The sequence below is a fragment of the Genypterus blacodes genome, unplaced genomic scaffold, assembly GCF_046128005.1.
Source record: "Genypterus blacodes isolate CSIRO-AG114 ecotype Tasmania unplaced genomic scaffold, CSIRO-AGI_Gbla_v1 ptg000044l_1, whole genome shotgun sequence".
NCBI lineage: Eukaryota > Metazoa > Chordata > Actinopteri > Ophidiiformes > Ophidiidae > Genypterus > Genypterus blacodes.
This window is the reverse complement of record NW_027466857.1, coordinates 3582501-3813255: the sequence shown is the minus strand read 5'-3', so window position 1 is coordinate 3813255 and position 230755 is coordinate 3582501. Positions and strand designations below refer to the sequence as shown.

Below are 230755 nucleotides of genomic sequence, written 5' to 3'. Positions count from 1 at the left end.
AGTATTCCCTGTTTCCCTAAATGTATTTTGTATTTGCCTTTTGAGGTTTGATGAAATATATATGATATAGGATTTGTTGTACATTCAATTGCACTGTAGGGCATTGTTAATGTTATATCATCATTAATTATTCATTTTGGATTTGTTTTTAATTTGCATTTTACTTAGCCTAGTTAAGATGCAAATTCTAGTATGTGTTTACTTGAGACGTGAGAGAACGGCGGGTCATACTCAACACTGTTCAAAACTTGTGTGAGGCAGAAATAAGGATAAAAGGTGGATTTTGCCCTTTAACACAACCAGGAAATGTATCTGAGCATGTTGTTCTTTAGTTCAGGCACGTTCAGGTTGAATAATGTGTTTGTTGGGTGCTGGCTCCAGAGTCTTCTTAAAAAAAGCTCATAATTCTTTGGTTACGTGGCTACAATCAAGTTTGTTGCTATGTGAACCTAATGCTAGCAAGCAGGGTAACTACATGGGACCACACTTTCACTTTCCTATCGTTGTCCCACTGGCATCTTCGTGTTTAATGTGTGTTGGTCTCAGTCGATCATGCTTTTCAATAAATAAGAATAATTGGCATAAAGCGAGACGCTGTTCTCTTCAATAAGAAAGTCATCACGGGGCATACTGCAGCTTCGTCCCCCTTTGTGTTGAGCTGCTCCCTTCAGACTGCATGAAAAGACTGAACATTTATATTCTCTGTCCCTTACTTCCCTATTATTCAGTCTGCTTCTGTTTCTCATACACATCTTTCTTTAAGTCGTATGTCTAAATTTGATTTCAAAGGTAATTACAGTTATATATTATACTGCCAGCCGTGCTGCGAGATAAATTTGCCCAAAGAGATGTTGGATGTCTTGACCTTGTAGTTGTACCTTGTAGAATAATAATTGGCTGACTTACTAACTGATTTAGCTTCTCAGTGTAGCAGTAGCGGTAACAAGCTGTCCTGCGTGAGGAGAGGCACAGAAAATGCAACAGTTTTCATGGTACAGGTTTTATTGTTGGGTAAAATGACAAGCGTGTTTTCTCTATATAAATAACAATCACATGAATGAACATACGAGACATGGCTACATGTAGGTGAAAGCAGTGCGGGTGATCACAAAGTGCGTACGAGATGCTGATTGTGACAGTGGAGTCATTTTGATTTCTTAAAAACGGATTATTCACTTGGAAAATCAACAGAAATGTTCATAATCCTGTACATTGGATGGCGACTAATGGACTCACAGTCAGCTGCTATGTACAGAACACGATACAGAAAAAGGTCATCAGCAATCGAGCTGGGATTTAAGGGTTGTCAATAAAAGTAAAGGAATAAGTCTTAACAGGAAAGACAGAAAGACTTTATATAATCTGTACACATCAAAAGTCCATACTCGTTTTGTTGCAATACATTTGCCCATTGTGGTTCAGAGTCATAGAGTGCTAATGTGAAAATGCATAGAATGTGTCCAGCAAGGAAAGAGTTCCACGCGCTCTCCAGCTACTGTGTATGATCTTACAGGTACATTCTTACACTAGATATCTACTGCGGCAGCAAAAACTCTTTTTCTCATCAAAGCTTGTTCGTCAAATATTCTCTCTATACTTAACCGCAGCTAGTATGCTACCTCGCAATTACCTGACATTAAAACACTCTGTTTATAGCAGACAGTGTGTGTTTTGTGAGGTTCTTTCTATTGGATTCTAAAATTGTATTCTTTTTTTGGTCCAGGGATATTAAAATGATGATGGGAATTATGAGTACTCTATTGACTCACTAAGGAACATTTGAAATAACTGAACTTCACAAAAAGCTGGTACAATTTATAACTAGTGTTGCCACAGACTTTTTATTCTTCTATTTAATCACATTCAAAACTTGCAGCATTAGTTATGATTTTTGGAACAAAGGTCAAAACTGCAAATGAAGGAGTTGGGCGCTTTGTCTCCACTTCATACGGGATGCGATCACAGCAGGGGCGGCTCCTTCTAATTAGATTGAGTCTCAGGGTTGGACGGACAAACTGATGAGAGCTGCAGATTTGTGGGCTCAACATGAATGGAGGGTCAAAGGAAGGGGTGTAATCTGCACTCACACCGGGAGTCATTATGCTAATTCCTCTGATGAAAGGGTTTTTTTTATTGAAGGCACGGGGAAAAAAGTTAGCAATGGGTAAACTTAAATAACCAGAGTTAATCAAGACTAATGAAGTTTATACTCATTTTGCCAATCCGCTTAAATATTGTGTTTAGAGATTATCTACAGCATTCCCACACACTGGACACAATAAATCGTGATTAATAATGCTAAATTGCACGCATTTACGGGTTTCATATCAACTGCAGAACATTAAATGTCGTAGAAGTTATATTTCCTTATGTTGACTTAGACCACCAAGTGCAAAACCTGACTTTGACTTGGCATTAAGACAATAACAATCATTTCCTCACATATGATTCGTGTTTTTGCCTTTTGATGATGGTCCCTCGTCTGCTGAATTTGAAAACGGTCAATCTGGTGTCTGAATCTGTGGTATTCACTATTACACTCCCACAAAATTAAAAATATCTGCAACAAAATTCAGTGCAACAGTACCTTTGAGCAACAAACATCATTGGGTCTTGATGTATGACCCTAAGATTCTCCAACCCATGCCACCACGTTGCCTTTGAGCACATCGGTGATCTCACAGTTGAGCTTGTTAAGTCGTCCATCCAGGATGAAGAGGGATTCTCTGGATGGGGTCATGAGATACTGTCCGAACACTCCGCTGCCAGCCATCACCCTGTTCTTACTGCTCCACGGCCACTCAAATGACCTGGTGGCCTCTTTCAAACTCTTGATCATCTTCACTTTGCCGGTGCTCAGCTCCACATACAAAACATCAGTTTGGCGGCCAGAGCTACCAAACACATTGTACTGATGGACTTCGGTGAAGGAGCGCTGGAAGGCCAGATCTGAAATGTGAAGGTTGGTGTGGATGTCAAAGGGCTCCCCGATCTCTCCCCACACAGAGATGGTCTGGATCCTCATTAAACCATCACCATCATCAACAGTAACCAAGTAGTGGCCGTCTGGAGACACGTAGGGAGTGCCCTTGACATCTCGGTTTTGGCCAATCACAGAATCTGTCACACTGTCTAAGATGAGCTGGGGCTGGGTGGCACCAGTGGAGTCAGGCTGGCAGTTAATAAAGTAGTAGCCCCCAAGGTGGGTGTAGGCTACAGACTTAGGAATGCAGTTATAGTCCCGTAAGGTGATATTTTTCACATATGATGTTGTCTCCAGGTCGATCTTATGGAGAACAGGCTCATTTCGATGAAGGACAATGCCAAACCTGCAAGAAGTTAAAAACAGTAAAGAATGAAACTTAGTACAAATGAATTAATGAATTCCTTCATGCAGATATGTACTGGAGACATATTATTATTCTTGTTGCAGTTGTATCATTAATATATGTTTCATTTACATTTCAGACATAAATGTTTTGACGTAAGCTACTATAATACGCATTGCTAAAGTAAGTAACTAAAAAAGCTGCGTCAAAGCTGTGTTTACATGCACACAAATTTATTCTATTGATATTAGTCTGGCCAAGACCATTCGGTTAAGATGTGATCATGTAAACACACGCTTAGGTCTGACAAAGGCCTTCATCAGTCTAAGATTAGTCCAGCTACAAGAGGTGGAAGAAGCCGATATTGGCCAGATTATTTGGGGAGCAAATCAAGTCAAGTCCATTTGTACAGCCCAATATCACATACAATGTACACATGCAAAAATCCCTCTCAATCAGATCTTCTGCATTATTCTGGTATCATACTAATAAAAGTTAGTACATGTAAAATGAGGAGAGCGTTTTTAAGATTCTGCCCTGTTTCTAGGTCACAAATCAAATGTAAACTTTGCTAAATTTGGATCAGTTGTATTCAAAGTTCGTTCAGAAAGACCAAACTTGAAGCCACCATCAGAAGACCAATCAGCTTTGTTCACCGAGAGAAAGAAAAACTAGAAGGACCAGTAGCAGCCTCAAACCATTTCTCAGGAACAGAAACAAGGCTAAGTCATGGGAGCATTTCACAGCGAATCACTGGAAAAAAGTCAAAGTTTGAGTTTATGCAGGGTGAAGAACAGGAAAGAAATTGATACCACAGTGTATCAAAACAACATTGAAACAAGGTGGTGGGAATATTCAAGTCTGGGGGCGTTTTTGCCTACTCTGTCAGGCAAAAGATAAGTCCGACTCCATTCTTCAGAGACACGCTATACCCTCTGATTTGGATCTTTGTAGAGAAGGATTCATACTGCAGCAGGATGATGACCTAAAACAGACCTCAAAGCTTTGCCAGAACTACTTGTGCTGACCGTCATGGACTTTCTTCAATTTCCATCCAGATTGTATTAAATTAGAAAATAATGCAAAATGGAATTTTCACGTATGAACACAGACATAGATACATTTAAAAAGAACAATGCAGTTCGGAAGAGATTAGTCGGCAAGAGTGCACAATGCTTTCCTGCGAAATATCTCTGATGCATTGTGACTGTTTTGCTCAAATAAGTGTAGGAAATCAGCCAATTAAGTGTGATGACTCCTTCCATTTCTGACAGAGAGATCTTACAGATAATAACATCCTAAACTAAAACAGGCCACGCCATAAGAAGTGCATTTCTACAGGGTAATCTGTAGGGTTTGCTGGCAGAGATTTTAGAAACAATGACCAAAAACAACATTTACTTAGACAGACTGAATTCGAAAGGAAAGTGTCCACTTAATTCTTTTAAGAGCGACCATATCCTTATCCCTGACTATCTTCATTTTGGCAGTGCAGCATCATCTATTGATCTCTTCTCCTCTAATAAAATTATCACAGTCTTGTATGTGACCAGAGATCTGTGAAAATGGTACTCATTAGAAAAGCCAAAGCATCTGATAATGGCACATTACTTTGAAGCGGCTGAGGTGGGGAATAGGGGAATAAGCAAGGAGCTGACAAGTCTCAATTAAATCTGAATAGCAGCTGATCGATGCTGACAGGCACTTCAATCTTGCTATCATCCATCTTCTTTTATGCTTTTCCAACACTGAGCTGTCTTTTGGTGTGAACCCAAAATAGCTGTTTGAGAGCCACATTGCACATTATCATCTCTGTGAAGGGAATCATTGATCCACAGATTGTTCTGTCGACTGGAGTCCACTGGAAAGGGGCAGGGCCGAGGTCGTTAAAGAAGAGGCATACAGAGAGGGGAGGTGGGTCGGGTCGTTCCATAATGCCTCCATTTATTTGGTTTTTCTGAGACTATTTTTCTGTTTTCAATGTGCGAAAAGAATGGATACAAACAAGCTATTTTAAAATGGCATTAGCTGCATATTTAAGAAATTGTCTAAATTCTGCTGTTACACTGCTTTGTAATACATTGCAAATTTAAAATACAGTTAACTGTTACGCAAATAGTTAAAGGCTGCTGCTGGGTGGCTGCATTCTACTGTATGTCTGTATGGATTTGGTGACACTTGAATTCATCAGTCTGAATTTGTTATTGATTTTCCCAATTATGTGTATGAACTGAAATATAGGAAAGTTGTTTTTAGGGGAAAAACATTTCCAAAACATATTGGGAAATCCAAACAAATGAAAAAGTTGTAACTTGTTGTCACCAGCTGGGAGGCAGAACTGATGATACACAGACCAATCCTGCCTCTATGCTCCGTTACATATTGCTGGATTTCTTTGTCATGTATTGTATTCAATACTGTGGCTGTTGTGACAGCTCTATGAGTTGTACACACAAACTGTGATTTATTGTTCACATGATGGGGAGCTAAAGGTCAAAGGTGCTTCCATTCCTCACTGAAAATACAAACGTATTATACTATATATACCCAGCAAAAGAAAGAATTTGTGGTGTATGATCAAATTCTAAGCAGACATTGTTTGAGTGTCGGTTCAATGTGAACACAGCTGGGTTGCTTCATTAGTGAGCCCAGATTGCTCCAAGCCAAACAGACAGCTGCTGTTTGTTGTTTGTACCAATGATTACAACATCAAGGGTTCTCCATGTTTTGTAAAGCAGGATTATGTACAACTCAAGCCATTTTGCATTTGAGCATCTCATGTTTATGTCAATATTTTGTGTTTAGAAGGGATGAGGTCTGAACATTTAACCTCAAAGGAATGTTTGCTTTGCAGCACAGCCGTGGATCCTGCGGACAAATCTCAAGAACAATCAACATCAACATTTCACTCTGCTTGCTCAGCCAAAAGGATGTCAAGTGCAAGGATCAGGAATTTGTTAAAGGGCTGCGAGATACCATTGGAAAAAGAAAGAAATAAGCATGCTGTTTTGCTGATATCGAGTTGTCTGACTGTAAGTCGATGCCTTTAATGAACGATGGCCCCCAGAAGTTCCTGTTCACGTTCAAGTATCTGCTGTGGGAATCCTATCATTAAACTTTCCCTGGAAATTGCCAAATATATGTTGATGCTCATGATGCTTCACTGCAAAATCAAATAATCAATGCTTGGTTCCTGCCAACAGACAAATGGATGTGAAGATACAACAAGAAAATATTGGAGCAGCAAGGAAGCACTTACAAATACTCAATATCTGCACAGAGAGCAATAATTGCTGAAATATAAACAAAATGCGAACAGACACACATTCTTAGTAGGGATATATGTTCAGGTTTTACCCTTTTTCTCTGCAGTTAATCGGAAAAAAACCTGACATGAAAAGTTTGTGTGTATAAATCAGATGAGGTTTTAAATTATATGCCATAAATTCATGTTTTGGTGTGAAAAAGGCATTAAGTCCTGAGACACTTTCACTGATTTACACTCTAGGTCTTGGTGCCCAAATCTTGTTTTTGCCATAATGAACTTTTTTTGACAAATAGGTCTGCAAAGATATGTTATGGCACAGTGGAAGTAAAGCTCTGTTGTAGCTTGAGTGTGTGTAGGTCAATGATTGCCTTTGTTTCACAGGGATGTCTGAAGGAAGCGGACAACTCAATATTAGTGGGATCCTGTGGTTGGAAGCATTGAAAATGATCAGCAGGGTAGATTGTTCCAATTATGGGTCATTGACTTCTTTGTTAGTGGTTTTCAATACTGGTCCTCCAGTACCACAGCACTATCTATTTTCTCTCTCCCTCTTCGCACCCCACACAGGATTTAACCATTCGGGACCACTGGCCTTTATCACTGTCAACATACATGGGTGTGTGTGGGTCAATGATTGTAGAGGGACGTTGCATTTAATTGCCCAAAAGAAACTAGAGAACATCTGATTGTGTATTTGTTTTTGATGTTGAATTTTAGTTTAGTGGCTCTTGTGGGGACCGTTACCTTTTGGTGCCTTGAGCATTTTATCACCCCCTTAAACCTGTAATTGAAATCAGCAGTTAAGAGGTTTCTTATTCAAAAAAGCCATCAAGAAACTTGTGATGCAACAATGTCAGTGTTTCCTAAAATGTGGGCAGCAGACCGCTTTTGGGCCATGAAGGTACTTCAGGTGGACCCCGAGAGGTCATTTACAATAAATAAATGAAAAGTTTGTAATTTTCCATTTTCATTCAATTAAGTTTGAAATTACCATAAAATATTGATGAATAAATATCTACATTTAAAAGAGGATTTAAATGACGTGTTCTTTTTCACTTATCTGGCCTATTATTGATGCATTAAGTAGCTTATACCTCATCATTGGCGTGGAATCGTAACTTACGGAGTACCTCATCACTGACGAGGAAAGAGTTAAAATGGAGGAGGCAAAAGGAAAACTGTTAGTGGAGAATCAACATAAACAAGCAAATCATCAGCGTGGGCCGCAGAAAAGGTTCAGATTTCAAATGAGGCCGTGGCGTTCTTTAGTTTATGTATTGCTGCTCTAAGACTTAAGGATGATAAACTTTAACTTTGCAGTCAAACACACCATTCATCTTCCATTATCAGCTGTAATTATGTTGTTACATTAATAGTCTCTGTGAGGATTTCTGACCACATTTTACAACAATCTGACAAGTAATTAATTTTTTGCCATTCACAGGGACCTATTTACATTTATTCACATTACATTAGCTAGTGGATAATGTAGCTGTCATCGCTTAGAGGAACTAATTTAAACAGTTAGAAGTGTTTACTTATGGAGACATTTAAGTGTGTAAAGCTGAAACTGAGACTCTTTTTTTAGGGTTTCTCCCTCATCTGTCATCTATTTTATGAAACAATGTTTTAAGCTGCATTTGTCTTATGAAAGATGGTAAATGAGTAGTTTATTACTATTATTCTATGACTAAATTTATTCATCCATTCTTAAACTCAAAAGTTTAATTTAAGTCTAACAATAACAGCTCTAATTACCAGTCTCCATTTTGACCTCATTATTTCCTGCCTGCCTGTAATTAGGCATTTTGTATGACTTGCAAAATGAATAACACTAGATTTCAGCTAAATGATGTTTTATATATATTAGGCACGGAGCCAGCATTCATGACGCTTTGCAATGAGTTAAATAAGTTAGTGACAAAATCCTCAAAACTGAAGAGCTCGCTCATAATGAGCACATTTTACAAACGCATTCCGAATGTGTGGTTGCGATCTTGCCTTCGGGTCTCTGTGGATACAATTACAGCTATGGTAGCGACCCGTTATACACACCCACCCACACACACACACACACACACACACAAATGACTGCTCACTTTCTACCTCTCTCCAGGACACTGTTAACATCCTGAACTACTCCAGGCCTCCCACTTGCACTTGGCCTCTCTGTGACATTACTGAAGTGTTTTGGTGTCACCTCTCTCTGACCACGTTCAACTCAACAGTTTTACCTGCTCATGATTTATCACAACCACAAGAGTGAATCAATACACACCATGTTCAGGATGTTTATGCTTAAGTGAGAAGGAGACAGATTAGCAGCAGTCTGTGGAGTATTTGTGATGCAGAGAAGTAGCATCGTTATGGTGAAGAGGATTTACCCATTTTCTTTGTAATTTTTCATTGACATTGTCAAAACAGAGAAAATCGGAAGGAGAAAGTGTAAACATTGCAGATAAGTCAAGTGCAAATTTAAAGGGGACATATCTAGATTTCAATGTTCTGTATTGGTATATTTGGAAATATCTGCAATGCTTTAATGTGCAAAAACCTGTCAATCTCTTTATATCTAACTTTGCTTTAGCACTGCTGTGCAGCCTGAGGGAAAATATGTCACTGGAGGCTCAGTAGGTGTGTCTTATCACGTGTAGGTAAGACAATTCAAATGTGTTATAATATATAAAATAATGTAGAAATAACAAAAGGAACAATATGCCCCTTTAAATAATAATAATAATAATAATAATAACAGTACATGATACTGTGACCCTGCCTACCCTTGTTTGAGAGACTAAAGCTGTCAGCTGATCACTAATGGGGCAGATGGGGCAATGTGGCGGCAGCATGGAGATGCAGCTTGGCAGGAACTGTGGATCTGCATTTCTTTTTACATCAAGAGGGCCATCCATCTTGTGATAAATCATACTTGTCAGAAGCCACATCAAATTTTATCTGTTCTGCAAAACACTACAATATAAGGAGATCTGGGCTGAGATTTACGGCGTGTTTTTCACACTCTTACTGCTACTCACTGTTGCAATACCTAAGCGTGTCTACCTGTCCAGAGCAACTAAAGCTGATCACCTGTGCCATGGAAATCAGATGAATCACCACACCGCTCGGCTGGGACAAAACTAGCCATATGTTGGTAATTGTCTACCAAATACTTGTGACGGGATCCGGTATGTAAACATCCCACTAGACAGTGGAGAATCATTGCTCTATCTCGAAAGATCCATGGTATCCGGCTCCTGATGCTATTGCCATCTGGGGACGTGCAGCTAAATCTGGCATCGGTTACTCCTAGAGTATTGCGAGACTCCTTGAGCTCCATCTGAGTAAGTCCTAGGTGGCGTCTCATGTACGGGTGAATGACTGCGGATTATCTGCACCTGGCTTCCCCCTTAACAGAGTGAGCTTAATTAATATAGGGAACAATGATCTAATAAATAATACACCACTGCTGCTTTGTGGGACTCTAAATAGACCCACTGTCACATTCAAATTCTGAAGTGACGGAACCATGCAGTGAGAAAACAGAGGCACATTTCACACTGTCAATCACGCAAATCAGAAGTATTGATTCAATGAGTGAACAGTTGATTCATTCATTAATAAATTCAAATCTGAACTTTCTATGTATATCTGAAACTAGCTGACAACAGTTAGCGCCCACTATTTATGATGCCTGGATAGCAATGTGTTAGATGTGACAGAAGCTTGGAAAGAGGAGGAGAGGTGCTGATTTGTGAAAAATGTCATTAAAAGTGAATGTGCTATGATCAAAGGGAAACACTCTAGAATACTTTGTGTTAAAAATAATCCTGTCCCAGCAAAAGCCATTTATTATCATAGGTGTTTAGATTGAATATTAACCTGAAAAAATAACCAAAAGTTACAATTTCAATAGTGGTTTATCCAATCTTAATTTACCTCTGTTTGCAAGGAAACAAAGTTATTCAAGAGATAAGCCATAACATGGTTTGTCTTCATGTAATGAACCAGTCAAAAAGTAATTCATAACTTCAGGATGCAGGGAAATGTTTTAGGAGAAGTTTCCTGCTTGATTCTCTTCATTCTCTTGGTTAAAATAGTAATTTAAAAGGGTCCCTATTAATGCTACAGGTCAGGGTTTGGATCTGCTTACAATCAATAAGATGCAAGTGAATAAAAATGTCAGCTCCTTCAGAGGCTCTAACGGAGAGATGCATTTCCACTTCATATCATACTTATCATAAAACACAAAGACACTTGAACTCCCCCCATTGCTCATTTAATTAATCAGTCAGTCAGTGAAATTAAATATTCCTGCTGACTGCAATCATGCCATCGTTGCACCTATTTTTAAGTCTGGAGACTGTCATGAGTCAGAAACTATAGACCCGTATGCACTTTCAAAGAATCCCAAGAAAGTTGTACAACTGAAAACTTATCTCAATAAAAGCAATTTTGGTTTACACCCAAATATTTCTTTGAGTACCAAAGCTCAAAATCTCCAAAAGAGGTTTATGTCCTATAATAAAAACAAATACAAAAAAAAGAGAATAGGTTTAACATAGCCATGATGCGGACAAGATGTGTGTGTATGATATATTATTGTATATGATTTGTATTATGTACTCTGTTTAAAATAAAGCAATGCACACCACACACACAGGAACACACACATCTAAATTGTAGTAGTGAGTTCTAAGGGAGACATAGACGGTTTGTCAAGACGTTTCTTCTTGGATGGTACTCGACATACCTCACATGGCTTATGATGAGGCTGGTGGGAGGAATGAAGAAGTCATCCACCCTGTCGAAGCGCCTGCCGACTGGCTGGGTGTGAACAGTGTGGTGGGACGCTCTTCCACTGGCCTGATTGATCACCTAGTTTCACATCGAAGGAGGAGGAGGAGGAAAGCATTTAACACAAACCTCCTCAATATACACAGTGCTGTCGTCTTATTCTGAGTCTCATAGTCTGATTGTACATCTGGCAACATATGTGATAATACTGCATGTAATAGCATCAGCACAGAGTCATGACCGGATAGAGATACTTGTGCCATTATTTTTAGCATTCATATTTTCTATTATTTGGTTTATTTTGATATTCATTCCAAAATGAAAACCTTTGGGTCCTGTCAAATTACTCACTGAGAAAGCTTCACAGAGGGAGGTGGTGTGTGCTGTTGTTGGTGTCTAATAACATTTGCACATGAATGGAGGCCTAAAAGTGTGTAGGCAGGATTTGGTGTGAATGCAACACAATAGATTCTGCCACAGTGGATAACCCTCGTTATGAATTTTGATAAATGATGTGTGATGACAAGCAGTATTTGGAAATGTCACTATTAACAAATACATACTCACAAAACTGTATAGCAATCTATCAATAAATAAAATAACTGTTAAAATATAATATTCAACTTGTAAAATATCAAGTAAGCAAGTTTCATTTTTCTTTCAACAAGATTTTAATTGGCATATTTGATGTCAGGTTTATGGTATAAAGTGAAATATAGTAATTTAAATGTGTTTTTTAAATAACAATCAAGCGTAAACTCCATGTCTTAAGAACAGAAGCCAAGAGAGTTCATGCAATATCATATTTCAAAAATCATTATCCCGAGATAACAGGATAATTAGTTTTCTTGAGAAAATTACTTGATAAGATTAATTGGATTTATATCTACAGTATTATCGGACATATTTGACTAAATAAATGTGAAAAAAAATCATTACACAAAACGTTTCTGCAGGTACGCAACAGCTGTGAATCTGATATGTCACTTTCCAGTGTATTTACTTGTTAAATACGTGATAAGTTAACTTTGTCCGCATAATGAAGAGGAATCATCAGGAATTTGTATTAATTAATGCAAAAAGACATATGTCCTATCACCTAAACTACTTAATATGGAGGCATAAGAAAGAAATGATCAAATACAATTTTACTTCAACCAAATTCATTCCGCATTTCTGTGATCTTTTCACTATAAAGTCTTAGAAAATATAAAGCTCATTACATATCTGCAAATAAATGTGTATCATATTGATGTATTTGTAACAAGGAACTATCAGATGGAATCTCATTACAATGGGACAAAGACAGTTACCTGAAGAGTTGGGAAGTTCTTCTCCACGTCTCCCCAGCTGAGCACCCACACTTGGTTGTGAGACTTGTCGTAGTGGAGTTTCACAGGATAAGGGTCGGTGCTGACCGTCTGCAGGGACACATATCACCACACCCAGCCTTTAAACATGGCCTACACACTGAATAACAATTCAAGACAACTCTTCTTTTGAAGTGATTCCCCTTTGAAGTGCAATGGCAACGCATTGGAAAAAGAAACTTTCCTGCACAGACTAATGCATTGCGCTTGACAGGAGCATGTCCTCCTTAAACAAAACAGATTGGAGTTTTTGTGTTAAAGTTGTTCTGGCGTCGTGATGCGTTGCACAATTGATTCACCAACACTGAAGTAATTGCTTTGAGTCTTTATCTGTTCCTTGACACATGCAGCAATATTCCAAAGCAGTACAATAGATGAGACACATGTGATAGATAAGAGCTCCTTTTGCATTATGTCCACCTGAGTGCAGACTGACAGCACCATCAAAGGGAAAAGAGACACCACAAGGAGCTTTAACATCACCTCTTTTTCAGAGGATGATTGCAATCCCGCATTCACTGAATCCCCTTAGACCAAAGCTTACTGTCTGTGATATTATATCTGTTTTTTGCTATTAAGTCCTAATAGTATTGTTTACAAAGGCAAAATATGTACCGCATCACCAAGACAGCACATAGCTCCTGAGAGAGTTATTGCAAGCAAGAAGAGAATATTTGTTGAATCCCAAATAATCCAAAAGCTTGTAGTCACTGGAGAAAACAGGTGTTCATGTTGTTCTTACTGACACGAATAGCTAATCTTTTCCGGCTAAGGAAGATTACCAAGATCCTCAGCCAATATGTTCGATGCTGACTTTGGATGAACTGACAGGAAACATTACAGCCATTCCAACGATTTATCTGTGTACACAATGTGCTTGATTGGTTAGAGTGTGCAAAATAAAAATCAGCTCATTAGAAAGTTTGCTTTGCATTTCAGAGGTTGCACGTTTAAAAATGCAGTTTGCTCATTATTCCTTTACACTCAATAAATCATTTGAATAATTCAATGAGACAATGTAAAGCAGTCAAACCAAAATCAGAAGTCGTCTCCTTCTATTCCAGCTGGCAGGTTCAGGTGGTTAATTAGCAACTGCTAATATAATGCAATGAAACTAAATCTCGAGGCGACTGAATAATGAGTTTGTGACAGTCTCTTGGACAACAACCTGTTTACCAACAGGTCCCTGAGAGCCCCGAGTGTGAGCTGTAAACAGCCATCGTGGCGTCAGAAGCATCTAGAGGGATCTGAGCAACCCTGGATGAACCTGACACATCTGAAATGAAGTGACACAGGATTTAGCTGAACCGTGTTCACTGGTGAATGTGTTAAATGTCGAACTGTATGAACTCTGCAGGTTTTCCAGACCTGCTGTGTAAAATGAAATTCCCCATGGAAAAGAAACGGTCCTCTGTGCTGAGGTGTCTGAGCTTTTTAAAGACGCCTCTGACACCACATGTGATGAAAACTCAAGAGGTTGCCCAGTTGCTATGTTACAATATCTATGATGGGTTACCAGATTACAGTAAGTATGAAGAGGCGGGTCTATGGGTTAGCTGGATTCCATGTAAAGGGGTCAAGCTTGTACGGAAATGCTTCATTTCAGGTTGTCAGTGTAATTGGAAACCAGCATGAGTAATGCACTGCTAGGGCAAGAGAGAAATGGAAGATGTTGAAGATGATTTATTCTAGCATTGAAAAGCCTAAAACACCATTTCAGATTAGATATATTTACCAAATATTTGCCTCCAACAGAGTACTATAGTGTAGAGTTACCATTGTCTATCCATTTATCCATCCAATGGGTACAGCCTGAAATAATTGTCAGTCAGCCTCAGGGGAAGGACAAATTCATTCACAACCATGGTTATTTTAGAGTTTCCAAATCATCTAACCTGCATGTATATCCACTCATGATCGACCTTTGCAGACATGGAGAGAACCCATCAGCACAGGAGCCAAACTATGTTTTTGATTGTATCTGTGCTATGCAATAGCAGGTGGGTGTGTTGCAATCACTGGTGTTTGTTTGTCTCACTGTCACAGCTATAACTAAAACATTTTTTATTAGATTTGGGTCAAACTTAGCAAGTTGCTTCGGGTCAGGCTATTGACTGGCTTTGTTCTCAAATTTGGTCAATTTGAAGTTCATTGGGCAAGATCACATTTTTTGCCCAATACTCAATCAAGAGGCACGCACTGAAGGTGCAAGGTGCATTTTGCATGTATTTGAGTTCATTTGTTCTTTTTTATTTGCTGTAAATCTGCCAAACCACCTACACCATATTGCTCAGCAAGTTCGCGAGCTGTCAAACATGTCTTGTCTGGTGTATGGAATACAGCACGTAAACCTTCTAGGCTTGGCCTCCAGCCCATAATGGCAGCAAAACTTTGCCAATACCATAAACTTACAGTTCTCTCCCCCTCTTGTGTATTATTGCTGCAATTATTCCTGCAAATGATATCCATTCAGCTGGATCAGTGACAGAAAATACTCACATCCAGTTATGATAAATTGACATCATTCATGTGGAAGAATTTCTATCAAAGTGCAGGCATTATGTTTTTTTGACACTTTGACAAGTACATCTCAGGAGAATATATAAAATAAACATATGCAACCTCTGGCCTTGTTGGCAGAGCTGGAATGAAACTTCTTTTTACAGACAACCTTCAGTTTTATGCCACGGTAAGCTAAAATTAAATACGTATTTATTTATAGAAATAAAGTCCTGCTCTGTGTAAAATTGTCAACTTCTTCTTGTTATAGGTTGTTGCACTGTTACTGGCAGAATGGAGGTGAGCTTGGTTTTTCCAATTTAGTCAGAAAATTACCTGGACAGCCTTCTGAGACTGGATGTCGACTATGAGCACTCGGTCCAAGGTTGGCTGTGTCACATAAATAAACTTGTCCTTAACGTTGACTGCCGATGACCAAACACACCTCTGGACGGACTCTCCTGCTGAGGTGGGACACACCTCTTCCTGGAACACACAGCACACACATACACTGTAAACTAAAATACAATTACACAATTATCCAGTCATGATTCTATGCTGTTTACTACATGCAAGCTTGTCACATATGCTAGAGAAATCAACTTTACTAGGTAGTGCAAAATCTGCTTTATCATGCTGATTTGTTCACACTTATTTCACAGAGCAAAGCCTGCAGACTCTGTGGCTGTTCAGTCCTGGCAGCTCTCACCTTCCTGGGCAATGAAAACCTTAACTGGCCTTCTGTCCCTGGAGCTTTCCTTCCACGGCTCTCCAAGCACCCAGCACAATCCAGTCATCTGTGCCAGACTCTGCAGGACGATTTAGGGAGGTGCTGACCAGCAAGGATGAATGAAAGGCTATGCCACGGTGGAATAAACTCTTTCTCCCGTATTTACAATCACTGAGAAAGTCCACTGACAGGTGCCTTCCCATAGGCCAACTCCTTTCACTTAAAGGGGCATTAGGAGATGTATGACCTTTATTGAGCTCAATCAGAGAGGAGTAGGAGTCGTAACATCACTGACACTATTTATTTAGTGACTGATACATCTCCTCAGTCATTCTGTCCCCTAAATTTCCTCTGTGCAGATAGGTAGGCTAGGCTTAGATCAGCTGACGAACAATAAGAATCAAACAAATAGGTAATTTCAAGATATGGCTTGATTGGGGTTGTTTGGTAATTGCACAGTTTTTGATCGAAAACATATGGCAGGCAAAGTCAGTTTGAAAAGCAAGAAATATTTGCACCTGCTGGAGTAACTGTTGAATCATTGCTACTGAACCCTATCAAACCCCTGCAGATAAAACGTGGTCATTTTCTGCAGTAGGGCTGTAAATGACACACTTATTGCACCTTTCAGAGGTGAGAAATCAAACTTGTGATGCCCATCTGAAGGTGTGAACGGAGGAGGCAGTAATCCGCCCTGTGTTTATGTGTGCTGCATAAGTCAGCATGTTTGTATATGTGTGGGTGCATAGCATGAGTGTGATTTATATAGTAACTGACAGCTTCTAAGGAGTGTTTTTCTTTTTTATTATGGAAAAGCCTACAATTCCTGACATTTCTAGGGTGCACAAGATATTCTCCATGGATTCACTAAAAATCCCTACCGCACAATAAGATAAAGGAGTGGAATCGAGATGTCTGTGTTCACAATCTGTTTTCAATGGAAACTATGTATGTGCACTATAAATACCTATATTATAAATACTACAGAGGAATATATTTGAAAGAAACCCAAAACCTTCTGTCTGATAACTGATATTCTGCAGTTAAAGTGATTTGTAGCACTCATATACACGTATTTGTGAAACAACATCGACAGTCTTTGGGGAGGAAAAAATGATGAAAACAACGAAGCAGCTACATCCAAAGTTGTCAAAAAGATAAAGTGTAGAGTATCCAGGAGGGGAATGTCAATGCTCCCACAGTGCATATGCAAGGTATCCGTTCAAAACACAATACTTGTTATGGGATGTTCATTTTCAAACATATACAGAGATACAGCATTTTATTGCACATTTACATTTACTACCATCACATTTTGAGCTACTCTGTCACCATAAAACAAAGCACTAAGCTTATACAGCACATTGTTATAATAGTTGACCAATTTAAAATTCATCTAACAGCACAGCAGTGTGTTTAAAATGCGAGACAATACGGAGAGTCCATTTTACATGGATGAAATATTTCTTTTGAATAGTCTCTGCAGGCAGAAAACCTATCTATCGTGTAAAATGCCCCCTGCTCTGTAAGCTACTTCCTGGACTGGCTTTACTTAAATTGGGCATCACAGTGTTTTCCTGATACTGTGTGTATCACAGTAAAACACTCTATATTGTAGTTAAGGATAATGGATTGGTTGGGCGATTACCATAAACACATCAATCAATGCTCCACCGCAGTGGGGGAAAGCATGTATGCCATGCTGGGAGCAGCCTCAGCTCTGAGCCAATGTGTTCACACAGCAATCCCACAAGACAGCGCCCGAGCCTGCATCACACCGCACACAATGATTGATATCCTAATACAAACACTCCTCTCGGAGGAATGCTCGGTTGATTGTTGTGCATTCATTGCATTGCTTTATGTATACCAGCTATCCAATCAGCATGGGCGCCGGGATGAAAGGAACCCATTTGAGAACACATGTAAATCTAACAGGTATCTATCAGCGGCCAGCTTTGATTATTTTTCTGCTTGAAAGCTTTACGGTGAAATTGTGATTTAGAGGGGAGGAAGGCTGTAAAGAGCCCAGTGAGACCTGTCCCCCCCCCTCCCGGCATGATATGGTCTGTCAGAGAATTAAATGACAGACAACTGCTAGTGTGTAATGCAGTTCACGTGTCCACTAAGTATGTTTCTGGTAGCTATTAAACACTAAGCACGTGATAGGTTTGGCATGACTCTGGCTGTTCCTCTGTGACTACCAATCATGTGTTTGACGCTGAAATACTGTAAATATTCAGCACTCAAACATGGGCCTGCAGGCATATTATCATCATTACCCACATGATGATTCTCTACAAACTTCTTTTCCCTGATGATATTCTGTCTACCAAAAGTTCAGTTGAGACTCTTAGATTGCTGCAGGAGCCCAGCTAGACTGACAGTAATAAAGTCTTAACAAGATATATTAAAAAAAACAGTCAGGATAGCCAGAGGGGTCAGTCTTGAGTCTATATAATAATTACTGAAGGATGCTCTGTGCCATAATAAAGTCCAAGTGCCACTTCACAGTCTGAGCTTCAACCTCTTGTGACCTACACCTGAATCCTTTAAAGGAAACGGCACGATTTTACACAGTAAATTCAGTGGCGTTTGGTCATGGGGAGGGCTATTCAGCACGTCAGAACCTCTGTGTGGGGGATTTCGTGGCTGTGGAGAGCGCTGTGAACCCTCAGGTAAATGGACTCTTCTGACACCTTGGTGATGACTAGAAAGCTGAAATATTTCCTGACTTCCTCCTCCATTATGTAGTTGTTTCTATGGTCTCAATAGTGATTTCCATAACTGAAAAATGGACCGGAGCGCTCACCTGTAGAGCCAGCAGCTTCTCACTGGGCTTAATGTGTCGTTGGATCTCACACGCCACCGGCTGAATCACTTTAATGCCATCGTCATAGAACACATAGAACATGTTGCCAATTCCGAGACCTGTTGGGGGCAAAATAGATGAAACTGTTTAGACTGCAACAGAAATGAACCTACACTTATAATATCATTTAATTGAATCACTCTCATCATACTTCAATAATGCTATGACAACAAGTCAATCAACGCAATTCAATGTGCAGTGTAGAACAGTAGAAACAATTCAGACCTACCTCCTTCCCGCCACAAAATGTTTGCTACTTTGAGAGAGAGAAAGGAGAGAACGGTTGAAAATAAATGCGAGAATCAATAGAAAGCCTTTGAGCATTAACACCAAAACATCAAATCCTATAGAAGCAAAGAGGAAAGAAAACCCCATGAAAGTTTTATGGAAACTGCCTCTCTGACATCTGCACCTGGTAGAACCAGCGATCAATAGAGCTCTCTGCTTGGATGTAATTTGATACTGCACACCAGCGAATGGATTGCAGCTGACATGTCTGCCTGAAATTTCGCCCGAGGTGAAATTTTGATTTAAGTAAAGTTTTTTAAGTTAAAGATGTTTGGCTGGTGTAACAAAAGTAAGCTAATCACAAAATCTGAGACATCAGTTATCCATCAGTCCAACAGTGTGAGTTTAACGGATTAGCAGCAGCGAGGCGTCTTCGACACCCATGAGTAGTTCACAGTTTCAGGCACAGATGACTATCGTAAGTCATTACAAGGGATTAATGTGCTCTTTCTTTAGTACAAAAAAACTGTTTGCACCTAATGAAATGGAGGCTATTTCCCATTACAGTCAGGCAATTAATAAAGCAGAATGTGGAGTAAAACCCGCAAAACATCCCGAGTGACCCAACATACAGAGTAACTGTAAAAAATTTAAAAAAAATTATCCACTATCCATTATCTAAAATGATATGACTGAAGGAAAGATGTGATGAGTGAGAAAATATGGAGCCATTATACATACTGGGAGTTATTTCAGTTATAACAGAACAGATTCCTCTACTCTATCATCCTTTATTCACCAACCCCCATTATGGCCCTGCACCATCTTCCTCCTCTTTTTTAACTATGACCTTCTCTCACATTGTTCAGCTGTCTCCAGTCTTCCGGCGCTTCTATTCCATCTTCCATTTTAAAAGCATTTTTCAGTGTGCAAACCAATCCCCACCCCAATTCACATCTGATTCTAATCTCGTCTCTATTGCCATGCTCATTCCCTCAGCTCTGGGGGACCGATGCAGAGAAAGAAATGGGAGACAAAGACTGCACGACAGCGCTCTGACGATAGTTGGGCTTAATCTTTACAGAGTTCTTTGTCGAGAGTTTCTTGTTCTAGCTTGCATACCTTTAGCTTATTAGAAGGTACACAAAGGAGCGGTGAAAATAGAGGAATGGGAGAATGAAAGCAAGGACAAAGCACAACAGAAAAGAAAAACAATACAATTTATTTGAGATGTAGCAAAAAGGGAAAACGTAGAGAATGGAAAGCAGGATTCGAGATGGGATCTTTTCCAATAGCCCACAGTATTGATGCTATTCATCACCTGGCAGAAGCACTGTGGCTGTTCTGCACATACAAGGGGCTCATACATCAACTTCGTCATCCATATAACAAAACAAGCTGGCTGCCACTTTAGGCGGTGAGTTCACTCGCTCTGGCCGTAATAACTGTGTTTCCAGTGGGCTCCGAACATCGGGAATGCCGCGTTCACCAGCCAGTTTTGACTCTGCAGTTCTTTCCCTTCAGCAAGGTTACATGAATTCAATTTGTTTTTAAAAGGACATTGCTGCTACTGGGCCAAACAGCCCGTGGTATCAAACGAAGATACGGACTGCATACTGTCCTTTTACCTCATCCATAGATTAGCAATGGATTTGCTTGGCAACACAGGTAAGCACATGTGTTAAGTAAATGTTGAATTAGAACAACAAAATATTTTATTATTTGAGAAACTGCCCATGCTGTGTGGGAAACTGCCCATGCTGTGTGAAGCTGAATGCCCCTACTGTAGCACTGGATATAATGAGGAAGCAGAACAGTAATTCTGTCTTTTGCCTGCCTTTATTTCCCATCTTCGGTCTTGTCTGCATACACAAAGAACAGCTGTGCTATCAATGCAACAAAGCACATATATTACCTATCTGTCTCTGTAGAGTCTGTCACGGAGATTTAAGATGTCCCCTCCAACACCCTTTTACATTAAAGCTTGAATTAAGATTGATGAGGACCCCCTGCTTCGGTGCTAAGCGATACCCTGTAAACCTTAACATCAACATCAGTATTTCAACATAAAAAGGCATCACCAACATTAACTCCAACTGTGCTTCCTCTAATGTTGCCTGTAATTACATTCGCCTTCAAAGACTATGCTGCGGTCAACAAAAAAAGTGGCAATATGCAGAGCATGTGGGGCCAAAATCACAGATGGAGAAGCAATGACTTCCAACTTCCTTGGCCATTTGAAGCTGCACAGACAGTAGGTTCAGAGTAAATGTTAGCTGGCCAGTCAGCAACAAAGGTCTTGCCAGTGCCTGCATTTTCAGCCATGTTGGCATCACACTGCAGCCCCATCGTGTTCACATGACTGACAGACTTTTGGCAATTTGGTCTTTTGTAAATGCAATGCAACATAGGGCTCTGGGAGAATAGACACTGGACAAACACTCTAATGGGGGAAATGAACTGTTATTGGATTTCTTGCACACACACACAAGCGTGCGCACACACACGCGCAAACATGCGCAAACACGCACACACATACACGCAGGTTTCCTAAGTTCATCAGAATCACAGTTGTTTCCCAGATGTTAATGTTTGTATTGTTTTAACATGTCTATTGATACATGATTGTCCAGTCTTTTATAGTGTATAGAAAATGAGGAAGAAGAAGTCAGTGTGGTTGTGAAGGGAAATGTTTCATTGACATCATTTACAAAGATGGTATGCTGCATATTTGTTTACACTACTTTTTTTTGTTGTTTCACATTGTTTTGACAAGGGCTGAATCTAATGAGAATTTCAATCGTCAATTCATCTGTCAACTGTTCCTCAATTAAGGGTTCAGCCTGTAAAGTATCAAAAACTAATGAAAATGTCAGTCACAATTTCCCAGAGAGCAATGTCTTGTTTTGTCTGACCAGACATTCAATTTGCAAAGATATTAAACAGAGATAAATATCATTTGCTTGATAAATTAATCAAAGAAATATCAATTACCAAAAAAGTGTATTTATTTCTTGTCAATTGACTAAGTGAGAGGCATAATAAAGCACACCTGATTCTTTGAGTGGAATTATTTTAAGCTTTTTTAGCAAAGTAATAAATACATTTTTTGTAAACATTCATTGTTTGCATAAATTTGCTGTTATTGAAAACTTAAACCTAAACTTAAAACCTGGGTTGGGAAAGGTGCTTGATAACTTGTTTTGGAATTTCAGACTTGAGACTTGGGTGCCAAGACACAAACCTTTTACTTGCAACAATGATTTCGTCCCACCTCTGTTTATAACCAAAACAATTTTCTTATCCTTTGCAATTTCCTGTGTATGATTGGAAAAAGTTATCAAACCCAAATTTGAATGCAGTTGTTAAAAAACATAGTCATTTTATAATTACTCAAAATGTCACCAAGTGATGGCAGCTTGACCTTTTGTTAAAGTAATTCCTGGGCAAAAAAACTGTGTTAGTGTCGGTACTTCAGTACTCAGCTTCTTTGTTCTGAACAGCTCACCTGGTGTTTCAGTCCCACTTATGCAAGAAGAATTTGTCTTGCAAGCCTTTAAATTTCACACATTCTTCAGCCAGCAAATTTCCATTTCGAACACATTTTGCGCTTACTTTGGCCGCTCTGTGAGTCCTTGAAAAGTTATGGTTATGTGAAATAGACTAAACCAGTGGTTCCAAAACTTTTTCTTTAGTGCCCCCCTTATAAAGATCAGAAGTTTTCCGCACCCCCCCATACGTCTCCCCCCAAATAAATCCATTTAATTTGATATTATTACATGTTATATCATATTTAATCAATAATTTTGTAAGGTCTTAGTATAAGCCATTAACTAGTTGTCCACTAGTTTCGCTTTGATATTCATGTCTTCCTGGCTCTTCTTTTATATGTTTTATATCTATTATGTTGTAATAATATGAATTTCTCTCTTCATGATTGATATTATTATTGCATTGGCGCAACTCAGAGACTTCATGATGTCACCTTAAAATGGCTTGTATTACATTTTGGATTGATAATATTTATTTCAAAGCCTTTAGCATGAAACTAAGTTGACAGACAGCAGGCTGTCGACTGTGGATGGTGTCACTGTGCGGTTAGATCTTCTGGTTGCTGACAGCGTGTCCAATGCTGCGTGAAAGCCCCCTGTGATGGTGGGGACACCTGATGGAAACATTGACGTTATTTTGGCAGAAGCTCATCCTCTCTGTTCAGAGGATATGGGGCACACAGTGTGTCAGACGACATAGAATAAAGCAGCTTAGAAAAGACTTTGCAGTAGAGTGGCGGTTCTCCTCCATGTGCCGTTGAGGCTTAGGAGGTTGGAGGGCATTTTTCCAAACAATCACTTCAGCGTCGGTTTTGGGTGATTAGATCTTCCTCCCTGACTGTATCTGTGAAATCTGCCATTTTGGTGTTTGATGGGAGCAAAAAGGCCCCAACAAACTCCTCTGACAAATGCCCGAGAAACACTGAAACGTACTTAGTATGTGAAGTAGAAAGAGGACAGCAGTGAGTGACATACAGTATAGTTTAAAGAATATACGGGGAAGTGAAGTTCCTGTTGTTTCAAGAAATGTTTTAAAAATAATCTAACTGTGTTGAGACAAACTTCAACAATGAGCTATTCTTTTTCCTTTTCTTTTCTTGTCTTTTTTCTTTCCTTTTCTCTTTAATTTAATAGTATATAGTGGTTCACATCAAGAGAAATGCATCCAAGACAAACCCATAGGACCTGAACTCTGTTGAAAGCCTTGTTTTTAATTAATATCTTATCTTAATCCAACCAGAACAGAGCAAGCTCGAGGTTAGGGCTTTAAAGCCACACTAAGAAGTACAACTTCCAGGGCAGAAAGAAGTTTTGCAAGACTCAACACAAGATGATTCTTTGTGAAAGTCCCCCAAGGAGAACTTCTTGTGATAGCTAACAATGGTCAAAATATCATACTGATGGTTGAACACTTCCTGTATTCAGCACTCATCTCTTCCTGCTACATCTTTTGCAGTATACCGGGGCATTTACAGAACACAAAAGCTAAACAGCACTGTTTCCTCTCAGTGTGAACAATGGTGCTGCACGAGGAGAGATGATCAGTACATTTCTGGCACAGTTAAGCATAGGAAAGGTTTAAAAAAGACCCTTAATTGTAAATTAAAACATTGATATTTGTATCTATACACAATATACAGGGTATTTTTGAAGTATATTGCATAGAATTTACGCCTTTCCAGCCAACAGGTGTTTAATTTCTCCCATGTGGGTAAAGGTTATACATTGTTTAATGCCCCTTTTAAATCATGAAGCACAGCATGGGGTGTAATACAGAGAAAGCAGGTTGATGGTGTAGATGGCAAAATCACAAAACAGACACCAGTGAAGGATATGGAGCATGAAGTACAGCATTATATAGAGACACAACACAGTTGAGAAAGACTAAAGTAACAAATCATCCTTCTCAGCCTCACAGATCCTCTGACACTGCAGAAATAATTGGCACACAGTGACGGGCAGATATTTATGCCAGTTTAGCAGCAGACTGTCAGAGATGGATGGAGCTCTGCCTGCTGGTGACAGACTCTGTTAAAGAGATCTCAGAATAGTGTCTGCTCAGGTTTTCCAATACAGCGAAGCGCCTGGGTAAATTTCAGAGAAAAACAATTGTGCCGGTGAAGAGGAGGTCCTGACCTTCAAGCTCCTCACTCAAAAATCCATCTCAGGGAGATCATTCATGGCTCACCCAATGAGTCGTGTTATTCAGTTCATCCCCTGTTTAATCACATACTCAGTCCTCTTGTTAGCTAGGGTTTCAAGAGGAAGGTCATAAACATAGTTATTCCTGACCCATACAAACAACAACAAAGGCTTTCCTATCCAGGATGAAACCATTACTCCGACAAAAGCTTTCAGCAGCTGCATCTGCAGGGCCAGTAACATTGATGGACCCCTCCCACCGCTCCCACAGGCTCTTCACCCCCCGGCAGAAGCTCCCAGGTGAAAATAGCTTTTTGTCCGACAGATTATGAGAATTCTCCATACCCTGCTTCCCCCTAAAACACTCCGGACACTGTCAGAGAGACTCCCTGCCTCACACATAATGCCTCCATGCCGCTACATCCCCTCCCTCTGCTGTACAGATGACCCACACTCACACTACCTTGTGTCTACTTCATGAAGATGGGGAATATTTGCATTGAACATTAGTTTTCCCTGTGCAGCACTGAATATGCAAATACAAATGCATTGGTTAATTGCACATCTATGGTACATTATGGAACTTTTAAATCTTTAAATACTGCACAACTATAACAGTAAACACAAGACCATTTTATATGCCTACATTAATATTTTGTTATGTGCTCTAGTTTTCTTATCTTTTTAAATATCTTTTTTAAATTGTTTTTGTCTTGCCACCGTAGCCCCGAGTAATACAATTTTATGGGCACCATGTAGAGTACGAGTGAAGCTTGCTGAGATGAAGAATAAAGCTCCTTGAATCCTGTAAAGTAATACAACAGTGTCTTTTTTACTTTTCTTCTAAGTCTCAAGGGTAAAAGAACAATACAACACACCCACAAGTGTTTTTACTTTTGCGATCAAAGTAAGTTGCTCTTGATTGAGAGCCACCTTGATATTGCTTCTTAGAAGTAAATGCCACCCTCATTGCTGAGCCCAAAGAATTCTGTCGATAGTGGAAGGCGGAAAAGCAGCAGGACTTAGCCTTGGGTGTGTAGGAAGACAAAACAATGACACACAAAAACATGTATTTGTTGTTTGTTTGTTTGTTGAGATCTTAGTTTGAGCTGAAACCTAGTTCCTGACATTGTTTTCATATTTCATTGTTTTGATAAATAAGATCTAGCTGTAAATATGTGTTTGATTTTAGTGTGCTGCACAACTGCACTACACTGCAATCTCGCCCAGGGACAATAGATGGAAACTACAAGGCACTCAGGATCCGATGTGTGTACAATAGCGCACATACATGTACATACGCTATTGAGACTGCAGCTGCCATTTCTGGTTAGATGAATTTTATGATCTGTCATTAGGATGTCAAGCCAAATGCTGTTCTGTGGACAGACAATGAGTGGGGCAAGGACCTCACAGGGACTTCTGGCCAGAGGGGGGGAGATCTGGATCGAAAATGGGACCACATGGTGCAATTATGTCTTTATATTCAACACATGGGTTTAAATGAGGATGTCTCAATGACGATTTTGAACATATGTTTCACAAAAGAATTGGGAGAATCCTGGATATAACAATTTATGTCTGATTTAACAGGATAGGCAGACAGTAGCAAAAGATCAATTATATTTGGCTGCTAATGTCCTGTTGTTAATGTTTGTCACTTAAGTAGCAATTTAGTTTTAGTGTGTAGGCCGTATATATTTATATTGTGACGGGTGCATCTGCAGCCAGGTCCATGTTGATGTCATAGCATGCTACCTAGCTGGATATGTAAATGAACAGAACTATCCCTGACTTCTGCCATCATGAAACTGAGAATCACTCTCGCTGCCGCTGCCATCTCACAGTTATTGTCAGTAGAAGGAGTCCACACGGGCCAGTTTACAGTCGATCAAGGTGCACGGCTCTTACGCAAAAGCCTGTGCTTGGTTTTAGGTGCTTGTGGGGCCAGTTGAGTGTTGATGGAATGAGCAGTCAAGGTCAGAGAGGGGCCATGAGCACCGAGACTCAACAGAGAAGTGAGACAGAAGATGGAAAAAGAACCTTTAGTATGAGGGAGAAAGGTGATATTAGAAGTGCAGCCTGCTCTGCTGACTCTCCCCTGGGCTCTACCAATGCAGCAGACTATCAATTTAACTCTCTTGTAGTGTATTTGTCTTTTTTGGTTGGTTTGGATTTAATCTGCTTTAATCATACTACAAATCCATCAGGTTTTTCAATACTAAATGATGACTTGTGCTGTTAATGAAAAAGCAGAGTGCTGATCCTGTCTCGGCTCCATTACTTAGTGTATGCGCAACACAGCCAGAGGTTAATGGATGTCCTGGACTGGAGTCAGTCAGTCCTCATTCTGTTGTTTCAGACAGTTCTTTCATCAGGTTAGTAGAAAAATCTCCATGAAGAATCTTCATCCAAACTCTTTCTTTAAAATCATCTCTTTATATGTGTGACATAAATTTGCATTCATTAATGCCTGTGGAAAATGTATAAATCTAATTAATTCTAAAGTAAATCCCTACATTACTTATGGGAACACTAATTGGATATACAGTTTAGCTGCATTCAGACATTAAGGAATATTGACAATCTCTGTTGTGAGTGGCTTTAATTGTAGTTGTGCTAATATTTTCGTGTTTATTCTCTTCGACCTATTCAATCAGGGGGCAGTCCGGCTATATTTTCCTCCAATAACTGCAGTAATGGAGTGTTCTGAATCTCATCTAAGCATGGAGCGGCAGCGTGTGAGGTGGTGGTGATGATCTTTAACTTTCATTTAGCTCAGATAAGAAGAGCATCCCCGTATGGCATTTACCTGTAGTGTCTGTCTTTGGGGTGTTTTCGTTATGGTTGGCTAACCAATCAAACACAAGGGTTATACATCCAACCTTACACATCCAACCTTGTCAAAAAAAAGTAATGACTCTAGTATTTTGTGAGTATCATTCTCACATGAGCAGTTTCACAGCCATAAACAAGGCTGCTCACAAATAACAATTTAAACCCTAAGACAACACGATAATTGAACGATTTCATGGATTGTGTTGAAGATAGATGGATTTAATATTGCATGATTTTTTTTTAGCAACAAAGCATATCTATCAGTCTATGTCATCTATGGGCTCTGTGATATGTGGCTTTTCGGTGCAATATGAAAAAACAAACTGACCTGCAGAGACCAAATAATTTGCTGGTGGATCGGTTCACAAAACAAACAAACAATAATATTTGATAAGTCAAGGGAGCCGTGTGGAAAATTACTACAACAAATGCTGCATACAAATAGCAGCATTCAGCATGTTTTATAGAATGAAATTCTTTTAGACACCATGACTTGTTGCAAATGCTGTTTCACTCATCTGAAGAGAGTTCTTAATGGCAAACCATTGCTATGATAGCTAGACAGCTGCGTCAGACAATTCAGTTTGAAAACCATTGGAAACAACTCAGAAAAGGCAAAAAAACAGCATTTCAAGACTTAAGATTAGATAGAATAGATTTTGGGGAGCACATGAGAGGTTCTGTGGTTAAAGGCTGCAAGCAGTTCGAGCTGTTTCCATAACTACTCCCTGAATAAAGGTGACATTTCCATAGACAAGAGGGGGTCAAATATAGCGTCAGATGTTCGGGGCAGATGATTATATCTCAAGAAGTACATGTTTGACTGTCTGCAGGCATCCCTCTAAACCGTTGTCCTGTGGGGTTGCAGTATCCAGCCCCGAGCACAGTTTTAACCTGCTGTGGAGCCTCACAAGCTTCAAAGCCGGCAAGCGGGTTCTGACCTCACTGAGCATGATCCGCTGATGCGTGACAGGACGGGTGCAGGATGTGTCATACTGAGGGGGTGACATCTACACCCACTGGCTTGGGTAGAAGGTGGGGCACAGTGCGCGCAAAGGAGTGTGATTTGACTGAAAAGCTGCTGTGTAAGCCGTTTGGGCACTGTAATTACCCACAGAACGTACAATACACTAACAGCCAGCCTGAGCCCCAAAGACAGATTCTGGCATTTGTGAAAAGGCCACAGTTAATTACTGTGTCAGCCTATTCATGGAGGAAGAAGAAGAAGAGATTGTTTGCATCTGAAATGACTTTTGAATTTGAATAAGATGGTTATTCCTGTCACAATTCTGATGTTGCACCATTGCATACTAAGCATTAATTTGAAATACCACAATAATTAATGAAACTTCTTCTCAACGATCACTGACATGAAGCAAGATATTGCTAAGAAATAAATGGAGGATGCCAGACTGAAAAAAGACTGAAAAGACATCATATATGACACATACAAAAGGGTTGATTAGTGCATGTGAGGACAGTATTGGTCATTACAGAAGAGGACAGAGAACTTGGAGAGATCCTTACTTCCCTGGCTGAGACTCTCTTATTGCATTGCAGAAAATAAACTATTAAGAAGCCTCAATAAATTGCATGGCTCCATTATCCCTTGAGTAAAAACATAAATGAAGCCAACTTACAAGTTTTGCGCGCAGAGTCTTCCACAAATAGCGAAGAGATGTCTTCGTCCATGCCAGCCTTGTTTTTGGCGATGCAGGTGTATGCGCCAGTGTCCTCAAAGTGCACGTTGCTAATGTGTACCTCGCTTCCATTAGCTTTGAGGAGCAACAAAAGGAAGAGAAAAAAAAGGTATTTTCTTTCAGACAGAGATAAAAGGCAAAGACAGTGCTACAAAATCACATTTTCACAGTTCTCTAACATGTCAGGGAGGAAAACTTCAACCTCTTTGCCTCAGAGCGTATACACACAAACTTTTTGTCTATTAATTACTATTAAAACATTGATGAGAAAAAAAAAGAAATAGCACTAATAGTCAAGAATGCCACACTAGTCTAGGGAACCTTTGCAACTATTATATGACTTCCTTTATCTTGAGATCATGAGTTTATCAATCCATTTTCATGGAATAACAAAGTAATATTCTTATTAACAATGCTTTGAGGACACAAAAGACACAAACACAGTTGGTCCATCAGTGAAGTAACTTTCTCTGTTGTGCTTTCAGATGTAATTCGTCACTTTTTATCTATGACGGTGCATCATTCGTTAGAACTGAATATAGAGATATAGCATCCTTAATACGCAGCACTCGAGTTTAATGATATTAAACTTATTTTGCCGTTACATTGTTACATTGGCCAAAAGTTCAGAAATCTCAGCAAAAGCAAATTGGAGTCTTCCAGAGCTATGTGGTATCCAACAGAAGAAGGATTACTGCCCGGAGGCAGAAGATAAACTAAGTAAATCTGTCCAACAACAACATTTGGCAACTACAACCAGACCTACAGGAAATTTCTCTTTTAACCGAAATGCAGCACTGATTGATCTTGTGCTCGCTTGGCAAGGCGTCTCTGAGACTCAGCGAAACAGCCCTTGCACACTACAGTGGGTGAGGATGTGAAAGAAATAAAGGAGAGACAAACTAAAGCCCATCAGGCATACTAGATACCACCAGACCCCTGCTGGGCAGTCACACACACACCAGTGAGTAATAAAGTGCACCATAAAGTGGACTGTGTTATACTGTATTAGGAAAAAAACTTTGAATGTGTCTCCAGTATTCTACTGCAGTCATACCTTTACTCCACAATATAGAACTCCAGAATCAGGCCAGCCAACTATCACATGACATACACGTATGTACATGATAGTAAATATTTACCTAGTTTTATAACCTATGTTTTGAAAGAAAAAGTTTGTATGTTTAATGTTGATCTGATTCTTTTATAGTGGAGACTTCCCCTGAAGTTTGTAATGAGTGGACACCTTAATGATAAGCTACAGGTACATAAGTGAAAGAGGTCCAACACAGCAGGTGGTACTTGCCCTGCCATTATCCATCACACTTTTAAATGCAGATTTTGCTGTGATAAAGGCAGCATCCACACTGGGTTTACGTCCGGCATGGTACCAATAACGCTCTTCACTGCAGTTTTTTAGGGTATCATTAGAAACGGTCGGTTGATGAAGTACCTGTAGCCATCACAATCTATCTGCTCCTCCTGCACACCATCGCGAGGGATACAGAGACTTCGAGACTTTAATCAATGACTTTAACCTTCCAACAAAGCACCAGGATACAACAAACAGATACATCACCTTCTGTCCCTTTTACAAAAGCTTGGAACAATACTTTATAACTAAACAATTTAGCTTATAGAAGAATATGGAGCGTGCTGTATTGCCAGCAGTTATATGATCGGCAATTCATCAGGGTATCAACAGAAATGTCTTTTTGTTCGGACAAGACAATGACACAATTAACTTGTTATCAAATATAACTTATTAAAGCAATTACAGCTGTTTTTGTCTTCTGTCAGTGGTTATAGCTGTATATACACTGAACAGAGGACATGGTGGCTGTGATTGCTCTCTACCTTGCAGTGTGAGCTGCTTCGACAGCTTGGTCGTGATGTCCATGCCGTTTTTCAGCCAGGCCAGCTGCGGGTTTGGGATGCCCTCTGCGTGGCAGCGCAGGCTGGCCGTGACACCCGGCTCCCTGGCTTGGCTCTCCGGGTATACACGGATGACTGGAGGAACTGGATTATAATAAGGAGCAGAGAGAGAAAGAGACAAATAGAAAAATGAATAAAAATGCACACTATTTCTTAAATTCATGACCCCTGAGAATGGAGGAAACATAATTGTATGAGTTTTTTTTTACAGAAGATGCCAAGTCCTAACTTATGGCTTGGCATTAGCATCCACTATCAATAACATCAACAATATTTCCAGCACTGCAGAATGTCTTTAGATAAAGTTAGTGTGCTCTGAGAGGCCAAACAAATCAAATCGATAAATAAGGCAGGGACCTCTGTTCGGACATTATTGATCTAACTTGGTAGACATTGATTTTATGTAACCTTTGTCAGAGAGAAGACGAGGGGATAGAAGCAGAGAAAACGAAATGCATGAAGAAAGAGGAAAAAGATAAATATCACTCTGTTCCAAAGAATTCCAAATGCTGATTTAACACATTCTTAAACGATGAGCTACTGTAATACTGGAGTTTTTACTTCTTAACTCCACCCTGAAGCAAAAACAGAAAGCAAAGTCTCTCAAAAACATCTACGTATTTCCAAAAAACATAAATCAACATAAATCAATAAAACACACACAAATAGAATAATAATATGCATTTATGCATTGACTTAGAATGTGCCACGGCTTTTGCTCAGCACCTGGGGGCTAACTTGTTAGAGTCTGGCTCCACAAAACATGGGAAATATCAAAAGAATGAATTTAAATAATCCTTTAAAGAAAGATGCCTCTACAGAAGGAGGATTAAAAAGATAAAACCTTTCCAAAGCTCCTCTCTCTGAGGATTCCATGCCACAAAATTGGCAACTGCAACTTGAACAATGACAACGAAGTGTAGGTTTACGAAGGGATCGTATAAAAGCAGTATCGGTTTCATTCTACAGCAGTGTGTCACAATAAATGTAACAACATAGTAGCTGTTTTTTTTCCAGTCGGGGCATTAAACCTCTCTATCTTTTCCTGTTGTTTTGAACAATCCCTCACAGTCACCTTGGCCCAAATTCCACTTTGTGAAACTGACTTCAGAGACAGCAGAGGTGCCAAGATGGAGAGGTTGAGTGACTCCTGGCAGAGACAAGAGAAGGCAGACACGCTGGAATAACTGTTTCCTGTGGGCGACTGGGTTTTAGGGAAGCCTGGACTCAGCCAGGTGAGCAGAGGCCTGACTGACTGCCATAGCCATCTGTTAAACAGGGCACTCCCGGGCTTTGGCGCCATGGCACCCTGGCTGCCAACACGGAATCCACTGAGGGTCACCGAGGGCTCTTATGGCACCCGGGTTACTTCCCCAATCACGGTCACGGAGACACTCCAGATCCGCTGATGCTCCTTAGCAGTAACAAGATTTATTCAATGGAGCCTGGGGGGACGATTACAACATTTTTTTTTTCTAGAGAGCTGACCGGAGATTGTAATCCACGCTAAATGTCCCCTCACACATATTTGTTGTGACATGTTGCTACTGTAAATCACGTTGTGCTTTGTTTGGTGCTTCAACTCAGTTGGAGGCAAATGTATACAATGCTGCCTAATTATGCAGCAATAACTTGGATCCCATATGCTAGATATTATACACAATGTGGAATAAAGCTATGATAAATCTATGTTTCATCATGTGTAATAATGAGTTGAGGACAATTAACTGCAAATCCATGTCAAATTACTAGTAGCAAATCCAAATAGAACAGTGTAGATTAGAGATACATGGGCTACTCTGATTGGTTAACAGATTTATCAGTGCTGTGATCTTATCTAGTTTCTAAGAAAAGGAGGTGTGTGTATACTTGTGCGTGTGTGTGTGTGTGTGTGTGTGTGTGTGTGTGTGTGTGTGTGTGGAGGGGTCAGCGACAGGGCCATGGCATGTACGTAGCTTAGTTGCTGGTCCACTGGCACAACAACAAATTAATCAACAGGCGTTTAGTGCAAGCAATGGATCGACCAGGTACCCTTGAGCACCGCATTAACATACAGCTCAAGCAGTCTTGGAAAATAACATTTATTAATTAATGTTTGGGAAATGAAAACTTCCACCAGACGCTCCCACAGAAGACTTTATCGTCTGTATTCAGGTCTGATAGTCACACACTCAAGCTTTGCTTGAGCTAAAACTACAGAGTGCACACATACTCTCCAGACCAATTGGAAATATAGATATTGAGATGTTTCCTTGGCTTCCAAGAACGATGTAGAGAACAATATCAAATATGGCTCTCTCGCAGCTTTTTCAGTAAATAGCTTCAGTGATTTAGGAAGATGGAGCCGGTTGCTTCTCTGTGATCCAGTCAGAGCGGAAAAACAGCACCGCAGGGGCCAGACGGGTTACAGTAAAGTGTAGGTGAAGTGTGAACGTGCACCTGTAATTGAAAGTTAGTCTTTTCAGTGCTGAAAACATTTACACAAGATGTTGGCTCTGTAAAAGCAGAGTTTGCAGTTTGAGCCATACACTGTTTTCATTCACCTCAGCATCTGTGATGGGCTCCACGCCTGCCAAATCACCCAAGCTAGCAAGGTGTCTCTGCAGATATCCACAGTAATTGTAAAGGGCATAATTATGCGCTATTAGTAACTATGCAACATCTGATTTTGTGTATTGGAAAACATGAAAACATTGCTCAACATGAAATTATACATTTGCATGAAAATCACTGATAAATGGCAACACCTCTGTGATTGCGTTGCCAAGTGCTGAGATTTATGCCCTCCATAAGTCACCTATTCACATTTTCAACTGCTCATGGATCATTTCTTGCTGCATTCTCCAGCCAAAAGCAAATGAAAAAGGTAACGTTATAACAGCATTTTGTGTTGATCTATTGCCTCTCATATGTTTTTCTGGCAGGTCTCCGTGCTGTCTTGCTTGTCTCGACTTTTTGTCTTTAAGTTACAGGCCACCGTTACTCATGGGGACCAGAGGGCTGTGCAGCCGTGCTTGAGACTTGTGGAGGGGGAGATAAGTTCTATCAATGTTCCTGCAATTCCCGTTGGATGCCATTAAAGGTCGATAAAGGTCATTGCTTTGTATGAAGCCTGTTACTTGAGGAAAAAGGCACATGTCAATGTTCAACCGAATTCCCTGTGTGATTATGTCACTCCTATGTGAAAGTCCATCCTGAGACGATTTCTGTTACGGCCCTGCCTCATCAATAACAAAGGCCAGTAGAGGTCATATATCATCTCATCCCCCCCAAAGATACTGTACAACAAGCTTACAAAAGACCAAGTCTTGAGTAGAGAGATGGAAGGACGTGGAATTATTTTTCAAACTATTTATCAGGGGAAATAGGATAAATTATGTTTATCTCAATAACCTGTTGAGAGCACAACTTGTCACTAACAACATTGGCTGTGTCCTTGTGTCCATATCCGTATATTTTAAAATAATCGTGCTGGAAGCATCTCCTAACCCGTTGGGCATTTTCCTTATTGCTATTTTTGTCTGCGGAAATCAATAAGTAGCAAAACATAAACATTCTTTGCCCTATTAAAATGCATGTCTTCTCCCGCGATCAATGATTAAATCTTCATACTACACACGATTATTACACATATGTTGTAAAACATAAAGAAATTCAATCGTTTCCACCATGACGACCTGCGTTCCCCTCAAAACAAGAAAGTGTCTCTTCTGCTTTCTGCGAATATCTTACTCACCAATGTGCTTTTGTGAACTCAATTCCTGTGAAAATACGTATATCCTTTTGCCTGAACAGACTTGAAAATGATAGGAATTTGTCGCTCGGTGGGATTTTTCTACTCAAAAACAAGATTCCGAGACAAGATAGGATAGAAGCAGTATTCTGATATATTTCTGAAAGTGTCAGGAGAGTCACTGCCAGGAGAATGCGACACAGCAGGGCTGACAGCTCCATCATAAAGCTCCCCAGCCGGTCGTCAATCACTCAGCAAGGCTCCCATCGGCCACGGAGCTCCAGAAGATGAGCATGCATACAAACACACAACACACACGCACACACATACGCACACAAACACGCACACACGGATCATGGCAGGAGACCATTTCGACATCCCACTGCTGGGCGATTTTCAGCTGAGCCTGGCAGACGTGTTACAACTCTTCAATGTGTAAGAACCGTCCCAGGCCCAGTGATGGATACAAGTGTCATGGCCAAGGTGGAGTGATCCCATCCAGTGTTTATCATTTACAGTTAGACAACCTAATTGATCTGACTTCATAAATGAAAGGGTTAAATGCTGATCATTAAGATTCAATCATCTGAGCCTGTCTTAGATAATTAATTTGTTAAATTGTTTGAAAGAGAATTCTCTCTTCAGGTACTAGGAATCATTCATTAAGCATCGAAGACACACTGTTGTTTTAGACTAAGTTTGAGTTTCGTTCAGGGCCTGAGGGGCAAACATGTCCTGTCAGCTCAGAGGTCTCTACCATCCCTGTGTGTCTGACTCAAATACATCCATTAAGTTTCCCTGATGCTTGCCCCAGTCGGTATAACTATGCTGATGATTAGCCTTGACTCAAATCAGAGATTGTCGTGCATTTGGCTCCGTACAACTCAATCTGAATGAGATCACGGAAACAACAAGTCCCTTGAAACTACTAGAGTAACTGCTGAGAGAATAATCAGTGATAGATCAATGTTCGCAATGGCCAATTTATTTTCTTGGTAACTTAAGCAGCCAATTACAATATAATCACGTACAGCAATGTGGAGATTACACAAAGTGTAGCTGTGATCATCTCATGACCTGCAAGTATTATGGATGTGCTCATCACATGATGGGTCACTCCATCCTGATATCATCTTGATTCTGTGCTGATGGTATCTGAGATAATTTTGCCAGTCGCTCTGAAATCACTTATATCTCACATAGGAACAATCAGAAAAGAGTCTAAAATCTCGAAGAATCTATTGAGCCCTCAAGAATCAGATAATTCCCTGCACATATCCGGTCACCAGGAGGGGTAATTTAACAGCCCCAGCAATGGTGAAGGAATTGCATCAGTGGTAGTAAGCATGGACCCTTCATTCAGAACTTATGACTGCTGCTAAAAGACATCACAATGAAACCCATTGGATTGTGGGAATTGACCATTGCTCTCCCGCCTCTGACATATATTCATAAACATGAACCTGTGCCTTCTCTATCACATTCACACACAAAAAGAGACACGCAACAAATATCTACACACTTGTCGATGATGAAAGCTTTCCCTCTCGGTGGTGATTCCACTCTCACCAGGAGCTCCGTCCAGAGTCATTCCAGTTTAGAGAGCAGTTGTTGAGTTTTTGCATGGCCTGATTACAAAGAATTACTTTAGCGATGAAAAGTCCCACTGATTTTCAAGGTTAAAACAGATGTATATAAAGCCTCAAAACTGCTGGTGCTGTAATGAAAAAGATCTGGGACAGCAGAACTTAAAAAGCTTAGTGGGACTCTGGGGAACACAGCTTTGAGTTGTTTGTTTGTACTTGTTTATATGAAAATGAAGACAATTTAGGGTAGAGATTACCACCAGCCGAAGGAAAAGAGTCAAGTAACAGATATCAATACTATTCATTACTATTTCTATGTATAACTATGGAAACGACACCGCTGTAATGACACGTAAAGTAAATATTCTTGCACCACCACTAATTTTAAGTTGAGTTATGAGTCCTGAAATGCTGAGATACGAGTGTTAACTGCCAACATAATTTTCCAATTTGTTTAGTAGCATTTGTAACATGGACGAATGTATTAAACAAAACACAATGTATCTAGAAAAAAGGATCTTGGTCAAACTGGAATCTAAATAAGATTTGAATGTCATTAAAGAATAAAGATAGTAATAAGCCCTTTCAGGACGTGATGGTTATGTGTCACAGCGATCACTATGGCATATTATATTCTGCTGCGACAATTACTGTAAATGTATACCACTTAAGTACGTAACTGTCATTTATGTAGTAGTGTGTAGTTCATTATCTTAAATAACAGGAAATCTACATATAATGAAAAACCTGATATATCTTCAGTAGCACTTTGAAGTAGGGCTGCACCCAACGATTATTTTTTAAACGATTTATCTACAGATTATTTTGTTTCGATTAGTCGATTAATCTATAGATGAAATTTATTACGCAATATAGCAATTATTTCCCAAAAAATAAATATCAAACTTATCTCATTAATATTTCAATATTTTCTTCAATCATCTTCTCTTGATACCAAACAAATAACTAACCCTTTTTACGTCGTCGGGTAGTCGGTTTATGTCAACGCGTCACCCCACCCCTACTTTGAAGGAGACATTAATGCTTCCTCTCATTGAACCAGGAGTTTGTTCCCAGTGAGAGAAACCCAAAAGGTCCTGACCTGCTCTGACAGCTTTGGTACTTTACTTTACTGTAACATGCTGACATCATCATAAAACATCAGAATTTACCTGCCTTCACACCTGGTTAGATACAAAGCTAATGAGTGTTTGACACAGCTTCTGTTTGCTTTTTAGCAGCCTTAAACAGACAGCAAGTTTTACTCAGCGTGCATGGTGCTGCTGCATCAAGAGAGACTAGAAGTTAACACAGTGGTTGCAAATTGATATCCTTGCAGAGGTTTCAAAATAGACCTACATACTGAAGACAAAAGTGAATAAAACGAATATATATGATCTCTTTAATGATATTTGTTTCTTGCAGTGTTGAGCACTTTTCAAACTCTCTCATAACCAGGAATTAGATGACAGTGACAAAGAGTCCTGCGTGTAAACTGCAGATACTGCATTTGTAATATTTCAAAATAAGTTTTGTAAGATGAATGTTGGCTGGGGATGATGCAGCTGTAATTTACAAATAAAAATGTTTTAGAACAGTTCTTCAACATCTTAGCCACAGAACTGCTTGGAATATTTGCGAATTCAAGCCGGCTTTCATTAATTTAGCCCAAACAACCATTTCTTTTCTGCTAAAGTGGCTCAGAGAGTGGACCAACTTTGCAGCCACGGTACAAATTAGATGCAACTTTATTGATTCCTGTGGGTAAAACGAGGTCACTGCAGCAGATAAAAACAGAGCAAAAAAAGCCCAGGACAGATAAGAAATAATCACAACAAAAAGAACATCTTGAAGATAATAGTCTACACTGAAGATAACATAACAGCATCTTCATCAGGCTGGGGCAGACAATACAAAGGCAAAATCTATTCATTGAAACGGACAATAGTAGAAATGCATGTGTGAAGCCAAGTCAAAGGTCCTCTTCAGGTTGACACAAGTATATGTACATAAACAATCAAAGCACTAAGATTAAGCAACTTGATTTTTCAACAATGATTTTTGCACTGCACATTGCCTACAGTCAAGAGACCGAACAACTCTCTTCCTTTCACAGTTTCTCTTCCTTTCACACAGTTTCTAGTCTAAATGTCAGAAGCAATTGTTCTCTGAGCAAAACTGCAAACACTGTACATCGTGGTCATCCTTATTTGACCGCACAGCCTTAAGACAGCATACTATCTACTATCTACTACTACTACTACTACTACTACTACTATCTGCCATAATTTCCTACAATCAATCTGTCTTTCTGTGTCAGCTCTGCTTTAACTGAATTTTTGAAAAATGTCTGCGGCTGTGGTGGGAGATAGCAGCTCCTGGGAGACCTCGCGCCGGCTAAACGCATGGAATTTATAGTTTGCAGTAAAAGGTCACTGGGAAGTTTCAGCAATAATTATGTCCAAAAGTCACCCGTCTCATTAGATTTACTGCTTCCATAAACAGGGTATTTGGTATAATAAGACCAGCAGGTTTGTCAAAGCACAATAAGTACAGCATTTATAATTCATTAGAGCAATAATTAAGGGGGAATGATAATGAAGTGCCTGGAAGTGTCTAGGGAGAGAAGGTATTAAGATTGTTTGCCAGTGATGAGATTGCCACACAAGCTATCTGTTTGTTTTTTTCTTGTTTAGCTCATTATGGCCCATATTGACCTTTTTAACCTCAGGGAATAAACAGGCTAATTCACACCGACTTGATCTAATTCCAGCCTCCCTACTCTTGTCCTTCACCACACTAAAGGGAATTAGCAGGGAGTGAAAGTGGGCTATAAAACACTCTAACAGGGAGCCGGCGTCGATGCTGACTTAGAATTATTCACTACCCATAAACAGAAGCCTACTTGCAAGGCTCTGAGTGCCACAAGAGCCTTTCACCTTCATTGTACTTGGGTGGTGACCGAAGCCTCAGCAGATCTCAAAATCCTGCTAAGTAAACTTTGTCGGAAAAGTTTGGATTAGTTTGAGTATTATTCTCCCTCTGTCCCCTGCGACTGGCAAACTTATCAATTCAATTCATCAATCCACACCTCGACACGCTTGTGCATAATTTCACACAGCTGTGCGCAGTGCGTCCTGTTTGTTGCGTTATTTAATATTTAGTATCTGCTGTGGCACCAGCTGATAGATGCTGTGGAACTGGTCCAGCATTTAGCTCACAATCATTAATCCTTACATAAAGCTCCTGCCACAAAAACATAGATGTTTTCTTTCAAGTGTTAAGTTATGTTGAGTAAATAGGGAAGGGATAATGTAGCTGGTCAGCAGGTTATAACATTTGAGTTTCCTCATTTCATATTCGTTTATTGGCTTTGGCTCAACTTATCTGTTTCTGTTCCTTTGTAACATACCTCAGGCCATTAAGTTTGTATCTGATTTATTGAAATTTATAAACAAAGAGCACCATTACCGCTATAAACTGCTTCATTCTACACTAATGTGGCATTGCTGTCTTATTCCCTGGATTCATGGCAATCTGCATGCCTAGATACACAACAGAAAAACATTTTTTTGTGATTTTAATGAACAAGGATTTTAAGGATTTCTCTTGAATCGGACAGAGAACAATGATGATAACTTTACAAGCACAACCCAAATATGAAAATATTCACAACAAGAGCTAATCTATCTGTTGCCACATTACCACTCAAGTCTGCTGATGGATTTCAAAACACAGCAGTCATTTCCAAAATTCTCCTCACCAAAAGATAACTGAGGAGAGATTTGAAGTTGATGCCTTAGCAATTGCAAAAGTGGCCTGGCGCCGTATCTCAGCTAAACCTCGCTGTGACATTATCGCAGCACAAAATGCAGTGTATGAACTTGCAGAGCTCTTACCGTTCACTTGGAGGGTGTGTGTCTGTGACAGTTTCTCATAGCCATCAGCATGACAAGTGTAGTTGCCCATGTGGGTCGTGGTCACCTTGGTAATGTACAAGGAGCCATCATCCCCAAAGTCCTGGAGAGAGAGAGAGAGAGAGAGAGAGAGAGAGAGAGAGAGAGAGAGAGAGAGAGAGAGAGAGAGAGAGAGAGAGAGAGAGAGAGAGAGATTTGTAAATGCCTTAAAGAAGCACTGTGGGCAATCTGGTTGCAGCAGTGATGGTGTGAAGGCGTTTGATGCTGGAAATGAGATACCTAAATGGAAACACAACTAGTCTGTGGTGTGCAGATGAGAAAATAAGTGTTTCATAGCCAGAATAGGAAATGAAAAACAAAACAATTGCCCGAAAAAGCCACACTTTTGATGTCAGAAACACATTATTGCTGCAATCACATTCAGGAAATATATTTTTTCTGGTACATGTCACATTTCAAATCCGAACAAATTAATGTGATGTGAAGCAGACTATAGCTACTTTTGATTAGTGACAGTGTAAGCAGTTTTCTAAATAAAAACAGAAACTCAGTTATGGTAATGGATACATATTCAATCGAAACAAATTCAGCTTATTATTCCATAGGATATTGAATATTTGTCTCCGAAAGGGCCAAAGTTAGACGTGTTCTCTTTAGTTTAACATGCATTTCACATAAATCCACAAAACACCTTTCACAGTCGTTCTCCAATGGCCTGATTGCAGCAAACCAAATCTGCAATTAAACTAAAATAATTTATGTTGTGATTTTGGTAGGAGTTAACTGAAATGTAATTAACTCATGCTTTGTTGTGATTATTAGGCCAGGAACACAAAATGATGCTGGACAAGTAAAGAAAGTAACAAGAACCACACACTTTTCAGCCGTAACACAGACAGAAGCCCCCAAAGCTAATTAGCTCACTGATGCTGTGCCGTGTAATGAATCCATCTGCTACACAGCAAATGTACCATCTTGTTAAGATTACACTGCAAAAAAATGCTCTATGGTCTGTTCTTTCTTCAACAGTTTCAACCAAAATCAAGAACAAGATTTTATCATATTATAACCTATTATTATTATCTTTATTATTATTGTCTTTTGATATTGCCTGCTGTTAAATGTCATGTTAAGCTTAAGCTTCGGGGATAATTTTTTCCTGTTTTTTCTAAAAGAATTTGGCAGCTAGCAGAACCAAATCTCAATAAATTGGGAAAGAAGGAAATTCAAAATAAATGTATCACTGTAGATCTAGAATAACATATTAGATTAAAGCCACATTTTCAAAAGAAAATCAAAAAGAATTCCACTGACTCAAGGTAAGAACTGATTCTACCAAGTAAAATTCATCACTTCCATTTGTCTTTCTTTGTCATTTGATCAAGTCCTTCATACCTGTTATATACAAACCAGCCTTTGAACACAGATTTCAGATTTTCAAAACCCATTTGTCATCCTGCCTCGTACATTTCTTTTGCAGAACATTTCAAACAAACTTCTTCTACATACGTCTGTTCTTCAGGGACATCAGACAAGCGTGTCTGCTCCCAAATTCTACTGCATGGCAGCATTAGAAATGAACATTTCCTACACTAAGTACCCAGTAACCTCACAATATATATATATATATATATATATATATATATATATATATATGTATATATTTCTCCACTGTATATACTGTATATAAATATGCACAGGATAGGTTAATAATAGCAATATATGATATAAAATATATGATAAATTTATAGCTTGATATTAATGTTCTCCTTTGAGTCTGTAGACACAAAGGAGAACAATCATGAGTCAGCAATCATGTATACAGACCTACAGTGTGTATGGTAGTTGGTCCCCATGTGCTCTGATCTAACCTACAAGCAGGGTAACAGGCTAAGTGAAGCATCAGAGCTTCACAATATGAGGGGAAATCGATGATGCATTTTGGCCCCTTGGGTTGAGAGCATATTGTGTCACCATTTTAAATGAAAAATGAATGGAGGGAGAAATGAAACTCAGAGGGGTGGAACGAGCCATAGCGGAGGCTGTCGACATGATTCCTCCAACTCTTCTCCCCACCTCACCCTCAACTCAGCTATCAGCAGCACCCAGCACCCCGCTCTCTACAGACACAGCAGGCTGTGGTATGACTACTCAGAGGAAAAGACAAGGGCAGCTAGAGGTGGATTTACAAATAGGCCATACCCCTCCAGAAACTATAATTAATAAAGCTGTCAAGGCTAGGTCACCTTTGAAAGGACACTAAAGTGCCACCTCATTGGGTGGGGTACCTCTGTAGTGACAGGTTTTTAGAAAATGGGCCTTGAAAACATTTCCACCGTGGTGTTATGAAACTTTGTGAGAGGAACACACTTCTTAAAATGGCAAAAATAAATATGACATCAAATAAGAGAAATGGTTCCCTTAAGGGAACTGATGCGGGGGAAACAACAATGAGCAGTAAGGTGCTACTCGCACAGCACTGGTATCACCTGGGGATGCCACGTGAATTTCCCACAGCATCTGTGTTTTATGTGGGCACATTTGCCTGAGATACACACTTCAGTTTACCACATGGGCTAGTGGCCCCAAGCTGGTGGGTTTGCTGCAATATTGAAAAACTTTCTTTTCCAAGTGCTTCCAAAGTTATGTATTGAGAGGCGAAATGCACCAGAAAAGATAAGCATTATAGTATTATTAGATGACCTATACAAATTACAGATATGTAAGGGATTCACCTCCGCATTTATTACAAAATGGTAATATGAGTCATGTGTGAGAAGACATGGCGGTCAGACACCAATACACAGCTTTAAACCCTCTCAATACCTGGTCCAGTCCCCAACTTGTGCAAACAAGTTGGGATTCTATTGGTGAACAACATATGCATAAACTCAACCTAACCTAAAACCAAATAATTGAATGTACATGAGTTTAACTAGCAATCAACGCTTTGATCTATTCGTGCAGGTGTTCATTTAGCACCGTGCATCTGTTGTACCTTTGAGAAAGTCACTAGCTTTGTGGGCTTTTTGTGAATGGTTGATGAAATTTAAAGCAATGTTGGTCAGCTCAGATGAAACAAAACCTACCTCTGATGGGATCTGCAGGGAGATAAACAGGCAAAACATACAGAGTTTAGTTCAGATCACTTGTGGTATAAGGAAGGATAAATAACTGTTAAAGGAGAGTAGAGAAAGCACTAAAGTTGCATACAGTTAACTGTGATGATAAGATATCATAGTGTAGATGTTGTGTAGATAAGCACAGCACTGATCAGGGGGTAAACCAGATGTAGGTCTGAGCTGGCAGACCATGTGATCATTTCAACAAAAAGACATCTTGATAACAGCTGCCTTGTATAATGCAACAGAGAGCTGCAACTCAATGAGCCGTTCTTTGCCATGATGATTCACATTCAGCCTTCAGAAACAGAACATTCATATCACTTCAGGTAATATGTATTGATCAAAACTCAATGAAAATAACACACATTTGTATGAAGTTCCAGTCTGCTTTGTGACATACTTTCCACAATCTAAAAAAAGTACATATTTTACCAAACATTCATATCTGAAGTAGGTTTGAAGACTCCTGTACTGATGTGACTGCAAAGAGGCAAACAGCTATCTCCATTACACTGTGGGATTTACAGACCTGCAAATTTAAAAGATGAAAGTCTTTCCCATTTCACAAACTACGTCCACATCACATACAGGCAAACCATAAACACACACACACACACACACACACACACACACACACACAGCACATCTCTGTTTGGGTCTGGTGCACCGGAAGGATTGAATCCTCGACACGGACAGATGGTGATGCAATAGTCAGCAACTGTCAATTCCGTGGAATTATAGTAAGCTGCTTTGTCAAAATTTAGAGGCTCTGTTGAACTCTAGGATGCGAGTGCATCGCGGGATTAATGTACAATTCAGTGAAGCTCAATGTTGACAAAATTCTCAAAAATAATCATGTTCTAAACTGGGAGGGCCTTCAAGATTAGGCTGCACAAAGCTCCCATGTGTACTCGCAGGAATACGAGTCTAATTAAGGCTGGCAGCGGACGCTCACAATTATTAACAGCCAGCAATTACACAGAAATTGTCTGCAAGGCAATTAAGAAGGGGTGTGTTTGGACACCAGGTGCACACAAAATCTATTCTGCTCTGTGGAAGGAAGAGTGCCGACTGCCTGGAAGAACAGGAGCCAAAAATAAACCTGGATTAAGCCACTGCCCCTCATCATCCACTGGTAGTTTCTCTTGGTCCTGCTTTGCACACAGTTCTCTTATGAGCCACAAGAGACTATTAGCTTGTTGTCTTACCGGTGGTGCATCAGTGTTTGCTTGGCTGCTCTGAAGGTAATCTGTGCACTTGCCAAAGCTGCAAACCCGGGATTATATTTATCAAAGGGTTTTTACACGCCTGCAACAACTGAATTGTATTTCAAGGTAGAGATTTGAGTATTTGACCATTGACATACTATTAGCCCATTGATTCAAGCTTTCATCTTCTATCTCTACTGAGGGAGAGTGGTTGTTGTGTAGATTGATTAGATCAGTCTCAAAGTAAAAGTGTAACATCTAATGTGTCACATCAGCATAGATTAGATTTATTAATCACAGCTGTACTCAACTCAAGCGGCACCACAGAGGTACAGAAAGTATAATATTATTGCAATTTCCTCACATACATATGTAATACTATGGGGATTAAGGTTGACACCAAAGAGCTCAGGATTGATTGAAAAGCAAACTTGAAATTGCATTTATCTTCCTGCATGTTGCATCTATAATGCATGTGACTCGAGCCAAGAGTTGCAGACTGAAATCAACTGACGCCAATATAATTGATGTACACACAAAGCCAACATCTGATTGATCCCGGACATCCTGTTCTCTTCTCTGCTCCATTAAATAAAGAAAACACAACAACAAAAGATATTCCTAAATGAAACACCAATCCCATTTTGTTTTTTTAAATGAATCATTTTTATAAGGCTGTTTTTAGAGGCAAACAGGCATGACTAAAGCGGTTTTGTAGAAGAAGCTGTCATTTCTGAGCACTGATTTGAATTGAATATCCAGCTGTGGCAGATCTCGTATCAAGTCAACAGGGCAAGTGTTGATTATTTGAGAGGCCTAAACACAGACCACCCCCTGGTAAAAACACAACGCTCCACCTTGAGTCGTCAGGCAATATCAAGAGATGAAACACGCATCACCTCCATTAAACCAGATAAAGGAATAGGGGTTAAAAAAGTTACTTGGGAGAAAAATATCAAAAAGTGAAAAAAAGCCACACTACAATACTTTAGTCCTCTTTCTCTCTCCAGAAAAAGAACTTCTAAAAGTAATCTCAATTTCTTTCTGGTTGTCTATTTGAGTACTTGCATTCTTCCCATTAAGCCATAAATTGTTTAAAGCAGTCATAATATATGACACAAAATAACTATAAAGGGGAAGTGGAAAATCTGTTACATTAATGTGTACAGCCTCCAAATCTCCCCGTGGCCCAGCAATGCTCTTTATGGGAATCACACATCACCAACACCCAGAACCAATGTGCTAGTTTAGAGCCAGTTGATGGTGCCAAGGATGACTGGCGACAGCTGGGTGCCTCTTACTCATTTTAAGGGTCATCAACATTTAATGTTACATTAGTGGCTTCGCTGTGTCTCCCTTTATCTACTGCGACAGTGTTGACTTAATTATGCACAGCAGTATCACACTTATCTTGGCCAGGCCTGACACACAGAGCAGTATGGGAACAGCTAAGAGAGGCCTGCCTTTTCCAAAGCTCTCCACATAAGCATCCTTCCTCCTTTTGATGTGGATGAAAGTGACACAGAGGAGCGTCTGGGGTCGAGCCAGACGGTCACACACATGCACACATCACACATGCAGATTAACACTTTGCGCACACATACACACACACGCAGCCTTTCATCACCAAGCGAAAAGTAGGTTCCTTCCTCCAGGGCTCAACCCCTTTGGTATCACTCTTTATCTTCCTGCTTTGTCTGAGAACCCTGTCCCCTCCCAGCAGTCCCTAGCCAGAATAGTGGACCAGACACAGAGAACATAAAATGACATCCTACATTATTGTCAAACCTGCAATACAGAGCTGGGGACAACCACCAAATAGAAAGCTCTGACAGCCTGGGACAAAGCCAAAAAGTCGTGTACAACGAATAATTTGGACGAAATCAAACTCCATCTATCATTCTGCATGCAGTAGCTGTCTCTGATATACTTACATTTATGTCCTCCAAGTTTAAAGAGTTCAGAAGCTGATGGTTGCGTTTCCACAATATCGGAGGCCTTCGATCCCCAGCGATAGCGCAAGTCAACACAGCACTCTGGCCCACAGTTACCGTGGTGACCTTCACTTTCTGGTCATCAGGAAGGATCAGCAGGTACACATCTGTTGAAGATAGAAGCAAGAATGGATGAATTATTTTCAGCTTTAAGAGGAGGGCAAAGTTTAAGTTTTTGGAGAGTTGAAGTCCCAGTTGTTGGTAAAACTTTTAAATTAACAGAGTTAACTTGGATAAAGCGAGAAAAGAGTGTTCAAGGTCCAGAAATGTGATGGAATCCTCCTGCTGCTCAATTGCTGCAAGATTTAGTAAAAAAAAAAACCTGCTGGGCTTGAGATCGATGTGAAACTACGTGCTCACCCAAATATCTCCCCTAATGAAGCCTGGACAAGAAACAAATACAAAACTCTTTCAATTAACTGTTGTTTTTCCAGTACATTCTTTAATTCAAAGAGGCACCCAGTCAGCATTATTGCAATCTATAAAATGACTGGAAGAACTTAAGCTCAATGTACTGCAAATACTTTACATAATTGGAAATTCTACCTTCTCTTTTAGTCTCTCTGAGGACGTGTCCACTGTTGTGTATCTTTTGTTTTCTTTCTTTTTGGGAATAGCAGCATAAAACAGAATTTTCTTGGAAGCAGCATAACTCCAGCTGGTCTGCTGACTGCTCGAAACTCATCTGAGGAGTGTAGCTTTTTACTCAAAAGTTGGAACATTTTTAATAAGCTCTGTGTTCTGAGACTCTAGACTCTCAACGCTGGTGCAAATGCCCAAGAGTGAACCCCTTCCGCGGAAAGTTATGGAACGGAGAGGCTGGTGCTGCCAAGAGAGAGTGCCTATGGAAACACTGCCTAAGACCTTGACCAGCATCCGTGCTTTGCTAAATTGAGGATTCTGTGAAAGAAAAATACACATGTGCTGTAAAATGCACAGCAGAAAAGAAAAAGACATAATAGAGCTGAAATGTAACATCTACCTCACAGATTATTATATTTGATAATGCGGACAAAGATGAGTAGAAAAGGTAGGAGGTCAACACAGGCTTGACTGATGAACACCTCTGTTGTGCTGACGAGTACAATGTCCACATCCGCTTTTTGGTGGTGTTATGACCCCAGTGAGGAAATGCTTTTTAATCTTCCTCTTGGGTAATGAGCACCAGAGCAAAGGGAAACAGGGACTCAATTTGTTCTGCTTCTAAGGGCATGAAATGCAAAACCTAATGAAAGAGCAGGTCCAGCACAATGTTCAATCGCCACAGCCCAGAGAATAAGGACGAGAGCACCTTCAATTACAGCATGCCTCTAATGACTCAAGTACCGATGACTTCTGAATGCTTTTTTTCCTTACTTTCCACTCATTTGGGTAATCAGGCTAAGGCTTTACGAATACTTCCTCTCAGTGCAAAGATATCTAATCTCTCATTTAGCCCTGGGAAACCCTGTTTAAACCCAGGAAAGGCACTGGCAGGATTACATCAAAATTAGAGGATTAAAATGATCTATTTCTTCTCTCTGGGGTACAATCCTTAACACAATGCTTATGTGATAGTGAGTCTGTTCAAGTGTCAAATGTCAGAGGCTGTAGTAAGTGTTGCTGTTGCAGTGTATTGCGCTATGGTGTCAGGTGACTGATAGTTTGTCCAGTGACGGGGTCTAAAAAAAAATGCATTACCAAAATAAAACGGGGACAAAAATACCACAAACTTTCCCTGAAAAATGACCACAGATTCCAATCAGTCTTGACACAAACATAATGTTTTACGCTTCACAAAGGCTTCCTTATCGGTACGCTGATGCCTTGAACATTAAATAATATTTGACATGTTGTTGTGTCCACTGCTGGTTTCAAATATCCTTTTTTAATTTGGTGTGCTTTACATTTACTTTCAATTCTATTGTCAAGATTTTTGTTGTTTTGAAAAATTAGCTGTATACTTTTTAACTTGTACCACTTTGAGAACACATTGGAATGGAAACTGCACTGGATAGTGTTGAATATATTTGAAAATGATTAGTATTCATATCCCGCTGGCAGGAAAGCAGGTCACACCAAACATACAGTCTATTAGTGGGTAAACATCGGCTTCAGTCAATTTCTCCTATTGGCTGACAACAAATCATTTTGCACAGACAGAAATTCCTCTTCTTGGGATCATAACATGTAATTTGTATTGATCTTGGTGGAAAGGAAAATAAAACAGCTTTAGTTTTGTGAATGAAAAGTAACATTTTGCACAAACTCTGACTAAAGCAATTTAAAAGAATTGTGTTTGTATGTAACAAATAAGATAACATAATAATAAGATAGCTAAAACAGCGAACATGGACTGACAAAGAAAGGAAACAACTGACTTGAATTCTAATGGGAACTTTCTTGTTCTACAGGGTCTCATTAAAGCTTAATTTTAACTAATGAGTGTATAGCGAAGCTACTGTAATACATACTAATTATGTTCAAGCAAAACTGAACTCACCAGCTATCTGTTATACTGACATGATTGTTTCAGAGCTTACAGATCTTTTGGTTCAACACATGATCATACCACCAATTGACTCATTTAGGATTCCGGTGTCAGATATGGACAATTGTTGGACAACAGAAAGGGTTAAACTGAAAAAACAAGAGGAAACCTGGACTTCACTCTGTCTAGGTTACTGATATCTTGTGGAATTTCTGAATACTAAAATTCAACATGTTGCATGTTAAATGCAAAGTTGCCCAAGAAAGATTTGATTAGCAGGTTTACATTAGTTGCTTGGGTTCAAGAGTAACAAGAAAATATCATTCTAGGCCAAGTCTGACTTTGCAAATATAATGTGAATGTAAAACAAATCCATAAAAAAGAAATCTGAGGATAACTGCAATGAAAGGTAAATAACAGAAAATAAGGAATTAAGGAATGCAGGCTTTTATCAGACGCACAGAGATAATCCATGATCCTCCTCCTGACACTGATAACATTACACCCAGCAGATCAACTCTCTTGGTGGTGGGTGGATATGCTGACAAAAATCTCTTTCAATAATGTCCTTCCTAACCATTCAATTACAGCTCCCTTGTATCGTAATGCTTTTGGTATACGCTGCAAGCAGCAAACTCGATTTGCCGTTGATCCCTTGGGGGATAGAAATGTGTGAAGTCATCGGGTAAGTGTAAAGAAGAGAGTGGGCAGGCGGGGAGGCTCCATCACGGATTTAGCTATTGGATGGAGGGAGGCAGGGAGGGAGGAAACGAAGGAGGGCCGGCTTCTGACCTGAATGAGAAACTCCTGAGAGATGGGAGGCCGGGCACTGCATGTCCACGCAGACTCAACACTTTGAGTTCAGCGCCTCCTCTGTGAGAGATTTATCAGAGGAGGAAGTGGCCTTGGCTCCTCTTTTTTCCTGTGATTTGAGGCCTGTGGGGCTCAGCCTCCTGGGAAGGATCAACCTTCACTGTCCGGCCTGTAATTAGTGATTAACTGTGAAGTCCAGACTTTTGATTTACTCTGCTCTGCTCCCAGAATGGGATGTTGGTCAGTGCCACTGTAAGAGGTAAATCACCTATTGCACTGGAAGCAACAAGCTTGTCAGGGAAAATAGCTTGGCCCTCCAGGACGTTGAAACGGGCTGGGCTGTATGAAGACAAATTGCACCAAGGTTGCTTAGCCAACCCGCTTACTCCATCCTCTATCATGCTCCGTTGTTCTCAAACACGTGCTGGGTCTCATTGTCTGTGTGCACCAGGGCTCTCATTTCTCCCGCTCTCTCTCTCTCTCTTAGTGATGTTCAATATTACCAAGGCTGAACAGTTGTGTTCCTCCAATTACAATGGGGTCGACATTTTGAAGTGGAGATAAAAGCACTTTCCCTGCTGATGAGTATACATAGCCGACACACACAGAGACTCAAATGAGACCCCGCCGCAAAAACAACCACAAGTCCATTTGAACATTCTCTGATCCCAGGATGTTTCAATTCAGTCCTAAAGTGAGGAGAATGAAGTCTGTGTTAGAGCTGTGACTCTGTGGACTGAGGCAGAAAATAAATGGAATTCAGAATTGTGTGCATTCCCTTCCCCCCCCCTATGGAGACAGTTCTTTTTACTTTTAAAGTTGAATTCTGTCCCCTAGCAGCACCGCTATACAATACGCTTCCCAGTTAGCCCAGACAAGTAACAACAACACACTAATGAGGTGATTTATAAGAATGATGCTGTGTTCATAGAGAGAGTGTGGAAACGGTCACAGACAGAAAGCCTGGTAGGTGAACATGCCTTCATTAACATATTTTAATGCAATGTAAATGGAGGTATGCCTCTAATGATTGTAAACAGACAACTATTATCAGGTTCTTTATCATTCACCTTTCACATTTCTGACCTCACTATTCACTAAACTCATTACCTGCACTGCCACAAGCTGCTATCGTCACCCGAAATGCATCCAGCTGGGTTACAGTGATATAAAGAGGTATTTCTATCTAACCTCATCTTCGTGTGATTGGAAGGACAATGTTTATGAATTACATGCTCCGGAATGCCCAAAAGAAGCTTGGGAATGGGAATTGTGGATTTATTTCCTATGAGAGGGATTCACAAAGCATGCAGTTAAAAATAATACCCAATCCATGTATATTCTGCAGATCAGTCAAATTATTCTCTTTCTCTCTCACACGCTCTCTCTCTCTCTCTTTGAAGTAAATTCTGAGCTTTTACACTTAAATGAGATTTACTTGAGACTGCTGTCGAGTGTCCTGAACTAAAAACCTTCCCAAAGCCCAAGTGCCAGTCTCTCTCTCTCTCTCGCTTAGTTTGCATGGAGCGAGTGTGTCCAGCATTACACAAATCACAAGTAGCACAGTTCTGAAAAGACATCTAAAATGCAGGAAATATGCAAAGGGGCAAGAGGGTAATAATTCCCTTTTTCCTCTCTCCTCCCCAAAAACCTTCAAAGCATCAAGACGGCAGTAAAAGATTATCAAATGGCCTTAGTGAGTGTATTACCTCTGGCTGATCTGCCTCAAGTCTGTTTTGAGAGCAGCTGTTGGGAGAACTCCTCAGGGACGGCTTGGCATTAGTATGCAACACAGCCTAGGAGGGGCTCTAATTGGACTAATTTTATCACAGCTACCTTGTGGAAAACAACTAATGAAAAATTCCCCTATCTCACAGCAACAAGTAAATCATACAGCACTTAAGCTATAGTATTGGAGGCTGTGATTTAATGGGTGCATATTTCACCTGCATGACCCAACTCCTGGCTATAAACGTAACATGCTGCTCTGATTTACTTTTTACTACTGATGATAGCAAGTTTCAGTTCACTATTCCTTATGTGATTTTTACATTTGTGAGTTGAAATGCAACCTGTTTGGGTGCTTGGGTGCTTGGGTGTGGCAGTATATAGTTTATACATTGGGACTGTAAATCTTTGGCTCCAAGGGGATTTGATTTATTGGACTTAGGGTTTATGGAACAAATTCCAAACATCAGAATTGTGTTATTACCATTATGATTCGATTCAATTTTCCTATTTTTTAATTCAACCACAAAATGTGACTTTGTAACTCGACTTCACAAATAGGACAATGGAAATTAAAATAGGTTTAGGGGAGTACAAAGCATATAGGATCTCAATGTGTGCTGGAATGTCCTTAAAAATTGATGATGCTACATTGGTGCATCCTTACATTCCTAATATACATGTGTGTTTATGTAGTTGTTACAGGCTGAGAGAATGTAGAGAGATTGGCACATGCATCAACTTTTCCTTTCACCCTGTGTCAACATGACATGACATTTAAATAATGGTGTGCCTTGTGACTGCAAATTGTGCATACTAACACGTTAGACTGGTTGACAAGAGTTGTTAAGCGTTGAGCTCGGTGAATGCGGCAAGCTGTTTTTTTCCTGTGAAATGCAAAGCAAATCTGACAGCGAGGAAAGCACTTTGAAACCTCAGAGGGAACGAAAATACATAAGGAGAGCTTTCCCTTTAACCCGGATTTATTCTCCCCTCCTATGTTGTTGCATCCTGCCGAGTGTTTTATTATTTATATTTGTTTAAATCAGCTGAGATCAATTTCTTTTTAAATTACTTTTTGTTTTCTTTCTATCTTTGTTTTGCTGTGGCTTCGCTCCACTGTTTGCACTGCACAAGATCACTGGTTAATTGGGTGTTTTGACATTTGTCCGTGAAGTTTTACCCCCTCTTTTTCTCCTTTAATTCTTCAATTCTTCATCTGAGATGTTTGCACAGAGTAAACTATTCACGCCAACCATTCTGTTTATTTCAAACAAACTGTGTGACTGCCTGCTATACTGTGCCTGCAAAACACCTACCATATGCTAGGATAGGTTCTGGGAATAATAAACTAGCAGATGCAGGAAAGAGAGAGAGAGAGAGAGAGAGAGAGAGAGAGAGAGAGAGAGAGAGAGAGAGAGAGAGAGAGAGAGAGAGAGAGAGAGAGAGAGAGAGAGAAAAAATGATTTGTATTAGAATATTGCAGAAAATGTACTGCATTTCGATTTTCTCTCACCCTTTGATCCCGCCCGCGAGACACTGTTTCGATGACGTCACATAAATAATTGTCCTGTGATTATAATCCCCCCGTCAGACCGACAGATTGCAGCACGAGTTTCAAAGTGCACCGCCCCCACGTCGAGAGAAGTTTTTGTGTTCAATCAGGGGGCAAATTTCGACGCGCAACTCCCCCCCCCCAAAAAAAAATTGTTGTGTGTTTCATAATCTAGTATGGCCCCCGAGAGCTGATGGCAAAATGTAAATTGCCCGCGATAGGAGAAAGGTACCCCACCCCTGCTCTACATGTACCACCACTTCATAATACTTTCAAATGCACCACATAAACAATTGCCTCAATGGACAATGGATAGCCATGGCCTTTAAGCAAACATTATTTCTACTAATGCATTGTTGATCCCCTGCTTAGACAAGCTGGAAGGGGTTATTTAGCGTGTGAGACTACTTTTACTGTAATTATGCAAAAGGCCATAATGTCTAATTCTAAACCTTGGGTATACTTTGACAGACATTAATGCTTTCCATTAGTCAGACTAACCCTGACCTCAACATTCAGATTTTCTGCTAAGCTTTTTGCACCAAATTGTGAAATACACATGAATGAAAAGCTTGGAGTTGTTGAACTAGGGAGCCAACATATCTGGTAGCTTTATGAAATAATAATCTGTCAACGGGAAAATAATATTAAAGATAAAATAAACAAAGAAAAAGGTTTGCATTCCGTGCCACAGGAGAGAATTGGTCATACAGAATTGGCTGTTGTACTAAAAAAGTTCAACTTCTGTTAAATCTCTTTAAAACATTTTGGAAATAGAAAAGCCAACATGCTGAACTATGAATAATGAAACCATTTAAACAGCACTTCTTCAAGCCTGTGAACGGAATAATCAACAGGGGTTTTGACAAGTATAAAGCCTGAGTATCCATTAATTGCGGCTGTGCCATGGGTGCGGAATAACCACAAATTTCCCCTAATAGAAGCCTTCCCTTGAGGAGATGGTTCCAATGTCTAATTATGATATGCACAGAAGTGGAGCATGTAAGTTAATAATTTTCAAGCTTGGCAAACCTCCTGCAGATCCGGGGATTATCAACCCTTAGAAATGTTGTTGCAAGGATAAAGCACGATGGTTTAGGTTAGTATGCTCACTTGCTGTAAAGAGAATCACAAGTGCAGGCTTTGAAAAGGACCTAATTCAGCAATACATCCAAATCCTTGCTTACAGGGATACATACACTAACATTTGCGGCGACCAATATATGGTGTTAGTGTTATTGCCCTACCTATTGTCAAAACTGACATTCAATTCATTGAAGTCACAAGAGGACCACATTAAGATGAACATTAAGATAGAATTGCATTGCATTCTATCTTAGTTTCCCCAGAGGACTCTAATGGTCAGGCCATGACGTCTAACCTCAGCAGAAATCAAAGCGCCGTGCCTCCTGGCTGTGTTTTCGTTTAGGAGGTGTCAGGGTTCAGATCAATATCTTGACAACTGAAAAACAGCAAGGCAGGGTCAGATACACCCAACCAGACCAGCACATGCCACCGTATGGCTGTGGACAATTAAGAAAAGCACAAATTAGGTCAAGACTTGAGACTATTTGGTTAAATAATGTGCAGTGTAGATATGATTTTTGAGATTACACAATACTGTATAGAGGATAAATCAAGTTACTTCTAATTGACCTCTACTGACTTGTAAAGCAGCTTAATTACACGCATGGATTGTGCTGTTTAACTAAAGTGATGCACCACACATTCTGTAGGTGTACCTAAGGTAATAGCTGTACACAGGCAAAGTGGACTTTAATTGTCCAGTCAACGTCAAACACGTTGTTCCTAGTATATTTTTAGGAGTTGCTGAATTTTGTAAGCCAGTGCGCCCCAGTTTAACTCGTATTAATCTGAGTCGGCACACACCGTTTACATCTTACAACACACAGCTGGATGCAATAACTGAAATCAATCACGCTGACTGGCAGCAGGACACCAGGCACACAATGCTGGGACTACTTTGGCGATTTCATTATGAAATAATTGTGCCAAAGAGTGAGCGTGACCTTTTCCTACGTTTATCTTGCGGTGACTCGTGTTCATTTCTCATGTCGGGCTCCTGTGCAGAAAATATGTGCTGTGTGAATGCATAATGGCAACATAAACGCTTCTGCATGCTTTCTGTGCTAATTATGCACTTCAATTCTAGACATTTGTTGGGAAAACGGACTGAAAACTTGATTGTCTACAATTATTGAGATGATTGTATTCATTACTTGTTCAGAATGGGTTTAGGCTGACTGCATGTAAATGTATGGACATGATGACCACCATTAAGATACCAGCTTCTATTAGCATAGCTGGCCTGCTCATATAAGAATATTTATTTTTATCAATTGCATTGTAAGGGTTTTAACCAACGTCCCAAAGCTATAATGGGTTACTTCTTTATACTAAACACTAAATACATAAACATTAATATGGACCTTAGTGCAAAACATCTATCTGTTTTGCTCCTGAAGAAGGATTCCTATTATTGTATGTTGTTAAGGAGCGATAATTTTACAGATTTCTATCTTAATCTACGAAGGGTTAACGGATATTTACAATCGATGACACAGTATCTCTCTATGATGCAGCAGGCCTTTTTTTTTTTTTTTTTTTTACAAGATTATTAAACAATGACAACAGTAAAATCATCATTTATGTAGCATACATCATTCATATCTGTCATATCATCTAATTAAAAGACATCACTTCTGCCAGATACGTCTCACTGGTAGCTGAAGCAAATTGATTCCCAACCTGATTCCAGCCTATGCAAGGGAAGCATGAATAATGCATGGACATAACAGTCTTATCTCCCACCCTGACAAACAATGTTGCCATGCTTTGAATAATCCACAAAGGTGTGCAAAGGTTCCTGATTAGTCGAATAATCGGACAGGTGCTGTTTTCATGGGGAGTCATTCTGATTTTACTGCTGTTCAGCGCACAAGATGCACCATAATCCCAATCATACCAGATCAACAAATCTACCTATGTCCGGGTTTGGTTTATAACAGCTCTTAAGGTGCGTCCATAGATTTTTTATAGTCTCCTCTTAGGAATTATGTGGCAATGAACTGAATAACCATAACTTTCAAATGAACCTCCGCCCAACCAAAATATGAGCACAGTCGGCTCAGAAACGATTCCACACAGTCTCTATACTTTGAAGGACAACACCCGAAACATTCTTCTCTTAAGCACAGCTCCATATGAATAAGTACCGCCTCAGGTAAATGAATAAGGCGATACTTCTTCGTCTCGCTGCAGGAGAATGAGCGTCCATTCGTTTTTCAATGAGCGTGTTCAGACTGATCAGCTGTCCTGTTTTGTTTTGTATCGTGTCTCCCCCCGTCAGACCGACCAGCCGTCCCGTATTGTTCTTTATATAGTCGGCACCTGTCCCCCCAAAATTTTGTTTGTTCTACCTTCGACGGAATAATGTTGGACTTTCAGGATTATGGCCTTTAAATGCTTGCATTAACCAAAAAAGCCAGGGAGCTACTTTCGTGATTTAAATGCTGTTGCCCTCAAAGTATACAACTTTACTTTCTTAGACCTATATCACTAGCAGTTATGCTTTGCTGTAATATGTCCTTGTGTTTAATGCTTCTTATGACACTTATGCCGCATGCTGATCATTCATCTGGGGTCAGAGGAATGAGGTCTATTCAATTGAATTGAAATGTCCAACATATATCTTCTCTATGGCAACTGATTCTTATGTGCGCATTATGAGTATTTATTTCTCAACTGTTTCATAGGCATATCAAGTGGTCTATCTTGAAAGAACATTAGAATTCAGATAAATGGGACTGTTTTGACAATAGAACGGGGCCAGAAGACACCGTCAGTGAACAAAAGTGATTGCCAAGGATGTACTTCTGTCTGAACTCAGAACTGGTTAGAACTGAAAAGCGAAATGACAGCATGAAAGAAATCCTGCAGTGCACACAAAATTCTGGATTCGAGCTGAGATGCTGACCTAGTAATACAAAGCACAATGTTCCGTGGCCCGACGCTAATTAATGGCATTCAGGTGGCACAAAAGGCTGGAGAGAAGAGAAGGAATAAGGGAGTAAAACAGGTTGAAAGAAAGTAAAACAGAATATTTTTTCACCTCAAACACCTTGTATCCTATGAGAAGCTGAGCTTGAAGGTTGGAATAAAGACTTGAAAAACTGAAGAGGGAGTAGCAGGAGTTTGAGCCGTTCAACTCTTCAAGGAAATGCACCTCTCCCTAGATTTATGAGGGTTCCTTTAAAGCTGTGGCTTGCCAGAAGGGGTTTGCTCCCACACACTGACGTATGATGTGGAAGAGAAAAGACAAGACTCCTTCAGTAAGAACAGATGATACTCCTTCACTTTGCCGTTTGCTCACGTGACTTTTCTCCTTTTTTTTCCACACTTAATACTGATGAGATGAAGGTTGATTTTTCATTCTACCCCACTGCTAAATACATCAAGGCTGCCAAATGTCAGAAGATACTCTGCCAGAGAATATTGAGCTGACTGAAAATGTCAGATGGAGAGCATTCATAAAAGAGGGCATGAGGAAGAAACAAAAAGAGGAAACGGGTGCACATGTGTTTGTGTTAGTCAGAGCACCTGTCATCATTATGTTGCCAAATGAGGATTTGGATAGAGCTATCTCAGTATCTCTCCTTGTGATCTGGTTCATTTGGCAAAGACATAACACTGAACCCCTTTACCCATCTACCACGATGGAGCAGAAGTTTTGTATGGACCGACAACACTGTTGGCAACAATCTTGAGTCCTGCATGAATAAGCCTTTGGCATGATATCAAAGTAAAATAACTAAGCCAAGTTCATCATCAACATGTATCTGAAGAAGTGCAACACAGGGAGAGTACAGATGTGAAGTTTCCTTTTGGATTTCAAAGTAAAATGCAATTTAAACTGCATTAGGCATCTTTTCCCTTGATGAGGTTCTTGTGTCTATAGAGGGAACAGCCTTCAATTTATTATATTTAGAGAAAGATGAATGGAAGGATACAAATCTAGGAGGGTTCGTTCTCATGCAACTGGACTTCATCAGGTGAAAAATTACAGCATTTCTATTGTTATCTTTTGTATTTATTGCATTAATGTCTGAGTAGGTTATATTTTGGTGTTTAAAAATGATGTGGCAATCTTGATTACAGTGTGTAGAACGGAAATGATTAATCTGCATCAGGAAACAGTTTATTGACTCAGTGTATGAGTGAGTCATTGGGTTGCTGCAACTCTGACATTTGATCCATGCTGACTTAGACAATGTAAATGTAAACGTGATATACCATATGAAGGACACTGGTGCCTAAGGACACAGAACAAGCATGATTCTAATCACAAAAAGCATTCGGGTAAGAAAACAAACTCACCAAAAGCTGTGTAAAACTCCTCCTTTGTCAGATGCTCGTCGTCATCGACATCGTTGTACTTCAGGAGGTCGAACAGCGTACATTCAGAGATGTCCTTGGACAGACCTTCTTGCTTGATGACCTTCAATGAGAGCAAACACTGATGTTTAGTCATTCTGTGTAGACTCCGCTCCAGTAGTTTGACTTCACGACATATTAAATAGTGAACCACTGCTATCTAAAATAAGATATTCCAATAAGGAAGGAAGGAAATTAGGATTTGAATATTAGTGATAGCTGCTTCTTTTCAAAACAGAGTTTGTAAATGGTCTCAGTGGTGATTCACTTCAAATCAAATCAGCAAACTGTAACAGCCACAGCAAGTGGGATGGAATGGAATATTGCCTTTGGTAGACGCCGTTATCAAGCTGAAAGGAGAACTATCGGAATGAGTAGATGTGGTTTTTCTCCAGGCTTTAACTGGCCCACATTGTAGAGTGTTCAGACCTTTAAGATTGGATATGAGGATTTTGTGGATTCATCAATGTGTGGAAAAAGAGAATAAATTCCTTTGTATTTTATCCCATTTCTCCCCAATTTGGAATGACCCCACTGACCATGTTCCTGCAGTCCTTATCATTGTTTGACCCCCACCTCTGTGGCACGTGGTGATCTGATATCTCTGATCTACTGTATATCTAAGTACAGCAAAACAAAGGAGCCGTCGTTGTTGTCACCATTTTAACTTCTAGTGAGTGTGGAACCCCTCCATCCACACGTATAGACAGCCGAATGGATGTGCAGAACCCTCTCTGCAAGCTGCTGTCCGTGTCCATGACCATTTCTTCCTCTGAGTGTCAAAGTCGGTGAAAGTTTAGCTGTCAGTTCATTGTGGCATGAGCTGAGACCAGCTGATGTTTTGTCACAACAGATTGCGAAAAGGCCACAATCATTGTGCAGGTTTTATCATCGTCCTGCTGAAGCATGCGCCCTCTCAACACCGTCTGCATGGCAGCCAAACATCCATCATACCAGATCAGCTGTCAAACTGCTGATCACTGGGGACAGCTTTATACATCATGTATCTTCCATCGGATCGGCGCCCTTCCTTTCCAAGATGACATGCTCCAAATTTAGGTTTCACTTGTAACGACATATCTTGCAGGAATTGCAAACTACAAAAAATTGGGGTTTACACAATATAATCACATATTTTGGTACAAGGTTAAAAATATCACCTTGTGAACAAAAAACTTACTTAAATACTCTTGGCTCTTTGGTTCTTCCTTCTAGCTATGGCTCTGAGTATTGCACATAAAGGTGGCCTTTCAAAGATTTGTACAGTGTAAGTGATCTTTGAATCACAGGCTTTGATGCTTAAATTCCATTTCGTATACATTTTACATGACACAGCTTTACTCCCCCACAACTTTTTATTCCTTTGCTTACTTTAGATTCCTGCACTCACTCTCCTGCAGCAGTGACTATCCGACTGTTAAAAAGGGCCATGGACGGACACGCTCGCTGGCTTTCAGCAGAGCCTTTGAGCTAAATAGCTCACAACACATCACTGATGGGTAAAGCAGCTGTAATGTTTATTGAGAATGCAGCTTCTGACTGTGTCACATCAAAGCTTTATTTACAGAGCCAATGTGACATCGCTCGATTAGAAAATGCGACAAAAGATACAACATCGCAACGCGAGTATGGTTCTAATCTGAAAATAATCTAGGTTTCATTCTGGCAATGAATTAGCACACACTTGTACATACAATACCGGTCATTAGTCCACTTCAAGGTTTAATTATAGTCTGACGTCTCAAAACCACTTTTTGCTATCATGGACTTGGCTATGTCTTTTTTAAAATTCTTATCCGTCTTAACTGTGGCCAATACTGTTGGCCAAAATGCCAACATTTTCTCCAAAATAATTTATAATGCCTATGTAAAAAATTTTAAGCAACATATTATAGGGAAGTGCTACTGTGTCTATAAGGACCTGTTCACTATCTTTGTTTATTTTCAAGGTAAACCTGGAGCATATCTTCACCAACAGTGTACACACTTTCAGGGGTAGGTGTGAAATTAAAAACAAAACACATTTTGGGTCTCCAAAATAGATAGCGAGCGAGGGGGGTGGGAGATGGGGGTCCATGGTGGACAGGTTAATTAGGGGGCAGCACAAAATGCCTCAAGTAGATTTGTTTATCTGGGCACTTGTTATCATTTAAGGCCTTCTGTTTGTGAGCTTTGAGCCTAGCCCAGGTTTTGTACTTTCATTTGGTGATAAGAGGGTGATTTCCTTGTGCAGTTTATGAGAGCCCATACACCTAAGCTGAATTTGCATAAAACTACTGTCTTCTTTCACAGTTGTGTCATTCATGAATAGGACAAAAAAAAAAATCAGTCTGTACATTTATTACTGAGTATCAACTTTTATCTGTTCAGTATGTTTGAGAATAAAAATGCAAGCTATAGCTCCTGAAAGGCTTTAGACCAAACATTTAATACACTGGTATAAAAAGTAATTAAAGAAGAATTAACAATTAAACGCATGAAAGCGTCCTGGTGGACAGCTCAATATAAACTGTGTTAATTAATTGATCTATAAGACTAATGAAATTATTTCTCTGTGGTATTCATTGTATGATATTTATCACGTAATAATTCAGTAACATTATATAACCAAAATCTAAATATTTTTAATTTTCACTATCAAATAGTACAAACTCAAGAAAATAGATGTACTTCCATCATTTTAGCAAGAGCTGTTTTTTGAGGGGCTTCTTATGGGAATAACCACCTGGATTGTTCTTCCTGCTTTTGAATTCAGCTGAAATCCACACTGAGGCAACCTGCAATCCACTGATACTTCAGTTCCTGACTATTCCAGTAATGTCCCCTTCTCTTCTTTCCATTGAGTATTCTCTGTTGTGCCGTCAACACTGTATGAAATGTAGCACCATTCCCTTAGGTGTCAAGGATAAAAGAAGAAGAGAGCTAAAAGCAGCCCTTGAGGAATCCCGAAAAGAGAAAAGAGCCTCTCCATCTGGATCTTAATTATTACTGACCAGCTTGTGTCATTCAAACACCTGGGGAGAGGAAACCTGGTACAGCTGGTACAGGTTTGGAATAGTATAGATAGCATCATCAATAGGTCTGAAACTCTGCCCAGGGCGATAGTCAATAACCTATAAGGGCATATTCATATCCATAATTCATATACAGAGCAGACTGATAGTGGTCCTTGGTAAAAAAAGAAAAAGAAAAGAAACATATCACAACATGTTTTTTGATTATGCATTTCAATCACTAGGCATTGATTTCTCGCATGCTGTCACACGGTACCACTCTACATGGAAAAATATGGAAAAATATGAAAATATGCCCCAACAATATCAATAGTTTTGAGAGGTAACTCAATAAAGAAGCTTTGAACCCAAAATAAGAAAATCAAATCAAATGAATTCAACGTGAGCTCCTTGGTGGAGGAGACTCAGACAGCGCTCACCAAGGTGACCCCTGTACAGATTGGATATCCTATTGGATCAGCGGGAAACTGACCTGAGAACCGCATATCATGGCTCTGAAAACCACCACAGGTTGCTTACCCTTTCAATTATTCAAATGCTGTCTATATTAAATCTATCCTCGGGTACTGGGAGACTGTATTGTTAAGCACGGAATATCTTCATTCCACATCCCAGCCACAAAATGCTCTTTTTTACAACCATTCCTCTTGGCAGTGCTGGTCAAAAGCTGTAATCTCCTTAGAGCATGGAGGCCCTTTGACCCATATTGCTTTTTAAAGGATTTACCTTGAGCCCTGCACTACCACAACCAGAGCATAGGTTCATAAGAGTTAAAGGGACACAATTATGGAAAGTATCAACATGTTTAGTTGAAACACTCGAACACTGTTCATAATCAGCCTCTTTGGGATGAATTTATTTAGATAAAAGTAACATATGAAAGTCTCTGGCAGAGATGAGAGATACTAGTGCAACAGACATTTTGTACGTGAGGTCATGGGTCACATGAAAGCTTGTGACATCTTCAACACCACAGTTGTAGTTGTTGATCTCTGAATCATTCTAGCAGTTCAGAACAAACATATCTGGCAAGAAAGGGGGAGTATGTGTCTTGTGACATCCTTGAACTACCGTTAGATAACACTAGCAAGGCCTGCCAGAGAAGGGTCTAGCATCAGTTCTGCCACATGCATGCTTACTTTTAATGTTTCTCTCTGCTGCTTCCACTGCTGATTGATGCTATTTTCATCCCCCCTTCTCCCCACCATTACCCGTTTGGTCCCTATCCTGCTGTCCAGGGGTCCACGCCCTCGCTGTCTACACCAGCAGGATCTGTGGAAGCGTTATCTATACTATATTGTATTCTCAATCCCGCTGCAGTAAACCATGATTTCCCCTTACCAAACTAAAGTGACACCAGGTCAGTGTGCATTCTCATTGAATAGACTCATGACATAGTGCAAAAATAATGCTTGCGCCACGTCGACAGAGATTAGATGAAGACACAAAAAGAGATTAGTGTCTAAGAGGATCTAAAGTAAAATAAACCTCACTGCAATCTCATACATCTTGGAAAGCACAAAGGAATTAATATCATGACACCCCACACCCCTATGGCAATACACACACGCACAAACAACAACACAAGTCCACATGAGTGTTTAGAAATGATTACCCACACCAGAATAAATCAGGTAAAAGTGTTGAGTGAAATTACGCACAACAGTTATGCATTCGACAGCAGTAGTGTCGCTGTTTAAAATGGCAATGAAAAACACACTTCCTGTAGAAAGATATTTAAAAAAAAAAAACATTGATATTAGATCCAAAACTGTTCCTTTCATGCGAGAAACTGATTGGAATAAAATGTTGCTTTTTTCAATGATGCCTCATTCAGCAGCAAAATGCATCTTTAGTTGAGTGCTCTTACCTGTGAAAGCTCGCTGGCATCCACATGTCCGTTGTTATCTGCGTCAAAGCGTTTGAACATCATCTCAACCAAATGCTTTCTTGACACCATGTCGTCCTTGTGGTTCTTATAGATGTTAGACTCCATGTATCTTTTGTCGTGCAGCTCCAGAATCTTGGTTTTCAGTTTGCGGTAGTCACTCAGTCTGCAATTATCATCTGGGAGAACAAAGGCAAAACAGAACATTTTAGGAAGAAATAGAAACCATTAATTCAAATGAGAGTTTTGCTTCATTGCAATTACAGATATCATTTTTATGTAACAACTTGATCCAGTGTCCCAAATCTCAGCCAATACTAGATAAAATCCTCATGAAACTGGCACCAATAAACTATAAGCTGTTGTTCATGTACAACAAACGCAAAACGTGGGCATGTGTAGGATTATCTGCATCACAAAAACAAAAGCAGGAGATTATTTTCCTGAGACAAGCATGAACAATGCAACACAACCTTGGACAAAAAAAAAAAACGTCAACCCTGTCAGCAAAAATAATCTGATGGACAAATCCATTGTGCAGGTGTCAAGAGCTAACCCCTGACAGCAACAGAAAACATGATAGTGTTGTATTTACAATCTGCCATCAAAGGCTCTAGATCAAAGGAGTCAACTACATGAAAGGTTCAGGAGAAGAAAGTGAAAATAATGACTAGAACTAGCGTTTTTTATCATTCTACCCGTTGTTAGATCTGAAAGTGTTTCTCCCTTAATAACTGTTATATTGGTTGATGTCAACCAGCCTGTGAGAAAAAGTTTGTTTTTCCACCTCGATCCACTTTTCAAATCTCAGGGGAGAAAGGTGACATCGCTGCGATTCACTGTATTATAGCCTTCCCAGGAAACAATAGATATTAGGTGGATTCTTCTGTGAGACAAATGAACTTAGGTGGGGACAATCAGGCGAGAATGATTTAGTGAGTGCAGAAATGAGAACTGTAAAACTGTGTGCTTGCTGCGAGCTGATGACTAGGTCAGAAAAATCAGAGCCATGCCAGAAACCAGTGAATTGTCATTATCAGAAGCCTCCGATCTCATGAGTTTCCTCCAGCATTTTTATGCCGGAGCTACTTAAGCAATCAGTGCACATTTCGATGAGATGCTTGATCTAATCCCAGTGCCATAATTTGGGTATGAAAGGCTGAGTCACATTAAGGGGAGTTCCCTTGATATTGCTACAAAAGTTATGTTATCAAGGTATTTTCATTTTCTTGTAACCTTGTGATGTCTCAGGGTGTAAACATGTCTTACTGGCCTTGTAAATGTAGCTGTTTTAACTGGGAAATGTGTGAGATGCTGCAGTTTTACCAGCACATGGTGTACCATAGGCATAGTCATTTCACTGTCTTCAAAACAAATGCAAACTGCTAATATGCTCAATGAAAGATTTAGTTGTCAATTAAATTATAAATGAGCTATATTGGTCAGTCATTAATTTAAATGGAAACTGATGGAATGTCACATTTGCTTTTAGGAACAATCTGTGTTGTGTTTTTATTTCAAAACAGGTCTGAGTTGTTTTTGGTATATTGATTGTTGACTTCAAAGTAAATATCTTCTTGTATACCTGATGTTCTACAGTAGAGGAGGTGTGACATGCAATGTCAATACAAATAATGGGTAGGAACATCTTATAAATTGTGTGACCACGTTGACATAGTAACTATGGACACAAATTACTGTATCAAAATACTAATGCACAGTGGGCACAGCCAGACACTGGCTGCACCTGATATTTGTGATGGTTTTCAGATGCTGTTCCTGTCTAATAGCGAAATCAATGAGCTCAGCACATGTGCAACAAGCAACAAGCTTTGCCCTTGTGTTGATTGCGAGTCTAAGCTTGTGTCGGCTAATAACAAACCGAGTGAGTCCTGTAGTTGCACCAATAGCCCAACTCCACAGCCAGGTTACAGGGAAATGCAGGATGTCACCATTACTTTATGGTAGTTTTCTTATAGTGATTTTGAATTGGTTAACAGGACCTTACACTGCACAAAAGGAATAATGGTTCAGTCAGTTTTGGCCAGTAGTAACACTGAAACTGATTCACTGACATATGTTAAAATTGTACGGTCTTTCTAAAACTAGCAGGGTATGGAACAACTCCTGGGGCTGTGAAGGTCATCTCCCCTACCAGTCCCTTTGGCAGGTAACAACAAGCTGAACAATCTATTTTATTTAGAAAAAATGGCAGTGTTACTGGTGAATTGTTGCGAATGGGACCAAAACCGCTGTGGAAACTGTTCTATTATAGTCATTCAGGCTCCAGCATGCAGCATATGATGGGATAGGCTCTGTCTTGACAAGTGTCTGTGTGCCAGCCAAGCTGCCTTGGTCACAAATGGCAGAATGAATAAAAGATAAATGGCTGCCAGCATGCCCAGGAGATATGAAGGTCAGTGTCGTCAAAGCACATACTGGTACTTGCGTGCACGCACAGAGATAGGTGCACAAACATGCATACATAGCAGCACCCAAACAAACAGGTGCATGCTCACACACAGCCCTGAGTACTCACACTCACACAAGGTAGTGTCAGCATTAATTAGACAATTGCAACCATTATCTGTCTCAAATTAACTTAACCCACATGCCTTAGTCAAATCAGTCCTTTGGGGAAGCAAAAACTATTCAGTAAGAATCTATTGTAGTTGCAGCCAATCCATTTACTCGCATGTAGATGTTCTGATAAGATTCTCGGGCTTGTAATACCCAGACTGGGCTCCTGCAGGCTTTTCATCTACCCCAATTGATTTCAAGCTGCTAATGTTATTGTGAGTGGGAAACATTGAAATGCAACCTGCCAGCTCACTCAATCTGATTGGTAGGTAATCACTCTAGCAGCAAAAACATCCAGTTATCTCATTCACAGCTTTCTACAGCTCATTTATTGGGGAAAACGTGCAATTCCTGTTCAACAATGCCAGTATGCTCTCACACGCCATCACTTCAATTTTCAAATGTCTTATAAAGCTCAGTGTATTCTTACAGCAAATTTCCTTTTCAGGGATTTTGCATGTTACATTTTTTTAAGTGAAAACTGGAGATCTCATGGGAATTCAACTCATTTTGAATGTGTGTGTGTGTGTGTGTGTGTGTGTGTGTGTGTGTGTGTGTGTGTGTGTGTGTGTGTGTTAACCCCACATACTAAAAAAATTCCCTTTCCATATTGGATTTTCCCACATTCAAATCTAAACAGCTCTGAGCTCTGTGTCAGCTGGATGAATAAGAGCCACCCTCCTTTTATTGGTAGTTACAGTGCCGTATGGGGATGAATGGCTAAAATCTGAATTTATGCTTAATGGTGCTTTTCCCCACGGTAAGAAAGGAGGGAGGTGGAGTCGGCGCTGTTGTGATTTTCATTCGACCGTGGACACTCTCCCACTTTTATGTGTTTTGAATTACTGCAGCTTAATTACCAAATGCGACCCAATCTTCCCTTTTCCCATGTGTAATCTTAAACTTTTCCCTTTTAGAGTTGGCTGATAGCCTGCTCATTTATAACACATACTAATGGCAATACAGACCTATTTTCAACATCCTATTAAAACAAAGTAAACACACTTCAGGAGGGGTAACAGTCTTGTAATCGAACCACTGGAGGGCTTTAGGATAATGCAGCTTTTGTCGACCTTACCCATTGACGGAACACATGACTCTTAAGGCCAAAGTGTACATCGTAAAGCAGTAATCAAGGCTTAATTGGATGGTGTGGAGTGGGTGAAGGATTGGCTTGGGTGCAGGGTGTCAATCTTTTTTCATCCACTTACAGTAGCAATTACACTCAGCATCACTTTCATATTTTGGATGCCCACAAGAGAAATCTTCAGAGGAGCCCTTTTGTAGTGGCAGATAATCTATCAAAGCGGCATTCAGTCAGAAGTTACTGGTATCTGCTTGAAAGCTGGTGTTAATATTTGATGTTGTTTGGTATTGAGACATGGGGAAACAGACGTGCCACAGTTTGTTTTACTGCAGGGCTTTGACTGCCCAATGACCTTGCCTGTGACAAATGTCTCTCGTGACACAAGCTCCATATGTGGCAAGTGGCTGGCAGGGTTCCATAGTGAGAAGCCATTGCCTTTAATTAATTGCCTTGAACTGTTCATATAATTGGAGGTCACAACCCCACTAGGATGGCAATGCATGTCAGAGCACTCATATGCTCTATATCGATTGGGAACACATAACACATTTGATTAAAACAATATGTCAAAAAGCAGAACACAATAGCAGAGAATGAGCTTTCTATTCAAATACAAAGCTGGGAGTCTAGGGGGGTATTTAGTAACTTTAACCCAATTACACCCAATGTTTTCGATGAAGTCTACCTCCAAGTCTACAGCTGAGTTAATTTTGTATTCACTGAGGGTGATCTCATTGATGCCGCTGTTAAGACCACATCCTACAAGTCTAGAAAGTAGCTGTGCACAAAAGTGCTCCTGCTTTAATCCTTTCTCTCTCTTCTCTCCTGCACTTGCAATATTTTCTTAAGACGCTATTTTGGACGTGCAATCACACACTCCTCCGCAAAAAGGAAAGCTGTATGTCATGATTAATTAAATAATGCTGCTCTCAGCTCAACAAAAAGGTCAGCAATTGAATTAAAAAGGCATCCTGGAATTATGAAAGATCGATGTGGGGCATTTTAGGTGGGCCTTAAACTTTTTCATTGCTCTGTTAACAAGATTATTGCTGTGAAATAATTCAATATTTAATAAGTGTATGAGTGGCGCTGAGCCGGACATTAACTGGAAAAGAATAATTCAAGTGGAAGGCAACAGAGGGGAGCGCTAAGGGGAAATGTATTGTGGATATCTTGGCTGGTGGTTTGGTGTCATGATGAACAACTGAACGTACTGCATGCTGTTTCCTGCAATCTTTTTCCCTCTCGTTCTTCTTTTCTTTCTTCCGCCGTCTCAAACACAATATTCCCCAAACGTACTGTAAATTTTACCTCCATGTCCCAGGCATTCAACAACAGATGTAGGCATTTACTGCAACATTGTGCCAATCAACCCTGATAGGTCATTTGCATTCACTTCAATTACCTCCTTCCATATTTTACAGGCCTAAGAAAAGGAATGACAAATACATATATCCATATAACTCAAACACAGAATTTGTCATTTGCGGGAACCAAACATGAATGATACCCCTGCTATAGCCTCACAGAAACTCTCACTTATTAAACGGCACGCCTGTTTAATTACTATTACAGTTAAGCTTTGTTCTCCAGAAGAATTGCCGTAAGAAATGCGGTTTTGCTCTTTTTACACTCTTAAATTAGAATTCGCTTCCACTGACTTTTGGTGCGCTGAGGCATTTGCTCAAGGTGGTGCTTAGTTTGAGGCTGCTGCATATTGAAGTGTACTTGAACAGCACCTAGGAGGTCCTTCTTTCATGAGGAATAGCTTCGCAACAGTGCAGTTGAGAGACAATAGCGTTTTATTTTAAATGGAACTAATTAAGGGTGAATATATAAAACTGCCTTAGTGCTGATGTAGCCTATGAAGTCTGTCTGCGGAGGAGAACGGGACCAAACGCCTTTGATAAGGAAAGCTACAACACAAACAAAGAAGCCATCAAGGTCGACACTAACAGTTTAGAATGAGATGTAGGTATTGACAGAGTGCATTCACCGTGCTTTGTCTTTGTTTGTATGTTCGTCAATAGAAAGTACTGCCGAGAAGTTCACAAATCAATTAAGCAACACAACTTGTCCAGTGAGAGGAGCAAGAAAAGCAAAAAAAACGTTACTGCAAGCACACTATAGAGCGCTGTACGTTTAATGTATAAATGTATAGCTACAACAGATAATATGCCAAATCTCCATCTCTGATTGAATATCATTGTGCCACACTTAACCACATTACTGTTGAATATATTTAAGCTTATTAGTAACCAATCATGTATCATTACCATTATCTACCATGTGCACCCCCTCTGCATGTGTTTGTGTGTGTGTGATATGAGGGGGTGCAAGATAAATTTCAATTGCATGCGATTTGCAGTGAATTGCATGCAAAATGACAATTAATAAAAGTATCTAAGTATCTGTAACCCTAACTCACAGCACAAAGACTTCTAAAATCACTTACATACACACTTTCATACACTAATGATGTGTATTCAGACACTTCATACATTAATGTAGATGTTCACATATGGGATACATAAGGGATTATTTAAGACACAATGTCTTGTAAGTTGAATGTAAACAATACAGTGAGCATGTATTGATGTCGTTACTGTACTGTCTGTGCTCATGTTTACACTGCAACAACTCAAGGCTTATTCTGTGTACTCTCTGACAGAACGATTACATTACACAGCTCCGCCTTGCCTATGAGACACTTTAATTAAACTGAAGAACTGGTAGATATTGTTTTTCAAAATGAGGAACAAAACGCTGCATGAAAATTTAATCAAATTCTTACTCTAATTCTTGGAGGATGACAGCATCCATCCACAGGGGAAATGCAGGTTCACTCTGAGATGATGACGAGCAAGGCAGATGAAGTATGTAAGCCAACATCCTTGTGTAGTTTGAATTGTTTGATGCTTTAGAGAGCTGTTGAAAATGCAGTAATGGAATGGATCAGGCATCTCCATGTTCTGTGGTAGATTATCAATACTAGAATATGAAAATAGTAGAAGCAATGATTCCTATCTTGTTGTGATCTATAGCTACAGTACACAGGTGTTTTTTTTTGTTAAATCCAGAGCTGAGAATACAGGCTTCTTCTACAAGTCTTCCAAGAAAGCAAACGTTGTCCATCCATTCCACTTTTCACTGAAGCCATAACTGTGGATGAATCTGCCATCCTCCCGTCCCCCATTTGCCCCCTTAAAAGCATTGCTGTTTTATTTATACAAAGAGAAAAAGGGTGGCTCAGCCTAATGGCTACAGTCAACTCCACAGAAACTATCCAAGCCCTACTCCACAGCCACGCGTCCACCGCCACCTCCACCGCCCCCCCCACCTCCTCCCCACTCCCGCCTGCATTCCACCTCATCCAGCTTTTCCATCTCCGTCTCCGGGGCTTCAGGTATTACCGCTGTGCACAATACATCAAGACAGTGCAGCATGACAACGTGGCTACCCAAATCAGAGGTCACTGATAGCAATCTTGAAGAGCAACTGGAGGTGTCAAGGCCGTAACACCTGAATGAATCTAAAATGAATATCTAAGCAGCCTCTCAGCCGCTCTTGCCCAGCCTGATACAAATGCAAAACAACTCAAAACAAACCAAACGCGCAGTGAAAAGGCCTCTAATATGCAACTGGCAGGCTAATTCATCCTCCAAACGAGGCAAAAATGCAATACCTGCAATTAACATGTAATGTAGTACAACAAGTAGTACGACAAGCAGGGAAAAATATGTTATATGGTGGTTTACATATTTGGTTTGCAGCATCAGTCAAATTGTGAGAAACCTTGTTGCACACAGTCTTTTGTAACAAGAGCGATAAATCGACCGATCGATCAGTCGTCATGTCTCATGCTGCGATCCAGGACTACTGTTTTGGATTTATAACTTCACAGTGCTGTCGCGATCGTTAACTTTGGTCTGCAACAGCCCCAAATTGCAAAACCATCGTTCATGATTGCGCCTTTTTCGGAGATTAACAAAAGCAATGTTTACGAGCCATGTCTTAATTTAATATTACTTAACATTTATAACAGGACTCTAAATGATGCAATAATAGCTTCTAGTGGCTTCTAGATGACATGCTGACAAGCTGGCCGAACCCATTCAATAATAATAAGTTGTGAAGTTACTGAAGTAAACTGTAGATATTTTTCATGTTTATACCTGGACTGAAAAGAGTGAGAGAGACATTCTTTGACCGCTCTATTCTGCTTCTCTGCTTCTCAGTAACTTGCCTGATGTGTTAATAACAGAGAGAGACAGTTTCCATTCCTTCATTCAGTCTCTGTCGTTCTTGTTTCCTCCCCGGATGCAGGTGTAATTCTCTCCATCCCATCTTTCATCAGGACCAACTGCTCTTCCTCATGTCTTTATCTCTGATGAATTACTCTTTCACCTTGAAGGAGATCATTATCATCCCGGAGACTTGACTTAAATCCCACCCCACAAAACTCACCCCACTTGCTCTGCCTTTGGCTTCTTCAACGGGCTTTGACTCTGGAGGTTTGCAAAGTCTCCAAATCTCCTCGTTTCTCCAACCTCCAACTTCCATTTTACTGGGCTATTGTTCTAACACTGTTAGATCCTCATCATAGAGGGTGTGTTGTGTCCTGTGTGTGCTGATGAAACATTAATTTGTAATGGCAGTGAATTGGAAACCAATATCCTATTCTGGCTTCTACATCGTATTTTCTGCAGGGCAATGCAATAATGTGAGCAGGAGCTGTAATTAAAAGCTTATACTGTACAGATAGTGATGCCGCACATGTAAAAAAAAAAGGAAGTATATTTTTAACAAGTTCAACTCCATAATTACAAAGCTGCAGGGCCATCAATCCCCCTCAAAACGTTTCTGTGTGCTCCAGAGAGGTGGTGTGTATATGAATGCAAGTGGAAACATCTTGTGTGTGCCTATGTGTGGAGTTGGAGAGACAGAGGAACAAGAGAGAGAGAGCGAGGGAGGCTAAGAATGGAAGATAGAACAGAAGAGAGAACAGTGTGGCTTTGTTTTCTTCTCAAGTGTGTTCCCAGTGGAGTTGATTACACAGAGCTTAGCCTGCTCCTTTGGCGGCAGAGCTTGTTGATGACATGATGGAGGACGGTGACCCAGGGGTAGCACACAGCTAGGGCAAGATAGCGAATCAACACACAGCCGCAAGTCTATATTTGGACAGATCTGGGAATATTGTTTTTCACGTTTTGGGCCACGCGTTGACAGAAGGGGGCTCAACAGAAAGCACAAAAAACATTTCTTATATGTAAAGTGGGAGCATAAATAATGCTGCGTTTTGTTGTTTATCATTTAAATGTAAATGCGCGGAGACATTTTTCGTTGGTAATGTCAGGCTTGAGCCTAGAAAAGAAGTCAAGAGGGTCAAACAACAATGGGTTTCATATAGCTAACTACACTATGGATGTGGGCTGCTCCAATATGCTTCTCACTCGATGTGTTTAAAGGGGATATATTGTGTTTTGTCTCAATGCCTTCACTATTACAGTATAATATAGAAAGGTACGTGTTGAATATTGGCAAAGTTGCAAAACTCAAGGTCGATGCTGTTGAAATGAATCCAGTAAGACAAAACCATATGTGGCCAACCTTCCTCCCTCCTTAACTTCTTTAACACATTTTTAAGAACATGTTCATGTTTGAACACACCTGGCTAGACACACCAACAAAGTACGAGACCAGAGAGTGAGTATTTAGTCAGCATCTGTTTGACAGCCAGTGTAAAACAGATGCTCATAACTAATGCTGGTAGTTGACTACAATCCATTTAACTAGATAGGGACCTTGAAGAGACAGTTCCTAAAACCGCAGCAGCAGCAAGGGAGAGTGGGTCAATATGTTTTTGCGAATTGTAGCATTCCAAATATTTCAAAATAGATCCCAAAATGAAAAAAAGACCATGGAAATAACAGTATTTCCCCTTTAAGTCTGGATTTTTACATGAAATTTTAAAGTATGCTAAATTCCTGTCATTCGTGTAAGGTGTTCCTGTCACGGTCAGACCCAGGATCATTTAGCTGGACAACTATTTGGCCTATGTTTTTCACCCATACCACAAAGTAGTGAATTCGACTTACTCACATTTTTGCAGTGCTAAAACTGAGCTATTTCATAGTATTGTGGATCAAAAGGACAGGAGAGGGAAAGACACAATAAGATAAAGTGTGTGGAAAAAAAAGAAATTTGAAAATACAAATACAGAAATGTGTATTAAGTGAATGATGTGAATCATAAACACCTGAGTGAGTTTCTTTCAGCTCTCAGAGAAGCTCGGCCTTTGAGAAATGTGTGCACTGCATGACTAAAACTCCAATCTGCCGTAAATCTGTTTGTGGTTTTAAAGGAGTAGAAGACCCTGCCAGGGTTTATGTAGTGGCTCGCATTACAGTTTGACTTTAGTGGTCACACACATACATTCACACACACTCCCACAACCTCATGCTAACCGTACACAGCCATTTCTTGCGCTGCTACTGACCAGCACAGAGACTGATTATCCCAATGTCTCCTGAGCCATGCTTTTAATCCAACAGCAGGGTCACTCGGAGGTTAAATGACTCTATTATCATCTATCTCGCCTCTTGACTCATAGCTGTGAATTAAAGAGTTGATTCGTATAGATCCGCTATCCCAGATATACAGTAGTCTACAGCCTTTATTGATCTGGTCATAAAGCATTCGGGTTCACCAACAGTAATGGAAACAAGCCTATTTTGTCCGCATGTCACAGTAGCTGATAAGTCACAACATTTAACGGCCTCATTTTTAGGAGGCACATATATCTTTATATGGTAGTATGACACACTGATAAAACAGACTTAAATCAACAATTCATACCAAACTTTAAACTGCATACAGTGTTCATTTGTTCTCATCTAGTTTCTTCATAAAAAGAGCTCAAATGTGAGTTTAATTTGGATTATTGTGATTCTGTAATGGGCAGTAACGCAATTCGACTATACAACACAACTTCCATACAGCGCCACTAACAGCAAATGTTCCTCCATTGCAGGTGAGTGTTTTCATCTTCACTGTCAGCAAACGGGGTTCAGCTCTGTCAAACTGTCGAGAACATGCATTTTTCTTGCTGATGGTTTGTTAGAAATCACAATGTTGTCTGATATATGATGTAATCTGCAATATTGACAGCCAGATCTGTCATTCCTGCTTTTGACAGACTCTCGTTCAAATTGATTGAGCCATCAGGAGAAAAGTTCCTCATCTCCATGCACTCCACCATGTGAACCCAACAGAATTAACTGTCACCCACAGGCTATAATATATCAACGCAGAAGAGAAAAACTTTGCCTCAAGTTCTGTTCTTGTCGTCTCCTAGACTTTGCCACCAAAACATATTAACCTCATGTAAATGCTTTGTTTTTCCTGTTGGTATTTTAGGTTTTTTGGTTGTTTTTCTGCGAGACATGTTTAAAGTTTGTAAAAGTGCATACATATTTTAGTTACAGCCTCTGTATATTTCATTATTTTCTGGCCCTTTACATCCAAACTAGGTAACTGACATTTGACTGACTTTTGTGTAAGCTGTGGAGTTATTTTTGTTCACTTTCTATGTCTGTAGGCATTTGGATGGGTTCCAATGGATTTTAACAAAGCCCTGCATGTAAATTGTATCTCTGCGACATTCTTTCAGCTACTTCATGTTAAAAATCTCCAAAGCAGTGGTAAACATATATGTATCTAACTTAGGTTCGAGCTTCATGGAGGGCAGATTTTAGAGGCTTTTCAATGTGTTAAGCACAGGGATTTAAACGGGTTTATTCAAAGACAGATGTCAGACAAGTCAGATTGTGTAAGTGAACACCAGATATGTCCAGAATGCTGCAACTTTCAAACAAAAAGTATCACTTCAAAAAGATACAACAATGCTTCCCATGACAAATAAAGTAAAAGAAAGATGGCAATTTTATAGCTCAGAAGTGTAGAGAAAGGTCCACATTTCATTTTGTATCAGTCACAATGATTAGTGCACCTGTGTGCGCTAGAAAGAAAAACCTTGTATTAATTTGAACCGAAGTCCAGGCATGAGTAGAAATACATCACTGGCGGTGTCTAGCACGTAAAGATGTAAAGCATTTGGTTAGATTGATTGCACTATACATAGCATGAAGTCCACACTTTATTATATATACATATTAACTGTTTATATATATTAGAAGACACTCACAGAGCTGTAACCTAGTCAACCATCCCCTCCACACATTCTCTTTCCCTCCATGTATCTGTGACATACTCACGAACACACTGCTTCGAGTGATGTTGGCAGCTATTAGCTTTTTATTTTACCAATTTGTTCAGAGGCATGATATCCAGGGCAGAGAAAGTGGGTGGAAACAAAGTGGAGGGAGACGGTGGAGAGCAAGAGACGGAGGCGTGGAATGAAAACTTTTCAAGATAATAGCTTGCGCGGGGAAAGGCTTTTACCAATAATAGAAAATCATTTTGTGCAGACTACACAGCATTCGAAGCCCATTCATTTTAACTAAACACATGGCATATAATTTGATTGGTCAATTGATCACACACCCTATTAGGGGTTTGCAGCAGATATAAAATGTCATGCTTGTTGGAAAAGTTAAAGATAGGAGAGTGAAAATAAAATAAATAAAACCACTGTGAAACGCACAACACAACACACTCCAGTGCAGCTGCATGGTGGAAACAGCACAACCTTGGTACACTTTGTGATTGTACAGGGTGGACATGAGGTGTGACTGATTACAAATAAATAATCAAAAAAACAAAAGGAACAAACAAACATGGTTGATGTCTCCTCATCTTTTTTCGGAATTGATCAATGAAGTTTTTTCTGCATTGTCAGCCCCTTACTCTACACAACAGGGAAGAGGAACATCAAACCCTGTTTAATTGGGTAATTTGTCAAAAGATTGTCTGGAAGCCATGGCCCAGTATTCTGTACATGCCTCTGATGGAATAATTGGCAAGTTTAGGCACACAATGAACTTACTAATGAATATCGGATGCTTTGAAGCTGAGCCAGCTAAAAATAAAGTCATCAATTCAAAGACACCAGGTCCTCATTGTCTTGTTCAGAAATGTCCCTCATATAGCACATTATCTGTATTACATCTCTTTTGGGCGGTTCTGCTCGGCAGAACTATGCATGACGGTTCTGAGTAAAAGATTAATATACTTGGCAAATAAGGTCTTTCTCCTCTTTTCCATTCTTTGAAAATTCCGTGCTCCTTTGACAAAGAACTATCAAAACACCTCTACTCTCTATTACACTGTGCAGCAAAGCCCAAGTGCTTTCTGAAGCCAGTCTGTGCTAATTGCTCCTATAAAGTGGGTAAATCAAACCTCGGGTGACTGCGCTACACAGGAACACACCTCTACTAATGTAACACAAAAATAGAAAAGCACACCATCCACAGTCAGAATGAATAAATTAGAACTCAATTTTTTGCCGGAAAGTACTCCAGAGTCCTTTCTTTGCTTAAAAGGACCCTAGTGCACCCTTATTTATAGACACGCAGGGAGAGATGTGGGTATCGGAACAAAATTAATCAAAACAGGACAATAACTTTGTGGATTTGTTCACTTCCTCTGAAGCCTCTCATTTCTTTGTATCACTGGACCAAAAAAGCTACAGTGCTCTACATCTCTGGTAGTTTGTAATGATATTAGCAGAGTCTTACACTATTATTACTTATGATTGCCCTTTTTGAAGCTAAGGTAAGATCACAAAAACCAATGTGTGGTAATGCTAAAAAACATCAAATTAGACCTATGTAAACATGTGTATTTGTTTTGTATCACATTTACAAGTGATAACTAATGTAAGGGTATATGTAAGATAGGCTTATAATAATGTACTGTATCAGTGTGTTTTCCATAATGTGATTCAACATTCTACACAATATTCTCAATGTTAATTGACATAACTACAGAGGGCAGCTTTTAAGAGCGTCCTAAAATCATTGTGCTATAAAGAATGTGAAGTAACTATGCTTAATATATCTGTCTGTATATTAAAAAGACATTAAACATGAAGCTTAAATGAATCAATATTTACACTTATTAATACATCACAGCTTCCATGTTGCGACATATTGTATAAACTATTATGTAAGAATCAATTCTAAGAAGTTAAACTTCATCAAGCTGGTAGTTGTTGCAATTAAATACAAATTAAGCCGCAGCCTCGAATCAACAACGGTCCTCAAGCTTCCTGAGTGCCATCCACAATTCAAACAGGTATTGTCGCTTTGTGATCAAACCAACCCAACGCTCAGCAACTGGGAAATCCAGCAAAGAGGAAAATGTTTGAAATCATGACAAAAGATCAAGAAGTGGAACAGTGTGCAAGAAATTTCTTCAAAGGAGTAGAAAATGTCAGAGGCGATGAAGCCTGTATTGTTAGACGATCCAAGGACATGCTGACAAAATATGGGCGATATTAAAGAGCAAGATGTCTATACCCATTGTCCAGATAATCCTTTCATGAAAGTACCACGCAGAAGTTACTGTGATGGCTTCAGATTCACAACTATGTTGCTATTCAATGGCACCTTAATAAGAGTGAGAGGAGGACAATGAGTCGATTTGGAAGAGCAACAACATCTGACTGCAGATTTCGTTCACTAATTCACAGTAATTTAGAATAATTTACATATTATGGGTTGTATTTCATAAAACTGTTTTCATACACACAAATATCAATCTATTGTTACCTCTTTTAGTTCTGAAACCACCATTGGCTTACTAATTTAAAAGTCAGGGTTGCTCATGATCACATGGGGGAACTGAACCTGCAAGCTTTGTATTATATTCTAATGATACATTGTCTCTTAACCCACAAGCTCACTTCTCACCCTTTACTCAAATAACACAAAGGACAGCTGCCAGACCCTCTTTGAGTAAATATGAACTATCCTCGTCCTCTGCAGTAATGCTACATACCCACATGTCTTACACAGGCCTCTTGATCTATTACATGAGTCAGAATCAAAGGTCTGAATTGGCCGGTGGTGACAGGCGACTCCCGGGCTGCCAAGGCCTATATTGACTGATTAAGAAAAGGTGAATAGTTTTGGACGTGTGAAATACTCGCCAGATCATGAATTTTTCACAAGGTGTACAGGTGTGGAATTCTGATTCACTGCTCACCTCATTACATTTCCGATTCTTAATTTAACGTGCATGTGAATAGTGGTGCCGTGTCACATTTTGTATCCATTCTTCCCCCGAGTCCTGCATGAGAATAACTGCTACTGCAAGCCTTGACACAAAGACTGATGAGTCCATTGTGCTCTGAAATTTTCCCTGCCATATCAGTTTTCAACAAATGGGCCAGTGCCAGTCCCTACAGCGATGTCATACATCTACACTGTTTTTCTACTGTATCAGTCTTTATTCAGCCATAATAAGGCAGGCTAATGATGCCATGTATTCGGTGATATGGCTACCATTAGCACATGCCCGTGTCACAAAAAAATCAATGAAAAAAAGCTCTAACACTGGTGTTTCACCACCTTATAGTGAAGATTGAGGGGCTCTTTTCTGTCTATTCTTTTCTAAACTCCAAATTCCACTTTGATTTTAGCAAAACATGCTGCAACTGTAAACAATTGCACACAGGAGAGTGATTAATAAATGCCTTGTTATTCCTTTGGACATGGACGCAACATCCATTTCGGTTCCAAAGAAGCAATTCCAGCAACTTCTTCGAGTGGTATGCCACATTCACTACCTACCATTGTATTTCCCCATTCAGTGAGACATGTCGAACCACATTTCCTTTATTGATCATGGAAACAGAAAAAAGACGACTAGCCTTGAGCCAGGATTGTTATGGTCCAGAATAGGTTGCTGTCAAAGCACCTTCTTTGTCTTTCAGGGCTTGTCTGCATTTATATTTGGTTATTTCTTGGCTTTGACAGGGCCACTAGTATGAACCTCCAATCTCAGCAAACACCTATAACACCTAATGATACCATGTTTAAACCTATGTTCTATAAGGTGCCCGTGTTACATTCTTAAGATAGTTACACTGCTCACAGTTCTGTAGCACTTTATCTATGACTCTGTGATTGGTTCTTGTTATTTATAAAGAAAGCAAACAAACTGCTTCATTTGTTCTGATACCCAGCAGATGAGCACATAATCTGGGTGAATTAATCTGGTACATTCATCTTCCTAAGGTGATTTCACACATTGGAGTATACACCAGAGTTCAGTCTCTTGTTACATAGTATTTTATCTTAATGTGGTCCCGTCGGTTTCACGTTGCAATAAAAGAAGAGCACCAAACTGTGGTGCATTTGCCATAGGTGTCAGTTGATTGGTTGCGATTACAAGCACTCCATTTCATTTTCATTCTTTATTCACTCAAATTCACTGTATTGCAAGATTATTGCTCATGTTGTGGCATTACAAGCAGCTGAAGATGATCATGATGAAGCAAATGTGCTAACATCTGTACCGATGTCTGGGCAGCAATGTTATACGCTCAATAATACAGCACAGACAAATTGCTTCGCATTTGTGTGATCAGTAAAGTAGGTCCTAACAGTTGTAATGAAATTGGTACTTACTAGCTTAATACCACCATCTTGCCACAGTAATCCGAGACAGTAAGCATTATGCGATTTGATATACAGTGTAACGAGACAATAGAACTACTTTCTTCACGTACTCCACTGGCACAGCACAGTGTCGACGGATATTGCTGAGATCACGAGGAGGGGTTAATGTTACAATGGTGACAGTTCCACACAACCCACTGTCGCCGGCTCCCTTTGCGCGAAAAAACCCCCAAAGCTTTTCACTTCCTTTATTTGTTTGGGAATGCATTCAACCTTTCACTGAAGAGATCCTAACTGCAGGTCTCTGTACTCACCTCAGTGTCAAAAAATAGCATTTGCAATAACCTGATCTTACAAAATGTAATTTAGTTCATATATAGTGGTTTATCTCAGTCGCTTTGGTACCTTTCTCAGATCAGAATTGAAATTCTCTAAATTACTTGTTCGACCGCCACATCATCCAGTCATTTGTGCACATCAAAAAAGCTTTTTCCCATTATTTTGAAGAAATTGCATATGCTTTCTCACTTTCATGCAAATGATCATATACAAATGTCTGCTGTTTCCTACCTTATAAATTGCTTATGTCATGTTGATCAAAATGTGTTATGTTGGTTCTCTGTTGAATACTCTCACCCCCGAGATACTTAGGCACTAGTTCATGGTTGAATTATTAGATGCAAAATGGGTGAACATGTTGTCATAATCTGTCAAGCATATTTTCCATACATTTTTTGTAAATGTGTCCTGAATTGATGAATTCCTCTCAGCTGAAGCATTACTTTCACTAATGAAGTGTTAGATCAACCAATGATCACTCAGGTCCCTAAAATAGCTCAGAGGAAATGAACAGGGTCAACAGCGGAGTTGGCCTGCGTGGAGAGGAGGAGATAGAAGAGGTCAAGGACACATCCCATACATACAGTGTATACTGTATATACACATGCATTTTGTGTTGAGGGATGAACTAAGGATTTGGAGCAAGTTCCAGGCTTTTGCAGGTGATCCGTTGTGTGGTGGTTTGCACAAATTGTTTTGAGGAATGCATTTACTGTTTTGCAAATGTTAAGGACGATTGGAGAAATGTACCAAAGTGAAAGAACCCCCAAACATATCTGCTCTGATGAATAAAGAGTAAAAATCCTCCAAAAACATTAAGTCTGGGTCAGGTTATTAAATCGGTAAGTCTCCCTTTAGAGCGAAACCCAGTATCTATGAATCACAGCACAGGGCACACAGTGTGGTCAACTGCTTTTGTGCCCATGAGCCGAAGGGCATGCTGGCACACTTGCTCTTTTGGTTGATGGAGGCATGTGGCGCTCCCAAGTCAAGCATGGAAAGTGGGTGGTTTTTGGAAGAATTGAACACTAGCAGACTTGAAATAATCAGGTCAGTCACAACAGTTCCACTTATTCTAGATATTCTCTCCCTGCAACGAAGTCCTGTGTAAATATAGTGCAACTATTTATGTGCAGAGATCATTTCTACAAACCTGGAACGAAATTGTCTGTTTCAATCACGTTTAACAGGTCACGTGTTATTTGACTAGTCTTGACAGACAGACGGACAGACAGACAGACAGACAGACAGACCCATTAAGGCAGCCAGCAGATTAGTAAGATACATAGTGCTGATAGAGAAGATATCTGATATCTGTTCAGGGCTTATTAACCAAAAGAGAAGAACCTCCCTCCTTCTGTACATCTACTAAATACTGATCAGGCCTCAAATCCTCAAGAGTGAAATGACACCAAGACCCTGTGGATGACAATGGCTCGGGCATCATTGAAAACCTAATGATCCACAGGTGTAGTTTCAAATGAGGAGCTTGTTCTTTGGCACCAGAGTCCATGACATTGGCAGGTCTTGTGCAGAGGTCATAGCCTTAATGGCGCTGCCGTGTCATTAGGGCAAGCCAGAATGCATAAGAGGTTCTGCACCTTGTTCTTTAATGAAACACAAGCTGATCTCATTGGGGTAGGGGAAAACAGACCTGTGGTTAAGGTGGAAGATTCTCTAGAGGGGAGAGCATGTTTTTCCTCGCACTGCCTTTGGGAGTCGTTCAGAGACAGACGGCTCTACTGAGGTGCCAGGGAAGCAGCAGACAACAAAAAAGCCTTCCAGTTCAAAAGGTCTATTTTTAAAGGCAAAGCCTAATTACAAATCTTCATTATGGCTGCATGTGCTTTGTGTGGTGCGAGATGATAAATACACTGAAGTCTGTTCTGTCCAATAGAGGCTTAACAGTGATACAATAAAATGCTATTCAGATGATTTAGATGTTAAAGTTTTTTGAATGAGAAAATTTCACAACATTGTGAGGATAATGTACACTTTACAGAGTGTAACTGTATTATTGAGAATAGGATTTGTTCTGGGCTTGTAAAATGAATTATCATGTCATGGAAGTTCATACATGAAAACCCCCATGTTATGAATGCTTCTTTTTCTTTGACAAAAATACCCTGTGCCCTATTTTGATAGCTTAAGAGTCATTTTAAACACTGTGTATCAGGATATGACTTCAACTACAACTCACTCATTTGATGTAGCAGATCTAATCCTTGCAACTATATGTGCCCTTCAAGGTAATACCATTCAGCATTCAAACTGCTATTGGTTTCAGTTAGATAGATGTAAGTAAAAGGTTGATGAGGGTTTCTTACACTCTTTACACACCATACTACTACGTTTGAAGTCTTCATTTTGCTTGAAATTGGGTGGAAAATTGTGCTTGCAAACTACGTACAGCAGATTACTGGGTCAAATTACAAGATCTGTCACCAGGAGAAATCCCCAACAGCTCTGTCATGCCTCCAAACTGTATGTTCTCTTGTGAAAACCTGTGTGAAAAGTGTTCTTTGATTCGGACTCCCTGACCAGATATTTATCCTCCTAGATATCTCTTTTCCACCTCTGTAACACATGCACATGCACACGCCTTTGAACAGCTCAAGCACAGCAATCATTGTCCGGGCAACAAGCACCAATTTGCCTTTTGTCGGGCAAAAAGCACAGACAGAAGCAGAAAACAACATCGGCGTTGTAACTGAGAGCAGATTTAATGCAGTTTTTGTTATGTGATATAATACAAACTATATTTTATTACATTATTTTTTTTACAGCTACAATGGCTGTGTAATTCCTGTAGTGACTATGTTATCCTTGAAAATAGCCCATTCAAAAACAACTGAAATGTGGCACAAACGCTATTGGTACTTGGCACCATGTGGTTTATTTCAAGTAGAGTAAAACAATAAAAAAAAAAAAGAAGCAGGTCCACATTCTTTCAATTTCATTTCAAATCCTCTCAAAATCGCAGTATAGGACTAAATCTATCAGTACATGTTTTGTTTTTGGGAGCCTTTTCCACATGGACAGCTCATCTGAAAAGTCTCCGATTGTTCTGATCCATCATCCTCAGCGGTAAGCACAACTTAAAAAAAAAAAAAAAGAGAATCTTTGGCAGGAATGTCTTTTTGTCAGGTAAGTGTGTGAAGGCTTTATAAATGTATGATCTCCCAGATAATTGGATGTGCCGAACGCATCAAACCCACTTGCTGGATGTGCCGCAACCTTAGCCTTAATTGTCTCCGCTTGTGGCAATTGCCTTCTGCAGAGATTGCTTGCCTTCATGCACACATTGCCCCGCACAGATTGGACAGGCTTTTGTGCACCACTTAATTTTCAATCAGATCCGATCCTGGCTAAGTTGCTGTGCAGCGCAAGTGGAAAATGGGGGTCATGTGCTCTCCCCAGTGCTAATGAGAAGCTTCAGTCAACACATGGCTGTCATTTTTTATCCTGTCTTCCATGGCAGATAAGAGGCAGAGGGATGGCTGACAAGACCCGTCCATTGCCAACACAGACTCATCCAGCCAGAACCAATAGTGACTTAACTTCTTTGCATACGGTGGGTCTTCAAAAGCAATCACTAACCCTACCAACGCCCGGGTCTCTCCATCAAAATAATATCATACAGAACCTTTTCAATGCTCATGGAATGAACTTATCTCCTTACACTATGTGGGTTTCAATTATTCATTCAGTCGCCACTAAGGCACATTAAAAGGGAGAATGTTACGTTTGAATGAAACAATGGCACTTCACAGATAATCTGAAATGGCGTTAAATGTATTTTTCAATGCAATTCAAAGATAGTTGACAGTGACAATACAATACATTTAGTTTAAACGGCTAGACCCAGACATTCTGTACTCCTTAAACATTTACAGAAACACAGATAATGACACGCCCATCACTTTTTAACCTAGCGGCACACCGATTGATCTGATACTGATAAATAATGGAAGTAGACCATCAGTGTTTGGTCAATCACCATTCATCAGCCGGTGTATATCTAAAAACAAGAGTTTGAGCAGCGCAGGAAAGTACGATCCAATTTGCCGTCGGTAGAGCGTTAGTGGTGCAGGCACGTCATCCCTCTGGCACTGACACTTCATTTATGACATTGTGTTTTGAATTTCACAGCCTATGGTCATAGATTATGACCAATTTAATATATTGGACAGAAGGCAGAGCTTATGCCGCTGCGGTGAGAAAAGCTTTTCATGTGAGTGTTGTAAGTGTGTGTTAAGAAGTAAGTGAGGGAGCTTGTCAGTCATCGAAAACACACTAACATGTAATTACAGTGTTGGGCTAAAACGTATGATTTATCTTCGTACGAGCAGCTACAGTGCACATTGATGAGCTCGAGCTGTTAAACAATGTCATTGCTTAATTTCACTATTTATAAGCTGCTGTGTGTGGACCGTTCTACTTTAACATGCTCCTCTATAAAAAAATATTGATAATATGCTCTATTTCAGTGATCAGTGATGTGATTAGGTAATAACACACTGACTGACTTCGCCTAATCAGTACAAGCCTAATAAAATCATTTCGAATCTATCATTGTTAGTGTTATAGTAATCGGGTCGAGAGCTCAGCGGGCTTGGAGAGAAACGACATCTACCAGCTCACACACACTCAGACTGCAAAACTATTCAAGATCATTTTGAACTGATGGAAATTCATTATTATGCTGTAATAATGAGTATATATCACTTTATTGCCAGGTAAATTGAAACCATCACCTGTTGCTTAAGTAATCAAATTAGATATTTAACATGCCATTGAGGGCACATTCATTCTATCCAATAATAAGCCCCGAATCATAATTACACTGAGATGTGGTTGCGAGGTCCATTACTTTTGCTCAATTATCCATTTCCACCAAAATGCTATTGTGCCTTTTCTCGTTTGTGGCAAACAAATGCTTCACAGCTGCTTATTATGAAGGTGATCACTCTCATTCCGGAGGATGTAAACATGTTTTTATTATCATATAATATTGGGTTTCATTTTTCAATGTTGACTGGGTAAAAAAAACAATGCTTTTATCTGTGATTTCTAATAGTTTCCCATGCCCTCTCCCTGGCACTCTTATCCAATGAGAAATTGATTATATATCAGTCACAGCAAAAAGAAAAACCGTCTGGACTGAGAGGGATGAGAGGAAAAAGGAGGTTCGTTTTTTTCTTTCTCTCTTTCTCTTTTTGGCTCTCGTTGATCCGATATTGACTGGCTGACATTGGTCAAATATACCATTCTGCATTGCGGATAGCTGTTGATTGGGGTGGTGGGTGGAGGGAGAGGAGGGACGCCTGACAAGACGGGGCCCATGAGAGCGGCTGATTAGGGAATCAGACACCAGAGATGTGTCATTGATCCGAACGCCTTTTGCCTGTGATTGGGATGAAACATATGCTTTGATTGTTAACACTGGTTTACCCACACCTCTGCTGCTGCACACACCCCTCATAATGTATGCAGAGTCATGAGCCTGTTGTTACAAGATGGCTTGGATATTGGCAATTGCACAGCAATGGGAATTGTTGTAAAAGCTTGTAAATGCTTTTCCGTCTTAGTCTGGCATGGTTCCATGCTAAATTGAACATTTCAGTGAAGGAACACACACATGGTTTAAACACAAAATGTTCTATAAGGAGTGGCCTCAGAAGTGTTTCATGACTATATTGATCTAAAGCTACAGTACATGCAGTCTTCTTGTGGAGTTTCTTCTTAAAGTTAACAATTCAGCCAGGGAAGTCCCACAAATCAATCCGGACCCTCGCTCATGAATATTATAAATCCGCTGTGTCTGTGTCTGTGTGTGTGGTGTGCAACAACTCTCCCTTCACCCCAAATGGAACAAAGGTTCAGGGAGTCAGGAGCTCTTACACTGCTGATGTCGAGCTTTGTAAAAGTGAGAGGTGCCTTGTTTCCAGGGACTAAGAATAATTGGGGCGTTTATACAGTCAATGCGAGGGAGCAGTCAGCTTCCTCTGGGGAAATATCAGCATAAAGCCGTACCACCTGCTCCGGCTTTGTACCGAGCCGCACAGAAAGAACTGTAATATTCCATTCAGATGGTGTCCAACGTGCATAATCTTGCCTCTGTTCTGTTGCAAAGCCACACAATTAAGCACTTATAAGTGATTTACAGCACTGTATGTACTGACCATAAACAATAACTTTAAAACAGTAAAGCCAGGTTACTTTTTTATGCAAGAAATAAGAGAGATCTGCTTTCATAATTACTGTTATGTCCATGCTTGTATAACAATCCCATATAGAATCAACCAGATCATTATTTCTTTGACAAACTTTGTTATGACTGCAACATCATTACACTGTATCTATGACAACAGCAGATGAAAATGGTGGATGGAATTCGATAACTTAAATAAAATAATGATTTATGTAAAACAACACTTCATCTAATTCAGTGCATATAGTTAAAAGCCCTTGAAAGCTAATCTAAAAATATTTTCAGCCTCTTGTGTAAATCGTAGAACAGAAGACCTGCACAAATATTGATCAGTATCATCATCAATAGCTGTGCATTCATTTATGATAAAAGTTCTTATATGTTGACCGGAGCTTTAATATTTGCTGCTACTTCTCTTACGTTCTTCAGGTCTAGTCTGGGAGTCTTCTAATGAGTGTAAAAGAACAAGCATCAACACTGATATTCATGACTGTTGGTGTCAATTATGTTTAGGCTTCAAGTACAGTTTACATTCTCCAGAAACATTTGTTTTCCTCCAAACATCGCAGCTGTGGAACTCATTTGCTGGACGTTAGATCACGATCAGCCGATAAGACGATGTGCTGATTTGCTGTATTGACGTGTGTGGAGTTGCAGTTTTGAGCGTTACACACCATTATCACTGGTGAAACTATCATGACTTACCTCAGGCTGTCTAACCATTAATGCAACCTTGACCTAAGATTAACAAGCAGCAGCCATCAACCAGTTGTGTTGCCTGATGTCCAGCAATTGAATCATGTGCTGATAATGCAGAGTTTTGAAAGATTCCCTTTTTTTCATTTGAAGGCAATAAGCTGTGTGGCACCTTGCATTTTATAGTCGGTAGCCTGAATTCCATCAAAATTCATACATGGCACTGGCATTTTGGGGACAAAAGAATGAGGTGGAAGCTTCAGGAGCAGCACATTTGGACTTTCGAGTGCCAGGCATGAGTTTTTGCTTTTTGACAGAGGCCAGAGAACTTAAAGCCCTGTGAGCTATTACATCTCCAATTTCAGTTTAGAAAATCAGCTCTGGCAAAGAAAAAAATAAATGTTATGGTTGTCTGTCAAATCTGTCAAATGTCTCAAGTTGCAACATACCACTCCATCTGACAAATTAGCTAGAATGTTCACAAGCAAATTGCTGTTATAACAAATGTTCATATGTGTTAATGATATGGAAAATCACTTCAAAAAGCCTCCATGTTATTGAATCACCCGAGTGGATTCCTTCTGTTTTTCACTCTATCCTGTGTTTCTGGGTGAGATGAATTAGTGTTCCTGTATTTCTGCAAATCAATTCCAAGAGCTATTTATGCCTATAGGGTTAGAAATTGACGTTTATGTCTATCATCCAAAGTGGAGACTTTATTACCAACTTAGAGGAAGTAGATTAGAGGGGAATTTAATAGGATTAGAAAGGACGTTTAGCACACAGCATCTGGTTAATGGCTGATGTTAATTTCCCTATGCATAGATGTTCCAGTTATTGTTCTGTGTTGAAAATGTCAATTGAATACACTTTCATTTTCCTTTCAGGTTATAAGTAACCTCCAGGAAGACCTATGCGGCTCAGTAAGCCATGGCATGAACTGCCAAAGGGTAAGCATTTGTGCCCCATGAGGACACACAACTGTGTGCACTTACACTTTGGATGAAAGCATTCACTGCAATTATCCATCTGCAAAATAAATGAAGGGATATATCGGCCGCATTCAGAGTTGCTATATGCCCGTCCAAATCACAGCTAATACCAAAACCGCACACGCCAAATTCACACTCCAGATTTACCTGAGCCAAACAAAAACAGCCAGAGGGAGAATCAGCAGCTAACTGCGATTCAGAGTTGGAGCTCAAGTCCATTTTCTTTATGCATGATCATCTCTGGAAGTGAGCTGTAGTAAGTCAAGCATAACTGTCTGGTATGTGCTGTAAAACACTTCTTACTGCCTGGAAATCCTATTATCACCTAACCCACCGACATCACCTCCACCGCCACTGTAATAAAAAACTTTCTCTCTTCAGTTGAGTCTGCCTATGATCTGGTTTTGGGAAGATTTTAGTCAGGTGCTGGATTTCACGAGGGGACTAGACATGTTGGAAAAGCTCTTTTCTGGAATACCGACAACCTCAGAGAAATGGAGTGGACTACTGATTTTAATGTGGGCCAACTTACTCGATTCACCAATTACGCTCAGGAGTATGGACAGATATAATAAATCAATTCATCAATTCTTACCTTTATAGAAGCACTCCTCACTGTGCATGATGGTTATCTTATGTCCTCGCAGACAGGAGGCGCGGTGGAGCTCACAGTGGTTTTGGTAGAGCTTCCCATCTGAACCACACACAGGTTTATAATGGGGTTTGCAGTGCTCCAAACACTTGCAATCCCCTTGGCCACTCTCGTGGTTGACCACACAGTGACGTCCCAGGCCACAGTACTTGTGTTCGCATGGGCCTGGATAGCCATCGTGGGCCATAAAACCTGTGGAAACAGAAAAAGAAAAGTATTAAATCATGTCAGGATAAAATCCCCATCATTTGACAGAGTTTTTCTCAAGTCAAAAAGTGTTGGTCCAACCTATAAATTATGTGGATCAATTTCACACAAGGTTAACATCAAACATCAGCCACAACCCTGTGGAGGAAAAAGCCTCGTCCCGTTTTATGAGCTCATTTTCTTCTGTGGAATGCCAAGATGACATCACCTATACATTTTAGGAAGAGGGAAGCATTTTACAAACAGGACTTGCATAAATAGCGAATAGAGATTTGGGGAAGGATCTAATTCTGTCTCATTCCTCCTTCAACATACATGTCTTATACCCACCCTGCTTTCATTTAAGTATTCACGCAAAGGGTCTGCCATAGTAGGGGACGAGTAGGCCATGTTGTTGCATTTTGTGTGTGTCATTTTGTGTAAGCAATATAACTTAAAATGTTATTGATGGATTGTGATGAGACATAAGAGAGGCTGGGATCTGGATCGAAGTTATTAACTTTTCCAACATTGTTGCCATAAACAACCATTCATACTGCAGGCCACCACTGGGTTACAACTACATGGCAGCAGAAACAAAGGATGATACAGCTAAAGCTCATTTCAGAAAAACAAACAATGTATCCAGGCTAAAAAAATTCAGTTACCACTGTTATCTATTTGAGATAGTGCTCTTTCTATATCAAGTATAAGCTGTGTTAATGCATCTTCAACAGAGCCCCATCAAGCCCATCCATCCAAGTGCCATCACTATTGAATTGAATTAGATCCATATGTCCTTGAAGTCAAATGTGCACCAAAATGTATGTTTAGGTGCACTTCCAAAATGTTCTAATGGCTATTTACCCCTCCACCCTTAGGATTAGTTTGGAAATGGTCCTCAGTCTGCTGCAGCACTCTCTACTTCCTCACACAAAATGAACCTCAAAATGGAAAAGGCTGAAATATCAAGACCTGAGGGCTAAGAAGTGAGTTTTGCATGAAAACCAAATGAGATGTGGGAAAGTGTCCTTGAGCAAGACATTCCCTTGCAGTTCCAGGAGTGCAGTTCTATAGCAGACCCTGACATCAGACCACTCCGTGGAGAAGGCAAGCAAAAAGAGGATTTCCCTGTGGGGATAAGTGATGCAGCAAGGGGGAAAAAAAGCAATAACAGAACCAAACATTGCTCAAAAAGTAGTTGTACACCTGTACCTAAAGGAGGAATACCACATTGTTTGAATCAATACAAAATGGATGGACTCTGAGAAGGCTGAGGATAGTTTCATTTACAAAGGTTTTACAATAACAATATTTGCCCTTAAAAATGATAAGTATGACTCTCTCCCATATATTGAGGGTTGATGTTTGCTATTTCAACATGTCGGAGCCCTAATAAGTCTTGACAGGCCAGAGATCGGCCTATACAGTAACCAATGAACCACACCAAACGTATCGGCTTTCTAATAGCAGTCTCTTGCTCTTAGATTGCCCTTTGGAGTAGTTCCCATAGAGTGGAGGTGGGTGCGGGGGGGGGGGGGCAGGATGTACAGTGAAAAAAAGTGATTATTGGTTTGTTCACCACTTATGGTATTTGTGAAAAGGTCACTGTGCTCGGATACATCAGAGTGACGTCCTTTGGAAACTGACCAGGAAATGGAGTTGAAATAATGACATATTGAGAAGTGGGTAAAATTGCAGAGAACACTTGAGCGACTCTCTTCCTTATATCTACAAAATGTCAAAGTCATTTATTTGCACAGAACTCATTTCAGAAGAAATCCTTTTTTTTATGTTTAGTTCTTACCTTCTACTCTCTCACACATTGTGTTCTTAGCCTTGCAAACTGTCGGCAAGCTTTTTGAGTTATCAGCATCAGTTTTGATGGATTTCTTCGTCATTTGGCAGGGGTTTAGCTCAAATGTTTTGTCCATTACACCACTGAATCAAAACACCCATTCTTTTATTTTGGATTGACCTCTACTAATTTCAGAACAATGCTCACTCTGCAGTGCCAGAGCAATGAGTAAAGAGTGCATCACTGATGGAGTAACATACTTAAAACGGAGAAAATGCGAGGTGTTTTCTCAAATAAAATAATTATACAAAAGTGACAAGAGCAGTAGAAATGCAGTGGTTAGACGGTGAAACAATGTCAAATAAATTACAACCATAACCCTCGTACAACACAAGGAACTCAAACGTAAGAACGTACATTCTAGAACAGATTATGAAAGGAGATTTCATTACGTTCATCTAACACAGAGTGATATAGAATGAACTTATAGAATATTACTATAGGTTATTGGTTTTGGAGGAGGAGGATTTACTTGTGCTGCTTCCAGAAACCTAAAACAATTAGCTCCTTACTTTGCACATGGTGAATATGAATACGACTGTTAATTCATACTTTCATCATCGTTTCACGGTGTTGCTATTGGGCTGATGCTTATTAAAAGAGTCAAGCTTCAGTGCAAAACATGATGAGAAAAAGAAAAATCACTGTTGAGCATATAGATTAGGCTGCTTCACTTTCACATTACATGCCCTCATGTTGCACTACGGACCAATACATATTGACTACACAGTGGTTTCACTGCAATAATTAGGATTGGTGATTCATCTAGCTTTTGGGCAACATCGTGTCCTAATATCACATCAAGGGAAGCAGGGATAATCACCGGGTGTGCATAGAAACATAGCCGGCACACATCAGGTTATACTAATGCCCTCTGAGCATTTTTGCTTCTGAACTCAGATGTATCATTAAGTCAGTATATCCTGCATTCCAAACCAATTAACAAGTCCTGATGTCAAACGGTAAACATGAGTTTGTTTAGTTCAATTTCCGAAGGACACAATTTAAAAGCCGCATCACTTCAAATTCAGTCTTCTGTTTTCCTCGTAAGGGATCAATCGGATGTTTCTTGACCCTTGTGCTCGTAGCATACAAGACGTCTGAAAATGCTGCAATATGCATCAGAGTTTCCTTTAGACTGGCCCGGTTTAATTGTTATAATGTTATGATGTGTTCATGAATATCCTAATCTCACTGTTGGCAGTTGGGTGCCAGGGTAAACACACTGACTTAAAGTACTAAGCCTCGGTCACATTGCTAACATGTCCGCTGCATTATCCCCCAGCCTTCACTGAGGATTTAGACGAGATACCAGTGTGTACACTGTGACCTGATTGGAGCCGATCAATTTGCTAGTTTATTAATTCCCTTCGGTGCCCTGGCATAATGATTATTCAATGGGAATTGGTGTCGCACAGCCAGGCATCTTCTGCCACCAGCAGGGTCACAGAAGGGCACAGTCATTTGTTATCAGCATGCGCGTCCAACAGCTTGGTCATCAGCTGACATCAGAGACAAATGAGGAATTCTGCGTGGCCATTCTTTTATTGACAGCCTATTATTTTCCAGAGGGAGGACAAAAATATGGATGTACTATGCTCAGCAAGTACGTGTGGGTCATAATGACAATTTCAAACAAGAACCAAGCAGTGACTCAACCCGGACTACAAGCATAGATCACTAGTGAGGACAGACATCATCTCTGCTGCCTATTATATAAGATGAACCGATACAAGACAGTAATGTAATTCAATACGGTATGGGACGTGATGATGTACATATAGGGAGCAAAAACCAGGGGCTTGTATGGACAGCACCAAAGCAGACTTTGACTTGGTGTCAAATATTGTCTTGTTAAAGAAAAATAGATTCTAAGACAACGCCGATGATTGCCAAAGCATTGGGAATCGGTCATGCCAAACCACCCAGACATTACAAAAACACAACAAAGTACCGGCCTGATGCTGCTGGAACAATGATAATCTTTCCTCAGACAGTGTGGCAAACAATGAGGTCCGAACATGTGCTTCGTCTAAAGGGCATCGCCCCTCGATGAATGCATAATGAGTTGAACATTGGCAGAAAGAGAACACTCGTACTTGGACATGGCGGACACGGTCGGATTGGCACTGCAGATCAAAGCGTCGCAACCCCAGCGAAAGACAACTCTGACAAAAACGTCAAGCAGTATAATGAGGCTTCCAAACATCAGTGGAACCGCCGAAACAAAATGCTCACATCCACTTAAGCAATACGCCCGATGTCTGCATATACGTACATCTCTTTCCAACACCCTTTAGTGAATTTCCTATTTATAAGTAAGAATGTTCATCTGGTATCAATGTGATGTTTTCCATTACAGCAGCTCAGAGTCCTGAGGGGAAAAAAGTAGAGTGTGGTAAACAACAGTCAGAGGCTCTAACACTACTTCGCGCACAAAGTTAAGCTGGCCCACAAGGCCTATGAGCGAGAACAAGGGGATGCAAATAAGAATACACAACTACAAAAAGAATGGTAAAACTTCACACAGCGCGTAAACAATGTCACATTCTCTCGCGACCGCAGACACTCGATTAAGTTCCTTGAGAGCCTTGGCAGATATTCAGCAGGTACATCCGACTCTGTAGAACACAATGGTTTTCAGAATGTAAGCGTTTGTGTACATGAGTGCATCCACAGTGGCAGCAGCGACTCTTGTGTATTTTTAGCCAACCTGTTGTCATGCAAAGGAAAGAGTTTAATGTATTCATGGCTGAGGGTTTGACGTCATTGGATCTGTCATCACCTGGGTTTTAACAAGAAGGTTTTCTCCCGCCGACTGAATTAAACAGTGACCATTAGCTGTGTCTCACGAACAGCGGCTCTGCGGCTCGCGACAAAATGTCACCAATTTATTGATACCGGTAAATTATTTTTGACGTATTTGATGGAGGGAAAAGTGTAATAGCCTGCAGTCAGATTTATTTTCAGTATAGCTGTAGTTCCAGTCTATATTTTCCTCAGTTTGTACCATTGTAATGAGTGAACATGTAGTGTCTCAATTTTGCTTAAGGGCATTTTGTCGAGGTATCAAACCTGTAACCAAGGGACATATTCGGAACTCTAGTCGCCTCCAAGTGTTTCTGCAACAATACAATAGATATTCACATGTTGCAGTTGTGTTGCATGTAGTATTTATCAGTATCATTTTTATCTATGTACACCAAAGTTCACACAATGCATCTGTAAATGTGCATAATTTTTTACACTCAAAAAAGTAGAAGCAAACAACAAGTTCAAGTGAGACAAGCTCACAAAGATCCCTGTTTGGTTAAATTGTTCTCCGGTGGTGTGCTTAAACAGTTTTTGCAGATTCTTGGCTGTTTCTCCATGTTTGTATGGATTTTCGCTTTAATCAGCTGAAACACCAAGGTTACAGAGCTGCGTTATCACCTATGAAGTGCACTTTTCCTTGATCACCCACCATACACGACTGTGACAACACTTGGACTCCTGGTGGCACAAACAACGCGTGAACCTTTTATGAGAAGCTATTTGAGGCGTAAGAGCTTTCTGAATCATTTGGAGCTGAGTAAGTCACTAGATTTAAAACATTGATGAGTTTCCTTCCACCTCACTTCCTTCTAGAGTCCTTCCCCTAAGTGCTCTGTACAAGCGAAGCCTCAATAGCATTGAGTTGCAGTGCAGTGTTGGTGCTGCCAAATAAAACAAAAAAGGTAGTTCCAAGGTCTTCAGGGAATCATTCAGCACAGGTGGCATATATTATACATTAGAGGCAGTTTTGTGGTGTATTCTGTTTGCATAGTTGGATTCAAGCTTGCTTTTCTATAATTCCTTTAGAAGTGTTTTTCTTTTACTCTTTGTGATGTTCTATTTATTCAGCCTAGTCTGTAATTGACTGGAACAGAGGATGCACTTGTGCCAGCCCTTTTGTGATGAACTCTTAAGTTCTCCATCTTGAAACTCTGAAACCTTGCCAGCATCAATCACTGTCTTTGTTTAACAGTTATGAAAACAAAATACAAGTGTCAAAGGTTTGTCTCTGCATTTAGACATATCAACATAGATGTAGTCTTGTCTTTAACTCAGGAATGGGAACAACATCTAAAGAAAGGTATGAAAGGTCACAGCCACTGTGCTTCTACAGCAAAATACGCCTTTCTCATTACAGTGTTAATGGATAGAAAAGTGCGAGATGAAAATATACCTTGTGCAAAAAAGGGGAATTCAGACATTCAGTATGTGAGACAGGGTCACGTTTTCTGCTGAATATCCATCTTGTTGCAGTTCTCCAAACAAAACTGACAGCACATGAATAGACGATGCCAGATGTTTGCAAAATGCAACACAACACACATCAAATCATGTCTATTTATTCACAACATGTTGTCTAAAACATTCATCAGAAGGCACTTCAGCTCGGTACAACGGACATCTTGTAGGTACAAATTTGAACACTGTTGCATGAGGAAACTTTGCCACCATTCCACCATGGCTGCTCTCTCCACTGAGATATTCACATTAGTCATTTCAATTGAGTTCAGCTCGACCTATCTTGCACAAGTAATTGTTTGAGAGACAGCACCGTCTTCTTTACAGCTGCAAACAGCTAAATATCACAATTGTTACTCAACTTAGCTGAAATATTGTAAAAAATTATTACTACATTTATTTAAGACCCATTAGAATAGGGAAAGTGCAAAAAACAAAACCAAAGCATCGCACTATTAGTCCAGTTAATCTCAGACGAATGCAGCTGCTGCTTTGCATATAAAGATTATAACTTGTGTTGGTTTTCAGCTCCTGTTCTTGTTAAGCTTTTGTTCAAATAGCCATGAGAAAAGACACAAGAATGTTACATAGACCAAATAAATTCATATACACATAACTTAATTATATACACAGATAAAAGCTAATTTGCTGCATGCACACACTTCTTCATTAAGAATACAGAAAATTATGTTGAAGTACACGCACATACACAGGAAAAGAATAGGCTATATCCCTCAATAGGAAATATAAAACCAAATAGCTTTTAGTTTTTACTCTGATATCTTTAATTTTGTTTGATTATTCATGTTATTTATCCTGTCAGGGAGCTCCACAGATAAGCTACCTTCATTAACAATGCCAAGGCCTACACTGCTTAATTTTCCAATTACCATTTGTTGAGCCCTGCCCATTCCACTGTCACCCCAAACCCCATATCCCTCAATAAATTACACTTCTTTTTTTTTTTGCCATGACAAACGAAATTAGCGGAAAATGAGCAAATGAGCTCAAAATGTGTAGAACCATGCTACAAACACAGGGTTTCAAGATTATATCTGCTGTGGTTCTGTTGTAAAGAAACCTGTAAAGAACCATCTCTTTTTACACAAACCATAACACACACACACACACACACACACACACACACACACACACACACACACACACACACACACACACACACACACACACACACCAACTTCCAAACAACAGCCATAAAAGTGTTTGAACATAATATTTCACAACAACAACCTAGTTAGCTACCTAGCCGAGCAAGCTAAGTAGCGTTTAGCATCACACAGTCCTCCAGAAGCTGACCAGGCACAACAGCTCCACAACAGCAGAAGGACATTTAAACTTTGACATGGAATATTAACCTTCTCTCAGCCATAAGACCACCAAAATATGAAATCAATTTGCACACTCACCGTCATTTTAAGGCTTGTAATGTCCTGAAAGTACACTAGATGCAGAGAACAATGTGAGCTATGACCGAGCCGAGTGTGCAATGAACTCTCAAACAGCTGATGATTTTAATTTTTGTGATTCAACACATGGAATCTACTGGTGAAGGTGTCTACAACAATGTTGAGCTTTGCTGTGGTTTTTGTGATGTGTTTATAAAGAGTTATAAGTATAAAAATTTTGAAAAAGATACAGAACATTACTACTTTAAGTGTTCTAAAAATGGCATTCAGAGCAGCTGTTATCAACTAGCAATTAGGGAGGCATTGAAACTCCACATTCCCATTCCTCAATAGCAGGAAGGCAGACAAATGTCCTTTATATTGAACATAAAGGTTTCTTCCCACATTTTCGAATTTTCAATTTATGCATAGAATAAGATTACAAGTCCTAATTTGTCTGCATGATATTTTACGGACATATCTTAGAAGTTTGAAGCTGCATTTGATTGATATTAATCATCTTATTCACAAACCTGCAGCAAAGTTGTTACTTAACTCAGCAAGCAGTTGCAATCCAGTCATACTGTGGTTGGACAGCTTTTTGGCAATAGGTGCTAAGTTTGCTATCATCAATAAAATTGAGCATTTGGTGTATTCAATTTCTTTAATGGATACAGAGAGATTACAGGAAGAAGAGGAAAAGAGGAGCAAAGGTAATAAGAGTAAAACAGTAAAAATAAATCTGCTACTTCCACCTTGTGTGTGTGTGTGAGAGAGAGAGGGAGAGAGAAAGCGGATATGAGAGCACCTGGCAGCCTCTTGGCAACTTTCCGTCCCATTTCATTCCCTGGTCTAATGACTGAACGTGGGCCCGGCTCCTCTTTCATTCTGTCCACATCGAGATGCAGCACTGAGAGCGTTTATCCAACAACCCCATTTATCAGCGACTGCTGACTAATTGTAAGCACCTCATGCTACCCCCATTACTAATCCACATTACAGTGAGCTGACTGGCCATTTGGTGAACAGCAACAAGCCTTTTAGTTTCTAATCCAGCACATCTGATGTCTTGTGCTTTGCTCTCTCTTTTGTAGTGATTATTGCAATATGTGAATGTGTAATTGTAATTCTATAATTCAAGATATTGTTTATATTGTTTGGACTGTGGTCAGAGGGAAAAGATTTATTATTATTTTATGTACCCTCCTACACCTCTGCCAGCAACTGTACTGCCACTATGTTGAAGCTCAAGCCTGCTGCAGCTGCCCGATTAAGGAGAGCTTACTGTAACATTTTGGGATGTAGCGTTAAGGTTAGAACCATTGTGATGGGATGGAGGGAAAAAGTATTCAATCATTAGATAATAATCAAAGCATTCTGCATTTTTACCCAAAATGTATACACTGGGATTAAGTGCTTTATGTGGCATTTTGTTTGACAACAAAACAGTTGCTGCAGTGAATATTGGAGAAAGAAATGGCACTGAAACATTGAAAAAAGTAAGCTCTATATATCGCTCTATATACAGATATAAATACAGTATATATAATGTCTGATAATACATTTCAGATAATATTTGAAAATAAGTGATAATCAATCAGCAAACAGATTTCAGACACATCAGACAATGTGATTTTTTCTCTGCAAGGCTTCTAATAATGTACCAGATAACAAGAAAAATGTTATATTATTGCATGCAGCTTACAGATGCGAGGAGCCGGACTTTCTTATATCCCCCACCCATACAAACGTAATAATGGATATTGCACTTTAGAATGAAACTGGTCTGTCTCTGCTCAAGTTGAATAGTGAAACAGATCGAGATCAAGGCGTCGTGTAGAATTTTGCAAGGTTATTCCATTTAAACTCGAAAGGGGCTTTTTGAAAGGGCATAAGAAAGTGTCAACCAAAAAATAGGACATGATCGGCATTGCGAGGAGATTAAAGCACACGTTGCTCCTGTCTGACAAGAACACGTGTCAAAATGACTTTCTTAGCTGTGACGAAACACATGAAAAGCCAAGAACAATTCTAGATGAAGAAAGAAAAAGAAGAAAGCGAAAATCTGACTCGTTTATTTTTCCCAGCTGCCCCAGTGGGGGGTTAGTGGGCTAACCCCCCGCTGAGAACAAGACGTAAAACAAGACAAGAGTGTGCTGTCAGTCAACACATTGTTTTATAATCCTTTACATGGAGACGGTGCAGCGAAAAAAAAGCTTTGAAGAATAACCTGGAATCTGAGTGCAGAAGAGAGAAGAAGTCCTTTGCCTCTGTAACGCAACGATTCAAGATAAATAATAGACACATAATAAATTGCAATCTGGATATTATGCAGGAAAGTAATCTAATCAAACAAGAATGAAATAAAACAAATATTGGTATTTTGGTGTATATAAGATGCGTGGAGCCTTTTTGTGTTCAAATAAAAGGGATGATTAAAGCTGATCTTTACCGAGAGCAAGAACTGTCCTTCAACATAATGTTCTTCCTGTTATAACTGTGTCGACCTTCAGGTGAAAAAAAAAAAGAAGCACTTCTATTGCCAAGCCTTCATCATTATCTGCTGTAAGTGCCACGGGTTCATGCAGATCACCTAGAATTATTGATGAATCTCAATTACATTTGTCTCACTCCATTTAATTCCACATATTCTGGATATGGTTTGCCAAAAATAATGGGTATCAACACCCGGGGAGTCATTTGTACCCTGAAGATGGGTGTTGATGGTGATACTGTTGATCTTGCTAAGTGTGCGGCACGTTATGCTTCCGTTGGCAGCGCAGATGATCACTGTGACACCTATCATTTATTGCTCTCTGTGTGTCATTTTTAAATAAGTACTTAAATTCTCTTTGCAAGTTAATTAAACAATCTAAAGGCAGTATTATAAGTGGTGTGCCACTCAATTCAAAACATAAACGTTACTCCTTTGGCGTATGACTGTCCAATCAATATTTATGAGCATGAATAACCTCTCAAAGCCAGGTGCCAGAGAGCAATGCTTTAACCCTCTGATTTACCCAATTAGAATTCAGAATCTGTAGAATGCTGGAATAAATGGAAATCATAGCGCAAGTGGCTTGGAAATAAGGAGGCTTTCCTTTTTTTTGGGCGATAACAGTGCATTTTCTACATCAGAGCTGATGAAGTGATTGCAGCCTTAAATTAAATATTAAATAACTCCAGCTACTCTGTCTCTCATTCATAATTGGTGGAGGAATTTCAAACTTTCAAACAACTTGCATAAAGACTGATAGAAATGTCTCCTTTCGGTTCAGGGGGAATATCTGGAGTATGCATTTTACATAATCTACAATTAGAATATTAATCAAAGTTTAAATAAACACATCACAATTAATAATCACAAAACCCCCATCCAACCCCCAATTGCTGTTTTGAGCTTCATCCAATGAGCAAAGGCCCTTACATGTTGAGTAGACGATAAGCTGAGAATTGGATCCATACAATTATATTTACTGTCTTTTGTTATTGGCCTCGTCTTTTTGACATGGCTGTGAAAACATAATGGCCACAACTAAAGCACCACAGAAAAAGTAGATATGTGGAGCAAATGACTGACCCACAGAGAGAAGGCAGTGGGGCACCCTGATGCTCTTTGATGTGCAGCGTGACCATGAAAGGTAGAGCTGTTTTTCTCCCCTGGGAAGCTGACAAAGTTGTATTATACAGTATTCAGGCCATACCTACCTGTCCCCTCATGGCTTAGTGGGTCACGGAGCACAAGTGGCATGTACAGTTAGCCAGAATGTCCTGGTGGAATTCAAAGTAAATCCTGCAGGTCCTCCAGGGCATCTAGTAGTCAGTGGAGAGCATCATAACCAGATGCTACACCATGCTTCTATTTTATTCAGTCTCTTTTCAAGAATTACATCTCTCCTTGTAAAAAAAATACTGCAAATCAACTAAAGCTTGATTAACTATATGACTTACTATAATAAATCTATAACAAAATAAATAGCAGAAAGACTGAAAGAGCAACAGGGAGTCTTGCAATGATTCAGTCGGAGGAAGGTGCTTTGTTACACTGCGCTCATCACTCCTCTCCGCTGTACAGCTGTGATGAGTTTTTAAAAATGCATCCCGGGCCCAGGGGGTGGTGTGTAATTTTAGAATTAATATACAATTTAGGGCCTGGTGTTTGCAACCCTTTTGAATTATTCAAATCTACTTCAACTCTTGTTCTGGATGGGGGATGAGGCTGCTGCTATGCATACAAATTAATAAATTATGTCACTATATGAAAGAATATGATCTAACATAGATTAGGGGAACATAAACACTGGCGCCAAGCAACAAAGCAAGATGTTTGCTCATGAGCAGAGTTCAAACCTGAAAGGCAGAACTACACTAATGGGAGTTGGATGTTTTATTAGTCATTCAAGACTCATACAACATTCTTTCTATGAAGACAGTTTTTCCTGTGGCGATATTAGCATACATATCCAATCACTTTGTCTCTCAAAGCACCCTACAATTATGAAAAACCAAGAAACCAGGCAAAAATATATTTTTCTGTGGAGTTGCAATACCGGTTTATTCAAGTTTCTTATGAGTTTTTATTATACTAACTGGCCTCTGTCTTTTAAAAACTATTATTTCCCACTCAGCACCAATTAGGGGCAATAAATCCAAACAGGTGAGGCAGGGCAACAATCAATTAATTTAGAAAATACATGTTTAGCTTGAAATTGAATTAGTTTACAAACCAAGTGTTGTACTTTAACTAAACACTTTTACAGAAAATTGTTAGATTTACATTCTTTAGATTGATTGTTAAGACTGACTTTGAATAAGAGTATAAAAGCTCATTAATAACACTGATTGCGTCACTTAGTCTGTTAGTTGAGGGCCTGTGTGTAGAAAAGAAGCCATATTTGAGCAGAAATACCTGACCTGCATGTCTTCGGACAGAAGGATGGAAACTGGAACACACACACAGGGATCCAACGCAGACATGTCAAGACAAGTGAAGTCAACTTTATTTCTATAGCCCTATATCACATAGGATCTCTCAAAGGGCTTTACATGCCTACAACATCAGGAAAATCCTCCGACCCTGCCCAAAGGTCTCTAGGAAGATGAGGAAAAACTCCAGATAAAACCTTAATGTATAAGGAAAAAAAGGAAGGAAACTCGGGAGAGGCAATTCCAAGAGAGATTCCCCCTCCACGAAAGTTGGTGTGGGAGCTTGACATGGGTGAAGGCTCCTGCTGTATGGTAACATTGCTCACCGCTGAGCCTCTGTGGGTTTGTGTATATGTGTGTGTTTTAGTCCTGTGATAGACTGGCCTACCCTGCTTCCCGCCCCAATGAACACTGAGTAAGGCTGCGGTCCCCAGTGACTCTGCACAGCACGCGCAGTTATAGAGAGTGGAAGGACGTATAGATGCTTTAGTCAGTGGAACAGGGAGACACAGAAACAGGGTGACAAATCATCTCAAATATACCCTGTACCACTGCATGGCCAGCAATCTTGGAAACCAATAAGAATCAGTGCAACCAAGCCAAACATTAACTTGTAAAATCCTAAATATAAATAGCAAATGAAATTAAACAACAAACAGCAATTCATGTATGTCTGGATTTAAAAGTATTCACTATACTGAGCCTTGCCTGTCTGTCTGTCTGTCTGTAACAGTCAGGTTTCCCAACTGGTGAACCAGACCAGCATGAGCCATTTTTCATAACAGTCCTCCCATCACAACAGTTTACATGTGATGAGGATTGGAAGATTACCTAAAAAGTTCCATCAGGTATTTCACATGGTTAAATCAGTCAATTTATTGTGGAAAATTGTATTGCAGTGACAGCCTGGGGTTGTGCTGCAGCCTGCATAACAAGCGCAGTGTGTGGCTCACGCTTGCTGGGGGAGTCTAATTACAGTGCATCCTGGAAAACGGCTGGCATTTGTCTGTCTTCTCAGGCCATGCTGACATTCAGTTTCAGTTCAATTTGGGTGTAGGATTCCCGCAGTCTATCATTACATTTTTTGTCTTGCCATCCATACTAAATATAACAATATATCAGTTTAAACAGCGCAACCAGAACACATGCAGGGAAGTTTGTATGAGCACGGATCATTACGCCACTGGGGTTTTTTGCTCTGAACATGGATTCTTCAGGACTTTAAAGATGAATTCTTTTTCCTTATTTAATTAGCGGGATCACTTCCTTTCCACTAGGTTTTGCTTGGCAGTTTTTGCATTTTTAACTTCAAACTGGATGACTGAGTTCTATTAAACCACTGCTGACATGTGTCTCGTCTCTTGTTGCCAGACGTCAGTTCAAAATGTAGCCGGTGACATACAGTGTCTTGTAAAATAGAAGTTTTAATGTCAAATTGACCTCAGTTGCGTAGTAACGAGAAGCCTCCGATAAATGGGGTGATGGTTGAATTATTTATGATCATCTCTACAGTTCACTTGCCTTCTCGTTATCGGGCTGGAAATGAGTTTGCTGAAAACTGGCCAAAGTGAGATCTCCCCGCTCGGCTTACAGAACACAGCGCATTAAAGTGAATCACGGCAGACAGCTGGGGCCGCCCTTTATGGTAATGCACCCTCTACAATTACTGCTTCGACCTTCCCCGGTGAAGAAAAATGGGGAGACGACCATTTAGCGGCCCCCTTCAAACACTTAGTGGCAGACATGTTGGAGAACGGGACCACCTTTCCCCTGACATTGACTCTTGTTTAGAAGGAGACAAAGAAGACATTAGAAAGGTGACAGGTGGACAGATGAAAAGCATCTGTCAAACGGCAAGAGGGCCATGGTCCATTAATGCATCCCCAATTCCCCGTGGCACCTTGGCCGCTGGAGTTTGATGGAGATAATGGCGTGGATGACAACATTTACTGTTGAAGTATATTCACATTTACAATGGTTGTGTTTTGGCCTCATGGACAAAAGTTGCATCATTTCACTGGTAGATAAATGCACATGTCTTGATTCGCTGTCTGTACTGCTTCAATGAGTTACAGGAGTAATATGAAGTCATGTTTCATACACCCACTAGACATAAACAATTACAATCAAAGTAACAACTATGAACCACATAAACACATTTGTCTGTAATTCTTCCTGCGTACGCCGCAGCTTAGCCCTGCATCTTTGCCTGATACAACCTCTGCCCGCTTCCTAGCAACTTCATTTCCTCCTCTTCCCCAGCCACCACCTGTAATTTGCAGTTACGATAATGGAAATTCAGCACGTTTATCAATTTGATGTGAGTTCATGTTTATTTAATTCTTGTGTATCGCAGCCTCTGCCCAAAGGGGACTCTGGGATCAGAGATGAGTTGTGGAGCATCATGACCACAAAGTCGCACAACAAGGAAATGGTTGAAACAGTTAGTATATTTACACACACATTAAAGCCTAAAAACAACATTAAAAGTTTTCTTACTTTGAATAACAGACCTAGTAATCCATTTGCTAAATCCAATTACAAAATAAAGTGCCTTCACATGCTCCTCATACTCCAATTGCAGAACACGTCATGTGCATTCAGAGAATCCCAGAATCCTATTAATTAAGTCCTTGTGCGTCTGATGCTACCTTAATATATTTTGTCTTAGAATTCACTCATTCCAATGAAGACATTTTGCCAGACAGCAGCGGACTCAGCTATGTTGGCAATGTAGCTATTATTATAAAGTTGTTTTTTTCCTCTATTGCATCATAATTGTCCATTGGGTCCAAGTTGTTGATATGTTGTGCAATAAAAGATAATAGTGTCAACATAGTGTGACTCTCATTTTCACCATATTTGGATTAGATAAATAATTAGTATGATGTGCATGTAACTACTGACAAAAGCATCTTAACTGAAATGCAGTGTGTGAAGTGCACTAAAATAACAAAAATACTAACTCAATCTTCACAGTACAACATGTATTTGTTAAAACTGGAGCCTAAATGTCCTTGTTGGCATTGGAGGACAACACATCATCCAAAGCCCACAAGCATGCTCCTTACTGTCTTGCTTCTCGTTGTAGTGGAAAATGATATTTATCTCAGTTTTCATGCACAAAGCACATTTGCATTTTAAGAATCAATGCATATTCCTAACAAACCGACATTTCATGAAGCAGGGCTGCAGCAGATACAGCAGAAACTGAGGAGAATAGCATATATTTGTATCAGCATATCAAAGAAGCCTTATTTAAACTTTTAATAACGTTAATATTTATCACGATGCAAAGTAGTGTATTAAAATTTTCAAATATGTGCCTAAAACCTTCATACTGTATTATTCTTACTATCCACCAAACTGCATCTTTTCCACCCAGAAGCCACAGTGTAAGTTTGATGCCAAAGCTAACTGACTAATTTCATGCTTTTTGAACCAACAGGTTTTAATATCTCGCAAGCTGATTAACAAACACAACAAACACTAAGAGCTGGTGGGTGAACCAAGCCGGCTGGTGGAGAGGAGAGAGGAAAGAGTGCTGCTAATGGGTTTCTCAGTGTGCCGGCTTTTTGTTCAAGAAGCTCTTTTAGCATTTATTCCTACATTCCGTGATAATCAAGAATATACAAGGCTTTTACAAAGGACGGAATTCCAGCAGAACACACGGCACCTGTTCTTCCACCAGGCTGCAGCCTCCACATGAAGACAACTCCAACCCCGATCCGTCTCAATTTCAACAGTGGACGACCTCTGGGCCGTGTGGCTGAAAAGGAGGTTTAAGAGATTAATGACAAAATGTAAACTCACCTTTTATCCTCAAGCTCTCAGGGATCCCGTCCTGCTGGGACAAAAAGGAGGGGGGGGAGAGAGAGAGAGACGAAAGCTGTAATAAACTGTATGACTGAGGTGTCAGCAGTATGATAGAGAGATGAACGAGTGAAGTCATTGGCTTGGACAAAATTGGCGTTACAGACCACTTATTCACATTCATATGTTCTGCTTTAATTTTCTATTCAATGTTGTCTTTTGTCTTCATAATGAAATCTGAGATGAAAAAAAAGTTTCACCAAAACCAAAGATAAAAATAACTTGTTTTTTTCAATACTTTTGACAAAGTTTAAAAGTTGCTGCTGTCAACACTTATGTTTTTTTTCTGTAGTATAACCTGCAGGCATCTTGGCAAACAGTATTTCAGGTGTCATTGAAATCAAACAACCAAGTACAGAAACTCCTTTCCCACTCATAATGTAAGAGTTTAAGTGTTGACAGTGCAGAGGAGATAATTCCTTCCTTGATTATTTCCGTTCTGCTATTTTCCGCACATGTAGACTATATTATTGCGACGGCTAACAAAAAATCCAAATACAAGTAAAGAAATAGCTTCATAAATTCATAACTGGGCATTTAACCAACAGCTGTGAAAAAGTCATTCATTATCATCTACAAAATTCAAGACTTTTAATCTTTAGTCGTTGCTGGTTAAAAGCAAATATCGCCTTTTGGAAAATATTTTTAAGCTGTGATGTTTTTCAGCACTCAAACAGCATTTTCCTACTAAAATGTTGCTGCTACTTATGTGAAGTTGTGCAAGCAATTAACACAAGTTAGCTGACATATTAGACCTGAAATATAATATCTTATGAGCTAATTAATGTGACAAAAACTTTAGCTATTCTAATTAAATGCTTAAAATGCTCTGGTAAGCAACACGCTGGCTCTGGGGTGCCATATAATCGGGTGCCCCCCTTTCTCTACCGTTTCATCTCTCCACTTCAAATTGTACTGCAGTTTTTGTATGAAATATGACAACCGGGCAACCCTGCATAAACCTTTTATTGGCATGTTGGAGCTGTTAATCCACTTAGCGGAGTTTGGTTAATCAGATAAAAGTGAATTAGTAAATGAGATAGATTAGTAAAAAAAAAAACCTTTACCAATTGAGTGATTGACTGGCTGAAGGTTAAACATACATACAAGTCAGAACGCTACATCAAATGAATGGTATTAGTCATGTGTACTTAAAATCATGTGGAAACACCAGTATAAAGATCTAGTGGCTTTAACAACAGTAGAGGGCACTATGTAAGTCCTCGACTTGTAGGTATGGCTTTAATTTTCAAACATGGAGAACATCCTATTTATGTCTCCTCTTCTCCTCCCCTCTCTTCTGCTCCCCTCTCCTCTCCTCTCCTCTCCTTTTCTCTTCTCTCTTCTCCTCCCCTCTCCTCTCCTCTCCTCTCCTCTCCTCTCCTCAGAAGGACACATAAGTAATGGAACACACTGTATATATTTCCTCCACCATCATCATATCGATCAGTAACAAAGATGAAGTGGCCCTAATGCAGCTTTTACCTTCTCTACAACACTGGCCAACCACATCTCTAATTCATACGTGCATAACAAGCCATTTTTTCATGAATTTTAGAATTCAGCAACACAAGTGCTGCAGGGGTCCACAAAAGAAGACATTCCAGAATAATTTACACAGTCTAATGTGGTGTGCTGTGCTGAAATGAATTATTTCTTGGTGTATTTGAAAGGTTTGTTATGTCACTGAAAACAAGTTCATTATCTGAGTCACAATTCAAGGGAGGAAAATGTTAAGGACACTTTTTAGACTCATGGGAACGTTTTTTCCTACCAATGTTCTATCAATGGGTATCATGACAGCTTGAAATGTTGTTCGTCCTTCTAATTCTCTGTATATATGGTCATATAATTGTACATTAAAGCAATGTAGTGTCATTTTAACCATATTCTAAACCTTAAAATGTATAATCTTTGAATATTCATACAATTTCTTCTTCCATGTCATTCCATTTAGACTACAGACTTCTGGACATCAGAATACGCGTGTGCGTGCGTGCGTGCGTGCGTGCGTGCGTGCGTGCGTGCGTGCGTGCGTGCGTGCGTGCGTGCGTGCGTGCGTGCGTGCGTGCGTGCGTGCGTGCGTGCGTGCGTGCGTTGGGCCGGGTGACGCAGAAATTAAATGACAAAGTGAATTTACTTGGAAAATCAGAGTGGTGCCCTATTGAAGCTGACAAGCAGTAACACCTGCAAGCTTTACTTTATCATTAGAGTCCATGTGCCAAATAAAGTTAGTTGCTTTAGAGAAATAATTCCTCCTCTGACGACGTCTCCTTTTCCTCTGCGAAACCCCCTCTGGGATTCAGCTCATTGATAATCAAGCCCACATTCTCCTTTCCTCCTCATGAGCTATATTTTCTGAATTTACATTTTCTCCATCTGTACCTGTGCAGCTCTGCAGAGTACAGGTCACCAATCAAATCAGCTGCATCCTACACTGCTGCTTTCTTTTAGCAAGTCACTTTATTGGTAAACTGGATTTGACCTCACTTCCACTTATTACATAAACATACTTTAAGGCTTTGTGTGAATCAAAAGGAATGTAAAAAGTCAGACAAGGGAATGCAAATCTTTCAGCAAGGCTGCTCAAAGTCTTTTTCAGAAAAAAGCACTTCCTTACTTCTTTTCTGTCCATTTTTCTTTCCTGATGCTTTCAGCATAAAACATAAAATCCATTAAAGCGTCAAACAGCATAAGGAAGAGCAAATAAGAAAAACCTTTTCAGTGGGCACACTATAAAATCTATTGCGTTTACAGCAAACTGCTGCTGTATGGCATTTGTAGACGGTGCTGTTATCAGGAATACTATTCTGAGAGCAGGCAAAGCATAAATAAGAAAGAAAGCAGAATAAATATTTGATTTCTTCACAGCGAAATCATTAACTCTCCTTCTCATTTTTACAGAAGACTCAGAATCACCACCAACTCAAGGAGGATTGCGTTATGGAGAAGATACATTATGCAACAGGTCTCCATTTGATAAGGAACAGCAGTCACTGGCAGTCTGCTGAACATAGCACATACGTGCTTATACTAACGGCTGAGTTTGCACAGCAAATCTGCATTCTGTACACAAATCTGTATTCTCCTGCACAAAGACAGCCCAGCTGATTCCATCTGAATTACCAGAGAGAGTAAAACATTTTAAGAGGACATGTTATACAGATTTACATGTTCTAATTTGTATTCCATTGTATTTAATTTATTCTTTACAACCCTTTAATGTGCAAAAAAACATATTGCTGCAATTCTTTAGAGCAACTGTTTCCTAGGGCCCAGTCCCTTAAAGTACACTTTGTTCTCACTGTCCAGCAGCATCTGACTTGGCTGGCAACACAGAGACACAAACAAGGATGCTGGCCAAACACTCACTGACCTCATACTTTATGGGTGTGTGTAACCGGGCGTGTAAGTGAGTATATTATTACACATTATGATGTCATCATGTAAAAGTAGAAGGACCAATCAAAATTAATAACTATGGGCCTTGTTGACTGGATGCTTTGAATGAGAACCTGTATAAATCTTAGTAGTGTCTATGATATTGATTCATTCATTATGTCTTTAATGTATAGTAAGTATTTTATTCATGTACGGTAGCACCTTTCACAGACAAGGTCATAAAGTGCTTCACACTTAAAAATGTAGATAAAAAGATAAAATAATAAGAGCACAGAGAAACAAAACGACTAAAACCTACTTCACCGCATAAAATGACATCCTATCCGCATGTCTGTCTGAAGGGAGGTGTTTTCTGCTGCTTTCCTAAAGATCAAGATAAAGAATAGAAACCGAGCTAACAGGAGACTATTCCACTATATAGATACAACAGTTTGAAAAGCACAGTCACCACCGGCCTTCAGACTAGCATGTGGGACAATTAGAGAACCCTGATTAGTGGAGAAGACAGCCTGACTCCTAATTAAGGACTTCAGCTCATCGTGCAGCCAGAAATTGACAAGAATTTATACTGTCAATGATAAAACCATCTAATTTGACAAAATCATTATGAGAGAGCAAAAGAGAGAGAGAGAGAGAGAGAGAGAGAGAGAGAGAGAGAGAGAGAGAGAGAGAGAGAAAGAGCATGCATCTACTTTTTGGTTGTACTGCAATTGAGTATACATATAAATAGATGTATGTATGTTTACGGAACAAAACCATTTATTTTCACATGACTGCTTTTGAAGAGCAGATTGTATTTTGAGCCTAAAAATGTCAGAATGCAAAATAAATATGCAAGGCTGTTTCATGCTGTCTGCTTACTCCGGCTTTTTTATAAGAACAAGCTGAGTCGAGGTACTATGTTAATGCAGCAGCAGCACTGCCCACTGGGTTTTGTCTAGGTGTGGTTAAGTTTGTACCATTGAATCGCGTGACCATTAGTCATCAGGTAAAAAAAATCACTTACTCTTCAATAGAGCAGCTGCTGGACCGACAATTAGCAAAGAAAATAAAGAGCTCACAGTAAAAGCTCCGTATACCATAAATAAAGTGATCTCATGGGGAGTTGCATCATCACCTGACCAGTGAAAGGGGGCGCTAGAGAGTGTGGGGGCTGTACTATCACTCTATGGTTTTCTTTCCTTTATTTAACAAAACACCCCTGCTTGTCATTTATTTACCATTACATTATTGCATAGCTGTATTGCTGAGCTTCAAAATAAAACTCAACTGAAATATATTCTTGGAGTTATACTGGTGCCCCCTTCACATCATTTTTCTGGATGTTTGACAAAACATGAATCACTTGTGAGTCAGTGGGCGCGAATCGCAGCAAACACCTGTGGCTCGCTGACATTCTTCGTAAACCCCCCTCCCGCCGGCCCCTCCCCCCGACCACCCTCCAGACTGAGGTGACATTTAGAATCCCACTACAGGTAGGGAAGATATCAAATGAACCTTATTTGCATTTGGCAGACAGTTTTCCCACTTCATTTGTCTGCAGAGAGTGATTTCCCCTGGGCTGTTGGCAGGCCCGTCTCTGCTGCCCTCACTCTCCGGGGACGGTGAGGCACCCAGCTGTACAACCTGTGGTTCATCTGACCCTGTCACAGCTGGCTGGATGACTGCCCACATCTCTCTCTCTTTCTTCCTATCTCTCTCTCTCTCTCTCTCTCCCCCCGGCTTTATCTCCACACTCCCTCACTCCATCACCACCACCGCCGCCACCACCCACCTCCTTGTGTCGTCTTGTTGCCGCTTCAGTGTTTGCAGCCCTCACTGCTTCAACTTGTCAAAAGTGCACTCCAAGTGCTACATACCTGCTGTATAAATCCTATGATTGTGGAATAGGCCTGGTCACTCAGAGAGCTTGTATATGCTCAAGTCCTTGTTTGCCTCAAATTTGCTTTTCAATGATGTCGGGGATTTGCTGTGGGTGTGATTTGGATTGAGCTGCTGAGCCGGGTGGCACCTATTCACCATTGGAGCTTTGTGCCGATTTTCCCCTTACTGCAGCATACCATCTCTACAGCCAACAAAGGCAGGAAAGCAGTAAACAAACGTAAGAAGAGCAAAGATAAGAATTTGACAGAAAAGGTCTTCAAAAGCACATTTTAACATCGGCATCGACATCGGCATCGTGTCATTGTTATTTCAGATATTCTCCATAGTGTCTCATCCTCGGGCCCCAGTGGAGACTAAACAGACCCTGGATTCCACAGCCCTGGGCTACGTGCCATTTGAAAGTAGACAGCTCTTCAAGTTGAGTGACAAGGGTTGGGGCTATAACTGACCGCCGAAGGAGGAAGAGGAGGATGTAGATAACAGTACTGGAAATATTTACAGTTTTGACAGCGTCCTATTGTTCATAATAATATCGTGGCAAAATCAGTCTCATTACTGAGATTTGGAGATACAATGAAATTGCTCAAAGGGGAGTTAATTGGGCATCAAACAAGAAAAAAGCAATCAAGAAATTGCTAACCACATTATCATACAACCTTTTGTAAAACATAACCGGAAAAGTGAGCAGAGACAGAAATCATCATAATTGCTTATTGAATAAAGAAACAGTGAGTCAAAGGTGAACCAGAAGGTATGTCAGTAACAAACTAATGAGTGTTTACAAGATTTCTTTACGTAATACTTGTATCCATTGTGTTCCATTTCCTCGTCTGAATACGTTTGGTTAGGTAGTGGGTTTGTTTGTGTGACTTTCTGTTCACTTGTGTTCTTGCTTCAGTGACTCTGCTCCATCGGAGCTGCATCCACAGATTGCAGACAATTAAGGTGGTAAGAGTTAAAATAAAATAGGAATGATGACAAAAACTACAAATATAAGACAAAGGTTTTTGCCACCTTGACTTCTGCTGGATCACACCCTGGCTTCTTTGCTTTTTCATACCATTTCCTCCCATTCCCTCTCTTTATCTCAATCTCATTTGCTCAGTGCTCAGCCCCTCCCTTCTATCTCTCCCTCACTCCTCTCCTCCCTCCCTCTCTCTCTCTCTCTCTCTCTCTCTCTCTCTCTCTCTCTCTGCTGATCCCCTCTAATCTAGATTTGCCATGTGGCCAAGCCAGGGCTGGACGGACGGATGAGGCTGTGCACGCAGTCGTCCTTGCCTCCATTTTGTTTGTCCTGATATAACAGCTTGATGACAGAGCGACAAACTCTCTAAAATTGCTTTTGTCCCTTGTGTCAAAAACAAAAGGGCCTTTCTGTCTTTTCCCCAAATTCTCCAAATTGCACTTCGAGTCACTCCATCACTCCTGCACTCAAACTTGTCTTCAAAGACCTTGACTAAAGCTGCGCAAAAGAAGATCTCTGTGTAGTAGTGCACCTCACAAAAGCTTCAATATAGTAACCAGCAATTTGATTGGGAATGGTATTCAAACCTATCATCTCTGTGGCTGCAAATATGCCAAACTTGTGCTTTCAGAGAGGATTTCTGAAACAATACCAGTGGTAGAGCATGTGACAGGCTGTTTACGGCTCGGTTCCTACTGGTGATTGAAGTCTCTGTGAGAAAAGCTTATAAGGTCGTATCTGATCCTGTTACCCCCATCAAACACTGTCCTTCAAAGCAAAGGCAAAGCATTAACAGTCACTGTGGCATCCCAGCTCAAAGGAAGCACGGCACTTTTTTGAAGCAATCTTGCAGATGTGAGGATGAAGGATTTAATATGAATGTTATTTAGAGTTTTTTTTTCAAATCTAATCCAACCTACAAAACAGCTTTCGGATAAAAGTAATAACCTGACAAACTGGGTAACATTTGGTAACTAGGGACTTAAATTCCCTTTTTTTTAATCACAAAACCATATTTAGTATTGTTATTTTGTTACTGTCAATCTTTTTCAAAACCTTGCCAGTGGTTGTCTACAATCTCATTTGTGTTGCTCACTCAGCTGCACTGACATGACGATGACCCGAGACCCTCTGCAATGTAGCCAACGACAGCCTGCAACAAGGCGCTTGACGTCTTTCGGAGAAGCGATTGCAATATGGCCATTTTTCACTAAAGGCTGTAAGCTTCCACGCACTCATGTGACAGGCAGGTAGATGAGTGGAGTCTACCTCTGTCCTCTCACCAGACAAATTAGAACGTTATGCAGATGCTGTAATGACATTCCTCTGCAATGTAATCACAGCACCTGGAACATTAATTTCAATGGAGTGGGAAAGCGCATACATCATTTTTGTTGCTTCTCATCAAATTTGTGATACATGTGGACATACATTACTATAATAGTTAAAGTCACTCTGGTTCAGAAACAGGGTAATAAACAGGGGAGGAGATCAGAGCTACTATAAACTGTATTATCTTTGATGCTAAAGACAGTAAAGAGCAATGCACCCTCCGTTCAGAAGGAGCTGTTAGTCAAAATTAAATTACTTTTAAGATCTGTTTTTACTCCATCCAAATGACAAGGCAATAGAACAAAGAACAAACACATCACAAACCCTGTCACAGCAGCACAGCAGAGAATAAAGAGAAAGTGGGCATTCCTGCGACTCCGTTAAGGACAAGATTAAAGGAGAAAGGGAACGTTTGAAGTGGAGCAAAGGGAACATTTGCAATGCAATTACGTATTCAGAGGGTCTCAGTGTAATTGTGAAATCCTGCAATGAATGTCGAGGATTTGTTATGAAAAAGGAAACACTGAAATGCAACATATGATACTTGAAAGGTCTGAAGCCCTTTTACTCTCAAAATGGAGCCCACTACAATTTAAAAGGTGACTACGCTGCTGTTATTACTCATCTTTACGCTGTGATAAATTTAAGACCACCTGCTGGATACTCAAGAAATGAAGTTGCCCAAATTGAGGTTTGTGCCTTTAAATGGTCTTTACAAATGTGAGATGTTTACATTGACATTCACTATGTTTAAATGTACCCGCCTACACGCCTCGTTAGTCAAACCCATGAAGTACGACGCTAACAAGTGAGATTGATCTGCAAGCATCTGTGCAGAATACAAAAGACTTTCTGCGAAGGTGCATGGCTATTAACACACACAGCAGCTAAAATGGTCTATTTTCACTCAGTGTGCACAGGCAGCATGGGTATGACTGTAAAGAATGAAAAATATTTCAAAATACACCCCTGAATGAAAATAAAAACATGGAAATACGTGTGTGTGTGTGTGTGTGTGTTTGTGTGTGTGTGTGTGTTTCTAAGTATATCCATTGTATGCTCATACAGTGCACACAATTGCAGTTGGCAATACAGCCTGAGCCTCACACTATAAGAAAGCACCATTCCAGTTGATCCATGCACATAATGATGCAAACACAGGCTAAGATTTCTGCCGTGGGATGGCTAAGCTTTCTCTTAAACAAACAAAACAGAGAAACACTGAAATATGTAAAACATTTTTCGAGGTTCTGCACAGCACAGGACTGTGTTATCAGATGTGGGAATTGGAGTGGTACAAGGAGACTGCTCATGAGGCGCAGCGAGTACGAGCGCGTAGAAACAACAGCGGTGAGAAACAAAAGACTGAATTCTAAAGAGCAGTGAGTGAGCGCTCTGTCAGGGAAAGTTGGACTCAACAGCGGCCTTATTTGGCTCTGTGTTCCCTTTGGTGTAAAGCATCACAGAAGAGCAGAAGTGCTGCTGTGCACATTATAGGATTTCTTGGTATTAAAGTAAAAAATCTTTATTGTGCAACATTTCCAAGGTAGCTGTACTGTATAATGAACTGGGCTTAAAAGACTGAGCTCTTGTCTGACTGGCGCCTACGGTGAACGTGCTTTAAATGCTTTTTCTCTGAACAAGCCCTTTACAAAAGGTCAGAATCCGTTTGACCGGTTTATTCAACAGCTTTGCAATCGCTCCCGGCCCCTCGCTCAACTCCTGATACAGTCCAATGACGTTCTTACCATCTGTTCCTTCTGTGTGTGTGTCTCTCTCTCTCCCCATATCTCTTGCTTTCTAACTACCTCTCACCGCACCCAACCCTCGCTACCATTGTCTTTGGATTTCGTTCTCACTCAGACGTGACTAACGCTGACCGAAACAATCCTCTAACACAATATTACATCCCTATTTCAAGAGGTAACAGAGAATTTCATTCTTGGGTTTATTGGGTACAACTGTGCAATTCAATACAATCCAATACAACAGCTCTGCAATAAACCCTTCCTCTGTGAACCTTATAATCCTTCTTGACACCGTATCACACAAATGTCGACTCTATGGAGAAATTTGCAGCCAAATTTATATTAGTCTTGTTTATTGGAGAAAATATCCTTTTTCATTTCTGGGAACAAGTGACTCAAATTCAGATTTTTTTGCTCACATGTGGCACATAACAGAAGTGCATCATGAGCAGTCATAAAGCAGGTTTTCAGATCTGCTTTGGGCTACTATGAGAGAAGAAATATATGTATAGTATATAAGAATGTAATATGTTACAAGTATAAGATAGGTGCCATTGTGCTGTCAACTGATTGACGGATCCTTGCCATTCTGGCTTGCAGGTACTAAAAATGTGACACTCCTCTCCATTGTCTGCACATGAATGATGTTGCAGCAGTAATTGCAGCACAGATATAATTAATTTGTTGTGGACCTTTTCAAATTCTTTAGAAAGCAGCCAGTTGTGTAATTATTCTGTGTCATTTGCTGGGGTTTTGTTTACGTCTATCTCAGAAACATAACCCGTTTCCAGTTCAAATCATGTAAATGCAGGTATCATATATTTGCCACTAAAAAAAGAAAATGCTAAAATGCTGTTAAAGAGAAATCTGACTTAGGCAGATCCATAGTGTAATTTTAACCTCTCGATATTATGGAATCTAATTCAAAAACCACCATAAACTGCAGGAGTCTGTCACACTCTCAAAATCACTTATTAGTTTGATTTGCAATGCAAATACACAGAGAACAATGGAGATGTCTTTTCATTTGTCAAGTCTTTACTTTTGTTTTATTAGTATGAAAAAATAAAATAGAATAAAACCTTATAAAATAGTTTAGCAACCAGCCAAATGGTACAGTCCACAAGCTTAAAAAACAAATCCATGCATGGAATAACCTGTTTAAGATTTGACTGTGAAGTTGTGTTTAGAGATTATTTAGATTATTTAGTTTCGTTGACCGTTAAAATAGAGCAATTTCAAAAAATCACTCAAGAACAATCTATTTCTCTTTCATAAACCAGTTATGGATCCTTATGGTCTAAAGAACAAACTGATAAGTGATACACGATGATGCAGGATCAACAATCACTGAAGATCTGAATCAACATCTCTGACGCAGAGCCAAACAAAATCTAATATTCCACTGCATTACATTGTGAAGTTGTACCTAATAAAGTGCTATTTAGTGTACCAGCATACACTGTGTGTTCCCGCCTTATTGTCACTGTTAATTTGTATCTTGGATTGAACAGGAAGGATAAGTGTTTACCAGACCGCTGAGTTGCAAAGGGGGCTTATGGGAAATATGTACTGAAGAACCACAATCCAACTAATACCTCTCGACGAAGCACTTTGTTTTCCCAAGTAGCCTTTTGCCAAAACAGTCAATTCCGCTCCCAGTCTGGCTCCATTTGATCCAACCGTTCTATTCTGGTAGTTTGGAACCATATCAGAGAATAAAGACGCATGTTGCCAGTTTACAGGAAGATTTGAATATTATTTGTTCCTTGAAATACAGGGAGATTAATAAATCTGCATGTGCCTACTTGATCCTAGTCAATAAGCATTCATATCCGACCGCGTCCTTTAAATGTTCAGCGAAAATGCCATGTAAACATAACGTCTTAATGTTTGACTACCTGTGTCTGGAATGAATCTGTGAAAAGCCAATCTCTTGGCACAGGAGAGGCATAATGAATCATCAAGTATTTCTTTTTGGTGGACAGAACAACAACAACATCAGGAGGGCGATCTGATGCATTAAGGAACAGTGCAGTAATTAGCTTCATAATTGGCAAAAGCACAGAGTCTTCTTGTTACAGAAAGCAAATGAAAAAAGAAGGCGATCAATACCTTGTGTCGGAATCTCACGACTGGTCGATGGGGCGGCGACCCGAACTCCTCCATGCTGGGTCTCCCGTCGGTGCTGAGCACAGCCAGCCCCAACAGTAAAATTGCCGCTGACCACCATCTGCCTGTCTTCATTGGTCTTTTCCTGTCAAAAACCAAAGGAGAATGGTGAGCACTCTCCTCGCCCACTCTGCAGATTCAATACCAACTGGCCGAGACAATACATCAAGTCCTCTGTAATTAGCGGAGACAATGAGGACCGCAAAAGTGTCGCTGGTTTAAACTAATGCTATCAATACATGCCCGCACTTGGCAGGGAGATTAGATCTGCTTTTGAATCAATTAAGGGGAATAGGCATCATGAGAAAATCAAGATAAAGCAGACAAAGAGCCGATATATTAAGGCAATTATAGCGGGGGCTTTGGATTAATTAGGCTGAGTGTCTAAGTCAAGGAACTGTGATGCATTGGAGAGATTACATCTTTAATGTAAACACCTTCCTCACACTCTTGCATACTTACAGCCCAAATGTATTTATTTAAAGGTTTACCGCCTTACATAACTGCATTTTCAATTATTTATTACACTGTGAGGAAACGGGTTTGACCTTAGTATGGCATGAATTAAACAAAGTCGTGCTGGAGGAAACATGCCCTGTGAAACTGTTCGTGTCCCAGAAATGTTTAAAGAAGTAAAGATGCACTGAATACAAAGAGAAGAAGAACATGTTGGCCAGTGCTGTAATATTCACTTATTCCCACAGTCTAAAACATGCATACAAGCTCACAGTGTGCATTCCTGCGTATTTGTAACCCTGATCCTTATCTGGATTTGTGCCTTCGGTTCTTCCAGCTAACCCCTTTGGTGGAAAGGCTTTATAAATATATTCAACTTGATTTGACTTGTTGATTTTCACAGTCTGACACTGGCGCTACAGAACGCAGCCATGGCAAACACTGAGCTGTGCTTTCCAAGCCGTCTCCAGCCACCGGCGCCTGCTCGTCATCCTCAGGCAGACAGACATGACTGACAGCGGGATGATGACCCTGCTTCCTAGTTCCTGCCGAGTGACACCCCCGTCAGACAACAATGGCACTTTGTGGGCCAGTGTGCATTTTTTTACTGGAGATCAGCGGTCGCCCTGATGAAACAGCACATTGCCATCGTGATGAGATGGACAAAGAAGGAGGTTGGAAACTGTTTTCCTGACTTTCTGTGACTTACAGCCAGACTCCTGCGCAAACCTCCTCCACAATTTCTGCTTTGAACTGCATTGAACTTGGAACAGATTTTATGTAATTCATGCTGATGAACATAAACAGAACTTTCAATTGGAAGACCATGATAGGCAACGACAAACATTAACAGCTGTTAGGACAGTAGGTCTAACTGTGAATTAATGTGAGATTACGCAACAATGCACAGATTTTTTAGTTAAACTTCCCGAGACTTCAGATATACCCAAACGCTTGTGAAAAATATAAAGTAATACTGCTGCTTTCAGCCTTGATCTTTGGCGTATTTTGGTTTAAAAATACAGCTATCGTTGCCCTCCCTAGATAAAATGTCTCATGGCTTCACCTGTTATTGCAGGGTAAGCAAACTGAGGGCACACAGAGCTCCTTGATAAGAAAATGGCCCAGGAGTTGTGGTTTGATGGAGCATCTCAGGAATCACGACCTGGCTAGGTAATCTCTGAGTCATTCCTATCAGCCCCCTGCAGATCCACTGTGGTCATTTTGTTCTACGGATTACAACAAAATCTTACTTTTTACCCATTTCATATATTCCTTATGCATTTCTAAACTTTCCCAATACGGTTAGGAACCCTGTCAGCGGCTGCTACAGCTCCACTCCTCTCAGCTACATCAGGTGGATTAGCATATCTGCGAGCACAATCAGTCAACTTCTCTCTGGTGTCCTGGTGTTACATGGATTATTAATGGACTAAGTTTTCCAGGATACTGTGCCTTAGAGGGAGAAATATGCACCGCTGTAGCAGTCTTATGCTACAGTTACTAACAGACACTGGGCATTTAAATGATTAAGACCAGTTACTGCTGCAAACTTATACCAGGGATAAAAAACACTTTCTCAAGCGCCAGATAAGCTTTATAGTGTTTTTAAATAAAAGTAGATATTCATGATGACAGCATTGTCTTTATTGTGGACTGAACAATGCACTTTTAAATGTGCTTGTGTCCCTTGCCCGAGAGCACAGAGGAGGTTTGGTAGTCCAGTTATGGTCAGTTTGCTTGTTCAGTCATGCTTCTCACTATAGTGATTGAAAGTCTATATGCTTTGGTGCTTGCAATTGTCATTGGTGCGATTCCTTTTCATCTTGTGCACCGTCCCCCTTTTAATCTGACAGCGAGCACAGCTTTTAATTCAAATGGCATCATGTCTTAAGAGTGAGCATGTGTCCTTGTGTGTATCTGCAGTATGTGTGTGTCCTACAAGTCTATTTATTTGGCATGAACGCATGAGCAAGAGAATCACACAGGAAGTCTTTCCCTCCCCAAGGGAGTGCCATCATAACTTGCGGCTCGCGTGTCTAAATCCCCCGAGCACATCTAAGCTTCGGCATTGACATTCAAATGAACACTACGTATTCTCGCTGTGTAAACAATGCATCATGCCTTGACAAGCTCGCACCTGCCCTCCCCGCCCCCCCCGCCCCCACCCCCCACCCCCCTTATCGGTCTCATTCAGCAGATTTGCCATGCAATGCCCTGGGTGAGCACAACAACAACAACACTGTCCACACAACCTCCCTGTGCATACATCAACTGCGGTGTATGATCAAACATTCCTTCTTTGCTCAGCGTGATGTGATGTCCACAAACATGCCTTCAGGTCAGACATACACTCTTCAATCTCGTTTCCTTTATTACTATTAGAAGTCACCTTACATTCTCATTCGCTGCTATCTACCACTTGCTGTTGGTCTATTGGGAATCTGTCTCTCCCGTTGCTGCTTCTCCCAGCAGAGGGTCAGTGGCACAAGCCTTATTTCTCAACAACAGCAAGCATTACACAGCACACAGTTTCAGCATTCACAACATCAGGAAGCAAAAGTTCAAATACAATATTTCAAACTTGAGCAGAACGTCACCAAAGCCCTCTAGCGTAGTGCTCAAAATATTCAGCAACAACAGCATCAAACTAAGCCTCCTGAAAAACAGATTGCATTTCTTCCCTGGGCAATGTGCTGCAACTGCCCAGTGCTGCAGAGAGGGGGGGGGGGTTAAATGTGACCACAGGGACCAATAAAGTTCAACTTAAGTTTCTACCAACTTGTTTACAGCTACAAGTGTAATTAACTCCATTTCTGCAGGCAGTTTTCGTTTTCTCCATCTTTTAATTTATTATCTTCCATTTTTGAATTTATGTTGTCAGATAAACAATCTGATGGCAGACACAATGGAAACAGATAGCTGGGAGCCCGCATGAAATAGAAAGAATCCTGGTCAGTTCTGCCGAATTGACAGTTTTCTTCAGACCAACACTCCTCGGAATATTTCCTTTAAATGCCATTTTTGCAAACTGCATTGAAAACCTGTCAAGTGTTGAAATGGCATTTGAAGCTCCATTCATCATATTCCTGTGGCAGCAACTTTTCAGAACTTTGGCAGGTATCAGACTTTTCTTTCTTCCAAAGTGTAAAATGCTGGAAATGTATTTGTTCGGCACTATTTATCCAGGCTGTGCTGAGCGAGCCTGATCTTTTTTCAGTATCACCCTGCTTCAAAGTCATCCAGTCACACACTCTTTACTCCGGGGAGCAGCTCAGTACAACCAGAACGCCTGGCAACTGAACAGCTTAAGTGCATCAACAATCCACATTAATAGCTGTTGATGGATGTTACCACCCAGATTTTTCAAAAAGTTTGAAAGTAAACAACTTTGAGTCAGACATCCACAACTCCAGCCACCCAGGAGTATTAATGACTGTATGAAAGGAGCAAATAAAGAAAGCTGCTCATTTTAAGCCCCTTTTAACTAAATCTTGGCTGTATTGAGTGCCAGGAGAATATTATGGCAGCTAAAACGTCACTTTACAGTTCTGAGCGCATCCAGATCAGGAAAAAAATTCTATAATCAGCATTTGCAGCATTGTCCAATAGGAAAAAAGATGGATTTCAGATGTGCCTAAGGACCTTAATGCAATTACATTTTGGGATTTCTGATTGAGCAGAGCAGCTTTAAAACTGTTTTAGTGTGCAAGAATGTCTGCAAAGTAAAGCCTGAAGCCAAGTCCATGACTCGCATCAAATATAAAGGATAGCATATATCTAGACTGGCTATCAATTGTGCAATGTGTGCATAAATATGAAGTTTATAGTGTCTGATGGTGTTTGGCCAAATTCTGATTTCTTTCTTTCATCTGTACCCTGTCTTATTTTCATTTCATTGCACATCTTTACTTGCATTCAAAGCATTGTAATAATTGTTGGAACCTATAATGATTCACCAGGTTCTCACTAAATCTCATCATCACAGATCAATTTCAGCTCATTTTTAGGAGTTACTGGCCCATTCATTGTCTCATCCAATATATGTCAGGGGGACTGGCACCAGAATCGTACCTTGTCAATGGAAACTAATGTTGCCGATGTGTTTTGTGTGTATCAAATTAGCTAGACAGCTCATACATTACAGTTTATGCACGATTGATTCGTAATAGAATTTGCTAATGATGGTATCTGGAAAATAAGTTTCCTGAAGGTGCGACTGAAGATGAAACAAACCTGATGATATTTGTATGTGTGTGCGATTACTGGTTGTAAGATAAAATGTTACTATGTCCACTGGACGCAGCTTGTGGAGAAGTAGCTGTGCTCCAGTAAACTCACTTAATCTCATGTTTCGAAGCCCTTCAGTTTGGCCTCGAGGAACAAATTATTATCTCAACCAATTGCAGTTCGATCCTTAAAAAAAAAACTAGAGCCCACCTGTATCTCTGTGAAATTGGATTGCAGGAGAGGCACATGGTCCTATTTCAACTGGCAAGGGTTTGTTTGTGCTCCCAGTTTCCTCTGTATACCAAACGATTTTCTGGAGAGGCTCGCCAGAAATTATTCAAATATTCAGCGAGGTCAGTGGAGGGGAACTCGGCAGATAAACGGCCTCTCCTTTCCTCTTTGAACCCTGTTTTGCCACATGCTTCAGCGAACACATCCACACGGGGCAGAACTCTTGCTGCACGTTGGCTGGTATTTCTACATACGGATCAGTTTGTTTGGGGTACCGCGGTTTGTCTCAGAGACATCTGGAGAACGTTGGAGAATCTGCAGCGTATTTGCTACCCAAACACCCTGCTGCCTGTTATCATGGCACTTCTGACAACTTGCATCCCCCCACACACCATGCTGCATACGGACTAGTGTAACGACTCCTTCAAGTTCAAAGCACGACCAAAACCTCGGGCGACATCATCCCCTTGGGGTAGAGCTGCTGTTTGGTCTCTGTTCCTCCTTACAGCAAAGGAGAGAGGCAGTTCTTTGACTGTCACACATGCCTAAATGAGCTTCTCTCATAATATTAATTTTATATCCCTGCATGGTGCTGATCTGTCTTTTGAGTATTGTCACATCCTGCTACTGCTTTGTTATTATATTGCTACCTCAAGGAACACGCCCCCCCCCCCCCCCCCTCCCCCGTGGAGCTCTACTTCATGTCCTTGTGAAGTGCATGAAAATGACACTGCAGGTTTCCTGAGGACACGCTACCAATGTTTTGATGCGGGAAAATAACAGTTTGTGAGGGTTCTGGAGGGGGCAAACTCCATTGGACTCAAACACATCCTTGTACATTTCTGTTTGGAGAAGTTGCAGTCAGTGAGTCGGTTAATAAATTTGTGAGAGGGTTCATAAACGAAGGCAGCAGTCGCCTAGAGGTTAGAGACACTAGCTAGTAAATGCGAGGTTGCAGGCTCAAATTCTCAGACCAACTCCGATGAACTGTGTGTTTGAAGTAGAGGAGTAATAATCTGTCCTCCTGCAAAAAAAGAAAAACACTGCTGAGACGCCCCTGGGCAAAGCATCACATATCTTCTATGGAACCACTCTGGCCCAGCTGTGTCTTCTCTGTGTAAGTATATTTCTTAGAGAGATAATGATCCTATCGGACCACAGTTATAGGGAAAAGGTAGATATCCACGTGTACAATATCCTTTTTCAATTTTGCATATCTGGTTTTTCCAAACAGGTCTCACAAGGTCTCTTTATGCTATAAACCCTGCAGGTATATGGGCTATAAAACATAAATCAAAACTGTACTACTACTTCTACGGCAGTACCATGGTATACTGGCAGTAAAGCCTTTAAAGGGTCAGTATTTTATTCTCTTCTTAAGAATGAAACCATAATCAGGACCTTGCGTGGCTGTTTGGGTTTAAGTCCCAAGGTGATTCACATTGGCTTCACTTCCAGGCCGTGCACACCAAAGCTGTTAAATACAACACTGACAACTGGGCTGTGCTGGTGATATATTAATGGCTTAGCGTAGACTAAATGTGAGATAATTTATAGTTAATTCATTTACAACTGCTGACCTGGACGGGAACTCTCACATACTTTTTCCCAAATGCATGTTGGCATAGAATCCAGTAGCCCTGTGACCCTGAATGGGAACAAGTGGCTATGAAAGAGGTGGATGGTTTCCAAAATGATTTGTATCAATCGTAGTACACGGTTTATGAATAAATCATCATTCATTACATGTAGAAATAAGTAGAAAGATCTGGCAGTTAGATGGCAGAGTTGTTATATTTTGATAGCTCAAGATGGATTTCAGCTCTGTGCATTGTATTTTTGGTTTTGATGTAATAAATATAAAAACTCCCTGCCAAATACATGCAGAAATTACAATTTTACAAGTGACTTTTGTCTGTGAAAATGTTCACAAGGATGGAATTTGAAATGTAAAAAATAATGCTGTGTGTTATTGATAGAAACACACTGCGAAAATATTTATATTATCATTGCCATTTTTGAGGAAGTGCTTATTGGCTGAAATGTCAATATGTTTAGAGGCTGTTCAGGATTTATGAAGCACAGGTTTGTCGATGATATGCGTACACCAAGAAATGAAATTGCAATATGTCCTTAGACTCAGCTGGGCACTTACAGAAAATCAACAATGTTTTGTGAACTTGGTGTTGCCTTAATATCAATTCTGTTCAATGCTGGAGAGTAACATGCAGGTAAATGTGTCAAAATATCACAGGTTATCATTTTACCCCCCAAAACATCTCGAAAGCTTGGGTTTTACTCTGAGTTTGTATTTGTTTGTTTTTTTTAAATTTGACTGAATCATATCAGCACACATATCAGCACTTACTTCCTCAGAACAAAGTGGCTACACTGACAATCATGAGATGATTGGGAGCCATCGCCTGACAAAACATCATTGTGTAATAACTGGCAATTCGATCTAAAATGATATGGTGACAGATGTGTTGGTGAGAGGCTATACAGGGGCTTTCTGCAGTTAGAGCACTTCCTCTGCAGACCCCCAGCTGTGTTGGCAGCTGGATCTGCTGACAGCCACCCAGGATACTGCCTGTGCTGCCTTTAGTTTTCCACTGATCTCCACTTTTAGAGGACACATTTACATTTTTTTGTATTTAGCTGACGTTTTCAGAATAGAACAACTCATCTGTGACCTTTGTGTTGTGCTGCAGTCTCTCTAATAATCACGAGGCCCTGGAAAAAAAGCTTGGGGCACACCTGAAGGCTGAAACATGGATCAGCAGGTACGACCTCATTTTGTTTTGTGTTTTTCACTTGCAACAGAATACATGTGAGAAATTACCTGAGGGCCATCATTAGCTCTTCGGCAGCTCCCCACTGTTCAAGCTGGTAAAATTCCCACAGAAGTAAAAAACTTCATTAACTGCATCCATTACCTTCTCAACAGAATAATGAGCAGTACGGACTATAGTGAAAAATAAAAAGTTGAAGCAAAGGTTTGTTTTTAGAAAGTATTCAAAGGCCCACTTTGAATTGTTTCCTTCTTTTAATCTTTAGAGCAGTTTTTACTGAGAGGATTTTCATTCCAATACTTCAGCCAAACCTGAACAGACCCAAATAAGAGGCTGAGGCCTGGCACAACTTTAATCATCCCATAGATATTCTGGACCACATCCAAATAAGAGTCACGGCCGAATGTCTCACCATAATCACCATGATATATTAAACATAACCACTGAGGTCATTCATTATGCTAATTAATGCATACATTTCAGAATATCTTCATGTCAATATAACTATCTTTATGTGTCATGTAGTTGATAGTAGTATCAACCTGTCACAGTGTTGTCAAGAATGATTAAGTCGTAACTAATGTTCTAATTAAAGAGTTACACGTTAAAGGAAAATCAAGTTTTCCTCATTAGTATGCAGATTTATGCAGCAAAGGTGCACAAAAGCCAACAATATATTTCGGGAAAGTGCAAACCACTATGATGAAGTAGTATCCTGCACCGTGTGCCACCATGATAAGACACTTTTCCAATACAGCCATGACATGATAAAATATTGCCTGAAGTGAGAAGCAAATAATTAACTGTTCCTAATTAAACTTGGTTAGGCATTCATATTTCTTATTTCCATATGATAATTTCCATAACTGTCTGCTGCTGTAAATGGTGCAGGTTTAAACCCCCAAGTAAATGAAACATCACCAAGCTGATATTTGGGCCAATATCGTCTATTCATAGGTCCTCAAAGGGCAATCGCTAAAAGCTGAAAAGGAGAAAGAAAGAAGTCAATCTACAGCTAATGTGCAGTCAGTATGGTACGGCACTAAAACTGAATTCAGTTAAAAGAAGAATAAAAATGGCAAAAAGACTTTAAACATAGTGATTCAAACTGTTCCTTTGTCCTTTAAGCAGGGAAAATAACCTTGTTTTTTGTTTTTTACTACCTTTTCTCACACCTACACCAAATTAATCTCCTATATATCCTTCAAGCACATTTGTAGTATCTCAATCTCTGTCTGCTTTGCATTCTTATCAGTAAATAAACTCTACCCACAGCCAACTACTCTTTCTGTCAACCGTAAACCTGGATTTGCACCCCCTACTGGCATGGGATGGCATTAAAAGAGCTCTTGAAGATCCATATTTTGCTGAGTTTATATGCGTGGTGGGTGTTTACAATATGCAAATGATCCATGGCACTGATTGGTTGTCTTCAAATCAATTCTTGCCTTAGATATCTTACAGACTGGAAGACATTTCTGAAATGTACACAGCTGTAGGTTAGTTGTTTAACATAACATGACAGTAAGTGCAACTTTCAGACGCTCCCTTGTGGGCAGCATCCAGTTAAAGGTAGAGTTTAATGAATTGTGATGCAATATTCCCCTCCAATCCAAAACCGCTCATTGGAACCGACATTTCCACAGGGGAGAGGCTCCTGCAGTATGCGGCAGGTTTTATCATTTAACATTTTCTAGGCTGTTACAGACAAGGATGACTGACTTGTGTGCAGGAGGGCAAAGAAAACATTTTTTGCATATCACAGGTCCTTCAGGGGCATGCTGCTGCGTGCTGGGTTGGAGGACTTCTTTCGTCTTTTGAAGTATACAGGCAGTATAGGTATAGAATTCAGCTGATCAAGTTTGGTTTGAGTGGCAAGTAACATATAGTGAGGAACTCAAGAACTAGGCAAAGCACAATTTCAGGGGAACCTTGAAATAAAAACCTTTCAAATCTCTGGATGTTGATTTTTATACTCTTGGTGATATGGGCTGGGATTGGATATCAGGATCCATCCAAACACCTGCACCTTCCTGTAGAATTATTGATTATTAGCCAAGGTAATAAATAATTTAAGCATATTTCTTGGGTTTTGCAGTTGCATTGGAAGAAGCAACCAGCCAATCACAAACCAGCTTCCATTTGTGATGCTGCTGCTCGAATATCCCCAACTCATTAGATAGAAAACACAGCTCCAAATGTCAAGCAGATAACAGCAGTGCCCCCCCTTGCCATCAGATAACAGATAGTGAGCAAGATAGGCCCTTGTTTAAATTTGTCAGCTGCATGTTGTGATGACATAATTCATTATCCCACATCCTTTTTATGAGGCCGTTATCTGTTTCATTCAGATATCTATCGAAACACATAAAATGTGATTACACTGAGGTTTGAACTTGGGCCGGCGCATCTCCGCACTTAATCCCCTGTTCACCACGCTGAAGCAGAAATGTCGCAAACGCTTCTTAGCTGTGTATTTATTGTGCAGTGTGTGTGTTTATATTGTCATAAAGCAGTGTGTCCTCTAACTGTGCCCGTATGTCACCTCATTTAACATCCAGACCTCTAATTAAATTAACCAGCCATCAGTTCTCATTTGATATACTACTGAAGCTACTGGAGCAAATAATCACGCAAAGAGATAATCCCTATTCAAAACATAATATCTGACACTTTTTGGAATATTCATTTAATTTTCGGTATACACTCGCCACTTAGGATGGGTGAATGAGCGAAAGCAATCTCCGTGCTTTGGCAGCAAATGCAGAACTGAAGCACTACATCACTTCAGAAGGTAATCCGCAATAAATCCTGGCAGACAGTCGGAATCCATGCAGATCAACTTTAAAAATGTCGAATTTCAATGATCCTGCCGGTCCTTCAACAGAATTCAATGAAACACACGCAACAAAACCACCAAGTCCATTCATTTCTTATAGCATGTGCATCTCGTGGATTCAAATTCTAGCTGCATCACAGTGATGTCAAGTGTGACTGTATAAACTGAGCGGGTCTACAGCAGGCACACATGTTGAGAAGGCTGAGGGTAATCAGAGTTCAGCTGGTCAATCACTGGAACCATAATGAGTCCCTGATGGGTTTCTAACTTAGCAGGCAGTTGTGTTCTCAGCAGGACTGCAGATGATATTGATGTTAAAGGGTCACACACAGGCTTCTCACAACAAACACGCTGGGTCAATTTCAGCCGCACGATATTCCTCTTTCTATTGTATTTCAAATAGTTTGTATAGTCTATCTCTATCATGTTCTTTTCCATCTAGTTTGAGACAAGTATGGTAAAAAAAAATGTAAAACTGGCTGTAATCATTGATTCTAATTGACTATTCAATTACAAAAGATAATCAAATAAAAATGCACACTCATGTATTCAATTATTCTGCAATATGACTCACTCTCTTTCTGCAACACATCTGTGTAACATCATTACGTCATCTTGTCTTAAAATGCACCAGTTACTGGTCTATAAAAGATAGATTGCAAAAATATAAATAATAAAAATAAACATATTCAAATAACAAAATAAGTATAATATGTTATTTTTGTGAAAATACACATTTTTTGTAGCTCAGAGTTTGTTTATCCAAATGCTTAATGTCACCTCAACAAAATCATTATTTGTTGGGAATGGTAATATGCCTTTTTTAAATTTCTCCTACTTGTCTCTCTTATCATGAGAAACATGATAAGAGATAGCATGACAAATACATAAACAAGTACTGATTACTAATATCACACTGACCTATAGTGACAGCTATAGACATTTCTCCTGAGTTGCCTCAGTGTCCTCTCCAGCCACAAAAGCCATCATGCAAATGTCGTCACTGTGCTGGATGGAGCTTTCAAGACAAATCAAGTCAACCTGAGTCCCCTTTGATGTCAAATCAACTCCCCATTTAAAGTTTAAATAAGTCACCTGTACTCCATGAAAAGTCCTTGACATTAATGCGAAAATAAATGCTTGAAGGGTAACATTACTTTGGAAGGACAACATAAAATACTGGGTTTAATAAATTTTTACTTCAAAACAGCTTTTAGTTGAATTAATAAGATAATACTGTAATTTTTTATTTCATTTGTATTATTTTACCACAATAAAGAAATCCTGCATTACATTGTTAATTAGAGACAGAAGAAACAATATTACAGTAGAATACAGCTAATTTTGAATTTATTTGACAGAGTGACCAATTCAATCAACTCAATATCATTAACAAGTACATTTCCGCACACTATTACATTAAATATTTGGGGAATTGTGTTAAAATGTGGCAGACTTCTAAGGATTTCTATCACGTGTAAAGGGGCTCTAGCTTTCCACAGAGTGTATAATTTGTCTTTGATCCACCAAGGCAGTCCTCCAAGAAATGCTAGATCGCATACTGTGACCAGTCACTGGCTGTCAGTTTGTACTGTATAAAAATTCTAAGTAATTCATCCTCTGAGAGTCAGTGCATTATTCATTGCTGCCCTGAATAACCACCCAGTGAGAACATGAATTGATTCTAAGGATTCTTAACAGCTTTGTGTATGATATGAGCATGGAGTTATCCTCAGATTCATACAAACACAACAAGTATCAATTAAGAGCATGAAGGAGCGATATGAAACATTTCCAATATTCATTCTGTGCAGCAAAGGTTTAAGGACGGATCTGTGCAGGGACTCAAGAGTACATGTATAAGCCCTATGTGCCAAAGGTCTGACAGTGGGGACTTACACATTATATGGCCCACATTACAATCATTTATGATCATAGGAGTCTGCATTTGAGGCAGTGACAGAAAAGACCTTGACTTTTCGTCTATAGACATTTAATTTATAGACACTTTAGAATGATGTAGATGAAGCGCGGAAAAACCTTGCTGAGGTAAACGGCTTTCCATTTGATAACAATCATTGCATAATCAGTGATGTGCTCTACTGTAGTGCGCCCAGAACAATGCCGCCATACCAAAAGCACTGATTGACCATGAACTGTGAGCTGCAAGGTCATTATGATGCAACACATGATCAGACCTCCACATGTACATGCTGTACATTCCAAACAAACAGCTCCCATCCAGTTCACACACCTACTCAAACATCCCGTGCCTACAGACACACTTGCAGTGAGCCGGCTCACAGCACGCTGAGACGATTAGCGCAATAAACTAGAGCCTATTGACCTTTGCCGGACAGGTCTTTGAACCTTCTATAATTGTCTGACCATCTGCCAAAGACAAGTGAAACAGAGAGAACGATACTCCACCCAGCCTCAGCTTCAAAAGTAGCCATGAAATGCCTTGTTCTGCCTTTCTGTGTGAAATGGCTTATGACAATAACAATTTGAGAATCCACTTGAAGTTGAATCAAAACAGTGAGTGGGGGAGGACATGCTTCAGGAATTAAGAGCTGTTTGAAGAGTGAGAAGGCAATGCCTAAGATTGATCTCTGAAGCAAACGAAAAGAAATATGATCCAGTGGAAATGTGTTCCACTTTGACTTCACTCCACAAGCAGCTCCGCAAGCACCTTCCAATGCATCATTACACTAAGTAGAACATGCTAATAATCCTATTATACTGTAACTGACCTCATCTGTAACTGCTTCATGTGGCTTTTTTTATGTGTTGGACTGTTATCAGCAAGAGTGGAGTTTTATAAAAGGGAAATAAAAGGAGCACAAGAGAAGAAAAACAGGTTTTTATTTCTTCAAACACGATCCCTGCTTACCGGGAGACATGAGTACGTCAAGAGGCAGTCTCTCCTAAACATGGCAGCAGGATAACATATCTCTATGTGTGTGTGTGTGTGGGTCGACTGCACAATAAAGAATCCACACATCGAGGCGGGGAACAACAAAGAGGCGCAGAGACGCAGATGAGTGTTGGCACCAGTCAAAGCCGAGCTCAGAGTGGGAAGAAAAGAGATGAAGAATGGGGAAGCAATGTAACTGTATCTGTGAGGTCAGCCGGCCTGAGTATTGATGGATGAAACATTTTGGTACTATAAACAGTTGGCGTGGTTTTTCGAAACATGCACTACACTAAAAACCTGCATTATTCTGGCAATTGTTGCAGTTACTCAGTCAAATACCTTCCAGATATTACACACTGTTTGATTATCTGCATTGTTGCCTTGTGAAATGTGGCCCTCACTTTGTCAATGGCAGCAGCCTGATGGTTAGAGAAAGGAGACAGTCATTGGGAGTGTCGGTCAGACCCAGACTGTCTGAGAAAAACAATTTGGGGAGAAATCAAAAAGTAAATACTCCTCCAACAACCATTGATGGGCCCATAAGCAGACTGCTCTATTCCCGAAATTGTTCCAGTGGAATTACTTCAGCTGTAATGGCCAACCACCACATTTGCATGTACTTAACTGTCAATGAGTCGCCAGCAGTTGCTCAAAAACAGCATGCGTGCTCAGCAAATCTTCACTGCGTAAACATGGGATCATAACAATACTGAGAAAAAGGTATGAATACTGGTTTCCGTGGGTCAATTGTAATACGGCCTTTTCTCCACATAAATGCCATACTTATAATAGAACAGCAAGTCTATATTATGCTTTGGCGACACTTCATGTCAGTCACAGGCTGATAGTACGGTTAAAACGTCCTGTTGGAGTGACACCTAAGCGCAGCAGATTCTGGACCGTTGACAAAGTGCTGTTTTGTCGGGCTACATGTTCAGTGTCTCAATAGAACCCACAGGCCTTGAAAGCTACAGTGCAGCAGCCAAACACTGGGCAGGAATAATAACGGTCAGTCCGAAAAGCCCAATAGAACCGATTTGGCACGGACAAGAGAGCGTGGAGTGCTCGTGGCTGCAACAGTCAGACATACCATGACCGAGTGCCACACACACTCAGAGAATATGTTTATTAAAAGCCACAGCTGTGTGTGCTCAAAAACATCCCAATAAAGAGAACTCCGGTGGTAATTGGTGGAGCTTTTCAGTCCAACTGCGATGCCAAGACAACTGACGTGTGTGAAGACCCTAAAACAGTGCTATTTCAGAGCCAGCCCTATTTTCTTCTTCACAACATCACTTAAATGTCATTTCAACCATACCTACCTAGGCTTCTACCAGCTGCCATTACCCGGCGTCCACACCTCCACACAGAGAGAGAGAGAGAGAGGGAGAGAGAGTGACAGAGAGAGAGACGCTCCTTTCAAAACTCAAATGCTTTCATGTAGTGTGAATTTTCTGCTTTATATATATACAAAAAAACACTATTTACTCAAGATTCATTGATGCTGCCTCCCCTACAGCGCATAAAGGGAGTCATTATAATGCGAGAAAGGCAGAGCAGCTCCATTAACACCGCTACCTGCTAAGCTGGCGCCGTGTATACCTGTTGCTTGATGGAATAATTGGATCAGTGGGGAAAAATGCAGGGGTGGAAAAAAATATCTCAATGCGGTGGTCCAAAATGTGTCCCCGTGCGAGGACGTTGGGACAAAGCAAAAGACAGTTGTGACTTTGGTGTCCTTACTGAGTGTATCTGAACATCCCTGCAAGCTAAATGAACCGGGAACATCCCCATCATCCGGGTGCATATTGCCTAAAGAGTAATCCTAAAAATGAACAAAGTCATATCTTGTTTCCTCTCCTTCTGCAACAGAGTAAGTTACTTCATCATATCACCTATATATTCTGCAGGATAAGACATAGCCTATTTAAATGATACATTACTTTGTCCCTGGTACACATTCAAACGGAGAATCGTGTAATGAGTCCAGCCTTGAAAAGCAGATGCACTCATTCATCTGAGATGCTACTATCTGCTTTCTGTGAGGTCTCTGATAAAGTGAATGCATTGTGGGAGTAAAGGGGCTGATGTTGGATGGTAAAGGCCCGATGGGGAGGAGACTGAATGGTTTCTGTATGGATCCTGTCTCTGTGAGAAAAAAAACAAATCAAAGACTGAGGCAATTACCAGATGTTTTGGGGATTTAACCCAAAGTAAGTGGAGATCTAAAGGTGAAATGGAATGCATTCAGGGTTCAGGCAGGCAGGTTTGTCATTACTTTCATTTTCTAAAACACCACAAACTTATTGGGTTGTTGCCAGACCACAGATATATATGATTGAGTTGAAAAGAGGAAACCGTTATTCAACTTAACCACATTCAAAATGAAGCGGTAAGTAAATCAACTCTAACATCCCTCTGCCCCTCCTCAGATAGCACCATGCGTCTTCATCTCTGAGATTTACACAACCGCTCAAAAGCTTTATACACAATAAAGGGAAACATTTCTTCTCATTTTTTATCTCCCATAGCTCACATTTTCCCTATAAGTAACCACTGCATTCCTACAGTCTTCACAGGCGTTTAAAAAGGAGGGTGTGTGTGTGTGGGGGGGGGGGGGGGGGGGGGGGGGGGGGGTACGGGTCGTATCGATAAGTAGAGAATTTAATCGATCGTCACAGGTTCGATGCTCTCCAACTGGCATCTTGCTGCACATGCCAAAGCCCGAAAATCCCACCCAGACCCATCAAACAAGACAATTAATGAGGTCATCCCCGCAGCAGTAGCCTGTAATACGGCGCCAAATGAGTCAGGCTCAGGGCTGAGGATGAAAAACAAAAGTATAATCCCTCTGCTACTAACGGTGTCACTCAAGGATTAGTTGCCAAGGCAAAAAAATAATAATAACACACTAAGTACTATGCGGATGAATTAAACCCCCACCGGGTCTCCGATCAATGCAAAAACACTGATAGTATTTCAATTCTGGTCTTTCTATAGTCGAGACAGACAATAACTTCACATATTCAGCCTTTATCTGTTTATTTCCATCCTCCGCCGCGTTATAAGTGAATTGAAATAGATACAGATTAAGATTAAGGCGCTGGGTTTAAAGATATAGTCCGTGTCAAGGAGAGCGACCCGGTGGATTACGAGCAGAGGAGTTGTGGCGCCTCAGCGGTGATGAGGGTTAAGCTTTCTGCTCGGATAGGCTCCATCACTTTACTTCACTATACAACACACACACGCACACGCACAAACACACACAAACACACACACACACTGCTTTACCTGTGAGTCCAGATGTAAACCATCCAGTTAGGTTATCCACGCGTGATTAGCGTTGAAACGAGGAAAGCAACACTTCTCCACAAACTAATTCTTGTGATGATCGCCGAGTCAGAGTCCGCTCAGGTCCGCGGGTGTCGTGGCGTGATTTCCGGTGATGGGGGGGAAAAGAGAAGTTTGCGCCTGAGCGGCCGGAGCTCAGATTGTTAATCCTTTAACCGAAAATACCCAGAGACGCACGGCAGAGGCAGGAGGTGCAGCAGCAAGGAGGAGGAGGAGGAAAAAGAAGAGGAAGAGGGCGATGTAGAGTGTGGACAGCTCCGGACTGCGCAGTGATCTTACCGCGGCCGCTCACCGGTGTCTTGTGCGCCACCGAGGCAGGAGCCACCAGCCCCAACCTCACCTACCGCTCACACCGAGCGGATTTACATACAATCACGGAGAGGGGGCGGGGCTAAGAGAGGGATGGACCAATCAGGGGGGGGCTGGGATTATCTACTATAGTAAGTAAAACAAACCGAGAAGGACGGGAGTCTTGAGCGGCTCAGTCCGTCCGAGCCAAAGCTAAAGCTGTCCTTTCTGTCTGTCTGTCTGACACATCGGTGTAAATGAAGGGGAAGGGAAGGAGGGGGAAAGCGTTACACACACACACACACACACACACAAACACACACACACACGAACCTCCAGTTTGTTTTCCATGTTGTTGTAATGACAGATGGACACAGTGTCATATGTTAAATATTGTCCATTTCAATCCTTCCTTCCTTCCTTCCTTCCTTCCTTCCTTCCTTCCTTCCTTCCTTCCTTTCTTGCTTACTCAAAGCTCTTTAGGTAACCCATGGGAAATCAGCCTCAGGCAAGTAAAGCGATGTAGTATTGGTATCTAGTATTATAAATGCTTTTTCATGAGCATAAATCAATCACACATATGGCTTTGTTATTTTGTCTTTATTTCCTAATCCCTTGAGCCTATAGGTCTTTTTATAACTGTGTGATATGAACATTATCATGTACATTGTGCTGTGTTCCAATATCTCTGGAACCATTATTCCTCTGTGTGGACAGATACACATACACATACTCTGTTATGAAAGATTCTATGTCATGTACATGTCATCGGCAAAGGTGCTGTGTGTGTGAAAAGCTCTTTTATTATGCAAATTTAAGGAGAAAAGCAAACATTGCATTCCCTCCAACATACATGGAAGAAACTATTTGAAAAACATTTGCTGCCACCAAGATGTCTTTTCTGGATGATTTTAAGAAAGACTCTTCTCTGATATGGCAGATAAATGTGTCCCTTGTTTGTTGTCATAAACCCCAGGTTGAGCCTTACTGCTTCACGCAATCTCGCCACCTTTTTAGTCTGAACATCTGCCAAATGCTTGGTCTTTGCCAGAAAATATCTCCTGGCACAGGTGAAGTGATGCGTTTTACTTTCGGAGCAGCAGGAGCAGATGGGAAAGTGGCCATGTACATTAACTTTTCAGCTTTATAAGGATATTTACCATGACCGACCAGACAATTAAGGGACCACCACAGACAGAAACTGTGGCTGCAGTCCCCAGTTCAGTAGGTAGTTGAACTGCCCGGGGGGAATTTTCAGAGTACATCAGTTCCAAAGAGTTCCGGCGCACACTGAAAGTCCAACTCCCAAGAATCTTCCTAGCATGCACAGTAAAAACCAGTAAGCATTTTTGCTTACTGTCCTTGCTGATAAGGGGTAACACTACATTACACTTCACTACACTTTTACTTAAGAAGCAGAGTTGAGCAAAGCCACAGCATTAGTGAGCCTCATCCAACTTTGTGTAATAGTACAGTATGTTAATCTGTTTGTCCTTTAATCTTTGGGTTTTTTTGCATTTAAAGCCAAACAATTCTGTATTTGAGTGCAGTTTCCAAATGTAAAAATCTAATTACAACCTGTCATAATTATTACTTTGACACATACGTAGTGTGCATTTGCCAAGGATCCCACACATATGGTTCTCTGCTGAATAAAGTTTAATTATACTGTTTATTTGTAAAGATGTAATTGACAGGAGAGCTGTCTGAAAAAGTAAAATAACAGTGCATGTAAAGAGAAATATTGTATTTCTTCTATACACCTTCATCCATCTGTAAAGGTCCATTTCAGTCATCCAGGTCTCTAGTTTGCACCTCTGTGTTTTGAGAGGGTCTAAGCTGCATGCTGGTTGGGGTTGCACATGGATGTAGACACGTAAAAGAGCATTACTCTTCCTCAACCTCAACTCCATCACACACAGGATGAGGCCTTGCCTATATGCTGTCATGAGGATGGGGGGTGGCATTGGACAGAGTTCCACACGTGACCCCGCCCCCAATACATCAACCTGCCCTGTAGGCAATGAGTCATCTGTAGGTGGTGTAGGTTAAGATCTTTCTTTGATTTCTGTCATTATCACAATTCTAAAACTCATTATTTCATCTCTGTCCCCATCTCAATCAATAACCAATTCAATCAGGGAATCAATAACAACTATACTAGAGACTGATTGGAAACAGACATCCACTAAGAAGTCAAAGCAGAAAAATCCAAACTAGTATTGTCCAGTGTTGTTTGATGGACAGCTAATCTCTGGGAGTTGTGGCACAGAAACACTACAATAATAGTTCAGCAACAAAAGATGTCACAGATGAAAAGACAAGAAGACACTTCAATTCACCACGTGAGCTGAAATGTACTGCGAATGTCAGGTGGCTATAATCAACGATGATCAATGTGCTGACACGCATTCGGCACATAGGCCAAACGCGCCATCGCTCTGGTAAAATGAATCCATGGTGGAATTTTATGAAAGCAGATAAAACGAGGCTCTCCCTTGACATTCTCTCGCCCAATGCAGAGATTATGCTGCCATATCTGTGCTTATAAACAGCCCGTGTGTCTGTGTCACGTGGGTGTAGCCGCAAATGGCTGCAATTCATCATGTGGACAATTAATACCCTCCAGTTTGTGTTATGTGTTTATATGTGGAGGTTGTTCTGGTGGAGAACACATGTGGGTGTATAGTTTGTTTACATACATACATGCATACATGTGTGTCGGTATGCGTGCTTTTATGTCTGCCTTTGCACAACAAGATGGTGCAGGAAGCAATCTCCTTCACTGTGTTTTTGTTTGTGTGTGTGTGTGTGTTTGTGTTTGTGTGTGTGTGTGGAGAGTATAATGGATTGTGACACATTCTGCGGGTAACGTCAGCATGCGCGCACTCGCACAGATGTGATATGTGACCGGTTTCTCATTTCATTATCCGTTAAACTGTGCGGCGTCGCGCGCTGCTCCAGATTGCAATGTCAACTCGGTGTACATTCAGTGTGACTGCTGCATTAGGACTCAGCATATGGCTCCCTACTCTGCACTTCCTGCGCCTTTGCTCTGAGAGAGTAAAATTACTTTGGATCCAAACTTCTCAAGCAGGGGCCTTCCACCTGACCTCTGCGCATAATGCAGCACCACCACTGAATGAGAAGCAGAGAGAGCTTTGTTTCAAAATGAGATTTATGCTAAAAACCAGCTGACACTTAAATCAAGCCTTTATCATTTTATTGGAAAAAGTTGCAGTTAGGAGTTGCGCACTGAAACTTTGTACGATCCGAAGATTGAGTCATTGTATTTGATGATTTGATTATTTGATGCGATTCATGAAATAAAGCATCAGCATATCCAGTAGCAGGTTAAGGATACTTATTTATGAGATAAAATCATTGAAATGTTTATCTTTGACATACTTAAACAGTCCAGCAGCTTGTTAAATAGCAGAAATAATAGCTACATGAAGTATTATCATCTGATTCTTCTTTCCGTACTTGTTGGAAACAGATGCTCTTTCTTTTAGAACTGGCACCAAAGAGACTTGTTTTTGCCAGGGATAATAAAATGTCCGGGGATGGTGTGGTGCTGAAGATTTCTGCAAAGAAAAATTGAAAGCTAAGGTAGTAACCGGCAGTGAGACAGCCTCACACAATGACAACAGAAGATGATAGCCCATAAAGTGTTGAGATGTTTTATTCTTTGCCTGGCTGCTGCTGTGTTTCGGGAACTCCTGAATGCTTTTAACAAGCCTCAGAGATGACGGTTTGTTACAGTCATTTGCAGCCGCACGGGGTGATTCAGTAAAAAGGAGTGGAAATATCTGCTAAGTCATTCCTAAAGGAATATATAATGCAGCGGTCAAAGCACTTGGGATTAAAGATTTTGCCTCTGGTAGCAGCTCAGAGTCCACACGTATCAGATACATCGAAAACCTAAGTACTTACTCAGATTGGGTCACCACAGTGGTACCAACACACCCCTAGAGTTCATTTGTGGCCATTGCTCGCTCTGCTTTAGATTAATGCTCAGAGACAAGGGCAGCAGTCCAGGATTAAAGTCAAAAGCGTGCCTGCACTCAATGGATTGAATATCTATATTCATTTTAAAGGGGATGAGAGCAGTGTGAGAAGAAAAACGGACACATCACACTGCCCTTTTTTAATTAACATCATTATTTATTCAAGTTTGATGACTTTGGACATCCCTTAGGATCGCAGATACGTTTGAAAGTGGTTCATGAACATCTGAACTCATACGGTAGCCAAGCATTTGTCCCAAAGGCTTTGAATTGAAAAGTGGATAACCGCTAATCAAAAACTTTATATAGCCATGAGTGAGTGCAACCTTTTTGAAGGTCTTCTTAGCTAAGCATTCCTTTCCAAAGAACATGGAATAAAGCCTGACTCTGCAGGAAACACTTTTTTGACAGGAATGGACAGATTTAAAACAGGTCTAAGAATGAGAACATTGGCAGATCTCATAATCATACAGGCTAGATCTTGAAAATCAGACATTGAAGGAGTAAACAATTAAAGCATGAATAATGGAGTTGGATAAACAATTAGAACAGATGGAGAGAGAAAACAAAAGACTAAAGGAGCCGTATATTATAATAATATATACAGTGGAGCCAGGGGCTGATCACTGTCAGACGCTGTATTCTGATTGGTCAAACAGGGTCACACAGGACTTTTCCGACCTGCTTTCTTTCTTTCTACACTGAAATGTTCTATATTTTTCTATGTTTGATATGAATACGGTCGTGCAGTTGTAAATTCAAGCTACTTGACCCTACATGACCTAATGGGCACCCGTGTCACTGACCACTCCCATCTGTACGTGGTCGGGGCCACTAAAACGGTCCCTGTGATCCACTCTGAACCCTCTTCTTTTTCAGTTTAATACCATCCGGTCGTATATATATGCTTTTACAACCAGCTGGACAGACATAAAAACTCCTTTACACCCACAGCTATTGCGGTCATGAATAACAATTGTGTGTAACGTGTGTTGTTCACTTTAAATGTCATAGATGTCTGTCCTTTTGTTTGACTGCAGACACACAAATTGCTGGTTGGGGAAAACAAAAGATGTATTCTGTACACTATCCCTGACCATAACCCTAAAAGTCTTTTGAAGGGAGGCCCGGAAAAGTCCTTGGAGTTGTTTGCAGCATGGTGGGCGTGTCTAACCAGATGTGTAGGCAGGTATGTGACTAATCAGAAATTGGATCCGTTCTTAATGTATGGGTTTGTGTTACTGTGTGTATCTCTGTATCGAGGAACACTTCAACTTCAAATTACACAATCAAAATGAGACGCAATAACAATAACAAAATGTACCCTGTGTCCTTGTGTCTGTGGGCTGTATTGGTACTTAGCTATGCATGCAAATCTAAACTTAAATGCGGGTCAGACCTTGAAGTTGATGCGAAACAAAGACGTTACAGCAAATAGAGAAAGTAGACAGGTAGCAAATTGGACTGTATGTGAGGATAATTGTGGATGGTGAGACAAGCTGTTAACTCTCACGAAGGAGGGCCAAATCTGATTTTCTACATCGTAATACAATCAAGCTGCATCACATCCAGACTTAATCCAAGAACCCTTCACAGGCTAACGCATTGTGTAAAGACGGAGGCGTAAATTGAGGCTGAGGGAGGTGAGGCAAGCACACTCACTCAGGTGTCTCAGAATGTCTGAATCACGTCCCAAGCTCTCACCACTACTTCTTCCAATACAAAGACGCCAACCTTCTTTTCAGCCACACGCCGTCATTTTTGCGCAAAGAAAAAAATGTAACAAAACTTCACATATGGACAGATATGGTTTGGAAAAACATACTGTGATTAAAGGGCTTTTGTAATAGTGATGTTGAATTGCAGCCACATTTACACCCCCACACACTACGAGGCACCATAGTCACACCGTCATATGTATAACACAGGCACACGTCCGCAGCTACACACGTGTCAACTCCCAAACAGCTTTTACAGTAAAAAAGCCTTTTGAAATGATCGAGATGCCTTAGTCACACCACATTTCACAGCCAGGGCAGGAGACAAAACATGCTGGTTTATATTTTACGCTCCCCAACTCGCTCTGAGATTTCATATTATTTATTTCTATATAATATGTATGCATTTTATAGAAATAGACACTTTGTGGAAATCGCTTTATTTGACATCAGATTATACGCATGACCTTAAAACCTCATTTACATGTGACACCGTATTGCAATATATATGGATTTGCTGTATGGCTGATGAACAATCCAGTCACACCCGTACATTTGAGGGAGTGATTTATATGCACGCCTGCATTCTTGGCCATACTGTGATCAGATCTTATTATGCAAAGTAAGCGAACATGGCAGGTTCTGGATGTACTTTTGCTATTGCTTGAGAAAATGATTTTCTGGAAAGTGACAACAGGAATGATGAGGACACGTGTCTGTTTTGGGGTTTTCCATCTCAGCCTGCCAGCAGTGCAAACAGGCCTCTTTGACGCTATAATGCTAAGATGACATTTCTAGTAAAAGCGATGGCATTTCAAATCCACGGTGAAGACAATGGAGGATTCGGTGATGTTTCTAGCCGCAATATTGGCACTGCAAGCCACACTGACAACCCCAACAGCCATGATGACTGTCTTTACCCACAAAGATGTTTGTACTCTTAGTGATGACGTTTCTGGTTATAGTAATAGATCATTATCCTGAGGTAATGACGGGTCAATTCACACTGACAAAGTTTCAAAAACCCAAACCCACAGCCCTTTTTTTTTTTTTTTACAACAAAGCCAGTACATTCTATTCAGGTAAAGTGTCTGCAATTGAGGTATGTGAGAGCAATTTTTATGGCAACTTGTCCTCCTCACATGCTCCTATAAAATTCTCTGATAAATTGTTGAGAACAGTAACAGGAACATGAAATTTCCGCGCGAGTGAGTGAGAGCGAAGATGGCGTGCTTGTCCTGTGACCCAGATGTAGTTTGGAGAGAAGCAGGATTTCCAGAAGTAAAGTTCACATTATTTGAAGAAATGACTGCAGAATTGGACTGACGGAGCTCATGGTACTTGTGTCCATTAGGGCAGAGGATGAAATAACTTCTCGAATCAAGGGAACGGACAGAGCTTTGGTGGTGTATGACGAGCAGCCAAATAATAAGCTGAGTGGTGTACTTCTGGCATGATGCTCTCACCTGCTGACTGATCAGGAATTTCAAATTTAAGTGTGCCAAAAGAAAGAAAGAAAGAAAAAAAGACAGAAAGAAAGAAAGAAAGAAAGAAAGAAAGAAAGAAAGAAAGAAAGAAAGACAGAAAGAAAGAAAGAAAGAAAGAAAGAAAGAAAGAAAGAAAGAACGAACGAAAGAACGAAAGACAGAAAGAAAGAACGAAAGAACGAAAGAAAGAAAGAAAGAAAGAAAGAAAGAAAGACAGAAAGAAAGAACGAAAGAACGAAAGAAAGAAAGAAAGAAAGAAAGACACTTTAAGAGTTTTATACTTTAGTATCATTGTTAATAGTCAACCAATTCTCTTCTTTATTTAGTTTTCACTGCGATCATTACAGACATTCATCAAGGTCTTCAGGTGTAATAAGGAGCTCTACCTTGACGCCAGCATGACACACTTAACCACACTTCGATTGAACTGATTGTTCAAATAGAGCTTTGGATCAATCAATCCTGTCATTTCAGGATAAAAGGGAAGATTTATAAAATTGTGCAGTGATGGCAGCAACTAGGCCACAGCTGCTGCTCATTCATCTTCTGTTATCAAGTTTAATATTTTGAAGAATATTTACGTCAAACTTATCTCGACTTGTCATCACTGATTTCTGAATATCATCACTGCTGTCTCCTCAGCAGAAGTTTCTGTCACCGAGCGTCTCCTCTTTCATATACTTCAACGTCGATGCCACTTTCTCCGCATCTAATCTCTGATCTTTGAGCAGTGTAGCTCTCACAGATATTTATTTCAAGTACAAGTCCCAGTTTTCCTCATCTTCACAAAATAAGGGCTGAAATTTGAAATGTGGCACAAGAAAGTCAACAAAAGCAGATTTTGGGTGATATTTGCAACTTTGCTATAAATGTTAAACCTCAAGTCAGAATCTATTTTCTTTATCTCTCACCTTATTTCAACCGTGAACGGAACATTAAAATAGAAGTATAACTGTGTTTTATCAGACAGAGACCCCTATATAAGTTGCATCTTTATCTTTCACCGATCAGTTTCTAGCTTTATCTGTACCGTCTTTGTTTACTCAACACAGCACAACACAACACGCTGTCTGTATGCTTAACAGCCCAACAATATTTTCTCCCTTACTTAACTAATATCAATTAAAAGAAGCTATGGACACCCAAACTTATTTATGTTATTGAATTTTTCACAAGACTAATGACTGTTGGAGGTTTTAATTATCTTCTCTGAACACACAGGAAATAATCATTTGTGTTGTGTATTTATATCTCAGAAACTGCCTCACTGCTGATGTGTAAATTCCACCAATGTCACCATCATGGTGGGCACCCTGAGCCAACTTTAATTAATGTGATTTTAGAACACATTTCAAATTAAATGAGCCTCATCAACCAAGACAGTAGATGAAAAATCATCTGCAGACGGTACAAACATACATGCTGGGATATGCTTTGTTATAGGAAATCCAATTAATCGACCTATTCTTGTAGGTAACAATAGAGCTGAGAGAGAATGAGAGTGATGTGAGTGCTGATAGTGACTTATCTTAATTCATCAGACCTGCATCTACACAACAGGAAGCAGCTGTTGGCGTTAATGGTACACTCCACTCTACAGGCTTTTCCATCTTAGACCCAAAGCCCCAGGCACAGATGTACCAATCCCCGTCCTCCATCTTTCCCCTCTTCTTTTTGATTGTTTCCTGACACCCCCATGAACTACGGAAGTAAGACCTCAATAAACACCTGCACAGACGCAGATGATTCCCTGGGATTTTACCTTCAATCTCTCCCTAATCATAGTTTCAGCTCTCTACCAGCTTCCTCCTCCACCAGACACGACACTATCACATTGTATTGCTTCTCCACACCGATCTTAAGTGTTACTCAAGGCAAGCTATACTTTTATCCTACATCACCCATCAAGGCCTATTCCTCTGTCTACCTTCAGATTACTCAGGCCTCTCTTTCCACTATCTTTTGCCCTCCAGTAAACCTTTGACACCCAAGTCACTTTCATAATCCACTTTAGGGTGCAGCTGCTGAGGAAATTTGTGATGCTGCACCTCCAAGCTTCACTATCTACTCCTTATGGTTTTCAACTGTTCCAAAATATGCAGGCTTTGTTTCCAGAGTTCACATTTTGTCTACAGACGACAGGGCAGTATGAGCATGCTCCCCATGCTGTGTGGCGCCCTCTGTTTGGCTCGGCATAATATCAAACTTTGCATATATACTGAATGATCTTGAAGGAAAATGCATGGCAAAATATTGTGCACACAGTCAAACAGTGCTTCTGCTTATACAGATTAAATAATAAAAGCAAGAAATGCTGAGATCCCAGGCATTTTTAGGACTCATTTTAAGGCTCATGGGGACATCTAGTGTTGACTGAGCCAAAGTATTTACTTCTCCTCTTTCAAAACAAAGTTACAGTTGTAGAAGTGTGAATTTGCAAAATCCATCATCAATAGGATTTGGGAGACTTTTCTACATGCAGCAGGAACATTTTGCATGTAAGCTCAGAGGGGAGGAAGTTCCACTTGTGCATGTAAAAGGCTCATATGGATAATGATGTTTCTATGCCTGCGCTATAGTGGATCCATCTACATCTAATACCACGCTCCAGCTTTAATTAGCTTCCATTACACAACCACTCCAGACCACTCAGCTGTCAAACATATTCACGAGTTGAAAAGCATGCAACAAAAACCATGCAAACGTTCTCCAACCACCCATTCACTGCCAGAATGAGGCACAAAAAAAATCACAGGGCTAACGAGTGGTGCTTAAGACAGCTGAGGGATAAATAACATCTTAAGTCTCAAGAATATCAAAGATTGCGAGAGACTCCAGGGATCATGTGGCACTGTGAGGGAAAATTGGAGAGAGACAGATGTTCAGAGATGAGCAGAAGATGATGAAAAAGAAAGAATTCTCACTTTGATCTCAGAATTCTGAGGTTAAAGACAGAATTCTTCAATTGAATTTGTTTGGAGAGTCTAATCAGTAGAATGAAACATTTCCAAACATCAGTATGTACCCATTTTTTGATATTCATACATTTTATTATGCATTCTGACTGCTACGAACAAACACAAAATACCCACCCTGCCAAAAGTGCTCACCAAACAGGCAAGCAAACCTCTGTCCAAAATCAAGCTGTGTCCAACTGGCTCACAAACAGGTTCTGGTTTGGCTCTAGCAAACCCATAAATATGCGCATTCCTTTGCCTTGCACCATTTAAAAGCCTTGCTGCTGAATCCAATGAGGGAAGTGTTGCAGTTTTTTATTTGGCAGAGTTACAATGTAGACAGCACACCTAACACATAATCTAAAATCATGCCTTTTGTCAGGAAGCCTGAGGATGGAAGAGGATGAAAGCTGCTCACGTACTGGCTGTCACATTTTCAAAGCAAGAGAAATAAGATGCCATAGTTTGACATAATACAGACCCAGAAATTATATAGATAGTAAGCACAGGTATCTGCACTCTCCAATTCTCCCTTCAGTCACTGGGAAGTGAAGTCAGTGATGTAACATAACGCCCATGAGAGAATCCTACTTTGAATTCTCATAAGAATCCAGAAATACACATGTGACAACGACAAAGATATTACAATGTCTATGAAACTTGTACATCTTTTTCCACCTTTTTTCAGCTTTTATCAAACCAAGTTTCCCTCAGTTGAAGCTGTGAGAACTGAACTCTGAAGCCTGAACTCTCACAGAAGCGAAACAGAAGATTCCTCAAATCCAACAAAACACACATCTAAATCTCTTAGACTATTTGATGGATTTGTGGAATTTCAAATTCTTTCTGCAATAACAGAGAGCAAGCCGTTTTTCCTTGACTATGACAGGCAAACTGTGCCCTTTCAAAGATTGATGCTTTGGTCCTTTACAATACATGACCACTTAACTTGACCTTTTTTATATACATATACATGTGTAGAAATTCATAAAATGTCCAAATTTAAACATGTAAATGTTGCTGATGCTGTTTTTATTTTTTCTATCTATTTAACCAGCATTTTATGGTTAAGCGTATTTCATAGTGATGAAGTGTGGCTTCACACTCCTCCACAACACCATTTTTTAAGTAATTTCTGTTGATTAATGATCAACCTTGCAGAGCAATCTGAGACCTGAGAGTTGCCTGGATGTTAGCTGTGAATTTAATTTTGTAAGTTTGAACATATCAAGAATGAGAAGTTTTGAAATTTGCTTTCTTCATTTAGAATGTGAGAAATTTAGAATTGATTAATTACATTCAGGTTTCAGATTTTGCTCCTTTAAAGCCTCTGAAATTCTAATTTAAATTTTTGTTATGGAAATCTGTTGGAAATTCTATTTTGCATTTGCATTTGAAATTTTAATGAGACATTGTAAAGGACTTTCAAATTGAGGGAGGAAGTGATGTGGTGTGGCCTTGTGGATGCAATGAAATTACTTACTGGCACCGTAGAAATACTCTCCGTCTCTCTCTTTCTATCGCTCATTTCCCATAAGACAAGTAGTAGTGTCAGAGTGTGAGGGAATTATCTGATTTGTTTTCAATGTAATGTGTTTCAATGATTTGTGGCAATGTCTTAGTGGAATGTAAGAGCAAAGTGTAAGTGTAAAGTGCGAAGACAAGGAAAAGCTCACAAAAACTTTAATGTATTAGGAAAAGGACACCTTGGTAGAAGCAATTCAAAGAGAGATTCTCACCTCCTTGAAGGTGTGCGATACGAAAAATGACAAAGAATGGATGTGATAATACAACAAAACAATTCATACCCTCATCCACTGAGCCAGAGAGCGAGAGAGAGAGAGAGAGAGAGAGAGAAAACCTACACAGTAAAATACATCAGTAGAGTGAACAAATAGGCCCAGAGAAGTCTTGAGTCCTCATCCAAGAGCAACAGTTCAAAACCACACAGGTCATGTTGGAGGAGAGTGGGCAGTGAGGAGAGTGCCTTGGTTACACCATGATAGTCCAGCGAGGGAGGGTGGGGTGCAGATCTCCTGGGCTGTGTGGCAGTGTGTAAGACCTTACATTTGGGTCAGGCATTAATAGGGAGCCAGTGAAGGGAAGCTGGAACTAGAGTGTTCTGTTCTGTCGCCTGTTGAAATTTATGGGTCTTGTTGGGATTTGTGCTGCAGGTTGTTCAGAGTGGTGGAGCTCAAGCAAACATTAAAGTGGTCCAGGCTCAAAGTAAAGAATGCGTGAACTAAAGTCTCGTAAGCTGCTATTTCAGAGACGAAAATATGAAACTAAAGTATAATATGTAGTCACTGTCAGTCCTCATCGAATGTTACATCAAGGTTTTTACTCACAGTTACCAAAGTTTAAAGTATTCTGAAGTGAAAATCTCTGCTTCCTTGGGCCTGAGATCAGCATTTCATCGACTTTCAAGAGCAGACTGTTCTTTTTATCCAGCCTTTCATGGCTAGAAGGCAGGATTCCAAGTAGGAGAGCCCTGGGCGATCTTTTTGGTTGATGTGTAGAAAACATAGCAGAGTGTTGTCCACATAAGAATGGAAATACACGTATGCCAAAACTACGAATTAGGTCTCCAAGTGGAAGTGAATGAGTATGGACCCAGTAGAGAACCCTGAGGAACATCAAATTTAACTGAGCAGAGAGGCAATTTGGAGTCATTTAGTGAAACAAAATTTAAGTAAGAGCTAAACCAGGTCTTTAGTAGTTTTATAGGCAGTCAAGTAAAGTCTTGTGGTCAACAGTGTGAAATGGTGGACTTTGATCAAGGAGAACTTGAATACAGTCAGCAGCAAGAAGTAGATATTTGGCTACTTTGGTCAAGGCAGACCAAAGTAGCAGACCATCTGTGAAGCCAGATTGATAAGGCTCAAATTTATGATTTTATTATTAGAAAATGGTCTATCAGCTGGTCAGCAACAAAATGTTTGGAGAGAAAAACGGGTTGGAAAGGTTGGAAATAAGCATGTCCTTGTTTCAGGCTGTATTCAGACCTCGTTTGGAACCCTTATCCGGAAACCGTGATCATTTCCCCAGGTGGTCTGGTCTCAATAAACCAATACAACTCACTTGCTGTACAGTATATAATATGAAAAAGGGTTTGCTGTAGATGCCAAAGCCTATAAATACTTCATCTAACCATGCTTACCCGGTCCATCATCAGAAGAGAAATTGTTGGAGAATATATGGTTGTTTGCCTCCGCCAGAACTTCTTTTCCTGACTTGAAGCAGTGCGTCTCCTGATGTGTGGCATCAGCACTGTTGGGATGGCTGAGTGAATAGAACAGGCAAGTCACCTAGGAGCTTATAGAGCAACTTCACTGGTAACAAGCATGGCAACAACCACGTTTCTTCTTCTGTATCTTCACAGGTGTGAATATGTTATGTCAGAGTGGCTCAGTGGGTAGAGCTTCTGCTTGGGAACCATAGGTTTGCTGGTTCGAGCCCCTGCCGAGGTGCCCCTGAGCAAGGCACCGAACCCTCAATTGCCCCCCTCTGCGAAGGGTGGTAATGTAATGTAAATCGCTTTGGATAAAAGCGTCTGCCAAATGATCGTAATGTAATGTCACAGTGTCGTGATCCAACAACTATTCATCAACACATTGGTAAAAAATAATATAGGTTGGTTGTACCTAACATTAGTAAATCAAAGAGACAATAGCAAGCAAAGAAAGTAAGCACACGCTCCATTTTCAATTGTGTTTGTGATTTTGTCCGGGCGAAGAAGAATTGTTTATAATCATATTCTCCGAATGGGAACAAAGTGAAATAACCACACGTCTGAATACAGCCTCAGTTCCACCAGTATATATAAGCGTCTCATTGTTTTTCCCCTATACAGTCTTTCAGCATCTGCACATGGCTTTTGTTTCATCTTCCACTTGAGGACAAATACCATCTTTCAAACCATTCACTTTTTCCCAGTCTTTGTTGGATTTTCCATGTATGGTCCATTCTCTCCCTGCCACCGTTTCCGATGAGCTGAGGTAACTCATTCTAAATAACATAAAGAAAATCTCTATCAATGATGCTCAAAGAGTATGTCTCTGACGGGGATATTTGACCATTTGAATTCAGACTTGATTTAGGTGTACGGAACAAGCCAAAAATAAACAACTTCGTTATGGAAAAACAAGCCCAAAGTCACATTTAATTAAGTGTCAATTTTATAATAAGTCGAGCGCAGCTATTTCCTGTTCAAAACTGAAATAAGCTGTCAAGTGTACGTGCCCAACAACAATGGCAGATGGCACATGGTATAAAATAAAAATCCACGGGGACTAAAACAGAGCAAAAATGTTAACAAATGATAAGATTCATCTGGTGGACAGTATGTAATTTACATGTGTGCTAAATGTGAGTATCAAATACTAAAATAAATTTCATGGCAAATGTTTTGTAAAGCCATAACAGAAAAATATTCCTGGCCCTGACACATTTTATTAGAATTCTTACTGTTCATAATTCGGTTTGTGATTTTGCTGCCATGTCAATTTTAAGTGTCTGATAATTCAAAACCAGATTGTGGAGTTCTTCTGCTACCTAGTGGCTAAAACTCTAAAAATGCAGCTAAGATTATTGATGTTGAATCAATTGAATCTTCGTGTTGTGTCAGCGGTAATAATAACAACTCTACCACACCATAGGGTCTTTATACTTCTTTGAGCTAATTATTTTAAATAATACCACGTAGCTGCTGTATATATATCTTCCTAGTGTTGTTAAGCAGAACACAGAACTGAGGTGGGCACCTTGCATGGCATGCCTTTGTCATCAGTGAGTGTGTGTTGGTGAATGAGAGGTATTGAAAAAGCATATTCTATATAGCAGCATTCTCAACCTCACCTTCAGCAGACAAGGTTTTGCATGTATAATTTTCCTGCTGTTCATTAAGAACATTACTCTGAGGTATTGATAGAGGGTCGATTCTCACACAACTCAACTGGAAATCATTCAGCGCCATTTTAAAGACAGAAGTCTGTCACTGAGCCCCCCTCAGAAAGTTGGGAAAAAGTGTCATTTGTCTTGGAAACTATCTGGAGTGCATCGTCTCTCGTTTCCTCTCCCCACCCCGGGTCTGCAAAATCCTGCACTGAATTAAAAAAGCAACCCCTCAGTCACTGACTGGCATCTCTGGGCCACCACCTACAGCTTCTATTCCAACGACTTCTTCAACAATAACACTGCTGCAGTCATTACAGCGTCCGCATCATACCACCAGATGGTGAGCAGTTGACAGATACTCAGCCTGGGACAAGCTGTGGTGTACTTCTAATTTTGTGTTTATGGATTCACAGGAACCTGCAGAGTCCCTCACCCAGGTCTGAGTCTGACAGTAGGATATAATTATTGTATGGTCCTTTGTGCTTCGCTCAGCTCTTAAATAGTGTCAATCTCAGTCCGGCTCACTGACTCCCATCACCTATGCAGCACCACCTCATCTCTCACACACATATGCATGTACGTGCATGTCTGTTTGTGTATTCATAGTTGCGTGTTTATAGTTGTGTCTTTATGAGGATATGGACAAATAGAAAGGGACAGAATTGTACTTTTGTTCACAACAGTGGAAAAGTTGTGTTTTTGTCTATCTATCTCTGTCTGTGTGTTAGTGTGTGTGTGAGTGTGTGTGTGGGTGCGTGCATGTTGTTAGTCCAGACAAACCAAGCATTTATTCCCTGTAGCTGAAGCGTGAGTCATATCCAGGTGAGTGTGACAGATTGGGGGGTTTCACCACAGTGACAGGAGAGCCAAGGCCATCTTGCTTGTATTATTCATGAGAGCTGGAGGTTGTCTCGTTGTCATGGTGGCTTGAAACAGCACAGAGAGCACAGTGGCAAAGTAATGGGATGCTGTAGCTCATTGCTGTGTCATGCATTACAAAGTCCCACAGCAGCACCCAGTGTTCACTGTACGAAACTAAATGGTTAGGTAAAGAGCTGCAGCTAATAAATTACGATCTGAAAGTAGGGAGACTTAAATTCAACATCTGTTTGCACGGCATCACAAGCACATTATTTATCTTGTGATCAGTGAACTAGGCACCGTTGTACACACTGCTTCCAATGTGCATGTATCTGTGTGTATTAGGCTGGAAAGAGAGATAAGTGTGTGTATCTGAGCTGATGTATTCTAAACATTGCAGAACTGAACAAACATGCTGGCCAAACATGATGAACACACCTTTTTAGGTTATTGACTACATAGGCTGGTAGACAGGTTTATTCCAACATAACCTTCACAAACATACTGGAACTTTGTTGTGCTGATCAACTGGCAGCCATATTCTCAGACAGATTTTGCTCTTTCTGTGACACTCTGAGCTATTTTTACATTTTGGTTTGTTTATTTTATTTGTACAGCGGCATGCAAGAGAAGTCTTTGAAGGCAGTTTGTGGAGAATGTAACAAACAGGTGATTACAGCTGGAATAATCTGGCTAGGTGACTTGCAGCACAGAAATGCCCCGCTGGCAGCAGTTACTTTGTTTTGGCTGCCATAGAAAAGAATTGACAGACAAGAAGAGAAAAATAAGCAGACCAGAGAGCGCACATCCCTATGACAACACCTCCAAATTAAACAAAAAAAATGTTTTGACAGTTGACAACAGTTATCTACCTCACAACAGTTTCACCATGAGGCTCATTCTGGGCAGTAAAACCAGTTTGTGACCAGTTTGTGTGTTGACTTTTAGAAGCTGTTCCTGTATAGTGAACATGTATTTCCTCTGCACTTGTTTGAGAAGTCACCTAAAACAAAATCAACATTTTGTACATAAGAGATACCACAGCCATCTCTCCCAACTCCTCTGCTGATATTCCTCACGGAATTATCACAGCCATGTAAAAGCATGAATTTATTGTGACGCATTCCAACTTGGCAGAAATCATTTGAACGACTAAATCTGACCCTGTGTCACACAAAAAATATCTTAAAAGAACAAATTTAAAAATTGATTAACATATTTTTTTTGGGGAGGATCAACCCCACTACGTTTCATGGAAGTCTTTTTATATTTTTTTTTTTGTGCTTTGCGTCTGTTCCCTTTCCCACTTTTTTCATCGAATTCATGAGTGAATCACATATCCTTGATCTCGTGAATGTATATTTGTCTTTTCTTATTTATCCAAAATCTTTCATAACTGTTTGCTCATTGAACGGTGGCAGTGGCTCAGTCTACAGTCACTTGGCTGGTAGCCAAAGGGTCGCCGATTCGAGTCTCAGGAGGACCACGACATGGATGGATGCCAGTGCATCTCCTGGGCACTGCCAATGTGCCCTTGAGCAAGGCACCTAACCCCCAAATTGCTCCCGGGCGAGGGGCAGCCCCCCCTCACTCAGCATCTCTCCACAAAATTGCTGTATACATCTTTGCATGGGGTGTTTACGTGTGTGTGTGTTTCAACTGTCTGTGTACAACAACAATGCAAAGCATACAACTGTATTGCATTGAAAAGTGTTTCTTCTTCATTGAACATTACATTGCCTATTTTGCTTCAGGGTCTCAGATCTCCTTTCTCTCTCTCTCTCACTCTCTGCCTTGCTTCTCTTGCTTCCCCCCCCCCCTCTTTCTGTATCAAAAACGATCTCCAAAATGTCCCATAACTGTATGCACTGTCATGTGAAATGCTTTCTTCTATAAAAATATTCAGCCGACAAAAAAGTTTGTAAGATATCCTTCTAACAAACAAACTGAATACATAACCAATGAGGCAATAAGCAATGAATGCCTATGAATAAATGACTTATGAACACAAATTGGGGAAAAATGAAAGATAGAGATTTATACTGTTAACATGTCAAGTAAAGGCAATACCATTGGTTGTGGTTATTGATAAGGTTTAAGGTCAAGCTTTTAGGTCAACATGGTTTTAGTGGGCGGTGTGTAGGACGAAGGGCAATTTAGGACAGAGGAGGTGAATGAAAGCAACGATAATGAAGCCAACGTGTTGCACAATTGGCGATACTCCTCCTCCTCTCTCTCTCTCTCTGTCTCTCTCCCTCTGTATTTTAGCTGGCGCGCGATTTACTCTCACTGCGCTCGTAAGCTAACGTCACTGTAAACATGGCTGCTAACCGGGTGCTCGTGTATGGAGGAAGAGGCGCACTTGGTTCAAAGTGTGTGCAGTATTTCAAATCCAAAGGCTGGGTGAGTGACAAACATACTGAGTGAACAAACGGAACAGTCTCCATTGTTAACCTTGTAAACACATTACCTCCATTTCTCCTCTCTTAAATGAACAGTGGGTTGCCTGTATCGACATGGCTGCAAACGAGGAAGCGAACGAATGCGTGGTTGTGCAATTGACTGAATCGTTTGCCGAGCAGGCAGGGCAGGTATGCTGCATCTGACACACAGCTGAGGGCTTTAATGTGGAGTTTAAATGTAAAGGCAAACAGGAGGGAGAGACATTCAGCGGTCAAGCTGGGAAACCGCTGCGAACACACACACACATCTCTTGGATAATGTTGCGTTCAAGGGTCGTCGGAAGAACGAAGTTGGATAGTAGTATCGTGAATGAATTTTTTCCCCATTGGGTTAATGTAGTCTATGAAGTAAAAACATATAACAGTTTGTTTCACATGTAAGCTTCTCTACATTCTGCTCTGTTGTAAGGGTTATTAAAGTACTTCATACTACTTGAAGGCTGCTCCTAATGGTCTGGCAACTATCTTCTATTTTATTTCTACAGTCAATCCAATATGACGCAGACGCAGCATACAACTGCCATTTCCAATTTCCGTCTGGCTCCGAGCTGAAATTTAATCAGAGCAAATGTCATTCATCACGTGTGTGTGTGTGTGATCTCCCGTGGCTTTATGGGAAGTTGGTGTTTTTATCTCTGGCTTTGTCTAGGTGACGGCAGATGTGTCACAGTTGCTAGGGGACCAGAAAGTGGATGCTATCCTGTGTGTAGCAGGAGGATGGGCAGGAGGAAACTGCAGTTCCAAAGGTCAGAGCTCTACTTTTGTTATACACACATTTATTTGTGTGTGTGTGCGTGTGTGTGTGTACAAAGTATATTCTACGCAAACCTCACTTCACTTGTGTTGTTTATGTTAAAAACCAAATTTGAAAAAAGCAAAACATATTCCAGCGAGACTTTCACTTAAAAAACTGAGCAGTGTCTAAGACATACATGTTAATTGATCTGATCAGTATTTTGATGGTGTTTTCTCAATTTTGCCCTCCTGATCTCGGCAATGAAAGTCCAAGTCAAACGGATTCTATGAGGTTGATGTCGCAGAACGGAAAATGGAAATGGTTATTTCTTAAAAACAACGTCCGGTCTTTCCCTTTCAGATTTATACAAAAATTCCGATCTGATGTGGAAACAGAGTGTGTGGACCTCCACTATATCCAGCCACCTCGCCGCTCTGCATCTGAAGCCAGGTGGCCTGTTGACTTTGACCGGGGCCAAAGCAGCCTTGTCTGGCACCGGCGGTAAGGCACCCTCGTGTTTACCCTTCTTGCCTGATGGCCTTGTCACGCCGTGTTAGGGCTCAGTCTGACTCTGACATATTGGAAACTGCACTGTGCATACGCCTCTGTTGTCCAAACTGTCAATTTCCATAATGAAGGAAATAGAATATACAGCAGGGCTTAGCTCCGGGAATTGACACGCTAATCAGAGTTATGGGCAACCTCAGTCGGGCTCGCAACAGAAGCGAGGAAAATGTGTCAATAAAATGGATCCGAGAAACAAAACAGACAGAATAGCGGATGAGCTGTTTGGCAGTTGCGTGTCCTGGTGGTTAAAGAGTCGATTTCTTAAACGGAAAGTCAAAGGTTTCATTCTGTGTCTGTCTGTTCTTCTGCTGGCGTCTGTATTTAATTCACTTCAGACAACACAAGGCTGTCAAAAGACAAAATATCACCAAGTGTTTCTTAGGAAATCTGGAAGGCTGTTTGGTTGGGTGGGCAGTTCTTTTTGTCGAATTGATACTAAATAGTATATAAAATGGACATAACAGGAATCCCAGATGTTGGTACATAAAGGATTTTAGGGTTGATGTTCAATGATAACTGATACTATATACACATGAGCCTTATCTAATCAGTTTGAGCGTAATCATGTTGTAAATAATGTAAACAGTAGATTTGTGGGAGGGGGGTTTAAGCAGATAAAAGGAGATGAGGTGATATAACAGAACCTAAGCAAGTCTTATCGTGAAAACAATCCAAATGGCAACAATAAAATAAGTAAAATTTACATTAATAATCAATCTAATACTCATTTAAATAACCAGTTAAGTATAAAACCTTAATGGTCACAAGTTTATTGATTGTAACTATCACAGGGTTTTGTCTTGTTACAGTTAAACCACGCTAATGTTTGTGTTAGCATGGAGGGTGAATGTTAGGATGAACTTGTGGCTGTGACATCCTGAAAGTCTGCAGTTTTCTGTTATGTACAATAAGCAAGCTTATCCATGTGATGGGCTGAGATTCAGCACCAACAGCAGCACTAAGCCTTTAGCTCAGAGACCAGCCGGCAATCTCATTGGCTGCCGGCTTAGGAACAGAATGACTCAGCGGTTTGGGAGCCACGCGCTATTCACGTGGACATTGTGGGTTAAGTCCATTGAAACAGAGTGGAATGCCTCTGCTATCTGCTGTACTCCAGTGTGTGTGTGTGTGGGGGGGGGGGGTTCAGTGTGTGTCAAGGTCCCCATCTCCATGCAGGACCCACCTCTTATCGCCTCGTTTCAAATGTGAGGCAACTGCGAAGAAGAAACAAACTACAAAGTTTGATTCAGCTCTTCATAGTGTCAGTTTGGATGGAAAACTGTCGACAATAGACAGTGTTATGTGTGTGTGATGTTACAATCAAGCATCCAAGCGTGTTGGCCTAAACTAGAAGAAACTCCAAAGCAAACTGGAAAGGAAACACACTCAGTAAGGGTTAACATGAGTAGATGTTTGTCACCTTAAACCTGACCCCGGACTCAGGGGGGCAAAGTGATGTTGAACTCCAGAAGGAGTTAGTGAGGGGGGATTGTGCAAGCTTCTCCTTGTGACTTCTTGCTGACTACTGATCCTCTCAGTAATGCAAGAGAGGGCATCCAGTGTGTGTGTCTGTGTGTGTGTGTGTGGGTTCCAAATCACTCCAGTGTTAGTGCATTAAAGCAAGAGTTCCTGCTCAAGATGCACTTAAATTAATCGGAGCGTCTTCTTCTTCACACACGACATGCTGCCTGTATAAGTGTGCAGAATGGAGTTAAAAAGGAGGCGAATTAACTTTTGACCAAATTTTAATCCGAATCCAAAAACAAAAGTTTAAACTGAAAGTCGTGTCACCACCCCTCGCTCCTATTGGTCCATTCTTCCTAGGTTACTGTGTCTTTGCAAGCCGTTCATCGGATTTGTGGAGGGGGGTCGGGAGATGCTTGGCATTCTTTGAAAAGCCAGTTTCAATTTGGGGAGAAACTTACTGATTCCAGATGCTGAGGCTTCAAAACATGGGGCTGGGAATAATCTGAGAACGGGCGCTTGTTGTCATTCAGTGTGAAAATGACACAAGCTAGGTCAAAAGGTACAGAAGAAACAGTTAGCAATAGTTTTAGCGTAGACAGGGAATCGACTGTTATTGTAAAGTAAGCGGGCATTCTAGGGTCTCTGTGGGTTAACACACTCGTACCACGTGGGAGAATACAGTGTGTGATGTGTATAGCGTGGCTTTAGCCTTAGATACTGACGATGCTATGTTTTGAATCCTCAGGTATGGTGGGTTACGGCATGGCCAAAGCTGCTGTGCACCAGCTGTGCCAGAGTCTAGCAGGTAAAAACAGTGGGATGCCTGCCGGAGCGGCCGCTGTGGCCATTCTACCGTAAGTACTGCAGTCAAAGTTACACACAACCACATTACACACACACACACACACGCACACACATACATCCCCAGTCTGCCCTCACTTAGCTGTGCTGTTTATGCTCGGGGCCTTTTACATTGATCACAGATCTTTACTTAAAAGATTGGAATCACTGGAAAATCCCGAAGCTTAATATTATCAATATTTTTCTGTATGGATTTTCACTTGATTACAACCACAACACAAGCTGCTTTCACCAAGATTTGATTTCCCCACACATCCATGCCATGACGACGAGGGCAATAAGGTTATTTCTTCATTTTTTATCACTCCTGGGGTTCCGGTTTGCGGCGAAGAACACGACCATACCCAGAACTTCATTTTTGAGGGAACTGGACAGATAAAGTTGTCTCCTTATTAAGAAGCAAGTTTCTCTGCTCCGTTACAGTTTTATTCAAGTACTTTATAGTTAACAAAAAAGCTTACATAGTGCCGCCATAAAAACTATAACTGTTCATTCATCAGAGATGACGCACACCCAGTTTGAAGGAGGTTAAGAAAAGCTATTGTGCGGCAAAAGCGGGCTTCTAAAACTGTACACCCTCCTCCTGTTCTGCTTATATTCAGCAGACAAGTGTTTGGTAAAGATAAGCCGGGGAAAATGAATGGAAATGCCAGTTGCGTGCAGTAAATCAGTGGTCCACCGTGTTTGTAGATACCATCAGCACACCTCCAGTCTGCCTGGTGAATTTAACCCTGCGGGGGCTTCTTGCTTCATCATCGTGAGAAGCTGGATTCAGTATTCCAGGGGTGTAAGCTCCTTCCAGCTCTCTGTTTGGTCGCATTTCCAACAACAAGAGGCCGAGCTGCCGAGTCCGCCCCTCCGCCCTCTTGTCACATATGTTTAGCATTAGCCCCGTGACTTGCATTTTTCCTGCAGCCTTCCTCCCTTCCTCCCCCCTCTTCCTCCAACCGCTGTGTGCTGCACAGCTTCAGCATCAGATACAAGCAGGGATACGTTGCATTAGAGGAGTGAAAGATGTGTTGATGTGCTACCAGGAATGAGGGAGAATCGTGTGTGTGTTTGTCAGGATTATTAGTGGGAAATTGCTGGAAAATAGTTCAGCACTTGAAGGTCGGAGTGTGTTGTGTTTTGTAATCAGTGATAGAGGAGTTATTAAGTGTGTGTGGGATATTAGAATGAATCACAAAGGTGCTACAAATGACATATTCTTCCAAAACTCCACACACACCACAGACAGCGCTGTGTTTGTGTGCTGTATGTGAAGATGCTGCTGTCTGCTGCCTCTTCCTCCTCCTCCTCCTCCTCCTGCTCCTCCTCCTCCTCCCCCCCTACTCACGCTGATTGTCATCTGGCTCAATTTGGCAGGGTTACCTTGGATACGCCAATGAACAGGAAGTTCATGCCTGACGCAGACTTCGGCTCTTGGACGCCGCTGGAGTACGTGGCAGAGTGAGTGCCGGAGCGAACAAACCATGCATCTCTGCCCAATCACGCCTTATTTACTCTTTAATAGAAACCCAACAACAGGATTTCTATATCGTTCTGTCCTTTTGGATTGTTTGGTTTTAAGACTGCTTTTTTGAGATTTTTGCATTCAGAGATTTAAACGACAATTAGCGTCAAACGTACTATTATAAAGAATAATAACAAGCACCACAGGGTTTTTTATATTATGAGATTTATATTCTTAGTAAAAATGCATCTTCAAACAAAACACTTCTACATTCTCATCATGTTGTGTTGTTTAGTGTTGCAGTTGCAGCTATTAGCGCTGTCACTGTTGTTTATTTAGTCGATTAATCTACTGATTGTTTTCATGATTAATCAGTGTTTGTGTATGTATATAGTCTTTGAGTACGTGCTTTGATGTGGATGAGTTAAAATTATCGATTAAAAAAGGGTAAAAATGTAGTTGATGGTGTTGCCAGGCAGCAAGACAGCCGCAACACCCGCGTACTTAACCTGTCAGATCAAAACACGTACCTCCTTTACTTACTCATTTTGCACTTTACTGAAATATCAGCACTTGGAAATATAACAGAGATTATTCCCCTTTAGTGTTGACGTCCACGGCTGCTATTCTCAATGCAACATGTCTTGTTTTATTTGCTTTCCAGTCCATTGTGGGCAGGAAAGTCTGTATCTCTGTCACCATATACTTAGTTGCCATTTACCTTCGATTCTATAGATGGTGGACATGTTTTCCTCCTCACGCGTAGAGCTGCTGAGAATACCTGCAGACACGTTCGGCCACTTAAGCACAGGAAAATGAAAACGCTGACAATTGATAAATGAAAACAAATTGCATTCCTGATTGCTTTAAAAAAAACAAAACTGCATTATAGGATTGATTTCCTTTTACATAACGTGAAAACCTTAGTGTTAATACACTGATGTTTGTGTGTTTTGTTTCCCTGTTCATTTCATCATCAGTCTTCCCTTTCCTTAAGCATATTATTTATCATGCGTTTGTATTTATGCACCCCAGATATTTGATAACGCTGAACACGATAATTAGCTTGTGTGATGCAAAACATCCTAGTTTTTCAGCCAGCTGTGATCAAAGCCACACTAATGTAGTTGTTTGGCAGCACAGTGGCTAGGTTTAATGGATATTTAAGACAGTTTGTTCCTTTTTGTGAGTATTAATTGGTTATACTGCAGAACGTCACCAAAAATCTGATTGACACATTAACACATACATAAGTTTATTTTACATTATTTTAATGTATTTTAATCTAAGGTATTTTCAAAAGTTTTTCATGTTATCTGATACTGATGTTTTATTCATACAAGCACTATACCTACAGTATAATGCATATAGTCTAATGTTTACCCAGAGGTGAAGATTACCTGGGATTTGATCCAGTTTGATCATCTCAGAGAAACAGATGAAGGTCTAATGACAGAAATAGAAACAATGTGGGTGAAAGAAAAATGAGGGAAGCAACAAAGACATTTGATAAGACTCACAAAAGTTAACATGTTATGACTTTGACTGACACAGTAAAATTGACAAACCTGCCTTGTTTTCCCCCATTTTCAGAACTTTCTTCCACTGGGCCACCGGCGTGGACCGGCCCCCGTCAGGCAGCCTGATGAACCTGCTGACCTCCGGAGGCCAAACCCAGGCTGTGGCCTCACAGTAGAGGGCAGACAGCTGCCTGAGGTAGGGATGGAGGGAGGCAGCGACGAAGATAGATGGAAAGAAGAGCAGGAGAGAGATGAGGTGCAGAAGTAGCAAAAAATTAAAAATAGAAGTAATGATTTAGGGATGCAGTGTGAGGAAATAAGAGGAGGCGGTGATGAAGAAGACAGAAAGGAAGTATGAATAGGGAGGGTAGGAGGGAGTCGGGTGGCTTTGTTTCAGTTTGGGTGCAGGGGTGGGGTCCCTGCCTCTGCAAACACAACCCAACAGTGCCATCTAGTGGTGGATCACTACAATCAGCTCACATGAACAGTCGGGATGCAGACTGTATTTCCATATTACTATAGTCACTATAACCAGTTGCCAATGTGAGATACACGCTTTGTCATTTTGAAAGGAATGGTTTTGAATTGTACTTGACTCTTTACATTTCCTACCAGGTAGCATATTTACTATGCTTACTAGGTCTTGTGAGCAGATCTACACACATTTGAGGCGTTATCATTTGTGAAACCATTCCATTGTTATCTGACACACTGGCAGTGTTATTGGGGTGATTAAATATGTTTTTGATGTGTATTCTAGCTTTAATTTTACAGCCTCCCTCCCCCCCTCCCTTCTAAAAACCTTTTGTGCTGTAATTATCTGTACCTTTTAGTGAAATGCTGCACAGGACGCTGACTCCAGTGTAACGTGGGATCTTTTAGACCTTTTGCTTTGTCACGTTTAGTCTGTAAAGGTCGTCTTCAGCAGACGAACCTCATAGCCGCTGTCTTCTTTCTAACGGACAATACGCTTTGAAGTAGGGGGGCCTTATTTTGATTTTGAAGACATCAGGTGAAGTGTCCTTGGTGTCTACTGTAAGAGTAAGGTGATCTGTCTCCTTGTGTTTCTTTTTCTAAGTCATTGTGAAATCTGTCAAAAGAAATAAAGGTTATATTGTTGTAAAACCCATTCAGAGAGGACTTTTGGTCTAATATGTGACGATACAGTATCAACAACTTAAGTATGATGAGTCAAGACATTATTTTGAAATGGTAAATAGTAATGAAGGTAGGGGCATGTAGATCATTTGTATCGGCATAGTTAATTGTATTACTTTTTGGGGAATAGATCATTAAATAATGTTAAACTGACACCATATGTTTATGAGCCATAAATTAATTATCTAAATGCATGTGATCCATGTCAACCCTGGACAAAATGAGTCAGGATTTATCTCTTGAACGTAAAGAACTGTGCTGTCCTTCAAACTGATGGATCACTGAGTGGTGGAGAAGTTTTGGAACTTCTTTATTTATTAGTATTATTGTGCAACAAGGAGCTTTCCACTGGAGAATGAAAAATGTCTGATTTGACCGCTCAATGTCTGCAAGTAAACGTATTGAGCTATGAACCAGACGAATTGGAGACACAGATCCAATTAGGTGATCAGTATGACCTTTTAATCATATCGGTTGTATGTTATTCATTATCACACATTTGTCAAAGCTGTAAATGTCACTGGACATTCTGGAAAATGTGAATGTTTCAGTGTAGACATCCACTAGATGGTGCTCTCCAATCACTGCTACGCTGCTGCAGCCTGGCTTTCTTTTCAGTGGAGGGAGCATTAATCAAACACTCAGAGGTGAATATACCCTGCTATAAATACACTGTAAAAAAAAAAAAAAAAGAACAGCAAATAACAGAGGGGCCCTTTAGCATTCATTCTCCTGCACAGACCTGATTGCCATCCGGGCCTTTTCACCTTGGCAAATGCAAATCTCCCAACAGTAGCATCTGGGAAGACATCAATTTAACAGTTGGATTATGACAGATTAGTTTATAGCGCCATTCCTCTTTCCACCAAATGTTGTTGTTCAACCAAGCCATATATTCACCCATAGCATGGACTGGAATGCACATAAACGCACTATAGGACAATTACTCGGCCTTAGTCTTAAACTCCACTACTTCTTCCCGGCTGGACACGGTTTCCGAGGGACTATGAGGCCGATGACAAGCACCCTGCAATAAATCACCGTGCTGAGGATTAATAGGAAAGAGCAAAGCGCCTCAGCTCACAGTAGCTGATATGTATTTATTCTAGGTGGCGTAACAATTCATCTCGCTGTGTGTATGCCTCCTCGTGTGTAAGAGTGTGTGAGGGCCCGGAGCAAATTCAACACGTCTATGCATACATTACCACCCATGATGCCAGTGCTGTAAAGTGATTGCCCATGGGGATCGAGTCAATGTTTATCACTGAAAGCATTTCAGCTGATCAAAGATTACCGCTGAGACAGAGCATGTTGCTCCCGTGTCGACCGGGGCAGATAAGTTGTCACCCGGTGCCACAGATGCTATTGTTTTGCGCAATGTAAACCAATGAGAAGCAAATTATGTGTGTGTTACAGGTGCATTGGTGTGCAAAAGAGAATGTATCCAATGTTCTCTGTTCTACGCTCCAGCATTAAACTTTTGTTCCACTTCTGATCTTTGAGTCTGTGAGACCTGTACTGATCGTGCACTGCAAAAATACTGTCTGGTGAATTTTAAAAGGAAAAACATGCCAATGGCGTAAACAAAGATGACTGCTAGAGACAAGCATTAAAAATGGAGCTGCAACAAAACACTACCTGGCCTTAAAAATAGTCATAAAGAATTCAATTTAGGCCTGTTTGGTTTCATATGAACTTGTGAAAATCGTTCCACTCCTTACTAGCAAACTGCACCTTGAAAAGGCTGTGGGAGGATTGTCAAGAAGCAAGCATCGTTATCTTGATGCTGGAGTTGCAATTGGCCTTATTCTGTCTCGTTTCAAGATGCTGATGCTCATTTCAAGACTTTTCAGGGCTTAATAAGAGAGAAATAACTTGATAAATATTCATAATTCTTGAAATAATAATAGATGATAACCATCAAATCCACCTAATACTGCTGTACTATACAGGTTACATGAATTGACCACATCAAGACCGTTTGTCATGCAAAAGTCTAATAATCTCAGATGCTTATTGAGATTGTTTTCCTTGGATAAGAAAAAGGAAGATTGAAGTCATGTTTTTGCATGTTAATGCAACGGAAATCTATTTTGATTCTTTCTACAGTGCATTGATTGCAACACAGTAATACTCCAAGTTGTGATTTACGATTGGTAATGAGGTACATGAGTCCAAGCGGGCATTCTGTGATGTGTGTCCGCCCTCTCGCATAATGTTTATTTTCAGATCCCATTAAATTATGTTCCAATAAAAAAACAAGTAGAAGTCATGAGTGCTGTTCTGGGAAATAGACCTCAGCCTTCTTCTCTCAAGCCTGTCTGTCTCACCACTGAGTGGCAGTAATGTTTAATGTTTAGTGGTCCAACTCCCCTTCAACCTCAGAGGAGAATGCAAGAAGCAGCTTAGTGCTCTGCATGGAGAACAGGTGGAGATTTCTGGTGTAGAAGCTTCTGAGACCTTAGCGGGTGTGGTATGAAGTTGGGAAATGCCCTGTAGCTCCTTCATCTCTCTGTCCTGAATTCAAGGAATGTGTGTTTAGCACGAACAGCGACAGCCAGGAAAGAACATATACAGCCCTTCAAAATTTACAGAAGATCAAAACAAAATGATGTAACTGTAACAGAAGAGACAGGAAGGTTTGGAATGGGAAAGTGGGAAAAACAATGGAAAATCAATCAATGGAAATCAATGGAAAGAGGTTGTCACTCACAGGTTGACCTACAGTTTAAACCCGTCTAAACCCGTGCTATTTTGATACTTAGACACTATAGAAAGCGGACATTGTGTGACAAGCACTTGCAGTGTTATGGGTTCAAACTCAGCCTGTGACCTTGCACATTGCCAGCTCTTGCCCCAAATCCTTTTCAAAGCTACTATAAAATAATATCCTTGCAAAGCTCTTAGCCTTAATAACTTTAGAAAGCATTCTTCATCAAACATGGATGAATATCTGTCTATGTGGTAAATGTGACTCTGCGTAATAGATGACATGGCACATGGAGAACTTGTGACAGCATTAGCTTTATTGACAGTGCATTGTGACGCTCAAGCACATGTGTCTCAGTGATTCATTGTCTTGAGAAAGAGACGAGCAGCGTCCAGTCCTGCTTACACGACACCCCTGCTGGAGAATTTACTGATTGAAGCCCTCCCCTCCCCAACCCCTTCAAGTGTGTGTGTGTGTGTTTGTGTGTGTGTGTACATACAGATGCATTTGCGTGTATGTGTCTTACGTGAGTATCATAATAAAACAACATTTTTTATTCATAGAGAGCTTTTCTAAATACTGAGAGGTGTTTTACCAAGCCCGAGAACATACATGCACATACATGCTTCATACACCTGTGAAGTAAAGTAAACATGTTGTAAATATTCACATGCATGCAGGGTGAGTGCTTCTTTTGCTTGTGTTCATACCTCTTGTACTGTCTGCACGTTCTTTATGTACTAGTGTGTGTGAGTGAGTATCAGTATGGTATGCTTGTGTCTGTGTTTGTGCATAGATCTGTGCATTTCTACTTATGTATAGATGTGTGCATCCGTGTTTTAAATGCACATATACATTATGTATGTTTGTGTATGTGCGTGCATGTGGACTTGTGTGTATCTGTATTTGCATGCTGTGTGTGGGTGTGCACATCAATTAGTGATGGTGTACATGAATGGGTGTACATCTGTGATTTTGTGTATGTGTATTTGTGTGTACACTGTGTGGGTGTACATAAGTTACTGTGTGTGTGTGTGTGTGTGTGTATGTGTGTGTGTGTGTGTGTGTGTGTGTGTGTGTGTGTGTGTGTGTGTGTGTGTGTGTGTGTGTGTGTGTGTGTGTGTGCGTGTTGTTGAGGTTATGTCTGAGATGGCGGGCCGCCATGTGGAAGCCATTGAGACCTGGAGCGCTGGTGAACATGGAAGGTGAGGCCAGATGGTAGTGGTTAGCCCTTGGCTGCTCTGGGTAATCTGACCTGCAGGGGAGGACCCCTCTGCCTCCAGAGGACCAGCCACCACATGTGTTGCGTGAGAGTAAGTCACCCAAAACCCAAGAACCGCCTCTCTGTTTCCTGACTGCCTTTTCTCATAGCCGAGGCTGTTTTTGTAACCGAAGATCTTAAACAACAACGCAGAAACAGGATCAGACGGAGCGGGTCAGAGACGGGATCATGATGGATCCTAAGATCTACTGAAGGATTTGCAGAGCTCCAGTGCTTGAGCTTATCAGCATTAGCAATGTACACAGTGGGCACAGTTGAAAGGAATCCTTAAGTTGTATCAATCTCCTTCAATACTCTACATATGTCATTGCCTTTGTACTTGTTGTATACTGTTTATTTAACAGTATACTATATATACATACTATATTGAAGTACACAAATCTATCATCTCCTGAGTCACTAATGGCTCAGCTGCTGTACCTCAGTTTTTCAAACCAAAATAGAGAGAATATTTAGAGTAGTTGCTGAGGAATGCAGGATTAAATTGAAAAAGTGTTGTAGGAATTTTTCTATGTTCAGTTGCTATATGTGTGACCTGACAAATTACTGATGTCATTACATACTGTGTAGTGTGCATTACATAAGAGTTTCTAGTTGGCTGCAAACACTGGAAAAAGTCAGGTGAAGATTTAAGTTGGTTCCCATTTTACATAGTGTATACATTCTCTGTCATGTTGCTGTGGAATTTGGGATGGTTGCTGTGTACTGATCAACAAAGCAGATCGTACTCACTATAGACAAGTTATAAGATAAACAATGCAAATAAATCTAGAAGATCCCTCTATTTATAAGTTGCACCAAATTCTGCCTCTAGATGGCACTAAGTCATAAGTGAATCTGCAGTACATGACAATAATTAAAAATAGAGTGATAAGTTTTTGATTTAATTAAATGGCCCTGAAGCCTGTAACTCACAGTACAGGGTCAATGTGAACAGAGAGGGATGTTTTCAACTGACAACATCAGGTCCTGTGTTTCTTGGGATCAAGGGAACTGTGGATGCAGAGCAGAACTCTGCATGTGCTTTGTGAGAGGTGAGCCTCTGCGTGAAAATCCATGTCAATGAATAAATGATGGACTTAAGAAGACTTGCTCTAGATACTCTTACAATGTACACAATATGAAATGCACTGAAAGAACTGAGGTTAATGTGATTTCCACAGGAAAATACTAACTGTGTACATGGATGTTTTGCAGGAACATATTTGCCTGCCTGTCAGGAGCATCACTTTCTCAGCAAGGACAAGCTGACAGCAGTGATGTGCTGTGCACATACATTCTGTCAAAACGGTACAATATTTAACGTTGTTTTCTGTCTAAGCTGATGTGTATGCAGTATAGTAATCTGTTAGCCACATTGGCATTTTTTATGTTACTTTACCATCAGCCTGACATCCTAAAAAGAGACAAAGTGACAAAATGTGCAATGTGCAATGTCAGGGTGTTTCCATACAGATTTCTACCATGCAAGTGCAGTGGGATCAAAATGAGTCAAACGCACGTAGCATACAGAATAACACTACATTTGGTTATTTGCATATATTGTCTCTTTATAGATGTTACTGTCTTTACATGTACATGTCCTGTAGTCCGCAGTTGTATGAGTCCTCAGTCGTGTACAATACCCCACCCTGCAGCTTTTCTCTTGGCTCTATGGAACATTTCAATGCTGTTATGACAATTTTAAGATTCACAAATGTGCTCTCAAACCTTTTATTTCTAAACGGAAAGTGAATGCACAATGTAAAAGCTTATTCCTCTATAACTAAATATCTGTGCTTATGCAATGCCTTGAAAGTTTGATTTTCAGCCAGCCAGATAAGGTGTCACATTTCTTAAGATGCTGCATATCTCATTTGTAAACTCAATTATACTTTTGTTACCTCACTGGTGCTACCCTCCCCACTCTCATCCTGACCCCTCTGTGGCATCAGGGGAGGCGGGTCTGGGGCCCAGGGCCTTGGGGTATAGGAGCCAACACTGACTGCCTTTTTTGTGTGTGTTTTTTACCTCAGCTCTTATTTCTTAACAAGTACGTTCTCGTTCCACTTTCAGCAGCTCAGGAGTATTTGATACAAGTATTTGTCAGGACAATATAACAAATATCCCCACAAACATGATCCTGGGATTGAATCCAACTGGGGCATTTCTGGAGTTTGTATGTCCAGTTTCCTCCCACAGTCCAACGACTGGTTAGGTGAACTGGAAACTGTGATTTCCGTGCTTTTTCTAAGCTCTACCTGTCGCCCAGTGAATGATGGGATAGGTTCCATTTGTTTGGATGATGTAGTCCAGAAACTCACTCTTTGTCGTTGACTTTGCAATAGATGCTTATTCAGCTCTTGCATTCACTATGAATCTCTTGGGATAAATGCCCAAATGTAAATACATTCTAAGCGCCTCTGGCCACAATCGGCTCAAGTGATGACAACCAGCACCATCAGATGGGATGAGGGCAGGCTGTTATTACAGATAATAGCCTCATCATTAGGCTGGGTGGGGGTGTGGAGGGTGGGTATCATAGATGACCCTCCTAATCACAACTGTCACTTCTGGGACAAAGAATATCTGACAGGTTCTTGTTCCCGTTCATGTTTACTCTGTTACAAAGGAGGTAGGGCATTTTGCTTTCAAATGATAAATTATGGATCAACCTGGACTGCGGAGACAGGAGGGAAACTTTAGAAGATGCAAAGCTACTGTGGACCTCTGTGACATTAGTAAATGATCTGCTGGTATACGCTACATGATGTATAATGTTTAATGACACCTGCAATGTGCTTTGAACATGAAAACGCCTTTTTGATGTGTGGAACATGTCCCTTGAGATGAGTGTCGACACACACACCAGCCATTATGCACAAACAAACACCCAGTACACAGTCTGAGTAAGCAGAGACATATAGATACCCTATAGATAGATGGATAGATGGATAGATAGATAGATAGATAGATAGATAGATAGATAGATAGATAGATAGATAGATAGATAGATAGATAGATAGATAGATAGATAGATAGATAGATAGATAGATAGATGGCACTAGATGGCACTGAGTGGCAGTAGTCGAGTGGGTAGAGCTTCCGCTTAAGAACCGGAGGGTTGCCGGTTCGAATCCCTGCCAAGGTGCCCCTGAGCAAGGCACCGAACCCTCAATTGCTCCCCCCTCTGCGAAGGGTGGTAATATAATGTAATGTAAGTCGCTTTGGATAAAAGTGTCTGCCAAATGATCGTAATGTAATGTAATAGATGGTATATTTACGAAGTATTATAACATACCATTATAAATGGGTTGTAAATAATCCTTATCATTTATTATAAGGTTGATTGGTGCAGAGTGTTTTTAAAATATAATTTATGAAATGCTTAAATACAGTGTTCAGAGCTAAAACAACAAATACCTGCACCTATAGTAAAGAAAAGGACTCTTACTATTAATAATATTCACACCACTTCACCTGTTAATACAACTGCTTCTATTCATGCACTTTAACTAATGCCAATATTCATTTGGAGCTCTTGGCTATTTTGTCTTCAACAGCTTCCCTATGAATACTAATCTACTATCATCACAATAACTACTTCTGTGTTGTGAACTGGCATTTTCATAACAATAAAGTGTTTATCCGGACTCAGGAGTATTATTCTTTACCTTACTTAATGATGGAACAAATGGAGGGCAATTTGTTGCCAGCAAGGCACCATCAGACTCTCACCTTTGTCCTCTAGCTCGTCGTTGATGCTGTGTTACTAAGTGTGTAATGTTCCAGGTAGGTCATCATTACAGACCTTCGCAGAGTTGTTACATCATCATCATCGGTTGGTTGTATCGCCATATAAGTAGCAACAACATCACAATGCAGTGAACTTGAGGAAAATGAATGAAGGCAAAATGAAGGAGAGCGAAAACCCCTGACCGATGAAAGCACGAGAAGCTAGGTGTTAGAAAAACCATCCAAACCAAATACACAATACAGTATATGATGTAACAACAGGAATTGTCTGAAAAGTCACTAGGAAGTATCCCGCCACCTTTACAACCTGAGAACACACAGAAGGAATAGCAGGAATTCAGGCGTGTTTGGATTCGCTATGTAGCTAACAAACAACGACGAGCAACTGCACTTGCAAAACCACGTGTCTGTCGTGTGTCTTGGAGAGACAGAGAGAGAAAGGAAGAGAGAGAGAGAGAGAGAGAGGGAGACAGAGAGAGAGAGAGAGAGAGAGAGAGAGGGAGGCAGGAAAGTGAGTGAGAATAGTGAAGTTAGCCGTGCAGGTGGGAGCATGCCTATGTTCCCTCAGCCCTATGTTCCCTCAGCCCTATATTCCCTAATTTCTAAGATTTTTTTCAAAATTAGGCCCTATGTTCCCTCATTTCTAAGATTAGGGCCTTATTAGAAATGAGGGAACATAGGGCTGAGGGAACATAGGGCCTAATTTTGAAAAAAATCTTAGAAATGAGGGAACATAGGGCTGAGGGAACATAGGGCCTTATTAGAAATGAGGGAACATAGGGCTGAGGGAACATCGGGCCTAATTTTGAAAAAAATCTTAGAAATGAGGGAACATAGGGCTGAGGGAACATAGGGCCTTATTAGAAATGAGGGAACATAGGCCTGAGGGAACATCGGGCCTAATTTTGAAAAAAATCTTAGAAATGAGGGAACATAGGGCTGAGGGAACATAGGGCCTTATTAGAAATGAGGGAACATAGGGCTGTGGGACCATTGGGCTGAGGGAACATAGGGCTGACCCCGTGCAGGTAGCTAGGCCAACACTATCAGTGCTGCTCCAAGTGTGAACATTTTAGGCAATTTTAATTTAACTTCTTACTTTTAAGTCTAATATTTCTACTTCTATTTGTACTTCCACACCTACTTCTACTGCTCCATGTACTTTATTGTTACTTTTTGTCGACTACTAAGTCTATTTGTGCATCTAATCCCAGTTAAGCCTCTGCTTTACCTCTATTTTTAGGTGTAATTACTCTTCCTCGTCTATGTCTCCAACTCTACGTTCACTTTTACCGCCACATCTCTTTATTTCACTGCCATCAGTCATCGTAGTTTTCCTATTTTCTTGTTTTATTTTTAAACAGCAACATCAGTCCAACGGTTGATTGTCTCAGAGCTAAAACATCCAGCAGACATTAGGCCTTTGGAAGTCCATGAAGGTGGATACTGCAGCCAACAGCCAGTCAAATCCAGGTCAGTGTTGTTGGGGGAAGGAGAGGTTGATGGTGGCGGTGGTGGTGGAGTGGGATGGGGGGGTTTACAATACACTGGACCAACGATGTGACCGGATTGTGAGTTTCCATACTAGCAACAGGATCTGACCAAGATAAGCCTCTTGGGAGTCACGCCGTCCTCTCTCTCAGGCCGGATTATGGCCGGCACACACTCCTGTCTCCGTACTGTACACACATCTGTCTGTCTGTGTGTGTGTGTCTCTCTCTCTCTCTCTCTCTCTTTGCTCCCACCCTCTCTCTTTCCCAGGATGGCGTCTCTTACTGGGAAACAGAATTCCGACACATTGGAGTTGGGGGGGGGGGGATTTTTCCTGGTTCTTCTAAGCCTAAGGTCTTTGTGGAAAAGCGGTCTCTTAGGTACCCCCCACCCCTCCTGCACATCTGTTTCTCATTTACATCCTAGGTCTAAGATCAGTAAAAGAAGTGGGGGCGGCGGCGGGGTGCAGCTTGTAGTCTTTCACATGTACTTTTTTCTTTTTCACTATAATAAAAACCTTGTTTCCAACTTGTAAGATGCACCTATTCAAGTACAGCTAAAATATATAATTAATAACATGATAAATTCAATACAAAAACAAAATGCTGCTGGTAATGTGAGACCTTTGCTGACAATAATTATTACACATAACTTTGTAATGAGTTACTTCTGCAGTAACATGGATGTGTTCTGTATTTTAGAGATGAATTCTGGGCCTCACCTGATGGTAACTTGGTGCTGAAACATGACTGACAGGATAATTGTACTTTTAAATCAGAGTTTCTTGCGATACGCAGGTTTACCAGATAAGGAGACGGAGTTGTGAGATATTTATAAGGCGGGTGTATGTTGGTATTTGCATATTTTGAGTACAAAAACAGAAGTTAGATCATGAGTTGCATTTTCAAAGACAATATTCAAATTCACAAATCTGTAACTGTTGGGGTCATTATAACTGCGAGACTATGCGGCAGATATGATAAGAAATCTGACTTTATACTTCAATGTCTCTTAATGGCTGCATTTATTTATTCAGTCATAACTTTTGTCAAACTCAGATCTGTTTTATTTAATTCAATTCATAGCTGCATTTATTTTTTTCAATCATGATCATCAATAATTTCAAGGTTTTACACTTTTGTCACTCAAATAATGTTTTTTCAGCCACTGTACTTTTAACCCTTTTTCATTTGTTGTTGAGTTGCTGTACACAGTTTTTACAGATACTTTACTTTACCATACTGTACACAATGCACAATCACAGATATGCAATTGTTATATAATATGAATTAGTCCACCTTAATCTTTAAAGAAGGGTAAATACATTCTTATTGTCTTTCATTTGTGCTTATGAGGACTATAAGCACATAGAGAGCCAGTGCTAATGGATTGGTAACATTTGAGTGTATTTTTAGTTAAAGCTAATTAACTACTGGTGAACAATTCAGATGTTAAGGACACCGTGGCCTATTTGGCCATACAAAGACAATTCCCCTATGTTCCTAAATTAGGGATTTCTTTGAATCGCGACTTTAAAGGAGACCCGCCCTTCATTATTCATGTTAATTTATGCAATAGAATATCCAACTAATGAAATTTTGGAATATATAAGTGTGTCTTGGTCCGGAGTAATGAGATATGCCAATAATAATATGTAAATTTGGTGAATTATTGAATAGGCATGACTGAGGATTTCTTATTAGTTTGCCTGTTTATTTAAAAAAGAAATCCATCAATTTTTCAGAATGCTTCACATGCCCCATCCAATAACTAAATCTAATCAAACACAGAAATCAATAATTTAGCTGTTTGTGTGCCTGTGTGTTGTTTGTGTGTGTGTGTGTGTGTGTGTGTACCTGAATGTGTTTGTTGTGTAGCCTGGTTTCCATTCACTTTAAGGATACAGTCTCCTTCTTCAAGAGAATTTGCAAACTTTATGAGTGGCAGCCCTGTTGTTGCTCTGGCAGATTCCATTTGTAATAAACTCGTGATTGATCTGAAATCAATATAGATTATGAATCACTCACGGTTGGGTATTGCTAAGTGCTTATTTTTAATTACTGTGTCATCATCAGGTGTTGCAGAAATACGGTGTGATACTGGGAGCCGAGAGGGGCGGTGAATGTATGGGGAAGGTACAGTTTGTGATATACGGCCGTCCGCGGTGATCTGGCAAAGCCCTGCCAAATGTTTTTTTCCCTTCCTATCTCCATTCCCCCTGCCTCATTTGCAATGATTATGTTATCAGGGCAGCCAGGCAAAAGGGTGGAGCAACCATAATTTCAGTGCGGGATTAGGCAGAAATAACGAGGTCACCAAGTTACAGTTGCCATGGTAACGACACATCCAAGAACACAGGATGCCATTGCTTAAAAAATAGAAAAAACAGGGCCCAGGATCTCTATCTCTCTCTCTCTCTCTCTCTCTCTCTCTCTCTCTCTCTCTCTCCCTCTCTCTCTCATTCTCTCTCTCTCTCTCTCTCTCTCTCTCTCTTTCTCTCTCTGCGTGTCTTTCTTCATCTCCGTCCCTCTCTCTCTTTCTCTCTTCCATACTCTCCCTCTGCCTGTCTCTTTTATTCTATTTTTTTGTAGTTTTTTACTCAGCAGTGAGGAGCGGAGGGGAGTAGTTCACTTTCCTCTCTGTTTTTTTTCAAAAGTCTTTTGTTTCTGAATATAATCAGAATAATAAATTCACTGTTGAGTACATTTGCATCTTTCTGGTATTCATATTTGGTGGGAGGTCTGTTCGTCTCATTCCAACATGGAGGTACCCGTTTTCTAAAGCTCATTAGAGGAACAGCCCCCACCCCACATGATACCCCCCCACCCACACACCCCCCTCCTTCCAACACACTTAGTGACATGAAAAAAAGATATACCTCAAGTTCTCCACATGTTAGGTGTTTTCTGTTTTGGAGGGGAAACTACAGCAGCTGATGAAATTCAGGAAAATTGAGAAAAGAGAATGAATAGCAGCTTCATCATCAAGCTTTAAAGCGAAAAGAATTCATCTGGTACCCTGGTCTGAGCATTGATTTAGATTGAAGTTGCCAGAAGCTGTTGGCTTCCATTCAAATAGATATCAATTCCCATGATACACCTGGCTGCTGGTAAGAGCTGAGCCCAGGAAGCAGCCTCAACAAACCCATTGCTAAGTCAAATAATCAGCCAGACTGAACACAGCACCCAGTCCAGTGCTGTAATTTTGCAGCGCTATTGATCATCTTTGGCTTTATGCTTATAATACAAAGCCTGAAATAAATGGGTTGTGGGGGTATTGTGGATGATACAAGAACATCTTAGCCAAGGGAAACATAAGATGAATCAGTGCTGTGTGATGAGTACATCAGGTGGTTGTACAAAGTTAAAAACTCCAAAGCAATGATAGCAAACCACAGTGGAAATTTGCAAATGTTATCAAAAGGTGACCTGCATTTGAAATACAATCACAATCAATAAGCTGTGTGAAAACATGTACATAGTAAATTACTCTGTATGCCATGTCACAACATAAACATCTATCCTCTATTATACATTATATACATACTGTATGTTGCATCATTTACATGTCATCCAACATCTTTTATCATATTCAATTATGCTTGTATCCTATTGCACCATACTGCATCAATACACACCAGCCTACGACTCATTTACACCTTTTGGTCATGTGTCCTGCCTTTGGTCACCTGATGAAAACCAATACAAGCACACGCACACACATACACGGATACATATTCACACTTCACACAAACAGCATGATGGCAGGTAAAGTGAACTTTTAATTGATGTATTTTCTGATGATTCACTGAATTCACATGTATTCATTTTGTATTAAAAAAGTATGATTAGCAGAAATGTTCAATATCATTGATTAGTTATATTAGTAAAAGCAAGATTAGTTGCTGCAGCATTAATAATTATGGTTGAAGCTGCACTAGTAGCAATCATAATAAATATATATGTAATAGTACGACCAGGTGTGGTCATAGAAAACTATACAATGTATTGTCATTACCTGAATGCTTTTGCAAAATTGTCTTCACCTTTAATGAATTGAATCTAATTTAGTCAATGAGCGGCTGTATTCATTGTATAATTCCGTCCCTCTGGAATCTGTAGTAATACTACTAGAAACAGTAGTAGCAGTATCACAAACTTTTATTAAGTGGTCTGATCTGTGATGTCTTGATATTCCAGTGTATTTAAATGCTCAATCAAACAGGTTGAGTTTGTAAGTTAGTCATACACCTTTAAGAGACTACATTCATAAGAGTTGCTGTTGTGGTTGATGTAACCTAATGTTTGTTCTTGTATTTCACCTGTCATTTCATATATAAGTAATAAAGTGTTCCAATACTGCATCACTGCAGCCCTTTTGTTTACATGTGGATTGCGGAGTTTGCCTTCAACTACAAAATCTTACTGTGATCCTGTTTGTTCTGTCATGACAAACATGACAAACACTTACAGACACATAATATCCAACATCGTACATGTGCGAAATCTATTGAAAACAGGGCCACGCCTTTAAGACAAAGCGGCTAAAGTGAAGCTGAGACAGGTTCTTACTGACTCAGAATCAGAGCTGTTCATCACTATTACAGCTCCACTACACCATGCAGAACAACAGCCCCGATGCAATAATATGCAAATTCATGGCATCTTTGAAATTATAAACCTCATCAATCATCCCAAAAAAACAACCAAACTCAGTGTGTGTTTGGGGAACCCAAGTGAACAGTTTATCAGTGTTTGAGTAACAGTGTTACAGTCTGTTTCTATAACCACTTTATTTGTTCAGCACTGAAGCTACACAATCAACTTTTATTTTTACAGTGGTGTAAAATTGATCAGTTAGAATAAACAGCGCATCTGCAAATACATGCGTGGGTTTAATTTAAATTGGGACCATCGCCACGTCATTTTCTTTCTTGTATGAATTGTGCAGGAACATTCATTGTGTTTGGTTCTGGAATATTCTCTCCGCCTCACATCAGGTAGCAGAGAGAGAGAGAGAGAGAGAGAGAGAGAGAGAGAGAGAGCGAGAGAGAGAGAGAGAGAGAGAGAGAGTGAGAGAGAGATGGTCTGTGCCTGTATGTGTGTTAGTGTTTGTATACTATACATGTGTGCGTGTGCGTGTGTGTGTGTGTGTGTGTGTGCGCGCGTGTGTGCGTGTGTACGTGCGCTTATGTATGTGTGCTCTGTTTGCACGCATTTGTGTGTGTGTGTGTGTGTGTGTCCATGAACAAGCGTGCATGTCCTGTGTGTGTGTGTGTGCCTGTGCACGTGTGCGCGTGTGTGTGTGCGCGTGTGCAGGCGCATGTGTGCGAGGCTGCTGCCATGCCTACGAGATGGGGGATGGTAGCAGCACAGCCAGCTATTTTTCTTTCTTTCTCTCCTGAACATCAAGTTTAGTCTCCCATCAGCCTCGTCCGTTGTTGGTTAAAGATTTATTGATCAACTAAAATATCATACACATATCTGTTAATTAACTCAGGTATGGCACACATGCTTATTGACTGAAACACAACAAATGTTAGTTCATCAAAAATATAGTAGATAGAAAGATGTCTTTAGTTATACAGATGTTACTGATGTTGATATGATCAAGTTCGATACATTCTGTATATTCATTGATATGTCGTACATTTATTCAGTAAGAATATGTTGCAGATGTTTAATACTGATTGATAGTGTTCAGATCACATTTATCATTGCAGGCGATGAACGACTAGGTATCTATTGTTTTTTATCGTTTTAGATATTTCAGTGTATCGATTTTAGATACCAGTATACCGTCTATCTCACTTCCACTGGAAATACTTTGTTGTTTCTATACTATGCTAGTTGTTGAAAAGCTAAATGTCAATACTGTCAAATAAATCAGTAAATGCCCCAATCAGGGTCACATTTTAGATTTGACTTGGCTGGGGCTGATGAGCTTTCTGATCATATCTTTATCCATTATGACATTGTTTGTATGCGTGCTCAGAGTTGCGTTTGGTGAACGTGAACTGGCAGAATAGTTCCAATTATAACACAATAAAAACTATGTTCAATAAAGAGAGAGATAAAGAGATAACGACATAATAAAGAGCCCACTGTGTTCAAGTGCTTTAATTGTTTTTATGATTCAGTTTTATTTCCTTTGTGTCTTTGCATCTTTGCCGTTCCAAGAATAGCAGATGTGTTTAATAAGTTCTTAAGTCCCTTCTAAGTTTCTCTTAATAAGGCATTTCAGCCAGATGAGTAGATGAGACGACTCTGAAAAGTCAACTAATGGTTCACACATCTATAATGAGAGATTACTTTTCTTGGGTTGAGTTTCAGTCATGGGTATAAAAAAGATTGGGGTGATCAGTTTTAGCATTGATAACCTAAAATTTTTCGCCCCACAAATCCGAATACATACTGTTCTATAGATGAGTCTCTACAAAGACAATAAGTCAAACTCAGCTTTATTGTCACTTTCACAATTTGCTCTGATCATGCTTCATCTTGGACCATTGTGCAACATTTCAGGGATTTTCTAAAGGTTCTAAGAACAATATGTGCATTATGTCATAAATATGCAGGAAATGCAAAATAAACACATCAGTTCAGCGCGATGAAGCAGCAGCATATAAGTGATGATGAAAGTGGCTGAGTATGAGGGGGGGTCAAGTCCAGGAAATAGTTCTGTTGTGAGGTTCCAGAGCGTGGGAGACGAATGTTTAAACAAATGTATCCTAATGAGGCAGATCATTGAACTTGAATCATTTGATTGAGTCCTTTACACCTGCTATTCAAACAACAAACAGTGGCTTAAAAATCATAGAATGCTTGGCTTGCCGGAGAGAAAATTGTAGGCGCGTTTTAAGGTGTCAGCTCCTAAAAAAAGCTGAATTTCAGAACAAATCATCTAGTGTCAAACAGTCTGCAAATTCAACATATATTTTGTGTATTTCCAACAGGGTATTTTTGCAGTTGAAGGACGTACCATCATAATTCGAACACTTTGGATCATTCCAACCAGCTCCATGAGGCAAATTTGCTGTACGGGTGCAGCACTTGGAATAGCTGTCACCCAAAAACTGACACTTATTAAAACTGGGAAATTTGTTGTCAGGAATGGGAACGGTGGGAGGAACATTCCCTATTTTGAGGGCACAATTTTTCTCACTTTGTGTCTGAAAAAGTTTTCCACCGGAGTTGCAGCGATGTCATGGCCGCGGTGGAGGGAGAGGTAATGAGCTGCGGTCAGTCCGGCCCACAAACCTAAAGTGAACCTGAAATCCCCCTCCTATGGCAAATGTTTGTGCAGCCAAAACCTACAACTGCTGGAGTTTGGGGTCCTGTGTATCCCATCAGAGCAAACCGCCACTTTCATCTGAACTTCATCAACACATCATTCCTAATCACCTCATTTTCATAAAGTTTCTTCTTACTTAAGCCTATAAATGCTTGCAGGTCGGACAATTAGAAGCCCCGATATGCACACGCTGGCAGCCATCTGTGCTCACCTTTGCGTGACCTCTCTCTCTCTCTCTCTCTCTCTCTCTCTCTCTCTCTCTCTCTCTCTCTCTCTCTCTCTCTCTCTCTCTCGGTGGAATGTTGGCTGCCAATAATGTCTACTTCATAAACCGCTGGCCAAGGCACAGCTATCAGCCCTACGACTGCAGCTGAGGGGTATTTTGTCAGCGCCTGGTAGTTGGCGCAGCTTTTCCTCACTAAGAAAACATATCCAAAAACATCTGCAGCAGAGTGGGCAGAGAAAGAGAGAGAAAGAGAGAGAGAGGAGAGGGAAAGGAGGAGGAGGAGGAGGAGGAGGAGGAGGAGGAGGAGGAGAGATGTGGGGGCGGCAGAAGTAAGTCGGTGCTGCAAAAAAAATCTGACGAAGACTTTTGAAAGACTGAATCCCCAAAAGAGAGCGCTGCTTGCCTCGCCGCACACACACACACACACGCGCACACACACACACACGCACACACAGTCAGAGCTAAGACAGGCTGGAGGTGCTTCATGAGAGAGAAGAAGAAGAAGAAGAAGAAGAAGAAATAATAATTATAATGATAACCTCTGTATGCAGGCTGACATGCTGCAGATGGAAAATATTTACAATGCAAAGGTGCAGGGAGATTTTATGTCTAAACTATCAGTGCTATTATATGAAATGTTTTCATGGTATAAACGCTGCCTGGGCTCCAGCGTTTCATTGAAGGTTGTGTGTGTGTGTGTGTGTGTGTGTGTGTATGTGTGTGTGTGTGTGTGTGGACGAGAGAGCCTGTCTCTACATGGTTGTCTCTTTTTTTTCACTCCACCATTTTCCACAATTTCTTTCCACCATTTTCATGCCGCGTTTTTCGCTCCAGAAAGATATTTAGCTCGGAAAATCTCATTTACAATTAGGCTCTGTACTGCGTTTTGGCATTACACTTCATATCGTCCTCCTTTATGAATATTATTCCTGTGACTATTACGTTTCCTCATTGAGGCAGGAGTGGGGGGGAGAAAAATAAGAATTGTCATGTATATGGTCGGTCCAAACCAGGCTGAACATAATTGCCTGTTATTCAAAGATGCCTGACAAGCCGGGAGCTCCAACTCTGTCTGACAGCGAGGTGGTGGGATTGGGGGGAGGGGGGAGGGAGAGGGGGAGGGGGGGGGGGGTCTCGCCTGTAAACAATCCAGCCATGCAGCGACACCAGTTTACAATCTGTGTGACTGCTAATCCCATTGAAACAGTGTGGGTAATCTACAGATGATGTCAGGGTGTGTGTGGTGGTGGTGGTGGTTTGTGGGGGGGGGGGGCTCTCATCCCCACACCTCTGATTAGAGATCCCATCCAGGAAAATGAGATTGGATACTAAACCATCCTTTACTTGACTAAATCTCATCAAACCAGAGGAAAAGAACAGAATGAACTAACACCAAGTTCTCCTCCTGCCTTCTGCAACTATGATGTGATGTATAGAATGTCAGCAAAGCACATTTCACTGCTTTGTCGCCTGCTTTTGCCTCAATATTGTGTTGATGTGAAAGCTCAGCACAGCGGGTATTGTGTTTTTCCGTAATAAATACAAGCTGGGTTGAGGCATGAATCACACTGAGTATTGGTTGACGTAATGATTCATCAGATCCCTGTCATTTTGTCCCAAAGTGACACTTTCTCTGAAACCAAATGGCCACATTTAGAAAGCATTTTGAATGTTTGAAACATTTGATTAACAAGAGTAAATTAAGTGATAAAGTGCAGCAAAACATACATTTCTCTCTTTATACTCCACATGGTAAGTACTGTGCCATTAGCCGGCCTGTCCTTCTATGTTTTTATCCGCTGCTTTCATTTGCGGTGAAAGCTGTTTTCACCCACTCCCTTTAATTGACACGGAATAGTTCCCTGCATGATGGAATTGTGATCACACCATTCGACTGAAACCTTTTCAGCGCCAGCGCTCGGTCTTGTGTGACGCAGGGACGCCGATAGATGGAGCTGTGGGTTCGAGGAGGAATAAAGCAGGGGCGGGTGATGTTGGCGGTGGAGGGAGGAAGAAGGGAGGGGGGAGGGGGGGACTTTCTCAACGCTGGAAGTTGAGGCAGAAGTGTGGAAAAGCCACTTTTTTCTAAATCTGTGGGGCAACTCATTAGTGGCACTGCACCCAGTGATGTCCCCCCACGTTAGGAACAGTGTGTGTTTACATTGGTGAAAATGAAATGGAGGCTTTGTGCTACACACACACAATCACTGCACCTCCCTGAGGACTGTGTCGCCATTAACTTAATGATGGTTTCTTGATGATTCAGGGGGAAAATAACAGTTTTCTGAGGTATTGGTCACTTTAGTTATAAGGATGGGAAGACGTCTCAGGAAGCGCAGTCTTGGGACAACTGTGTTTACGTGTGCGTGTGTGCGAACGGGTATGTTTGTGTGTGACAGCACGTGTTGGCCTGTGTGCATGTGCGTGTGTGTACGAGCGTGGGTCTGTCTGTCAGGTTTCCTGCTGCGCGGTGCGGCTGGGAGCCCTAGCGAGGGTAAAATTCCATTCTCTCGGCGGAGCGGCATTCTGCATGAGCCAATTCCCAGGAGACACTGCTCTGCATGTCCTCCAGACAGCCAAGCTGAGGCACAGGCTCAGGCTCGCTTATTAACTGACCTGAAGGGGGGGGGATGGGGGTGGGGGGGTGGGGGCGGTGTGGTGTGGGGGGGCGATAGGAGGGGGGGTAGAGATGGAGGATGGAGGAGGGGAAGGAGGAGAGGGGAGGAGAAGAAGAAGAAGAAGGGGGGGAGGGTGAGCCCACAGAGGCAGGAGGCGGCGGGTGAAGGGGGGGGAGGAGGGAGGGGGGTGTTGGAAATTATGGGTTCGTGTGTGTGTGCACGTGCACGTGTATGTGTAAGTGTGTGTGTGTGTCTATTTGTGCGTGCGTGGGAGTGTGCGCAAGTCTGAGCGTGATCAGGGGTGATGGGTTGTGGGGATACGAACGAGCGTGCATGTGTGCTCGCCTAGATGTGTGTGTGTGTGTGTGTGTGTGTGTGTGTGTGTGTGTCAGAGGCAGAACTGGTTGAAAATATTAACTCTTTGCTTGCTGAGCTGCTCTTGGTGCACAAAATTCAAGCACGGCTGCATGAGAAAAGAAAAACGTGGATGTTTGGACGATGGTGTCGAAGACATTCAGCACCTAGTTAAAGAGCGACAGATTTCACAAAGGACCAGTTAATCACTCCAAATGATGCAGTTCGCTTTTTTACTGAGGCTGTAACTTTGTCTGTCTTACTGCTTTGTGTCAGAACCAGCAGCATCTGTATTTTGCGAACATGGAGTGTTTGCAAATTAAGGAGGCAGCGTGTCAGGAACAAGTTCAGGAAATAAACCACATTCTGTGTAGTATGTAGTGTTGATTGATAAGTTCTGTGCCTTGCATTCATCTGTCCAACTTGACAGATTTCACTCAGCAATGCGGTAGACTAATGGCTGTCCCATCACCTGAGGTCAAAAGGGTTGCAGGTAAAGCCTTTTTCCATGTCTGTGAGGAGATTACAGACTGAAGGGGCTAAAGCAGGGGAGGACCTGTAAGTTTTAGTGATATAGTGTTTGTTAATCACGTGCAGTTGATGTATAGAAACACTTAAAACATCATATCACTCCCATAATAATATTACAGCCCTCTGTCAAATCCTCATATCTCAGGCTCACAACTTATCAATTAACCTTGGTTCCTGAAACAGAACTAAAGGCCTCCACTCTCCATATTAATCTATTTGCTCTAATTCGTCATCCCCGTGTGCAAATATTAGTTTGTAGTTCTTTGTGTCTTCCTGTAATTGCTTGACAGGACTATAAGATTCATTTGTCACCGGTATGAGCAAAATAGCTCAAATGAAAAGTGCTTTTCAATTACAATATGCTTAACTTAAATAATAAAATAAAAATATGGGGCTTCAAAGTTTTACTTCTTTCTTTTTTTTCCAAATATTATTCCATCCAGCAGCAAAGAGGAAAGAGAGAGGGAGAGAGAGGGAGAGAAAAAATCACTCACGGCAAAATGCAAATGAGCCTGGAAGCTATTACGATGCTAATGAGATTCCACCATAGAAGTTGCTGCTCCGGCATCCGGGATATATTTCATCCATATTTGGAAAACAGTTGTGAGCTCGAAATAGAGGACAGACTTCCCAGTGTTCACATCCTAGTTTGCAAGTTTTCACTTCAACTGTGTCCAAAACTAGAGTGCAGTCAGACTCGGGGGTTTAGATATGTGGATTCGGTGTACTGCAGATGAAGCACAAAGCTCCTGTAGTCTTATCTATGTGTTATACTGTGACATTATGATTTATTTTTAGCTATTCACTCTCATCCCAGCCTGCCAATATAACTATCAAACTCTCCTCCCTGTCTCTCCAAAAATCTCCACAAAGATTCTGCATGCTGGCACACGTTTGTCTCCCCAAAACCAAATGAGCGTGATTGTTTACATCGGCAGTAACAGAATCACATGAACAGCACCGACAACTTCATATTTTCATGCTCTGCTGTGAAACAGGATAAGACGTGTTCCAGAGTTCTTCCCCAACAGGAGCGGCACCGGTGCGTTCAGGTGCAAAACCTGTAGCATGGGTGTGTAGTTGGTGCGCTAGGTAGGTACTGTAGGTAGGGAGATAGGGTACGTTACCATAGTAACACCAAGAGAGAACCTAGAAGAAGCAGAGTGTCTATATGTGTCCTGACCCATTTCCATTCTCTTCCACAAGTGTTTTGTCTCCCTCACCTTGCTCTTTCACAATTAAAGCTTATCTTCAGCTTCATCCTTGATGCATTTGCTGCATTTAACCAATGGCAAAGGATGGAATATTCCAGAAATATCAATGATACAACCCTTATTCAGTTCATTTCAATTCAGTTCAGTTCAGTTCAGTTCAGTTCAGTTCAGTTCAGCTCAGTTCAATTCAATTCAATTCAATTCAATTCAATTCAATTCAATTCAATTCAATTCAATTCAATTCAATTCAATTCAAACTCCTTTGTTCCAGAGGGTAAAAAAGTTCACTGTGAACAAACATAGATCACATAAATACACAAAAGTATGGTAATCACAGCAGAGGACACCACAGTCATAATCAAAAACGTACACAAGAAGCCTTTGAACTTAACATTGTTAGATTGTAAGAGGGAAGAAACCAAATATGGTGGTAAAGGTGAAGACAGGAAACGAGTGACAACACTGCAGCTGTTTGCAGGCTGTTTGCATGCTCAGTGGGATCATTATGGTTAGTAAAGTCAAATATTATCAGCTGGTATTGTGTGACACAAATATTCATGGACAAAGAAACATCTTCTATACGCACTAATATTGTCTATAAGAAATGATTTGTTGATAGCGTTTGATAATGTATGTTTCATTTCATTTGTATTTGCCACCAAAAAATCCTTGTGGCCTGTAAACTGTTAATATTTCTGTCCAATCTGACAAAACATTCTTGTTTTGAGAAAAATATGCATTTGCCACTAAGACAGATTATTGAAAATCAATAAATTAATTAATAATAGCAATAGTAAGTCGAATTAATTGTGCAGAAGTGTCAGGATTTCCAGGTGCCACATTTTGTTTTAAAGTAATGTTACAGGCAAAATCAACGAACAGCAGAACTGAAAGACTGATAAAAGATAAGTTTAGACTCCAGAGGGTCAAGACCCAGTGAGACTTTGATGTCCCACAATTAAGACTGTGAATGTCAATCTTCCCTCAAACATCAGTAAAGCAAGGACTCCGTAATTTATCCTCAAGCAAACGTCTTTAGTAATAAGTGGGTCTAAATTTGATGTCATACCGTGGTTAATATATCTTTGATGATTTTAAGTATATGTTTTGTGTGTATGTTAATGTCTTTCATGAGCTCTCTTGGAGGAGGAGCACATCAGCAGCAAAGGTGTGTATGTGCTGCAGAGAGGAATCAGTGGGCAGCATCATGCAGGTCCTGTTTACAATACATCTGTACAAACCGGAGTTAATAGTGAAATCACTTAAACGAGATGTTCACTTTGTATTGCAGCCATACTCGAGCGGTAAGCGCTTTAGGCCAGCAACCAAATCCTGTTAGAAATGTCAATTGAAAAGGTCTTGAGATATTAAAAATGTAGTTTTTAATTAAAGGTTTATTAATAGATTTTTCAAACTTTTTTTTAATTACCCGACCGGATGCCTGAGGCATTTGGATTACAACTTTTATCTCACTCGATTCAGACGGCCTCTCCCCATTCAGCCATTTTGGATTAAAAGTCAGACTTCATAAATGCTGTTCATTAATTCCCAGTGTGGGCAGTTAATGTGAGATTCAGTTGCATCGTGGCGGCTGGTCTGGGTGTCTGTTTATTTTTAGATGCATGTGGTGAGTTTGCAGCCCAGGATTAATCTGTCACGCTGTAATGCAGGAAATCTTACAAGATTTAATCAGCGTGCCAAAAACATTTCAAATGTGTCCCAGTGTGTTTGGGTTTGGAATAGAACATGCTCATATTAATTCAACATGTGAATGTTAAGCACTGCCAGTAGATATTTGTGGCACTTCATGCTGAGTTTTCATCATTAGGACAAACTGGAATGAATTAAGCTCAAATTCTCATGTGATAGTGTGGACCCTGGATACAAAATGTGTGTGTAACATCTTGAGCATAATGAAGAATGTGTCACCTTATGTATTAGGAATTACGTCAAATCAGCCTGATAAGGAAAGATTATATTTGCATACAGTAGCTATGCACATGAACCATTCTGGATTCTTCATTAATCATCATTATTAAAGACATGACACAACACTGACCTGTTTGTTGTCAGATAGTAAACATTAATGGTCCAAATTTGCACACATTGAAGAATCTAAACATGATGAGTTCCAATGTGGATTTTCCTTTAAATTGGTGTTAAAGATACCAGATCTTGTGAAATCTTCCAAGAATGTGATAACAAAATGGTTTATACACAATAAAGTATTATCATTCCCTTAAAAGCTTTATTGGGAAATGTTGATGGGCCCAACAATCTAGCGGTCTTTCACATTTCCAATTGAATAAATGAAACATAGATGCATTTTTAAAAGATGGCATTTGTGGAATGATCTGCGTTGTAGCATTTCCTGCCTTTATAATAATGATAAGCTACATCAAATGAGCTACGTATGAATAGTCTTCTCTTACCTACAGTAGGAGCTATGACCAACACCATCCATATAAGGTAATATCAAATCATGTAATATTAAATCCTGCACCTGAATTATTCCCCTCCCTGTCTATCAATTACTTGATTCTTTTGACTTAGAATTCACATTGATGCTGCAGAGGTTAACATAAAGCCACAAACATGTAACTTCCTTTTTTGACTTTTTTGTCACCTTTTTCATGATGCACCTATTATAGTAGTAAGTGCTCTTAAAACTTGAAATTCTGTTGGTTGAGTCATTTCATTTGACCCTTTTTACAATATTCTTCGAACAAATGGAATACAAGAATAGTCCCTCTACCTTTGGAAAGAGCTCCTATACATGAATGCACATCAGTAAATGTCAAGATGTGACCAAAAGATGTAATTGTTATCACACCTGCATCATACATATATGTTTTGAATAACACATAATACTGCTATTACACAGACAAGGTAGGTTATATTGCCAGAACACTTGTTATGGATGTGTTTGAATCTTGTGATGTATCTGAACAATCAGTATCAATACGATGTGAATGCATGGCTCAATATGGGCATAATATAATACACAATTTCTATCATAAATACCCTTCATATGCTCCAAATCACATCCTGATTCCCCAAGGAAACACAGGAATCCAGCAGTAGTAGCTGTAGTGTTAGTTTTTGTGTACATTGTAAAAACAAAAGAAGCTATTTCAATTGAATATTAGATAAAAATGACTTGTTAAATGTTCCATTTTTAGAAAAGGCAAATGCCGTTGTTAATGCAGATCCCAGTCTGGGATAGATGTCCCAGTCCGGCCCGGATCTCAGTCGCAACTAGCAGCGACTGTACATGCAGTCTGTTGAAAACGTCACTCAGTGTCATCTTCCAGGCTTCGCTCTGGCTTCTCAATGACGTTTTCTTGAATGAGTAGCTGCTACTTTGCCTTACCTGGAATGTGGACAGTGACAGCTCATGCAAAAAAAATAAAAAAATGAAAAAAATCTGTTATTTTTAGGACAGGCAGTAACTGCATAATGACACTCCTGTGTGACGTCCAATCACAATACAGACAGAATCCCTATCATGACATGGCTTTAATGCAGTGTGTGAATCCACCTCCTGACATTGAATGCCATTATCCAAAAAAGGTATCTGGACACAGAGATCATGTTTTAACCCCTTTAGCCCCAATGCAAAAAAAATAATACTGTCCTAACATTACTCATTCTTTTGAATTCATTCTGGCAGTCAGCATTGCATATAATCCAACACTAACACAAATGCTAATACTAATTCTAATACCACTAATGATCTTAGACCCATTGTTATATATCTGGAACATTCACAGTGATGATGGTTGCTTGTTGTTTGTTTGTACTGATTTAGCAGGTAAAGGCTGAAACTGAGAGCTCGAGTGCCTCTGCGGGATCAGGAATCTCTCTCTCTCTCTCTCTCTCTCTCTCTCTCTCTCTCTCTCTCTCTCTCTCTCTCTCTCTCTCTCTCTCGCTCTTGGACCCATTGTTCATCTTTGTATTTTTTGATGTATTATTGTATTTCCGGCCTACGGTTGTGCCGTTGCACACCTGGCCGTTCGAGCAAAGGGTATCTCTCTTTGAATTGCCTCTCCCAAGGTTTTGTCCTTTTCCTTACACATTAAGGTTTTGTAGAGTTTCTCCTTCTCTTCCTAGAGAGCTCTGTGTAGAGTTGGGAACCATCTGTTGTTGTAGGCCTCTAAAGCCATTTAAGACATTGTATGTGATACTGGACAATGAATATAATTTTGATTTGATTTGAAGGAAAGCAAAACTGAACATATACCTATCATCACTCCGTACATAGGCACCACAAAAAGTTAGCAGCCTTGTCCAGAATACAGCAGATCTCCTGCTCTGTTCATCTCTTCTCTGTTCATTCCAGCTGTGAAGCACCTTTTTTTTGGTAATGACTATTTGATGCACCTCTGGTTGGGGCAAGGGAGCGGGGGCTCAGTTAGATCACAAGGAGGGAATTCCTCTTGGTGAGGACAGTTACTATTCCCCTTCCCTTTAGGCACCATTTGCCCAGTGCTACAGCGCCACTCGGTGGATAGTCCAGGTTAAGGGGTTGATTTCAGGGAACCTGGAAGCCCCCTTTATCATTCAGTTACGATTTAATTCAATTGAAATAGTTTTCAGTTTCTCGTGATCATTAATATTTTAGATTCTATTTAATATAATGGATCAAAGATCTGCTGAGCAGGTCCGCTCTGGTAAAGCTCAAGAGCCACTGTGTCTCAGCTCATACAGAAGACTGGGTGGAACAAACACACCACTCTTGGACTTGAACGCTCCTCGAAAACACACAAACACACACGCAGGTCTTACATGAACTTTGCAACTGTGCAAAGCTGTCTTGAGGGAACAGGAAACGACCTCCCTCCTCCCCCTTCAATTCGGCCCCCATCCCCTGCCTGCCTGCCTGCCTGCCTGCCTCCCTCCCCTCCCCTTCCTCCCTCCCCTTCCTCCCTCCTCCTTCTCCTCTCTTCATCCTCTTCCTCCTCCTCCAAGCACCACCACGCTATAGCAGCGAACTAGGCAGGCCAACTTGCAGAGTGCAGCTCAGCCTCGACAGCGGCTGCTTCCCACTGGGGCTCTCGTAGAGCATCGCACTCCCATGTGCGCTGCTGTGCCCGCTGGATGTTGAAATCGTGCCGTGCGCCTCGCCAGGAGCCACCATGTCCAACCCAACCCAAGACCCGTTCTACTCGTCCCCGTTCGGACCCTTCTACAGGAGACACTCGCCCTACATGGTCCAGCCCGAGTATCGGATCTACGAGATGAACAAGCGGCTGCAGGCGCGCACAGAGGTGAGCAGACACGGGGGAGGCGGGGGGGACCCAGAACGCCGCACGGTCCCGCTGAGGTTGAGGTACCGGCGCCGGGGGAAGAGTGGTTTTGGAAGTCCGGAGCGGGAGGGAGGGTTTGAGTGTGTGTATGTGCGTGTGTGTCTGTGTGTATGTGTGTGTACCCGGCTGGAGTGAGGCTCGGTGTCGGTGTGGAGGTTCTTCAATCGGGAGATACGGATGTGATGCCAAAGTGCCAAACATTCCTGAGGTGAAAGTAAACAGGCTCATGTGTGCAGCCGCTTCGGTCGCTCCTCTGGATTTTAAAGCGAAAGTAATAAATGATGAATCACGAAATAGATGATTCTAGTGCAGTTTAAGCTGTTAATAATTCTCGCTTTAAGTGACATTTATACAGTTGGACTCAAACACCTTGTCACTTTGAGATTCTCAGGTCAGATAGCTGTGCTGGTGCAGTCGTAAATGATTTCTTAATGTAAAAATCCAGATTTGAAGGTAAATTTCTAGATTAAGTTATTCACGGTTTTGCAGCATGACAAATGTTAATAAGACATAATGGGGTTCTATAAGTCGTGACCAGGTAGAAGTCAAAAACACTTACAGATAAACAACTAAAAACTACAGTGAGGAAATGAAAGTAACCTCCTCAGGTGTATTTGATTAATTCTTATGTATTTCCATGAAGTAAAGTGAAAACTGAATTAAGAGTTTGTCTGTCTGTCTGTCTGGAAGGGAGCAAGTGTTATGTGCCCAAACCATGAAACCAATACCAATGTCCCTGGTTGCACTATTAAGATGGTAGTAGAACTGCATCGAGATGGCTTAAATTAATGTTAGTGTTCTGTCAGTGGTGTGTTATTAAGACACTTCAAGCAGTTGGGGCGATAAGTGTGTGTGGTGTTCAGTGTCACTCAGACTGAACCTTTGGTGATCCCACTGTGAATTCCTGCAAGCATCTGTCTCCAGCATCTGTTCCACCAGCACAAATCTGCAGATAAAAACATCAAATTCTTAATGTGTGACATCTTTGCACGGATCGCCTTAAAGTAATGATTAACTTTTGAACTGTTACTGTTTTAGTTCAAGTGAATCAGTCTGTAATGTAAATACAGGATGCTCTGTCGCTTTGGAGAACTTTTCCTTGACAACGCCGCTGAAGGATGACAGATTTGCGGTCGTTTTATAAATCTTATCTTCAAGCACAGTGTGACTTGGTCTAAGTTGCTGCAGCGCCTGGCAGATGCTGACTTTCTGAAAGAGGAGTTGCAACTTTAAGCAGACCAGGGCAATGTTGCTGAGATGCAACGGCCCAGTCTGATGCATTATTCATTCGGAGTGGTCTAAGCCCCAGTGGACCTCAACTCCCGCTCCACACACACCCAGACGCCAAGTGCAATCACGATGTGCACGCGCGCACACACACACACACACACACACACACACACACACACACACGCACACACACACGCACACACACACGTGCACATGCACACACATACATATAGAGCGATGTGCTTGTATACAAACTAAGAAGCTTGCATCCACACAAGTTCTGTGCGCATGGTTCCAAATGGTGCATGTGTTACCATACATTTAGGTGTGTCTGTCGCTTCATACACATGGAAGCAAACATGCAGTTAATGATGAAACTGCACCTCATCATTTCAAACATAAACCTCGCTGCTATAGATTTTTAGTAATGTCGTTATCAGTAAAAGCAGTTAACTTCATCTGCTCAGGAAGACAATGTGGAATGGAAAAATGTGACTTTTGTTTCAAGTGCGTTTTCATATGTTTTCTCTTACTGGTGCAGCTTTTATTTGATTAAAATGCAGGTTAAGGAAGTCATAAGGAAGAAGTAGCATCTAATACTGAGAAGTGACTGTGTCAAGTTTAGCAATTTCTTATTATTCAGATGTGCCAAACAGGTGGCAGTTCAGGCTTTTAACCAAATTATATAGTAATTATCCCTGTGAATCCAAAGGTGTACCCATCAATTTACATAAACCTATTATGAGCCAGACAAAAAAAACAGCAATACTGTTCTTGAAAATTCCCTTTGCAGCAATGTTTGTTTTATGTCTTTGTCCCTTTAACTGAGACAGTGAGTGAAGTAAAGACATCCCTCATAGAAGAGATGGACTTCATTTGTTTACCTGTGGCAGAGCAAAGTTCAGGGTTAGAATGTTGGCCCTTTAATGGTGAAATGTGCTTCATCCTACTTCTTTCATTCTTTCCTTATCACCAAGGTGCTGGAAATTTTCTTTTCCTTTATGACGACTGCAGTTTAGAGACGGACTGTCGGTATCAGCGCTGAAAACATGATGTTTGGAATCCTTGTTAAATAAAAAAGCATTTAAAAAATCTGGTCAACAGGAGAGGAAAAGAGCTGAATTGCCCTGCTGGATAGTTTCTTGAATATTTCATCCGCATCTCGTCATGTTTGATTTGCAGTGAGTTGATGTATTGTGACGGTATCAGTTTGTCGAAATCATTTGGGCTTCTGGCTGGTCAGTCCTTTGCTGTTTAAGCCAGGCCACAGAAATGACTCACTCGTTTGCATTCCCATCTTTCTGGCATGTTTTGAAGCAGGGGACTGACTGACTAATCCTCTTGTATGATGCCACTCTTCTGAAAAGTGCTGCTGTGTCAAAGAAGTCGACGAAAAAGTCACTGCTCTGCTGCGAGTCTATTGTCTTCTTCATGAATGTTGAGTTTGATTGGCCGGTTTGGCAGGCACATGGCTCAGGGACTCGACACTTGGAGGAGGAATAACCTGAGAGGAATCCACTGTAGGGTCCTCACATGTGACATCTGCGGCGAAAATCTCCCAGCAGCTCAGTGGAATCGCTCCACTGGGAGGGAAGCGTCAAGTCATTAAAATCAGACAGAAACATGTTATTCTGTTGCCAGTGAGTGAAATTAACCCTTCTGATGAAACATCTTGCTTGTGTTGCTACATCGGACCTGAATGTTTTGGATGTATGACAGTTACGGAATATCACCAATTATCATCTATCAAATCATTTAAAAGCCAGAGGAAATGCAGCAAACGTCCCCTCTCAGGTGCTTTTGTGCCATTATGCAGTTCACGGCGACGCGTATAGTGCATTCCGCCGTGAATTTTACGCTGTTCTGTAATTTACATTTCACCGTTTCCGCTCTTTTCAGCCCACTTCACCTATACATCTGCTTCTGTTTTTCCACAGTTTCGAGAAAAACAAAACAAATGGGGATTTGCATTAAGCTGTGGGCTGAGCAGAGCAGAGATGTTGAATATGTTTACTTGTGCATTAATATCCTGGATTTCAGACTCATCCTGATTATGATCATATTAGGGATACAGTGTTCACCCAACAAACATGGTTATTGGTGCAGTACACGGGTGAAAGTATTGCCCACATTCCTGACCACTGTCTGCTGTCTATGCAGGTTTATTTTTAACTCTTAGTCATTCTGTACCACCTGAGTTACTTCAGCAGTGTGAGGTTGAGCCCATTTAACTTTATGTTGCCTGGACTCTGCAGCATTTTAACTGTCTTCTCCCTTTAACTGTTTTCCATTTTATAAGCGTTAATGGAAGTTACAAGTGACAAGTTTCTAACCAATGTCAGACCTTCCCAGCATGTCTCAGTGTTAAGCTACATTACATCACTTCTCTGAATACATTTTGTTGTTCTAACAAACTATTGCATGATTGGAGTTGATGTAAAATCTGTTTTCAATCCAGGATAAAGGCTTAATCTAGATTCTGAAGCCAGGATGTGATGATTGCATCCAGCAAAGAAAAACAGGATAATTGAAAAACCTGATCATAATATACACAAGTGTCAAATATGCAAAATGACTGAATGTTTCTCCATTTGAGAAAGGAAATATCTTGACTTGAAATGACATATTGCGCTGGACCGCATTGTGATTTTAACCTAAAATGACTTTCTATAGGTTTGCATTGGTCCTCTACTTAATATCAAATGTCTAACATGACTAATGGCAAACATATTCTCTCATAAAAAGAATATTTCCAAAAATCTAGAAACCATCTTTGAATACACTACAGAATTCACAAAGCAGTACGTCCAAACCACAAAATGAATGTTTAATTAGATACAGCTTATTAAATATGCCTGCCACCTTCTCATTTCAGATCTCAAAATTGCTATTCATCAGTGAAAACTTTATCTTTAAAACATAAGAAAACAGTTAATAATACATGGTATAATTAGGAAATTGCAGGTTTTGTGTTTTAAAGAGATTTCAATAAAAAAAATGTTGACTTTCTCATGGAGACTGGACAATATCACATAAAATCTCAATTAATCATAAACGTAATATTTTACATTTACATATATGACTTCTCCTTTCTCTTGTTATACTTGTTCTGATGAATTGATTTATAATATGGGCATATTGGTGAGTTGAATGTCTTTCTGCAATCTGTTTATCTCTGTCACTCAAAGATTCATAATGCCTGTAATCCAGTGAATCCAGTTTATTTCCAGCCAGAGCCAGAGCCTCTGCCAATAACATATTCCTCTTAACTGTAATCGTGCAGAATAGCTTGTTGTTAACTTCTATCAACCTCCTCACCCACCTTCGGCTCACAAGTGCACTTGGAAATAAGGCAGACTCAAACTAACCAATACAACAAAATCCTGTGTTCATCTTGAATCAGCATTCACCTCTGAACTGATAACTGTGCTGCATATCTCAAACAGTGCAGCTCCTGGTCTGCTCCTCTCCCCCACCTTATTACCTTCTCTATTCATACTTATTACCTGACTGGCTGGATTTGTGCGCCGGGCTGACTGCTGTTCCATTACCTTCATTTTACACAATGTGAACCTGCTGTGACCCAGCAATCTAAACAGGCTTTGATTTGGATTTGATGCCATGCATACGGTGTGACCGCACTGTTTCTCTGCTGTCGCTCGGGGGGCACCGGCCTCTGCGCGCCGAGGCAGCTGCGATGATTTGTGGGGGAATTTGACACTTAAGCGCATGCAAATGAGGCACCAGATTAACATTCAGAGGAGGAGCTTTGTCGACCTCAGCCAGTGTAAGGCCATTAGCATAGAGGGCATTAATATTCAGAGGAAGAGAGCGGGGACACAGCATTACACTGTAAGTAAAACTACAACAGAGAGCGTGTGAGAAACAGAAGGACAACAAAAGCATTTCCACGCAGCTGTCGTAATAATATATCCAAAGCGCGCCATTCAGAAACCTTTGTGCTGCCGCTGACGCTGGGTCTAATGGTCACTCTCTCCTCGGTGGATTGACATGCAATCGGTAACAGTGATTGACAGGTCATTCATTGGACGCTTGTGTCTGTTGCATGTAGTTAGTTTCATTCTCATTATTCTAATGGGCCCACAAACCTGACTCATTGCCACGGCTGTGGGACTGGAGGGACTGGAGTGTTCATTATTGGCGAAATCCCTCGTTGGTGTCAGGGGCAAAGTGGATCTGCTCCCATCAGTAATATGTGTCAGATTGACATGAATAGCCGTCTGGTGTGGAGGTCAAGTTAGTTCTGAGGAGGAGGGTTCACAGAGGGGGAGTGAGATGAGTCACCATGCAAAGAACACTCCAAAAGATCAACTTAGTTAACTCCTCAATAGAAAGGAAGTTTAGAGCCTTTTTTAAGAGACTATGCATTGATTTTTACATAAATATCTATCAAGCATTATTGACAGCAAGGTTTTAAGTTTGACTTTTGAAAGATTTGTTCCCAGCTAAACTATAATTAACATACACTTTGTGGCTTCAAAGTAGTTCAGCAAACCCCCGACTTACCTGACTTTCACATATTCCGAAACATGAAACAGGCCATAGCTGGAGCCTGAATGCTGATGCTATAACAACTGTGTCAGGTTTATGTGGGGAGCCAGCAACAGGGATGGCATACAGATAACATACATCCAGCATTGTTTGCAGATTTGGAAGAAGTTGAAAAATAACTGAGTTAAACCTTTTGTTCTCAGCTCAGAACTTATCAGTCAACCCTTATTGTAACATGTACGAGTTTCAATGTATTTTTCAACACTGAAGTAAAGCCTGTTAGAAGACTCAGTGCACTGCACTGCAGTGATGTCCTTCATCCAAAGTAGAAATCAATGGAAAATGAGGGTTAAATCTATGCGTCTGTAATGCATCTGTCATCCGTATGACCCAGGAGTGGCCATACAGCATTTTTACGTGTTTGTCTATCGTCTGAGCCTCTAATCTGTGTTGTCATTGTCATTCACTGACTAATTTACAACGAATGGACGTCTGATTTGGTGTGCGAGCTCACTGAGCTCCAACATTAAAGGCAAAAACATTTCTTATCTTCATCCAGCTGCCAGTTGCTAAAAACACAGAATCACATCAGATTTAACTCCACTCTCTGCAATCCCTTAAGCAAATTAAGGAGAAACGCAATGTTTTAAAAAAAAAAAAGAAAAGTGGACACATCTTCATCTTCTTCCTCATCACCTGTTTCCTATATTTCATTTCATTCCTTGTACAACTGCTTGTCTGAGTGAAACCCCTGAAAAGAGGTGAGATACAGTATATTGAGGTATAGAAGTCTGTGTGTTGTGCACAGGCTGAGGTGTAACACTTCCTTTAATTAACAGCAAATTTAAAGCCTGATACATTCAGGTGCCTGTTGTGAATATTGTTTTATACAGAGCACATTAGCATGAAAACCAGGCAATTATTTCAAGGATGCCATTCACCACTCTTTCCCTATAAGCTTTACATTTCTCCAGCAAAGTCCAACTAATGAGATTATATTGTGTTTGATATTCAAATCTGAATTACTCCAAATTAGTGTATATCATGTTTACATTGATCTAAAATCATATCCATGTTTGCATTCATTATGTGCCATTAACAAAGCTTTACAATATTCAAATTCAAAATCGTATCCTGCCTTTAATGTTTGAAGCATAGAATGTAATTACGCTACTTGTAATAACTGCAAATGGCTGTTATCTTTTATGTTTGAGTTAATAGTGGACATATTTTGAACACATTTAAGACATTAACCCTTTAATAGTGACTTATTTCTACTTAGAGCAATGAAGACAATAAACAATGTTTTTTATACACCGCATAATTAATAATTATGACAATGAAATATATCGTTTAGATGTCTGTTGATAGTAAAACTGCATTTTCAACGATCTTCAACCTTTCATCCATAACTCTAAACCTTCTAAACCAAGTAGCCCTGTACCGAGAGTTCTGGGAATTAATCTTTCATCCATGTTTATTTCGTGACTCTGATTCACGCAATTGTTCGATTTTTATTGCGCCGGTCCTGTAATGTCATAGGTGGGATGCTCTGAGAGGATGTTCCCAGAAAAATCATATGAAGAAAAAAGACCCCTGGTCAAACAATGAGCGTCAGTCAGGCCAGCAGGATGCTGGGACAATAGTCCCACCTTTTTCCTGGCTCTTTCCCATGGTTCCTTCCAGGCTGCACTGCCGCTCAGATAACAGACAAGACAGAGAGGCCTGTAGTCCATCTATGTCCTGTTGTTTTCTGTCCCGAGTGTGGCTGGCAGGGTCCATCCCGAAACTGAAAGGTCATAGGTTGGATCAGCACCAGCCAGTGTGTGTCCACAAACAAGCCCGTGTCCTTGGGGATGTTTTGGAACAAGACACTGACTCCCTCTAACACTGTTAAATATTCATGTGTCATGTTTTAGAAAGTGATCCTACTTTCTTTCAATCTCCCTTGTCCATTTCTACACCACTCTCGGATGTTCTGCATTCACCATTATCACCTTTAACAGCCTCCAGAGAATGAGCTTGGTCTTGTTGCTTTCAATCAACAATTGATCTACAGCACATGGCCATCAACTTCACTTGAAAATTGGATGATCCAGCACGTGGCTCCACCTGCATCATACTTAACATCATACTTGTGGTTGCATTTCATTCTTGGCTTCTGCAGGTGTAAATGGCCTCTGCATTTCCTCTGCTTGTATGATCGCGTGTAGATAGCAGTGTTTCACTAAATGATGAAGACATTTAGAAACTGTAAAATGACAGTTAGCTGTTATTCTCTCACACTTCTGGTCACTTGCACCATTTCCCCGTCGCTGCGCTCAGCCTGTTTCTGTGTGTTTCGTCATTTTGCTGATCAGCTGTTTGGGTCTGATGTAGTCCACTGTTTTTCCTGCATGACAATCTTGGCTGAATAGTTGAGGATTACACAGAGTGAACTAGTGAATGTCAGTGACTTGGACTGTCTCTGTCTTCTTAACTGCAATATGAACTGAAAACCTCCAATCACAAGTGTCCTATCTTACTATTAGATCATCCTGAATTAAGTTAGGCGAGAATATGACTGCCGTGTCCCTGAACATGACACTGAATACACACTGAAGACAGCTCTTGGTGATCCTACTCTCCTAGTCCCCCTATCCTGTGGGGATCAATACATTAGTTTTCCATCCTTTTTGTTCATTTCGAATCCTGTCTATTTGATGAGGCATGAAAAGTGTATCCTTTAAAATCATCCTTCCTGTTCGGACTCATCAGTCAGTTGCAGCTGTATTGATCACCCGAATGAGCAACAAGTGAGTATGCGCTAACAGCTAACAGTGAGAGTAAACAGTAACAACACTACACAAAGCACATTTTCTTAAGATGAGCCGCGTCTGTGGATTTGGTGAAATCCTGCATTGATTTAATTTCTCATTAAGCGGTGGAAGGAAGTGTGCTGCCTGTTGTTCGTCGGTCTAATTAGAGCATTGAGACAATGGTGGTGGAGGTAGACACTGCTTTGTTTGCCAGGGTTTTCAGATTCACATTTTTCTTATTGATTTGTGTTGTTATTTATCTGGCTATTAAGTCTAACATGATTTTTGCTATTTAAAATTGGATAAAATCAAAAAAAAAAAAAGCTTTTTAAAACTCAGCAATGAAATACACATTTGAAAAGTATACCAAAATTAATAAAATAAAATAGAAATGATAAAAAGCTGGAATTCAAGAAAAGATTTAATTGGAAGACAAGAAAAACATCTATCTGAAAATGCTGTCAGCCTGTGGTGACATGGTTGAAGCCACTTGGTTGTTTATTTATTTATTTTTGGTCCTGTTAAATGTGACTCACTGTTACTGTCTAGTGTCTTGCTCAAGGGCACTTCGGTAGGAAAATGCCAATATTGCCGTTCTCAGTTTAAGGACAGCAAGTGGCTCTGGTTGAAAGTATTCCACATTAATTGTCGATGCTTCTCTTTATGTGTGTTTGTTGCATTAGTCCAAAAGGAGAAAGATTACCTATAACATAAACCCCTAAACATGTACTTTAACACACTCTGAACTTGTCATGTTTTAAGGGCATTAATAGAGAGAACAGCAACAATGCTGAAGAAGTCCTGATGAAGTGTGTTATAATTAAATGTGGAAACATCTTCAATAGCTGCATTTATAGAGCTGAAGTCCTCGTGGTGAATGTGTGTGTTCAAGGGCGACTGTTTTTTTTCCCCCTGAACACATTTCTCTTCATTTACATAATGCATGGCCAGCGGCTCCAAGGTGGCCAAACGCAGCAACACGTTAAGTTTGCATTATATAAAACACTTAAGTCCCAAGAGGATAAACCTGGTTGTATCAAACATTAGCATGCGCTGACAAGATTAAAATAGTGTTGTATTTTGTCATCCAAAACCGCTTTCTGTGCTTTCTCATCTTAATGATGGTTTAATAGCAACGTTTTGGTTAACTTTTGTCCCAGGCACCGTTGTCTCAAGGGATTTCTAGATATGATTTCACACACACACAGCTCATACTGCTGTGTGGAGGTAACACAGAGGAGGGTGAAGACTCCAACTCAGTGGTACATTTTGTTCTCTCACAGGAATAACGCAGTGAAAACCCCCAACACAATTTTATCATGAATTCTACTCGAATTAACATGCTCTGTTGTAACTACTGTACCTTATATAATGGACACAAGAGGTCTTCATGTGTTCATTTACTTCATAGGAACTAGGATCCAGGGCCCAGGTTTAGGTTGATCCTATTTTGGATCTGGTCTGAGGATCCTCAGGTTTATTTTTGACCGTTTTTTGGGTTGGGTCTCTTTTACTTTTCAAGTAGGTTTTCTACTGATCTGTTAAAGATTGGTGGCACCTAAGTGTCCATAAGTCAAGATGCTGCCACAGAAATCAAGTTCACGGCGATAGAGATGAGGTGCAGCTCCCAGACAAAGGACAGAAAAATATAGCATGTAACATTTTATTAAAGATGGTTCGTCTATCAGAGGTTGTAATCCTATACAATCCCTAACTTGCTGAAGAGCCTCTCCAGACATACAGTGAATATATATCTATGATATTGTTACACAGCTTTTTGAATTTTTGACACAATTGAAACTGTGTTGGCCAACCAGTCAGCCAGGCTATATGCCATTCAGGAGCTGAATGGGGTTTCAGACATTGTTAATTCTCCAAGGTTAGGCCCAAGACACGCCTACACTTTTGGATTCCAATCTGCCACAAAAGGCTTGTTACAACGGCAGAAAAATACCCAGTAAGCAAAGCATGCTGGGAAAATGTTTTATGTCCAACATTGTGCTGTCGGGTTGCTTTATGGTCCTTTAGAAAGATGGAGTGAATGAAAGTTGTGATCTTCTGTCAAGTAGTTGTGTGCGATGAAACACTGTTCATCTATGCGTCGGCTGAACTTCTCGACATGTACTGTATGTATTGCACATACAACATGTGTGTAACCGTGTGTATATGTCAGGTGTTGCACATTTTTATACACAGTCTGACTCTCTTTGTGTTCAGTCTGATACATTTTGTCATCTGCCTATCCAGCCTGTATGGATGTTTCTATATGCGAGGATATAACCCCCAGCTCTGTTGCTATTTACTGAAGATCCTCCCCATGCTGTACCTTCAATCCTCTGGATTTCCTGTAAATCCCAGGGGCCTGACCGATGCTGGTGATTTGTCGTTGGCTCACAGGCAATTGACACATTGATAAATCCCCCTCAGATAGGGTGCAATCCCTTTGAATCAATAGAGCCTTATCGGCTGACGGCCGTCACGGCTGCGACCACGTCAGTTCACCTCGGGTCCCTCCGAGTCGGCCTGATTTGTAGCGTTTGACAACAAACATCGTCACGCCACGTGGTTCGTCAGAGCGTCTGCAGGCGTAAATGAAGGCAGGACGTCGACTGTCAGCGAGCGGCGCTGGAGAGGATAGGAGAGACAGACAGAGACAGGGAAGAGGAGGATATACACACAGGCGGGCAGAGATAAAAAGAAAAAAAGGCAAACTGAGAGATAGCTGGAGGAGAAGACTGCACTTCTGTTTTTATGTAAGATTCAAACTATTTTTATATGCTAATTCTTTCTTGAAAGGGACACATACAGATTTCATGTTCTTATTTTCATTCAGGTGTTTTAGGTGTTGTCTCTTTAAGGGCCCCTCTCAAAAAGCTTGGCCCTGATTGGCCAGCAGCATCAGGTCTGAGCTAGAAACACCTATGGACCTTGAAAATGTGAAATATTGATGTTTGACTGGACTTTTATATACTTTTATTATGTTATTATATTATATTCACTATGGAGTAGACTCATTAGTGTGTCTAATAAGTGTGTAGATAGATAACTTCTAACGTACATAGTGACAAAAGTATGTTACGAAAGTAAAAGACAAGAGCTCAAATCCACCCCTGCTAAATTTGGCCTGCTAGTTTCCAATGGCTAGAGTCTGCTCCTGCTTCTGCTCCTGCATGACGACGCTGTTGCTACTTCAGCTCTCTGCTCCATACCCTGACCGCGGCTCAGGGCGTCCGGGGTGTCGGCAGTGTGGGGAAAGGGGGGTTTATATCAATTGCCGCGGTGCAAATAACGCTTGTTGCATGAAAGCAGCCAATCCAAAAACTTCAGAGCATTTCAGGACGGATGGGTGAGTCTTCATGGAGCTCAAGCTCAACTTTCCAACTGTGACAATGGTAATACTACCTATACAATAGAAGACAAGACAAGAAACCCATACGAAATTGCACTATGAAAATGAGGGAAAATAATAAAAATAATAAAAAATAATGTACGCCCTTCAAGCTATTTCAAGATTGCACAACTAAACACAACAGTGAATGTTGACAAAACAGAAATGTATTGAAGGGATTGGAGTTGAAGACAGCACCATGAGGCCTCCACTGAGGCTGGTTCAGCTTCAGCCAGAGGACTCGTATGGCTTGTGTCCATTGGCCAGGCTTTAGCTGTGCGCTGGTCCGTCTGGCTCGGTGCCAGCTTCTCCTCTGTCTTTAGACCCCGGCCAAACCCGGCCTGCCTGCGGCTCAGTCAGCCACATTTCACAACTTGGCCAGACGCTGCCCAAAAGCTGCCCAAAACCTCCAGCATGGTGGATTAACTGTCACTGAGTCTAAACAGAACTTTCATTGAAAAGTCATGAATAGTATTCAGCTTTATTAGTAAGCGGCACTAAATGTGCATTTGTTTCAGAAAACAAGTGGTTGTGAGAAGAGTCCCGAAACTGCCAAATGCCAATTGTTTTATTGTTCTGAATGCTGAAACTAAATGCTAGTTCATGTCGCATGAAATGTGCTCGTTATTTTCAGACCCTGCTGTTGTCTGGTAGGAGCCTTTTCAACAGAGACACAAACTAAACCCTATGTATGGCTGAACACAGCTAATGGAGACAAGACAATAGATCCACCACTGCTGTTTGCAATACAGCGGCTCTTTTTCACAAGGTTGAAGGTCTGAGGCAAAGATCAGCGTACTACCAAAATTAACCATACAGTATTTCGCAAAAAAGAGAATGTGGGTCTGTTTCAGAAGAAAGCTGTCAATACATCAGACAGAATGAGTTAAAAAATGAAATATGGACGGTGTTCTGTAAAGTGGAATAATAGGGATTTTGAGAAAAATGGTTTACTGGAAAACAGAAAATGGAAAGATCAGTGAACACCAATTTTACTAAACATCATGAGACACTTTGGAAAGACAGCACTAGAAATTTTCACATCTAACACCACATCATAATATCAAAAATATACTCTTCATTCCCTTCTGTATTCCTGTTCAAGGAGTTTTGAAAAGATTTTAGATGTTTCAGGTGAAATTGTATGTTGCGTTTGCCATTAGGAAAGTGAGTGAGTGAATATGAGGAACCAGCACAGGAGCTCCAGTGTCCATTGGTCAGTTGGATCTCTCCATCCATAATGATATTGAGGTATTTTAATTGGATCCTAACCTGCTCCAGCAGCAGAGCAGGAAGACGCTACAGATCAGAATAGAGGATCATCCCTGGTCACAGGGACATCATGAGAGCAGTGTGTGTGTGTGTGTGTGTGTGCGCGTGCGTGTGCATGAATAGAGTCCGTTCACCCTCCGCTTGACTGTCAATCCCAGGAGACCACGCCTCTTCATAGCACTGGATTATCTGCTCAATCAAAACACCGACAAGGACTAAATACTACATTGAGGACTAAATCTCCCTTTTTCTGAAACACACACACACAAACACAACGTCTGTCTGTACCTTTTTCTGAACTCGATGTATTCACACAAAACAGACATGACACACATGGTGGCTGCTCACACCTGCTGAGCCTCACAGTATGACACAGTCAGTCAAACACACACATACACCACACACATACACACACACACACCCATGGCAGCTCATGCAGTTCATTTCCAGTAGAGAGCTGGTCCATTTTGTGTGTGTGTGTGTGTGTGTGAGTGAGAGAGTGTGTGTGTGTGTGTCTTACTGTCATGTGCACATGTGTGTGTTCCAGACCAGTGTAGCTAAGTATCAAATAAATAAAAAAATCGAGTAAAATGTATCCAATAATGCCAGCTGCTTTGGCAGCACAGTCACCATGTTTGGCATAAACAACAACTCTCTCTCTCTCTCTCTCTCTCTCTCTCTCTCTCTCTCTCTCTCTCTCTCTCTCCCTCATATCCATTTTTTTAGAATGCTGGTGGTGGATTACAATTACACTGATTGACCTAATGGGGGCGTAATAAATGCAGATCAAACATTTTTATGCCAAATGTGAATGTTGTGACACAACTGGGCCAATTTTGGATGGAAATTGGGGAATGACACATATGGCTCAGTGTTTTGGTGTTTAAATTTCAGATAGAATTGATGGGGGGTGGCATTTTAATTTATGATAAACATTTCAAACAATTAGTGCTGGAGTCTGGTTCCACACAAATCCAATCCACAGCCCACAGTTTAGCCAGAGCTCCATCCCCCTGTGATCATCTATTGATTGGCCTAGATGAAGGTGTACAGTGTAGGTCCAGGTCCTTTACTCCACATCTCCGTCTCTGAACATCAGAGTGCTCGCATCTGAGACACGTTGACCTGCAGTGCACCCCCGGTTGCCCCTTATTGAACTTGACACTGCTCGATGGAGACGACGCTAATTGTCAACATCTGGGGAGTCTTTGCCGTCCCTCAGCCCGGCGCAGGCTGGGACGTGATGATCTGTCATAACGTGTCAGAGCAAATTAGCATCAGATGGATGTCAAGAGGGGGTGAGGGCGGGGGTCCCACCAAAATTATGTGAGGGATGTCATGGGGTGGGGGTAGGGGGTGGGGGATTTACATGTTGTACCGCGTCTATCTCTCCCTGCTGTTATCATCACTTCATATGACACTGTTGCTACTGTTTATAACTATTATTGCTGCTACGTGTACTGCAGTAGTAGCAGGCTTACTACTACTACAGTCATATTAAAGTTATGATGATGATTAGGATGAGGATGACAAAGACAATGATGGAACAGTAGCACTATTACTCTCACCATGACGACGGGTAACCTGAACTGTGCTAACTACTGCTTTGCTGAAGTTACTAACAGATCTTACTATTATTGCTACCATGACTACTCTTATACTGTAGAAACCATTTCCAACATTTCCCTGTTTGCATTTGATTATTGATCTGTATGTGACTGTCCACCTGCTTAACCTAAAAAAAATGCAAACTGATAAATAAGAAAGTCTAAACATAACGTAAAATACAATGTACGATTGGAAGGAAAATACATGCCTCACACTGTGGACATACAGTATACTGTGTAACACTTTTGTTGTTTTTATCTTCTTTCATAGCCTGGTCACAATATATTTGTCTTATCAGAATGAATATTATTGAATTCATGTATAAAATCCAATAATATAAGAGCAACAACATGGATAGGGGAAATTTACCGGATTATTGAATAATATCTTAAAAAGAAGAATTCCATCATAAAATGACACAAACTGAGACCACCCAGTATTTCTTACAGACAACAGATTGAACTGAAGCAACAATTATTATCCTTAATTTAAAAGCAGTTTGTTTTTAAAAATGCAGTGTATTCTTGTGTGGTCTTATTTAATTCTGTTTATGTCCAATTACCATAATGGCTTTTGATTTGTCTTCCAACAGGAAAGTGACAGCTTGTGGTGGGACGCCTTCGCTACTGAGTTTTTCGAGGAGGACGCCACCCTCACACTGTCCTTCTGCCTGGAAGATGGACCAAAGAGATATAGTAAGTCTCCCATGATGCACTGGCACTCTTCACATGCACTGCCTGTGCAGTCCTGCTATTATTAATTTAAATATCACAGTTCACATGCTGGAACTGTTTGTCCTTCTGTTTGTGGAATTAATTACTTGAAATATTTCGACTTAAATCTTTCATATAAAGAAATTTCAATAACATCAGAATGATCACGTATAACAACATGTTTCTAAATGGGATTCAAAACCGCCACAAGGTGGGTAAAAAAGATAAACCTGACCAATTCTGGACATTTGATGCCAATGCCATTATCAATTTTTGAGAGTAAGAAATCGTTTATTTTTGCATATGAATGTCACAATTTATAAATGCATCTACATTCTTTTATCACCTCTTAAAAACACTTACGTTTCTCCTTACGTTTAGTTACAGTGATAATAACGCTGCAGGAAAGTCTTGTGAAATGTGCTTGTTCTGACAAATTATTCCAAAAAATATTCAAACTCAAGATGCCATGTTTATACAGTAGCTACACCATTATATAAATGTAAATGTTGTAGCTGTATCTATGGCATTTTTATACATAGTTTGACAAAATGTAGCTCGACATATTGAGTAGCGTTAGAAACTCTGGGATCTCCACTTGGAAATGATATAGCAAAGCCTGGATCCACAAATTCAATTTGGAAAAGCTAACATTCAGCCCATGTCTCTTAGTATTAAGTGGAATGTTTACCAATGACTGTGAGGGACAAATGAGGTAGGAGTGATGCTGAACAGAAAATTCCACCCTTAGATACTCTTATTCTATTACTGATCATCAGTCCGTGCTGGTCAGTGAAGTAATCTAGTTGTTCTAGTTATTAATTTTCTTTCTTTCCCTAAAAAAAACTTTTCTTGTAATCGGCAAAGAATGTGTGAACTTGTTTCACGCAGCCAAGTCACACGGTGTGACTGTATTGCCACTGACTCATATAGGCAACATTTCTACACAGCATTCTGCTCTGTGGTGTCTGTGTCAGGGGGAAACATGATGTCGCTCAGTCTGCTTCCTGGATGATTGCTGAACATTGGTGCAACATCACACAAAACTATTGTTAACATATTTCCAAATATGCCAGGACAGGCATTCTGTTCTGTCTCTTGCTCGAAAAGCCTTCATGAAAACTGCACAATATTAAAGTGCATTAAGTAACCGGGTCTCTCAAACCACAGATACGACATCGCACAGTTGAGTTTTTTTTTTGGGGGCGAATTTGTATTTCTTTTCTTTTACAAGGTTAAGTTGGTTGAGAACACGTTCTATTTTACAACAAGAGACTCAGTGACCTATGAGCCTTTATTCTGTCCTTCTGCCTGCCACTGTACTCACCTGGTCCTTCCCTCTCAGGTCAAAATTCAACATTACAATGCTCTCAACTTGGCCCTCTGTTGGCTGGCTTGCCTCTGCCTCACTATTTAGAATATTCTAAAACGATTTATGTAAATGAATATGAATCAGTTATTTGTCTTTACCCCTCCTTGTAGCCTATTCAACATCACTCACCCATCCACCTCATTCCCCTCCTCTCTGTGCTCTCTTAGCGAAGAAAAAAGTGATTTTTTTGGTATATTCTTTCCTCATTCTGTAAGATGGAATCATAATTTGTTGTAATATTGCAGTAATTCACAGCATAACATCCACCAGTCCTCACTTGGATAGTTGGTGACAATGAATAACCAATGACATCATTCTGTATGAATGTGCGGTGTGTAATCTGGCTGGTTAGCATACTGTAGAATGTTATTATTATGCTAGTCGACTTTTAACACCATTTAATTCTCTAATGTCAATCTCATTAATCAATCATGTAGATCACAAAATGTTAATCAGATAAGCATTGCTCTGTTTACATTTTCATAGCACATTATATTAATTTTTAGTCCCTGCTATCATGCAGATCTAACCTGAGATATGGGCAGGTAGCCTAGCGTAGCCGCTAGTTGGTTAGCGTCATGTTAGCAGGTATTAAATGCCATCAATTCTGCCCTTGACTTAGGTTGTATCCACATTGTGGTGTTTGTTTTCATGTACATTGAGCTAAAGTAGGAAACCACCGACAGCTTTAGTAGCAGCAAACTTTTCAGCTCAAATGGCGGATCAAGATCCTTCTTATTGGAAGTTTGTTTTTGTGTCAGCCTTTTGTGCTCGCTGCTCTTTTGTGGACGCACATCTGTTGGTTGGATGCCCGCATTGCGCTAAAAGTGAAAAAAAGAATCCAAGTGACATTTTTCTCAACTATATTTCACTTGTGGAGGTGGAGAGGGCTTTGGCTCTGTGCAGGAAGAACCATGCTAATTCATGCCAAAATATTGATATGCAATGTGTATCTTTGAGGTTCTGGCACCCTTTAGATCAAAGTATGCTTTTAGTTTTGAAATACAGTTTAATGCATACAGTATCTATATCATTATTGATTAATTATAATATAGATTTTGAAAAAATACCCCTGTTGATTTGTTGCGAAATCATTGCAGAAATAGATGGGATTTTCTAGGTCCTATATTTATTTATCTTGTGTAATGTTTTAATTTTTGGTAATTGGATTACAAAGGCCTGTACATGTTAGAAGCACCAACTGTTGGCGAAATGGGCAAATTTCCCAAAGAGGCAGTCACTGAGTTTATGTCACTGTCCATTTCATCTTATTTGCGTAGGTTTGTCTTTTCATATTTGACACATATTGAATATTACACGGGAATAGATAAGGACATGCTGCTCTGCAATGAGGCGGTGTGTGTATGCCTGGGTGTGTGTTTGTTGGTCTGTACGTGTTTGGGATTCAGGTTGGACATGTAGGAAGAAGAGAGAGATAGAGAGAGGGAGTGATGGAGACAGAGGGAGAGAGTGGAGGATTGTTGTGAGCTGGCCCCGGTTTGCTTTTCAAATGTAAAAATAAAAATCCCCAGCAGTGTGGAGACCGTAACCCTGTTCCCCTAGGAACTGGAGGCTTAACACCATGGTGATGATGACTCACCGTCAGTTGCAAGCCTAGCTCAATTCACATTCAGGTGTGCTAAGTTACACACGCGCACACGCGCGCACACACACACATCACCCAGGAAAAATCCACCACCCTCATATTCACCCAGCAACAGATTTGTCTCAAAAATAAAACTATGAATGACACCTTCTGAAAGTGATGCCGTTGTCTGTCTTGGAGGATTGTGCTCCACATTGACAGCATTATAAATAGAAAATAATTCTGTCATTCAAAGCACAATATCATACAGAATGTTTTATTTCAGTTTGCTTTATCGTCACAGCAACTCCCAATGACTGAACACTCTTGCTATAATAATTAAATCTATGGTAATATTTGGGAGAATGAAATGTTGGTTGACTATCTAGTATGTTGTGACACCATAGACTGTCAGCCTACTGTCAACTTTGTCAGTCTGTAGCAGATTGTTGGCTCTGATGCGTACAGTTTGTTGATGACTGTTTGTGAATATCTAAATGTTAATGCATCCCTGTGTACATAACAGTATTATCATGATTTTGGACTCCCCAAAACTTGATGAGGATTGAAACTTTCAAATGGAAATTTTTGAGCTGATCTCCCACAATGTTTTAGTGGAGCTTTGCAATTCACAAAGTGTCTGCCTCTCCACTGTGTGTGTGTCAGAGGCACACACCACACCTGGTTTACCTGAAGTACCCCCAGATTGTTGAACTGAACTTTAATATTGTAAACCCAAACAAAACAGCCTTCACTTTTCTCATAAAGCTTTACAAACTTATGTGACAGGAATCAAAGTGGACATATTTTGTTATCTTCCTTCTTTTTTCAGTGTTATATACTAGAGAGAGTGATGACCTCAAAGCTTCAATTTGTTTAATCTCATATTTCTGTTACATGTTGTCATCAACTTGTTACACCTTTGGATTTACCTCACCATCACATTACAACTCATTTAGCAGACACTTTTATCCAAAACGACTTACATTACCACCCATTACTCGAACCGGCGACCCTCCGGTTCCCAAGCGGAAGCTCTACCCACTGAGGTACTGCCTCACACCTGGTTAGACTAGGCTATTCGTTGAGTATTTGGCCAGCTTCTGTGTTTCATGCTCCAGCTGTTGCCAGGTCAGCCATGATGCTGCTGACCAATTAACAGAGGCGGCCTTAAAGAGACAGTACCTAAATGCTTGTTTTCAATCAGTGCACCCTGCAGTGCTACAGCAAGGGATAGTACTATCAGTGTCTTCTTTGTACATTAAAGCATGGTGACTGTTTCAGAGAAGACCACTAAATAAGAATATGTACATGGATATATATGTAATATGTCCCCTTTAACAATGATTCCATTAAATTAGCATCACAGAATTAAGTAAATAAAGCAAGGTTCATAGTTGTATGGAAAATGCAGCTACATACTGTACACTTAAACGGGTAGAGACCAAGTAATCAGAGTGTGCTTGAAAACAAATGCCTTGGTATTGGTCAGATAAATAGGAAGCGCTGACTTGAACACATCAGAGCAGCCACTGTTAATCATGGAAATGAGAATTGTGTCTGTGATCATTACATCATTAATTGTGCAGCACAGAATTACCCTGAGCAGGGCACTTTATATCAACCTGCTCACCTACGCTGTTATAACAGTGCCATCTACTTGAAAAAATGAAAAATGCTCAGTGTAGTGCAGGAAATGTGACAGTGATCAGGCATCGCAGGGTTTGTCTTTAAAAAAACATGCTTCCTATGTTGCATTAATATCTAAAATGTCATCACGTGTCATCTCAGCATTTGCCGCTGTGAGACTCTGCCATGTTGTTGTTGTTTGGTACTCATGTCTGACTGTCATATCACCATGTTCAGATATTTAAGAGCCACATACAAGCAACGAGGACATTGCTGAATAATGTATGTGAATGTTAATGTACTGATGTGTGGCTCAACAAGTGTGTTACTGTATTTGAATATGCAAATCACTTTTCTACCTTGCATACCTTGCTTTTTTTTCACTGTGGAAATCTGGAATTTTAAGCTTACTCTGCTGTTGTACTCATTGTTAGTCACCGTGCATAAGAGCATCAGCTAACTGCCTAACATATAAAATGTAAATGTGACCAGCGGTGGCCTTTGTCTGAAATAATCTTTGCTTGCAGCCCTTTGTGGAGCACAGATATACATAGTTATCATTGCTCAGGTCAGAAGAACGCAGACCAGTGGAGATGAGAGTGGAGAGTAGTTACCAGTGGTTAAAAGGGCCACACCGGCAAGTTGGAACACCTCCAACAAAACAAAAGGTCAAAACACAAGGGAACCAAATCTCTGTTTAAGTGTGCAGTGAATCGTGCATTATGTGATTATTTTAGCTCATAGATTTGAGTTTGAGCATTTTAAATACTCTTTATAGATTTAACACATCAAGCAAATGAATGGCTCTTAATGTTTTGTCCTAGAGTGCAGAATAGAATGCATTTGTTTAAATGTATTATTATTAGTGCTTATTTGTCACTGCATTGGAGCACTCATAATGTATTTATTATTCCATTGAGATAATTATAGTATATTGAGGTAGAAGTGTGAAAATTCCATTTATTATTGGAATTGAATTATAATTTTAGACATATGGTAGCTTATATGATAATTGCAAGGAAACAATCATTTCACTTCATTCCTCCGTACTGTAATTTCGCAACATTCAGCGGAGGAGAAATTAGAAAAGCCAATTTACCTAATCTGTTGTTTGTGTGAACCTGTATTTAGGTGTTTATTGTGTCTTTGTAAAGGATGAGATCTTACTGGAAATTCCTATGAGCTAATTATTGGAGGACGAGTTGAAAAGCATTTGTTTTCAGCCTGTTGGCTCTTTGCATAATTTTTGCCTGTAAATCAGTACTGACTCTTGATTGATAAGTTTTGAGCCTAAAGTGGTTCCATAGGTTCCAATTTAGAGGTGTTATTTATTATCCAAAACAATCCCTTTCAAGCTCCTGCCAACAACACTTGAAGGATCTAATGACTTTTATAAAAGTCCTTTCATTTGTTTTTTGTAGGTTTGATGCTGAAGTCTTTCAAGGCCACTGTCATAGTTAGCAGACTTGTGGCCAGATTTACAAAGGATGATGCAATTTACCTCCCAGGCCACACATTTCTTTGTTGCCGCATGTTTTCAGTTGTGCCCGGTATTTAATAAGACTGATTATGTTAATGAGCACAGCCGCAGCAAGTTCATTTCAATGCACCGCCACTATTTAAGACACTTCTTGGGTCCGTAATCCTGTTGTGTCTGCTCTTCAGGTTCATTAGTTTAATTTAATTTTTTGCTCTCTCTCTCTATCTCTCGATCATTTTATTGTACATTAGTGTAACGCACAATGCCATCTATAATTATGTGTTTTAGATATATATCATTCGGTAAGTTAAGTCAAGTCCTCACTTTTACTTTTTCAAAGCCCCCAATATGTGTGCAGGAGTCATGTGTGTCAAACTTCTACAACTGACAGAACATTCAATCACCTGGAACTTGTCACTTACAATCTTTGTGAAAGAAAAGGATTTTCTTACTTCTTCTTGTCTCGGGCTCAGAGCTTATCAATCAACCTTTATGTTTGACGTGATATTTTGGTATGACTGTGTGATGGTCTTCCAGCCAAGTGGAGATTCAAATTAAAATTTTTAATAACGGCTTTCCAGTCCAAAAGCAGGTAGTGTAGACAAACCAGCCATAGCATGTGGTTGCTGGTTAATTTCTCTCACCCTGTGTCACTAATGAACAGGAAACTCAAACTAGATCCTCTGTTCTGTCTAATTGTAATCTACATATATTAATAACAATAACCAGACAACAACCGGAGCCGCTTATCCAGACAGAGTGTATTATTTCGTCTTTCTTAAAATGATCCTAAGAGAACTTTGAGAATAGTATCATAATATTTTATTATTTTGGGAGGAAGTAAAACCTTATAAAGTCATGCACTGGTAAAAACGTTGTATTTCTAAATGTGTACTTTGTGGTATCAGGTACTCACTTGGAAGGAAAGTGTTTTGCTGCATATGGGTGCACTGGTGTGTGCATGTAAAATAAGTTTCCGTTGGTGCTGTCCAATTATAGTTTTTTACGCCAAATACTCAGTTACACTATCTAATTATACCTCGGTTTGCCATGGCCTTAACATTCGCTCCACTACCTTGTCTAGCACTGCAATCTGTGAGGCATCTGATGAAAGCTGCACTCCATGATGCAATCAAAGAGCAAGGCTCATTTTAGAAGCAGTTCAAACAAGAGAGGGAAAACTCTGCATGTTTAGTGAGCTGGTTCAGGGCAAACTATGAAAGTGATTCACAACACATTTACTATTCATCTTGAGTTACTCTTGCATTGCAGCACGCAATAATTGCAGTTGGAAAATGACCATGGCTAATAATCTTTAAGGAAGCATGAGGACATAATAAGGAAGAAGAAAACATGGGAAATTGCCTTAATTTGTGTGAAGGAATGAACTGTTCTCCCTCTACAGTCACTATAGCTCAACAATAAACGCACCCATTTCCATGTATTTAGACTTGTTTAGAAATATTTATATTATTGTGAACGGCATGGTAATATTTCTATTCTATCCTCAGTCCTACAACAAAAAATGTGACTATGAACATTCTGGATTGACTCTGTTAGACGGCTTTGTTGTGATTTAAGTCCTGTATTTCCAAAGTAAAAGAAACAATTGTGAGATTTTCATATTTTTATTTGTCTCACCTGACCTATAGAAATCACTAATAGTATATAAAAAGCTTTTGGTTTGATGATGTTTTATCTCCCATTAAACGGCTGCTTATGAAATGCAGCAATCAGACAAACAAAAGAAAAGTAAGAAAGCAAAGCACAAGTTAAGTACAAGCTTTGTGTTCATAATGATTGTGTTGGTTATTGAATAATAATCACAAATATCGATCAATAACCTGCTTTGACTCTAAATGCTAACGTTTTAATTTGATAATTTGAATGACTGATTTCCCCTTTAATCAGTTTGATTAGATATCAAAATGCCTACTGATGTTCTTGAGTGCAGATTAGAGAACTAAACAACTTCCTGTGTAGAATATAAGACACATCACTCGATCAAGGTTGTTGTGTCTGCGTTCTCGCCCATCCGTACATTTATCCTGATATTAATATCTATTGTTCAGCCCGTCTTTGTGTAGCCAATCTTCGCCGAGACCTTTCTTGATGTTTGCTGCGCAGTGCTAAACACAGTGTCCGAGTCCTTTAAGTAATCAAAGCGATGTATACACACACAGAGTCCTAGGCTGGTCATAGTTGTGTGAAAGAGGCTGAACGGGAGTTTGCGATGGAAGGATAAGACCAGTGTGTGATCCCGCTCCCTTTCTGCTGAATAAAAGATTGACAGGGGAGGGTGGGAGGGCTGCATGGAGGGGGCTGCATTATTGAATTGGGTGGTAGGATGAAGAGTAGGAGAGGAGGAGGAGGAGGAAGAGGAGGAGGAGGAGGCCCCAGTGAAGGTATGAGAGTGGTGCAGTGTCTGCCTGCCTGCCTGCCTGCCTGTCTGCTTGTGTGGATGTGTGGATGTGGTTGGTGTGCATGTGTGTGTGTGGGTGTACATACGTATCTGTGTCTTATTGTCAGTGTGTTTTTCTTTGAGCAAGTGATGGGGAATGTTGGCATGTGAATGTGCATGTGCTAGGGAATGAACGTGTGTGTGTGTGTGTGTGTGTGGGGGGGGGGGGGGGGGGGGGGGGGGGGGGGGGGGGGGCGCGCGTGTATGTGTGTTTGTTTGTGTTGGGCTGAGAGTTAAAGGGGGGATCTCAATGCTTCTGGGGTTGTTTTGGGGAGGGGGCGGGAGTGGAGGGTGGACGCATGCAGCTGCTTTACAGAGAGATGGATAGGATGAATTGAAGGTGTAGAGCGGTGATTGGCAGGCGGGATGATGTGGCCCTGGCTCAGCTGCAGCGCTGAGATGTAGGCTGCTGCTGATTGACAGTCGTGTTGAGCCTGGGAACCACAGAGAGACAGAGAGATGGAGAGAGAGAGAGAGAGAAAGAGGGATAGAGAGGGAGGGGGGGTGGATAGAGAGAGAGAGAGACTAAAATTTGTAGCCGTAACATTTTTTCTGTGTATGCCGTTGCTGGGTAGTTCTATACTGCCATCTATTGTGTAACAAGTTGATGGGATTTTACTATCATTTTTGTGTATATGTTTTCTATTGTGCTAATCCAACGTATGCATGTGGAAATGAGAGATTGAGTGAGAGAAAGAAAGAAAAAGGCAAGAAGACTAGAGGATTGTTTTTCATTGAAGAAAAATAAACTATTTGATCTACTGTAGGGAAGATTCAGCTGTATGCAGCATACAATATATCAAGAAGGCAAAATAACACATAAGTGCACAGTAAGTGAAAACACACAATTTAGGTGCTCTCCTTAAGGCCACCTCCCTCTAGAAAAGCTTGAACCGCTCTGATTGGCCAGCTTGATAATGCCAATGAGACTGTGAAACACAGATGCCGGCCAAGCGTTTAACCTCAAGCTTGGTGGATGTGTTACATGATGTAATGTAAACATGTAAGAGAAGTAAAGGACAAAAAAATCAAGCTTTCAGAGCAATTCAAGACCCATGACTGTGACAATGCATTTATATAGGAAAGAACATCCAGTGTTATAACTTAAAAATGTTCACAAACACATTACAACATGCAGTTTATCACAGTATTACATTGTAAACAAGAGGAAAAACAACAACAAAAACTAGCATGTCCCCTTTCATGGCCACATTCACCATTCAGAGACCAATATTTGTTCATGAATCAGCTTTTGACATGATTGTAATTCCCTTGGATCCGAGCAGCTTTGTGAATCTGATGCACAGCTTTTGTTGGGACTCATGTATTCATGTTTTTTATCTGTTGTCACACAAAAAAAGGCTTTGCTGTTAACAAGTACAGTGTGTGTGTTTGTCCCTGACACCTCTATTAATATTGCAATTTTTTGAGGATTGAGTATTTGGCCTCTGGAACCGAGATTTACCTCATCATGCCATGAAAGCCAAAGTTAAGTTTGAATAAAGAGGGATTTATTTTTTCTTTTCTGTTATTTTAAGCATTCCCTAAACGTGAGACACTGACTTGGAGCGGTGGGTTGTTCAGTCAGTGCCACAAAAGAAGACTTTTGCCATTTCTTGCTATTTTTCACCTGGCGATAAGCCCGTTATCGTTCCGTCTCTGCAACTGGCCCGCTCTGCTGTCTGTGTGGTTCGGGCGGCCAATCAGATTGGATGCCACCGAGTGTGGAAGAGATGAGAGAAGTGAACACATTGGTGGCAAGAAGGGAAAGGCACAGAGAATATCCCAGGGTTAAAAATGATGAATCAATCTCGCACTGTGCGTTTGTGTTTCCTAAACGCGACAGATCGAGCCAAGACACCAATTATTACCACAAAACACACTTGATGGCCAGAACAAGAACCAGTGGCAACTTAGTCTGCATGTAGCTGATCTCTGTCGGGTCCCATCAAGACAGATGGATGGAGACTCACAGAATTTTGCTTTTTGCACGTTGCTGGTTAACTATTTCATGATTTCAAATGCATTCAGAGTCAATCCTTTGTCTTATTTGCTGATGAGTATATTGAGTATATTTGGTGATTTCTTGCATTGTGTAGCAAAAATCTATCGGTTGCAAACTCATTAACATCAAACCCGGACAAAATTTGATTTAATATGAGTTACGATCAAAATGAGACACAGAGAGAGAGGGGGAGAGAAAGAGAGAGAGACACACACACACACACATAGAGAGATAGATGGAGAGAGAGAAGGACCCAAGAGTAAATTTGTAGCCTTTTAATTATATTCTCTTAATCAACCTTTTGCTGTCATGCCAGTCAAATTCATGCGAATTATGATCTCTGTTCGTCCCTTGACAGTTTTTATAATGCAGTACGTGTGAGTCTGTGGGTGTAAGCGCAGCACACATTCTCGCAATAGGTTACATGGAAATGGCATTATTTATTTATTTTTTCAAATTGTTATTTATTTATTTGCACCATTTGACCGGAGAAGAAAAGGATGGGCCTTTTAAAGATATATTGCGGCTCTCTTGAGGCTGCTGGGAATCGTAGCCTTTTGCTTCTAATATCCAGTATCTAAAATAATTGACGCCTACTCTTGCAAAGACTGCTGGGATGAAAGTAAAGCACATTATGAGTTGCCTGAAACAACAACACACAGGTCTTTCTTCTTGAAATATGATTTTTTTGTTTTGTTTTGTATGAGTACTTTACTTTCTCCAAGACAGTTTTATTTATTGAGTTTTTTCAACGAAGTACAAGGCGGACAAATAAAACATGAAATGATTGTCGTGCCACAGGTTTTATTTGTGTTAAAATAGATAAATCGAATGCATGTTTGTTCTGGATACAGATGAGTTCAAGCTTTAAAATCGGTCCTAGGTATAGCAGTGATACTGACAGAAAACAGCCACATCCTCAGTATGATTTCATTCATATACAAATTTTGATTATACTTAATTGTAAGTTAAAATGTCATGTTTTTACCAAGATGAGATTGAAATTGGTGGCACATGTATCGTCTGTGTGTGTTGTATCCCATTGTATACAACTTCACATTTTTGCAGTAATGTATAGGTTTGCTCACAGTGATTGCACAGGTTAAACACGCTCATGCTGTTTCCTTGGCCTTCGTTATACCGCATTAATATTCACTGCAATATTTTAGTCTGGAGCCAATATTCAAGAAAACTGAAGAATAATCTCAGATGGGAAAAAACCTGACATGTATCTGTCGATAACCTACGTGGTTACAAAGCCTAACAGCTTTCACGGCCATATTCCTACAAAACTGACGTAGACCTGCAACATCTTGGTGTCACGCCTCATTGCTATTAACCAGCCACATCCTTGGAGCCTTTGCCAAAGAGGGAAAGAAGCTATCAATTTCATTTTTCATTTTTATAGACACTGTACATGTTGTGTTATTAGTTTGTCAATTCTTTTGTGTGTATTGTGTCAAATGATTACAGCATGTTTAAATGATCAGACAAAGAAGAAGAAGAAGAAGAAGAGGGTCATATTGGAAATCAACAGTGACAATGGCTGAGACAACCCAGATAACATTATGTTAAAATCTTATAACTGATACAATTTGTAACGTTGATCTTATGTAACCATGAGTTATCCTTTCATGTAGTGGGTTTTTCTATTTTTGACCTAGTTTGGTCCGACCTTATAGGCAGTAAAAACTCTGATTTTGCCATTTTGACAAGCAAGATGGCACCAGTTGTGGCACCAGTTGTGGCACCATTTGTGGCACCAATTGTGGCACCAGTTGTGGCACCAGTTGTGGCACCAGTCAGTGAAGGAGATTCATGATACAACCACAAAGTCGCTGTACTGGCTGGTTTGGGAGTGGTCAGTGGGTTTTTTTATAGCTTGCTTGGTTCTGGGTGGGAACCATTGTACGGAGCTAACAGGAAGGTGGGACAGCTATCGATGGACACCAGCTGTCTGTGAGGATGGGCAGGTCCCTTGGCTTCCTGTTTCTTAACACTCGGCGTGCCCCGAAGCAAAACAAAACCAGCTTCCCCTTCCAGTGGGAGAAACAATAGATGTCGCAAAACAGCCTCGTCTGCCACTCTGCTCTCTCTCACTAGCCCTCCACCCGCCTCCCTCCTCTTCTCCCCTGTCCTCTCCATCCTCCTTTTTCTTTTCTCCTTACCAGTCTGTTTTCTCCCTTTATCATCTCTCTCTGCATCCATGTCTTCCTCCCATTGTACATTTTCTTCCTCTCTTTCCTGCTTATGCTAGCCGCTTTCATCCTTCTCCTCTTGTCCTTCCTCCTACTCTTCTACTCCTATTTTATGTATTTTATGTATTTTATTTATTTTATTTTATTTTATTTTATTTTATTTTATTTTATTTTATTTTATTTTATTTTATTTTATTTTATTTTATTTTATTTTATTTTATTTTATTTTATTTTATTTTATTCATTAATAAGCCTATATCCTGATATTTTTTTGTCCTGATCACAAACATCAAATCACTGTTCCCTGTTTTAATTTACACTTAAAATTTAAATTTACACTTTTCTCCAGTGCAATGTGCAACTGTATTTTCTAATGGATAAAAACATTTAAAATCCTGGAAAAGCCTTCAAATGAGGTCTCTTTCCGTGCACATCTTCAATTTGTTTTGCTGAAATGGAATTTGTGAATGTTTACTACTACAAGTAATGATGACAAACATGGCTGAAAAGTGAGGCGCAACAAGAGCTTTTATCACAATAAAATTCTGGGACAGGTGAAGGAGAGAGAGGGGGAGAGAGAGAGAGAGAGAGAGAGAGAGACAGAGAGAGAGAGCGAGAGATAAGAGAGAGAGAGAGAGAGACTGAGAGAGGGAGAGATAGAGAGAGATTTTATCAATAATAAATACAATGTTCATCAGAACACTGGAGAGTAGAAGAACAATTCCACCTGGAAAACATGCACACACATACACACACACAAACACATACACCCACTGAATACATGCTGATACACAGACACACATATGTAGAGATGGCACATGGGGTTAGACTGTACACACACGCACGCACATACACACACACACACACACACACACAAAAGGCACATGCAGAATCCATATTTATGTATAATACAGTGTGATGGAGAGCCATCAGTCTCTATAGTCTACGAAAGGTCCTCCTCTGCTTTACTTAAGGTATTAAATGTTTATGTGGCTCTTTTTTGTCTCTCCATAGACCCTTTTTTTCCTTTTCCATGAAAAAAGGTCCATGGCCACACACACGCACACATTCACACAATGGCTGTTACAGTTTCACAACTCAGATGAGGAATTCATAAAGTTGGAATGATATGAAAAACGACTTTTCGTCTCGTTAGCTGATTCTTTATGCACATCTTTTACACAATAAAGGCACACAAAGTAGATTTTTAGTTATTTTACAGAGGGAATCTCTTTTGTGGAACATAACCTACTGAAATAGGCACTTCAGACTTCATTGTAACCCAACATACCATCACATTTTTCGATTGACTGCTTCTCCTACCATCAAAGAAAACCTGTTATCAATATACCACCGGTCAGCACATTCACATCCACACACATATTCAACACTGAGTACTTTGTTACCTTTCATCAATAAGTAAGGTACACAGTAAGTACAGGTCACCTTAATGTGCTTTCATATGCCCCCCCAGGTTAGATGCAGGGTGCCTTAGTGGTAACGGTGTCTCTGTTAGATCAGAGCTTGATTATCAGAGGCCAAGCAGAACAGGACGATGCTCATTACCATTGATTCTGTCTCACTAGGAATCGCAAGGAGTGTGTGTGTGTGTATGTGTCTGTGACTGAAGGTACAGTTACTAAAATCAGTTAAGGTTGCACACTGATTAAGACCCCTGGGTGCTGCAGAGCAAAATGCACTTGCCCCTCGCCGTAGATGTTCAATAGCTGGCAGAGGGCTTGGTCCTATTCAATACAGTTGCTGTGTTTGGCAGATGGAAGAAACAAGGTTAGAGATTGTGTGCCTCCACTAGAGTGACCCCTACTGTTAGGTGTGAGAGCATCCTTCCATCCGTTCTCTGTACCGGCCTGTCAATACAATTCAAATAGAATTTTCCAGGTTTGGAGAAAAAGTGAGGGAAGAAGGGGAAAAAAAGGCATTGATCACCATTTTGTCACCTGGGATACAAATTAGCAAGTCTTTGAAGGTACAGGTTTTCTGGGTAATTGATTCTCCAAAAGGAACAATTCTAACATCCCCTTGTTTCTGAGTGTTGGTCAGTGACCGTATTTGGATTCATATCAGTCTTGTCTGTTAGTCCGAAATTGACATCTGTTGAAATTTTGGAGGTAAATGATGCGTATCGCTTTTACGTTCCGGCATTTTCCACTATTTCGCCCTTAGGGCCAATGGGGGGGGCCACAATTACCAGTCAAAACAGGGTCACATACGGTTGTAGTTGCGTGCTAGAGGTGGTTGGGGGGCGTGCTTTGTCTCTTCTTCTGTTCTTCCTCTGTGCACTGCGTCCTCCCAGCGGAGCTGCGCCCTGGGGGTCGATGGTAGTAGGGGGTGGGGGGTGGCCCCTGTTGAATTATGGATGGAGGTGAAGAGGGGATGAGGGCTAGCCTCCAGGGGATATACTGCCCGCACCCCCATCCCCAACACTTCCTACCCCCCCAACCTTCTCTCCTCTGCCCAAACAGACACCATCCAGGCGTGGCGTGAGGGTGGATGAGGGTGACTGACTTGGAAATCTCTCTCTCTCTCTTTCTCTCTCTCTCTCTCTCTCCCCCATTTCTCGTTTTACACTTTGTACTTTCCCTCTTCCTGTCGTCCTCCCTCGTTTGCTTGCCCTCTGTTTCTCTTTTTTGGAGGTTCTCTCTCTCTCTCTCTGTCCCCTCTCCCAGTTCTCAGATGGGAAAGTCAAAATGATAGCAGTCCATTTCCTTTCAGCTGAAACTGGTTTGCAGATGATGAGGAAACTAGAAAAAGACATGTCTGCATTTCCCTCCAGTGGTTTTCACTTCCGCTGAAAATTCTCCTCACTCACATCTAAGTCTATTGTTTGCTTGTTTGTTTGTCTGTCTAAATTCTTTCATTGTCCTCCCCTGAACTCTGTAGATGTAGTGTAAATTGAGACGTATTCATCAGATAATTGTGTTTTTAAACACATGCTCGAATTATAGATGTTTTGTCTTTGTGTTTTTACCCTTTTTCAATCTGCGTTGTGGTTTTTTTGGTTACAATGGCATTGAGCTGTAAAGAATGTGTAATTTTCCTGCAATGTTGTCTGCGCAAAGAGGACTGCTAACTGTTGATTTTCTCCAATTCTGTGTTCCCCTGTTACTGTTTAAGAACACACAGAAAGGGTTGGTCCATTTTTTGTTCAGAAGGACAGAAAATTGCGTTACTTTCTGTATGTTTTTATTAAGTAACATCACTACAAAAGAAGTATGTGTCCATTCAGCATGTAAATAACCACCGAGAAGCCTCTGGTCTGAACAACACAAAGCTCTTATTTGTGAGTTGTATGCATTTCGAGCAGTGTATCACCTCTGTGGTTTGATAAATAATCAAATAAATCACAATTCATGCTGTATCACAATTTGGAAGACCATTTGTTTATATTTTGGAATGGTTATTGACATGTGACAATTTTGGAGACGAATGCCTGGAAATTAATCTAAAGGTCCAAAAAACAATGTTTACATCCACACTGTACTACGATTATTGTTCGGTATTGTGGTGAAGATAAGATATATACATGGACAGATGAAGTAGAATTCTGTGGTTTACTAATATGATTTTGAGTGTTATATTGAATATAGAAACATACTGACTGTGAGCTGTAGCCTTGGTTTCATGCTACTGTTAGTATTCAGCTCTAGTCACTGTTGAGTCTGAGTGCAGCTTAAGTTTACGGACAACAACATTTCTTTCTTTCTTTCTTTCTTTTCTTTCTTTGTGTAATTTTGAACAGTATGAACATCCGTTTTAATGAGGCTTTATTGAAATCTCTTACTGACTGTTTTGCATTGTAGGGCAGCAGGGAAGGTGTTTACCTCACAAAATAGCACAAAGCTGCCCCCAAAATGACAGGAAGTACAGAGTGAGTGAGTTAGAGAGAGAGAGAGCAGAGGGAGAGGAAGGGAGAGAGAGAGAGAGAGAGAGAGAAAGAGAGAGAGAGAGAGAGAGAGGGAGAGAGAGAGAGAGAGAGAGAGAGAGAGAGAGAGAGATTGAATTAAAGTTTTATGACTGATGAATATTTCATGTTCTGGGCAGTGATTCCCACATTCTGGGAGTGTGTGTGTGTGTGTGTGTGTGTGTGTGTGTGTGTGTGTGTGTGTGTGTGTGTGTGTGCGCGTGTGCGTGTGTGTGTGTGCGTGTGTGCGTGTGTGTATTCGCACACTCCCTATGTGTGTTAGTGAGCCTCTGGATATATGATGGGTGTTTTTAACCCTTTTGCTTCAAGGACACTAAATGTATAAAGCAGGATGTAAACTTACATTTGCATGCACACACAGTCACATTCATTTGTGCATCCTGGGTTTGGCACAGTATGTTGATTTAAATATTTTTAATTTTATTCTTAGAAAATTGTTTTTCTATATCAAAAGTCTGTAAAAAACCGGAGGGAAAATGATTGAAAAGGGAGTTTTAGTTTTTTAGTTTGTGAACTCTGTTGCACTCATTTAATATTTCCCTTCTTTTTTTCTGTTCACTTTGTATTATCACAAGTATATTCTCACCGCTGGTTGACCTTGTTTACTGTTATCTGCGGTTTCTTCTCAGAGCTGGAAGCACGACATGGGGACAATGTTCCTTTCAAAATGTTTCATTTGTGGTTTTCTTTGAAAAGCACTAAAAACTGATAACAACAATTCAAATATTCGCTAAGAGAGTTGTGTACTTTGTACTATTTTTCTTGCATCTCCATTCACCTCCCTTGTGACGCAGCTCATGACAGCCCTGTCATAGCCACTTTCTAAATACACTTGACTTGACCTGGGTTGAGTTAATCAGTTTGCCAACGATTTCCTACCTGGACCCTCCCCTGTTGACCCAGTAATGATAACTCATGATTAGTATTTAGATAGAGATACTGTATGACTGGAGGATGACAGACATTTGTTTGCCAAGGTGTGTAAGCTCTCCTCAGTCCTCGATTACGCCCACAGATCAATATGTCAGCTAGGTATTCATCCACACATCTGCACTTCTCCCTGATCATCAACAGTAGCTTACACTGAGTAATAATCGATTTTAATAGTATTTTTAGCTCAGTGTATTGATTATAGCACATACTCCAGGACTAAGCAAACATTGGTGTGTACACATGCTGAAAAAATATATATATTCCCTATCTGAGTGTGTTGATCTACTCTGTTCTTCAGGTCTCATATTCGGTTTGCTTTAGCCCGTGTGCCAGGCTGGTGCATAGATGTCCTCCGGTAACTGAAAATCTGAGTCAATCATCAGGGTAACCGTGACATTGATGGGGAACTATCTGTCCTGGGTCTGACACTGAAGCCCTGCTCAAACATTCTAATCAGCTGGCATCGGGATAAGAGCTCAATGTTGTAATATGTATAGAGTTAGTTCAATATTTGGTTTAAACACTATCGCTACTGTTCGAAGCTCCTCATAATCAGAAACATTGAAGATGTCATGTAATGCGTAAAATCTGACAGGACAGGCCAACCATTGAGCTGGTCTATGAAGTTTCTAAAATAGGGTAGTGGATAAATGTTGAAAGACAAAACATATATGTATGATTTCAAACTTCTGCACCAATTAGCTGCCTTAGTGCCTTCTGGTGCCACTTGACGACTAAGGGATTTGAACCCTTAGCCCTGGAAGTGTTGCTACTTAGCTCTTTCCGCAGAGCCACGGAGGGAACTGAGCCTCTTAGCATGTAAGTTTAAGTACCCTGCTTACCCATTGAGTTCTGCAGGGCCACTGAATTGAGCCAATGATTGTCTGATGAACACTTGCAGGTTGCACACACTATGGATCATACAGAGTTTCTCCTTACTCTCCCCCCATTTCCCATTTCCAGCCTTTCTCTTTCTCTCCTGCACTGCAGAGAGCTGAGTTTGCTGCATAATCGCCCACTGAGTATCTGCCGACTTTCTCCTCTTTCCTTTTCAGCCCCTTTTAATTCCCCTTCATTCTGTGGAGCCGCACGCTGCCAGTGTGCAGTTTAATCATCACCTGACTGGATAGGTTGGACGAACGGTGCTGACAATTTTGAGTGGTCCGGGTTTAAACTAATTTCATTGCACACCGAGATAATGTCGTTCGCAGAAAACTGTGACATCTCTTGGTGCAATGATAGCACCAAATGATTTCCAAAATAAGGGACTTTTCAAAGGACGGCACTCACACTAGCTTTTATCTGTTGACAAAAGGACACACTTTGACACTCTCAACCATTGATTTGGGTGTGTTTAACTGTCCAGGTGTGCCAAGGCCTCATGCCTTTGTTTCTTTATGACTAAAATCTCACAACTAGTCCAGGTAGCAGAGCTGCCCCGTGTGCTATGCAAGGAAATGGATACGATTATCGGGAGTCTCACTCACTTCCCTGTGGAAGCAGGTAACAGGCAAAGAAACCCAAATCAGGGACCAGACAATATGACAACAAGTACCTGAAGTTCAGATTCGCCCTCACGCTAGTTTGTGGGGAGAAGTTGTCGAACGAGGCTATGGTTCTCAATAAGCTGCTAAAACACCACATGCAGACCAAATATCCATCCCTCAGCACATATCCAACATCCACATATCCAACAGGTGCATATGATGAGAGAGTGCATGATTTGGTCTGGAAAAGCTACCGAATTGCTGATCTAGTGGCTAAATCGAAAAAGCCATGTATGTTTGCAAAGCTATTGCGTCCAGTGGCCCTAAAGGAGATAACAAACGTTCCTCTCTCAGACAACACCTGCCTTGATGATATGATATCCAGATTCCAGATATTGAGATTGCTGTGACTGAAAAAATAGTTTTGGGTGAGAGCCTTCACGAGTCAAACGTACGTGGACTTGCACAGCTAATGGCAAATGTGAGATTTGTGGACGAGGTGTCGTCAGACATTAAACAAGTTGCAAACAATTTCCTGAATAAAATTATAGGAGACCAGGTGTTGGGGTGACATCAGAGTTTGTGGAACAAGGAGTCTTAACCTGGTAAAACTGTGTGGGTGCCTGTACAGACAAAGCAGCATCAATGACATGACAGACCAGCTTTTTGTTATCATGAGGCTCTTGTTGCTAAGAAATTACTAAATGAGTTGTCGGGCTTTGTGTGGCGCAGCAGGAATCGTTAACTTCATTAAAACCAGGGCATTGAAGTGGCGCCTGTTCTCCACCCTGTGTGAGCAGATGGGAGCAGACCACCACAGTATGCAGGACTGTTTTCCGATGAGGAGTGGAGAGCAGAACTGGCCTATATGGCAGATGTGTTCCACCGCCTGAATGACCTGAGCCTGCTTATGCAGAGTAAAGGTTAGGTTAAGAAGGTAGGAAAGAAATGAAAATATGCTCACAAGTACAGATAAACTATCCAAGCTTTATCTTTGGCAACTAAAGCAGACAAGGGCATCACTGAGATGTTTTCCCTCACTCACACTGGACACAAAGCCACTCCTCATCTGTGTGAGCTCATATCTCTTCACCTTGATGAAATTTGCCTTTTATTTTCCTTTAGCATTCTTTGAAAACTTTGACTGTGTCTGTGATCCTTTCAGCTCAGCTGTCATGGATGGATAGGAGTTATCATGGTCTGGTTGAATGTGGTTAAAGAACATCCAGCCATCACAGACCAGACACTTCATATCCTGCTCCCTTTTTCCACAACATACCTGTGTGAACAGGGTTTTTCAAGTATGACCCACATAAAAAGGGAAAGTTGTTTTGCTGAGAGAGACGCAACAAAACAAGCACAAGTTTCACCTTGAAAGCAAGCGATCAATATGTGTTTGTGTGACTTTATTTGTTTTACCTAATTTATATCATTTTTTAGGTGTCATTGGAACGGAGACTACACAATATTCTGCAGACATTGAAAGGTTTACTTTAGATAATGACCTTCAGGTAATGACTTTGTTTTCCCAAACATATGTCAAGAGTTTTTGAGAGGAGCTGTATGTCTTCTATGTTTTATTTCCAACAAAGTTATGCTCTCTCCTCTAGTTATTAGTATTTCAGTCGACCATAGCTCCCGCCTCTTATTCTCAATTTATGCAAATAGAATTGATGGTTGGCGTTTTGTTTAGCATGGAACTTTGTCTCTGCTTTGAAGGAAGAACTATTATTTTATATCTTCTCCAATCTTACTAGTTGTGTTTTTCATTTTGTACTTTAGGCATTGATCCAAAGCCTTCCTTGGGCACTAGATTCAGTGGACACTCACTGGCATAAAGGCTCCATAATCACAAATTGGATCTTTAATCATTCAATCTTATTGTAGTATAAGGCTTAATGCATGTACAAACTAATGCATACATACATTTTATAACGTGCAATTTATACTCTAAAAGGGAAAATAATATAAAGAGAATACTTGTATCAACATGAAGACAAATTCAGTCATTGTTGCTTCACTCTTCATTTACAAACTATAACAAAATATAATGATTACTGGTCTGTAAGGGTTCACATGAGATGGGGAGGTGATGTAGCTCATTTATGATTGCTGGTAGTCTTCTGTATACTAACATGTGTTTATTTTAGTTCATGCATGTGGGTGTGCATGTATAAGGATATATGATGCTTACATAGCTGCCTCTCTACTCCCAGGGTGCATCATTACTCTGTATATAGTATATGTGTGTGTGTGTACATGTGGCAGTGGACAACACATTGAGCAAAGCCACAGCTTCAGCCAAACTGCTCTCATAGCAGCAGTGCTGCCATGGAGGTCAGCTTACACACACACACATAACCATGTGTAAACACATATACATGCATAACTCTATTCATATAGACTTGTGTACACACACACACACAAACACACATGGACATTGGTGAATGTACAGTATAGGCATAGCAATATTGTATATATAGGAATATGTACACAAACAAGCACACGTAAATGCCACAATGCAAGTACAGTATTACATAGAATACACAATAGTGTGTTTGTGACACACACACATTTAGTGTACACATGTGTGTGTACACATGCACGTGTTTATGAAAACATATGCAACAACATGTACTATATAGAGTATGCTGTAAAGCCACCAGAGACATTAGACCATTGCTCAGACGCACCACACGGGACAGCTGCTCCCATATTTGCATTTACACACACACAGATGCACACATAGATACACACATGCACATACAAATACATTTGTGACTTTGTCCTTTCACTCTCACACTGGTTCTTTTCTTCAGTAATCATCGTGTTGTAATCTGATAAACTTTCTAACATACAAACATTCCAAACATTTGGTTAAAATCTGTTGTTTGATTTGACACATCTGCATCTCATCCCGTGTGCGTGTGTTGGTGTACACAGGTGTGTGTGTGAAGGCAGAGGATTAATATTAGTCTGCACATATGATTGAATGTGTGTGTTCGTGCCTGTATGTATTCTGTGTGTGTGTGTGCCACTCTGACAGCGTGTGTTTGCCAGCCAGGGCCTCCTCCTTTTTTCTGATGCCCCGCTCTCGCTTTTGGAGCAGAAAGAAAAAAAAACGCTCTTGCCGTCTCGCTGGCTGACGTTGCTGGCAGGAGTCCTGGGGACCGACGGGGGGAAACAATCTCGACAAAGTGGCATGAATTAATGTGACTAATTAACACCACGTTAATTATTTGTAAATTACATGTTTGGGTACACATTACTTGAGAGGCATATGCGGCTTGTCATGTTCGCCCAAACAAGTGCCAGCTAATCCGCATCTCTGGAGTGCCCCGCATCTGAAGACGGGCCAGTTAGCACGGTGAGGAAGAAGAAGCAGTCGATAGAGAGAAGGAGAGCAATGGTATTAGGTAAAGAGGAAGAGGAAACAAATATGATCTTTTTTTTCTGCAGTGCTTTGTTTGAAGTTTGTTAAGCTTTTCTTCCGTTCGTGATGTAAACAGATATTTCTTATTATTGTCCACATTAGGCTTATTGTCTTATTTTTGCCACTATAGAGATTAATTAGTCCACATTTCATCTCTTACTCCACGTGGAACGCTTCCCTTTCCATCCCTATTTGGTCCTCGGACATTTGACCATATTTGCGTTCAATTTTGTGAGAATGCAGTTGCGTTGGTGTGGAGATGTGCGGTGGCAACAGTTTCTATCGCTGAGGTTACAAATCGATTCCTGCTTGAAATTTGCACCTTTCAAATCTACACTGGCCTGGACCATTCAGTATATACTAATACGACTCAATCGACTAATACTAACTGATATTAATGAATCAGAGTTTTATTTTTAAAGGGCCCCTTAGCATGGCACTGAATATATAGACAGATCACGTGAGCCCTAAAGAAATGTTTATGACCTCAGCCAAGAAAACAGCAATTTGAAGAGAAACACAAGACTACGGTGCATGAAATGATCCAAGACGTGCCTGCATGGCTGCCGTTACACCGCCGACCTCTCACTCTGTCACCCTGGGCTATGCACTGTGGGTTTTATTAGTGTAGTTTTGGTTGAGAAGGCACAACCAAAACTCCTGGCTTGGTATGATGGTAGGTAGATCTGCGTACCACCTGAGCCTCCCTCGCTCCCTGCTCTCCCTCTGTGTCTCTCACTCTCTTTCTCTCTCCTGCTTCCTCGCTCTCGCTCCTTCTATTACCTCTCAGTGTGTCCTCTTTCTCTCATTGACAAGCCCTCATTTTTTTGTCTACCCTCTCTCCCTCTCTCTTTCTCTCTCTCTCTCATCCCTCACTTATTTTTCTGTCCCAATCCCTCCTCTGTCCCTCCCCCTCCCCTCCTCAGAGCTCCTCCGCATTAGCAGTCAGCTCCACTCCTAGACGTACTTTGTTTTTCAACCATGGTGTAGAGCGAGCGAGGGAGGGAGGAAGTGTGCAAGACAGAGAGAGAGAGAGAGAGGGAGAGAGAGAGGGAGAGAGAGAGAGAGAGAGAGAGAAAAAGAGAGAGAGAGCATCATTGACACAGTCATACACACCATGCAGAGCCTGCAGCACACACACACCCACCTCCCTCCTCTCTTCCTCCATCCTCTTCTCTCAGCCGCTGCTCACGATGCCCAACATTTTATGTGTTATTTAGTCATGCCTGACTTTATCGAATTTGAAAAACATGCCAGTCACGGGTACACCCCCTCCATCCCCCACAACCAATCACGCCATACCCATCCCCTTCACCATCTCTCTCTCCTTTGCTCTCTTCCTCACTCTCTCTCTCTCTTCTTGCTCTCTGTTTCACTCCCTCGCTTGTTTAAGACTCGCCCATGCAAAGGTCTGACCCCAGGAGCTTATCGAGTCAGTGTCTTTGGGGGACATTTCATTGCTAAATGAAGTTTTATTCCCAGGCTACAGCCCAGCACACAACCGTACCCCCAGCCTGACCACCCATCCTCGAGAGAACCACCAGAAAGAGCATAATTCAAGCCAGCCGAGTATTGACTCTAAAATTTATTATTCCTGCTTAAAATCAGAGTGTGTGTGCTGCTGGATTATGTGGCGCACCTTTTTTTTTTTTCAGCAACGCTCTAATGACTGAGATTTGATAGGCAGGAAACAGTCGAGACTTGTTCCAGCAGGTGAGAACGCAATGAAATACCAACATGTTCACTTTTATAATCCCAAAGTAAGGGATTATTGTTTTATTGTCGTTTAACAGTCTGGCTGAAGCCCAGCAGGAAGATCATGCATTATGACATGTCAGTATTAGGGTGTTGGCGTTTACACCATGTGGTAGATTGTCTTGATAAGAAGGGACGGTAAAAGATGGTACAGTCAGCTTCTTAGCAAACAGATCAGATCTAATTCCTCAGACAATTTGTAGCAAGCCACCACAACTTTTTGGGGGGAGTATCATACAGGAGGCAAAACAGAGTGACTGTGATCTGATCTTTATTAGATAATAACAACCGGGGGTCATTAGTCTGCAGAGGGGCCGCTGTCGGTGATTTGGTCGTCAAGGAAAATCCTAGAGAAATCTGATAAAAAAGCAGCGAAAAGCGAAATTAAAGTAGTAGATTTTCGAAGAATGTAAAGCAACAGAAGAATATTCCCAGTGATCACCAAATCCCTGCAGGAACCAAAAGAAGGAACTGTCAAGAAATGTTGCTAGGCACCAAGACCACGTCCATAGAAAAGAGACTGAATGACAGTCTCACCTCTTTTAACCCTTGAACCTTAGGTACCCTTGAACAAGGTACTTAAACCTATTTGCTCCAATGGATCTGCCCGGTCAGTAGTGGTTGACGACTGCGTTTGTAAAGGGCTGCTGTCACGTGTTATAATGTGTGTTAACTCCTAAGAATATGAAGCAGGGTTGTGTCGAAAATGAGAATCTGTAGTTCAGCAGAAACCCCAAGCACCTTAAGCAAAGCATTAAAAAAGGCTGTTTTTTTTAAGGAGGAACGTGTTGCAAAGGTGTAGCGTGGGAGATGCTGTGGTGCGTGCTGTAGATTGGCTCTGCACAGCTGATCAACAACAAACAGAAATCGCAATATTGAGTGCTGCAGTTTCCAAAACCAGGCTGCAATTTTTTGCCCAAGAGAAAGCAGTTTGAGGCAGCTGTTCTGTATTACTGCTCTGCACAATCCCTGATCTACATATTAAGTTGTGCCTTGGAGAAAATCTTGCTTTATATTCAGAGTAAAAATCCCAGGCATGAACATTTTCCATTTTCTACTCACATGCACAGAAAATACACTTTGCCCACATGCAGAAAAATATCCCTCATAAGAACTAAAACCCAAGCAGTGACTCATAAATGTGTGCTTTCCTCAAAACAAGTGGCAAATACTGAAACTGTCAGAATCAAGTCGTGGTACCTTTGAGTTAGACAAGTCATTGCTACTCTAGTCACTGTTTAAAACAAAATGGCTTGTTGAAGTGGAGATTTTATTGCTACCACAGCCGTGCATCTAGAACAATGAATTAGATGTTTTTGTCAATATCAAACGAGCACAATAATAGAAGGATTAGTAACCAAATACTAATATGGAAGTATCTCCCAACACTAGTCTTCTTCTCCGTATAGACCGCTGAGTGGCTTTTGCTGACTTTACAGAGGTGGATACGCTGCTAAGCTGTGAGGACTGTCAACTGTTTGCTGCAGTATCGCAATTATGTAGTAAATTGATAAGATGTCCACATTTCAACCGAACTGGTAAACAACAAAAATACCTTGGTTTGTTGTGTACAGAGTTTGAAACACTCAATCAAAGATGAATCACAGGACATTCAAGACCTTTCGATTTCAACTCTGCTTCTTTCAACTCTCCCTAGTTATTTCAAATAATGTTTTTTTTTGTAGATTGTTTTTTGTATTGGGTTTTTTTTCTCAGATCAAAATCAAGACTTTTCAAGAACCAATGCTTTGTTTAATTCAAGGCTTCATTCAGTCACAAATTGTTTTCATGTTATTATAGTTATTATTATTATTATTCAGGTATATTCCTATCAGGTATGGGATTGATTTATACATTCTTACTGTATTTAGTCAAATATATCAGTACAATGTGGTACAGTCTCATTTAATCAGCCATATGAACTAACATACAGTTTATGATTCAAATACAGACTATATTTACATATTAACAATCCATACCTGATTGCTGAAATGAAAGCACTCAGGTTGTCAAGCTATAGAATGCGTATCATAACTGCATCCATAATGTGACGGTAGACATAAGTCTATCTCACTGTGTCATCCTTTCGTCTCCTTGAAATAGTGAATACAGTGCAGATGGAAATCAGACAAAGCTTGGGGGCTTTAAAACACTGAAAATACTTTCTCCTCCATGACTCCTCCAGTATTCATCCCCCACACGCTTCATCGTTTCTTTAGGCTTCTCTAGAAAGTTTTCTGTGCAGAAGTTGGCCGTGTTAATAATTCAGTTTAATACGTGAATCATAGTGTTCTGAAATACTCCCATTTCAGTGTTTTTCCATGCAGCCTTACTCCTGAATATTTTTCATCTTCATGTGCTATTTCAGGTTTTTTTCCCCCTGATTTTAAGTTTAATACTTACAGTACAAAGTATGTGTATTGCAAATTTGTCACAATTGAGATCCACATCAAAGTAAATGGATCCAGTCAGACAAAGTTATAGGTCCTAAACTGGGTGAAAAGCTTTGATTTGGATTTGTCCCTTACTTCTTACGACATGATGACTTCACCATGAAACACACCACTTATTTGAAAAATATTCCCCTTCAATGATGTCTCCAGGTGACTTCACATCTCATCTCTTTCAGTATTTAACAGCACGGTCCTCTCTCTCGTCTCCCCTGCAGCTATCGGCCGGACGTTGATCCCCCGTTACTTCAGCACAGTGTTCGAGGGGGGCGTCACTGAACTCCACTACATCCTCAAACACTCCAAGGAGTCCTTCCACAACTCTTGTATCACCCTGGACTGTGATCAGTGCACCATGGTCACTCAGCATGGGAAACCAATGTTTACAAAGGTAACATCTGACCCCAGAGCTCTCCCACCATGAATAATTGATCACAGGCTATGATAATGGACCAGGCCACACATTTAACTGGTTTAAAATCAAATCTGTTTTCACCCTTTGATTCTTCGTTTCCTCCTTTCCTTTGATCCCACTGTGCTGGAGTCACACCTGGTGGTCTCACTGTCAAATATGAGAATGAAGAATCTTTTACAGTGACAATCAATCAGTATGTAATGTGTGGACCAAGTGTTTTATATTTCTGGTTCGTGTAAATGTTGAATGCCAATCTCCAATTTCTGTACAGGTTTCATCTGTCTCATTTTTGACGAAAGCTACAAATCTTTCTCCATAGACGCTTTAATGCTACATTGGTTAACACAGAGGTAATAAGACAGACAAGAAAAGAGGAATGTCAAAGAATATCATCTCTAAATATCTTACATAATCCCCACAAGCAGTTCTCTTTGACTACTTAGGTCAAATTTAACATTGAAGTACCTGATAGCTATAAAAGTAATCTTTGCGTATACGTATCGGCTAGATGCTAGACCTCATGTCTGCGCTGCCCAGTGTTGCTAGATTTAGGCGATCAAGAGAAGAACAAATAAACAATTGCTGGATATAATCTATGTAATCTCTCCAGTTATCAGCTTGTTGGCCTTGTCCTAGAATACACTCAAATCATTCCTTGTGTTAATGATGTCAAGAGATTATTAGATCCTCCTTTGTTACGACAATGAATAGCTATTTAATAATTATAATGAATAACTATTGATCAAAAGTGGGAGAGGTATAGATATGTCATTTTCAGTTCAACTAGAAGCGCTCCAGCAATGTAGCATGTATATCATCTGGTTTGACCAATCAGGGATACTGTGGGACTCTGGATACCAACAGATTTCACTGTAGATTGCTGTTGGCATTACATTTGTCTTCCTTCAAGTCATCATTATTGTTGCCTGGAAACAGGACCACTAACGTCTGAGACTGATGGTCTCACCTTTGATACAGATCCTCTTTCTACTGGTCATCGGGCAGTCAGTAATTCTAATTTATCCCACAACTAACGTGCAAGAGTTTGATTTGCACATGAAAATGCATAAACTGTGGTAAAAATGTAAAGTCTGCAGTGAAAGCAGCCTTTTGTTTTTTCAAATCTGGCCTGCTTACTAAAAACATATGCAACAATT

The 230755-nt window shown here is 40.5% G+C and overlaps 4 protein-coding genes across 5 annotated transcripts in view; 2 read left to right on the top strand and 2 right to left on the bottom strand.

The window, feature by feature from the left end:
* Positions 1-998: 998 nt before the first annotated feature.
* LOC142999367 (follistatin-related protein 5-like) lies at positions 999-19258 on the bottom strand. The gene is made up of 6 exons (XM_076148866.1): positions 19092-19258; positions 18803-18921; positions 15597-15746; positions 12705-12812; positions 11348-11472; positions 999-3329 (listed from the first exon to the last, which is right to left on the bottom strand). Exons 2-6 carry the CDS (start codon positions 18902-18904, stop codon positions 2627-2629), a joined length of 1188 nt encoding a protein of 395 aa, XP_076004981.1. The 5' UTR covers positions 18905-18921; positions 19092-19258; the 3' UTR covers positions 999-2626.
* A 6935-nt stretch (positions 19259-26193) lies between these two features.
* LOC142999633 (follistatin-related protein 5-like) lies at positions 26194-133981 on the bottom strand. Its single transcript, XM_076149256.1, has 11 exons — positions 133668-133981; positions 116855-116996; positions 105350-105380; positions 88832-89080; positions 63724-63920; positions 58783-58903; positions 46760-46926; positions 40475-40595; positions 31179-31340; positions 29262-29396; positions 26194-26225 (listed from the first exon to the last, which is right to left on the bottom strand). Exons 1-11 carry the CDS (start codon positions 133688-133690, stop codon positions 26194-26196), a joined length of 1380 nt encoding a protein of 459 aa, XP_076005371.1. The 5' UTR covers positions 133691-133981.
* An 18205-nt stretch (positions 133982-152186) lies between these two features.
* qdpra (quinoid dihydropteridine reductase a) lies at positions 152187-160139 on the top strand. Its single transcript, XM_076149079.1, has 7 exons — positions 152187-152347; positions 152443-152535; positions 153056-153152; positions 153503-153643; positions 155922-156030; positions 157403-157486; positions 159084-160139. The coding sequence occupies exons 1-7, from the start codon at positions 152264-152266 to the stop codon at positions 159184-159186; spliced, it is 711 nt and encodes a 236-aa protein (XP_076005194.1). The 5' UTR covers positions 152187-152263; the 3' UTR covers positions 159187-160139.
* A 26460-nt stretch (positions 160140-186599) lies between these two features.
* The window catches only part of ldb2a (LIM domain binding 2a), a 72224-nt gene continuing 28068 nt past the window's right edge, over positions 186600-230755 (top strand). For both annotated transcript variants that reach the window (XM_076149091.1, XM_076149090.1), the window contains exons 1-3: positions 186600-186892; positions 202332-202434; positions 229402-229574. In XM_076149091.1, the coding sequence (XP_076005206.1) occupies positions 186761-186892; positions 202332-202434; positions 229402-229574 (408 nt within the window). In that variant the 5' untranslated portion in view covers positions 186600-186760. The remainder of the gene's footprint in view (positions 186893-202331; positions 202435-229401; positions 229575-230755) is intronic.

What these genes read in the sequence shown, in the direction of transcription:
- qdpra (XM_076149079.1), top strand. Translation starts at nt 152,264, where the DNA reads ATGGCTGCTAACCGGGTGCTCGTGTATGGAGGAAGAGGCGCACTTGGT. An exon ending in ATTTCAAATCCAAAGGCTGG is followed by an intron (nt 152,348 to 152,442) that starts GTGAGTGACAAA and finishes TTAAATGAACAG; the next exon opens with TGGGTTGCCTGTATCGACAT. An exon ending in GCCGCTGTGGCCATTCTACC is followed by an intron (nt 156,031 to 157,402) that starts GTAAGTACTGCA and finishes TCAATTTGGCAG; the next exon opens with GGTTACCTTGGATACGCCAA.
- LOC142999367 (XM_076148866.1), bottom strand. Translation starts at nt 18,904, where the DNA reads ATGTTCTATGTGTTCTATGACGATGGCATTAAAGTGATTCAGCCGGTG. An exon ending in AGAAGCTGCTGGCTCTACAG is followed by an intron (nt 15,747 to 18,802) that starts GTGAGCGCTCCG and finishes TGTGTGTTCCAG; the next exon opens with GAAGAGGTGTGTCCCACCTC. An exon ending in CTCATCATAAGCCATGTGAG is followed by an intron (nt 3,330 to 11,347) that starts GTATGTCGAGTA and finishes AACTTCTTGCAG; the next exon opens with GTTTGGCATTGTCCTTCATC.
- LOC142999633 (XM_076149256.1), bottom strand. Translation starts at nt 133,690, where the DNA reads ATGGTTTACATCTGGACTCACAG. An exon ending in ATGCCAGCGAGCTTTCACAG is followed by an intron (nt 58,904 to 63,723) that starts GTAAGAGCACTC and finishes CTCTCATTGAAG; the next exon opens with GTCATCAAGCAAGAAGGTCT. An exon ending in GAAGCAGCTCACACTGCAAG is followed by an intron (nt 29,397 to 31,178) that starts GTAGAGAGCAAT and finishes TGCTCCTCAAAG; the next exon opens with CTAATGGAAGCGAGGTACAC.